The sequence below is a fragment of the Anopheles arabiensis genome, chromosome 3 (genome assembly GCF_016920715.1).
Source record: "Anopheles arabiensis isolate DONGOLA chromosome 3, AaraD3, whole genome shotgun sequence".
In the NCBI taxonomy this organism is placed as follows: domain Eukaryota; kingdom Metazoa; phylum Arthropoda; class Insecta; order Diptera; family Culicidae; genus Anopheles; species Anopheles arabiensis.
Window position 1 is genome coordinate 41,658,443 of NC_053518.1, and position 288,358 is coordinate 41,946,800.

General features: G+C 41.0%; 5 protein-coding genes across 12 annotated transcripts; 3 read left to right on the forward strand and 2 right to left on the reverse strand.

Annotated features, from left to right (window-relative positions):
- Positions 1–432: 432 nt before the first annotated feature.
- LOC120903895 (centrosome-associated zinc finger protein CP190-like) lies at positions 433–2,218 on the reverse strand. Of its 2 annotated transcripts, none has more exons than XM_040313561.1 (2): positions 2,028–2,218; positions 433–1,900 (listed from the first exon to the last, which is right to left on the reverse strand). In XM_040313561.1, exons 1-2 carry the CDS (start codon positions 2,040–2,042, stop codon positions 1,397–1,399), a joined length of 519 nt encoding a protein of 172 aa, XP_040169495.1. In that variant the 5' UTR covers positions 2,043–2,218; the 3' UTR covers positions 433–1,396. The 2 variants fall into 2 exon arrangements, with proteins under 2 accessions (XP_040169495.1, XP_040169496.1); XM_040313562.1 differs by having other exon boundaries at positions 433–1,947; positions 2,028–2,216.
- Positions 2,219–8,661: 6,443 nt separating this feature from the next.
- LOC120902993 (protein PTCD3 homolog, mitochondrial) lies at positions 8,662–10,922 on the forward strand. The gene has a single exon (XM_040312144.1). It carries the CDS (start codon positions 8,781–8,783, stop codon positions 10,824–10,826), a length of 2,046 nt encoding a protein of 681 aa, XP_040168078.1. The 5' UTR covers positions 8,662–8,780; the 3' UTR covers positions 10,827–10,922.
- Positions 10,923–15,214: 4,292 nt separating this feature from the next.
- Positions 15,215–22,493, forward strand: LOC120899574 (leucine-rich repeat neuronal protein 2-like). The gene is made up of 5 exons (XM_040305576.1): positions 15,215–15,906; positions 15,988–16,124; positions 16,278–16,841; positions 16,911–16,999; positions 17,062–22,493. Exons 1-5 carry the CDS (start codon positions 15,572–15,574, stop codon positions 17,518–17,520), a joined length of 1,584 nt encoding a protein of 527 aa, XP_040161510.1. The 5' UTR covers positions 15,215–15,571; the 3' UTR covers positions 17,521–22,493.
- Positions 18,205–40,667, reverse strand: LOC120899573 (DENN domain-containing protein 1C-like). 4 transcript variants are annotated; one of them, XM_040305572.1, is made up of 10 exons: positions 39,824–40,666; positions 38,478–38,642; positions 28,758–29,082; positions 28,240–28,672; positions 28,009–28,157; positions 27,781–27,921; positions 26,586–26,618; positions 25,811–26,431; positions 23,578–24,510; positions 18,205–21,362 (listed from the first exon to the last, which is right to left on the reverse strand). In XM_040305572.1, exons 1-10 carry the CDS (start codon positions 39,838–39,840, stop codon positions 20,571–20,573), a joined length of 3,609 nt encoding a protein of 1,202 aa, XP_040161506.1. In that variant the 5' UTR covers positions 39,841–40,666; the 3' UTR covers positions 18,205–20,570. The 4 variants fall into 4 exon arrangements, with proteins under 4 accessions (XP_040161506.1, XP_040161507.1, XP_040161509.1 ...); XM_040305574.1 differs by lacking the exon at positions 18,205–21,362 and adding an exon at positions 22,656–23,075 and having other exon boundaries at positions 39,824–40,667; XM_040305573.1 differs by lacking the exon at positions 26,586–26,618 and having other exon boundaries at positions 39,824–40,667.
- Positions 40,668–55,724: 15,057 nt separating this feature from the next.
- LOC120901959 (insulin-like growth factor-binding protein complex acid labile subunit) lies at positions 55,725–226,922 on the forward strand. 4 transcript variants are annotated; one of them, XM_040310352.1, is made up of 16 exons: positions 55,725–55,911; positions 57,789–58,426; positions 121,817–121,837; positions 161,221–161,253; positions 208,201–208,619; positions 213,355–213,515; positions 214,075–214,400; positions 214,470–214,613; positions 214,692–214,796; positions 214,870–214,996; positions 215,131–215,327; positions 215,536–215,691; positions 218,571–218,717; positions 218,941–219,109; positions 219,243–219,371; positions 220,472–226,922. In XM_040310352.1, the coding sequence occupies exons 6-16, from the start codon at positions 213,362–213,364 to the stop codon at positions 220,639–220,641; spliced, it is 1,824 nt and encodes a 607-aa protein (XP_040166286.1). In that variant the 5' UTR covers positions 55,725–55,911; positions 57,789–58,426; positions 121,817–121,837; positions 161,221–161,253; positions 208,201–208,619; positions 213,355–213,361; the 3' UTR covers positions 220,642–226,922. The 4 variants fall into 4 exon arrangements, with proteins under 4 accessions (XP_040166286.1, XP_040166287.1, XP_040166284.1 ...); XM_040310353.1 differs by having other exon boundaries at positions 57,828–58,426; XM_040310350.1 differs by lacking the exons at positions 55,725–55,911; positions 57,789–58,426; positions 121,817–121,837 and adding exons at positions 147,095–147,188; positions 148,562–148,964.
- Positions 226,923–288,358: the final 61,436 nt, after the last annotated feature.

Here is a 288,358-nt window from a genome sequence, read left to right on the forward strand (position 1 = left end):
ATAAATATAAGCCTTGGTTGCTGCATCCATTTAGGTTCATTCTTTTCATATCTTATTTTTATTGAAAACTGAGTCCTGCTCCTGGCCAGCATGGTTCGTGCAACGGGGAAGGCTCAGCCGAAGGTTCTGATAATGCCTGCCGGATGCTGTTAACGCCTACCCGCGAGCCAAGATGCACGCAGAGGCTATTCTCTTCGGCTGCTTGGGATAGCGTGATTCGGGTTTTATTTATTCGTCGCTGGTCGGTTTGGCCGGTTCAATTTCAATGGTTTTCTGACGATGCATTATCATTAACATTAACAGAGGGAACCATAATTACACACACACACACACACAAAGCCACGATCATCAGTGAAAGAAAGGTAGGTAGGGCCAGAAGGTCATTCCGGCATTGTCAGCATGCGTGTCAAGAAAGCACCAAACTGCGGGCAATCACGTTGACTTAAAGTTCATTTATTTGTCCAGTTTGTATGTGTGTACGTTTTTTCTTTTTTTTCTTTTGTAATTGGTATTGTCGCTTTCTTATCTCTCTACACTTAATGCTTTTTTTACAATATTTTCCAAATAAAACATCACCATTAACGCGAAACATTAATGCCCTCCAGCTCCTCGCCCCGTCCACTTGTCTTTCTCTCGTCCCGTGCTCGTTTGGTATTCCGTTTCGTCACCTTTGCAATTACCACCTCACCACTGATCCCCGCATCACTTTCTTCCCCGCCCCTGGAAAGATGGAGACAGTTTCCGGAGCAGTTCCATCTTTTCACCCCCTCCCCACCAGCTGAGACACATTCCCGGGTGTAAGTTCCCGCCCGGTAACAACGTCGCAAATGCGATAAATGCACCGAACAATGCCAAACAAAACCGTGTGCGGTAAAGTCAAGAGGCGTCACAACAACATCAAAACCCGCAAATGACAAACATAATATTTGCGAAAAATTATTTCACACCACCATTAACGCAGCCGAAGGGTGGCGATCCTCCCCCTTTGCCCTTCTATTTGTACAACCAGTTCTCGAGTGCATTTTGGAGTACGGAAGAAGAATCTCGGGACTGACAACAGACGGAGCTTTGGAGGTGACGTCTCCGGGGGGAGAGGCTGTGCGTGTTCCATTCCTAAAGTGCTAAGTATAATATATCGTCGACGCTCTCCAGATGCCAGAAAGCGCGATCTTCGCGATCCTCGATCGACGAATTATGATAGTTGAAGGTGTTTTTTTCGGGCTATAGCGAAAAAAAACATTAGCGAGAAGCTAATTGCATCACATGTCTGCATGGATGACGCTTCGCGATATCACACCCCCAAAACCTCGTGATGATGATTCAACTTCCACTGACCTAACTGTTGCCCTTATATATACAGACTATTGATTCCCTGTCAACCCTCCACACCTGAATGCTATAACCGTAGCTTGGTGGAGTAGGTCGACTGGACCGTCTTCTTAAACACATCCGTCAGCTCCGATATTTCCTCCTGCGTCATGGCACTGCGCTTACGTCTCATGTACAGTTCGTTGTAGTTCAGCTCCATATCGCTCAGGTCGTCATCCTCGGACTCGGACTCCTCCGCCGAACAGCTGCCGATCGATTCCGAACCATCATCACTTTCACTGATCAAGCGCAGTTGGCCGCAGGTTTCCTCTGCCTGCCGTATTAGCGAGTCCGGGCTACCGTACTCTTCGGTTCCATCCGATCTCGATCCACTACTGTTGCACCGTGACTTGTTCGCATACGGATCGACACGATGCGTCAGGACGAAGTGACAGTACAGGTCGTCCTGGTGGCGAAACGTTTCGTTGCAGTATCCACACCCGAACTTGATCGTATGATAGTGCTTCAGGCGGTTGTGCGTCATCAGGATCTCGAACGTGGAATAGCGCTGACCGCACAGATCACACACAAACTATATGGAGCACGGGAGAGGAAATAGACGACGGAACACACCAAAAACTGATCAAAATCTTTGTGCTACTTCGAAACACGGCTGGCGGTGGAAGTGTTCCGTATCCTTCAATGCACTCGATACTTACTTGCGTTTCAGACATGTTTTGTTTTGCACAGGAATTGTTGTTTTATCGATCGTTTACGATATCAAGTTTTCACTATTAAAAACACTTTCAGACACACGTTCGAACTGTCAGATAGACCACTGCTTTGTAACTAAACTTTGCTGAGCCCGGCCGGTAGATATCAGTGCTCTCTATATCATACTCAGCGTAGTGTAGGGTGTGTGTCTGTATGTGTGGAAATCAAGCTACCGATAACTGGGGGAACAATTAGCAACCACCTGCTAATATACTATCATTTCGGAACATAATGGCTGGTGGGAGTGTGTATTTTTAGCATTTCTGTTGTGAAGCCTCTCCGCAGTGACGTACCAGCGAGTTGAATGATTCAATTGGCCGAGCACAAAAGGTCGGTAAATCGATCAAAAGGGTCAATATTATTGACGCGGGCTGGTCCAGTTCCGAGATGTTACCGCGTGGTGGGCGGGAACGCTTGCCGTACGTTGTTACTAATGAAGGACACCGGGTCGATTCGTCGTCATATGACTTGATGATTAGAGCGATAGAAAATAGATCATCACAGCTAGCTGTTTGCTAATGCAATTGTTTGGGACGTCTGTAACCAAGCGGGAAGGGTAGACTAGAGATTCCAGAATGTTTGCATCGTAATCTAGGCCATCTGTAAATATTTTGGTCTACGTTCAAACATTTCCCGCAACAAGTTCATTCAAGGGTATCTCCAAAATATTTGTTTAGCAGCCCTTCGTACTGGTACTTGTTATTTTGATTTTATTACACCACGTGTGAATCTTTTTATTACGTTTTTGAACCCTGCCACGATTAACGGTCTGAGCAGAATTTCAAACCACATGTGAATCTTTTTATTACGTTTTTGAACCCTGCCAAGATTAACGGTCTGAGCAGAATTTCAAATCGAACCATTATACCACTTTATATCTCACACATAGATGGCGCTGCACAACAACCGAACGCACATGACAGTTCTCACCAGAGTGACCAGAAATACCGATTTATCTGTATTCCTACCGATTTTTTATATGCCTACCATCATTAAACGGCTTTGAAGGAAATCAGAAGGCATTTAAGGCCTTAGTCGCCTTAGAAGGCGAATAAAGATTTCAACCGAAACTTTCACGGCTGTAACGGGTTCTCTTTGAAATTTTTCAACATTTCGATTCAACGAGAACAGATAGCTTCCCAAGTGCCACAAATCCACTAAACGACCACTAAACGGCTTCTAAACGACTCAAGTTCTCTACCTAAACGGAATATAGAAAGACTTCGTTTAGCAGACGGCAAACGACTCATGCATTCTAAAAATAGCGAAAAAGCTGGTGGTGCTCTCTGTTGGTGGGATACCCCAACCAGTTGAGCTTCATCGCTTGGAGGAGAGCTTTCTCATTTCCTCTGTACTGTTGTATGGTTTCGCATTGAAGTTATGCATCGCTAGAACTAGAACGGCGATACGATTGTTTAAATACTAAACTCCAACGGAAACCACCAGCACTGAAGCAAGTGAGATTTGAGTAATGGTCGTTGGTGTTGATACCCACGTATCTGACCACACGACCATTCGTCTAGATTTTTGCTCAGAAAGTTAGAAGGCTATATAGATCATGATAAGATGAAACTTGTCGAAACACATTGCAAGAAAAGGATAGCAATATAATGATGAGTTGTAATACGCCATCTATTGATCAAACCAATGAAGCTGTGGAGCTTTCATTTTTTTTTCTATGGATATTCAATTTTTCAGTCGTTTAAGCTTAATCTGTGGCGCTTGGGTTACTATTGTAACTGCCAAATAGAGCAGTGACAACGCTTTTGGTTCCGAACCGAGAAAGCGTGTTTTCAAATCCTGATTTTTATAATCTGTTTTCTATGTTTTTTTTAATTATTTTTCTTGCTAAAATTAATATAAATAAAATTTATGTGAAGCAAAATTTCAATAGTACCTTTAAAAACACATAATATTTACACTATGTTCACCCTTCATTATCAGGATGGGAGAAATATGTATCTCATTTCTCCTTTTATTAGAGTTATCGAAATGAGTTTGATATAATAACACCTTTCAACGGGTTGGTCTTTAACAACCGAATAATGCAGACCATCTTTAATAAAGTGAAATAGCTCAGAGCTTAACGCAAGAGAACATAACACGTAAATCGTGCTATCGAATCTCACGCTCATATCTGGTAACACTACAACAGTGCAGTGCTGAAGACGCTTGAAAGAATTTGTTTTGATAGTTGCAATTTCAAATTTCAAATTAAAAGCGAAATTTTTCATTGACATAATTCAAAGGCATTTAATTACTGCTAAATGCACTGCTGATCGCCTTCAATTCGCCGGCGATTACAAGGCGATTAGAAGGCATTTAACGGAAATTTACGGGTAGGGAACCACCCTAAAACAACCGATTTTCCATTTATCCTACCGAAAATCACAGATATATGATTTTTCAGTCGTTTAAGCTTAATCTGTGGCGCTTGGGATGCTGTTTCAAGGATTGCTAACCTCATTTGTTACTTATCGCGCTGATGCACGTTTGTTTGCCTGGAACTTTTTAGTTTTATCCGTTAAAATTTAATGTTCATAATAAGTAGAAAATGTCAGTTGCGTGGATTCCGAGAATTGCTCGTCAAAGAAAATCACTTAAATTTGAATTTTAATCTCGCTGTCGGCGGTTAAAGCTTACTCGACAGACAAAGAGAATGAAATTTTCAGGCGAGGGGTAAGTAGAAACACACGGTGGGAGTCCGGCCCAAGATCGGATCCGAAGTCTGTTGTTTTGGGCTAAAAATTAAAAATGGCGGATGGAGCACTACCACAGAAAGAATGCGCTCTATTGCATGCCTTTAAAATGCACGAGGCGCTCTCACTGAAAAGAACGCTCGCTCGCGCTGTTTCATTGTATTTTCATCATGCCCCTTCCTTTCCGTTTCTTTCGGCTAGCGCTGCGCTGAATTGGTACCCCACTTGATTCCAGCGAGTTTCGCTGCGCTGGACTGAAACCCCCTCCCGCTCGTTTCTTTCTTAGCGCGCTGTGCACTTCCCTTTACACGGACTTGGTGCACCCGAATCAAAAGAAAAACTTTAATACATCAAACTTGGTTTATAAATATTTTATATTTTTTATTGCAAATAAAAGCACATTTCAATTCATAGCTTCACACAATCTTGATTCAAACCACACACATTATTTATAAAAGACGCACACTTTTTCATTCTCTTTGCTAGTAGGGTAAAAAGAAATTGATAGTTAAAATAATTGATTAAACTTAAATGGTTGCGTTTTCAACAGAGCTCCTGCCGAAATCTGCCAATATAATCTGGCCACACTGGTCCGCAGGTCAGGCGAGCTTTTGGCGGCCACCGTCGCAAAACCGTCGCAAAACCGTCGCAAAACGTCAAAACCGACGTCACAAGTACTGCAAACCGACGTCGCCAGCGCCTCCAAATCGTTGCGAGTTTCGCTCACTGGCGACGTCGGTTTGCAGCAAGGTGGATTAAAAATATCAGGTGGTGGATTAGGGCCTTTGGGGGGTCGCCATAGTTGAGGGACTTTACGTCATTTTAGAACCGTTAACCATTGGTTTCCGCACACAAAGCTTAGCAAATATAACAGATTTCTTTGTTATTATGTGCATTTTAGTGTGTCTGTTGATTTTATCGAAAAAATGTAATATATTAACAAAATATTTGATGATTTGTTTATGCTAAACGACCACTAAACGGCTTCTAAACGACTCAAGTTCTCTACCTAAACGGAATATAGAAAGACTTCGTTTAGCAGACGGCAAACGACTCATGCATTCTAAAAATAGCGAAAAAGCTGGTGGTGCTCTCTGTTGGTGGGATACCCCAACCAGTTGAGCTTCATCGCTTGGAGGAGAGCTTTCTCATTTCCTCTGTACTGTTGTATGGTTTCGCATTGAAGTTATGCATCGCTAGAACTAGAACGGCGATACGATTGTTTAAATACTAAACTCCAACGGAAACCACCAGCACTGAAGCAAGTGAGATTTGAGTAATGGTCGTTGGTGTTGATACCCACGTATCTGACCACACGACCATTCGTCTAGATTTTTGCTCAGAAAGTTAGAAGGCTATATAGATCATGATAAGATGAAACTTGTCGAAACACATTGCAAGAAAAGGATAGCAATATAATGATGAGTTGTAATACGCCATCTATTGATCAAACCAATGAAGCTGTGGAGCTTTCATTTTTTTTTCTATGGATATTCAATTTTTCAGTCGTTTAAGCTTAATCTGTGGCGCTTGGGTTACTATTGTAACTGCCAAATAGAGCAGTGACAACGCTTTTGGTTCCGAACCGAGAAAGCGTGTTTTCAAATCCTGATTTTTATAATCTGTTTTCTATGTTTTTTTTAATTATTTTTCTTGCTAAAATTAATATAAATAAAATTTATGTGAAGCAAAATTTCAATAGTACCTTTAAAAACACATAATATTTACACTATGTTCACCCTTCATTATCAGGATGGGAGAAATATGTATCTCATTTCTCCTTTTATTAGAGTTATCGAAATGAGTTTGATATAATAACACCTTTCAACGGGTTGGTCTTTAACAACCGAATAATGCAGACCATCTTTAATAAAGTGAAATAGCTCAGAGCTTAACGCAAGAGAACATAACACGTAAATCGTGCTATCGAATCTCACGCTCATATCTGGTAACACTACAACAGTGCAGTGCTGAAGACGCTTGAAAGAATTTGTTTTGATAGTTGCAATTTCAAATTTCAAATTAAAAGCGAAATTTTTCATTGACATAATTCAAAGGCATTTAATTACTGCTAAATGCACTGCTGATCGCCTTCAATTCGCCGGCGATTACAAGGCGATTAGAAGGCATTTAACGGAAATTTACGGGTAGGGAACCACCCTAAAACAACCGATTTTCCATTTATCCTACCGAAAATCACAGATATATGATTTTTCAGTCGTTTAAGCTTAATCTGTGGCGCTTGGGATGCTGTTTCAAGGATTGCTAACCTCATTTGTTACTTATCGCGCTGATGCACGTTTGTTTGCCTGGAACTTTTTAGTTTTATCCGTTAAAATTTAATGTTCATAATAAGTAGAAAATGTCAGTTGCGTGGATTCCGAGAATTGCTCGTCAAAGAAAATCACTTAAATTTGAATTTTAATCTCGCTGTCGGCGGTTAAAGCTTACTCGACAGACAAAGAGAATGAAATTTTCAGGCGAGGGGTAAGTAGAAACACACGGTGGGAGTCCGGCCCAAGATCGGATCCGAAGTCTGTTGTTTTGGGCTAAAAATTAAAAATGGCGGATGGAGCACTACCACAGAAAGAATGCGCTCTATTGCATGCCTTTAAAATGCACGAGGCGCTCTCACTGAAAAGAACGCTCGCTCGCGCTGTTTCATTGTATTTTCATCATACCCCTTCCTTTCCGTTTCTTTCGGCTTGCGCTGCGCTGAATTGGTACCCCACTTGATTCCAGCGAGTTGCGCTACGCTGGACTGAAACCCCTCCCGCTCGTTTCTTTCTTAGCGCGCTGTGCACTTCCCTTTACACGGACTTGGTGCACCCGAATCAAAAGAAAAACTTTAACACATCAAACTTGGTTTATAAATATTTTATCTTTTTTATTGCAAATTAAAGCACATTTCAATTCATAGCTTCTCACAATCTTGATTCAAACCACACACATTATTTATAAAAGACGCACACTTTTTCATTCTCTTTGCTAGTAGGGTAAAAAGAAATTGATCGTTAAAATAATTGATTAAACTTAAATGGTTGCGTTTTCAACAGTGCTCCTGCCGAAATCTGCCAATATAATCTGGCCACACTGGTCCGCAGGTCAGGCGAGCTTTTTGGCGGCCACCGTCGCAAAACCGTCGCAAAACCGTCGCAAAACGTCAAAACCGACGTCACAAGTACTGCAAACCGACGTCGCCAGCGCCTCCAAATCGTTGCGAGTTTCGCTCACTGGCGACGTCGGTTTGCAGCAAGGTGGATTAAAAATATCAGGTGGTGGATTAGGGCCTTTGGGGGGTCGCCATAGTTGAGGGACTTTACGTCATTTTAGAACCGTTAACCATTGGTTTCCGCACACAAAGCTTAGCAAATATAACAGATTTCTTTGTTATTATGTGCATTTTAGTGTGTCTGTTGATTTTATCGAAAAAATGTAATATATTAACAAAATATTTGATGATTTGTTTATGCACGAAATTTTAAATGTATGTGCATAAACGAAATATGTGGTCGCGTGGAGCCTCGAGAAAAATAACTTGTCACCACTGAGAAAAAATGTGCATCTTAGAATTGGCTTAGAATTCCAATTTTCAGATCGACACTTCAGAAAAATATTCATTTGTGTAACCGCTGAACCAAATCTAATCCATATCCTAGATAAAGGATGCATATTCTCGTGAGATGGAACTTTCATTTTGCGCATTTCAATCCCCTCTCCCCCCCCCCCCACATCCCGCTTAACACTTCTTTCGCTTTTACTTCTTTTAAGTTTTGAGTTTTAACCTACCGAAAACTACCGATAAAATTTTGATGCGCCTACCGAAAACCGCTAAAATAATCTGGCCACACTGGTTCTCACCCCCATGACATAACACATGGTTGTTTTTGTTGTGTAGAAAAGGTGTTTCGCGGTGCAAAAACGCATCGTGCGGTGCGCGCATTTTCTGCTCAATTTCATTGCATTTATCTGTGAAAAAAGCAAAAAGCATAGTAAAGGATGAACAATTTGTGGAAATCCATGTACCGATTACGGGTGCACTCGCGCAACCAGACGCTGGCGTACGGCAAAGTGTTCAGCGCATCGCAAAGCACCTCAACGCAGCCGGCATCGTCGGCGGGTGATACCGGTGCCACAGCACCACCGGCGAAAGAGAAGATCATAATCCCGACCCGAATCGAACGTGGCCCGACCGACATTCTGATGGCACTGTCCGCGACGGTCGGGTTCGATCCGACCGCTCCGCACTACAAATACCACGACGATCCGTACCTGATACCGACGTCGAACGCGAACAAGAAAACGTACGCCCTGGCGCAGGAGGCGGGACGCAAGGCGGCCCACTGGATACGGCAGGAGAACGCGAAGCTGTTCCGGCACATGGAAGCTGACCCGCCGGTGCAAGCGTTCGTACCGACGATGGTGTACAACGAGGAGAGCCAGGTGGAGACGACCGATCTGCAGCAGCTGATCGACAGCGTGGAGGTCAAGGACGCGATACTGGTGTACAATCTGCTGAAGAAGAACGGTATCGAGGTGGGAGATGAGCTGAAGCAGCAGCTGTTGGAGCTGCTCTGCTTCTACAACCACGAGGACACGCTGCCGGAACAGTTCATCGAGGAGCGTTGGTTCCGCCAAGGAACGGTTGGCCGCGAACGGCAGCGCAAAACGTGGAAAGACTTCGAGCTGGCGGAGGAACTATTCCACGGGCTGGAATCGAAACGGTCCGAGCACTACTGTGCCATGATCCGCGGTATGTCACGCTTCTTCCAGGTCGAGAAAGCCTGGGCCCTGTACCAGGAGACGGTGGAGAAGGGCATCGAGCTCGACACGAACACGTTCAACAGTCTGCTGCACATCGCCTCGTTCCTGAAGGAAAGCTACGACAAGCGGTGGGATCTGGTGTGCGAGGTTATGACTACGATGAAGCAGCAGGGACTGCGGCCGAACCTCGGTACGCTGAACGGGATTCTGCAGACGGTGACAACGATTGGTGGGTACAATCATCCGCGCACGTACGCGCTCAAAACGTTGGCGGAGTTTAAGCAGCTCGGTATCGAACCGTCCCTGGCGAGCTGGTACTACATGCTGGTCATCTTCTGTCGCGAACGGGGCCCGGTCAGCCACGTGCTGCACGACATTATGAACGAGATCGAGGGTAAAGAGTTTACGATCCAGGATCCGAAGGATACGTTCTTCTTCGTGACGGCGATGGACGTATGCCGCAACCATCTGCACGACAAGGAGCTGGCGAAGCGCGTCAACCAGCTGCTGCACCAGGGCGAAAACTACAACCTGATTGGCGATTCATACAAGGAATCGATATACTACCGGCACTACTTTGCCCTGCTGGCGACCACGGAACCGCTGGACAGTTTCCTCGAAACGTACCACCTACTGGTGCCGAACGTTTATATACCGGAACCGTCGGTGATGGAGGACATTTTGCGCTCGGTCGAGATGAACACCGCCATCGAGCACGTGCCGCTGCTGTGGTCCCACATGGTGCAGTTCGACCATACGGGGCGGGAAAATCTTGTCAACCTGCTGCTGCACATCATGGTCACGAATCAACCATCGGCGGACGAGCCGAAGCATGCGGAGCTGGTTCAGCGATTCGCCAACATTGCGTGGGACATGTGGAACCGGATGGAGGAGCGTGCTGCGGCACCGCGCGCCACCACGACGACCGGCATGCCCGGACCGATGCTGGGCGACGTGTTGCTGCTGTGCGCCCGGGCTGGGGACTACGAGAAGGCGACGGCCGTCTTTACCAAGCTCAGCAAGGAACAGAACTCGATCGTGGGTGAGCCGAGGATTGACGGGTTGCGCGAGTTTGTGAACTTGTGCGTGGCCAACAGAACGCCATCGGTTGCCCTGCAGTGTTTGCAGTACTGCAGCGAGAACGGGTATCCGGAGAGTGTGGACATTGGACGGCATATTTTCAACTCGTTCACGCTGGACCAGACACAGGTGTCGAAGATTCGCAGTCTGGTCGGTGCGGAAGCGGTTAAACCGAAGCAAAATGCAGCTGGAAGTGAATGAAGTCGCTGCTGCGTAACAACGAACGTGTAGGGAAAGCATGTACCATTTAGACGGCGAGGAAATAAATAAAACATCGTATTAGGTTAAACATATAAATAGATTATATCAAAAGAAGATTATTTCTAGAACGCAGAGCAAGTTGTGATATATCACACGATCTCATTCGAGGAATTGCATAAAATAACATAAAATACTTCCTTCCACGTATAAAGACACTTTTAATACAGGAACATTATCGTTTAAATTTAAGCAGCATGTTTGAAGACTCTCCGTGGTAAATTTGATTCAATTTATATGCGATGTCTCTCCTTCACCATTTGGTTGGTTGTGGTGTATGACTTACCAAAAAAAATCCATGAAGAGCATAGTGCCCTATACACCCGTTAAAATAACCAAAACGAAACTTGAGATTGGCAGTGGTCCTGCTCTGGATTATTGTAAATATTCTATGCATAATAGCCATCTTGTCTATGCTTGGTGTTACACATGCACTATACCAGCGGACGGCAAACTTTACGACTGAAAGAGCCAAATTCTACAATAATGTTCGTAGAGTTTTGCGTGAAGAGCCTAATTGTCAAACCAAGAGCAAAATTGTGTAAGTGATCTTTGAAATATACGAACTGTTAAAAGCCGTCATCTCGGTATCAAAGAGCCGCACTTAGCCGATCGCTGCACTATACGAGTCGGCACGTCGGTCATCTAGTCACCAGGTCACCTCTACAGTACATCACTCGTGGGTAGACATAAAGAAAATCTTAAACAACACTACGGACGCCTACATCCCATCTATGACCTAAATATATGGGAAATATTCGGAAAAATTGGCAGATCATGTGAATTCCTTCATAGTAGATATAATAGTTTCTATGAAAACAAACAATAATGGAGAGTCTGTCTCATCGAAAATAAGCATACAGTGGCTGCAACTTAATGCCGGACACACCATATTTTCATCCATCCTTATGACTTTGAGGCTTTCAGCGACGGGTCCTTAAACTATGGCCAACTACAACTTGCTTCAGGCAGTGATGTAACATTAAATAATAACAGTTATTGGCAGTAGCGAATGAAACGGTAAGCGGACTGAGCGGCTGCTGATGGTAAATTCAGCATATATAACAGAGGGTGCAGTAGGCTCATCGACGCCCTCCGTGCTCCATAGGGACCCGTGAACGAAGAGACTCATAGAGAGTAGGGGCCCCGTGATCGAGGGATCCCGAGAACCCCCGGGACAGAAACATTTAAGTTGTTTGATCAGCAGAGTGCCGAACATCTACATAACTTCCCCCTGCGCAACTACGAAGGTGTAAAACTTCCGTAAGGTAGAACGCTCCAAAAACGGAAAATAATAAACTGGGCAAGAAATATACTTTCACCACGTCGTGGCAACACCAAAATCTGGCTGGTTCGACGATGAATGCAGACAAGTGACCGAACGTAAGAACAATGCATACCGAGCAATGCAGCAACGGCATAGAACGCGGGCATGCGCAGATGAATATACACGGCTCAGACGCGAAGAGAAACTAGTTCACCGCTCCAAGAAACACGTATGGGATGAGCAAAGCATACGGGAACTGTGGGCTCAGTACTTCGATGGATTACTCAATGACCAGTTTAACGAACAGCTAGAGGCTCCACTAGTATATAGTGTCATGCTATTGCCACCTAGCATCGACCAAACCCAAAAGCTATCCGTCGGCTGAAAAATAACAAGGCACCCGGAACCGACGGAATTGCTGAACAGCTGAACTGGTCAGAAATGGAGGTGCACGACTAGAAAACGAGATTCATAAAATTGTTACTGAGGAGTGGGATAGCGAATTGATGCCTTGTGATAGGAATACCGGGATCATCTACCCCACATACAAGAAGGGAGATAGGTTGGACTGCAACATCTACAGGGGGTTTGCGGTGTTGAATACCGCCTATAAAATATTCTCCCTGATCCTTCAGGATCTTCTTGTCCCTCGCGTCGAAGAGATAGTCGGAAACTATCAAAGGGGATTCCGAAAATCAATCACTGATCAGATCTTCACCTTGCGGCAGATCTTGGAGAAGATGGCCGAATACAGACACGACACGTATCATCTCTTCATTGACTTCAAAGCCGCATATGATAGCATAGCCTGGGTAAAACTGTATGACGCTATGAGCTCTTTTGGAATCCCGGCCAAACTGGTTAGTTAGAACTGCCGTTCAACTGGCTAGTTAGAATTACTATGACCAACGTCACGACCAGAAGCCTACCAAGGGATCAAGCAGGCGGCAGAGAACCTCGGTTTGCAGATAAACGAGGCAAATACCAAACTGATGGTGGCAACATCAGCGGGCCTACCAATAAATAATCAGAATCTACGTAGGCGTGACGATAGGTGCAGATAGTTGAATGCACTTTTGAAGTCGTCCCACAATTCACCTATCTTGGGTCAAAGGTCAGCAACGACAATAGCATGGTACTTGAATTGTGCGAAAGGATGCTGTCTGCCAACCGGTCATTCTACAGCCTGAAAATCAGTTCACCTCGAAGAACCTGTCGCGGCAGACGAAGCTAGGACTATATAGCACCTATATAGTACTGGTAATCACATACGCCTCTGAGACATGGACACTGTCCAAATCTGACGAAACCCTCTTAGCCGCATTCGAGAGGAAGATGCTCAGAAGGATACTTGGCTCCGTATGTGTGGAAGGACAATGGAGGAGCTGCTATAATAACGAGCTATACGAGATCTATGACGAGATCTATATCTGACACCACTGTTCATCAGGCTCCAGTGGGCTGGTCATATAGTACGCATGGAAACGGACAACCAGGCCCGTAAAGTCTTTTGGCCGTCCACAAGGACAGAGGAGGCGTGGTAGGCCCAAATCGAGATGGCAGGATGGCTTGGAGACATCCACCATTAAGGTCGGGATAACGGATTGGCAGACGAAGGCGTGACCTCTTGAGCGGTTTCGGGCACTCCTTAGGCAGGACAAGACCGCAGAGCGGTTGTAGCGCCGGATAATTGATTTTATTTTTTATTTTATTTTATTATTTTATTATTTAAAATTGTCCGTCAAACTGGCTTAACAAAGTGTATACTTAATACTAGTTGACGAGAAGAAATAAGGTTGACGGGTACAGATTACATGGACTGGAGTGATGAAAAATCACGAAGGCGTGAACGGAAACGGGACACTGGGACATTGAAGTCAAATAATTGATAAAAGTTGTTGAAAGCCGACAGAGCTCGGAGAAATGGATCGTTCGAACCGTAGCGGGTCTGGCGGGATGGATAGGGAAGGTCTATCACGAAGGCGACAAGAGGGCGCATAGAGAGGAATGGTGGCGAATAAGAGAGATGGGACGTCAAGTTCATTTAACAGGAGTGCTGAGATGAAACTTGCACGGATGTGGGAATGTCTATATTCGATGTAACTTAATGTAATTCGGAGTAACCCAAGAAGGCGACAGCGGATAGGATATGAGCGAAGCGATTGATGAGAACCGGGAAGGAAGCGTCGAACAGCTACTCGAGTGAACTTACGCTGGACACTCTCCAGCCTGGCCATCGCTGTCGAGCCTGGAGGAGACCAAACAACGGCGGCGTATTCCAGGATAGGTCGGACCCAGCAGCAGTACAGAGACTTCAAGCATAGGGGATCGCGGATTTCAGAAGCGAGTCTTATAACGAGTCCCAATGACTTGTTGGCCTTGTTGATGACATGGTCAACATGTGTATTAAAGGAGTTTCTCGTCCAACCACACACCCAGATCCTTTACCGACGATACTCGACGTATGACAGTATCACATAGGGAATAGCTGAACGGAATCAACGCAGATCTGGTAATGAATGATGCACTGTCGGCATGTCACTACGCTACGGTTTTCCATGAGAAATTTAGATACTGGCCTGATTTTTTGTACCAGCAAAGCCAATTAACTGACTTTGATGCCTCAAATTTTAGCAAATAACTGGTGTAAACTAAAAGAAAAATTAAGTGTCCTTTTTATGGTCACCGCCACTGTATATGTTTTCATTTTAATTCAACGACAAAACGCATGTTCGTATCGGATTTCGAAGCTGATAAACGACCGCACTGATGTAGCCTTAACTCGTTCACACTCAAACATCAATTGAGCTTTTTTCTACTTCTACACCAAAAGAACCTCCAAATGGAAGTGTAAATAACAAACTTCCGATTCGCCCTGAAACCTTTCTTAAGTTCAACTTTATGAATAACTAATAATGTGCCAGCAGCTGCACTCGGAGGAGCGCACCGGCAAGCGCCATCGCAACACCGCAACAAAAAAGGTCAGTGTTCCGGCCACTGCCAACCGATCGTTTCACGCTTGGGACTCGCGGGGCTATAGTCAGTGAGTGTGCGCAAGCGCGCGCGCTCCCGCGAGAGTGTTGCTCGAGACACACGCGTGTTAAGAAACAGCATAAATGCTAGACTGACCTTCGGCTTAAAGGTTGGAGTTGGTGAGAGGGAGAAAGGGGGTGGGAAAAGTGCCTCGTAGGAATTATTATTTTTTTATGAGTATAGAACTCATACTACCCGTTATCGTTATCACGTTGATATGATAACACAGCTGTCCGAGGCCCCGAGTCGAGCCTTGTCCGCGCGCAGTTGGTAGTGAGTGCGCGTAGCTGATTGATTGGATTTCTACGTTCGGGAGAGCTCAGCCTTAATGTGTGCATTGTTGCATTGTTGTGCTTAGTACTGATTGCGTTTCTAAGCACCTAAAAGTATGGCTCGAAGAACGCTCAAACACTTTCAGGTGGGATGGTGGTTGGTTCGGTTGTGGCTAATGAGCGGTCTAATGATGCCGGTAATTGTGTACGCGTCCGATGAGCCGCTGCAAACGGCAAAAGTGTGTCAGTATATGCAGTGCACTGTTAGTGAGAACGATGGCGCGCAAGTGCGGCTACGGTTTAATCACACCATGTGGAAACAATACAGCGGTTCGTTAAATCGAGAGTTCGACTTTACCAGCTGGAGTTGGTCCGAGCTTGATAGTGTGGCGGAAGCGAACCCCACGCTGGAGGTCACTTTCAATGGCCTGGAAGTGCCGCACGTCGATATGTGAGTGATCCATCACACTTGGATTTAACTAAGACACAGCGTAATTGGCAATCAAAATCATTAGCAACGATTTATGTTTAGTCTGCAGGGACATGACGGCGTGGTCAGCTTGAATCTGGACGAAAATCAAATAACCGTGGTGGAGGCAGAAGCGTTTGTCAATTTCAAAATGTTGACCGTGCTGTCATTACGCAGAAACATGATAACAGCGGTGAATGGTATGTGATACGCGATAAATCAACCCCCTGTGCGTTTCCTTCTCGTTAATTGTGATTGCGCCAGGGTTTTGCAAAGCGTGATAAGTAGAGGAGTCTTATCACACCGACAGTGTAAAAAAAAAAATAAACAATTCTGCTCTCCTCTCCTGTTAGAGTTATTTTATCTGCCCAACAAACTCCAACGGCTGGATTTATCGAACAACTGGATCAGCGAAATCAATGGCTTCAAATCATTCACCTGGGGTGAGCTAAGGCATCTCAACCTCTCGCACAATCGCATCGAGGCGCTGCGCACCGAGCTGTCCAAGCTGGATGCACTGGACACACTGGACTTGTCTCACAACTCCATCAAGAAAGTTGACAGCAAACCTATCATACTGTCCCGATCGCTGCGCAGGTTACTTTTCGATCACAACAAATTCACCGCATGGCCGTTCGATTCGCTACCGGATACGTTGGTTGAGCTTTCCCTAAGCTTTAACGAGCTCGAAACGACGAAAGAGGGCCACTATGTACGACATCTGGATCTATCGAGCAATCGATTGGCGAGCTTTTGTGGACACTGTTATCCAGCGCTCGAGGAGTTAGACTTGTCGGGCAACTATTTCGACACCATACCTAAGCTGAGCAATGCAACAGGCAACAGCATCCGGAAGGTTTCTTTCAACCGAATGCCACACTTACAGTCCGTGGAGAAGACTGCTTTCGAAGGAGCGGGTATGTGAGAGCACCTGAAGACTCTTTTAAAACATACTTTAATCCCTGAATCTTGTTTACTCTTTGCAGCAAATCTGCAGGAGATTGAGATTTCCTTTTGTCCTCGACTTTCCTACATTGAGCCACACGCGTTCACTGATCTTAAGCAATTGAAAAGGGTAAGAGAACCATCACTCCACACCAATCGTGGATTGCTCACCTAAAGCGCCTCTCTTTGTAGCTTGATCTCAGTTACAACGCACTACAGCAGGTGCCGGAAGATATGGTCCACTGGAAGCAGATCACCCAAGGTGTCGATCTGCAGGGTAATCCGTTCAACTGCAACTGCTCGATGCAGTGGTTCGTGAGCAAAGTCATCCCGGCGATGCATTCCAATCGCGAGCTACACAAACTGTTCCCCAAGCTGCGCTGCGCTGAACCGCCCATGTACAAAGACTATCTCTTGGTTTATCTAACCGTGCACGACAATTTACTTTGCCGCAAGTATCGTGAAATGGATCTGCCCGGCATGGAGCAGGTGGTACAGTTGATGCGAGATCATCGACAGATGCAGATGGTGAGGGCACAGAAAATTATACTGGCCTGCCTGATTGTCGGTATCATTGCGATGAGTCTCTACTTGGCGTACCTTAAGCTCAATCGGCCTCGGTACCGGGTAAGACCGATCTACTACCAGTGAGTGTTCAAAGATTATAGCGTTTAACTGCAAGGGCGCAAGCATGACAAATCTTAACTTTCGTTAGCTTTAAGTCGTAAACAAAACTAATACACGAAGCACACGTGATATAAGAAGAGCCCCTTTTTTCGTTTGTAATATGTTTCGTCTTTTATTTGACATTCAACATTCGGGTTTTCCAATATATAGTCTGTCTGTTGCTACCATCTCTACACTCTGCGAACCTTGCGCGCAGGAAGTACACTCACACGCACACACTTACACAACGTTCTCCGGTACTGCTGCTCGGAACTAATCTTTGTCCTTTTCTATGCTCACATCTGACCACTGCTAAAACGTTAAGAAGCATTCTTGATTCCCTTTTTCTTCCAACTCGTATTCGATTATAGATTAATGATACCTCCCGCAGGGAGCCGCTAATGATACGCGCTTTTGCAAAACAAAGAAAGAAGCAGCACAACGCGCACAACAAAGTTATAAAGTTATTCCAAATCCTCTGTCTTTTCTTGTGTTAAGTTTTTCGGCTTTTTTCCGGCAACAGCATAAAATTTGGAGGGTGGGGAAGGTATTGTTTAAATATATTTGTTAATTTTAGCCTTACTGAGAGCTTTGCTATATGCTTCTAACGTATCTATCATTCGATAATGGTCGTTTTAGCAATGGGGTTTGGATATATTTCTTTCTGCATTTCATGTTGCCAAACGTTGCGATAATTTCAATGCTTTTTGCTTTTCATTTTTTTGTGTAATCGGTTTTAATATATAGTTACGCCACGTGATCGGTACCACACTCCTCTTCAAACGCCTGGATTGATTCTATTCGATTGATCGGTTAGATGCTGTCGTGTTCAATGATATATTTATATAGTGTTGTATGATTGTATTTCCAAGGAAGAAACTTGCTCGCATTGTGAGCCATCGATGTTGGTAGGTTTAAACCACGGTCGAAACGAGTATGAAGTACCCACGGCAATTAATTGGCGTACAGCATGGGGATTAAATGTTTGTAGCTTCATCGGTCGTCTCGAATGCGACTTTCGCTACTCATTTCTTGTTCTATAGCCAGAGTATAGTGTATTGTTTTGTTTATAACGGTTTCCTAACTAAAAAAAGAGTTCTATCATTTCCTCTGTTTGCTCTGATATTGCCTTTGTAAATGTAAAAGTCCTGTATAAGAAACTGTGACGCATTCTCTTATTTCTACCCCGGGTCGTTGGTCGTTAACACGTGGGCGGGTGTGCGCTACGGTGTTGTCGATAAAACGCATCAATTGCTTTCGTCGTTTGGTATTTGATACAGCTTGATACAGCGTGATGCATGTGTCTGTGTGTTTAAAGAGAGCGCGCGACCCAACGGTGTGTTCCAAATGGTGTTCCAAAACACTTAACCAAAACCCTATATTACTGTTCCCCTCGAGTAAACCTATCTTTGAGCAGTGTGTGTGTTGTTGTGATGCAATTGTAGTAAATTGCGAACGTTGTGATGGAAAATTTGCGAGAAACCTCTCCATTTCTGTGTTGTTTTTTTACAACATTTTGACTAAATATCTTAACACGTATCATCACCTGCGTGCCTCATGGCCAGGTGAGCGTTTTGTTGCTGTTGTTGTTGAATATTTGGTTTATCTATCAACAGTACACGATCGAGCTGTTACTAATGTGTATTTTTTTCTTCTAGTACGGTAGAGAGTACGTAAATGGCGCTAAAATATCGCATTAAGCAGTAATATAATCCTCACTCGCTACAGAACATTGCATATGTTTCTCTTTTAGGTTAAAACAAATTTAAAACTGCAATCCTGACTCATGCTCCATCCTTTCACTCTCTCTCTCCACTCTTTCTCTCTATCTCTCTATCTGTCACTATTTATATGTCTATGACTTTATCATAACCAGGGCAGGATGGTTAAGATGATACTCCATCCCGCATTCCCCCGCAGTAGTTCCTGCCACACATTTGGTGTATGCTATTAATTGTTTGTTTGTTTGTTTGTTAATCTACACTACGGTCTCTGTTCTGGCAACGAATACATTTTTTAAAATGCTTCACACTATAATTAACGCATTGATGCGGCGTAAACTATTTCCCTCCCCCAAACGCGTTCCGCTTTCTTTTTCTATACTCATCTTTATTCCCACTTTACACACAGCATAGCCAGCAATACAGTTTAAATGTTTCCTTCCCTTCTACCTGACTTGTTTTTTCGTTCAATCTTCTCGTTTGTCTAGTTTGTTGCATTCGTTTTGTGCATAGGTTTAAGAATTAAATTAGATTTACATTCTGTGCCATGTGTCTTTTTGTTCCTCTACAATGTTTCTCCCTCTATGCGCTGTTTCGCATGCTTCTCACACAACAAATGTGCCATCGATTTATCGAACTCTTGCTACACTTTGAAATCGTTATACGATTATGTTTTCCTTTTTACTAAACCGCTTCTACCGCTAATAACCACACGGTAAATCTATAAAATTATTCAATACAACTCGGGGCAAAGGATTACACAGAAACTACACATTTAAATATCAAACAAAAAAACACCGTTTGCTCTATTCACTGAAACCTCCAGGCGCTACATGATAACATGTAGCACGGGAATTGATTGCAATGTTTGCTTTCATGACACTATATATAATACAAAAACGAGTGGAACATAAACGGACAACATAAAACAACAACTGGTTGCGGGATTCGTTATTGCAAACACACTTATCAAGGCAAAACGAAGAAGAAGCAAGAAAACAAAACAATATTGGCTCTAGAGTTTGCTGTATGATAACTGATTATACGTTTAATATGGCCTAAGCTTTTATGACGCTTCCGGGATTCATTAATCCTTCGCTTATGTCCTTTTTGTTGTCTACCTCATGGAATGAAGACTTTCCTTTTTGCTGCTAAAAAGCGTATATTAATGATAGTTTCTTTGCCTGAAATGTTTATTGCGGGCATTTGTTTTTGATGTTGCTTTGCGAAAACTAAACCCCCGGCGTTGAGCTTACGATCTAGAACTGCCAGATGATGCAACGCTCTCTCCTAACGCATTCGCCGCTGCTGATCTCAATCGAACGTCGTCCAGTTGTTGAACGAAGCTTTGGTCGGTCCGTTGTTCACGATCTTGCTACCACCATTGCAGCCCATCTGTCGCCCGTTGGGAAGAACCTGCGCATTAACGGAAGCATTGGTCGTACTCGGTTGGTTCTCTCCCTTGCCAGTGCTACCGTTCACGTGCAGCAGTGCGGGCGCTTGCTTTTTTGTGCTACCCCCGTCCAACAGTGAAAACTTGTCTAGACCATAGTTTCGCAGCAGTTCGAAATCGTCCGAAACATTGCTTTCCCGGGCACCGGCACCAGCACCAGTGGATGACGCTGTGTTGCTAGAGGGCCGCTGTGATTGTCCATCGCCTGCCGCCATCGTCCCTAGTAGTGTCCGATGGAATTGGTGTTGTTGTTGTGATGGTGGTGGATGGTGGGCGGAGTGCGGTGTAGTGGCGACGTTTTGTTGGTAAAGCGGTGTAAAGTAAGGATAGATGGGATTATTAACGCTCAGGCCGGTAGGCATCGTTACGCCGGACGCCGCGACGACATTTGCCAAGCCGGACGCATAGCTGGAGGGTGGTGTTAGTGCTGCTGAGCTGGAGGGTAGAGCATGCGCGTTGCCGGCAGCGGCAGCGGCACCACCGATCGGTCTGGCCCGTTCATTGAGCGGATCGAAGTCCTCCAGCTCGAAACTCGAGTTGGTGGTGTCGAGCGTGATTAGATCAAGGGATTCATCGTTCACCGCCGGCGGGGTTGTGCTGCTGCCCGTCCCGGACGTGGACGCGGGAAAGTCCGGCATGTCACCGTTTTGAGACTGCGAAATATAGGGCGATAGGAGCGTGAGAACACGGAGCGGTGTAGCAGTACGCGGGTGTGTGAAGGGGGGAGAGGTGAATGTGGATGTTTTGGGGGTGCACAGGGTAACAACCGGTTTCCCTAATGGATGGATAATTTAATGGGGGGAGGAAATCGACCAATCGACCGAAATCACTGAAGCGATTGATTCGGCAGATTTTGCTCAATAAAACGTTCTACTAAAACCAAAAGCACGGACACCACGGAGCAAACTTGGCTTATACTAAGATTACAACGAAAAGTACAAACAGTACGAGTCATCGAAGAAGTTAAATATACGTTACACGACTCAAGATACTTAGCAACTGACGCACAAATCTAAATCCACATTACTCAAGTAAAAAGCATTTAAACGTAAAACTCGTGCCATAAAAGTCGAAGCAATCAAATCAAAGCGCATCGGCGCAGTTAAAAATTATAAATAAAAAAAACAAACAAAAACACAAAGCTCGCTTGAGAAAATGAGATAAAAACCATTACACTAACTACTAGCAATAAAAGTCTACCAGGCAGTAAAACATATTCGTTTAGTAAGAGTCAAACAGTAAATTAAATCCAAAAATGAAAACTGAAAGTAAGACTACCGTTTAAGATTATAAAAATATAATAAAATAGAAAGACGATAACGAACCAACTATAAACGGTAACCCTATTTAGTCCAGACACTATTTCTATTCACCGACTAGACTAAATGAAAGACTCAGAAAAAGCGTTTGTATACGTTTTTGATGACAGTATGACCAAACACCGAAGCAGTGAGAAGATATAATTTCCAAGCGATAGAGAATAGAGAAAGTAATACACCGAGAGAGAGAGAGAAAAAAAAGAGCTCAGATGATGCCCCACCGATAGATGATTTTGGAGATGATCGTGTATGCATGGTACTAATAATATTTTCTTCCCCAAAAAGGCTTCCCAGGATATGTGTGTGCGAATGACGACATGAGAACGAAATGACAAGAACGATGATCATGAGACGTGAGTTGATTTGATGTGAAAGCATGAAAGCAAAACACAAAACTGTGCCACACATAACAGCGATCGTGATGATCTCGACAGATTCTCGATGGTATGAGAACATAATGGAAAACACATAACACACATAACACAAACCCCCATTTACCCATCAGCATTACCAGTACGAGATCAGAGTCTCGCCTACCCTTGAAAAAACAAAAAAAACATAACTCCTTGCACAAAAATGTCGCAGGCAGAGGAAGTTAACAAGTTACAAAAGATCAAGCCCACGTAACACTAACACTCATCACAAGAAAGGGACACAAAGAAGAGTAAAAACGGTTAGAAAGATAGAAACAGGTCTTACGATAGTATTCATATGATTGAAGTTGGTGGAAAAAGTGGTGGGTTAGCTGGGCGGCAGCAACAATCTCTGCAACTCCCCGTTTGTCGTTTGTTGAAAAGATGTTTTGCTTGGTTGGGGGCTGGAGAGGCGCGTAATTCGATATTCGCTGTGTGTATGTGTGTGTGTGTTTGTCACAGGACGTCAGAGTGACAATAAGAAGGATCGATCATCATCGTTCGTCATTCGCTCGCAGGAAAGGTTCGAATCGCTCTGTCGATTGCACACACCGCTTGAGGACGACGCGGGACCTTAAACATCCTGTTTTGCCACCGCTTGCATGCTTAGCTTACGTTCGATCTTAACCCGCATCTACAGGAGTATCCACACGGAGTCAAACAGTTTGGATGTTGGTGGTTGAGGTTGGAGTTTAGAGGAAGAAGACAAGATCAGCGCAGGATCGTATCCAATCATTATGCGTATGCGTATATACGGGGAAAGGATGCGTACGGGATTGGCGGTGTGTAGAGCACGAATGAAGCAATATCGAGCAATACGCGCACAGCACATAATAATTAGAAAGCGCAGAAGAAACAGAGGGAAAGAAGAAGGACAATGGATAAGATAAGAATTAATTTCCAATATTAAGCGTCTCTGGAATAAATACCAACTGTTGGAAATAAAAGAGACTTGAAGTAAGAACGGGAATGTGTCCAAGAATGTGTACTACACAATGCTATGGGATGGTGGAAAGAGATCACTAGAAGATCTTGAACGCTCAACTCAAGGGAAGGGAGGGTAAGGTAAAGAGTTGCATCACGCAATAGAGCAGCAGAAAGCAGTGGAAGGTGTGATAAAGGGCAAGTTTCATTACCTCTTTGCGGAAGGTGGGCTTCGGAGCAAGCGGTGGCCGTTGCGGTGGCTGCGGCGCTTGCGCTTTCGGTGGATATGGCAAGGTATAGGCATGCTGCAGGGGTGGCGTTTTGCCGGCCACTGATGGCTGTACGATCTGTTGCTGTTGCTGCTGTTGCGCTTGGGGCAGCAGTGGCGGTAGGATGTGATTGCTATGCAACGTGCTATTGGCCGTGGGAGAGGGCTCCGGCTTGCGAACCGCTGGCTGACCGAACGTCATGGACATACTGGTGGTCGTAGTGGTGGTAGTCGCAGTACCGCCCGTCGCCCCATGCCCACCGACTGTCGCCGTAGTCGTGGTCAGTGTAATCAGCTGCTCCTCCTCGCCGTCGTCGAGCTGGAGGATATCGTTGCGCCGGGCGGACGAATCCACCGGCGCCTTCAGGGGCGGTGGAGGCGGAGGAGAAGGTAAGGGAGGTGACTGGTCGATGATTGAGGGGGAAGAGGTGGGAGCGCCCGCCGGGGGCTTTGGCTTTGGTGCGGGAGGTATGAAGTTGTTGTAGGTACGGTAGGGCGACGAGTTCGACGAGGAAGACGACGGAGGTGACATTGGCGGGGGAGAGATCTGAATGGCGGCCAGCGCGTCGGCCGCCGATTGGAAGCGCCTGGGCGGTATCGGCGGACACGGTGCGTCCGGCGACAGGTCGAAGTTAGCCTGCTCGTCGTCGTGGTAGTCGCCGCTGCCATTGTTGTTGCAGCAGGCGGGCCGCGCCGGAGATCCGCCCGGATCCTCCAGATCTAGGCCCAGCAGCAGCGGCTGCGCACCGACTGCCACCGACTCCTGTATGCGAGGTAGCGCGTTGCTGCTTCCGCCCGGCGGGCTGACCGGTGCGCCCGCCCGGGACGATGGCCGGCTGCCGTTGCTGCCGCCGTCCGCACTGTTCGTCGGCTTGAGCTGCAAGGGGGAGGCACAAATGGATTGCATATCGTCGACATGGACAGTGGCGGGGAGAAAGGACCAAAATAAGAAGAAAGAGAAAGGGAGAGAAAGAGAGAGACATAACAACATAACACAAACGCACATACACGGGGAAACAGGGGAAAACAGACCCACACAAAGATAATATGTGTGTATGATTGTGTGTGTGTGCGTGGATGTATGTGTATATGTCGCAAGTGTAAGTAACACGGATGAATGGATGCGTGCAGGAGTTGACCCGGAGGAAGAACAAGATAGATTGGATTGAGTGATGCGCAATTGCTCTATTCACAGCTAAGATGGTAGATAATGGAATGATGAAGGCTGCTTACACAGTAAAATGGGGCCCCATTGGTTAACATAGAACAGAGCGTTGTTGTATGAGCCACTAAACTGTCTCCCCAAAACCGAAATGAGAACGGAACGCCCGTTTGAAACCCGCAGTAGAATAGAAAAGGTAGAATAAATTTGCTCCAAAAAAAAAACGAATAAAATGTTCATGTTCACCGGCCGAATAACAGTTTGAATTTAGATAACCAATTCACCGCAACAGAGACTCGCCGACATAAACAAAGATTTAACGGAAATTAAATTTAGATTAAATTGTATCGATCGGACAAACAAACTACTGCACTCGTTATAATACTACTTGCACACACACACACACACAAACGCACGGACAGTGCACGGATGCGGAAAAAACGATGATCGGTTCCGGTTTGTTAGTGTTCAAATGGTGTACCAATATCACACACATCGTATCGTATTACACGCTGGTCACAAACGCACCAAAATGCTCGCACACAAACGCAAACTCACACAAACTCATTATTGTGCTGATATTGCCCACAAGCATGCAAAGATATCGTTTGGCTTAGCTTCGTTATCGGCCGTTTTAGTTCGAAAGTAGTGCAGCAAAATAAATGCAATAAAATAAAAAGAAACAACAACTCGTGTGGCATGGTTGAAATTAGAAAAATAAACATAAAATATGAAAACTAAATGAACGACGTTACGGAGTCATACAAATGAGCTCCACACATGGACGCAAATTATAAAGGTAACCGCTCTAACAGTGACCGTAGAAAAAAATCTAATAAATAATACATCCGTCCAATTCATTCATTGCAGCGCCCTGTCTCCTCCAGCAGACATTCTAAATGTCTGCAAAACGCAAAACTGGAATGCGGCGGGATAGTAGTTATTGACATGCTGCCGCTGCTGCTGCTGCTCGTATACTAAAAACAAAAGGAAAAGGGATCGCATGCCTACTCACATTCCGATTAACGGCGGGCGATTTGAACAGCGTCAGATGGTGCTGCATCTCCTGCCACAGGTTCATCTCGGACGATGAGTTCGAGCTGGTCGGGCTGAGCGTCGGGCTGCGGATGTCGCTCGCGCTGCTGCTGGTCATGTGGTTGTTGTTGCTGTTGCTATTCGCATAGCTGTGATTGTTGTTCATGTGGCTGGTGCTGCCAGCAGCACTGCTGCCACTGCGGGTCATCGCGGCCGACGCACTGTGATACCCAGCACTGCTACTGTTGCCCGCGCTGCCGACACCGCCATTGCTCTGCGGAAGCGACTGGTGCAGATGGTGATGGTGATGATTGCTGCCCAGCAGGATATGTGGCGAGTTGTGCAGTGAGGTGGACGAAGGTGTCAGCATATGGTGCGGGTTGTGCGTGTGGTACACGTCGTCGGGCAGGGCGATCGTCTGCGGCCGCTTGTTAAAGACGGGCGAGTTCGGTGCGGACTGATGGTGGCCACCGACGTCGTACTGGTGATGCAGGTGCAAGCTGCTGTTGCTGTCGAGCTTCGTCTTCGGTGGTGTCGTTTCGCGAAATTTCGACCGCAAGCCTTTGTATGCGGTTTTGACGCCTTTGCCACCTTCCTTGACCTAAAAGATAAACCAAACGATTAGTAATGCAATACAACACCACAATAGTTTAACATCGGAGGGGCAATTGCCCGCACTGAATATATTTATACAAAGCATAAACAACATGCCACGTAGAACGAGAGTTGAAAAAACAATAACAAAACCCACTCACCGATTTGACCGCCGAACGTACAGCTGGATTAGTCTAGTGAAGCAACAGCATAGCGCGGCAGCAGAGGTAACAGCAATATGGCAGCGACAAAGCCCCGCGGGAACAGCGACGAAATACACATCACCCGCACACAAACAGCCAGGTCAAAAATCATCCCCCAAAGCGGCCGGACACACACGCAGTGAGAAACACACACCCGGAAGGGGAGAGAGGGACCGGAATCGGTACCATGAACAAGGAACAAACATTTCATTATCCACGTGTTGATAGGCGCAACCGAACGTGTATGGGAGAGCACATGCACCATGATGTTTCGTGTGTTTCGTGTATGTCGATGGATTGGAGCGTTACACCCAAGCACAACACCGGTCCAGAGCGCGAGAATGATGGTTTCGGGTTTTATGAAGGTAGAAGGTAGTGTATGAGCCAGATCCGTTAAAGAGATGCGATGTGATGCGGAGAAAAGACATGTAAAAGATGCAGAATGGTGAGATTCGCGATCGATTGATGCATTGACGTAAGGAAAGAAAATGTAATCGAGGAAGAATTAACAAATGAAGGATGGTCAAGAATGAAAACAATTCGAACGAAGAAAAGACAAAAGAATACAGAGACAAGCAAATCGGTCGCATAGCATTGAAACAAACTCATCATTTACGAATTGATCGCAAGCAATTCTTTATTGTAACATCTTTGAAGATGATTGGGTAGCTTTAGAATACTTTATCATATATTACTAGCTGTTGGATGTCGACAGAAGATAAAGCAAAGTAAGGGTTGGATCTATCACACAATCGGATCAATTTAGTATACTTGTTTTGTGCGTTATAAAACTACAATAAAAGTACGTCACACGTATGCATACGCTATAATCACTCATCGGAATGTTAACCGCGGCTACTACTGAAATCACAACACTTTATCGCTTTTCCATTTGGATGGTTCTTTTGGATATGTTTAGGATCACTATACTTAAGCTATCGTGAAGCACTATTGCCATTTAATACAAATAAACAAAATGCGATAAAGATTAAAGAGGTGAAACAGAATACGAAAGGACAGGCAACGTGCCAAACCGAACGAAAACCACAAACAAGGACAGTGCGCTTAATAAAATAGGAAGGGAATGGTGGTGGTGGTGGGTGGCAAACAGTAATGGAAATTGTGGTCACTACCGAACAACCAACGACACTACCTTGTCCTTGAAGTTTTTCAGCAGATCCTTGTACTGTTTCGTCTTGCGGCCTGACTTTTCCGCGTACCGGAAGTACTCTACCTCGAACTCGTCCGAAAATCCCTGCCCAGTGTTCAGCATATCCAAGCGTTCTTCGATAAACTGTGCAGAAGGAAGGGTGACGAAAAAGGCCGAAGAATTATTACAAATGTTAGCAAGCAAGGTTGTTGAGATCGATCGTGTACGAACCTGTTGAAAAATCTGCAAATCCAACATCTTATCCAAAAATGGCCGTAGATGCGACGGTCGCGACTCGATGAAAGTCTCCGGATCGAAGGTAATTTTATCATTAAACTTTACAGCGTCCCGATACCCACCAATTAATTGCACTAGAATACCTGCAAACAAAACAAACAAGCATTAGTATCAAATGTTGAACAGTTTATACAAAACAAGTCCCAAAAACACAAAATACCTTACCTAGAAATATCTTTGAAACCCGATCGCCCCGATGATCGGCCTGATTGGACAGCTGCTTCTTCAGCGAGCTGACCAATTCCTGGGGCATACTTTTCACATCGTCGAACGGTGTTTCCAGCGTTCGTTTATCACAGTTCAGTATGACGACGTCACCGATTTCCTCCCTTCGCAGCGTGTCGTACACCGCCTCCGGTACGCCGATCAGGAACGGCATCGGCGCGGCCAGTATGTCCTTCATCTGCATCGGCAGCACCGATATGAATATGTGCTGCCAGACCATCGGATAGAGGAAAGCGTTCGCCGCCTGCACGCACGACGACAGGATGTCGAGCCGGCGCGAAACGAAGATGATGCGCCGCTCTGCCAGCATGGCGGCAAATATTCCTATCATAAATTTTGGTTCCACAAAGTTGTAGTATTGGTTGAGATTGTGCTGTAAGGATGGAGAGAAAGAGAAACCAACCTAGTTAGTTGTGCCAACTTGAGGTGCCAGCTCGAGCCATCACCCAGCTACTTACGTTCTCCGGAATACTGGGAAGCTGAAACTGCTGAGGTCTTTGGAACAGGAACGTTTGGGAGGCGCGATCGTAGTGCAGCTTCAGGCAGGCGCCCGGCTCCGGAACGCCCTTGTTGTACGATTCGGCGAGAAACGAGGCAAACTCGTTCGGGCGGTTCTTCCGGATGTCGGCCAGCACGTTCAGGAAGCGCATGAACGTATCGTGCCACGGCAGGTACGTGATGATCACCATCGCCGTGGGTGATTTTGGATCGTGCCGGCAGAACCCAAACCGCCATTTCGAGTCGATGTTGGTCAGCACGAACGAGTGCACTTGAATGGTTCGACTGTTAAGTAGAGAGGAAAACAGAGCAACCAATAATTAAATCGGGGTTAATATGAAGCAAAGTATTACAACAGTCCCGGTGTTCTAGTTTTAATGGTACGTTTAGGTGTTTTTTTTCTTTTCTATCTTATAATGTTGATATTTTATCCGTTTTTAGACATGTGTCAATGTCTGATTGTATTCTTCAACGGTATTGACTGTCCTTAATTACATACATCTCCAGAGATTCATAAACCTTTAGAGGTGTATGAATTTAAAAGTATTGAATTTGCACGATCCCATTATGCATTGGTAAACTCGCACGACTTAACAACATGCACGTCGTGGGTTCAAGCCTCGCATGGACCGTCTTCCCGTAGCAAAAAAACTATCCGACTGAGTGGTACTTGACAAGCAGTCTCGATAGTCTGTATAGGCAGGCATGACTACGTAGGTTGTTATACCAAGAAGAAGATTAATACACCGTTTTCGAAACCAAATAAACAATGTAAAGCTGTTTTTGAACATTGTTCAACTATAAGTAAACATTTGACGTCTAACTGAAATACTGATGCTTTTTTGAACATTCTTGAATCCCAACTTGCTTTCCCCAATATTAACATTTCTTTACATTGCCTGGGGCATTTTACATCGCTTCTGCTATGATAATTTTGTAACAAATTAATTTTTTTTTATTTTTATTTTTTTTATTTGATTTTGTGCTAATTTAATAATCAATTATTAGTTTTGATGGTATCGGGATAAATCATTGAAAGTCTAAACTCCATATAGAAAACGGATAAAGTTAGGGGTATCACTTGTTACGATTGAACGAAGTACAGAATAGCATCAGTATTTCAGTTAGACGTCAAGCCTTTACTTATAGTTGAACAATGTTCAAAAGCAGCTTAACATTGTTTATTTGGGCTCGAAAACGGTGTAAGAAACTCTGAAGCTGAATCTTTGGAGATCCCTAGACATTCATGAATCCCTAGAGATTCGTGAATCTTTCGAGATCTATGAATGTTTCGAAACTCATAAATCGTTGAGATTCATTAAGATCTTCATCTTTCCAATCGAGATTCAGATTCATTGAATTTCAAAGATTCATTCAAATTTATGAATCTGAATCATATTTACCCAACACTAGTATATTGACCTTCAGAACGGCAAACTATTACTCAGCCCATCCGGCCTCGTAAAAGTGTTATCGGTCGCCGTAAATACATATTCGAGCGAAGGAAACCCTCAATTGTGCATTGTTAGTCCTATTCGGGCCTTGTGAAGTATAAATCGGGCATTGTAAAAAGTAAAAGCGGCCTACACTGGAATATCTTGTTCTCTAGTTAAAATCTAGGTAACGCTGTATGATTTTCAAAACAAGAACAATCTGTTTATCAACTTATGTTTCTTTGCAATAGGATAAATTAAGTTGACATTTTTTTAAAGAAAGAGATTATGAAAGGGTCTCTTGCATTATCACAACACAACAAATAGTCATTTTGTGCTCATGTTATCGCAGAATTGCTTATCCCCCTTCTCGCATGCACATGCGCTAAGGTAATCTAAATGACAAATTATCGTAACGAGGAAACCTTCTTCTTCAATAGAATTTAACTCTTTCTCTGCTGCCACTTGCTGCTGCCCATAATTGATTGAGACTGTTGCTGATGCCGCTGGCTGAACGACCTTTCAGCGGAATGAAACTTCAAATAAGATAAGAAGGCCAAACCCATGTGTCACTCGATAACTCGACGTGTGCGTTCAACCTGCCCGCCCGGCCAACAGCAGCGTGTGTCGTCGTTGCAGCTTACGTACATTGTGTCGGTCCCTGTACAAGTCAAACAATCCCTCCCCAACTCCCTGTAGGAGAATAATAGTGCAATGACTCACGCGAACCACCGTCAGGGGTAGCTTTTTTCGCGAACTTAATTTCATTCTCGACCCTGTGCCCACACCTGAAACAGCTAATTATTTAACGCATGACGCTACACTATTTTAAACATTTCATTTGGAGCATAGTTTCGCGTGGTTTTTTTGTTTATGCGTGTGTGTATGTGTAATAAAAATAAATCATCACCGGAACATGCCTCCGGAGGCGCGTCATTTCCTGCTCTGTCGGACGCAAAAAAAAGTTGGGGAAAACCCCGTGCCCGAAGACAGCGAGCAACAGTTTGACTGTACATATACAAAGGGAGCTGGGGTGGGCAGAGCTGTATCCTGTGAACAAAATTCATTAATTTGTTCGAGCAGTTGGATGCGCGCTGGCCGTCGTGGCCCGTTCGTGTGGTCGATCGTGAGTGGTTTTGTGGATGGTGGTAGGTTAGCCAGCCACCAAGTGGGGTTTGGTTACGTAAATTACAAACCACTTGTTGCGGTGACCGTGGACCTTCCGCTTCGCTTCGAACGGTGTGTTAAACGATGGTATCCAACTGGAGGTTGGACAGAGAAAGAGAGAGGTGCGATCCGCTAGTGTGTTCTTGATGAGTAATTAATTGAATAAATATTACCGACACTAAACTTCTTGTCTGCTCCAAGCGACACGAATCAGCCAAGCAGTTGTGGTCTTAGTTGGTTGGACATATTACGACTTAGAATAGAAAGCTTTTCAATAATTTTCAAAAAAAATCTAAAAAAAATCCTTCGATGATTGCACAGTGGCTAACGGCCTACCGATACGATCTTCCAAGCCAATTTTGCCTTAGAAAATGGGCAGCATTTATGGACTTTAGTTCTGCAGTCCCAGGTATTGGCTATATTTTGTACAGCAGTCAAGGCATTGCCAAATTAAGCATCTAAAAAGTGTACCAACATATAAAAGTGTGAATTATAGTCTTATTATTATTACATATAAAATCGTTCCCAGTCTTTCCTACAAAAAAGGTAAAAAAATCTTGTGTGTCGCTTATTTTCGCAGCGAAAACGACAACACGCCGGAAGAATGTTGACCTTTTTTATGATAAAAACGAATCACGAATAAAATATAGTAAATAATAAAATTCTCGCCATTTAAGATAAAGACACAAACAATTGATACCTAAATGGTGTTTGATTATTGATGATTTTAAGTATAAAATTAATATTTCCGGACAGGTTTTACCATCAATGTGAATGTAAATAAATAAACCGATCCGAAGGTAAAAACATTACAAAAATCAGAACATTTATTGATTTATTACAAAAGTTTGAATTAGTCACAACAAAACATTCCCTAATTGTGCTAAAGCTTATATGTTTCTGAAAGTTTATGGTAAAAACGTAAACGCTTTTAATTTTATCAAGGTTTACGCTTCTTTCCCAATTAATATTTATTTTAATTACCTGGCAAGAAGTTGGGTTTTTAGCCCTCTGTGCTTTGGTTAAATGAATTAAATAAATAATTTCAATCGTAGTGGAAAACGAAGAGGGATGTCCAACCAAAGTATAAAAAAACAACCCCAAAAACACAATTCCACTGGCGCATGATGGCGTGAACCTGTGTAGCATGACCAATCTTCTACCGTAGTCGTAAAAAAACGCCCCCCTCGGAGCTTTGGGCCGGTTATTCCACGGCACGGCGTTTGGCGATGAGTCACCACTGTGTTAAATAAGTGGCCGGTCGTCAGCCTACAGCAGGCACAGCAGCACCGCGTTAGTTCCCGGTATCGAGAGCACGTCAGAATCAGCGTGTCCACCTCGAACGGCGAGTTTCGCTATCGCAAACGGCCAACGGATAGCGTGAACCTCCCCCCTTGAAGGTGAATGGAATAGCAGTAAGCTAAGGTCGAAAACACCATATTTCCGCCACGGTCCGAACCAATTCAGTGCCGATGGTTGCGCGCGCGCGTCTTTGTCTTCCGTCCCGTCCCGTTCGTGACTCAATAAGGCTTGTAAGATAATTCTTTTATCCACGTCCACGAGAGCAAGAGATGATGAGAATACGGGAGGAGCGAGAGTGGATAGAAAAATTCCAATCCCAAACACAAGCGGGTCGTTGGAGCTGACTCGGGAGGAAGGGACCGTGGACGTAAAATGCATAACGTAACGATCGTCGGGAACAGTGGCAACAATATGATCGGAACGGATGGACACGAATGCTACTTCCGAGCGGTCCGATGATGATGATGGCCGATGAATTCCATCTTCCATCCAAGGCGACAACAAATAATAATAAGCTCGCACTGCTCGTCTCTTTCATGGTGGTGCTGCTGCTTCTTCACCATCGGAAGTGCACCGTAATTGATGCTGGTACTGACATTAATACAGAACCACACATACACGCATACACGGTGATGTCCAGCGCACCGGAAACGGTGCTCCAATTCATATGAAGCCACAAGCAGCAACAGCAGCACCAGCAACAAGATCCCGCGCCCTCTGTCGCAACAAAATTGCCGGAGTGTGCCTCATTAAGCGGGTCTTCGGGTCTACCACAGCTTGCATCGCGTGTCTTGTGATGATGGTAAACGCACAACCAACAGGGCAGCGCCATCGGAATGTGACATTCCTTTCCTCTCAAGTATCGGGAATCCCGAATGGCGGAAGAAAAGCGGTTCGTCGCGGGGTGTCGTCCAACCTTCACAGAGATCGATTCAACCGATGCGGCGGCCGATGTATTATGAAGGGTATCGAGTTGCAGAAGGGCATCGACGCATGGACCGGAAACTTCTCGCCCGCTCCGTGTTTCGTAATCGATGAACCGGAACGCAAGAGGAGCTCGTCGGCAGCTAGTGGCTAGTGAAGACATTTACGACCATTACATGATAATTTGTGTGGAACAAGCAAACCCAGACCGCCAGACGCACACCCGCTCCCAGAAGCCAATTACTGGATTGGCTGAACTCCCCAAAAAGCCTTAATGCTTATTTGCCTTTCGTTAGAATCTCGCTCCCTGGTGGCCGACATCCGAAAAGGCTATCCATATATCGTTTTTCCTAATCATCATCAACACACGCCGACTCGGCCATGGCGACCTTCAGCTGGTCGATAAATGCTTAGCTCGCTAATCTTGTTACTGTTAACTCCCCTGCCTCTCAGCGCTCGTTGGGATATGTAATTCGATAATATGTACAAAGCCTCGTGTGCCAGTGCTAGTGTTAACGACGTCATCAACCCCTCGGGACATCATAGAGAATTGGGCCTAACGTAGGGCATACCCTAGCCAACTGTTGCGCATGGGACAGTTCGAGCGCAAGCTCTCCCCCTGTTTCTCTCGGAATTCGATCACAGCTAGCGGATCATCACAATGAGCCAAGGGAAAGGAAACACCGAACATAAACAAATAACCAACACGACCACACAGCTCTCTCTCTCTCTCTCTCTCTCTCTCTCTTTCTCTCTGTCTTCCCTAATGACGGTGCCAATCCCTTAAGCATTAGAAGGTATCATCGCCGGTGGCGTTTCGAAACACCACATCAAAACGACACCGAGCACACCACATCCGGATGCACCTTTCGTCATTAACAAGGGAAGTCCACCAACAGTAACGTTACGCATAACGTTAGCATGTGTGTGGTGGCGTAACGTAACGGGGAACGCACCCGTAAATGCTCGGCCAGTTTGCATAACGTACGTGCCAATTCGAGAGGGACGGTTTTCGAGTGTACTTGGAGGCAAAACTCCACTGGCCAGTGTCACACCGAGCACGTACGACGACATTTGCGCACCCGCCGAGTACCGTCGGGTAGAGCTGCGTGCCGTTGCGCGTTCCTAATGATGGAACGCGCGCCTGGACACTCCCGCACGAATTGGTCAACGTGAACTGATAATGAATGCTTGCCGATGTGGTCATCCAGACACGACACACGACGGCTAAGGACAAAAGTCGATATGGTGCAAACAAATCGAAAACTGCCTCAATACTTGCCACCGAGCAAGTGCAATGCAAGCGCGCACACACATGTCGCGTGATATCGGGTGATTTGGTATGTGTGTTTAGTGTGCATGATTTCGCCGCTGGTGGGTCGTTTAATTCACTACCACAACAACGGAAGTGGGGATTGTGTGTAGAGCAATTTGACATTGTTTGCATTCCGATGTCATTGTCGTGTGACAACGAAAAGGTAGAATTCCATTATTTTCCATTATTTAATGACCACACGGTTTTATTACGTTTGCAAAGTGATATTATTAAGACGTAACGAAGTATTATTATGTGAAAGCAAAAGCAAAAGCTATCTTAACCTTCGTTTCTATAATCAAAACTACACCTTTACTTCTAGAACCACCTACCCGGGTTGGTCATACATTTCAAAAGCGAATTAGCAGTTTTATTGTTGAAAAAATATATTAAAATAGCTTGTTTTAAGATTCCACGACAAAAATACTTTTTTTATGTTATTACTTTATGATGTATGGCTTTTAGTAACATAAATTTAATGCACAATAAATAGTAAAACTGACATTAATAAACCGCCATGTCCTCCTGATTATCGGCTCAAGGATTTCAAGCTGTATGAATTTAGAAGAATATTTGAAGCTAGACAACATTTGAAATAGAATCTAAGAGTATAAGTATATCCATTTCTATGAATATCATCAGAAAATTGACGACTAAACCGAAGCCAAAATCCGTTATTACCATCATTACCAACCCATGTTGATGGTTATAGAGGTATAAATAGACGTATAAATAGACATAAAAAAATACATTAAATAAATTTTCAAAATTCTAAATTTGCGTTCACTGTTTAAAAACACGTTTTTCTAGGCATTCTGAAAATCGATTCGGATCGATTTGATTTTCTAGTCAGAAAATTAATATAAAATTAATGGACCAAAGATACACGGGTAAATGGTTATAAAAATGAAGGCTAATTAAGTTCTGACACACATTATCATTTCTTAAGCAAAATACACAAACAGATGCAATGCATGCACTACCGTTAGAGCATTACTGAATTAGAAATAGATGATTTTGCCACCAACACTTCACCATAATGATGAACACCATTAGACAAAACTAATCGGTTTTGACGCCTCAGAAAAATACGACCATGAACCAGGAACGCTGTTGTGTACTTTACGACCGATTAGAGCGAGTTCACTGCGTTGCAAACAGTGCCACACTCTATCTTCCTGCTTTATCTCGCCATTTAAAGCGGACTTTCGTTCTATATTCCGGGAGGATTAGATTGAAAGAGCCATAACAATGTGATGCTGCACTGGCCAATCAAGAACAGTGGACTGTGTGTCAAGTGGCTTTGGTACGATGGTTAGCATTCATCTTGGCAACTAGTTGTACTATGAATTCTAACGACTTGAAATGTCTCCCAGTTAAGCGCTAACAAAACGATTTTTTCCATCATTAAACTCTTCAACTTCAACGTTTGATAACTAACATTTTATGGACACATAAAGCCCTAAATATCAAAAAAGAAAGATATAAACCATAGATAAATTATTCTTACTTCAATAGGCAAGCTTTTTTAACACACAAATTGATTATAATTGGTTAAAAGACATGGAAAATAATACAATTCAGCACAAAGGATGCATACAAAAGAAGGACAAAAGCGAGGGATTACCCATGCTTTGACAATAACAAAGGCTACCAGCTCGCATCAAATCTACTTACGCTGTCTACGCTAGCATAAAGACAGAGAAAATAGACCACACTAATTGCGTGAAAATGCACGGTCTTGGGACCGGAATTAACGATTAGCAAACGATGGCGCTAAACCATGTTCGGGTAGTACTCAAACCGCAAAAGCAAAGAACGGAAAGTGTTCGCGTACGACAGTGGCTGATAAGCAAGTGAGGAGCGTTAGTAAATAAAACTAACAGATTAAACGAGACAGCGTATTGTAAGAACACTGAACTTTGTCAAGAGTCGGTAAACTCAAGGCTCATGATTTGTTATTACTAAAACCGCCCACAGCGGCAAGCTTAAAAATCTGTTCAACCTTGTATTAATCATGGTTACTCCTATCCATATTATAATTACATTCAATCAAATAAACATTTCTACGACATTAGTGTACTTGATATGATATGATGAACTGTGGAATGTTGCTGTTTGACCACGTGTGTATGAGTAGGTTGGCTACATCAACATATAAATAACACACTGCCAACCAATAAACAAAATGAAATAGTACTAACAACAGGAATCTACAAACATTAACTGAAATGTTTTTTGTTTGAGGACCTGAAGCGACAAGCAAAACAGAACATATTATTGTGATACCTATTTGTTTAAACAAAAATTAACATCAAATAAACAAGACGTGGACATTACAAAAATACCTACGTACCATCAGAAAGCAAACCCAATGTTTTCAATTTGCATTATAACACAACGATATAGTTCTAAAAATTACGCAAGTTTTGGCTAGACGCTAAGAGCAATCAATCAATTTTAGTGGCGGACAAAAACCAAGTGGATTTTTCCACAATATTTGCACTGATTAACCCAACCCTGTTTGTCAAGGTCAACGCTCAGTTTGGCAAGCATGTAAGCCGTCTAGCCATCATAAAGGTGTAAACAAGCAAAGTCACAATCAAAACATGCGGGAAAAACCATTCCATTCCATCACACAGGGCACAATATTAGAGATTCAAATTGGAAATAAATTTTCATAACTAACAAATCCTCCCCCAAACGACCTTTTCCTACAATCGCTCGCGAACACTTCAAAGTGATTGTAATAAAAAAATATATAACCCCCAACAGCTCCTTCAGATCAAAGGCAAACACCAAAGCGCGACGGAAACAGCACGCGGGCTCACCAATCGTAGTCACCGTGTGGAGAGCAACATGATTACTCTTGGTGGCACTGTTTAAAATTCGCTCATTAGGAGGCATTTTTCGTCCGATTTCCTTCCGTCCGGTCCGGCACCTACTAACACGCCACACACACACACACACACACACACACACACACACACACACACATACTCGATGAGCGCCGGTGGCACACCGTGGCTGGCGCTGCGGCAAGCATAAATAACAATTCACGGTCGAAAAGCGGAGCGATAAAAGTCAAATCATCGTCGTCAGCACCATGGTGGAATTCGTTGTTGGGTGGAGGGCTGTTTTTTTCTATCACTCTCTTTCTCTGTCATCCCTCTCCCCTCTCTCTACGCTGATAAGTGAATTCTAATTGTGTACGTCACGAAATCGTAGTCCGCTCAGAATGAATGACAGTGAGCAACTGTTGAATTTGATTTGGAAGGGCTTCTGCATCTGAATCGAGTTTCGACTTTGCCAAGGGGTGAAACACACACACACACACACACAAAACAATTCCGTTTTATTGGTTCTGGAAAATGGAAGGCGAGAAAAATGCGAAATGCGACCAAAGTGAGCCAGAAAGGTATTTTCATCAGACATTCTCGAGTGACGCGTGACTATTTCTGATGAGAGAGTGAACACACACACACACACACTTGTTTAACTTTTCCATTCGTCCCCTCTGACAGGTGAGACTAACTTACCTTTCGAAGGCGCACGGATACGCGAACGCCGGAATGTCGGCCGTAACCTTCGCATCCTTGAACGACTCCGGGAAGCTTTCCACGATCTGGCCGGGCGCACTGTTGTCCTCCCCCGTACCCGGAGCAATCTCGCACCAGAACTCAAACAGTCGGCTGACATCCTCCCTGCAAGCGAGTAGGAAGAAACAAAGAAATAGAATTCGATAAGAAAAGCGATATTTTAGGCTCGGAAAATGTTTAACAGACACGCACTCTCGCGCCAAACGCCACAAATACAAAAAGTGGTTCGTATTCGAGGAAACGCAACAAATTGACGTTTGAAGCAGTTTTAGATACGCCTGCTTCGATTCCGGAAAGCATGGCAGGATAACGAGCAATCTATTTCGATTTTCCTTGGATGAAAAAATCATTCCCCCTCCTCTCACCAAGCAACCGTTGAAAGCGCGGAGCATTAGGCCTTGTGTTGAGGCAGGCTCTCGGAATCGAGCTGTGACAACAACAGCGGAGAAGGAGAAAAAAATACAACCAGGGCACACCTTAATTTTCCTTCGCCCAAGTGGAGAAAATCTAGAGCAGCATCGAGCAGGCCAGCAAGAAAAGGGAGCGAAAAGACGCCCTCCCGACATCCCGAAAATCTTGAGGCAGCGAGAAAAACGGGCCTTTTTGTTGGAGACGCTTTTTGCTGCTGTGCTGTGGTGACGAATGAAGGAGAAGAAAAGCAGCTTCCGACGAAAGAAAAGTGGTTCAATCTCTCTCGATCTCTCTTGTGTTGTTAAAAGTCGTGGTGGGTTTTTGGAGGGGGGGGAAAGCTGTTGTTTAGGTCGGAAAAATGGGTTGAGTGAAAAACAGGGTGCGAAATAAATCATAGCAGCTGTAGTAGTAACGCACACACATACACTTCTTCAGCGCACGTGTGTGAGTAGCACATCTCTACACCAGCTCGCATTTCGTCCTTCGGGGACTTCGCGAATACTCTCTCCCTCTCTCTCTTACAAAAACACAGCCTACTGGGTGCAAAGGGATGCTGCTGTCATCTCTCGCCGTTCTCAAATTACGCTGCTCGCCCTAGATTTTCTTCTATTCTATCCAACCTTGCCTCGCTGTCCTTGTAAACCGTTGGCCCGCGTGATGAATGAATGACCCATACCAACAAACAAACACACACACACACACACACACCCTCCCAGAAGAGCCAACAGAGCAAGGAACAAAAAATCTGGGTCCACTCCAATTCCACTTGTGCGTTACTACGCCCCGGACACTTCTTGGCACGGACAGGTCAATGGGCGGAGAATTGTGGTCGGGTCTGTTGTATGCCTGCTTCCCGTACTACGGCGCATACTTACTTGATTCGGGAGTTCATGTCACTCCGAAGGGACTCCCTGCGGGTGGAGGGAGTGGTGGGGACACTGCTTCGTCGTACTGCACCGGGGAGAAGGGGGCGTTTGTAGTAGTAGTACTAGCACACCCGAAACCCTGCACACACACACACACGGGAGCGATTGAGCGTGAAATAATCACTATACGAGCTGATTACAGCTTCTCTGTGACGCGCCCACACACAGCCTCACGGGATCGATTGGAAGCAGCACTTTTTTCTGTGCTACCAAGGGCGCTACCACCAATTTGCACTATTCACACAACACACACACCTACACAACACCAGATTGCTGCTGGGCAACAAAATCTCGGGAAGACACACACACATTCACACCTACGGCTGAGACACTGCTGCCCCAGAGCTTGTCGATTTCTTTTTCTGACACTTTTGACTCGGCAAGTGAGCGATTGCAATTTTTCTTCCCCTCAGCATCTACTACATCTCCACATCTGCAACACCTCCACCCTCCCGCTTCGCTGTATGAGACGGTAGTGCAGCACACAACGATGCACACACACAGACGCACACACACAGCCTACACACGTGCCAGACAGCAAATTTCTATTGTTTCACGGACATATTGCACTAAAAAAGCTGCTTTTTTCCTTTCACAACGGCATTGAAGCTGCGAACGAAACACCACTAGCTCCCCAGCTCACACACAGTCACAACGACACCGCAGCAACAACGGGGGTACAGGGAGCACACACAATCTTTTCACAACGGGTGCGGACACATCGATGTGTGCTGTTCAATTGTTTATTCGCTTGCAAATACAACGGGGCGAGTGCGTGTTATCCGTGACCGAATGCGAACGATGGCCGAATAATCGGGTAGGCATGGTGACGCCCCGTTGCGCAAGGCGAGGGTTTTTGACGTTCAAAAATTGCTGCATCTCGCTCATTTGCTCTCGCCGTCTTTTACTCGCTTAAAGCCCAGTTGCATTTTCGAGCGCGAATAACCGGGAATGCGAGCAAAATCTTTTAAGTTTAATTAAACTGGAGCTATAAACTTTTGATTTTTCCTCCTTTCCTTTGAAATCAACTGTGATGGGGCTTATTCGTTGCTTTCTTCTAGATTTGCTCGGAAATGATGTTTCCTAACGTTATACCTATGATTTTTCTTAAAGTTGGTCATGTAGCCATTGTGTACTAAAATAACACCGATTTTTTAAATAAAAAAACGTCACACAAAATGAGCTTTTTTTCCTCAAAAACCAGAGCTTTGAATGTAAAATGAGCTCGATGACATCGTCCATCATTAGAAGAAAGTATAATTTACGAATACACCACATCTTGGCGCTTTCACCACACCCCAATTGACATTTTCGAGCATGAATAACCGGGAATTCGAGCAAATTCCCTGAAACTGGAGCCTTAAACTTCCCTTAAACTGCACCAGTTTAAGGGAATTTAGAAAAAGTCCTGTAAAATCAACTGTGATGCGGCTTTTTCGTTGCTTTCTTCTAGATTCGATCGGAAATGATGTTTCCTATCGTTATAGTTGATCATGTAGCAATTTTATACTTAAATAGTATCGATTTTTTTTTAAATAACCTCACACAAAATTTGCTTTTGTTTTTATCAAATACCAAAGCTATGAATGTAAAATGAGCTCAACAGCATCATCCATCGATAGAAGAAAGTCTAATTTACGAACACACCAAATCTTAGCGCTTTCAACACACTTGATCACACACAAATCCACAATTTCAGGCGTATCGAGTACTAATCGAGCAGATATGGAAAAACAATTTCGAGCAAATGTCACTTGAGTATGTTCTCGCTTGATTTGTTAGCTGATGCGAAATAGAAGTGCTCAATTTTAAATATTGTTTTGAATGAAAACAAACCATTAGAAAACGGAACTGCGACACTATACAAAAATGCATGATCAGGGAAAACCGTGGCCAATATGTCCCGTAAGTTTTGTTGTGTGTGCTGCTAGGTGTAAACTTATACAGAAGTGTGCATTAGTTTAATTACATGTTCGCTTCATCTTCTTTTTAGGACTGCTCCCGGTTAACTACGTTGTGCTGGCATGGTCAGGATGCCAATAATTGTCCTGGTCATTTATTCGAGACATGTCTTCCTTCATCCTCATCTGTGCCTGATCTGCGATAGGTGCTGCTCCAACTGCTCCAGCCCTGTCTAGCTTGCTGAGCGGTCATATCCCAAGTGCCACAAATCCACTAAACGATCACTAAACGGGTTCTAAACGGCTCAAACCTTCAACCTAAACGGAATACAGGTGTCCCCCGAGATACGACCGTATTTGGGACCGAAAAAATGTCCCAAAGCAAAGCGTAAGTCGAAATAGTCGTAAGTCGAATATTTGTGAATTTAAAGATTATAACCGAAATTGAAGTGTCGGAATCTATAAAATCGTGTATTTCATTTAAAATAATGTACGATAATGTATTAATTTTCTTCCAAAAGCCGTTTACACGATATTAATATTTAAGACCGGAGAGTTATGGAATCTGTGGAAATGTGTTTGTAACTGTTATCACCACAGAAATTCAAAAAATATACCAATTTCGTCTCAATGACAACTTTTAACTGTCAAAATAAAAATAGTCGTATCTGCGAATCGTCGTAACTTGAGGGGGTCGTAACTCGAGGGGGTCGTAACTCGGGGGACGCCTGTATAGAAAGACTTCGTTTATCAGAGGGCAAACGAATCATGCATTCTAAAAATAGCAAAAAAGCTGGTGGCGCCATCCGTTTGTGGGATACCTAACCAATGGAGCTTCCACGCTTAGAGAGCTTTTTAATTCCCTTTATACTGTTGTATGGTTTTGCATTGAAGTTATGCATCGCTTGAACTAGAACGGCAATTTGATTGTTTAAATACTAAACTCCAAAGTAAACTACTAGCACTGAAGCAAGTGAGATTTGAGTACAGTCTGTTCCCGAGTTACGCGGTTTCTCAACGAATCCGCGTAACTCGAATATCCGCGTAAGTCGAATTTCACATTTTTTGACTAAAATTCTATTGATTACTACGATTTTTTGATTAAATGTAGTACTTTTATACACTTTATCATTTATTTGTTATGATTCGTGCAGAAAATTCTAATATTTCTGGCTTTTAAGCGGTTTCAATTTGTTAGCAAAAATGCAATTTATACCGATCTTGAAGCAAATTGTATTGATTTCACATTTAATCTGTCAAATTTAGAAAACCGCGTATCTCCGAATCCGCGTAAGTCGAGAACTGTGTAACTTGGGAACAGACTGGTCTTTAGTTTCGATACCCACGCATCTGACCACACGACCATACATATAGATTTTTGCTCGGAAAGTTAGAAGGCTATATAGGTCATGATTAGATGAAACTTGTCGAAACACATTGCAAGAAAAGAACCAAGCAAACTGGTGTACGTTTATTTTTTTGTTCATTTAATTTTAAACACCAACATAATCGCACACCAGCGCGGGCTATTTTGGCGGCCATCTTAAACCCTCAAAAACCCTCACAACAACTTACAAAAACAATCACCAACGAAGGAAAATCGCACCGATTTGGAGCGTTGGCGAGCTCACGAAAATCGGGTTTTGGGTGTTTATAGCGACCTCTATCTGTGAGATGTGTAATGTGAGCTGTGAAACGGATTGCGCTTTTGAAAAAGCAGTGAAATGTTTCGATAAAAAAAATCCGATACACAATAAAAATCGAATAAAACATGTTAAAACTCCCTTTTTTCTTTTGGTCGTTCGTAAATCCCTATCTTATGGCTGTTTTTCTTCATTTCGAATAAGAAACTAATAATTCCTTTTTAAAACCTTTAGAACGATTAAATGATGATCTGTATTTCAACTATTGCGATGGATTCATTCCATTTGCTCTTACTCCCACAGTGATTGCCTTATTTATTCAGTGCATTACTATACTGACCGACTTGTATAAAAAATCTATCAAACATGAAAATAAAATATAATTACACGCTCTATCACATCAAGTTAAACACTATTTGTTATTTGTTTGTTAAAAATTCAACGGATCGCTTGGCTCCTCGAATCATTCAATACTGAACAAAACATTAGCTCGAGCTGCTTTTTAAAACCATAAAAAAAATAATAATAAATAAATAAATAAAAAAAATTTTTTAAAAAAATGAAAAAAAAAAAATCAGTTTATTATTTATACCACATTAATTGTCAGGTTAGCATAACCTTGACATCTAAAACGTATGCGGCTCTTTGTATTTCTTCATTCCACATTCCATTCTTTCTAATTCATTTACTTCTATACCGTTGGCGTACAATCACAGTGAGACGCACTTTATGCTCAGAATGCAATAAGCATTGTAAATAATCCACCAGAAGAGCTCTGGTCTCTCAATGCAATCCTAACAGTTTAAGGTCACAACATTCCTCTCAAAGTACGCTTCTGCTAAACCACCAATCAGTCGAACGAATCGAAAAGCCCAAGCCCACCCGGAAACGGCTAGGTACAATTGGCATCAGCGCCATTCGTGTGATCGTTGCACTGACCTGCATTTCACAGTCCGTTATGTCGTTGTTTGATTACTATCGATTGTATCGATCCGAATACCGTCATTTGTGTGGGTGTGTGTGTCTCTTTGCGTATGCAAACTTATGCATTTTTCCTAATCATTGATCACCATCTTCTTCAGGCCCCATCGGTTCTTCCGGTGTGTCTGGCGTACGCATCTCCGGAACAAAGTTGGTAGCCCGACTTCACGAGAACTTCACTTCCACCAAACCGATGAAACAACATTGTTATGAATTGTTATCTAACACCTTTGTATCCAATTTTGGGGAGGTGAGCATTCAACGGTGGTCACCTGCCTGCACTGAACATACACAGTACAGCGGCCCACCGCTTGGCGGTTCCGGTTGGGTTAGGGCCTATTGAAAATGCATTAATAATTGTCGCCAGTTCAATGGCGACCACACATGGCCCCCGTGCTCACCGATCGCCTCCGGTGTGGCTTCCGGTGCGTTGTCTCGTGTGATTATCAATAGACAATAATAACGACGCGCCGTGCCGCACAGTAGGTCAATTATATGGTGTGGCCAAAAGTGTGACGGAAAAAGGCACGTGGTATGGGAGGGAAGTGTGGAAAAATGATGCTCTTTGCCTGCAACACATTATCCGCCAGATAATCTGATGAGCATGATTAAGTTGCAGTACAGTAGTGCAGTGCTGCAGTACAGTGCAGTGGATGTGGAGTGTTTGTTGAGTGAATGATTTTGTTTGCGTATTTATCTCACGTTAGATGAGCTGGTAGACTTTTATACATTTCATGCAACTTTAGATTGTCTGCTTTGCTGCATTTTTAAATTGAAAATGTCATAAAACAGGCCGATAGTTGGTTATCCGCAAAAAACGCTATACATTCTTTGTTTATTTGAATAGAACAATGTCAAAATTGCAAACTTTGTGATTGATCTGAATGTATTGTAATAGATTTATTTCGAATGCTAAACCAAACACCTAGACACGTGTACCAAACACCTAGACACGAGAACATTAAAAAGGGCAGTGGCACTGGAAATAGGGCAGTTGAAGCAATTAAAAGCATTTGGGTGGGTTTCTAACTAAAGGATTGTTACGGAAATATACATCTATGGGGTAAAACGCACCTTTCCAGATTTCCTCTTAAAAACGCGTTTTGGAAAAAGCGCACCAAGAGCGAACTAAAATATGGTTATTCTAAGAATTATACAGCTCTACATGCACAGAAACCCCAAATTTAACAAAACAAAAAAGCCAACGGTTCGGGCACGTTTTGATGTAATTTTGCTTTCCGCTCGGCTACGGGATAAACCTCAAAAACTCGTTGTTTTTCATATATGTGGCATACATAGTTCTATTAATTAGAATCAGAGCTTTAAATTGCACATAGCTTTGTGGGTTAGTAATTAGTTTTATCGTGTTTTAATCTAAAATGTTTGCAACTATGAACTACGGCATAATTTATCCAACAGATCGGAGCAAAATGCTACAGTTAGTGCAGTTCAAACTATAATGAGTTTTATTATAGTTAGTATTTATAAAACAGCACTTAGCTCCGGTGTTGTGGTGTGCTGTTAAGTTACCTTTTTATCCCATTACTAAATAGTCTGTTCCCGATATACGCTGTTTATACGATTCCGAGACATCCGCGTAACTCAAATATCACGTTGTTTAGCCAAAATATTTCTGAAAAATGAGTATTTTTAATTAAAGTTAGTATTTTTGTACAAGTTATCATTTATTTCATAAGATTCGAGTAGAAAAATCGTATATTTCTTCCTTTTGAGTGGTTTAATTTTTTTTATCAAAATGCAATTTATTTCGTTAGTAAAGCAAATTGAACTGATTTGGCACATAAACTGTCAAATTTAAAAAACCGCGTATCTCGGGTACATGTAGTGGATCATACTGTAGTGGATATTACCCTTGCACATGATTCATTAGTTTAGAAAAAAATATATATATTAAAGGTTTTGTAGCAAATGTTGCAAAACACATTGAAACGAAAGGTTTTGAAAACGGAAGTAAACCCAATGCAGTATGACCTGACTGGTTAGGATATTATTGTGTGCCAACTAATGAGTTCGCGCTCGATAGTAATGATTATTTGTCAGATGATGAATGTGATGAATAATAAAGGCACAGAAAAATTGTATTGTAAAATCTTAGTGATCCAAACGGAAAAGCTTGCTTAATAACACTGTTATGCTGGTGTTACTTTCGGTCAAAGGTATCTCGTTGGTTGGAGATAATCAAACTATTGAGGTGAAAACTAGTAAACAACCTAACTAAAGTAGACTCAATCAGAAAAATGAATCAAATTTGGTTATAAAACAATCCATACTCTTGAAAAATCAAGATTTTTTTTTAATTTCCCGAGAAGTCTTCATACATAAGATGGAACACAACTATCCATTAGGTGTTAATAACTGCTATGGAGATCTTCAAGATCGAAAGAGCAAGTGCACGTTTCTGGCAGGGAACCGATCCTTTATAATCTCCTGAACTGTGCAGCTGTACGATTATATTGATTTCACAATGGAATATGGCTTATGAAACATTGTCATTAGGCCTTTGATATGCATTGGATGTTCCATTAGCTAAACGCCTAAGAGTCGTGAACATCTCATTCATAGAAACAGCAAGGTCTTGAACGCATGCGAGCAACCATTTTGTTATTAATACAATAATTATTAGTTTTTGTTTAATTTTATACTAAAAATAAAATTAAAATTGGATGATGGGCTCAAGCCCGGAATGGACACTTGTACGGATTCAGATGGGATCGGAATCAAGCTAATCGAAATCGATCTAAATTTCAGCTTATCTAGAGCTAAACTTATCTAGAGCTAAGATATATGTAATTAGAGTTACGTTAGGAAGTAAGAAAGAATAAATTGTCTCTTTGATCGACAAACCACCGAGTGGTACGGTTGACTGTGTGAAGCTCCCATAGACTGACTATCCGGCTACATGGTATTGAATAAAGTCTTGAAAGCCTGTATAGACCGGCATGTCCGCGTAGGAAGTTTACGACAAATAGAAGGGTTCTGTTGAATACACATTTTGGGGAAAGTACGCTTACCTAAAATTATTACATTTGGAATCTTTCCTAATAGCAAACCTTGAATTTCTTACCGGGTCATTTTTATTATTGATTAGCTGAATCAAAAACGATACAAAAACGCTATTCACAGCTATGATTAACTCGAGGTGCATCATGGATTGCCATCTACCAGAAAGAAACAACGTAAAATATAAAACAAATAGGAAACTTTCTGAACAACTTTTATTTTCCGTTTTATTTTTAATGAAACTCCAGATTACAACAGCCCAGTGCAACATGTAATTGCGAGCGCATACACAATGTGCACGACCAGATGTGCTTGTATTTCATCTCATCAGCTGTCCACTGCCACATGTACTGCCCATCGGATGGTACATTCAAGTGGGAAAGGGGAACGCAATGCCATCCTACCTCCGTGACCAAGTACAAGGTAAAGTGGACAAGTTGCACGTGAAGAACGGGCATTGGTTCGACAATTTTAAAGCATACCAATTAGGCACCGGTTGATTGGATAGCATTAATTGGCATTATTGTATAGCACGAAGCGGGTCCGGTGGAGCACAGTTTCCAAGGAGAGGCTTTCAGTCGCAATCAGTGGTGGTAGTAGCCGGGATTAAGCTGTAATTGAGAGCTTTTCCCACCCGATAAAGAGTTATTTGGATTGGATGTGAGCTGAAATCGAGCGAAAGGGTTAAATCATGTAAGATCGATTCGATTGGAATTTAATGGATCAAATTTGGCAGATAAATTGACATCATTTTGTATCAACAAACTTACGACAAAAAAAAAAGGTTTTCATCCATACGTGATAAAAATGTTTGTTGGAATCTCGCGTTCCAACTACCTGTCATAAACGGGACGTTTTAAAACGAGCGACCAGTACACGAACAAGGTACGAAGCGTAACAGAAAAAAAGCGTTAAAAAGGGCCGCAAGATAGGAACGAGCCCTTTTCTAAACCAATCGCGGAAAAACGGACAAATTTTTTGGCGCGTAATAGTACAATAAATCGTTTTTGGCAAGAAATTTAATCCGCCTTGGTTTTAGTTCCCAACAATGTTGGTTTACGTCAACGTAAAATTGTTGAAGCTTTTTACGGCTATTTGAGACAGGACATAAAAACAATTTAAAATGTGTGAGCAATGGTAAGAGCGCGATTGAAAATTATTTAATTCATTAAAATTGATTCCATTCTCGTATTGAGACCCGTTCATTTGCAACCTGGAAAACAATAAAGTCACATTGATTGATGGATACTGTTTTTGCTTTTTTGTTTTATTTTTCTTCTTCGTTGTCTTCACGTGCCATTCACATTATTATGCTTTTCTGTTGTGCGCGTAAATTTATACCCCATAAATGTCTGCCACACGTACCCACACGTCATTGTTCCGTGTTCGGAGCGTTTCAAGGATGATTAAAAATCGGACCATACGTACAGCAGTGGGAATCAAGCTGCTGCCTCGTCGGTTATTTAAAATTCTGTGCAATCAATTTTATATGATGAGGGACAGCAAAAAAAATGGAGGACACCCGGTCGGAAAGCAGTTTATAATTAAGTTTTTAAGTTTTATCACTCAACGGCGGAAGCGACAGGTTTTACACCGGTATTGGAAACGGACAGGGTAGAGGAAAAATTTCGATGCAAAACTGAAATACAGGACCCGAATTTGCAGAAAAAACGGGAGAACTAATGCAACAAAAGGCTGAAACAATTGCCCAGCAGTACAAAATAATTTAACACACTTTTTAGTGACCGAGCGTATGTGCAACCTGGTGAAATATTGACTTAAAAAATGCATTAATAGGAACGAATGTGAGAAAAACTTACATTTCAATCGATTCTTGCTTTCACATATGTTGCGCATATTCCGGAAGGTTGTTAAAGATTCTAATTAATCAGGAAATTGGAACAGTGGGTAGAGAATACTACCTTCAATTAAATGTAACGCTTCGATAGGGTTTGAACAAATTATTATCGTTAGGAAAGGATTGAAACATCCTAGCGTGACCCATTTTTACGGATGAGAAATGGTTGCTTTAAGCATTGGTGCATGTGTGCATATGACATGAAAGATGAAATAAAAACAGCTCCATAATGCTCACTCCAGCCGCTCATTAGTTAAAGTGCAAAGTGCAACAGTAATTGGAATTAGGGACACGGGTAAGCCACGATCCGCGCAGGACGTTCACAATTAAGATCATCTGCTAACAAACGCGACGAGCTGGAAAAAAAAATATAAAAAAATAAACACAAATGTAAACACACATACTGCACCGTGACCATGTATCATTACACACAGCCAGTAGAAGGCCATCACCAATAGCCATCTTCCTTCAGCTGCCTGGATGCTCATTGCGATTAGCGTTTACACCGTGCATGTAGGAAGCGCACGAGGAGCGCAAAGCTTTACACTCCACGGTGCAAAATGTTCGCGGTGCACACGGCGAGTAATCCACAGTGCAAACAGCAGAGGCCATTAAAAATCTGATAGCAGCACCATTAACAGCACCAATAAAACATTAGCATCCGCACTGTGCGGTCGGTACGGATGCTGGGGATGCTTTCTACGTAATGTCGTGTGAGGTTCGTTGCCCAATAAAGGCGGAAATAATGATACCTGATCCGATGATGGTGTTATGAAGGGGGTCCATGTGTAAAACAGGTGAATGTGCTATCGAACGTGGTGGCCATGGGGATTAAGTACATACCACATTGGGGCTCATACTAATAATTTGTAAAATCATTTTTTTAAACCAAAGCCTTACAATTTATCGGCTCATGGTCTTTAAGTTAATAGACTTTCTTTGAACATAAGACAATGGTAGGGACACTTTGGTACAAATCTATTACTATTGAATGCAAGTTAATCGTGTTGGACTCCAATAAGAATGGATCACCTAAAAGGACTATCTGAGATGTAAAATTAAATTTGAAAAAAAAAAACAAATTTTCAAGAAAGGGACTTTTATTTGTACAACTCAGAATTTAAAAATAAAAATGTTTTTTTCAATCATTCTTCGGGTTTAAAGTGTGTCAGTTCTACAACAACGAGATACGTGTGATCCTGAAAAAAGTATACCGTGTAAAACCTATCATTAAACCCTTTTTCCGGGAAGCTGCTTCATAACTACACGCGTGTTTTTGTATCCTCTCTCTCTCTCGCTCTCTCTCACATTCTCTCTCTCTTTCTCTCTCTCTCTTTTGTGTAGTCTCGATATTGTTATAAGTTTTGTAAAAAAGGCAATCGAATATTTTTCAATTACAGACGAACAAGGCAATCGTGACGTGATGTCAAACTGAGAGGGTAAAACATTTAGCTAGTTCTTATTACATGTACAATTTACAGTACAGTGTTTCTTTAGCCAGCTTCATTTTCAATCCGTAAAATCCCTATTCAACATTGTCAAATCAATGTCGAGCGTATATCGAGCAACCAATGATAGATCATTCGAGTTTCCATTGTTATTATTGAAATGTATTTAACGGGATTGAATTGTTCATTTCCGATGTTGAGCTGGCTGGAGCAACCCTGTAAGATCTCGTGAAAACTTCGGCTCTATGCGCAGAGCAACACATCGAGCTCGATGGCAGGATTGAGTGAAATGTCAGAAATGATGTGATCAACACATAACGATGTCCTCGAGCGAGTAAAAGAAATAACTGAAAACCCGAAAGCGTACTTTGTAGTCTAGGATCGTTGGTGGACGTCAATACGTCAATTTATTCTCGAGTAGAACTTTTCTTAAGCTTCAAAGAAAGCGTTTAAGGAGTTAAATATTTGCAAAAGCTTTACTACAATTACTCCTTTTTTAGGATTTAAGAAATCTATGTCGTCAGCGCGTACAAATCCATTACACCAAGACCAGAGAATTCTATTACGACTTTGTATTGGACACACCCGGCTCGCCCACACCTTTCTTATGCAAAAATCCAGCTCACCACTATGCAGTTTCTGTGACGTCGACATCACCGTTCGCCACATCTTAACTGAATGAATGCGGAACGCATCACCTGCAAATTGGACCACAGTCTCGACACCATCCTCTCACCAGACGGCGATTGCCAGCAAAAAATTTTAAAATTCCTTCCTATTACTAACCATTATAGAAAACTCTAACTAACCAACTAGCCGGTTAGCCGGTAGCCGGTCTCGTAGTACAGTCGTCAACTCGTACGACTTAACAACATGCCCGTCATGGGTTCAATCCCCAAATAGACCGCGCCGCCATACGTAGGACTGACTATCTTGCTATGGGAGGGAATCAATTAGTCACTGAAAGCCAAGCCCAAAAGTGGGTACAGGCAGGCCTTGACCGACATCGGTTGTTGAGCCAAAGAAGAAGAAGAAGAATTTGAAATACAAATGACCATAAATAAAAATCGTGTAACACTAATCAGATAGAAAAACTCCCATCGCGACTACATTCAAGTCACATTTCATCACATTAAAGCTACTGTAGTTCAGGGAAGCAGATAAAATCATTCCAATCACACTAACGCAACCCTTCAGCGGCGAAAACAAAAGGTAAAACATAAGCATTGCGAATTAATCTCCTGCTCACCTGTCTAGTCAATGGCTGACAGGGCAACAGGGCCGACAAGATTGTCCGTTAGATATCCCCTTGGTATGTGTCACAGTAGCAGCCGGCAATCAGATGTAAAGAAATGAATTTAAATAATTAATTACACCACACGAGACGATAACCTTGCGAACAGACGAAGGAAAAGAGGACAGATGTTACGCTGAATGGGGTAGGTGTTCTTGTGAAGAAAGCTTTTGCATTCGTTCGTCTGTTAGAAGAATTTTGTAAAACTAACGCTTCGATTATTTCATCACTTGAAGGTTTTAAGAATTTGTTTAATATTTTTCTGCATAATGGTTGACGTAACCTCATCAAAGATTAGCTCACCGGACTCATGTGCGCTGCGTAGTCATGTAAACGTTTCAAAAAGAGGATTTATCGCTTAGGTACAGTGACATTGAACCACTTTTGTCAAGGGTCACTACAAAAATAAAATAAAAGTAGCTGTACAGTCCACTAAACGAAGCCCATCTAAAGCTTTTAGTAGCATTCCTCCTACCTTTCTCGTAATGGCTCTACGATGTGGTCCAAAAATTCGTATCGTTCGTTCCGGGCGAAGAAATACAAAATAGACAATCCAGGTGATCCGGATTGGTCTTTGAGATGGAAACGGTTCTTTTTTTTGTTTGCTTGACTGTTCTACCTTCTCGGTGAGATTGCCCCACTCGAGACCATATTTGCGGAAGCATGTGTGACCGGACCGAGTGTGCAGCGGACAGGGAAGCACTTGTACCTTACCCGTTTGGTTTCTGGGGGATAATTTTGGAGCATATTCACTGCACTGTCCTCACCGAAGCGTGACCATACGGAGAGGACCTAGAAAAGAATAAAGCTTCTCACAGATGGGTTCTGCTTCGTGCTTTTCTTGTTTCGGTTAGGGAGATTTTCTACACCCTGCTCTACCGACATGGACAAACCGACGCCCGTCTGTTGGAGGGTTGCTTTTTTGCTTCTCCACTCAAGGTAGGACAAGACTATGTATGTGTGGTTTGCTTGAGGTGTGAATAAATTGCCATTTAAAACAAAAAACTTCCTCATGGCAGCCGAAAACTTTCACCCCACTGGGTGTGTTGGGATAGACCCGTTGGGCTTGGTTGTGCTTTCGGTCATTGCGGTTAGCTCATTATAAGTTTGTTAACCATCGTCAAATATAAAGCAAACCGATATTTGTCATCCTTCTTTCACTACGCCTCTAGCTACTTTATCGCTATTACGACTCTGAATTTGACAAAATAAAATACGCTTAAATCTGTATGAAAAGAGTGTGTGTTTTGTTATTTTTTTTTGTGTGCATTTATAATGTCATACACAAGCGCCTCTCGGTAGTTGAATATTCTTCTCACGCGGCTGGCGTCTCAGCGGGGTTAGCATACGTTATGCTGAATAGAAGGTTTGCTCTTTAAGTCCTTCGTCAAACGTTGCATAAACATAAGTCACTTGACGGCGATGTTACAGCTGTGTGTGAGTGAATGCCCAGCTTCGGAAAGATTTCTACACGTTCGATAAAACGGAACGTGTGCACTTCAGAGTTGGCGTGTCGTGTGGTCGGCGTGCGTTGTGCCGGGTGCGAGATTGTGCATAAGTAGCTGTAATTAACATTCTTGATGGGATGCAAAGAATGGGTATGAAACAAAAGAGCACAATAGCATCGAGGTTGGGCGGGGTGGGCCGATACCAGACAGTGGTTCGTTTTGCATGATCGTTTGCAAAAAAATCCTATAGAAAAAACATCACACATTTTTTGCCTTATAAGCCCTTATAAGAAAGTGGATGAGAAGTATTGATTTTGAACCAAATACTTGTATATGCATGAGTTGCTGTTTTAAATGAATTCGAATGTTTTGGTGGATTATTTTTTCATCGTATTTTGCTTTTCAATTATAACATTTTTCCTTAAATGTTCGTGTCAAATATATTTCTCTGTAGATGTTTTAGAACACGACATGTTAAAATCACGAAAGTACTCCTTCAATCCTTATAAAAAATTTATCATTGTTTTAAATATATCAACATAAAGCTTAGTAGCTTGATTAACATACATATTTTTGGAACCCTCTGCGATTTCTGTTAGTTAGAACCAGTTAAGTTATTATTGGCTAAAGTAAGATCTACCAATCAAAGCCTTCTCTTTTGATAGCCGCCACATGGGACTCCGAAAAAAGATGTCCACCCCTCGCTGACAAGAATATTTGCTTCGCATTCCTTCTCTGGTTCAGAACTCCTCATATAATTCAGAATTCCTCACTTCTTCTCACTCGACACTTCAGAAAGGCTTAGATTCGTGTGACCGCTTTGGGCGTCCACTCGTGTTATGGGATGGCAATTTATGCTATGATCAGTTCACTTCAATGTTAATTTCACTTCTGACGCATTTAAATGACACCTCTTTTTGATTTTAAACTTTGGGGATGACATTGTAATAAAGGAGAACAAATAGGGAAGATGTAATGTAATTCAAGTTGCCTCAGACAAATTGAGACAAGCATGGGATTGCAAGTACAAATGAATAAATGAAAAAGTATATAAATATTTAAATAAATAAAAAATAACTAGCTTTTAACGCAAATTTTATGATATTTTAGTCGTTCTTAAAAATATACGCATAAAAATAAGTGAACCAAATAATAAACTAGAGGTAGTAAACACGAAAAATTCCATATTATATTATTATTGTTCAGAAGGGACAGCTCGGCGATATTGCAAAAAAAATGATGTTTAAAACTATATTTTAAATTTTATGATTTATACCTATTTGTTTTATTTTATTAATTTTGTGAATTTATTAAGATTTAAGCCGTAAGATGTAAGATGTAAGATGTATGTAAGATAAAATAAATGTACGCTGTATGTTCTAAAAATTGTAAATAACCAAATTCTATTTGAAAATTATATTATCAACGCTTTTCATTTTAACCGAGCGAACTGATAAGCCTAGTGAATTTAGTCATGGTTGTAACACAAAATGAAATAGAATGAAGGGAAAAACAATGAAAATACCTGTAATAATACTATTATTTAAAAAAATAAACACTTCAACTTAAATAATCTAACCTAACAGTTAAGTTAAATCATAGCTGCTCCATCGTTCCACATTAGTTTGGAATGAATTTAGCAACGAATGAATAATACAGCACACATCATACCACTATTCCCAAGTTCATGATCATCTCACATCCGCGAAACTGTGGCTCTCTCTTTCACTCCCTCGCTCACCTACTTTCTCCAGTAGGACACATGACTCCCAACAGCAATGGAAAACGAAAAGCACATACACACACGCCATCCGGTCTCTCGCGGGCAAAACCCATCGTGGGCGCTGGCCCACTGGCGATGTTTTTCTTCCGGTTGTCTCGACCGGCATATTTTGATGTCCTGTTTGTTTTGATTCCACCATTCGCTGCATCCTCCGACCGCTGAGGTGGGGAGGTTTGGCCATACGCGCGTGCGCTAACATCATGAACGGTAAAGCCCGAACCGGGTTAGTTCATCCGAAGGTGCGTTCATCTTAAACCCGTACGTACATCTTTTACCGCTTGTCTTAAATACTAGCAGCACCTTCAAACCCTGGTGCCCTCACCACCCCTACTCCTTGGCAGTGAAACCCAGTCGAAGGTATGGTAAGCACACCGACAGGGACATCTCGGGCGTGTTGTCGGTGGTATCTTCGGCAAATGCAGCGGTCAGAATTATTGGCCAGCATCCTGCCAGCCGACAGTGCTTGTCGTAGGTTCGGTCGAATCGGACGCAATCATCGACCCGGCGAAATCGGCGAAATCGTAAAGCTCGGGCGTAAAACTTAGGGGTGTACCATTGGGTGACATTAGTTCGCGATATGTGCCCCAATGGATCAATTGAGATAGTGTGTGAAGGAAAAGAAATAGTTCAATAATTTCAACAATTAATTTCCGGTATTCGGTAATATTTAGTGGATGTTATGGGTATATTGAAGATATACTTGAAAAATGAATATGTAGAATAAGTTCTACTGAGTGGCTATTTTCTTATAAGCATTCCTTGAGTGATACTTGTGTAAGTGGTGTAAATATAATGGTGGAATGTAATTTAAAAACAAACATGAAGCAGAACCAACTAAAGCAGAAAGCGCTATTAGAAGAAAGCTGAAACAGTATACATTATTTTGTTTGAAAGTTGATTTGTAAAAGTGACGGAGATAAAGATGTTACACAATAACAACGACAAAGTACATCACAGTTAAAAGAGCAAACCAATCTTCACTAATATTACATTCCACGTAAGAATGTGTTACTTTCCCCAATGAAAACGAGAATGCAATGCAGAGGAATAACTCTACCGAATTCCATATCCAACTGATTAAAGCAATGACTCGAAGCTTAAAGCTCGTGTGAACGATCGCTAATGTATGTGGTACGAGTCGCAAAGAAAAAAACCAAACGAGGTAAAATTGAAACCGAAACGAAACGTAACCAACCCAACCATCCCTACTTAACCCCTTCTCTCCGCATCCCCATTGCACGCTTACCCCACTCTTCGGCTGGAGCTTTCCGCCCACGGATAAAGACTCATTTCCGGCGAAGGCAAAAAGGAACCGTGTCCGTGGCGGTTTTGGGGGGGGTGGCGCACCGGTTGGTGGGCGATGGCAATGGTAAATTTAAAAATTTAAGAACGCACACACCACAAACCGTTCGTTATGGGCATGGGCAGGCAGCAAAAGCAGCAGCTTTCTGCTTATGGATCGAAAGCCTCAAGGTACTAACGTGGTGCTTATACGCGCCCTTTTTGCCTGGAACGGGCACATGGGTATCTCACCACGTGTGCGTTTTGTGCGAATTCAATTGTGTGCCGCAGCGTGGCAGGATTTATATACGCCGTATATATTTCAGCTATAGCTGGGCTTCATGCACGTTGTGGTCGCTCGCCCAGCTGCTGTTGTGCTTGGGGGTGTGCAAGCTTTTTTATTTGTTTTTAAATTTCACCCAATTGGCTCCATACGCCAGCTCTCGGAGTGATTTTGTGGAAAGGGTATTTTCAAAGGGTTCACGAATTAAATAATTCAACCTGCAGTGCGTGGGAAAGCACCCCTTAAAAGTGGATAAAAATAAAACCTTCACCCTGGCAATCAGCCGAACTGGCAATTGGCGAAAAGAGGCTTTAAAGCTGAGGTGTTGGGTTTCATTTCGTTCGTGGAAGCCATTGTTGGAGCATTCCAGCGAAAACATTTTCCAAAACCTTGGGCAATTTTTCACGGACGACAATTAAGCTCTCATTTGCTGCTACGCTGTATCTGGAATGGACACCATTTTTATATTCGCTTCTTGACTCAATCACAGGAACAGCTTGGTGGTGGCCCATTTGAGTACGCAGTTTAGAGAGCACACCGTTTTTCCCGGAAAAACAGCTCTTCTGTGGGCTTAGTTAAAGTTGCGGCAGCCTCGCACAAGGTTGGCCAATCTTTCTTTCGATTTTCCCGTTTCCTTTCCTCACTGTCGCGCCGGCGGAAGACGAAGCGTACAAATCAACCGATGAAGTTATTGAGATTGGGATTAGCTCGGATTTCATGTATTTGTGTAGGAACGTGTCTGTGATCTGTGAGTGTGCTTGTGTGTGTGTGTAGTGCTTGTGTGAGAAAGGTCGTGCATATTGGGGCAATCGTTTGGGGCAAACCAAACTGGCCAGTTTCGTTACGGTCGTGATTTGTTTGATTTCCGTTTACGGGGTTTTTTTACACGCTCACCACTGTCCACCATCTGCTGCTTTTACGAGCAATGTGTGTGCGTTTTTTTCATCCTTTTTTTGTGAATGTTTGTGTATAGTGTGCATGTGTTTTTTGTGGCCCTATCTGTCCCAAATAGAGCAAGGAAGTGCGTTAAGGTGTGTGAGCAAGTGTGGCCAGGCCCAGCTTAAATCATTCAATGAAGTGAGTGGGAAAGTGAAGTGAAGATAAAAAAAAACACATTAAGATTATAAGGCCAAAAAGGGAGGCGCTTTGTTGGGTGCGCAGCAGAAGAACGAGAATAATGTTTTCTCCAGGGGATACCGAATAGCTGTTTAGAGAGGGGGCTGGTGGACGGTGAACGGCTCCCCACACCCGAAGGACGGTGATATACCTTGAGCAGTGAACGGCAGCGAAGAAGATGTTATTCGATTAAATCGAGCGGAAAGTGATTTGATAAAGCCAGTCACGGGAGAGCGGCAACAGCGGAAGCGACCAACAAGACCAGTGCTAAAAAAAAAGAAAATGGGTAGAAAATTTTCACGTACCGAATAAAATCTGTTTCCAGAAGGGAAAGATTTTCCACCAGCTCGGTGTGAAAAGGACATCATCCGCAGACAGTCTAGTCAGGAGAGTGTAGTGCGAGCAGAGCTGCTCTAATTGCCAAACCGGAAGGACTTCATTACTGTCGGCAGAGTTCTTGGCAGCGAGCCTTTCTCGGACTTTCTTCCATCGACGGTAAGTAGAGCGCGTATACCTTTGGCTTTTTTCCTGTTCCTGCGTGCATTTTTTTTTGGTCTGGTTTGGTGAACATTATCTTTGCGCACCCAAAGCTTCTAAACGGCGAAACCCATCCGGTCCGTACCGAATGGGTCACTGCTGAATGGCTGGCTGACTAGCTGGCTGGCTGACTGGCACGGCCACACTACACTAATAGATTATCAAAACGGTAAAGCCAGTTGCCGTGAACATGACGGGATAACTTTTTAAAAGCTTTCCCGTTTGCAAAAAAAATGGTTCGGGGAGCGTTTGACGTTTCGGGAGTTTTGCAGCCAAAGTTTGGAAGAATTATTTGCGCATGAAGGTTCTCGCTGGAGGGCTCCAGCGGCTAATGACCAAACGGTTTCTAAGTAGCAATCTGTCTACCGACAAGCAGCTGAAGCTTATTTTTGTACGAAGACACACAAAGCCCCTTTTAGGAATCATTACTAGAACCTTCCCCGATCGACAGCGCTGAGTGTGGTGTGGAGTCGAAATTAATTAACTAGCGCCACGGTGTGCGGCAGGAAGTTAAGCTTTTGCTGATTATTTATGTTTGCCCCATTATTGGCACTGAAAGTTTGGAGGTGGCGAAAGGGATCAGTCAAAAATTTGAAAGCTATCTAAGTTGATGTGAGTGGAAGAAAAGCTTCTTTGCTAACCTCAAAACCCGCTTTGAAGTGAGCATCAAGACCCGTCAGCAGGTGAACCCACAAATCTTCACTCGCTTACTGTCGCGAGCGTGAATTGGGCTCTTTTCGGGAAGCGTTAGGAAGCGTCCTGCCGGTAACCGGAACTATTGAGCATCTTCTAATAAATTTCTTTCCCCTTCGGTCGCAGCCCTACCTCATCAACGGTCGGTGTGTAATTTAGCCCGAAACGGTTAGCATTCCAGCCACCGGTCGATAAAGGCACCAACCTGCTCTCCTCCCCCACGAAAGGGGGAATTTAATGAAACATAATTAATCATTAGGGAAGCTTTTGCGATGCGTCTAATGGCGGCGGGAGACGGATGATAATGCCGGTAAAACCTTTTATTGTTTGCCAATCTTGCCCGACGAAAGATGAGCACCTTTGGTAAGCGACGAAAGCCTTCCGCTTTCACGGCAAAAACACGGTGACAGATGACCAGCTCTCCAGCAAGTTGCTGCACTGCCTTCGAGTGCGTCCTTTTGAAGAGAGCTATCCTGCGATTTTCCACGAAATGAAACCATCACCAGCTTGTGCTTAATTAATTAACCAATCCTCCAAACAAGCGACTGGGGAGACCGGGGTAGTGTGATTGTTTCCAACCCGTGGGAAACATTCGCCCAGATCTTAGACTTTAAAGCGAACAGCCCTTAGGTGGGACGGGTAGTGCGTGGATCGGCTTTCAATTACCGCAAGCGATTATACCGTGGAAATTAAATTTGCATTGCGAAATGGAAAACGATAGGTTATTGAATTACAACCAATTAGGGCGTAGAATAATGCAGCCGTGCATAGGCCAACATGCCACCATGTCGATGTTTACCGAGCAATTGAGGCAAATGTTATAAATTTGGTAAATCTTCCCACTATGAAACTATAATTCAATAATCTAACAATTTATGTTTTAGGGTTGAATAAAGTTTAATAAAAAAAACTACTAAAACCGACATCTTGATACTATATGCTTCACAATCTCGGCCCGTAAATGAACCGGTCCGCACAAGTGAGGCGTAACCTCGCCTAATGATCCTCATTATAGTCGAAGAACAAATTTTGAAGACTTTTCTACAACTCCAAATCACCTCCAAAAAAGCTCTCTTCGCGAACGTTTGCTTTTAAAATACACCTTCCAGGTGTGTGGCGTAGACTAGGGAAAGAAAACGCTCCATAATGAACGTTTCATTTCATTACCTGGCTAAAAGTGTTTGAGCCATTTTTTTTTTCATTTTTCAACGGTCGCGCCAGTTTTTTTTGTGTGATCCGTTTTTGATAAAGTTCTTCTCCCGGGGTGGTGCACACAAAAATTCTCCAAAAGCTTTTGGGGAAAGTTTTTACTCTCGCGCAAACTTCAACCTTCAGCGGTCGAGCGGTGCGGAATTATGAAGCGCCATTTTTGTTATACCTGTTTGCTTACTTTTGTACACATCTAAATGCTCATAAAGGGACAAGTCACTCAACCTGTCCCACCTGTGCGCATTCAGGGACGGCGTTTGCTTCTTTTTTTTGTGCCGCGCCGGAATGGAATGCTCCACCTCAACAAAACTGCACTGCAAAGCCCGGCTTATCGATGTAAGCTTTAACGAGAGCAGTAACAAACTGAGCAACACACGGCCGCTGGGAGATCGTAGAAAAAAAACAGTTCCGCACCGAACCGCTAAACGTGCTGATAAAAGGTGGAAAGTAGGGAAGAAAATTGTGAAGAAGAAAAGCGTCTTAAACAAGAGCAGCAAGGCTGTGGCTTTGGTCTTATCTTTGGCGTTGCTTCCACGTGCATCATAACACGTGAAGACACGAGATACATCCCACTATGCAGCAGACTTTGGGAAAGAAAACCTCCGCGCAAGGAAAAGTCATAAAGCTTGTTGGAGGCGCGTGTGCTATAATAAACATCGGGTATGGCTTACAGCAACAGCACCCCGAAACCAAGCAGAAAAAACCAAAAAGCTCAACCGACTGGAACGTAACTTCCGCGCCCGGTACGGATGGGTACAGGGAGGGACCCGTTTAAATCTGCTTTGCAAGAATTTTCAGTCCCTTTCCCATTCTTTCTTCAAACTCAATGGATACCCAATGGAAAGTCAACTAGTCAACCGGAGCAAGACTGCTCGGTGTATCTGAAAGTTTTGGCAATACAGCTTTCGTTTTTTTCCTTCGTCCAATGGTATTGCTCCAACGCTTGCACTCCATCATATCGCTTCACGTCGACGCACGCACCCGGGTCGTGTTTCACATCAAATTCACTTCTCTGCATGTTCGCCGTACGCCGTTCATGTACGTTATGGATGGTTGCTAGCAGCTCGTATATTTATGACCCAAGGACCTTTGTCAGCGTGGTACTAAGGGGGCAAAAAATAGAGGGGAAAAAACGGGTCTGATTGCAGGAAAATAGCAAGACCGAAGCCTTGGCAGCAATGATTTCTGATTTACATTGAGGTTCGTTCGTAGTACGCAAGCTGCCCCAACCCGATGACAAGGAAATTTGTCAGATAGGATCTAGCTCACTGTCGAACGAGTCGAGCGGAAAAAGGACGTTCGGCAAGGCGCGTTTCCATGGAAACTCGTACATGTATGCGGAGCCACTGTAGAAATAAAAACGAGACACATCTGTCATATTGCAAAGTTTTCTGATCGGTTGAAAGCTCCCACGTAAGAAACCACGGAGAGCTGGACTTATATTTTTTGCGCGCCTTTTTGCTTGTGTTTTCCTTTTTTTTGCACCAAGATATACTTCCACATGAAACACAGAAAAAGTCGCGCAAAAAAGCCCGAGCTAAAGTGCATCCAAACTTTGCGCCGAGTTTGCGCTGAGAATCCTCTCACCTGTCCCGGAGCTGTCCCGTCTCATTAGCTGTTTGTTTGGCTGTTGGAAGTAAATTTATGTTTTGCTATCTCTTGGAAAAATCCAGCTCACGGAATGGGTGGGAGGATGCAAACGTTCCAACAAGCAAGCAACAACGCGGCACAAGGGCTATGCGGAAGACGCCGGCATCATAGTGCAACGGAGCCAGGTATGTCTATCCAGATAAGGAAGCCTGCCAAGGGTTTTTGAGCTGCACCGGTTTCGCTGACGTCTTAAATCTTATCGCGTTTTACGAGCTGGATACCGGGGTCTCAGTGTGCGCTCGGTGTGAAATGTAGGGCAGTTTGATGAGGGTGTCCTTGGTGAATGAACAGGTATTGTCAAGCGAGGTGCTTGTCGCACACCGGGGTAGACCGGAGACTGCTAGTTGAGTTGCTTTTTGTTCAAGATCGTCTTTGCCAAACCGGCTAGAAGAAGCGTCTTTTGTTTTGTGGATTTAATTCGGATTTTTCTGCAATCTCGCAAGGCATGGCAGGAAAAGCATGGCTGGTGCCTTCAGATGGCTTCATTTGACGGCTGAGGGATTGCTAGAATTATTACCGTCCAGGAGTTGTTACGGTTGGCTTTGGCTTGTTGGTGGGTAATTTCAGGGCTAGAGAAAAGCACACACAAACACACACACATACACATATACCTTTCATGTTCACAAGGGCCCACTTTTATAGTGACCTTTGACATAGTTAAACGGAGCGAACGATAAACAGAGCAGGAAGGCCAGCAAAAACAAACAGCCACAACGAATGCGCGGTAGGGAATGCGCCGGTAAGAATGACATCGTTTGCAGCACAATTCGGGGAAAAGATTAGCAGCAGAAATACGACTTCGCCGTGTGAGGCGAATACATTTGCCGGTCGTGAATTTATGGTACGCGACAAGATTTACGTTTCACTTTTATGGGTGAGGATTCACCTACAACAGCAACAAGAAAGGAGCCTCGCGGAGAAATACCCGTAGATGGGTAGAAGGTAAATTTGGTATCTTTGCTCTGAAAAGAGAAGTGGAGGGGAAGCATTGTTGCTGTACTTTACAGAATGTAAGAAGCATTTAGAATCGCATTTTCCCATTACGGATATATTATGATGAACACTAACTGGGTGGGAAACAAACACTTCGCGCTGTTTGTGGTAAGGTGGGCGAGGTAAAATGAATTTCATATAGCTGTAAATGAATGAAGTAGTTAATTAATATTTTACAGTTTACATTGGTACAATTGAAATAGTTTAACACTATGATGAACGATGTTTGAATGACAAGGCGTCTCGAAAAGTTTAGCAACATCAGTTAAATACTTGATGAGATTTATGTTTGATAGTTATTATTGTTGTTCAAATTTCATTCCAAAACTAAAAACATCCATTGTTTGCAAGGTAATGTCTTAGAGAAGTTTTTTAAAGAGCTGTTCAGATTATATAATGGTACTGATAATAAGTCGAAGAAGCTTCAAAAGGCTGACATTATGTCGTTGGTTGTTAGTCCTGGAAAAATGAAAAACAGGAGACAGAAAAAGCAGAAACATAATCTATAGTGGGATGAAATATTTATAAATAATAAATCCATTTGAAGATGGTGAATTTTTCCATTCCTAAAGTTATTGTGATGAGAGGTCCTCGTATACCTCATACAGTTTTTCGTTGCATTCGTTCCTACCTCTGCAAAAGAGTTCGTTTGGAATCAACCAGCAATTTTAACAGACTGAGAGATTATCCTTGTTCTGACAGCGAGATTCCATGTTTCGATTACTTACGTATTTACTAGTATCGTATATTGCATGTTCAGTTATTGTTCTCATCACATGCCTTTGCTATATGGAGTTGTAGTTCTGCTGTATCTAATATCACTTCATTGAATTCTTCGTTGATTACATACTTCATTCTTCGTTGATAACAAAGAAGAGTATTTAGAATATTTGAGCGTTTTACCTTCAATAATTGGACCTTGTAGCAGCATTTCTTAAAAAAAAAAATATAAACATTTTTAATAAACTTATGGTCCTTGAGTGTAACGTGATTTAAAGGCATTTAGTACACGATTAAAAACAGTTTTTTTGTTTATTTTCTAACAATTTCTTGCTCACAGTCAAAGGATATTTTTCAAAACTTATTTTTGTTTCATAATACATGTAATTCAGATAATTTATGCCAACATTTATTGTTTAGGTATATCTTATACTGCATTGATTCGTAAAATATTCAGGACCTTATGTCCTTTGTGATTTTGTAATTTGTTTATTGTACATATTTTAAATATGGCTTCTTTTCGTAAATAAAAAACGAACGATAAAACCAATCAAATATCTCCGGTAATTCTATACTCGTTCATGCATGTTAAAATGATTTTTACATCAAGTATAAAGGTAATTTCAAGCACTGAATGGCTTCTTTCCGATCAATAGATCTATATAGACATTAAGCTTTGACAACATATCTTGCTGTACAGTTGCCCGGAGATCCAACATTGTTCTGCTACCACCTTGCAAGAATCGTGTACTTCCTGTACACTGTCAGTAATTACACTCAGGATGCACTTAACCAGGGAAAGCTACTACAGTGTGCGCCTTGCCTATTTCCCCTCGCAGGAAACACCAGTGAGCTGTGTAGCTCTTTAATAACCGTCACGCCCTACTGAGTGCTGAGCATCACATCATCCTGGAAGAGCATCATACCGTGTACAGAATATGCATACCCGAATACACTCTGTGCCGCGTGTTCGCGCGATTTCTTATGTTGAAGTACAGTACTTCACCTTAACGAGTTGTTGAAGAAGAAGAAGGAAACAAAAACTAACGCCATTCCTTACACGATTCCCGGTTCACTGCGTCTTTTTACACCGGGAGTTGATTGCCGTCTAAGGAGAGGGAAACAGGACCCGGGAATGACTACCGAGGGATGTTCGCTGTATTATGATGCTCAGCCTCCGTAGAGACTCGCGTCGGTGCGGTAGGCCGACTGTAAGATGATTGTGGCACACTTTTATCACGCCAACTGCATAACCCGACCATGACAACAAGCGGTACAGAAAACCAGCGAGAAAGTGTTGTCGTGTAGTTTTGTATCATCACAAGCAGCTTAGCCTCGTAAACTGCGCGGCGTGGAACGGCGTCTGACGCGGAACAAGCCAAATGGTGTACCGTGTCGCCGCACGTTCGCCGATCGGTGATGAAACAAGCGAGCGACATGCGTGGGCAACTACTGTCATTAGCACCTCATCCTTGTGCCATATATAGCAAGAAAGAAAGAGCTTTTTCGCACCCTGTATCATCAACTCGACGGACGGATGGGTTGCCTTTGTTCTTGTTCTGATAATAATGCACTCAGCTGGGTCGTGTCCAAGGTTCGGGGGTGTATGGGCTGGGGCGAAAAAGGAAACAGCACTGGGGAGATATGTTTTCGCTCCGATGTAAGGACGTGAAGGCAAAAAGTGAGGCTAAATTTCACATCATACCACAGCACGTTAGCGCACTTTAACGACAGTATGAGTTATGAGAGTCGGTTGCTTTTTTTGGTATCCCTTTTTCTGTGCAATTTAGCACGAAAATCACGCGCCAGCAAGTAAAACAGGGTGAGTTTGGGTACGCAGAAAAAAAACCGAAAGAGCTCCCGTGCTTCAAGAAGCGCAACTCCTTTCTCTTTTAACTGCTAATAAATAATTGAATAATAGATTTAGCCTCTTGATTGCATTATGGCGCTCTGACGCACTCGAATCGATGCTCAACCGCCCGTCCTTGGGGCTGGTGCTGTCTCGGGGACAGTCTCTGCACTCTCAAGCACCGAAAAAGCCGTCCATTCGTGCAAAGTCTCAAGTACCACTTGGCGTATGGTGAATGGAATAGGAGTGATAGGAGACCGTTTGCTCCTTTTAACATGGCAAACTGCAGGAAAAAGTTGTCGCTTTTTTGTAACCAGCCCTGTGCTTGACACTTGCCGGTGCACTCATTAACGCACTGGCGTCGTACCAGTGCGCAATGCCGTACCGCCAAGATGGGGTTGGGTTGGCTTTTTGCACCAGTGTATATATATGTGTGTGTGTGTTTTGAAGCAAGAAAGACTTTTCAATAAATGGATGAACGGGTGTGAGGTACATTAAACTGCTGTAAAGGGTTTGTATCCGGTATCCTTCTCAATGGGACCCTCGGTGGAAGTGGAGTTTGTACGACGAAGAACAAACGCAATGGTTTTTTATAGAAGGCCTGAAAAGAACGAAAGATAAACAATGGTAGTCGCTAAAATGAATGAATGGCAACAGTTTTTTTCGTCTATTTTGTGGTTAAAATCTGAAGCTGTGAAGTTTTGTGGAGTGTAAAGAAGGAAAAGATATTATCTTTCTGTTTACTTAAGCTACAGGGTAATGGTTGAAAGTTTAGTGTTCTTGTTCTATTTTAATTAATTTTACCAATATTTGTTTCTAAGCTACCCAAAATACATTTGAGATAAAAATTAATTAATGTTTCACATTTTAAGAAACAAGTATATGTTTTAGTAAATATTAAAAGTTCAATGTTTTGGGACCAATGTACCGTGGGATATGCTTGAATGAGCAACCTATTTCTGTATCGATAATTAAATCGGAGATCTTTTATTTTTCTTGAAATCTACTTCACATTTTTGTTGTAAATTTGAATCAAATTAGTTTTATATTATTATACCGTCTGATTGAAATGTCTATTATGGCATGGCAATCACAAGCTCAATGTTAGTTATTTATTTAGGTAGCTATTTTTTCCATAGTTTAAGTCAGTTATTATGTTGACGAATTACGCGATCATAAGTACGAAATTATGCTCTCTTTTCACTGAATTCTATGATTAATTGCAATATTGGCAAGTGAAACTAAATATATGTCTAGGAAATGCAAAATCTAGGAGCAATTTGATTAAATGGATAAAATAATTTTGGAATTGAAAACCCAATCGTTGAAACAAGCCCAATGAAATCGACAGTAAAGTCCAGGTTATAGCTCTAGTGACAGTGAACGCGCGAACCATGTTTTATAATTTAATTAGTTGGGAGATTGAATATACAACAATATACAGCGATGGTTTATGATATAACTCCTTTTGATTATTATGTTTCACAACAATAAACGAAATTGGTACAAATTGTCACGTATAGAAATATTCCCATGTTTTGCTAATTAGGGTTTTCAAATATAGCTTGTGCATTAAAATTGTCAAAGAAAATCTTTTCATGAACAGTCCGATAAAAAAAAATGTGTTTCTTCCACATATTTTTTTAAATTTTACGAGCCTTGCCAATATTACTAAAAAACACTAATCGGTTCCTATCGGTTGTTTGTTAACCATGTCTCAATTTGTAACGTTTAACAGGATCCAGTCTTTAAAGCTGTCCTCACCCTTGTTACAGCAGTTTACGATCCTTTTCACCACGAGCCCTGAAACAAACCGTACTCCCAACGCTACACCGTGCATAGTGTTATGGTTTGCCTGTTTTGACGAGGGTGAAGTGTTGACCGGGTCCATTTTTCCCACTCACCAAGCTCACCAAGGAAAGCGAGTAGACCAAGCTTATTTGTTTTCTAATTGCAATAAAAATAGACCATTAATTATCACTGGTTGATATGGTTGGCAAAGTGAAAGCCTCGAAGCATGTTTGTTTGGTTATGTTTTGACTTAGTTGTTCGTTTCGTGAAAAAAAACCCTCCAGTTTACGCAGCGAAACTTTTCCCGTGTCGTATATTTTTCTGCTCAATTATTACTCAATCGTTACGGCGCGGTAGACGGGAGCAAGTTATGCGGCTTAAAAGCACAGCTTAAAAACATCAAATGGTCGCGAGCTTTGGATAAATTCTCAACTTTTTCTTTTTTTTTACTTATTGCAACAAAATTTACATGGCAAGGGGCTTCTATTTACTTCGGTGCGGAGAAATTCACGGCCACATTTGCTGCAAAACGCGATGAAGAGGCCGAAATTGTTTATTTTTAAATCATGGTTTGAGCTTCGCCGTCAACGAGAAGAATACTTCTTTTCTGCGCTGTTATTCCATGCACCTACATAGATTCTATTTCTGCCCTCGGTACAGGAGGAAGTGAAGTGGAGCGAAATATTTCAAGGCTGTTCCGTTTTTGCATAGCTCCACGTGTTCACAGTGAATATTGTTATCATTTAGTTTTGAGAAATAAGCAAACACCATCCATCGTCGAGCTTCGACACGGACTGTTGTAAAGACAGGCAGCGCACCGTGTAGGTTGCCCCGAAGGTGAAACGAGGCCCAAAACTTCTCCTGGCACACGAAAAGCTCGCTTTCGAAAGATCACTTCAACGGAGACCGCAACATACATACAACACCCTCGGGAGGTCAGTGTGGGAGTAGTTGTGCTGCGATTCGAGTAAATTTGTTGAAGAAATAAACTAGCGAAGCATGAACACAATTTGCACCACGGCTGCTAGCCGCCCCACACACTCCGGAACAGAAAAGAAAGCGCGCGATACCTCCCAGAAGGCTTGTCGGGTTCGGTTGTTAAGGTGTGCAATCAACCGTCCTCTACCACGCTCGACACAAAGGTAAATCCCGTCGTCCCGGTTCGAGGCACGGTAGCTCTAAGTGGAAAAGTTTTCTAATTTATTTATTTGCCAAATGATATATTCCTCCAGGGTTGTTGTATTGTTGTACCGGCAACGCAGGAGTAGTGCCAGTAAGTGCTGCAATGTTTCGGCGGCCTATTCGCCCCAAGTCAATGTCCAATGCAGGCTGTGTAAGGATTTGGTTGTTTGGAATGGTAGAAGCTTACCCGAGCCTAAAGCGCAGGTGATTACGGCGGTATAAATCATTTTCGTCTGGGCAAAGTTTGCACATATCTGACGCGCTTGTTGGAAGCCCAACTTTTAGGGAAAAGGACTAGCACCTTCCCGCAACAAGCTTCCAGGGATAACGATACGATACGCCCAGGCGGGAAAACTATAAACACTCCAACAAAACACCAACAGGTTTGCAGCGAACAGCCGGGTTTCCATGCCTGTCGTTGGTGTGAATGGCCGCAATTAAACTAGATCCTTATAATTTACGCAGTAAAGTTGTGTTACAGCAACACAACAATGTTTCGAGCTCTTCAGCGTAAGCTATTTCGAAGGGCCGCCAATAGCCACCAGCAACGTGTCAAAGTTGGTCTAATCATTTTTTCTCCCTCCCGGAATTCAATACGCCTTTGGCATGAAACGAAAATAGAAGCAAGATAAAACAAGGAAACAAGTTAATCGATAAAAAACTATGAGTTTGGGTGGTGTACGATGATAAACGCGCAGTAATTCGCCTTCCCAGTATGCTTATCGCATTCCATCACCACTAACACCCATCGCTGGACAGATGGGATAGAACTCTCCTGCAGGGCGATTCTGTGCGAGTGGGATTATCACGGGAGATTATAGAATATTGATTGATTATATCGATTATTACTGACCCAAATGGGTGCCGATTCGTGGTATAAAGAGGAATGGAATAGTCACCTAGCTTGATTCGGCTAATCGAATCAGCTATTCGAATTGGCTAAGGTGTCTGCAAACATCCCGCTTAAAGACTTAAAGTATTGGGAAGGTCCCCTAATCGATATGTATAACTTTTTGGAAGGCTATCGGACAAGCGCCTAACAAGCGTAATTTACTAGAAAAATAAAAAGCAAATGTAAACAGAACATACATTATATGAGACTATTCAATTATGAACTTTTTGATTCTCAATAATAATCTTGAACTCTATAAATAGAGTTGTTTGATGTTCTGCTAACGGTTTAAAATGTTGACATTATCTTTAAAAAACCCCTCTTAGTCTACCACTGCCCTTTCTTCTCCGAATTATTAAATCCTAGAGCGGGGTTTGCCATTCATCAAACGTTTGCAGGCGAGGCGTATCATTCGTCTTAACGGTTGCAATTAAAATTAGACTATTTTTGGATAGCCATAGCCGGGCCGGTCTAGTGGTACAGTCATCAACTCGTACGACTTAACAACATGCCGGTTATGGGTTCATGCTCCGAATAGACCGTGCCCCCATACTGACTATCCTGCTATGGTTACAATAAGTAACTGAAAGCCAAGCTCACTTCACTAGTGGGTACAGGCAGGCCTTGATAGACAACGGTTGTTGTGCCAAAGAAGAAGAAAAAGATACAAAAAACAAAAACAGTTGATTGTTTTCTATAAACTTCCCTGGAAAGGTCATATAACTAAACAAAAACTTCCATTATAAGCTAGCTGACTTGTAAAGATAAATCTACGATCTTACGAGTTTCCTTCCATCAGGCGAAATCCGAAATTTTCGCCGGGGCGGATGGAGACATGCGTTTAGGCATATTTTTAAATTCTTTCATTTGATTTTTTTCTTAACTTTGATTTGTATTAATTTCTCTTCAATTTATGGTACATTTTTTTATCTACTCCAACAATTTTGCATCATGTTAGTCCTGAAATACTTCATGGGACACAATTGGGGGATTTTGGACCGATTCACTGACTGGTGTATCAGTGAAGCTGACTTCAGCTGCTCCATCTCCTTAAAAGATCGCTTTGAGTTGTGGCGTCATTGCCTGCCGCTGGGATACCAGTGGAAGCGATTTCTTGTTGCTGACATATATGTTCAAAATTTCCCCGATACTTCACTATTTTGTTGCATCGAGCTAGGTTTTCCCTAGGTTCCTCAGCTTCCTTTCGACCTTTTTGTCGTTGAGAGTCGTCGGCCATGCGGAACCGGGATTGTTGTCTAATAGTGCCAAGATGTGGTAGATGCCAGAATGTACTTATCCGACGTCTACAAACTGCGGCACGATGTCCGTTTTCGTTATGAAGTGGTGCATTTCCTTGATCGCTCGCACTTCTCAACGAAGTTGCTTTACTTTTTTGGCCATCGCGGTTAGAATTGGACTGATAGAGATGTCAAATTTTATCTGCTGACTTATGGAATATTATTATTGAAAATGCGATTATCGCTTCGTTAGTGCGAGTAAAGATACCACCTATCCATTTTTTTAATATCAATCCTAAACATACGAAAACTATGTACGTTGATGACAAAATGCATTATTTATTATTTTATTATTTTATTTCTTTATAATCTACTCGTAGTACTAAACACTAAAAGTTCCGTTATTGATACAAGCGTTTTATTCTCTTTATGGATATCATAAAAAAATAGATTTCGCCAATCGGTCAGCCATTCCTTAACCATCGAATCACATTCCACTTACAACTTGAAAAAAAATGGCGAAATATCGATAAATTACGAAAATCAATTCAATGTATAAGCTATGTTTCATACCGTTCTATAGGTGGATGACTTCTTTGAAAAAAGTGTATCATTTTTTAATTCACAGCAAAATCAATTTTTAAATTGAACACTTGTTGCTAGGCTTATACATAATTTGCGACTATGCGTTAAACCCTCTGCTATGTTCGTTATCTACTAACAATCTATCACCATTTTGAGAAGCCATTTGTTATTCAATAAATCAAAATTAAACCAATATCAGTAAAAATGCGACTGCATGCGTCCCTGGAATGCAAATAACATATTCACCCGTCCATCATTATTACAATAATCACAATAATGACCATGACGGATCAGACGTAGGCATAATTCATTTTCCATATCACAGCTCCACACCGTACAAATTATTGAGCATGTGTATGTATTTTAATCCTTTCTCCCATGACATTAACATTCAACCGCTAGGAGAATAATGTTGTTCCGTTGTCAGTCTGTGAGTGTGCTTTTTCCTCTATGGTATTAAAAATCATTTCCGGGCGGTGATGGAATGAAAGAAAATACAAAAAATAAAACCATGCCATAAATCCTTCCATCACCATTCCACACTTTGCATTCTCCGCATGCTTCAACGAAAATGCCGGTAAAAATGCAGTCTAACGAGGAAAAGCTAATTAAATTTTACATGGAGTATTTTTCTTCCTCAATTCCTCGGTTTCTCTCCTTTTTCCTAGGATCCCTTTTCAGGAAATGTAGAATGAAAAGCAGGGATAAAAGCCCAGTCAGCCGGTCTATGACGGTGAAAGCTCGTTCTACACCATTCCGGAGTCGAGATTTGTACGGCAAATGACTATTTTGTCCCACTTTGTCACCGGCAGGTTGGCAAATTGGCCATTTAGTTGTTGTGTGAGGTGTGAGAGTGGGCATTGTCCACTTGTCAAAAAAAAAAACTTCCCCAAAAACCACCCTTTCCGACATTAATCATGAATGATCCATCATCGCACTCCACGTTGTGCCAGTGCCGTCAGTCTAAAAGCATTCTGTGAAATACCCTACGGAAGAAAGGTAACAGAAGATACGGTCCCTTCCTTTTGCTAATAAGGATCCATCAGGTTTTGAACGTTGCTGGAAATTCAAATCTTCCAACATAAAATGATAGCGATAAAGGAGGAAAATCTTAATGCCCTGGTAATCGCTAATGCGGGAGCGAGTTTCAAAGCCGATTAAAATCCCTTACGACGAGCAACAGATTTTTCGGGCGACTGTCGCTTAAAGATCGCTCTTTCCCGTGCTCAATGTCGTTTTGCAGTTTACCTCCATTTATCACCCCTCGCCACGTAAGAAGCGTGTGGATAATGATTTTTTTTTCTCATCGTTGCTCTCTTTTTCTTCACTTCGAAAAAGGATTCGCTCATTCGGCTGCACATAATAGAATTACTTATTTTGGGCGGGAAATTGAAATTGGAATCAATTATTTGCGAGCATATCACACACAAACACACATGAAGCACGGTTGGGAGGGGCAAACAAGAAAGCTCACCGACAAATGAAATGGTTTTTCCGTACCGTTAAATGATTCCCAAAAGATGATGAGATTCTTTTGCTCATTTCATCATGTAAGATTAATCCGATCATTGAATGCAAAAGGTAGATAGGCCATTTAAATCTTAATATAAGAAAATCTTTAAATTGAATTTAAGAAGTAACGGCTTACATTTTTTCTCTACGCTCATCGAGCAGAACGAAATCGTTATCAAAACGTTGATGCACCCAGGAGCACGGTTGGCTATAGGTTTTTTCCACTTATACGGGAAATCCTTTTCCAACATAAAGTGAGATAAGTTAATGGGTTCGTTATTGCGTGAGGATATTCCTTCCTCACCGACCACGAGAACGTAGACTTAGCTTAAGGCGTCCGAGGCATCGCACTGAAAGCACGTTGACCGAAACCGGACAATGGCCCATTATCGGTTAATGGGGGCTGAAACTTGTACGGCTCGGGGCTGCTTTCCGTGCACGACATGGACGAAGCACACCGAAGAATCTACGTAATGAATTCCCGATCATGCAGCGCACACTTCATCCCCAGCGTCCTTATCGTGAGTGTGTTAGCCCCTCCACCGTTATGTCAGAGACACTCGACGGCTTGAGCTCCGCTTTGAGATGGTTTCGATCGGTGTGTTTATTTTTTTGCTTTCCCTTCACTGCTTCCAGCACCGTTGGACCGATTGGGATGTTATTTCGAGCTTAGCTTTTACTCGTGTTGTGTAAGGCTTCCCTTCACGCCAGTTATCAACTGGTTGTACGCATCTATAACCATAACGGTTGTGCGAGAAGCAGAGCAGCAATCCGATCGGTTTTGGGCAAAAATCAAACATTACGAAAAATCGGGAAAAGACGAAAGATAAAGATAAGAGTTTAGTCGCTACTTCAGATCGAATAAATGGCTGGAAGGGGGGGAAAAGGATACGTTGAAGTGGAGTCCGGATGAGTGGTAGCAGCAAGCGTACGAACGTTGCGAGTAAAGCTCTCAGCTTTACGGCCCATGCGCTCCGTCGGATCAGTTGTGGCCATTGCTGCCTGCTTGCCTGGTTGTAAGTGAAAGTTCAGTATCGTCATTACGCCCCAAAATCGAAGCTCAAGTGGCCGGAAAAGTGGAATTTGCCAATTTTATCCATCGCCCACCGTGCGCCTCCACTTTTCCACCGTCGTCGTCGGTTTGTGGTTCCTTTTTTTTGGCCAAATGTTCTCCGTTTGCAATTGCCCGAGACGGGATGCTGAATGTTGTCGTACGATGGTAACGGGGATGGTGATAAAGCGACCGCGTAGGAGGTTAATGGAACGTATACGCTGAAACGATTATTTAATCGTTTTGCAATTTTGGATGAGTGTCAATCAATTTCGGTTTCGGAAGGTGAAACGCTCTCACTTGCATTGGAAGTTGATTGAGGTAGCGTTGAGGAGTGAGGAGGAAATTACGATCGGTATGGATAATGATGACATTTGTGGTGTGGTGTGTGAATGATGTGCAACGTATAAGCAGGAGCTAGGAAAATACGGGGCTGTGTAAGGTACGGTAAATGTAGGTCAAACATTTGAAATTTAAAGCTCGACTAAACAAAAGCTCTGATATTGCGAAGTGCGTTTTATAACTGGTACAACAAATGCTATGTTTGAATGTTGCGTTTGATTGAAGATTGATTGATCTTAATATGATTTGATATGATTGGTTTTGGGACCAAGAACGACTCAGATTTCTGCCGTGGCCACAGTGAATTGGGACAAAGATTATTTTATGTAACTTTGTACTGTCATCTCAATCAGGCCGTATGGCCCTGTGAAGATTAACCATTAAGTAACAATAATAATTATTGTTACAGGATTAGAAAAAAAATAAACGAAAATTAAAATTAAAAATAATGATTTGAAAATACACCTGAATATTTGTTTAAAACTTTATCACGCAAAAGTAATTACGCAAAAACACGTCGACAATTTTGTCAACGCAAATTTTTTTAAATAAAGATATGCTGATTTGTGATTCATATACGAAGTTTCACATCTTTTCCTTGCATATTTTACAAAATATCAAACAAAATGTGCAGAGTTCAACATGTTTCGGCAGATTTGCTGTCAGCTAATAGTTCGGCAGGTTTCATTATTGAGAGAACCAGAGCACTTAAACAATGAAAGTGTGGTTTTTATGAAAAATTCTATGGTTGCAGATTTTATACTAGTCCGCTGGGAATTTTAAAATCAATAAAAACAAGTAATTATTGACTTTAAATGCTGCCGAAAATAGGTACACGGTAAATGTTGATTTTTGACAGATCAATGCTGTGTGCTCCTGCCAAAGATAGTATGCCAAAGAAAGGGCCATCTGTATATTATAATAAATCGATACAACAGAAACCATGAAAATATTTACATGAGAAGTTGTGATCTTAACAATTACAGAAAAAAAACACAACTTGAAACATTTTTTTATCTTGAATGATTTATTTTTATGTACAAAAAATATCATAATTTATGCACGAACTAAATAATGCAAATTTGAAAATATGACAAGAACATAATTAGGGGACTCAAATGCTTCCAAAATCGTTTAAACATAAATTGATTGGATAAAACTTTGACTGACCTTACTTTTCTTCAGTAATTTAATGCAAAGTAAGCTATCTAGGGCTATTAAGATAAGCTCTAAAAGAAGAAAAAATCTTCGGAATAATTCATGCTCTTAAACAATAAATTGAATTTTCTCTTCTTTAGGCGAATGATCTTTCGCTAAGTATTTTCATACAACACTTCAATTCATTTGCATGTTATATCTCTCCCTCTCTCCTTCCTCTTTCTTATCAGGTCCTTCCACCATTCGTGATGTTACTACATTTCTAGAAATAAGGTAAAAAAACGCAATCTCATTCGCTTCACAACGGAAGGTTAAACGCCGTGGGAAGCGAGCTCCAGTGCTGGAAATAATCCAAATTGGGTATCCCAACAGAATTATGCAAATTTTACAACCATTTTCGCCACCAATCATCCACAGCATTGGATCGCCACATCCAGCATCCCAGGCACAGACACACAGCCACACATACACACCTCGTCTCATCAGCTTAATAGTCTGCCAAATGATGGAAACTGTCATTTTCATGGAAACGTGATCCAGCGTGAAAGCGCTTATTTCACCTCCAAACTCTGTGAGGACGATGCTCGCAGCAAGTGAGTCGTTCCGGTTGGATTTGTTGTTTTGCACTCGAATCCTGGTTTTCACTCGTAACTATCGTCTCATACCCCGAAAACAATCATCGAAACCACCGCTGCCCGATTTTGGCGGTAATCGAGTGAAAAGAAAATGCGACTGGTCCACCTGGCAACCACTGGGATCAAGTAATGGTAATTCGAATCGATGCTGCAATCTATTGGATTTGCTTTTCTTCGATTTGAAGCTGAAATTCACTGGCATTTCGTAGAACATTCATCCATATTCAAATAAACAAGCCCTCGGGCAGAACCCTGTCAGCAATGGCCTGGAAAAACGGTAGCTTTTGCAATGTAAAATCCCTCACTGCGTTGAATATCTAAACAACCAAAATGCAACCGCTGCAACCTGCTCGACAACAAAAAAATGCTCGCACATCAAAGCGACCAAATCGCTTATCTCTTCACCGGAGTGATGATGGAATTAAGCAATATGTTGATGAGAGTCGATCGGATGTGTGTCAAGCAGTAGTGATTTTCGGTGAAATTGAGCAAACTACAGCGAATGGGATTCGGAGATTGGAATTTTGGTAAGTGCATATATTGTCAGTTCGTGGTAGAAGCAATAGATGTGAACCATCCGGGCGTTTTAGATGTTTGGTGTTTGGTGCTCGAGGGCATGCTTTTGCCATACGATACACCGCACCACTTAAAAGGATGATGCATTGAGCTAGAAGCTATCCACTTGAATGCGCCAGTTTTGGGATGTGCATACACCGTGTAGTGTAGTTCGTGTTCCACCGAATTGGTAAAATAGATTGCTGCAAAGAGTAGGGAAGCAGCAGAATATCATGAAAACGGGTCTCATCATGAATGTGCATTGGTACGGAAAGGGAGCAATAAAGAACTAGAGCACTTGATGGGAACAGTGTACGTGGATTGATTTCCCCATTGCATCGTTTGAGTAATGCGTTGAAAATTGTCTAGATGTTGTAAATCATGCATATAATTAAGAGAGTTTTATGTAGAACTAAACTTAGTATTGGTAGAGAATTTTTACAAATGCCGAAATGTTCGTTAAACAATACAATACTTCAGTTGTTTACATTAGCTTTTCAATTAAGCATCTCATTGAAAACAAATCTGTACATAACATTACACTGCTGTTTTCGCAAATTATTGATCAAAACAAAGCAAACTAATAAAAACACAACAAGATATCATCCTAAATTGTATTAAAAATCAACATTTTAATCATCATTTAGTTTGTTTATATTCAATTAGACTTCCCTGGGGCCAAGGCTATCATATATGATATCCATCAAACATATAAACAAAAAGTGCTTGTCACCCAGGGAAACATAAATAAAAATGTTCTGACACGCAAAGTGTTAGATGATTGAAAAAAAAAACTAGGTGATTGAATTTCACATAATATTATATTATATTCCTGAAATAATGAATGATATTCATTTAGTGCGATTTTGTTATTCGGATAAATAAACTACGCACAATACTATTTCTATTTGATAGTTTTGCATATTTGTACGTCTATTTTTTGTTTGGATAAACTTTCCATTCAGTAAAACTCATTTACTTTGAGGGTTGGTCATTATAGTAGTTATGCTGTTTGAAAATAATGATTATATGTCATATATTCTTAAACCCAACTGCTTAGAAATGTGATTGATTTAAAGCGATCCTACAACATAACTATAACATATTTGTTCACCTCATAGTACCAGACGATCAGCAGCAAACCAGTCAGACACAGTACCATCCCGTGTCAGTAAACGATTCAAGTTCGTGGAACATCCTAAATGCAAACATTATTTTTTGCAACATCCAATGATTTGTTCGTTTAAGCAGTACAAGCAAAGCAACCAAGCGGTTCCTACCAAAGCATGCCAATTCGTCTGTCTCGGGTATGAGCACAAGATGAAGCATTTTTTATCACCAATTATCGATCGTAAACCCCGTTCGGACCGAATATCGATTGCTCGTTCGAACCCGGACGCTCCAACAGCAGCTTGGGCTTAACGATGATCTTTGTTTATTTTCTCCTGTTTTCTCTTTACTTTTTATCTGCGTTTCGCCTTACGTATTGGACGGTGATGATAATGTGTGAAAGATTTACGACCCCATGGCCCAACAGCCTCAAGGAGCCTTGTGTGTTTGATCTTATCGCTACACCGCTCGAGGCGTTTCTAACCTGCTGACTGACTGGTGCGTGTGTGAAAGAAAGATATTTTGAAAGCCAAAGCAAAGGACCAGTCGTAGTAAAGTGCTCCGAACGCAGCAGTGAAGGGTTACAACCGAGTCGCCTAATACATATTCAGCCGGATCGTAGATGAGGTCTTCTCCTTTTTTAAAAGCATCGTCTCAAAATATCGATCAATGTTTATCACATTAACGACAAATAGGTTTACAGAAGCGAATAAAACTTAAAGCCTAGCAACGGATTTGAAATGCTGATAACTATTGCAGGTAGGTGGTTCATTACAAATACTAAACCTCGTCGAACTATCTACAACCCCTTTTACACACGCCGTTACACGAACCGTAGGTTGATGGGTACCGCTCAACCCAACGATCGATCGATCGATCAATGGATGGTGCTCGTTGTTGACGTTTGACTTGTGCAGTGGGAAATGAATGGTCAGATGATGATTAATTGATAAACGTCCAGACCACCATCGTGCGGACCATATCGATCGTGCGGAATTCTACCCACCCACCCATGGTTCCAAGGTATTCCATGGTCAGCTAATGAGTTGGAATCAATTAGACTGATTTACGCTATCGCAACAACTTCATCAATGAAGCGAACGCGTACATGTGCTGAGTTCACGTTTTGTTCGGTGATTTTCGAAAATTAGGTAAGGAAGAATAAGAGCATCAAGCAAATCAATACTTCGCAGACGGAAATTGTACCGGAAAGCTGTCCACCTTGCCCCCGTTCCATTCCAATTCATTGTAACGAATTATAACGTTTTCATGACATATTTATAGAAGCTGTGATTTTCCCTTTATAGGCTTCAGAAGGGGTTTGGTTTGGTCTGTAGCTGGGATGTTGTATTTTCGTTTCCAAACAGTTCGTGCGAACGACTGAATCTTATGCTTTACGCTTTAATGTGAAATTTGCTTGCCTCTGGCGCTTAACAGCAAAAATTCGCCAAATTACGTCAATCTGGTGTGAATAGAAAATGGTAGCAAAACATCCCGTACTCACACACATACCCGCACACACATACAAAATCACGCTCCGACCGGCTTTGAGTCGTTTAATCGCCAACTGAACGAGGCCACCGTTTTGTGGAACATTTGTTTCTTATTTACACATTCCCTTCCGGTTGTTGTTATTTTTCCCAGGAAAATGCTCCCGCTTGCTCCATTTAGGTCCGCTCACTCCCCTCCCCTAAAGAGCAACCCGTGTATCACGAAAAGTGCCGTGAAAACTTTTCTTTTTCTGCCACATTCCTGGGAATCCCGGACATTTCTTTGCCCCTGCCCCTTTGCGTTTCTTCTTAATTTTACCCCTGCTGTTCACTTTTCACGGAAAAGCTCGCACTTACGTTGTCGCTTTTCCGCCGGAACTACGTTAAAACCGTCTTTTAGTGTGTGTGCGCCTCTGCGCTTGTGTATGGCTGATAGTGTATGTGCGTGTGTCATAATGGTATGAGAGTTTTGTCCTTCATTCCTGCCGGTTTTTCACCCCTTTTTTCCCTGGCAAAGTTATGCAATTTTTTCGTAGCATCCATTTCGCAGGAAGACGACGACAAGACTTTTGTTTGTTTGATTGTTTTCTTTGCCACTTTATACTTTGCCTGCTGGGCGTGTATGTGGCAGTGTGCTATCCTTTTTTGTTTTACTTCATCCGCTCTCGTGTCTTTCCTATCATTTGCTCCGAATTCCATCCGGCTGCATGGCGCACACGGACTCGATCGGAATACAGATGACACACACAAATTTAGTGAAAGTAATTTCAATTTGTACCAGCAGCGAAAGAGTGATGAGAGTTTTGTTTTGTGCTTGTGCTATTTCGTATTGCAGTTTTTTCTTGTATCGCGCAATTCCAACCGTATGAAGGATCAGAGCAATGTTGTGTGTATCCTTTTAGCGAGTTTGTTTGCTTTGCAGATTCGTTAAATGTTTTTCGGCATTTAGTTTTTTTTTATGCATGCATGGAATGGAATTTAAGTGCGTTAACGTGCGGCAGATGTGGGAAATCTTGTTTAATGCGCACAATACCTTCAAATGCCATTCATTGAAGCACATGTTGCGAGAATGGTAATAAGTTTGGTCGTAAATATTTTATAAGCTTTTTCATAGAAATGGAACTGATTAGAGTGTTAACGTACTGTTCTGAGAAATCAGTAATTAATTGAATTAATTTATTGCTTGTGGGTCAAAGATTCAAGGTCAAAATATTATTTCGTAGATTGTTGGTATAGCTCTGGAACATCTACAGTTGCTGTCGCAATAGAAGGAAAAAGAAAAACGTCATATGTTTAAAAAAAATCAATAAGATGGGTAAACTAAATGTATGTTTTATTTTTTCCACACTACCTCTTCAAATGATCACTAAAACCAAACCTATTAAAGGCTTTTGAATATTATTTTCAATATTTTTTTGCCACAATTTCTGAGTAATGGTAGTTTATGGGTTACTAAACGCCTTTTAAGATATGATTTGTACGTTTTGAAGTGTATTTTTTTAAATTTAATTGCTTCTTTTAAAGGCATATTTTGTCATTTGAGCAATTTGGTTAATTAGGTTGCAATTTGTGTTTCAGATTTTTTTATTTCGTCAATTTATGAACAACATATACATAATAAGTCCTTTCAAGATTTTCATGTTATTTTAATGAAAACCCAGTATGGATATTGCAAGATGTATGCTTCAAAGTTTTTTTATTTTATGTACATAAAAATAACAAACTAACCTTTGTGTTAAAATAATCTTTAAAAAAAATCATGGAAAATCCATCGTTTGTATATTGCCAATTATTAGTTATTAGCAATTTGTTTTATGATTTGAAGCTATATACCTTTGTTCAAAAATATACTTTTTAATGTGGTTTTTAATGGTGTTGCGAAATGAAAACCAACGCGGTGTAAATTCTTTGCCAAAACGATTTATTGTTCTACGTTTGCCTAAAAATTAATCTTCGATTCCCGCTTTTGGTTTAGAGAGCTTCTCCGTGTCCTGTCGCCTTTTTAATCCTTTCTTTGCCGAGCCGAACGGTATCGGTTGAAACCCGAACCGATATCATACATATTTCAAAACGCGCGTTTACGACAGGTCGTAGGGTACCTTGCGAACAAGTTCCAACAAATTGTGTTTATGAGAAATAGCTAGTGCCAGTCTTTTAGCATAGATCTGGGTCTATTTTTACTGATTTTTTCGTATTAGAACCAAAACAATATTCCTTGCAGGTACGCGTTTACAGATAATGTTATCCAGGTACATTCAAACCTTTAAACACGCCTTCTCAAAAACCTCGCATATTGAACGAAATTTTTACTCATTTCGTATAATCTGACTGGTGAGTATGTGTGCATAATACAAGTTTTGAAAAAGCCATAAGTGCAGAATAACATAAAAACAATAAACATAAAAACATTAGCAAAACAATATCCTTGGCTCTGTCATTTGTTCAAATTGTGATGGTGGAAATGGTGATCTTTCTAATTTTATCCTGTTAGTAAGCTAGCGAGTCGCCCTTCGAAACGAATGTATCTTACTAGTGTGCACGTCAGTGCTTCTCTAGAAACAGATCATCATTATTAATTGTAAAACGCATCCCTAAGATATGAATGAAGTAAACAAACAACCTCCGGTAAAACTTAAACAATCTATATATTATCATTATTTCAAGGGATCTACTACCATACGAAATGATCATCAAACGAATTTTGTTTGAAAGTGAGACTAAAAAGAATACAAAAGCACAAACCTTCTCACAGTATTTGGATGTACGAATAATCTTCAACGGGCAATTTCTCAAATAGTGTAATTCTCTTTTCCAACCCACATGGTACAACTTATCATGGCGAAAAACAGTAGACATAATCGTTTTATTTCCCATAGACCGTACCATCCCGACGGCACATAGGAGAGTCGAAATTTTAATCTGGCTTCATTTTTCAACCATTTGCACCAACCGCATGCTATTCTGGTGGTTCTGTTTTTTCCCAACCCGGAAGAATTTCTTTTCAGCCCACTGGGTCTGTAGGTTTATATACCACCTTAGGATCACCACAGAGCGAACCTTCATCATGTGGAAAATATGAGAAACAACAGTCGTATCGGCAATGCTTAATACTGTTAGTGTTGGTGAAGAGATGATATTTTTTCATAATCTGTTTCACGTCGTATGTTTTGTTGCTCGTGCCTTTGCACATTTTGGATTGCTAATTCGTTGTAGTTTTTCTGATCGTTGTTGCTCTTTTTTACTTTGTACTATTTTTACTTATTGAGCATGTTATATTCTTGGAATATCAGCTAGGGATTAAATACGAAATGCACAGTGCGAAATACAGGGTGCGTAATTAAAAACAAAATTTTGGTATTACATTTTGGAATGATTTTGGCATATTTTTTTAAATTCCGATAAAAGTTTAAAAATATAAAGAAGTAACATTCTGCTTTAACAACATCCAAAACCTTCTTTAAATTCGTGTGCAAACATCAAGGAATATGTATACCTTTGTAGTATACATATAACCCCTATTCAATGAATCACTAGTTTTATGTTGCACCAGCATCTTGGAGCTCTCGAGCTCTTTCATCAGTCTCCACCGTAGTCTTTCCCCTCCAGTAGCCACTCATTGAAATTCAAGTGGATATAGCTGCTTTAAAAATGTGTCTATAGTTTCTGAGGTTTTATCTCAACGCGCCAGAGTGCCTGCTGGATGTCCTTCCACACGTGCGCGCCTCACGTATTTGGAACTCCACGACCAAAAACCGCAACGGCACCACTTCAGACTTCAGACCTGGTTGACCTATTTTGTACTCGTCTCCTTTCCCTGCCCGTTGACGGACACAAAAAAAAAGAACAACGGAACCAAACCAAACCGAACACTGTCCGGAAATAAAAATTGAGCCGGCGTTGAATTTTTCCTGGGGTTTCGTGGTCGAGAATTTTCCACTTGACGTTCCGGTGGACACTCGAGCGAGAGGTTTCCAGATTTCCCTTCCGGCCGTTAACCCTATCTCAAGGGTAACATTTCACTGTCCAGCTCTGCGAACGGCGAGGTCCGAGCGAGAGTCCAACAACATTTTGGGACTGTGCCGGTGTTGGATAAATGTTATTTTTTCGGCGAAAACTTTAGTAAAATCTCTACTGGGCACACAAACTGGTGGCACAACAAAATGCCACTGACACAACAGTACGCTTGGGGGAGTTTCCTGTAGAGCGTCAGCTCCAATCGGGACTCCAAGTGTCGAGTGGAAATGATTGGCTTAACGCTTTACAGCTTAAGCGTCCCTTCTCACCCGAGCGCACGCCGGAGGCTTCATGAGTCCACCAGGAATAACATACACACAGCCACACATATACACTTCAGAAGCGGAAGTAAAAGCAGATGCACTCTCTGTCCGGCACTTACGATCGACGTTCGAGAGCCATCCATCCGGCTGGTGGTGGGAGTTGCATTTACTGCACTTTCCCGCCATGCAACGTTCATCCATTGGCCATTGTTTTAGTGATTTGCTCGAATGAGCAAGTGACGCTACGAGCACAGCACACTACGAATGACAGCTGACAGTTGGTGCAGTGGCTTAAGAAAACTCACCCACCCAGCGCCGCTGCTACATGCGAGATGAACTCGTAACTGGAATGAAGCTGCTTGCCCTTACCAAGTGGCAGTGCTCTAATGAGGTACCGAGTTCTACGAAGAACTAACGGTGTCGTAAAATTCAATTTCCCATCGAAGAAAACGTACAGGCAGACGAAGGTATTAGTGCAAGGAAACACGTCCCACAATGCAAGGTTTGCAATTAAATGGGATTCTAGGGTTTGAGCGACGTGTTTTAAGAAGCGGTAATTGCGGGACCGTTTGCGACAGGACCAGGTTTACAATAAACGTCATCAGCGGGATCCGACGTGTTCAACGTGGGGGTTTCGTTGGTTCACCGAGCTTAACAGGGGCTGCTATGGTGGTTTTTTTTTTCGATTTGTTAATCCTGCTGCATGATCCTTCTGTTTGGTGTCGGTAATGAAAGGATTAGAAATCAATGTGGGTTAGGAATTAAAATATACCAAGTATAAGCTTCAGAAACAAGAATATAAAAATATCAATTTGTTATGAGGTTAAAAATATTCAGATATATTTGGCTTTAAATAGAACTAGGCGAAAGAACTCCGTTGGAGCCAAAGCCTCTCTAAACTATTCCAACAACAATAACAATTGAAATAGAAATGCTAAGCCTTGGTTTTAATTATTTCTCGATAAAACGGCATATTTCTGGCAGGAAATTATTTTTATCAATAGTGATTATTACATAATTTACTACAAAATAAAATAATAATGTGCCCGAAAAGTTATGCTTGTGCACTAAATTGAAAGTTAAATTAAAACAATCAGAATGGGTTATTCAAATGATGTTATTTATATGATCTTAAATGAAGAACTATATATTCTTATCTTCGTATTCTTCTTCTTCTTCTTTTTGGCTCAACAACGGTTGTCGGTCAAGGCCTGCCTATACCACTTGTGGGGCTTGGCTTTCAGTGACTTATGGATTACCCCCCACAGCAGGATAGTCAATCCTACGTATGGCGGCACGGTCCATTTGGGGCTTGAACCCATATATTGTTCTACCATTGAAAAAAATTTATGTTGGATTTTGTTGAACAAAGTTTATCTCAATTTAGTACTTGTTGAAAGTGTCATATATTTTAAATACATGAAGCGTAAATACCAAATTCACCCAAAAATAGGCCCCAACGGAATGTAGGTAGGTTGGATTCAGCTTAGCTAAATCGGTGTTAGATGTTTGCCTCTATTTTTTTTACACAATACTCTTGCTTGTAGCTATCTCATATAATACACATTCACCATACAGGCGTTTTAATTTAAAAGGGCATAATATTAGGTAACATCATGCAAACTATCGCACGATGCGACCACAATGCAAGGAAACATCATTTCATGCTAAAAAGCATCCTCACCGCACCCATCAGCCCAAGTCCATATTTGTTCAACAAACATCGAAAGCCACCGGCACCGGTGTAGGTGGCAAAAACTCATTTGAATGTGTTGCCTTCGTTCTTTTACCCGTCCGGCAATGAAATGTGGTGTGCACTACACTATGCGGCAGCAGTACGCAAAAGAACACACCTTTCAGGCTAGCACAAATATGTTCAATTAGTGAGCAACAGCAACAAGACATCCTGGCCAGGCAAATTAATAGAAGCTCCCGCACTCAGCAAAGTCTCACAAGTGTAAGATGCTGGCAGACAGAACAACCGGTGGTTTGACCCGTTTCTGTGCGAGGTTTCCGTTGTTGGGTGGGTGAGCCGTTTTTGCGATGGGTCCTGCCGGTAGCGGTACGTGCCGGCATTCTAAAACCACCAACCTGTCCGACACGATGTGTGATATAGAAGGCGCAGCCGAGTGAATCGTACAATTGGCATTTCCAGCCGGCAATGCTACAGGATGCCAGCGGGCGTTGCTCGTGAGGTGTACGATTTCTTCACGAGCTGGCTGTTAGGCGTCTGGCTCGGGTTAAGGTGTGCACGGATTAGAACAAATGGTCGCACCGTAATAGTTGGAATTGAAAGCCTTGGCATTTCGGTTGATCCTAACCGATGACGCATGCCACACGTAGATGCCAGAAAGTCACAATGGTGGAAGTTGTGGCCAACTAACCACAGCAGCCTTTTCCATGAAGTAATGCTCTTCTGTCAATCTTTGTGTGGGCTTCGGGTGATTTGGTAGAAGCGTAGATCATTGAATTGTTTGAAGCTTCGTCACTAACTTGTTAGTGGTTATTTAATCAAATGAAATGTATTTGTATAACTGTCAAGTCTATGCATAACACCTTACCATATCTTATTTCGTTTGATTTAACAAATAAAATTACTGTAACACCATGATTGTGCTACGTTAACAAACTCACGTAAAGGAAGTGAAAGAAACTCGTGATCACAATGGGTTTATGGCTAGTGAGACTCATTTAGCAACGAAAGCCCACGTAAGAACACACATACCAACTCACATACGATCTTTGGCACGTTGTTCTTCCAGCATGGGACATATTTTTAGCACAATAGTACCTTTTGCCTTTATTCAATTCCCGATGCTCTATTATTAGTAATGTTTGGGTCTACCCGCAGTCTACTTAGTATACGAAAAAAAGAAAAAAAAAACAAGTTAAAGTGCCCGAAAAAGAAGCAGCCGGGACATTTCACCGGAATTAATCCCATTTACTTAGCCGAAACCCGAACATTCGCCTCGAGGCTGTGGGCGAGTTGGTATAATTACATTTCGCTTGCGACATTTCCTTCTGCCTGTTTTTGCCTCTGCGCTACTGTTTGTTCTATGCGTGATAAAAATTACACTTTTTTCTGAGATGTTGTGCTTAGTATTTTTAGAACAATCATTATGATAAATGAATTAATGGCTCACGTAAACACTGCAAGTGAAAAGATGGCTAATATAGGCTGATAAGAAAAATAGTTTAGGTAGATCAACAGCTCTTTTATGCAATCTTCTGTTGCTTAAAGTTTACAACTTATCTTTTAATGAAAAGAATTTAATTCACACAAACTCAGTTTCATTCTCGCATTCGGTTTTGGACCAAAACTGTTGTTTTATAACCATTATGCACCACAACCATTCCTGCTAGCACTTGCATTAATGGTTTGCGAGGCACATTTTAAAATTCATTGTTTCGTCTCACTGTTCCACCCCGCGGCAGCGCACTTGTGACATCAGCAGTAGCAGAACGAGTTTGTGCATAAAAATTAAAATTAAAAACATAACCTTCAAATCATGGACTCTTTTCACAGGCGCACCAAAAAGTCTCTGAAGCGCTTTGCAAGGAAATGCGAGCTGCTGTCAGAAGTGTTGAAACAGAAAAAAAAACACACACACACACTCTAAACAAGACAGTAGAGAGAGTCCTTTGAATTTTGAAATTTAGTTGCAGCGAACAACAACGTACTGCTCCGGTTGCTGCTACTGCTTCCTTGCTGTGACAGTTATTTAACCACCGGCCTCGGGCGAGCGAACTGGGCAAGAAAGAGTAAAGTAAAAAGTTGCACATACACCCCGAAGTGAAAACGGTTCTTTTACTGTGGACAGCTCGTTGAATGATTTATGGTTGATTTACATAAGCAAATAGCAACGGTTTCGTACGTAAGAACGACAGACGGTTGAGTGGAGCATACAACAACAAAGCCTCCAGCTAGGCACATTAGCTTTATGGACAGTCTTCGGACTTAGAACTTCGCATATGCTTTTTCAACGTCTTTTTCAGTTCGGTCAGTTGGGTGTTGTTTTTTTTTGTTTTGATTAATGTTGAAAAAATCATCAACTCCATGATGCAGAAAGTACTACACACGTCTAGTCCCAAGCTAGAAAATGCACTTCTGGCACTTCATCAACGCGGTAGATTTTATTAACGAACTCCCTCAGGTGGTCATGAAAGTTGTTGCTCTTCATTAGACACGACTGTCGTTGTGCGACCTTTCCTCGATGCAAATGTTGGGTGGACTTTGAATTACTTTCAACCAGCATCCGTAATGAAGCTCTGGACGTGGTACGGCGTTATTATACACAACACTTTGTTTGCATTTCCATTAATTAAAATCATGTTGCTCCCCAGTGACACCATTGCAATTGTGCTGGCTGCACTGCACAGAGCAGTTAATGAGTGATAAAGAAGTTAAATAGTTGTGCTAGTTCAGGATGGTAAAGCCAAAGCAATTTACTATCCAATTAAAGTGATTGACAGCTTCAATGCGGTGAAAGAGTGCCCAATTCCTCATAAAAAGCGAAGGATATCAAATAAAGTCGAAAATTTTTCATGTCGAAAATTATGAAATTTTAATGAAAAGAAATGGAGTGAAGACAACGAATATCTAATCTAAGGATATCCAGGATATCTAACGATCACCTCAGCAATTTAAACATGATGAGTACAATCAGGGAGATTTCATATCCCAAATAAAAACATAACACTAGGATATAAAAATTAACAATAAGTTAACATTACTGAAATAAAAATAAGTCTAGGATATAATGTAACAATCAAATAAAAATGTTATAAGCTTGAACCATAGTAATTGATTAAACTATAATATGATTTAGAAAAAAAACATATCATTATGATTTAAGTTTAACAATTAAGCTAAAAAAGAATCATTCTGATACTTGAACTACAAAATGTTGCCACGACTGCATCGTTTTAAATTATAACGACTGCTACAAACGAATCAGATGTTCTACCTTTTGTACCTTTCCCGTTCAAGAGCCTTCAAAGCTGCTGATGATTTGTATAATTTGTTTTTCGAGTGTTTCCACGAGTGCGCACTTTCTTTTCAGCTGTTTAATCGCTTTAAAATCATTCCACACACACAAGTGGTCAAGACGCAGAGTTACTGTTCACCATTGTCGCAGCATACAAATTAAAGAATCCACAATAAAAGCAAGAGCAAAAGAGGAAAAGGTGGAAAATTAATTTACTACCATCGTTCAGCCACAACAGATTACCCACCCAAAGATGGGGCCGATTTTTAAACGACTTTTTTGTGCCGGTTTCTGGTTTTCCGGCTTTACTTTGTTTATATTTCCCTACACAACCTTAAAGGTAGTATTCGGATTCGGTAGCTTAAAACGCCAACCGCTTTGGAAGTCCTTTCCCACAGCAAGGACCATTAGGTGACGGAAAAAGGTGATGATAATTTCCGTCCTCTCCACGTTCATAGGTTGACGGCTGAAATTAGTTTACCCGGAAGGTCGCTTTGGTGTCGGTGTGGATGCTTCGATTCAAATGGCACCACATCCGTAAGTGTCGGCCGACATCTCGTCCAATTTTGAGCCATTTGCTTGTTAATGTTTCGAAGCGAATGTTTTTGTAAGCATCCTAATAAGCGAAGAGAGTTTCATTTTGGGTTTAGAGCTAAGCACTAGATGGTTGAAAATTGAGGCTTGAAAATTATTAAAATTATAATTAATTTACATTCTGCTATAGAGAAATCCTCTTCCAAAATCAAACAAAATCTAATTTGTTATTCAAATAACATCGCGAATAAAACTACAAAAATATAATGTAGCTTAAATGCAAATACTTGTGAGCACTTAAGAACTGTCCTGTCAGCATTCACTAACCTTGTTGCAAGATGGATTTTTAAACCACTTTCTTATTCAACTCAACTACTGCAAGCAACACAAAGCATAACTGTCAAACCTTCATTTTTATTCCGCACCCAACCAATCCAATAAAAGCAGAATTTTGTTTCCAAAAGATTGAAACATGATTAAAGTGACCTAGCTTATGTTTCCATTCGATTTAGAAAGATCGAAACATACCGAGCGCTTACTTGCCAGCAGCGTAAAAGTTGATCCATGACCTACGGGACCCCAAGAATGGAATGGTAGCAAAGTGCCCCGTTTTACTCTTTCTCTTTTTTCCCCGCGCGAGACGATCTCTTCGCACAGGAGATACATTTACAATGTTTTTTGCTACAAGATGTTTCCACTTGTGGGAGCTGACAAAAAAGGAAGGCTATTCGTAGCTAGAGATGGGAAAATTGATTTAAAAAATGGAACAAAAGGTAACTGTTTACTTGCCCATGAATAGCTGCAAGTATTTTGCTGATTGTCTGATAGTTAGTAAAAATAACTTGATAATAGTAATTGAAAAGAAGCTAGTAAAAGTTGGCAATTCAAATATTTAAAAAACGGTACGATGCAAAGTAGCTAAATAAAAGTAAGTAGCTAAAAGTAGATTGTTACATGTAAACTGAAAAGGTAAAAAGTATGACAAGAGTAGCTTTGTAACTAGGTACTTATTCCTAACCAGTTCCAGTTCCTTTGGTGATTTCTACCCAACTACAACAAAACAATCCCATCTCCAGTTGCAACACACTTGAGAGGTTCCGGGCCTCAAGCTAGCCCCTGCACGGTTAGTCCACCCGTGTAGTAACGTGAAAGCGCGTTGCAAAGGGGGATGGGGTTGGTAACGGATACAGCAAAAGGTTAACTCGTTCCGCAACACAAACTGTCCGGTGCGATTGCGATGGATGGGAAGAAAAATTGCAAACCCCTCCCGAAAAGGATATCCTTTTTATCCTTTCCGAATGACATTTTTTCTCTCCATTTCATTTCGTACTTTTGTATGATTAGTTATTTTCTGCAAACCCCAAACCCTACCCTTTACCGAGCCACCGTAGCTCAACCGCTCTTAGCTCGCTACGGTCTGTGCGGCACAAGGACAAAAGTTGAATTGAATTATTCTATCATTCGCTCTCATTTACCTGACCTTCATTTAATTCACTTTTTCGCAGATTGTAGACGATGCTTTGCTTTGTGAGGAGCTTTTTTTCCTTCGCTTCATCTCATTTAAAGGACTCTTGAGTCAAGCATAAAAATCCGCCATCCAGAGTGGCTCAAGACAGCAAGGGAAAAGCTGATGCCAAAAAGAGAGTCCTTTACCTGATGTTTCATGCGTTCCATAATAGTGTTCATTGTTTGATCCATGCAGTAGAAGAGATAGTTACAAAGAGCAAGGAAGAGAGAGAGAGAAAGCGAATGAGAGAGAGAGAGAGAGAGAGAGAGAGAGAGATGAGTAGTCAAAGAGAAGGAAAAGGAGAGAGAAAATGCAATGCATGAGCTAAAAAAGTCGCCTAATGTAATTTATTCATATTATCATGAGAAATTTTCCGACACATTACACCTTACATACCACCCTCGACAAGTCGGTATGCCTCAGGCACTAAACGTTGGGTCGTGAATGAAGTTTCTATTGAAAAAATCTTCATTTATTCGTGAGGAATATGGGAAAAATAAGCATGATATTTTAATTTAGCATTATTCATGTAATGCTTTCAATTTTAATTTGTCATGAAAATGTAAAATGTTGGCACAATAGTTAACAAAAAATAAATGATTATTAGAAACACAACAAAAAAAAACAAACATTAAACCATGGCTGTTGAACTTGCAACGGAAAACTATTAAACAGCTACCGTGAGAACGATAAATGAACTGCTTTGTGTCGAGCTTCTTTCGACCTTCTTTCGTAATTAATATTTTACTTCTTCCCAGCGTAAACTTTTCGCTTTAGTTGTGCCGTTCAGGACTAAACAGATCTACTGCCACCATTACCACTACGCTAAAACAAATAACATGCCTTAAAGCTTTCACACAACCTTGCCACGGCAAATTCCACACTGACTGGAACACAGCACAACCAAATTGCCACGTAAACATAAGCCTCTCTGGCCGCAGTCCGCTGACTTCCGCACAAAACCCGCAGGGCTATCGGGGACTAACCTTTACTCCACCATCCCAGCAATGTTGCCTTAAGCTTGCTTTAGCTTTCATGTGGAGCTACCACTTCAGTGTTGGGGCTCTCTGTTCACTGTGTACGGGCGCGAACGCTCGTTGCATATTTCCAGTACAAATACCTACTTATCATTTAGATGGGTTGCGGAGAGAACAATTTGTTGCAAATGCAGCGTGCCGTCGGTACAAAGGCACAGAACACCGGCTGGCACGGGAACGAGTGAGAATGAGGTCGCGAGGCACAACGTGTATGACGAGCTGGGTAATTTAACTCCGTACAGCACAGTCGGTTCGGTTGTTGTTTTCCATGATTTAGGGCAAGGATTTATTGTGCCTGTTGGCTCTTGACAAAGGACGTCTTTGGTGCGATTGTTAAGAAAATGAGTACGAATGCAGCCAGCAAGATGCAAACAAAAATACCATCTTCTAATGCTCACTATTGATCGCACGGAACCCGCTCAGCACGGAATGACTCCGAGAACTGGGGATGCAGCTCAGCGCGTATATTGTCGGCCGGCCATCCTTGCCGCTTTTGTTTACGACTTCCCAAACGTTAATAATGCATAAACAGCTCCAACTAACCACCCTCTATTGCTTCCGTTCGTGCAGGATGGTGACCGCTCTGGGTAGACACGGTGCGGGAAGGGACGGAAACGGATGCATCCTTCATCGTTCAGGGTTCTAGTTCTACATTTTCCATACCCCGCAAGAGCAGGACGCAGTACGATCGGTGGCAGTGTTGAGGGGAGCAGGTGAATAGTTGGCAATACTCTCGCAGCTTCATCAACCTCAATCCCTTTGGAAACCCGTCCGAACACAAATCGGTTAGTGGTGGCTTCAGTTGGTCACTAGTTTTAGTTGCGAGAACACAAGTGAAAGTTCGCATTGGTTTCAGTTTCCGGTACATGTTTTGCTCAGTGTATGTGTGTAAATGTACCTTTTTGAAAAATGTCCACTCTCGAAGCGTGTTGATTTTCGTTTAAAATAAACTACCATCAAGTTATTCTATTATGATCAAGCTGGAAGGCATGCATATGATATACGTACAATATGTTAAAGTAATTATTTTATAATGAATTTAATTGTTATTAATAATTTGCATTAGTTAGGCTTTCACGATACAAGTCAGATTTTTGTATGGAGTTTGATTATTGGCAGCTGAAATTATGTCAACACTCCATATGTTGTTACGCCTGGTCACATTTTGTTGAGTAGCTGGATAGACTTTCTTAAAACTGGTTTTGTGTGTATTGAATATATATACCAGATGTAAAAAACTACACATCAACCTAGAATATATTAACCTGAAAAAGATTAATGAACTTTAATTCCCCGAAGACTCTATTAGGTTAGCTTATGTATGTAAAGAAAGAAAGAGAGAGAGAGAGAGAGGGGGCGAGAGAGGGAGAGAATGACAGGATATATATAAAAAGGGAAAAGATGGCGAATCAATCAGTCGCGATCGGAGTTTGTTGTAATTAATACGTCGAATAAAGAATTGTCAAACTTAATTTTTCTGCCTCGTATTTTATCAATCCTTACATAAATGATTTTGAAACATATTGAAACCCGGGAAAGGAACCTATTGTTTCTAATTGGAGTGAGATATAAAAGTTATTGAATTTTGAATTGCAATTGGACCTTAACTAGACTTACAATGAGTTTCATAATTAAAAAGTTTTTGTTGGGCATCGTTCTGTCTATTTTTTTTATTTTTATTCGCATTTTTTCTGGACATATAATATCTCATTACTACTAATAGCAACCTCATACTTCAAGTTTTAAAATAACAATTTGTCTGAGCCACATATGGCTGCATGCGATTTTTTTTCGGAGTAAACAGAGCCAACTTCTAGCGAAAAGCGAAATCTATGTAATCGTTACTATGAGCAGTTTTCACATGGATCGATAATAGTTCAATAGGATCACGCTCGAATATCTTACAGGGGAGCATTCAGTAAGACTGGCTGCATCAAATTGCTTGCAAAAACTATTCATAAGTTATATTATACATATATACAAACAAGTATCTTTAAATTTTGAGCATGTTTCAATGATGTAATTAGTATTAAGATTTGAGAAAATGAATACAAGTAATGAACGGCAAAAAAAATCATACAGTTTTTTTTTAACAAATACTGTTTACAGAGGAATTAAATATTTCTAGTGTACTAAGTGCATGCACTAGTGTTTGTCTTTGATACAAAAAAAAAAAAGAATAGACATGGTTAGAATTATACCAACACAAATTTCAATTAGCTCATCTGTACACATTTTCCAATATAATTTATTCTCATGCTATAATTCATATTCGAATCATGTTATTTAAAGGAAATCGGTTACTAATGAAGGTCACATGAAAAACCCTATACAATAATTATACACTAGGTTAACATAAGGTTTTAAAAATAAATCAAAGTATTTTTAAAGCTACCAATCTCTTGCATTCCTAGATCTGTGTATTTTTTTAGCCACCAGTGTTCTTAAAGATAAACTCTGAAAAAAGGATAAATTTTATTAAAAATATACACACCGAATCGTTTCTGACACACTTTTTCATCCATCATTCTCACTGCATAAAGCTAAAAAACACACGCCTTATCGTAACGCTTCTCATTCGCTCCTTGTTTTCCTAACCGCTCCCTTAACATCTCAATCGGTCCTTCCTGAGCAAATTGTATTTGGTTATAATTTTCCTATCAAAACCAATACACACACATACACACACCAGCTTTACTTGCTGCGTGTGTCCATCCTGAGAAAAATCGACCCACGGGAGCACCCGGTGCTGCAGGAAGGCTCTGTCGGTGTGGGGAGAAGCAAATTTGATTACAGTCAACATACCCATCTTACCGTTGTCCGTTCGTCCTTTCGTGCTTCATATTTGCATGCTTCAGTTCAATGGCCAGAGCCAAGCACATCGCCCGTGTCGTGACGCAATGGTTTTCTCGAGTTGGGAAAAATCAGCACCAGCAGCAGTAGAAGGGAGGAAACACCAGAGGGTGGGAAAAATATCGTCCATCCATCAGCATTTTGGTGCAAATTTGCTGCCAGCAGTAACGCTTCAACCGTCTGTCCGTTCGATTATTGGGTTCAATTTGTTTATGTTAATAAAATGCTGGCCCGTTTTTGGTTGGGCGTTGGCATGCTTGCCAGGAATCGGTCCGTCGGATTGTTCGAGGTTGTTTTATTTTCCTCCGTTTGACAACAAGCCCACGTCCCATGGGACAGTACAACGGAAATGGGAGCAATCCGCGCAATTGCAGACCGATCGTTGATTACACAGCGAAGGAGAACGTTCCTTGACGGCCTGGGAAAAAAACTTTCTCCATCGCCATCACAAAGGAAGTGAACGACAAGGAAATGTACCAATCCACGGTGGGAACTGCTTTCGGGAATTTGGGAACGCAACGTTGAAAACAAAATTAGAACAGACCAGAGGGAAAGAATGGAGGAGAAATCGAATTTATGATTTATATTGCGTGAGCCTCAAGCAGCCGATCCTATCACTTACGATGGAAGAAATAAGGTTCCGTGGGACAAAAGCATGGCAACGTGGGTGGCAGGATGCTTTACTGCTCCACAAACAATTACTCTACAGAGTGATTTTACTTCCGAGTGAGTAGGGAACTGGGGAAAGCATTCAATTTGCAACTAAACTGTGCGAATCGGAATTTCCAGGAGTGGAATGATGGATGTTGACATTGGGAATTAATTTCAGGGCCATTGGTTGGGTCGTTGTCCACCAGCATCCTAATTAATTGCACACTCGGGATCGTAATCAAGAAGCGGGAGAAGTGATAATAATAAAATTGCCCTCTCATCTCGATGACGGTGCCAGTGGAACATTGATTCATTTTGGCGCCAGCAAGAATACAATAATTATTTGGATGCATTCAACGTTCGTTCCAACACCGTTTCCATTCAACTTTCCATTCAAGCACATCTGATTGTTACAATTCGAGGCAGAATGCGCACAATCATGCCCTGTGTCCTGTGGCGCACGTGGCAGCCGATGGCTTGTTTGCAGCATCGATGGAAGGAAATGCAAATTTCGTTGGCACTAGCAACTTTTCCCGGGTACAGATTTAAAAACCACAAAAGCTGTTCGAACCTCTTACCAGCTGCACCAAAACGGTACACGGAACGGTTTTAGTTTGGCTGGACCAACTTTTGACGAGGGCTGATAGTGACAAGCGTAAATTAAATTTTCCTGCCGACGCACCACCTCAACACACACAGTGGTGCGGGGAGACCTACCAAACTCGGTGCAGAAAGCATTTATTTTGGGTTTATTACTGCTTTTTTATGCTTAAAATACTGTGCTGAATGAATTATCGCATTTTGGGCCGGATCTGTGGCTGAAGTTGACACGTCCTGTCCAGTTAAAGTGATGTATTTTTTGGTCGAATTGTGAAGTAACAATTGGAATTTATTACGGTATGCATTGTGCGCGAAGTAAATTGAAGTCGTTAAAGCCTTTTATTTATACGTTACTGGCGCGAGATCGAACAATTGTCAAGAGCTTATTGTTTGGAAACTTACGAGCATGATGATGATGGGATTATCAAGAGCGGTTATATTTCGAACCTATCCAATGAGTGTTTTGTAATATCCAGTTCATAAACTTAATAATATGAATAAGCATTAATGTGTGATTTATTAAAAAGGTAACATATTTGTATTCGTCTAATGTCAAACACGTTAGATATTGTAGAGGACAGGTTTAGTAAGATGTATGTTTTTATTATCCTGCATTAGTCCATCTTCCTCAAACCACCATGACCACGCCATGTGTTGTTTTTACGAATATAATCATAATTTGTTTCCTGATTCTTCATAGATCTGGATTGTTTAGTAATGATTACGATTGTAAACCTCGAATTTTACTAGTTTGAATTTAACGTTGAACGTATCACAAAAGGACAAATACGCAAGGCAGAAGAATAAACCGAAGGCTGAAGGTGTTGTCAGTACAACGATCCGTAAACGAATGATCTTTATTTTTGACATTCAGATTTTTGCACAGTTGTCGCGGTGATGGTCATGTTCCGATCCGGCACTATGGTCTAATTAGGGGTCAAATCTCCACAATACTACACGATCTACTTTTTTCCTTCTTTTTTTATTTATGGTAATAATGACAGTACGGCATATAATTTGCTTGGGTCTTATTTAAAAGTACTTTAAAAACTATGTTGTTTATTTTTTTAAGCATCATTTAATCAATTCTATTGATATCATGGTATGAGACTAGTAGAATTTACAATAGCCCCTTAAACCAGTTATTCAATACATTGTGAGACTCTGGCTTCAAGTAAAATACGTCACGTACATGTTATTGCAAATTATAAAAAGCTAACATTATGTGTATCAGCAACTAAAGCAGCTTCTTATCAACAATAAATCAGATTCCACAGTTAGTGATTGGTTTTGCCCTTTTGTACTACAAATCTCAGAGTTTTGGTTTATCTTTCTTTCTAAACCTATTTTATCAGTCTTAGAGTTGTGGCGTGACAGTTCTTAACGGATATCAATTAAAATCTTATCAGTTTTAAAACAAGCTCACGACGGCTTGAAGTGGATGTACTCAAATAAATAGAATAAGAATGAAAGTAAAACTAAACTTAACGTATTTTTCATACAATATATGTTTTTTTTTGTTTGTTAGCAATGTTTTGAAATGAAGTAAATGTCACCAGTCACAGAAAAGTTATTGTTTCTAGGACAAACTTTCAGGCGCTTTTACACAGCAGGTTTATTACACCATCTGAACATTTTCCCTGCTCAATTCCACTTAGCAACTTACTACCAGTGCCGGCCGGGTCATTAGTGACAAACGGGCGCCGGTTCACTTTGAGCATCGCGACCAAAACGTTGTCCACTCGTCGCGCAGGTCATTCGCTAACACGCTAATTTGCTATGCTATACCTTGTTCCGCTGTACTCCACCCAAAGCGAACCATTGGAAAGTGAACGAAAACTTTGCGTAGAAAATTAATTGGATCAGCTACAAATTATTACTTCACTTGGGTGCCCCTGGACGCCAAAGTGCTAAACAGCCGGAACCAGTCGGGTGCCGAAGGTCACTCAAGCTTCTTGTGATAGTTTCGGACAGTCGAAAACCGACCCAGTCAACGTCAGGCGGGAGTGTAAACAGGATCGTAAATTTTCGCAACAAAACTTTCCTTCATTCTACTCTGAAACTCATCTGTGTGCCGTGTTTTCCCTCAAAACATTTCCCATGGGAGAAAGAGAGAGAGAAAGAGAAAAATAGTGAGTGTGTGTGTGTGTGTGAGAGAGAGAGAGAGAGAAACAAAAAGCGATGCACCGTAGAACGGAATAATTAAGCGGATATCCTACAAAACTCTTTTCCTCCCTTTTCCCAGGAAAAGCCTCACTCGTTAATAAATTATCACTCAACAGTGGCCAGCAGAGTTAAGCATACTCTTGGCGAATACAGCAACGCTTTTATTTCCCGCTGGAAAATGGAAGCAGAACGCGTCGATACGGAGCAAATTGTTATTTGGCCTATAGTAGTAGACAAAATGGAGCCCGGCATTCAAATTGCTGAAAGAGCAGTTCGAAAAAAATAGCAATTTAATTACGCGAACATTAATTACCACACCAACGCAGGTAATGGTTGACGGGTGGTTGCTTTCGGGACAACAAATTAACTGACTTTATGTTCCGTGTTGCCAAGCAGAATTGTAATTAAAAGAATTTTTGTTTGTACAGTTCCAGCTATCGACGCTGTTGGCTAGGCTTGTGGAATGATATTGCCCAATTACCCAATAGTTGTGAGTTTTGCAGGGAGGACAGGAATTCGATTAGAAACAGATAAAATTCGAATTGTAAATGAGTTCTAAATAGGTGTATGTAGGAAATTTCCGATCATGGTTTGACTTTGATCAAGAAAATCATTTCTTGGTATTTGTGGTTTGAAGATGGTTAAACAGTAAAATAAATTTTTTGGCCTGATGCAGTATATTTTCATCTTGCTGCCTATTAAATGATCGAATGAGATTGATTCTCATACAAACCCATCCTTGAAGGACTGTGTATTCGGTACTTATAAAGCTAGTAAGCTTGTATAGCCCAATCGTTGCGTGAATGAGGAAAAATAAATATCATGCGTCGTTGTCTGCCACACAAGGAACACATTTGTAGAACAACACACAAAATCCCGGTACCAAAATACTCTTCGCTTGCCTCTATTTGCTTAACACAAATGCCTTTCCCATCCATAAACACTGTCTCCTGTGCGATTGCTTTGTTAGCCGCGTGGAAAGTGCAAACGTTAACATTCATGCAAACTCCAAAGCTAACCGCCACCAGCTACAGGCACGTTCGGTCTGTGTCGCCCCGATTCGCCCCGTTCACCTTATCGATGCAACCCGTTGCATACAATGGCCCCACGGCAGCAGACGTGGCGCGATGCGTGCGAGATTTTGTGCGCTCGCGGACGTGTAAACATTCGTACGCCGCTTTGGTGGCCACCGCAGTGGGCAAAAATGTTTTCTTAAGCTGCTGGGCTTTTTTCTGATTATGCGAGCAATTCTTTAACACCCTGTCGGGGACGTGGTAAGACTACGTGGTTGAGTGCGGGGTGCGTTTTTTTAATCTGTTTTTTAATGGATTGCGTCGATGTCGATTGGCATCGTCGCGTGCGTTCGGTAGTCGGTGTTCTCTGGGGATGGTAAGATTGAACGATCCTTCAGCAACCGTCGGATGGAACGGTTTTTAATGTTTGTGCTGTTTGTTTGATTGTTTGAAGAACGTGTGAGTGCCTCTGGTTGCATATTGATGAGCAGCGAGCATACTGGAGAAAGCGATACGTTTGGGTGAGAAAATGGTAAAGGTGAATGTTTGAAAAAATAGGAAAAAATTAAATTTAATTTAATTTCCGAGAAATGTTTCACTGTTTTTACAGCTCATACGAACTTTCAACACATATTTTACTACCCAGACCATAGAAAAAAAACGTACTCAGACAAACATAATAATAATATAGGATGTTCATTCTCCGTTTTTCATCAACTGATAGGTAGGAAAATGCTTATTTTATTTGCTGAGCACACCGTAGCACGATCGAAGAGTTTTAGTTCTTGTACCAAATCAGATTTGGAAGCCGTTTGCCATGGTACATTTACGCTATCCCATATATTGGCAGCCCCGTCGCAGGCATAATAGTGCTGAAACCAATAATCACGTACCGGAAGGAAGGAGTCGGTAGTTTAAGCTAGAAGGACGGAGTGTCTCGGTAAAGCAGTACCCCGCCTGCCGAAGATATGGTGGTCAATTTTATGACCCCATTCTAAATGGCATCCTTTCCGTTGTGCAGAGCGCAGAACAGGGCAGTTTGTGTTCCCGGTGCAGCTCACTGTGACTACTGCTGACTCACTCCGTGTATAAGCGATGGCGGGAGAGAGGGAAACTCAAATGGGGCAGAAAGCTATCTTCCCGCACATACATACAGGCGGAGATCATAGGAATCGAGAATCGAATTGAGCAAGCACCCAGTCGCTTGAACGCTACAGTCGGTTCGGTTTTCTTTATGCCGAAACACATAAAAACATCCTGTTTTTGGCTGGACGGACGCAGCACTAATGTGTAAATATTTTTCCTATTACCGCAACGGGCGATGGACTCATAAAAGCGCAACTATCACATCACAGCGGTAGAATGGTGCCGATGATGGTGATGGCGTTTTGTCTGGTGATAAACGTACTGAGGATGACCCTCCCAATGGCCAAAGATGGTTGCTGGCTGGTTTGATAATCGATTTTATTGTCAGTGTACGGGGTAAACGTACAGTTTTGTAAAAGCTGTGATCTAAACATCTTTAACAACACCGGAGAGAGGGGTTTTATTGTTGTTTAGTTTTAGGTTAATGTATAGTGGAAATTGTTTGAAATAACAAAATCAAACAAAAACATTTATTTTACTAAGCAAATCCAATCCGAAATCCCTGTCAATAAAACTGGATGTAACGTTTTCAATAAACCAGTTTCTTTAAGCCAAAGTTTTCATTTATCATATTGAGGTGGTAGTACAAGTAGTAGAAGTTTTACTTTTTTGAACACATTTCCTGCCATAAATATTAAATATAATGATGTCATTTATACCGACTTCTGCGCTGCATTTGACAAGGTCAACAACTACTTATTGCTTGCTAAATTATTAAAATATGGTGTACACTCAAATTTTTTAGCATGGTTAGAAAGCTACCTAATGAACTGTTGCATTAATGTAAAAATTGAAAAAACTTTTTCTGACCCTTTCTGTTATTTTTCTGGTGTTCCACAAGGAAGCATATTAGGGCCATTATTATTTATTAAATTTATTAACGATATTGTGTTTGCTGTTCCCAACGTCAATGTTTTACTATATGCAGACGATCTTAAAATGTTCCTTGCTGTTGAAAATTCAAATCACTGCGAAATACTTCAAGGTTCCGTAAACCGTTTTTTGACGTGGTGCCATGATAACGAAATGTTTGTGAATGTACAAAAATGTAACTGCATTACTTTCGCTAAGAAAAGGATTCCAGTAACTTTTAATTACAAAATAGGCCAATGCAGTGTGCCGCGGTCATCTGTAGTTCGTGATTTAGGAATAATGTTAGACAGTAAACTTATTTTCCACACACATTTCCACACAATCGTCTCAAAAGCATTAAATATGTTAGGTTTTATTCTACGTGCTTCTTCCGACTTTAAAGATCCTTTCTGTCTTAAATCGTTATACTGTGCCCTAGTCCGTCCTATACTAGAATTTGCTTGCGTTGTTTGGTGTCCAAACCAAGTGACCTATATAGACATGATAGAAAAAGTTCAGAAAAAGGCAACACGCGCTATGTTTTATCGTCTTCCTTGGTCAAACCAAATGCCACGCCCCCCGTACCATGTCAGGTGTCAGTTATTTGGTCTCGAAACTTTAGAACACAGGAGAAAGAATGCTCAATGTATTTTCATGCATAAATTATTAAATGGGCTTATTGATGCACCTGAAATTTTAAATCTGATCACCTACTAGGGATCTTAGAAGCAGGTCTTTAATCAGGATCCCATTTCGATCTTCTTCATTTGGGGCTAACGAGCCTTTAATTAAAATGTGTGTCAGCTACAATAGACTTGAATCATCTGCAGATTTTCATATCCCTGTTTCTCACCTTCGTCAGTTGTAAAGGGCTAGTGTTATTTATGTTTAAGTTGTTTACTAATTAAGAATATGTATCTGTTATTTAGGCCTATTGCCCGATAACGTAAAAAATAATAATAATAATAATAATAATAAAATTTCACCAACATTATCGTTGCTGCTTAATTCATGGTAGAGGTATGGGAATTTTATTGCATCAAAATATTCAGTGAACGATTGTGAAATGTTTCTGTTGGGAATGCCGGGGGGGTTGAACGTCCACTTCATTTGCGGTCCGCAAAAGGCTGTCATAAGAGCGTCGTGGTCAATCCTCTGTATAGCTTCGTCCAGCTCCCTCGCAGCACCAACGAAGTTAGTGCCTCTATCGCTGGTCATCTCGAGCGGCGTCCCACGTCTAGCGATGAAACGCCGGACTTCCAGGATGCATGACGCTGTGTTCAGCGATGCCGCTACCTTCAAATGGACTGCTCGGCTTGTAAGGCAGCCCCCGGTGCTGGCCGCATATAAAAAAACTTAATGAAACAGCAGGGAATTGGACATTAATAAGCTTAACTCTTTTATTTCTATAAAATGCAGTATGGAGCTATGCAAATTGGGCTACTTAGCTGGAAAGGAAATCAATTTGTTTCCACCATGTGGTGGTACCTATTATCTGGCCAAATTGTTGATGATGTATCGACGTTGCTGGAAAAACAAATTATTTTTATTTTCACCAGTTTTCCATGGTGTTTCGTTCAACTAGTCATTCCATCAATCTATTTTTATCGTTTGCACTGGGCTTCACAAAAGCGCAATATAAACCTACCATCCAAGGTCCGGTAGGATGCTTCAATGCAAACGTTGATCGGCTCTTTTCCTTTCAACTGGAACTGGGATCAAATCTACTCTGCGGAGTTTGGGAATAAAAAGATGCCACTGGATGAAAGTGGATGGGGTGAACAAATATCAGCACAACCTGCTAACAAAACTTTCTCATTTCCTCACTTCTGATAGTTTCAAGGCATCGCAGGATTGTGGCACTTTTCGTGAAAATTGGAAATGGTCGTTTATTATGTTTCCGGTGCACAAGAAGGGCGGCAAAATCGGAAACTACCGTAGCATTACATCTACAGTGGCGGCCACCTTTAGTCGGACACCTCATATTTTCACCTTTAATCTGACTTTGCGGCACCCTAGACCACTTATCGGAGAACTTTTTTCACCCATCATTGAGGGCACTCTCCAGTTATGTCTGCAAAATATCAGATCGATATTGTTTAAAATCTCAAAACACCATGTATAAATGTGATATAAGGTATAAAATGTATGCGGTCCATTGTATAGCAAAATGACCGATATCGTTCTAAAATCATGTGAAATCAGTTATTAAATGTCCATTATCTAGTTTGGGTGGTGATCCAGGGTGCCGCAAAGTCAAATAATAGCTGAAAATATGAGGTGTCCAACTTTAACCGTTGCTTGTTATTCACGCTTTAACATTGCCACAAAGTTAATCAAAGAGTTTTTGACAGCAAAATGTTAAATATTCAATTGGATGTACCTTGTCTACTAGGAAAGCTTAACATTTGTGCACCTGCTAGAACCCTTCGATCGCACAGCTTACTTAATACCTCACCAAGACGCTCACTTTTATTACTGAGAGCCTTTTATTACTATTCAATTTTGATGATACTAGTTTTCAATTGATTTAGGGATTAAATCAAATTTTAACAAAAACATGCAGGACAGTTACATTAATTAAGTAAATGATCGATCGAGGCCAAAAAACTATCAAAGAGCCTGCTACATTTTTCATGCACTTTTCGGTTAAGTCGAAAGAGCTAAAAATGAACCGACTATCGATCCGCTTTGCGACACGGTGCTGAGGCTTAATCGAAAATTGGGTCAAAGTTTTGAAAATTTTGGAGAATTTCCTACTGGTGTTGTTATTCAAATATGATAGCTCGGAATTTGGGTCACCAAAGCAACTTTCAATTTACGAAACAACCGCCACCAAATTAGGACTTTAAGCTGTAAAAAAACCACCTCCCCCTGTTCACGAAGTCAATGTCCCGGTCGGACGTAATTGGAACGGAGATGAAACAGTCGGTGAAAAGCTTCAATTGTAAATGAAAGGTGGATGAAGCGCTCAAACCAAATCCCTTTCGCTCCACACACATCCTGAACATCAACACAATTTTCTTTGAAACGTAGCATATCTGCAACACAACGGCACAGCGAAAAAAGCAACAGAGCAACTATCGGAAAACAACAGCACTGCAACGGGTACTGCAAAACAACTGCAGCATCCGTACATTGCTCGCTCGGTGAAACTGTCCCAACGTGTTTTTGTCTTCTTTTTGTCATCAGGATTCTATCGCACTCGCAAGCTAATTTGTATCCCGATGCGAACTGGCTTTGCTGTCCGTTGTTTTTGATGCTGTAGGATAGTTTGACTTTTTTGCGCACTAAGAAGGTCTGCCGTGAGTGTTTACTTGGAATTGGACTACGCTAACGTGTCACAATCGTTGTGCGTGGATATAGTATCACAACTTTTAAAAAATTTTATGTTTAAAATTACTTAAATTACTGAGTTAGTAATGCATAAATAATGCATTTTTTTAAATGACACCACATCCCAGTGAAAGATTCTAGAAAGGAGTCCAAATGCTGTATTCCATGCACCTAAAGCAAGGCTTTCAAGTTTTTGTTCTTGCATTAGAGAACCAATTTCCATTTTGATTTCTAATTGTTTGAACGAATGCCAATTTGTTGGTCGCCTTATATTCTAGCCAAACAGTGACTTTGTTCGTATTAAAAAAGAAAAAAAAGCATTGATAGAATGTTGCAAGATAAACGTGATGCTATAAACTACATCGGAAAAATAATTTTTTCTTCTCGCAGAAAAAAAAATTAAAACCTGTTTCCATCTTTTTTGTAAAATTTCATATATATAGACGGAAGGACAGTCCGATATCGTCGTACTTACAAATAATGCTCGAAAAATATGGATACAAATTATACGTTATCTGACTGACAAATGATTTAAACGATAATCATGATGTTATATATGAACTCAATTTTAACGCGTAATTCTGAACAGTCATCAAATTAAGACTTGCATGTTGGCAAAAAAGTATCATGAGAAAACTTTGCCTTCTCGAAAACAAAAAAAAACGATTCTTAACGATTCTATTTCTTAATGAAAATAAAGTGTTTTCATTAATGGATAACACAGTTACATTGGAATTTTTGTTTTCGGTTTAAAGTTTTGTCATGATGAGATTATGTGAAAACATTTTAAAAATATATAAAATCAATTCAAACCTCGTATGAACCATGTTTGTCTAATGTTACCATCTAGGGCGACTGTAAGTTTTGAGGCAAATTGTGTGTTGATAATAGTGCTATTTTTAAATAATTATTGCATATATATCATGGAAAATATATTCCACATTAATGACAGTTTTTTACGTTAAACTTTGATTCTTCTGACGCTTCAACAAATCAAGTAAAACGTCAAAAGGCTTTCGGCGTTAGACGTTGCCGTTTTTTTTAATTATCTCACCGCAAGCTGAAAACACAACGCCGACACCGTGTCATGTGCAGGTAGTGTAAGCGAAAAGCAACTTAAAGCAAAAAAAAAATGCGTCTGCATCCAAGACACGCACAACCACCAGGAAAAGGACGTCCGCATACCTCTTCGCAAGGAACATTGGCCAGGATGCGCTGTAATTACTCGTGCCGGCATGGTCCGCTTGGTTGCATTTTTCACCGTCAACACGCTAACTCTTTTACACGAAGCTGAGCAGATAACGAACTTCACGCCGGTAAGACTGGAGGATCGTGCGGTTAACCCGATGGCTAATTCATTCCATTCGTTTCTGCTGACTTTGGGGAAAAAATACGTTTCCTCTTCTGCAGCACTGACCAACGAGAATTTGCCAAGATGGGTACACGATGGCATGAGTTTGGGCGAGTCTGGGTCGTGCGAAACTAATGTAACACGAGTGACAACACACACTACATTGGGAGGGAAGCGAAAACACTCACACGAAGAAGCAGCACATAACCACACCCAAAGCCCAACAACATGAAAACTCTAATTTGCAGCATTCTGCTCCGTTTGATTAAACTTTCACACACTCTTCCTTACTTCGGTTGGCTCGTTTCGTTCGTTTGGTTGGCTTTGGTTTTTGTTTACCGTGCAAAAGTATTGCACACTAAAAAAATCCATGGATTCTTTTGAATGAGATTTTTTCTACAAAATAAACTGCAGCCACAACTGAATTGATCGAACTGTGGAAAAATTTGTCCGATAATGCTTTTCTCTGTGCACACAATTTTCCTTACATTGCTCACGTTTCACGCTTTTGGGGGTGGTTTGGTTAAGCTTATCTTCTCCGTTGGGGTGTGCAACTACGAAAATAGGGAAAGTTTTTCCACCATCATCCTTGCAAAAACGGCATAGTGCCTTCAACGAGACGAACCCATCGAATAGAGATGGGTTTGTGGTCCTGAAGTTCGCGTCTACTGTTCGTGTTTTGTCGAGGCTCAGGAACAGTATACAGTACAAGCTGATTGGTTTTCCATTTATCCGCCTTCCAACACAAACTGTCCCACGAAAACGAGCCGAAACTTTCCCTTTACTGTAAAATAATCGGTCTGATCATGTTTTTCCCCGTATCAACACGTCTTTCACTGTCCCTTTGCCACCAGTCTCGAGCCAATTCTGACCATCAGTTGTTGAAATTTGTTGGCGCAAAACTTTTCATTAAACGCTCTTTGCACAATTAAAAGAGTAATCTATCAGGCATGCATGTTGAAAGAATGGTAGCAACATAAAAAAAAAACAGAAATTCGTTCCATTCCCCAACACTTGCTTTCAACTCAGCGCAACAAACGATTGCTATGAAGTGAACGTTTAGGGTTTAATCGATGAGGATGGCCAGACGACGACACACTTGTCGGAATGGAACAGAAACTTTATCGTACTGCTGTTGGAAAGCGATAAACGGGGATTGGGGGAATTGTAACATGGACTAACTGTTTTTTGCAACTGCCCGTTGGTTATCGCATTTGTAGAGCATGAGATATTCAATCAACGGGATAAGCATCCAAACTACTTGCTGTAGAGTAGGTATGGTAATCAAATGGTTTTTGGATAACGATTTCCGTATAATATTGGAATAAGCACATACAAGAGGAAAAAGAAACGTACCAACGGGTGTATAAAAGTAAAATCTAAGTGTTCAGGCCTCCGGTGGGCTGGCCATGTTATACGCATGGAAACGGACGACCCAGCCCGTAAAGTCTTTTTAGGCCGTCCACAAGGACAGAGGAAGCGTGGTAGGCCCAAATTGAGGTGGCAAGATGGCGTGGAGGCGTCCGCCATTAAGGCCGGGATAACGGACTGGCAGACGAAGGCGCGAGACCGTGAGCGGTTTCGGACACTCCTGAGGCAGGCCAAGACCGCAAAGCGGTTGTAGCGCCGGATAATTTCAATTTCATAGTCCAAATAGTTGGGAAATTGAATTTCCTTTCTTTTGGTGTACGATAGGCCATGTTCTGATAAAAATTTAATGTAATACATAAAAAATACATATATTTCACGTTTCACTCGAGCTATAAAGGTCGCTTTAGAACTTGCGTGAAAGTGAACGTGAAATTTTAGTATCAGTGATTTTCTGTTGAGCAATGTTATTTCAACGTGAAAAAAGCTGGGTATAACAATGAAATACATTTAATTTAATTATTCAAAATGGTTTATAAACCAGATAGTTGGGGAATTCAATATACTTTCTTTTGGTGTACGTGTAATCCATAATCTAATAAACAATTTTTGAAATATAGCAGAAAAACTTAAAATTACACGTTCAATTTCACCGGGGCGGGATTAACTTGGGCCTTATTAGTAAATTGACAAAGATCTGATACAAAAATTCTAAGAATTCTTCTATGAAAAATATCAAATCATTGGATTCAACTGTGCTCACTGATTGAATTAAAATATAACAAATAGAGCAACTGATGGAATGCAATAGAGAGTTTCCACTTTGTGGAAAGAAATATTTATATACATTGCGTTGTAAAATACATCCTTCGTTAAGAATAAAAAATAATTTTATGGTAGCATTTCAAAACATTTACATTAAACAATCTTCTAGTATTGTTAATGTTTAATTAAATTGATTTATAGAAATCTTTTAGATTTTTTTTACTCTCCTAATATTGAGAATTTGTACGCCAAACTCGTTGGTTGGTATAATGCAGAGATTGAAAAAGTATGGCTCGTGGTCCGCATGTCCCTGATTTCAACCTAGATGACGACTCTTTTACATTATAAAATAAAACAAACCATTTAATGACTGGACGTCAATTTAACTCATTACATCTTTAAGTCTTGTTCTTCTTGTATTTGTCGTAACGTCCTATGCAGACATACCAGCCAGTACAGGCTTCTGAGACTTATTCAATACCACGCAACCGGATAGTCAGTCGATGCTACGGAAGGACGAATAATTCTTTGCTTCAACTCACCACGGGCATGTTGGCAACTCACCACGGGCGATTTTACCACGCGAAGGCCCCATGAATACGTATCAGGTTTCTAAAATGGATTTTGGCTCTTAATGCCTTAAAGTTTGCTAACACCGTACCAACGGGTGTATAAAAGTAAAAAATCTAAGCTATTGTAGTAGCATTTCAAAATTAAACTGTCGCAGCTGTACACATCGGAGCGCTTTGAAGCGATCCAATGGTACAGTCGTCAACTCGAACGACGCAATAACATGCCCGTCATGGGTTCAAGCTTAGAATGGATCGTCCCCCCGTAGCAATGATTGACTATTCGACTGTGTGGTAATGAATTAAGTACCGAAAGCCTGCATAGGCCGGCATGTCCGCATAGGACGTTACGCCAAATAGAAGAAGTACATTTTTCTAAATATTTATAAGAATATGGCTTATCGTCGTTAAATCAATAGAAAATAATTTAAATTTTCCAACTATTTACACCATGAAACATGATAAAATAATAGTTAATATGTACTTTATTGTGAATCCTCACTTTGTTGACGGTGAAAAAATAATTCTCATCGTGGAATCACAAGGAAATACATTTAAATCATTAATTTAACATGTTTTATAGTCCAAATCATGATTCTCATGGTCATTCTACAGCCTGAAAAAGCAGTTCACCTCAAAGAACCTGTCGCGACGGACGAAGCTGGGACTATATAGTACCTATATAGTACCAGTGCTCACATACGCCTCTGAGACATGGACACTGTCCAAATCTGACGAAACCCTCTTAGCCGCGTTCGAGAGGAAGATGCTCAGAAGGATACTTGGCCCCGTATGTGTGGAAGGACAATGGAGGAGCCGCTATAATGACGAGCTATACGAGATGTACGGCGACCTCACTGTCGTACAGCGTAAAAAGCTCGCCAGGCTCCGGTGGGCTGGCCATGTTATACGCATGGAAACGGACGACCCAGCCCGTAAAGTCTTTTTAGGCCGTCCACAAGGACAGAGGAAGCGTGGTAGGCCCAAATTGAGGTGGCAAGATGGCGTGGAGGCGTCCGCCATTAAGGCCGGGATAACGGACTGGCAGACGAAGGCGCGAGACCGTGAGCGGTTTCGGACACTCCTGAGGCAGGCCAAGACCGCAAAGCGGTTGTAGCGCCGGATAATTTCAATTTCATAGTCCAAATAGTTGGGAAATTGAATTTCCTTTCTTTTGGTGTACGATAGGCCATGTTCTGATAAAAATTTAATGTAATACATAAAAAATACATATATTTCACGTTTCACTCGAGCTATAAAGGTCGCTTTAGAACTTGCGTGAAAGTGAACGTGAAATTTTAGTATCAGTGATTTTCTGTTGAGCAATGTTATTTCAACGTGAAAAAAGCTGGGTATAACAATGAAATACATTTAATTTAATTATTCAAAATGGTTTATAAACCAGATAGTTGGGGAATTCAATATACTTTCTTTTGGTGTACGTGTAATCCATAATCTAATAAACAATTTTTGAAATATAGCAGAAAAACTTAAAATTACACGTTCAATTTCACCGGGGCGGGATTAACTTGGGCCTTATTAGTAAATTGACAAAGATCTGATACAAAAATTCTAAGAATTCTTCTATGAAAAATATCAAATCATTGGATTCAACTGTGCTCACTGATTGAATTAAAATATAACAAATAGAGCAACTGATGGAATGCAATAGAGAGTTTCCACTTTGTGGAAAGAAATATTTATATACATTGCGTTGTAAAATACATCCTTCGTTAAGAATAAAAAATAATTTTATGGTAGCATTTCAAAACATTTACATTAAACAATCTTCTAGTATTGTTAATGTTTAATTAAATTGATTTATAGAAATCTTTTAGATTTTTTTTACTCTCCTAATATTGAGAATTTGTACGCCAAACTCGTTGGTTGGTATAATGCAGAGATTGAAAAAGTATGGCTCGTGGTCCGCATGTCCCTGATTTCAACCTAGATGACGACTCTTTTACATTATAAAATAAAACAAACCATTTAATGACTGGACGTCAATTTAACTCATTACATCTTTAAGTCTTGTTCTTCTTGTATTTGTCGTAACGTCCTATGCAGACATACCAGCCAGTACAGGCTTCTGAGACTTATTCAATACCACGCAACCGGATAGTCAGTCGATGCTACGGAAGGACGAATAATTCTTTGCTTCAACTCACCACGGGCATGTTGGCAACTCACCACGGGCGATTTTACCACGCGAAGGCCCCATGAATACGTATCAGGTTTCTAAAATGGATTTTGGCTCTTAATGCCTTAAAGTTTGCTAACACCGTACCAACGGGTGTATAAAAGTAAAAAATCTAAGCTATTGTAGTAGCATTTCAAAATTAAACTGTCGCAGCTGTACACATCGGAGCGCTTTGAAGCGATCCAATGGTACAGTCGTCAACTCGAACGACGCAATAACATGCCCGTCATGGGTTCAAGCTTAGAATGGATCGTCCCCCCGTAGCAATGATTGACTATTCGACTGTGTGGTAATGAATTAAGTACCGAAAGCCTGCATAGGCCGGCATGTCCGCATAGGACGTTACGCCAAATAGAAGAAGTACATTTTTCTAAATATTTATAAGAATATGGCTTATCGTCGTTAAATCAATAGAAAATAATTTAAATTTTCCAACTATTTACACCATGAAACATGATAAAATAATAGTTAATATGTACTTTATTGTGAATCCTCACTTTGTTGACGGTGAAAAAATAATTCTCATCGTGGAATCACAAGGAAATACATTTAAATCATTAATTTAACATGTTTTATAGTCCAAATAGTTGGGAAATTGAATTTCCTTTCTTTTGGTGTACGATAGGCCATGTTCTGATAAAAATTTAATGTAATACATAAAAAATACATATATTTCACGTTTCACTCGAGCTATAAAGGTCGCTTTAGAACTTGCGTGAAAGTGAACGTGAAATTTTAGTATCAGTGATTTTCTGTTGAGCAATGTTATTTCAACGTGAAAAAAGCTGGGTATAACAATGAAATACATTTAATTTAATTATTCAAAATGGTTTATAAACCAGATAGTTGGGGAATTCAATATACTTTCTTTTGGTGTACGTGTAATCCATAATCTAATAAACAATTTTTGAAATATAGCAGAAAAACTTAAAATTACACGTTCAATTTCACCGGGGCGGGATTAACTTGGGCCTTATTAGTAAATTGACAAAGATCTGATACAAAAATTCTAAGAATTCTTCTATGAAAAATATCAAATCATTGGATTCAACTGTGCTCACTGATTGAATTAAAATATAACAAATAGAGCAACTGATGGAATGCAATAGAGAGTTTCCACTTTGTGGAAAGAAATATTTATATACATTGCGTTGTAAAATACATCCTTCGTTAAGAATAAAAAATAATTTTATGGTAGCATTTCAAAACATTTACATTAAACAATCTTCTAGTATTGTTAATGTTTAATTAAATTGATTTATAGAAATCTTTTAGATTTTTTTTACTCTCCTAATATTGAGAATTTGTACGCCAAACTCGTTGGTTGGTATAATGCAGAGATTGAAAAAGTATGGCTCGTGGTCCGCATGTCCCTGATTTCAACCTAGATGACGACTCTTTTACATTATAAAATAAAACAAACCATTTAATGACTGGACGTCAATTTAACTCATTACATCTTTAAGTCTTGTTCTTCTTGTATTTGTCGTAACGTCCTATGCAGACATACCAGCCAGTACAGGCTTCTGAGACTTATTCAATACCACGCAACCGGATAGTCAGTCGATGCTACGGAAGGACGAATAATTCTTTGCTTCAACTCACCACGGGCATGTTGGCAACTCACCACGGGCGATTTTACCACGCGAAGGCCCCATGAATACGTATCAGGTTTCTAAAATGGATTTTGGCTCTTAATGCCTTAAAGTTTGCTAACACATGTTGAATTGACAACATCATACACTGTCTGTTAAACAATGAACAGCAGTTTCCAGAACATAGCGGCTGAGATAAAAACGATATTATAATTGTTGGTTTATTCTCATGTATGCATGATGTCATTCTACATATGTTCTTATATGCATGTGCGAATTTGATTATGAAGACACACAGATTTTGTAGAATATATCACAAACTCGCAACTACAGTCTGAACAAAGAATGTCAAAGAATGGAACAATAATCTATATATGTAATCAATTATGCAATCTACAGTTTCTAAAGTTCTAAAAACAGTTCAAAAGTTTACATATGTAATACATAAAGCAGTATTCAGGCTTTGCAATAAAAATTAGAGCACTACGGCTATACCTAAATATGATTCCGAATATTACGGATCAAGCGTATGCAAGAAACTATAAATAATGTCTTTAATACTAACGGGTAAACACAACCACAGAAAAGGAGTTTTTTGCTTCTCTCAATCCCACCAGAACGGATGTTTTGCTTTTACCAAGAATCCGAGAAAACTTGTCGTTTGTGTACTTTCCCCCGCCCGAAATTTTAACTCCTACCCCTTTTTTCCACTTTGCATGGTAAATGTTTTAACACTTCACCTGTCGTTTGCGGACACATGATACCGATGTGCTCAGTGTTTCTCGATTGAGTTACGCCGTTTGGTTCCGGCTGATCAGTCTTTCCCTCGGCGCTACCAAATGGTGTGTGACCAAACGTCCCTGGAATATCCACTATCGCAGTTCCGCAAAAAAAAACATCACCTTGCCCGGGATCTTGGGGTAAACGGGGAAAACAAGTACACCGTTTCCCATCGAATCGTCGAATAATGTATGAGCAACTCGTCGGATTGGTCGACTCGAGTGCAAAAGTCATCGGTGCTCGGCCCGAGGAGGGATTGCTGTGAACTGCGCACAGTGAGGGTCCAAGCACTGGGGCAAACGTTGGTCACTTTTCACCGGAGGTGTTGAATTTGCAAAAGGGCACCGAACCGAACCGATGCCCACGGTATCGGTCCGTTTGGTTCGATGGCCAGGAGCAATCGCAAAAAGTAAAAACCGATCGACAGCTGGACCAACAAACTGGACAGCTATGTTGCTGCTGCTCGGACATGTAGTGTAGGGTCTCTGAAGTGGGCATAAAATGGATACATTGCTGAATGAAATGAACTTCCGGTAGTCGTCCTGCAGGAATTTCGAACACGAAATCGAATTGGTGGTTTTAGTAACGGCCAGCACAACATCGTTCCAATATTCGTACAGAGCAGCTACTTTTTAAGAGCAAATGTTTTCACTTTCTAGATGAAAACTGTTGTACAATTTTAAGGTGTATTCTGTTGAAGAACTCCATTTTAGTATATTATTAGCTTAGAAGCGTCACTGCCAACATAATGGTTTGACTTTATTAAAAAAGGTAAATAAAGCGTTTACACGTTTATCAACCACTGTATCAACTAACAACTAACCAACGAAACAAACCACCACAATGCATCACCACAGCTCCATTTGCACTGATTTTGATCATTTGGATCGTTGGCCATGAACGGGTTGACCGAAACCAAATCAAACTCCCATGCCAACCAGCGCATTCGGAGAAGAATGTGTTTTCCCCTATTCATGACCCAATGCTCGACAGTTGAGCGAATTCGATTTTCGGTATCATGGCTTTGCTGTCATTCGGTGCCTGATGCTTCGTTCATTCACTGCAAAGGATACAGACCATCAGATGGAAAGATTGAAAGAGAAAGACTATGAAGCTTGTAACTTTGTATGGAGCAAAGGTACACAAAACTACACCGTTCGTTTGGATCAAGCAGCTACGTGTACCGTCGTCAGATCGATGGATGAGATTTCATCAAATGTAACTGCTAATAACTGATCGTTAAGATAGTGTTGTGTTTGCGTTTTATGCGTCAACCAAATGGAATTGTTCATGAAATTTCTAGAATATAATTTAACGTGTATTTAAGTGAACATGGATGTAATGTAGCTATGTTAACTATAATTATATAGACGGCAATAAAATCGTTTATAAAATGATTTAAAACATTTAAAATCTATCTACAAACACATACAGTAGAAAGGTTCATAGAAGGAAGAGAAAAAAACGACCCCAAATTGTAACCTCGCTTTAAACCAGCAGACGAAAATGTCCCTCGTGCATATTCAAAGTTTATTTAGCCCGAGCGTGAATATTCAAATGTAAGAGTAAGTACGAAATTGCACCAAATCCAAATCCAAATGCTGTCTGGTAAACGGTTCCTTCACACACATAAGTGCCCCTTTGGGCATTCTTTACCACGTTCAACTCACGGAAACGGGTGGCAAAATGTAGACAAACACAAGCGATTGTTTTTGAATCAGTGACATTTGGAACGTTTACTCGAGAGACCAGGATAATTTAGTGTTATTTGCACACGGGAATGGCACCTTATTCGATTCGTGAAAATGAAACGGAGAGAAAAACGTTTAAATAACATCAAAACGTTCGACTAAGTTTGTTTAATAGGAAGTCTTTAGTCAATATTAAAATATTATAGTTATATAAAATCCTTTATTTTTGTAAAGTTATTTGCATAAATTATCTTTTCTCAAGTGCTCTAGAATAATCTTAATTAATCTTAGCAACTGCAAGTCGTTTGTACTTAATTAGACTTACCCTACATATTCATAATAACCATAAATCATATCAGCACACAGAAGTAGTATCGATATGGTCACTCTACCAAACCCGATCCACTGACACTTTAACGCTCATGCTTAACGTCAGCAGAATGCTTCATCAACAAATCATCTAGCCGCCTTCCGTCGTACTGGACTGTATAGCCCGTCCCCATGAAAGCGCAGGGCATCAATTTAGTCTTACATAATTATGATGTATTGTGAACACAGTCATGCTCTTGCTTCTGTTCAAACAGCGTGTGGCGGAATTATTCATCCAGAAGCATGAAATTTAATCAGTACCATCGTGTAATGCTTTGGGTAAACTTTGGGTAATAGATGGACGTATTTCACGTTATAAGATATCGCCGAAAACTTCATCACCTTCGGAGGAATTTAATGTATACAAAAACTAAACTCGGAGATATTGACAAGTTGTACTATAACAATATTAGCTACAACGTTTTGGATATGTATGCACGCTACAACAGCGTAGTAGCATTGAAGTGCAATTTCAACTACGCGTAGCATTGTTGTGTTTACTACAGAAATGAATGATTGCAAAATGATGATTGAATTAAAAAAAAAACTTGAATTCACTAATTTCGTCGAAAATGACCGAAATTCGATTCGTTATATATGGGTCGTTATACATGTGTAGTAAAATTTCGACTACACCTAGGACATTTCATTCGATTATATATAAGGATAATTTGGTGCATAGGTATAAATGGTATCAGTAAAAGATAATCAGCCACTTTCCCAAACTCGATCGAAGAGGAACGATAATTGCATTTGCTTAGATACAACGCTTGCTTTAATTTATTTCATGAGTATCATGGTCAGTTGTGCATACAATATGACAAAATGGACAAAAAACATGCAAGGAAACTACCATTTTATGTCATTTTGACAATCGCTACGATCGTTCCCTATTTCGATCGAGTTTGGGAAAGTGGTTGAATACTAGAATAATAAGGAAGAGTTGCTAAGGCAACAGAAAAAACTCAGTTGGAAACTGAGGAAACACTTGATTACACTCAAGCATGACGGCAAAACTAAAGCTCAGAAAACACCAAAAGATTATGAATGGTCTTCCATTTGAAACAAGGTTTAGTAATATTGGTAATCTGGACAAAGTTGTTTTTGAATTTTGTAAAACTTTAAGTAAAATACCTTTTTTCGATTTTTTTTTGTATAATTCATCTGGAAGGTCCTTATACACGAAGGGTCGTTATGCACGCTAAAATACGGTAGATGCTCTAAGTGTCACTTTGATTGCGTTATAATCAATTTAAACTAATTGTCATTAACCACCAAATGTGTTCAATCAATTGATGGTGTAAAAAACGCGTGTGAAGTGACAATTAAAAACAATTGATAAAAACAAAAAAAAAACTCTCAAAGTCAAACCCATACCATTACGGTCACAAACTTCATTGGTACCTAGCAAATCAGTTTGCTGCTCTTAAATCACTCAACGACTTGCTGTGAATGTGATAATATTCAAGTATCGATCGTTCACGTGAACAATAAAAAATGTTTATATTTCAAAAAATGTTACTCGACGCGAGTGTTGTTCGTGGCGTGGACACTCAAGCCATTAAAAAATGAGTAAAAACCCATCTTCCTGCGATTACGGCTACCAACCATTTCATGTTGATAAACATGTAACTTTTAATTATATTCAAACTGTCGGTAATGGTATACTGCTAGCAAAAAATGTTGAAAATAGAACCTGACGTATGAGGCTCCGGTAAATACTGTTTATTATTTTCTGAAATTACGTTTTGAGTGATTAATTTCAAGCCTCCATAGGTGCACTATTGCATTCAGGATGCTTGTAGTGCGATCTGCATTTTACTGAAAATTATGAAATATTCCTTACTGTTACAAATAATATGAATTACAAATGCACATTCATGATACACAATAAGATAACTTTCAAAATGTCGTGTCGATTCTAGAGAGCTTTTTCCATTAAAACCTGTATGGACGTCATTATTTTGTACAACAAAGTTGATACCTGAATTCAAAACTCTAATCACCGTAAGCAGGAATACTATATGGCGCACTGTGCAATGAACAGATACAACTTTTTCCCATAACAATTTTAAATGCAGATCGTATTCATATCATAGAGCTGGAAACCAGTGGACCAACTTTCAGCTCACATATTCATATTTCATGACTGTATCCACATCAAATGACTGTATCGACGTCAATTTTCCCTCAACTACAGGGTTTCGTCAAAATAATTAGTGTTACTCCAGTATTATTTACTAGCAATAAGGTTTTTTTTACTTAAGTGCACCACATATTTTATCAGATCAGATACGACCCAGAAAGTATATACAACTTCTTCTAATTCATAAACCGATAGGTCTTTCAAGGTTTAACAAGTCATTTTGCAATGTGCGCTACATATTTTGTTGCTCACGAAATTTACGTTGATTCGTAGTACGTCCTTGGACTGGTCTAATTTTAATTTTAGCCCGTCCAAGTTTAATTTAACCAGCTGTTAACCAGGTGCAGGTTTGCCATGTTTTCTACATTATTTTACACATATCGAAAACAAGAAGACTTAAACTTTAAAATGATGAGTCGTTTCATACACAACTCATTTTATTCACTAAGTAGTTAGCATTTGAAAATGCACTCCAACACAAGTATATTTTTAAAAGTTAAAGTAACTCTTTAATTTTGGAAAATAAAAACTTTCTTCAAAATTACTATGCTACTTTCGTTGAATCCTTCCACCAACGGTATTTGGCTGATTCAGACCGTAGAGCGCTACGCCTAGGTCATGTAATACGCAGATAACCACCCAAAATAGTCTTTGGACCTTAAATAACTGATATCAAATGATTTTTATTTGCCAATATTGGTATGCTATGTGGTCATTTTGCTATGAAATGCGGACTGTCCGACTTTCAGTAGACAGTGACATAAATTTCATACCTTTTATCACATTTATGCATAGTGTTCCGAGATTTCAAAAGATATCAATCGATCGATATTTTGCAGAGACATAGCTGAAAAGTGTCCTCAACGATGGGTGAAAAAAGTTTTCCGACAAGTGCTCTAGGAAACTGTCCTGGGTGCTGCAAAGTGAGATAAGAGATAAAAATATAATATGTCCGACTTTAGGTGACCGCCACTTTATATACATCATTGGACATCTAATTTGATAAATTGTCCGTAAAGAGGTTCTACAACATAGGTTTTTACAGTGGAATTAAAACTTCCATATAAACAGCCGTAATTTGCATCGTAATAGACATGTTGAATTTCCCGATCAGGCATTGTTTAATATATTAAGTTAAAACTAATTAATTTAATACATTAAATAACGAATTCCATTGTCAATTGATGCTGAGATTAACATCCATGAAAATGATGATTTAATTAGGAATCTAGATGAGAAATTAAACGTTACATGCATTTAATAGCCAAATTATTTGCCCCTTGAGGATCGGAATGAATATTAAATATTATATTAAAAAGATATCATAATTGCAGACCTGCTACGGTCTTATAAGTAATAAGGGATGGACTTATAACAACAATTTTAAACCCACTTACACCAACATTAAGACGTATTTATCTTGATTTTTAAGTAATTGTGTAAGTTTCCTAATGTAGTAACATGTTTCATGAAAAATCCATCGACGATAACATCCCAAACTTGACTTTGGTTATTATGTTGCCTTTTTTGCAACCAAACGGAAACCCACAAATGCCGTAAACCTGAAACGCAAACATTTATTTGCATATGTATTTGGCAAGGAAAAACTTTTCCCCACATGTGAGAGCCCTGGAGGAGAAGTTGCTGGTGTTGGAGGAGAAAATTGCAAACATGAAAACAAAAATGTTTTTCATGCTTTGCTACGTTGACGTCTGGAAGATAACAAGCAGCTTAGGAACATACATTTCAAATGTGTCTCTCTTGTTTGGTTTGCCTGTGTTTGTTTTACACTCACAAAAATAAAACTTTTTTTAATACAAAACCAATAACAGACAGTAAGAATTTAAGTTTTTCGCATGGTGTTTTTGTATTCAAATGATTTTTCCAACAATTTAATACTTTCCATTTATAAGCTGATTAAATTCATTTTTTATGCTTTCCCTACCCGCCCCTCCTTCATCAATAATAACTGTACTCCAATGTCACGCAAAAATTAAAAAATAATTGTCCACCTTTCCCAATCATCATTATTATGCACCATAAAATACCTTAAGACCTATGAAATACCAACCAGTGGCCACACAATCGTACTTATTATACCTTTCGTTGCATAATTCAATGATGATGCATTCCTACCGTTTGTCCATTGCTATCGCCGTCCGCTTAATCCACTCCATATGGTACGCCAGAGATAGTAGCACCGTCGGGAATGAAGTTTATTATAAAACTGTTCTTCCCATCGCCTATTGCCCCAACGGGCACGAACTTGTCAAACTGCCAACGGAATTATGCTCGTGCTGCCATCACAACACCGGTACAGAAGAGTGGGTGAATTCTGTGTTACAGCGGCGGAAAGGTATGTGTCGAAGCATTCTGCATACGTTCTCGCCATCTTTCCCAGACATTTGCCTGGCCCCGGTTCCGGAATCCGACCCCCAACACATGGAAGTCCCACTGTAGAACATTCTGTAAACTTGACTTGCCCTACTTTACCACTTTGCCGCTCGGAACACGGCCAGGAAGCCATTTAATAAATTGCACAAATTATGAACGGAAGCCTAATCGATGGCAGTCGAGCGGCATCCATCGATCGCGGTGCACTACCACGTGGCACCGTGCACTAGGCGGCAAACGGGGTGAATTAATTGTGGCACTGGCAATTCAATCAACTGCCTGAAGTATGTTGGTTATTCCGATGGTTCTGAGGGTGGTGCTGTCCATGCAGCTGGCCCGGACAGCAGGCGGTTCATTTTCTGTTGCAGTGGGCCATATTTCTGAAAGTTCACCGAAGCTTCGATCGCAGTTTGACTTCAATGTTTCGTCAACGATGATGGTGGTAGTGGTTTGGCATGCCAATTAGTGTAATGGCATCGTTGCGTTACATACCATCGTCCCGAAACATTTTCCCTGCTCAAAAGTCGTTGGCGATTTTGAGGTGAATTTGATTGGCACTGATCGGTTGCAGTTGATTGCAGCGCAGGAAAAGCCAGTTTTAGCAAAGCCCTTACTATTGTTTCGTGAAAGGGTCACTGGCAAAGGCAAAGCAATATCACTTTTAAAAGAACCATCAAGATTACATTAAAAAGTAAATAATTTTCATTAATGTAATCAAAGCGAGTTGCATCTCTTTCCAGGTTGTTTACAGACTGACTTTATTCTATGAATATTTATTACATGCATAATTCACGCATACTTATAACAAAACCTAACACACTATAAATGCAAAACTACCTAACACTTTTTCTAATAAGCTATACAATTGCAAATATGTTATTTACAGTGTGCCTACTTTCGTATTTAATGCTTTATCGACTATCAAAACATTTTGTATTTTACTGTTATTACAGAGCAATGTTTCAAATTAATGGGAATGTGTTATATTACAAAACAATCAAACAGTTTGCTACATATTGTAACTCTTCACAGCAAAAAGTAATGCCCTTATTTTGGGCTTCACGCCAAAGAAGGTTTAACTTCAAAGATGCTTCGCCCATAGCATATCTCACATTTTCGTTCTTCCAGCTACGCCAAGAGAAAGTGAATGCCATCTGTGAAATGCAATATATGATTGCAGCATTTACCACAGTTTGTTCTTTTTTAAGTAATAATGATGGTACAATTTATTGATATCTATTATGCATGCCCAATTGGGATAGCTAATACAGTTTGCTGTCAGCTGTTTCCATTAAGAGTTGAACGAACGAACGAAAAGATAGAAGTGCAAGACTGAAAGGCGTGGAACAGGGTAACGAGCTGTCACAATTATGCTCATAAACTGTTATGCTTATGACGATAGCAAAGTGCGTTAAACTCACCCAGCCAGCCTGTTTACAAAGTGAACGCAAAACCGATGCATTGAGGGAACAATGAAACATAAACGATTCAATTTTATTCTATAAGAGATCGCTCGGTTGGTATGGTGTTGAGTAAATCCGATTTCTTTATTAATCACTATATTAATCACACCCAAACTTAAATATTAGTTTAAAAAAAACAGAAACCTAATACAATTTACTGCATTTGAAAATTGTGGTAGAACAATTCCAGTTCTTTGCACCAAAAAAAAAATCTTTTCCTCAAGTTCATCATTAAATAAGAGATCTTTCCAGACAACAGTGTAAAGTGACGAAACACTCGATGTGAATACTCCGTTCTTGTTTCCCAAATATTATGTCCTCCCACAACTGCATCCATCAATGGCACGGCATGGAAACGGTCGATCGTGTTTTCCCCGCGAAGCGATATGAATTATGTATACGGAAATTATTCAAGTGGTTTTGTAGCGTAGCGCTGCGGCCAACGTGCCCCAGGCCCGAGGCAGAGCTTCGCTGGATGTGAACTGCAATCAGCATTACGGCCGTTCGCCGATCCGTCCAAGCGACGACAACACTCACAACACGGGGTTTACGCTTACGTCCGGCGTACTTTTGTCACACCCAGCTCCCCCATTGCAGCCACGGCGCTCCGAGGTGTTAGCAGATGAAAGCAATGAATTTAGGCGGCACTGTTGCACTTCAGCGTTCGGTCGAAAATGGTTTAACGATGGGAGAGGGCTGAAGCTGTGCAAAGAGAGAACATAAATTTAAACCATTAGTTGAGGGAAGAGGCTCGACCGACGGATGTCGGTGGGAATGGTAAAGACAATTTTGTCTGTCCCCGTATAGAGCAAGAAAACATTATCGTTAACAGGCGATAACATGAGCGCGTAGAAACCAGTAATCTTTATCGATGGCGCACGTTGACTGACGAGTGTCGTCGGGGGTTTCATCTTTTCGTCGTGTTCATCATAATCACAGCACGATATCGATTATCCATACCCTTGGGAGTGTTCGTTTTTTTATTCGTTGCCATCTCGATTGTAAACACTATTTAAATATTTTTATTTTTATTTCTTTACAGCATTCAATCAAAAACATTCCGGTGAGTACGAGCAAAATATTATTCATACCGTAGCAAAATATATATAAATGGGATGGAAATTTTAAACTGCTTAGCATTTGTTAGTTCTAAGCGGCATTTTAAAAGCGTTATCTCAATGTTACATGTTTTGTGATACATTATAACAACAGAAGACATAACATACTGCAATCGTAATGTGATTTTTATATCCCTGAAATCAGAAAAATGATTCACATAAGTAACATTTTTAATTTCGAGACAAAAATTTCTTGGTTAATAACTGAACCATTGACTTTTTCCCCAAATTAACGGATTGTCACTGCTCTTTTGGTTATTGGCTCATAGTAAAGTATTATTAGACTTAGTGAACTGTAAACATTGCGGCTATATTTTACAATCAAAAATGATTTAAATATTACATGAATCCAACCTTTTAACACAATTTTTAGTGAAAGAAAGTAATGTAAATGCCATGAAGAAATAAATATTGCAAATATTGTAATTGTTTGCGAAATATGTGTATTGTTCAAACCAATCGGTGAAGCTTAATCTATTTTGTATTTTGATGTGAATTCTCCCGAATTTACCTAAACATCTTTTCCTATCCGCTGAAGTGGTTTATTCCGGGATTGATCAAAAATCTTAGACTAATACTCAACATGCGAGCATATATGCTAAGGGAACAGACATCTTTGCGGCCACCATGAACTATGCGTACCTTTCCGAAATTCCATTTCGTAGCTCTGTAGCTGGGCCATCAAATGATTAGTTTAAAGCAACAGTATGATGCACACACTATTATACACAAACACACAAAGTTTGATTAGCAAACGCCTGATTTCAGCAGCACCAGCTGAAAATGAATTTAAAACGCCGCTACCATATAAGCAAAGTTAAATTGATTCATTAAACTTTGAAACAACTCAGTTTTTAGGAAACAACTCAGTAATGAGATGAAATAAGTTTCTGGTGTGTAATGCTAAAACATCAATTTTTACAGTCATTAAAATTTTAGGAACGGAGCCAATGTTCATCAACTGCTTTAAGCAAGGACAGTTCAATGATCAGTATTTTTTTGTCTTCCAAAGAACACGTTATGTAACATCTCATCGCTGATGAAAACATAAACCTTTCTAGCAACTCTACTGATATACTCGGAATGAAACTCAAACCTAAACTCAATCACAACAGTGGTCGATGGAAATTGAATGACATTCCAACCGCAAGCATCTCGAGAGACTGCAAATACTTCCCTATTATCTCCACACAAAACGTTTGTCTTTGATGACAAGCTAGATTGTACACAAAGCTTTGATTCGTCTAGGCATGGGGCAATGATGCGCCTATCCTCATTGAGATCATCCACACTGAAATCCTTTGTTTTGGTGTCCATACAATTGATTTTCGAACGAAAAAGTTCTACCGTTTGTTTGTTTTCGAAGCGAGTACAGTTTGATGAGCAGAATGAAGTTGCGCATAACTTATATCCAGTTCTAGTTTAGCAAAACATGTACCTTCAGATGAGTCGTTTCCGAGTAAACCAAGTGTCGGTTAGTTTCCCTGCTGGGTATTTGTGTTTGTTTGACAAGTTCCGATTTGGACCATTTGAAAATCAAACTTCGAATGGCAACATATTTCCAACTGCTTGCGGGGAATGCATTTATTGATATGAAAAATTAAACACTTTGCCTAATGAATTAAACAGTATTTCGGTCTAGATTCAGCTTTTCTATCGATATGTCCATTTCAACACAGCTGCCAAACACATTTGCATTGAACAAGTATGCATCAAGTGTGTTTGGCTCGACCTGTAAAAATCTTTTAAACAAACTTCCTCTGTACATTCATTTTCATCGATCGGCAACAACATTGTGCCCCTCGTAGTCATCGTTCCGTAACATTAAGCAGATCTTACAGCCTGCGAGCAATGTGTGTCAGAAAAGTGCATCAAGGATCGTAGGCTCTGGGTTTTCCTCGGTACGTGAAAACAACAACAACAACAACAACAACAACAACAACAACAACAAAAACGTTCACACTTTACAAAGGCTGCCGGTAAGAAACACTTTGCTGTTAAGCATGCTGCCACTTCACATGAACAATCCACTCCCTTCCACTGCTACCCAGAATATAGACAAACTGGATGCTGTGTGCTTGTTTTATAACGGCTTTATTAACACCCGCTGCTAGCTTTTTGGCAGTAGTTTCGTTGCCCGAAACGTTTCCCACACACAATAGTTTTCCCATGCTTATTTTTCGACACAGCGCACTAGGCACACGCTGTAAGGCTTACAATCGTGCAGGCAGTTTAACGTTTGTGCACTTGTGTACCTCCTTTTTGTGTACCGGGATTGGGCGGCTGCAATTGGGATGAGATTGTATGATTACTTCCGGAGCTAAAACTGCTAAGCCTGCCTACAAATTGGAGCATTCAGAGCAGAGGAGAGAGGACCCATTGACTTTTAAGATACATAGTGCCGCAGTGCAATGAAAAGAATGAAGCATTCGTGTAACAAATATCCTGTGTGTGTGCTTAGAAAATTGTTTATAGAGATGGTGTTGAAGTCATAGTTTAATTAATATTAAATATCAATGGCTTCTCTTCACTGGTTTTTTATTTGAAAAGTCACTACATTTATTAATTTAATTCATAATGTTGCATACCTAATGCAAAGTAATGTATGAGTATGCAAGTGTACATTATGGTTTTTAATTATTGTTTTTTTTTGCTGTTGATATGTGCTTTGGACACTACTTTTCGTTTCATCTTCTTATTTGGACAACAAATTGAACTTGAAGAAAAGCAATTGACTTAAGCAATACGGCCGTTTTGGACCGTTCCTCCTGAATAACAAAAAGCAATTGCTTAATATTGTTTTGTTATTTATGTATTTATTTTATTTATTTATTTACTTATTTATATTTAATCATGCATTTATTTTGTTTATTTCTATATTTTGTTTATATATGTATTAATCAATTAATTATTTCATTTATTTGTTTATTTGTTGTCATAGAATAACTTCATCCTAAAGAGGATATTTTTGAAAGTGGGCAGGTAGTTAGTAGGAAGAAGTTGAGATTTGATTAAAACTATTTATTCCAGTTCATACCAAAGATGCTATAAACGGTATTTCAATAGGAACACAAATTTTAAACTATAGTATTTTGATAACACTGAACATCTTTAAAATTAAAATCTGTTAACGAAAAACGAAAAACAAGAAATATAATCTCAAACGAGATTAATGAAACTGATAGCGTAAACAAAATAAAATTGTATTAACCTAAATTATAATTTAATGCATGTAACAAACAAGCATAACCTAAATATTAAAATTTAGATACAAATTTAAAGGTTCCCTGTACAATGGTTTTAATGCTATTAATATATTCGAAAAAGAAAACAATAATATACAGAAAGGGCAACCAGTTCGAAACGTGCTGATAATGAACAGGGACGCCTAATAAATGCGATTTGCGTGCATTAATGCTGCCCCACGTACGCATCGCAAGAGTGCCTGGAATGTTTTGGAAAAAGCAATACTCTTCCTGTGCCGGAGAGAAAGAGGCCGACAAAAAATAACATGCAATTTCCAGTCTAAAAAGTCACAAGAAAGAAAAGGTAAAGAAATGGGGCAGGAAGCAAGATGCTGCCACGGCAATGCACTGGATGGTGCACACTGTATTCACAGCACAGTCATCGAACACGTGCACACACTACGGTGTAGTTGGAGATGGAGGTTCATTCCGGTAATATTTTCTCCATTCTGCTGCGTCTCCTTTCTCTTTTGCATATAAGAAGGAAGTGCAAACGGAGTGAGATAGGTGCGATACGATTATTCGATAGACTGTGGTGAGTTATTTGCATTTTTGTCCTCTTGACCGGTCAGGTTTTGCATCGATGCACACACGATCGTTTGGGGGCCGTTGTTGACTCTGGCCATGGCACTATCATCACTGGCTTGTCGTATGCACTTGAACAGTACCACCAGTGTCAGAGCCACCCTAACGTAGATGTGCGTAGAGGGAAAGTGCATCGGCAAGCACAAATGTTCTGCTGGCCATACAGTTTATAAATTTATTCTTCTGCTGACGTGCGGTATGTAGCTGTTGCTATGAATGTATCCATGCAGGAAAGGAATGAAGAACAAACAGAGCTGACGGCGTGCACTTTCACAGCATTGCTCAGAGTCAAAACATTTCCTTTCATCTTGACCCTACCATTATTTGACCGATTTTTATTACAATCAACCATTTGTTTTAATTAAAAGAGATATTTTAACCTTCCCATCGAGCATGCTTTAGCGTAAAAGCTCGACCACTCATAAACTATTTCCATAAGCTGGTAGCTTACCCAACTTCTCAGTACTCTTAGAAACAGCTCACTCGAAGAAACGGTCCACCAGATGGCAACAAATAGCAACTGAAACAATGATACCGCCTGCAATTCATGCAACCAATAAACATTCAACTTGGTGCAACATGCATTCAGAAGCTAGGAAACCGGAAGAAACTTTTGTTTGACAAGCTGCTTCCTCCTAGCAGTCAGCATTCGATGAAGAGTTTATTTCAAAACACAGAAACATTTGCCTGCTGTGTGCGCGCTTGCTGTGAAACCTTCAACCGACCTGAAGTGCTAGAAGCAAAACAACCCCAGCGCAGCTGCATCAGATCAGAGTACACGAGCCACACAATAGCAACCGTACCGCACAAAGGAGGATACACAAGTTTTCCTGTCCCGCACAGGCACTGCCAAACTGTTGTCCCAAGAAACATCCTTCCGGAGTGCAATCCACGTGGGCATCGTGGTATCGAAGAAAAGTGGAACAGCAAAGTAAGTCAAAGTTGCTGCTCGCACGAACGAACAGGAAGCACCGACCGACTACCAGCAGGATGGGTGAAAAAGTCAAGGAAACGCCTCATAACCCCACCAAACAGCAGGCTCTTTCGGCTGGGCAATGTGTTGAGGATATGATTATGAATGTTGTATGATGACTGATCACGAATAAAAGCTGTTACATGCATAATTGTCACTTAACAATGGGGCACACAATGGAACTAGGGAAGATAAGCCGCGTGTAGGGGCGGCTCCCTTGAGGTGGGGTTTCCTTGAGAGATCCCGCAAGAAAAGCTCTCCCACAAGAAAGTGCCAGTTCGTTGGCGCACATTGCAAAACGAGCGTCTGGAGAAATACCGTGCACAATTTATGGCTTATGATGTACCGCTGGGTGGTAAAAAGTCGTTACGCAGCTTCATATATCCACAACGGGTGAGGGCCACTTTTAGCCACCCGCGTTTGGCAGCCAACGCCAGCCGAATCATCACAAAACAGCAGCAATCAAGGGCCGCACTGTATGCTGTACCGAGGAACGGGGCACTCGGTTTCGTTTACACAAGGTGTGCGCCGCCATGCTCCGAAGGTAATCAAGCTTCCATAAATAAGCTATAGACTTATTCGTCGAAACGGTTCCCCGGCCGCTCTTTGGAATGCGGAGATCACGGTCCCCTCACAAGAGCTGGTATGGACTTTTCACCCACCAGCAGCACGACGACAACGACGACGGCCGGAAACGACCGGGAAACAAACAAACAGCAAAGAGTTACTACCATGAAAATATTATGCGAATTTTATTATGACGCATTACGTGTTATTGCTTCATTTCTGATTCCCTGCTCGCGCCGTATTTTTTGACAGGTACACATGGTACACACGCCTGTCGAACCGGTTACACCGCAAGCGGTTCTTTGCCTCTTTTGTTCCTTGAGAGGCTGCTAGCATTGATGGACATCGTGGATGTTACTCAATGGGGAGTTTTCTTTGCCAAGTGGCCAACGGAAGATCTGCTGTAGCCAACTTTGAACAACCGTAACCAAGGGTGAACCAGCGTGGAAGTGCTCGTAAGTACTCGTAAGGCGTGAAATGATGCCCCCTACACACACCCTCATCCTCACACTCTGGGCCATTATCTTTTACGATAGCCCGGGTGTACTGGGTGAGTTATCCAGTGGAAATGGACCTTCGTTACACCGATAAACTCACCGGAGGTTTGAATACGATTCCATTAACCGAAGCTCGTTTGGAAACAGCCTTTGTTCGACGCCTGGTCAAACGCGCGTGTGGTGAAACCAAAAAATACACCTTCAAACGACTTCCCACGCATATGAATTGGTAACAATCCAGATGTGCAGATATTTCAATGTTCCGCTTAATAGTGTCCCGTTACGCGCCATTGAAATCAATATCGATCTTACCGATGACCGACCGTACCTTCGGGGTCGATATCTCACCAAGATCTCAAATCGACCAAGTCAATCGACACCAAGGCCTTCGACTCCGACAGACGACCCACCCAGTACGCCGACCCCCGGAATGCGACAAACAGCGTCTTAAAACGTACTGTTTGCTCCCTAACCCGCCTCGGCCACAAAACATGTACAGGCGTCTTGTCGCCGGTTGATCATAAAATTTCAATTTATACTGCAGACCTCGACCTTTGCTGGTCTTGTACCGATGGCTTGCGTCCATCCAAACAACTTTTTCCACGTGGCAACAGTGAAAAACCGTTTACGACTGGTGAGCTTCCATGCGCTTTCGCTCCCACGCCATCCTCCCATTGCAGGACATGTGTAAAGTGGTCATAATCAACTTGTCCCCGGTAGTCTGATGTACCTCACTCACTTTCCTATCTCACTCGCTCCCTCCATGGTCACTTTTCATCACGGCGGGCGATTTGGAACGAGCCGCAAAACGGCACGACTAAAATGGTTCTTCCCGTTTTATGACATTCAGTCAGTTGACTCGTTCTCGTCTTTAAATCGATCGTCTGAATCGCTTGATTGACGTTTTGTCGGACATAGGGTTGGTGGGGTGAGGTTGCAATCGGATCTGGAAATCGAAATCGAACGCGATATAAAACGGTCTAGTGAATCGCATTTAGCAAGTCGGCAGACCGTTATCCTTCAGTGGATTCCATTCGGAATGGACATTTGATTGAATTTAGGTGCGTATTTTTGTGCGTTTGACTATCAGAATTTAAAAGCTGGTGTGTGAAACATTCAAATAGCTTTGCTAGGTGAGGGAGGTGGTAAATTGAGCAAACAATTTTCCTTTTCATATGGAAATGATTTGATTTGCCACGTGGGCTACGCCGTCTAGAATGCATTTTTAAGTTGCTGAAAACGAACTTCCACCCATGCAGGCATAATTGTAAGATACATTTTGCCGAAAATGGGGAAGTTTGCTTATACCAGGTGTTCATTTCAATTAACACTTCCCAAATAAGAACCATTGAAGCCATGGGTGAGGTGGAGGTGATGCTACTTCGTCTCCACACTTCAATTGACACCCCCATAGGAGGAAAGGCAGCACCGGAAGGCTAATACTTCAACTCAAACCCAACGCCATTCGATGCACCATTGTCTTGTGTATCTTCCGGATTACATCAGCAAGCGCCCGAAGTTTCCCTCGCTCCGATCCGGAAAATCTCGTGTAGAAAGTCTTTTAATTTATCCTCCCCTTCCGTGTTGCCTGCCTGCCTGAGTGCAGCTGACGCGGGGAAAGTTTTTGGGATGCTTTGAGCTGCATCTTTTATGCAAAGTCGGTGGGCAAAAGCAACGAAACTTTTGCTCCAATGCAATCCTCACCCTCGGTAAGGAATGGAGCTCCGAACTTACGGAAACGATATGACCGGAAATGGTACATTGTTCGGGTGTTTCTGAGACCTCATCAAGAAATGTTCTAGCTTCTAGCTGTTGCCCAAATGCAACGGGTACGTTTTGCTCCACAAAAGAACACAAACCTTTAGAGAATAAGATAAAACTCTAGGCAAAGGACACAAGTCCAAGAAAAGGATTAATTAAAAACTTCAACATGACCGCGTTCGAGCTGTCTCCGGCGAAAGGGTGAAGAAGGTGCTACTACTAGCTGTTTCATTTCATTATAGATTGTTCATTCTGCACCTTTCATGTATCGTCCACTACGAAATGCTGGACTTTCTAGGAATATTTAGTTACGTTGTTATAGTCCAAATAACAATGAATGTAGTGTCTACCACAGTACGCTCACTGTGTATTGTGCAATATTGCAAGAATACTAGACATTGTCTATGAGAATAATCGAGCAGAATATTGTGCGAATTGCTCTCAACTCGCTTTCCTAACCGTGTACCGCCATTGCACCGCAGGCATTAACACAGTTACTGTAAAGCTCTAAAATACCACTGTTCTCTTTTTTCAACTCCCTGTACTCCTTTTCTTTTGTCGTATGCTGTTCGTTCCCTCTTTCCCATAACAATAAGAAGGCTAATTATTGGACTTTTTGGTACCCCATTTCCGTGTATCGAGCTTTTCCGAACTAGCTGCTGTAGCATCGATCCCGTTGCGAATGCTTTCGTAGAACGAAACATAAATGATTTCGTTACGTTACTTATCTTGTTAGTACGGTTTTGGGTTCCCCGTGAGCTTCACTTGCCGTGCGTTGCCGGAAGCTGTCGCCGTCCGTAATCAGCAAAACTTTGTCCAGCTGAACAATGCTGCCAAATCCAGCCAGTGAGCGTGAGGGTGTCGGGGAGGGAGGGGTGATTGGTGAGCGATGGCACATTTTTGGCACTGATTTTCTTTCATTCAGCCACTCGAAACACTGCCACTTTCCTTCATTCAGTTCAACACTATCTTTAAGATAGATGCTTTTGGAGCTGATTTAGGGTAGTTACACTCCGGAATGAAGTATTTTGTGTGTACTTCGTAGAAAGCAGAATAGCTTGTGACGAAAGCTTTACTGCATCAAATTTATTATCTTAAGAAATTAGGATTTAAAAAATAAATATTAATCAGTTTATGTGGATTGATTTGCAAAACTGAGAAAAGAATGAATTAAATATTTAATCTTTCTAAAACAGTTGATTGACAAAAAAAACTTATGATGTTTTAAAGTACATTAATAATTTATGCTTATATTTTTTCTGACTTACTGTTACTACTTAAATGGTCTTGCTCAATTTTTTTTTATTTTTCACAAATATGTGTGTCGTATACGTATTCGTGTTCACCAAATCGTTTTACATAACGATTAGCTTGCATAAGTACTCTTCAAACCATTTTCCTAAAATATTGCTAATTCTATACATTTTTTTTAAATTGAGCTAAAAATAGTAATAATTGTCAATTTTTGTATTTTTGTAATAAATTTAACAACAGACGTGTTTCTACACATAGTACGTACATTCATTAAACTTAGTGTAAAACATGTAACAGTTGTTACGATATTTTCTGTTTAATAGCTCTTTAAATGATTTCATAACTCTTCAAAGTTATCTCCTAATTAATGTTACACTTTTACCTGCTACCAATCCCAATCATTCCATCATCCCATGCTGCCAAAGATGATAAAGATATGGACACTACAGCAAGGTGTCTATCAGCTGTCACCACAAACCGAATGTTGAAAACTCTCCCAAGAAAGATGCTTAACGAAAAACCTGTCGCAGCAAAACGTTAACCAATACAAACGTGATGAAATCATTTCCGTTTCCTTTCGAGATTGATTATCAGTGGTAGAATGGAGCAAGATACAAATCATCGCACGAATAAAACTGAACCCATAATGTATGGGTCCCACAAGTCAAAGACCTCTTCTGTCGTGCGTGCGTAAGATGTCTCGGCAAGCATCGTCCGTACCGTTTGCGGAGGGCAGCAGGGCCGGTTTAGATCATTCGGCACACTCGCCTATTGCCAGCCTACAAATTACCGTTTCCGGCCGATGGGTCGACCGTTTATGATACCCATCGGCATTGAAATGAAGCGAGCTGGGGGGCTGGTGGGACTGGTGTTTCGTCGAGTGACAATTGATGGTGTGGACATGCTTAGGCATAATGATACCATCGACGACGCTTGCCGGAAGAAATTCACATCCAGCATCGTCGTTTGGATCATTTTTCTCTGGATAGATGGTTGGATAAAGCAAGCCTTAGTAATGAGTTTGCGTGTGAAATAAAATAAGAATGTAAATCACGAAGATAGGTCCGAAACGATTCTTAAGATCGAGTGTTGTAGTCTAGCTTTTTGAGTAAACTGGAAATACAGTCATATTCACTTTTCACAAAGAATTGATATACTCTATAAACATTGACGGCAATCCTATTAAAATGATATTACTACATGAACATAAAACACATTATCTTATTATTTGTTCACATTCAATACTTCGGAAATTTGCAAGCCCGAAATTCCAATTCACTGTGAGCTATTAAGTCAAATGTACAAGTATGCAAAAAAACTCTCCAAAATCCATTTGCGATGACTTATGATCATGTAATCTCCCGGAAAGGAAATCCACCGCGAAAGATGTAATCCATTTCGGATGAATGTCGTTTTTGCTGGCCAAACCATCAAGCAAGCTGCCCGTTCGGTGCAGTGGATAAACTAACAACAGAAAAGCGCATTTCAAATCACGACGATGACAGAAAGGGATCACAATGACTGGCAAATAAACTACGTTGGCTAAGAAGCGTTCTTTATGACGGTGAAGGACGAAGATTTAAAGTAGAGAAGCAATTTCTCCAACATTTCCCAGCAATGGTATTTTACTTTTTAACGATTCAAAACGACTCCCCACAACGACTGCAGTAACAATTCAAAAGCAAGCATTTTTTTATGGTAAGGTAGCTTCGCGAAGAAGGATGCGCTCTTTGTCCAGCAAATAGAGATAGTTAATGATCTTAAGTGATTTTTTTTTACAACAAATGAGAGTGGTCTAGTCGTATCAGGGTTTCGTAGCATGATTATGTTGGTTTTGGGTAATTTTCAATGATGCTGTTAAATTATTTTTATTTGATTTTCATGTATTCATATTATTTTAATTTTTGATTCGATAAATAGAACCAGTAAAGGTAGTCGCGAAAAACACATTTTTTTCTTGTCTGGACGCGACGGTAACTCACCAAAACTATTGGAACGTGATATTATGAATGCAAAACAAATGTTGACTTTAGCTTTCATAAGAATCACTCAAATTGAATTTCGTAAAAAAATCAATACTGTCTCCCTTCAATTCCTATTCAAAAATCCTATTCAAAATTCAGCACTTCCCTCATATTAATCTCCAACGATATACAAGTGCACTGCAGATCTAAAAAACGGGACGACCATGCCTTTCTGCGTTACCCAAACAGACACTCTCTCTGTGATATTGAAAAGCGGAATGGATGAAAATATATTAAATTCCGATACAACACTGTTAATTAAACAAACCTGTATCCATTGATTAAATTACTCACGTCACTCTTCCGCACACTCGCACGGTATGTATTTGTGTTTTTGTTTTGTTTCACCATGCATCTTTTTTTTGCGGATGGTTGGTACCACAAAATTGATTCCCTGTTTTTTGCTTCTTTGCGTATTGGCGTGTGCGTATAAGTTTCGAGCTTAAATTGAAATTGACTCCAAGCATGCTTGCTGGGCTCGTTCAATTTTTAGGCCAATTTGTTGCCCACTTTTGTCTGGAGCGTATATTCTAGCTCACTCAACAAAATATGCTGTGTGTAATAATAAAGAGAAGAAAAATAAGAAAGCATGTCAAGTATCAAAGCCTTAATCTACAGCGAGAGGTTGGGCATTTTTTGTTTTTATCTTTAGCCGGTCTACTTATTTGTTGGAGATTTTGTGATAAAACCCTGTACACAGCCAATGAAGCATCTTGTTCTCATGTGGACTAGAAAGCTTCCCATCCTTAACGGAAGGGAACGTCGAAGTGAAGCCAAAACCCTAAAGCATACTTCATCGAACCATCATTCAAAAACAGAACGAAAAAAGCTCATATACTGAACGGTTCAATTCAGGCGCACAAACAAAAACAGTGAACCTACCCAACAGAAGAGGTAATGAAAATGCAAACAATAAAAATCCATCCAATATTCATATTGGAAAACGAGATAATTGTGTTAAAACTGGAGTACCGAAAGCGCTCCGGAACCATGTTTATCGTCCGTTTCCCTTCGGATCACATCACATGCTAAAAGGAAAACAAATTAACAAAAAAAAACAGCCCTACCCACACACTAACTGGCCACTTCCTTCCCGAACACGGGTCACTCTTCACCGTAAAGCTACCGTTTCCGGTTGACTTGCGATAAATGAAGATAATGCGGAAGCAGGAACCGAAATTCGAACTGAGGACAAAAAACAAGCACGGGGAAAACTTTACCCTCGCCGGCAAGAACGGGGAAAAAAAAGATCCCGGAACTCATTGATGCTGCAAATGGATTCACTCCCTGCATGATCGAAAGAGAGGGAAGAGAGGGTGGAGAAGTTTGTCGGAAAAAATCGCCCCGGTCAAACGATGCTTTCCTCGGGTTTTCTCGGTTCAAAGATCAGTCGGACAACAAAGGCCAATTTTCGCATCGTCTGAACGGCTGAATCGGCGTTGGAATAAAGGATCACGAAAAACTGAAGCAAAAAACATAGAAAAAACACGCGCCCGGGTGAAACAAACAATTCTACCCGTGGTTCGAAGTAAAGGACATCGGCACCAGGGGTCATTTGAAATGAAAATTTTGCATCAATACGGATTTTTTTCTGTATGGGAACGACTGTGTGAATACCCTGTGGGACGAAAAGGGGGGAATACACAAGAGTATCCCGCTCAGAGAAAAAAAACCCTTTTCGTTTGCTTCCTCCTTTCGTACAAATTCCTGAAGGCATTCCAAGTGCTGTAGAGTCATATCTTCACACCAAAAGAATAGTTTACATATTTGTTTGCTCGTTCCAGTAAATGTGAATCTTTCATCGAAATGGTTTGGCGAACTTTCACATCTAAGGTCTCTTCTGCGGAGCTGCCGGTTTGTTGGAACCGTACGCTCAAGAAAACTCTCAACACTACCCAGTTTTCTATTAGTAAGTCTAGTGTTCGGGTTTTGGGTTTTGCAAGGAGTTGCTCTTGCTTTGAAGAAGGCATTTTCCCCAAGCAAGCTCAACCTTCGACCAGTGCCAAAACCCCGGGAACGCAACACTCAACTCAAGCCATCGATCCCCTAGAACTGATTGAAATGCGCAAAGCGTATCCAGCAAGACAGCCGTCTCTCGGGTCCGACCTGCTGTTCGGTTGCCTGCTTCACCACCAACTTCTGCTCTTTGCTAATCAGAACGAACTTTCTCAGCGCCAACACTCACGGGAGCTTCTGGGGAGGGGCCGAAGGATTTCGCAAAGGATCTACCGTCCCAGCAAGCGTCCCACGTTACGGGTTTGAAGGTTTATCCCCGCGTTCGCTTCTAGCATACAACCCGAATGCGAAGGAGCGCTGGTGAGGGGACAAAACCTTGAGAAAAAGTAGCTCCTGCTGGCAGATGTTGATGTTGTCTCGATAATGGCGTGACACTAGTGTCTCGCACCGGAGCAATCATATGTAGCGGAGCGGAATAAGGGGACGACTGGGTTGGACATTCTATTGCGCCGAGATTTTCTTCATCGCCACTCTCCGATCCTGGTGCCGTAAGTCCTCGGCTAGTAGATCTGGCAGGGTGTTTTTGCCTGGGATTTTATCACAGTCCCTCTTTGGACGTGTGAAACGATAAGCTACCGTACGAACGGACATCTTTATTGAACACTTTTGCCACATCCTCTCCGGTGGGTGTGCGAGAAATTATTCAACAGCACTGTTTAGAAATTTCACACGGCTTCAACCTGCTCAGGAATCAATCATGGTTAGTGAGTTTTGAAAACCGAACACACGTTAACACGATTTGCGCACACACACACACACACACACACACACACACACACACACACACACACACACACACGATTGAGGAATAATTTGCTCCGAAAGCTCCGGTCTTATCCAGTGTTTGAATTTGTCATACCGTGTCTCTTGTTCGATTCATTTCAATCAATTTTTGCTGAACAATCGAACCGTGCGTTATCGGGAAGATGTGACCCTTGGCTGTGAGTATGGAGCTGTGAACCTTCTCACCATTGAATGGAATAGAATTTGTGAAACGACAAATTTTCGGAATCCGTCCGGTAGCTCAACATTGATGAATGCTCTCCAGGGTAGCCAAACTGCAGCACTGTTTGTTAAGGACACGTTTAATTCGACCGCTGCAGTGAATCAATCACCACAGGATATTCGGTAGCAATGCTCACGTGTGGGATTTTTGAAGATTGCTTTTTTGCGAGGAATTGCTCGTATTCTAGAAACTTCTGATTAATGCAAACTCATGTGCTGTCCGGCAAGTAAGCAAGGGTTTCTTTCATGTGAGTTCGTTGGTTTGCTATGGGGTCATTGATAAATATTTTAATGGATTCTCCTATGCATACTTTGTGTATGTCAAACTGTTCGAAAGTGCTATAACACTTTCAGCAAAATTGTGCATTAGCTATTCAACTATTCAAAATATAAAAATAAACAAGTGCCCTTGAAGTAAAGAAAGACACCCTGAAGAATGTTGCAAGTGTCTCAAATGCATCAAATGTATGCAAATATGTCAAATAAAATAAAAAAAACCCTCTAAAATCTAGTATGAAGTAAACAAGCATTAAGAATATTTTGTGAATTTTAAGCAAATGACATTAGAAAATAGCCACAAATGCTATGATAATTACATTTAACTAAAGAAAAATTAGATAAACCATGCAATATTTAGTTTTTGTCGTAACATGTGTCATTTCATCCAGTCAGTTCATCCCAGACACTTTTGAAAGGTTCAAATGATTGAGTTTTCAAAAATTGAATTGAATTGAAATAATTAAATGTTAAAGTTTTAAACGTCACATATAAGGATGTCCAGAATTTAAACCTGAATGTTCGAATAATTAACATGATTCGTAGTTTTTCCTGAGTTTCAAATTGACTTGTTTGCAGCCTTAGGCTTTTTTGTGATGTTAGGGATACCAGCGATAAGATTTAAAGTTTGAATGGTTGATTTTGAAAAGTTGACAATCCTTTAACTTTCTGCATTAGACCAGGGGTCTCTAAAACTACGGCCCGCGGGCCGCATGCGGCCCTGAATAGCCTGTAAAGCGGTCCTCGATGACTTGATGGTTAAAATAAATAGTTTATTTTGTTGACTAAGTAATCAAAAAATATTTTGTTTTTTACTTTTGTTACAAGAAAAGTAAGATTTAATAAAAGAAGGCTATAGATATTTGATACATTCAGTAAGTATGATATAATCAACACAAGATTCTAACTATCACTCATTCTAAAGGTAACGTAACAATGGCCCTCAACAACGTTATTTGTGAAGTAATGCGGCCCGCGAACTGAACAGTTTAGAGGCCCCTGCATTAGACCATTTAATTTAAAATATTATAATTATGCTTTTACGGAGAGCCTCATTGATGTTTCAGTAAAGCAAATAACAATTATTTCCTTAACTTATTTGATAATAAAAAAGTATCGAATAAAATATGAAAATGAACATATGATTGACGTTTTTATACCTATTTTTTGCATATACCATTCGCTAGTTTCGTTCATTATGTGATGAAACTATAGTGTCATGCAAATTCATTCTCTCGCTCTCCTTCGTTGGCCTGCTAACAAAGGCATATTATCATTCATAAAAACACTAACTCGAAACAGGATTTCGTATCTCAATAAAAAAATAGACCTCCGCACCGTACGCTTCACAAGTAATCAATATTATCTTTTCCACTGCCTGATCTGTCAACGTAACTCCTACCAACAGAACCTTGGGCAAAGTTTGCAATCAGTTCACCAGCACGGCCACCGGCCACATTGCGCCAAGTTGTCACTTTCGATCGCCCACCAATCAACCCGACCCTGACAAATGATGGATTAACGTATCGGTTCCACTCGGCCAAACGCCAGTGCTGGCGTCCAGAAATCCAATTAATTGTCGATTATATCGAATAATTGCACCCACCTTCAGTCCGCCCGACCACCAGCCAGCCGGGCATCCGGGGCAGGATTAAGTGCAAGGAAAGAAAAACATTTTCACAAACCGCCATCTTCTTTAATCGATTGATAGATTAAGCAAGCGTTAAATACGCTCAGTGAGTGCGTCAGACTTCGAACATCTTAGGATTGCACATCAGGCCTCAGGCAAGCAACATCAGTCCAGCATACACAGTTGTTTCGATTGGCAAGAGATTTATGCTAATACTTGCTGAACTCCTTCAGCAAGTAGGCTCAACTCTGTACTCTAGGAAGCAGAAAATCTACTTTCAATTCGAAGAGCTAACGACAAAACAAAAACTCCCTCTAAACAAAGTCGCTGAAATCATTGCCGAGGGAAGAACATGTGACACTCTGAACTTTTGCGTATAAACCATCCACTTTAATATTCTTCTCTTCCTACGCATATCCACTGTGTGTCATTTATCACTTCTCCCACTGCCCTTTTTTCGCCACGGCAGAGAATCCTTACGCACCCTTATCGAGGACGAAACTCCATTCAACCCCACACCGGAAAATATTGTAACTAATAGCTGAACTGTAAAAAATTGATTTCACTAAAATTGAGCATCAATTTCATTACGATCAATTTCATTACGAGTACCGGGGTGGTTTTGCAGTAAGTTCGTACACACACATACACGCATACACACAAGCGCAAAACCACTCCCGGCTACCGGAAACATCTTCTCGACTGTACCACTTCCGGGCGGCATTGTAATGATTTTCGCTACAGTTTTTGCTGCCGCTTCTGAAGGACCTTGAAAGGATGCTCACGGTCGAGTGGTGGAGTGAACTTCAGTTCATACCCTACCCTTATCTCCACGCCCAGTTTTATGTGCACGTTGCATCGCAAAATGCTGTCCGAGCTTACTGTAGGGCATCATTTTTCCAGGCAAGCAATGTTTGTGTGTGTGTGTTTCGAGAGGAAAAAAGGAAGAAAAATCCCACCAGCAAGAGATGAAGCAGATTTTTTAATTTCACACTCGCATGATTGTCCAAATTAATGGTATATTGCTCTACCGACGATGCAATCTGCTTCCCTGGGGTGCGCGAAAAATGCTCCCGGCCTTCCGGAAGCGGGAGCAATTGAAGCGTGGCACAACAATGTGCCTGGACATAGTTTGCACGTTTGGCGAGTGATTAAGCGTTCAATTAGCCTTTTTTCAGCAAAGGCACATCAGTGGTAGTACTGGAGAGTGAAAGAAAAATATTTAAAATGCACACCGGGACAATGGCGAATTGTGTTCGAGTTTGCCTTATCAAAGCGATCGAAGAGTACCAAAAAGTGGTCCTGAAAAACAAATAATGGTGAATAAGTTGGTAATCTTCGAAGTACCTGATACAAATTGGTGTATGTATGACTTGAGTGTATTTTCCAGAGTGCTCCTTACAAACTAAAATTTGCTTATATTTATAGTATTCACAATGGTGTGTCGAACTCAATGGTGTGTCGAACTCGATAGAGCGTTTCGTCACGCAAGTCAGGGATGTCTATTCGAAGATCACCACAGTGTACAATAATTTGTAAAATTGTATATCTCAGAAAGTTTCAATTTCTATTTGAATCGGAAAATAGAACTAAAACATCAAAACAATTACAAAACATAATGCTTAAATGTTTGTTTGCCAATCATGCCAATCATTAATACCTAATGTTATAGCAAAGGTTAAAAACCACTATGTTCTTCCCCTCCTAAGGTTTGGGTAAGTGTTTCAACTATCTAATACAACGTCTTTACCCTGAAGATGTGTGATAAGCATGGGAATATCAAAACATGCTAGTAAATCCTCTATTGACAACACGAAAAATATGGTGAAATCGCTCAGCGCAAAAATGAAATAAAAAACATGGAGCAGGAAAACATTTTTTTTGTAGCTTGCATCATAAGCATACAATTAAACATTCGTCAGTTTATTTATCAAATCTATTGATATTATTCCCTCACGCTTTTCACTTTTAAACAACCTTTACACTTCGATTAATCCTTTTGAGCAAATATTGCACCGTAACAAAAAATGATACACACAAGTACCCTTACCACGGAAGGAAATGAAAGAAGGCGGCTCTAACCGATAAATCTATTCACATACAACACACCCACCAAACAACGGCTAAAATGTGGCATGGAACCGATGTGATAACGACGCCGACAGCGGTTGTCGGTGGCAGGATGTTTGGGGAATAAAATAAACACCATGGGAAAATGGTCGAAAGACACAGGAGGGAAAGCAAAAGCGAGTTAAAACACTTCTGCCTCACCATGCTACGTTTGATCTTTCGCTTGCAAACAGCCCGGTACAGTAGCGCACAGTGGCCTAGAGTAGATGGGAACAGTACCGAAGCAACATAAAATTTTTCCCATCACGCCATCCTCATTATCATCGTCATCAGTATCATCTTCAGGCTTCTGCTTTTTTCGCTGTATCTCTCGCTCTCTTTCTCTCCGTTAGCTCAGTCGCTATCTCCTATCGTTGGATTAGCATGGAAATTAAAATTCTAATGTGAATTTCGCCCACCCCGGTAGCCGAATTTCCGTTCTTTATTAGTTCATCAGCGACATCGGGATATGTGAAAAGAAGGGGGAAAAGAGAGAAAGAAAAATTTAAACAACGAGCTACGCATGCAAGGATATAGTACGTGCCGCATCGCGACAGCCCATCGTGATTGGCATCAGCGCCACACACATTTTTTCCAGTCCCGACGCGTTACTGAACATGATTAACTCTTCCCACTGCTTGCTCGGCGCCCACGGTGCATCTTGTTTTTGTGTTGATTCCCGAAAGTAAACCGAAAGACATATAACGAGAGGATGTTTTTTTACATTGCACATTAGTGTGTGTGTGCCTGCAGAGCCGAAGAAAGGGTTTTCCTCCATCCACTTTTTGTGCTGCCTTTTCACACGTTACTGAATTTCGCGCATGGGTTCATTAGATAAACATTAAACGCACGCCATCCAGCGATCCTTTGCATAAATCTCAGCTGATCAACGTATAATTCTAACGCATCTGGAGCACAATTCTTGGGTCTGCTTTCAAGGTTTGACACGTGCCAAACTCAGCGTTTTACCCGGCAAACACGAACCTCTTGCGTGGTCGTGTTTGCGTAGGGCTTGTGCAGTGAGCGTTGGCCATCAAACACCTTGGGCGTATCTTTACAGACGCGGGGTTATTCGGCAGGTCATTCGTTGTCACCTTTGCTGCCACCCGCAGACAGACAGGCGCACGCACATGTCATCCAGAGGTGGTGAATACGGTGAATCGGCAAACAAACCTGCACTGGTTTCTCACAAATTTTTGGTAATAATAGAGATGACCACGCATGGAATCTGCATCAGATAAGCAATCCCTGGGAAAGAGGATGGATTGATGTTCCGTTTTTATACTGCAGACACAATTCCAATGCAAATATTTGCTAGTTCAGCATACACTCACGTTTGGAAGGAGCAAAGAGTCTTACTGTCAGCACGAGATTCTATTGTTAATCAAATTGAGGATTGTGAAACAGATTTGATATATTCAAACAGATTCAAATATACTTCTATTTATCATCAGTTCACGTGTTAAAGGCCAGATCGTATCACTTACAAACACATTCCTATGTGAGTGACAAGTTGTCAATGCAAGAGCGTTCTATGTTATTATGTGAATGAAATTCATTTTATGCCATACTTTGTACTAAATACATCATACGGCTGTTTTTATTTCCATCAAAGCGACATTTCAATTATCACGCAGTATCATAGGTGAGCACAAAATCGTTAGCATGAATTTGCAAGAATTCTTCGAATCGTCGGTTCAGCCGAACGCGGTTCAAAGGAACGTAAATTCAATTTTTCAAAGCTTTTCATAAAAAGCTTCGAATTCAACGAAATTTCTACCTTTAAAATTTTCTTAGAAAGTTCTTCATGAAAATGTAACGCAAGTAACTATTCATCACGATGAAGCTTCTCTGACGAACCGTTCAAGTTCTTGAATGACGGTATAGCAGAGGTCTGGAAACTTTCTCAAGAAAAAAGGCTCGCTTTAGGGATTGGAAGAAGCTGCGGCATCCTTAAGTATTCACAACAAATAAAACCTAACTACGTTTCTCCGCAAGACGATGCGTAATCTTTCCCCAACACGATTTGCCACTGTACGCAACATTGTATGACGCCGAAAAGTAACATGTCTGACCTTTTTCGAGGGTCACATTTCACGCACCGTGAAACCGGGCAGTTCAAATCCTCCGCATTGTTAAGTGTACAATGCTTCAGCATATCCTACCCCGTACCGTTTGCAAATTCTCGTTCCAGGGGTTGACGGATGAATCTCACAATCATTGTCACTAGAGCCGTTTAGACCCGACGGGAGTAGTAACAAACAAAAAAAAGGTTAAAAACCTGACACCAACCGTGCGCCGTTAGCACAACAAAGCACGGGTTTTGATCAATCGACGCACCATCATGCTCAATATAATCCGAAAACACTGATTTCAGACGTATACCGGTGCCTATCAGCGACCCATCGCGTACGCTTCGCCTACACCAGCCAGGGATTAGGGATGGATATTTAATATAACAAATACTTTCCATCATCCTCGTTCAACACGTACATTCCCGGCATCGTCTAGGCCGAGGCTAAGGCATGCATACTATCACCATTCATCAGCATTCAGCTAGCCAAGGAAAGGTTGCTAGTTTTATTTTCCAGCTCTACTTTTCAAACTCAAGAAATTGCTCCCGATGAGAGGCTCCCTCCTGGGTCACTTCGAAGCAGGACGTTTCGAAGCAGGACGTTTCGAGCTCCGGTGGGCAAACTTCAATCCAATATTGTTAGCCGCTGGATTCATCTTCCTCGTTGGCGTTTTTTTTATCATGAAACATTTATTCGCTTCCATTTTACACCACGTGCTCAAATTTCATGTTTCGTTGCTGTGTCCCCTTTGGGTTTTTCGTTCCCCTCCCTGCATATCCTTTTTTTCCAAACGTGATGGACGGCGTGTGGAATGATTTGTAACGAAAACCCAACACACACAAGTCCTGTGCAGGTACAGTGCGTTGCGAATTGGAAGCGTGACAGGGAATAATCGCATTAGCAAACACGAACATTGGCTACGGTTTGTGCTTCGTCGAATCGATTGGTGAAAGTTTAGGAATTTGTGGATACTGTCCCTACCAGGAAAAGCATGTCAATGGTGCGTCGCAACGTGACTTTTAAGCAAAGCAAAAATCAACCATTTTCTGCTCATGTTTGACATCATTCAACACGTTCAGCACTGTTTGAAGCATGTGCGGAGGACCGTTTCATACCCGTTCCCGGTGTCCATATGCTGCCAGAGACCGGCACTGGGCTGAAAGTGATGCTGCTACACGTGTGGCCTTGCGGCAGGACCTTCTTGCCAATCTCGCATCCGGTGGTGCTGTGCTGTAATCCTGTTACCATTCGGCACACACGCTTCTGCTCGAGCCCGACACCGTATGGTAATAGGAGACGTCCAAATATGATTACAATTATGGCGGCATACGGCTCACAAGGAGAGAGAGAATAGAAGTGATGAATCTGGGGAAAGAGAAAACACACACACAAACGCAAAAGAGAACAAAAAAATCCCAATGCCTCAGCCCACCCAACATAATACCCTCGAGTTCTTACTCCGCTGTGAATATCGTGAACCGTAGGACTTACACGCGTATGATTCGCGTCCGGTGGCCGCTGGCTTCACACCACCCGCTCCGGTTCAAACGCATCAATCCGGAGGTTTTGAAAAGCCACCTACCGTCTAAAACTGAAAATCCGCTTCATTCACCCATTTCAGCACAGGGGCGACGGTGTGTCGCTTAACCGTTCAAAAATCAGAAGCAATCCCTTCGTTTTTTTGGTGGCGAAAAACAATGCGACCTATCTCTCCTGGGAAGGGTCTGACCGGCTGGCTGAATGAATCACAAACTGGTTTTGCTACACTTTCAGCATAGGGTGCCCCGCTCGGTGAACAGATAGCGCAAAAGCAAACAGAACATAACGCACCAAGCAGGAAGCGTTACGAATCAAGCACCCTCGAAAAGGGGGATGTGCAAGCAGCTCGGAGGTTTTCTATCGCCAACTGCAACCCGGCTGCACTTTCAATACAATAGACGCACGCTGAAAGGTGTCTATAGTGCGCGCACACGCACACACATCTATGTGCACACAGCTGTGCCGAAAAATGGTGACGCGCAGTAGCATAGATTATGCGACGAGCATTGTAATCATTTGATTAGGTACGGTGTACATGTGTGTTTGTTTTGTTTTTCTTTCTCTAGCTTGCACATTGAAACGAGGAAAAAATACATACCAAAGGCTATCAATATTACCAATTTGTATTGATGGAATGTTTATTGCGACGTTTCTCCCTTATTTCTGCGGTAGATTCACTCCATTTCTGCACAGCAAGTAGCACCGGTAGGATAGAAGTGTGGTAACAGTGCTTGTGTTTGTACAAAAACGGTTGTTTACAGAACTTTTCCCCCTCTTTCTGCTGTTGCATGCTTCTATCGAAGGTGGAGGAAACGATCGATTATCTCATCAACAATGCTCCCATTCCACCTTTTGCCGAGATGGAAAGGGTATTAAGCAATCAAATGGGATAAGCAGGAATGCAGGACTTTGACTGCGTAGTTATTTCGCTCAACCATAATCGGATCAACGGAGAAGGCACCCAAACAGGAATAAAACCCCCCTTCTGTATCCTTTTGAAACATAAATCCTACACAAACACGTAAAAGCAAATGCGTCTTGAGCGAATAGAATGATTGACAGTGGAGGAAGCAAAGCGAGTGGAAAAGGGTAGACAAGATCCCGGCTTTCCCCTACTACGGGCCCTGTGAAAGTGAAAATACTTCCTCCGGACCGTTATACCTCTCCTTTTGCGCAGTCGATGCACGTGGCATTGTTTTTACACATACGTCATTCCGCTGCGAAACTCATGCAGAACGCCCAGAATCCCTTAACGCTGCGACTAATCGGAAATAGTTTTCACGTTTCTTGTTCTCTACACTTCTCTCTTTTTCCCTTTTTTTCTCACTCTTTCTACCACTCGAAACCCTTCCTTCATCATCGCCATCATCGTGAATCGTTTGATGTTGGGTGGGCAATGAAATGGTTTGCCAAATGGCCTAAGCAATTCCATTCAATTATCACGCTTGGAATGGTTTGCCGAGGATCTTGGGACGTGCGCGTGTGCACCTTACCCAGCCCCGGGGGCCCAAAACTACCCGTTGGAGAAGGATTCGTTGTTGCATTCCTTTTATTTTCACCGGGCTTACTGTTGCCTTTTATTTTACAAACCACTGCCCAAGACACGATGCTTGGTTCGGTTGGTTTTTGGTGCCATTTGCCTCGGATATGAAATGCAACACAGCATTTCTTGGAGCTTCTGGGAACATTGACTTTCCAGTTAAATTCATTTGAGCAACGCGCAGAGAAAGGTCGCTGCGGTGCACGAATAAAGTAAGGTAGGTAGGGTACGTTTATCAAATTTCGTTATCACTTTTTGCTTACGATAGGGCCGCTCGGTCGTTAGCCCTTCTTGCAGTGGATCGAGAAGATCAAAAGCGTATCAAAAGCATTGTAATCTAAATACGTTTGCTCTGAGTATTATTGCTTACTGTGTCGCATTTTATTTGGAGAGTAAAAAAAAACTCATAACAAATGTCGCAGAACAATAATGATAAGAGATTATTTACAATTGATTTGCAAGTGTCAAGCGGATAGGAAGGATTTCCATGCAATTTGCGTGAAACATATTTCATTTTCTCCGAATTCATCATATCTAGGACTTTGAATGGTACAGCATATTTGCTTATCAACTTCCTTGAAACTTGTATGATTTAAACAGCGTGTGCTGCCTTTGCCTTTGATGCATATTACTCACTGTGTGCCCATTACAAATAGCAAAAGATAGAATTAATATTGTGATTCCTTCCAAACCATGTGTCTCCCATTGTGCAAATAATAATGCCAATAATTGTCGTTTGACAAAATACAATTTTACTTTCATGCTGGTTTCTGTTGACATTTCATCATGTTATTGCTTCTCAGTAAATAGCGTTCTGTTCTGGAAATGGTAGATGTCTCCAAGCTGCAAGTGTGACAAATTCAAATAGACTACGATAATAACGATGATAGTGATGATAATAACATTTCAAAACATATTTTTAATTAGCTTTTCCTGAAATGCTTTAAATTTAACACAATAATACATTTAAAGATGAAATTTATATAAATAGATAGTATTGTTGATTGTTACAATTGTGATTTTTCAAATGCACCTGCTGGGAATCGATTTAATGTATACGATTTAAGCAATAAATCGAAAACAATTGCAATATTTGCTTTGCGTTAATGATCTACCATTTCCTGCTTAATCCCTTACGTTTGAAACCAGTAATCAAGCGTTCAGCGTAGCGTAAATGGTGCAAAAGATATGCAAACATGCTCATGAACCGGCGTTTAGCACAGCAGCATCCAACAACTGATAGTAATAATAATCGAACATAATAATAACATCACCTATAATATTTATCCAAATAGGTACACATACACACAAGAACGCCCGACAGTACACGACTAGGAATATCTGATTCAGAATATTTGATCATCGAGACGGGGAAGTTGTTTTATCAATTTTTGGCAGCTTGAGCAAACGCAATGAAAATAATGCTCGCACGCGAACAAGGACCAAAACCGTTACCCTACGGCAGAGTGCATTGGCAGTGTCGCAGAGATTGCTGTGTGTGTACACCTAATACTCATGTCAGCAACCCTCACTCTGTTTCACGTGAACATAAAAAATGGAGAGAGAGAGTGAGCGTGTGCGTGTGCTTCTAAACCCAACATCGAATGCACCCCTAATGGTGAAGAATATTTTTATGTTGATTGTTTAAAATTATGCACAATTCATTATGCGTTCATGCGACGGTGTAAAAGTTCATCGGACGAATGAACAGTCCGCAGCAAAACATTGCATTTACACTCGCAGCATAAAATTGAGTAGACGAAGAAGTGAGAGAGCGTACAGGGTTGCTGCTTGAATGATTACATCGTTTTAGCTTTTTTTTTTTTGTAAATAGAAATTTGTCACAATGTTTCAATTACGCACAAAATTAGTTATTTTAATTTAAAAAAAAACACAGAACATCGTTACTTTTAGAACAGAATTTTATGTTCCCAACAAAACCCTTAAACATCTTTGCCTTCTCTTTGACTCTCACGTTTGACACTGCCCAAGAGAGAGAGAGAGAGAGAGAGAGAGCGCCGGCAGTGAGAGCTCACTGTTCATGTTTACACCGCCAATGCACAGCACGCACCGGTTCTGGTGCGATGATTTCAGAACCGTCTCGTCAGTATTTTGCCCAACATAGCCGCGCGTGGCCACAACGGCGCCGTACGCCAGTTAGAACGCGCACAACAAAAAAGCCGTTAGCGTAATGTTTCGCGTAAGTTTCGTTTTGGTTGTTTGGTCGCCGTTCAGCACCCTCGTGGCAAATGCACTTTTATTTGTGATTTAGTTTGGATTATATTATTCGTTTATGAGTGTGTGTGAGAGAGTGTGACCACAGTGTAACGTATTGTTCTTTGCGGCATAGTGAGTGAGATGATGCGTATTGTTTGTTAGGGGACGATCAACGTGCGTTCGGTTATAATTTATTGCAATTCCTCGCTTCGGTTTGCCACACACGACTAGCGTCTGTCACAAACGCGTACCAAAGCTTCCGAAGTGTTAGGTGTTTAATCGTGAAACAGCCATGCGGATTTGAAATATGAGGGTTTTGCGCATCACTCGGATTACGCACAGGCGCACGGTCGGGATTGGACTGACGGCGTCTCGTTTGATCCTTTGTGTGGTCCATTAAGGGCGAATGTGGATAGATGATCTAGATAAATCTATTTACAATCAGTTGCACAACACATCTTCATAATCTCATTTTAAGAAAACCCTTCAAGAAACGGAAATCCCACGGGAAATCGTGATTTTGCCGTACCCTCCCTATCGCTCGCGATCAAACATTTTAATAACTCACAATAAAAGCGACAGTTTTAGGCTCAAATCAAACAACCCATCAAAGCACAGAGTGAATACATAAATCCCGACTTTTATCTTGCGTATGTCTGTGAGGTTTCGGGAGTCGGCAATTAAGCTATAAGCGCTAGGCGGTGATCATAAATTTCGATAAGCGGTTCTAGTCCCTTTCCTCCCAGTGCTAGCGCCGGTCGGCCTGTGGCCTACCGTGTCCCTGGTGGCACCCTGCTGTGGTCAATTGTGAGTAAAAAACCTTTGTGCAGCTGTTTGTGAATGTGTCGTATTCTCTATGTACGCGTGCATGTGTGTGTGTGCGTATTTGTGTGGCTTTTTGTACGCGGTTGAATATCTTGCTCCTTTCCTGACCGGCCGCAAGGAACATGGCCAGGTGTTTTCGCGGAAAGGAAATCATCGCGGGCACAAAAGCGGGAAAACAACACCGGTATAAAATTATCGGATTATCGTCGATTTGTTTTCACTAGAGCTTTCCGACCCCCGGCCTGCACGCGTTCCTTCTCCCAGGGGTATGTTGCCCTGTTAGGCCCGTTCGACGCCACTGCTCGATTGCCTTGTGTAACGCCGTGTGCCGGACACCTTCTTGGTGGTGTAATTCAACAACTCGGAACCAACCGGATGCCGCCGGTGTTGAGTGTAATTCAATAATTGCAGATCGGATTATCGGGGAAAATGTGTATTGTGCGGCTCCGCGCTGAGTGGTGAGGCATTTTTTTACGTTTAAAATGTGTTTAGTTGATTGTTCTGTTTTCATTTCATTTTTACGCAAGGCAGTGAAGCATTATTGGTATGGTTTAGAAGTGGAGTGAAATGAAGTGTTTATTTTTGTAAAAAAAAAAAAACAAAAACTAGTGAACGTGTCAATCATGAGTGATAGTGAAAAGTGTTCTATAAATTATTTCATGGAAGAAAAGTGTATGCAAATCGAATAATAAATATTATAGTAAAAATTCTTCTCTATAAAGGAGAAGAAGATTAATGGAAAGTTTTTTTTTTTTTTGAAAAAAAGTGCTCGTGAACGCATTGTATCAAACAATATTTTTTTTACCTACCCTTTTGGTGAACGGTGCAACGTTACAGCACCACCGGCAGCAGCAATACAAGTTCTTGTGAAGCGTTGCAGAAGCATTGATGCACCTTACTAGGGGATCGATGTGTAACATGAACATTTTCTAAGGTAAGCAAGGATCAAATAACATTCAGAGCACGATTGAAAATCACGTACAGGACGACAAAACACAATCAATGCGGGATTGGAGTGAGAACAGAAAGACAATAAAAGCAATATGTCCGATAAGAAATGATTTTTGTGCGCTACTTTGGTATGTGAATTTCGTTGAATACGGTTGCAAAGGGATAACAAAATATTTCATCAATACAAAAAAAGAAGAAAAAAAACTTTAAAAGAAACTTACACAAAAAACTAGGCAAATTGTAAATCATAAAAGGAATTAAGTATGCGTTAGCAAAAATATTGATATTTGAGTGATTTAAATTGCGCAGTATATTTTTTAAACAAGAATGAAAAAGAGTTCACTATATTAAATCCTTCAAAACTATAAAGAGTTTAACTATTCCAAAATTAATTAAACGTTAAAATGCTCGTATTTCATTAAAACGCATGTGAAACATCGTTTAAACCTCCAAACATTACAAACAGTCACGAACAGCCATCGATGGTTTAAAAAATGTAATGGGAAAAATACCCCTTTCTTTACACCTGTGCAATCAAACTAAAAATGCTCCTTTTTTCCCTACCAGCATGCCAGAAAATGCTCTACTCTCAACACTTACTATGCGCGTCTATTCAGCAAATAACGGGTGCACTCCATTTTCTGCATTGTAACACCCTAGATTGTACTTCACTAAAAAAAGCTGGCGCATCGTTTACACGGAAATGGTATTTACTTTTTTACGTGTAACAAAAAGTAAATTGGTTCAAAGCTGGGAGTTTATGTTCGTTGATGGTCAATGTTTGCATTGGGCTGAATATTTGCTTCAACAAAAAAAACCTCGATGCGAGCAACTTGCACCTAGCCATGGCTGGAAATGCGTGAATGGTTAAATTAAATGGAATGTATGAATGCGTTAGAGACAAATTGCATCACTCTTTGTCCGATTTTTTTTCCGGACAAAATAAGCTGAATTTTGACAAAAACATTTCAATTTATCAGACAAAAAATATTCACTCTTTTATTTATTTCATTTTCACTAACACATATTGAAACTAACTTATCAAATTAAAAACAAACAACATGCTAAAAGAGCGATTTTACCTCGTTACAAACGTAAAACCAAGCAAATAAATCGATTACTTATAAAAGCTTAGTCAGTGTAGCGCCACCTAAACACGACACGCGATCCCTTGCGCGATCGATCATTCCAAATAAAACCTTTTAACGGGATCGAAACGCCTCCCCAAATAAAGCCGAAGCTAATCCGCATCAAATTTAATTCTAACCTTTCATGCGACTAGCTGCTGCTACCATGCGATCATTTGAACGACACCAAAGGAAATGGAATCTGCCTGCGAGGCATCGATCCGTAGTTTGCATGAGTGGGCAATATTTTCGTACAATTCATTTAATTGGTTTCAGATCAACACAAAAGATCTAAACGTACCCAAGATCAATGGTGAGAATAAAAGAAGATACACCCAACTGAATTGCTGCAGTTCCATCGTGCCTGTCATTTGACGGACAGTTCAGCATCCCAGAAATTGGCCCAATTACAAGCCATGAGCCTGCGCCCGAAAACGGTGTGCCTTTCTAGCGGCTAATCTTGATGCGTTCGGACTCTAACCCCGAAACGGCACCACTGCCAACACTCGTATCTTGTTTCATTGTTGATAAAAAAAATCAAAAACCAAATCTCGCATCAATTAACTTGAGCCCGTGGGTTTTTCACATGTCCCGTAGCCGTGTAGCCGTGAAGCGGATTCGACAAACATGCCTGTGTTGAAAGGCAGGATTGCTTGACGAATTTATTGGCGGACACTGCGGGTTGAAAAGCCGGACAGCTCACCAGAAAGAATAGGAAGTCGAGCTTCCGGCAGTTCTCGCCCTTTTGGCCGGAAAGCTTTGCAGTGGAGCTAATCTGCTTAGCGACACTCTCTTGAAGCCAAGGATCCTCTTGAAGCAGGGATGGTCAACCCCGCTAATAACAACAACTCGTCTATCGTACTGTTGCGAAGAAGTTGTTCAGCATTTCGCACTGGAGCGGGCCCGGGCGGATGACTAGCTGGCCCAGATGACCAGTACCGAAAGGATAACGGAATGTATCTCAGCAACGTGTCATTCTACGGCACAGCCAGGCAAGTTCGCGTATGTTTGCGCTGACACAACTGATTCCCATTACGCCATCAACGCCCATTACCATCCTCATCATCCCCATTAGCATCCTGCAACCTGGTACTTTCAGTGCTCGAATCGAAACAGAAGCGTGTGCGCGAGGGTGAAGAAGCTTGTGTCAGAGCACACAATGAACGGCGGCAAGGACGTCTTAATTGTTTGCCGGTACGTGTACTACGTGTGAGCTTTCCACTTCCCGTACACGATCTTCACACTTTAACGGTCGTCCCAAATCGCTAGCAAGACGCTTGCCGCTGATGCTGGTGAATACCTACGAAGCGATTCTTCGAATCAACATCGAGGCGTATCTTTGCCGATTGTCTCCAAAGTCAAAGCTCCCGGGCTTCGTTAATCCCGTGCCGTGCGGGGCTCTGAGGGAAGTCAAAGTTAAGTTTGCTCCCCGCTCCCGCTAAAGATGGTGGGTTGATCATGAAGGTATGTGAGGTGAAGTTGAATCTAATTTTATCCCAAAGCCGTTGGTTTTGCAAATGGATCCTGGCGCGCCTGGCATCCTCCGTACACGGTGCCGTTTGTTCGAGTAACTTTAATTAAATAATAAAATTCCTCCTCCTCCTACTCCTTGCGGTGTGGTAAGGAGAACCGCAAAATATTTACCGAACAGAAACAGGTGAAAACGATGGTACTGCACGATGTCTGGGTGGGTGTGTGTGTTTGTGTATGGGCGTGTGGTACGAGACAGTTAGATAATTCTGCAACTGATGTAAATGAGCGCAGGAATCGGTTGTATGCGCGGCTGGTAAGCATTTCAGCAAACCATGCGAAAGACCGGCAAACATACGGGAAGACTAATCCGGTACATCTTCGGTGTCTTGTAATTAGCAGAAGTAGATGACGGTTGATGAAGTGTACGGTTCTTTTGTTTAATTAAAGGAAGATAGAAAGATAGAGCGAGTTCGGTAGGAGATGTATTATTGAGATAATTTATGGACGTGAGTGTGTTAAAGATTGATTTTTTTTTATTTTAAATTTATATCAAACTCAATGTAACAGATCTTTCTTTATATTTGCCTAAGTGCCTGCTTTTCTAAAAAATAAGCAATAAAATTCATAAAACTTTTCCGTCGCTTGTCTCGCACCAGTGATTGATAAACCCGCTCCAAAGGGTACGGAAGCCTTTCGGGACCCTTATACTACATTAAATTGTCTCCCTGTCTGACACACTTTTGAATATTCCATTCCAATTTTGCTTTCGTTTCTTTCCCCTGTTTCTGCCACAAAAAGTAACACTTCCCCGACGGGTCGATGCCCGTTTCTTTTCCACTCAATTGCCTCGCCGAGTGTTACATTCGAACGACACTCGTTGCCATCGTTGACAACCCTTGTTACTGTCACGGTTTGACACCTGGCTTAAAACCGTTCGATTAACCACGGTGCACAATGGTGGAAAACTTGCACAGTGCTGTTTTTTTTGCAAAATTGATACGAAATAAAATAACGGACATGCATACATACGACCTGACGTAGGGGTCCGTGTGAAAGAGTTCACTCGCAACGCTCCTTGTCAACGCGGAACGATCGACATCATCATATGTTAAACGTGATTACATTTTAGCAGCAATCGTTCGAATTTGACACACGGCTATCAGCTCTCGTAAAAACGAGCTCAACTCCCGCCCCGAATGATTGACAGCTATCAGAAGAACCCTTCTAGGATCAGTCGCGGAGCATGAACCGTGCCGCTTGCATCATTATCAACGAATCTAATTTGTGTTTGATTAACACACTTAAACCGCAGCTGAATATAACCGAGAGCAAGAGGCGCCAACTTCATTGGAAAATGCTTTTAATATACCTAATCATAGCGGTAGGCAAACGCAATTCCCAGCTTCCGAATTACGCTCTATTGGCAGGCACACCGGTGTAGATTATCGTTACCATCGTGCAGGTGTGCGCCCGTATCTCTCAGCATTGGGAATGGCTTCGACTGGAGGCGAAATTCTGTGCCAGTACCGCAGAGCACCGTCCTAGGTGAATATATTTAATTTAATTCTCCATAGGCACGGCTGGCCAGCACCAAACAATGTCACACGTGGTGAAGCAAAACCACATTTTGTATGCCGGGAAGTCTCATGCCCAGTGCCAGAACATCCTTTCTCACCCGTAAACATCATTAGTTCGCGGTACCTATCGCTTCGTAAAATCAAAGCTGCTGACTTTCTACCGTGGCGAGGTGTGCCAAACCGAAACTACTCGGCTGGGTTTGGAATACGGCTGCACAAGTAAAAAAAAAAACCCACCCCTGGGCAAGTTCAAAGATACTCTCCCACACAACACGCCGGTGACCTTGATTGGCGGGGTATGTTTCTCGGTGTGCGAAAAACGCACCTTTTCGGGTGCAACCGATGGTGGTACGGTGAACATGCGAGCAAATTAACAAACAACGTCATTGCCAACATCGGCCAAGCATAACGCGGCAGCCCTTTCCGTCGACGGAACGGAAACAGCTGTTTTGCGGATGCAAATGCTGTACAACTGCAGATGATTGTTTTGCGTACCGCTGCTCTACGGCTGCTCTACTGATCTGTCGCCAGTGAAGTGTGAAACTATTTCGGCACACGTCACCCGAACCCCGGGTGCACTCATCGATAACAATCGATGAGCGAGAGGCGCCTAATTGAAATGGGCGGTTATGGAAATGAGCGTTGGCAGTGCTGGCAGCAACAGCAGCAGCGGCAGCAGTAGAACGCTGATATACGCTGACCCTCACGGATAACAGTTGGCGGGAATGGCTGGCACGGGCGTGTCCGTGTTTTGTGTGGTATTTGTTTGGTAATGAAATAAATTATCTGCTCGGATTACATTGGTGCAGTGTATAATCACAGCTGCTCCGCCGGTATAAATAGGGATTTTGTTGAAATCAGCATCTAATTAGGATATTTTACCGGCACAAACATTAAGTGTGAGCTTCCTGATGAGCATTGGGTGGTTTTACCCGTTAATGATAGTGGCTAATCCCAAGAAATTGAAATGTTTTATCTTTTGTGTATGTGAAGTTTTAAGTTTGTTAGCATGCGCTTGTAGACCGGTTGTTTCATAAGTTATCTATTAAGTATACACGTATTTTCTCATTCTAATTTATTTACATGTTTGTTTATAATACAAAATTGTACATCTTGAAGATCATAATTAACTTGTGTGGTAAAACAAATTTACGTTATTTTTTGAATTATTTTAATTTTTTTATATGCTGAAACTTGTTGACGAGTACACAACATACTTCAAGCTAGTAACCAGGGTAGAATAAATTACAACTAAAAATGTGTTTCTCTATGATCTTTGTATTTTTACCACATATGTTCTAAATATTGAGTAAAAATTAAATACGATCAAATCAGTTCAAATGTTAATCAAAATAAACACTGAGTAAATAAGAAAATATCACATTAGCAACAGCAAAAAGAAGCGCGAGCAACAACTCAATGAACTCACAATAGGCGATAAAGTGAAAAAATACGACTATACTTGTTTAAATTTTGGATTGATTTTTTTACTTGCGTTCATGATCATCAATCCACTTTTTTCTATGTTTTACCTTTTTTACTTGTGTATGGTAAACTCTTCAATTTAACCGTATTCATATCTCAACATTTTTTTTTTAATTTTCGTACTAACACCCCTAATCACTTTTGAAGCAAATAAAAAAGCTAACATTTGTGGGAACACGCATTTTCTGTTAGCAGTATATATTAAAAAGTTTGTAAGACAAGCAACTTGTGTTTATAATTATTCCATTGCCATCAATCATTTCCATGTATTTAAGAGGACATAATCCTTCTTCTTTCAAGCAAAATGCTTAGAATATCTCTAGACAGTATTTGTCACACTTATCCTTCGTCTGTCCCAGAGCATCCAGCTTCCAAAAAAGCAAAAGAGTACTGAATTTGTTGCGCAGTGGTAAACTAAATACTCATTCACATTGCAACTATTTGCTAAATATTCATGCAACATCTGAGGAAGGTTCTTTCAACAATCTCTCAACGGTCATTCAGTTGCATAGTGTAACGGTAACAGTGGGGTGGAAAATTGTAACGTGAACCCTTTTCGAGCTACGATGCAGACGACACACACTCTTGCATTTTATAGTGAAATCGAGACTTTGGGACAAAATGGTTAACAGCGTGGTCCAAGAAAGAGGGGGAAGAAAGTTTAGTAAGAGATGTAAAAATGTCTGTAGAATGTTTTCATCTGCCAGTTCGTTGGTGTAAGGGTATGTTCGGGTAATCTCACCGGCCAACACTTCTGGCCCATGGTCCTGGATGGTCAAGCTCAACTATCATTTGACTTTGTATTTCTACCATTTTCCAGATAGGCACATGGTGTGCATGCAAGCACGACGCACTTGTCTATCGTCACTGGATGTAAAGCGTGCTGTGGCAGTCTTTTAGGGATGAATAAGCAAAAATTGGAGAAGATGAAAGGAATTTAGTGAACCAATCATTCCCGATGACTTTTGGTACTGCCATTCATTTATTGGAAAATGGACCTAAGAGGATGGATGGTGTAGGGAGTAATTGACATTGCATGATCAAGTGCTGGTTTGGATTAGATTTTAACAGATCGATCGATTCTAATCAATCCGGTAGACACTTGAATCAGCGCATGAGCTCATAAATTATGTTTAGAAATCGTCTTTGCTCTGAGTCTTCTTTCGATTTCTTGCAGCAACAGTAAAACAAGACTAAAATTTTCAAAACTCACTGGAACTTTTCATCTTGTATCTATCTCGTTTGGAGCAGCGTACAGCAGGACATTTCCTTAGCATTTTTGTAGCAAAAGTAAAATAAAAAATACCTTCAAATTACTGCAATTTCTGTGGATCAGTTGTACTTCCTCGGCTGTTTTGTTTGTTTTTTTTTTTTTTCATTCTCAGTGGCCACACATATCGTGTACGCTTGACTCATGTACCGTACCGAACTGCTCCGAGTGCACGCTTATGCGTGGTTGTGTGTCCGACTGGGGTACACCGGCTGGGTCAAAACAATGGCTCTGAAATTAATATGCGGTTTCGGTTGAGGGACTCCTTTCTTTCCCGTCGGTCGCTGGCTTCCTAACCAGCATTGAATTACCTGTTGTCGGCTAGCTCGATGTCGGCCAACATGTGAACTTTGAAGGTTAAAAAAAAGAATCATAGGAACACATTAATAGCTGTGTGCTGTATTGCAGAAGCAAAGTATGGAGCGGTGTAGTGTGCCTTTTAGCTATCAGGCTAATTGTAGGGAAAAAATATAACGTTCAAAAGAACTTTGCGTACCAGTAGTGAGGCTGGGTATATTATGAGTGGTGAAATAAATAAAATCATAGAGAGTAATGAGGGAGCTCTTGAAACCAGGTTCTCAGTGAATGCTTTTAAAGTTAATTTAACATCATGAAATTTTAATCCGTTTCGTAGAACAAAACAATATAACTTATAGCTTCCGTGTTTTTCACGAGACGTACGACCCGGAGGGAACAAAACATAATCCTCCCATCAAAAGCATAGTAGCCTTCAGTTAGATGGTTTCTATTTCAATCATCTGCTTGCTCCACTACATCTATACCCGGTCTAGACACCAGATTGGTCTACATTTTTGGCACGTGTTGAAAGTGAAATAGAGATGCTGCTCTCCTGCATCTTACCCTTCCTAATTCTTCCCAACCAACCCCTGTTGTGCCATGGCAACATACCAAACAATCTCGCAACACCCACAGCAAACTATCTCCGGTATCTTCCTGCACGAGCCAAACCCATGATACCGCTTAAACTGGACTCTAATCGAGTTACGAATTTAACCGTACCGAGAGCGGCGAGATGTTTTTGACGACAGTATGAGCCTAGCGCCTAGCGTTATCGACCAGTGCTTACAGTGAACTGGCCACCTAGCCCTTCCTTCATTATGCTAACGCATGTACGACAAATTCCGGTCGCTTCAAAGAGTGTGTGTTTCTCTGACATTATTTCCTGCTCTTTCAAAAAGCACAAGCCCGGAAATGTGGGAATCCGGAAAGGGATCTTCCTCTCGCCGGTAAGGCATCTCCACCAGCTCTCAATAGCCACAGCTCGTGTCATTGAGATCCGTTTTTGAGGAATCTCACCGAAAACCTCTGTAAGCAGGATGGAAGCCATGCAAGGTATTTCGGGCCTGCTTCCGTTCCGTCCTGAGCACTTTGAAATCCTCGTAAGAAGCCGCACGCATCTGGCGGCACGTAGGCAGGAGAATCTAAATCAAATTTTTTAGACCATTTTTAATAGATGATTCGGAATATATTGAAAGGAAACAGTTAAACACATTCAGTTTAATGTTAGGAAAAAATGTTAAATTTTAAACACAAGAAACCTAGCCGATCAAACTGGAATGATAAAAAATACAACAACACAATACTTTTCGATTCCAACTAAACGTCTCATTTCCGTTCATCCTTTTGTGTGCTTACCATATTCAATCGAATGTGACGAAAGACAAACCATTTTGCAAAATCTCAGCATGGGTTTGCCCGGCTTCCTTCCGTTAGCTTTATCCTATGCTAGGCGCGGGCTCTCCTCGTTAAACATTTTGTTTCTAGTAGACAAAACTTTACCCGTGTTTTTCTCGGTAGCACTTTAATTGAATTGAAAGAAAGCTCTTTATCGTCTTTTTTTTTGCAGAACACTTTTCTCGGGACATTAAACCTGCCCAGGGAAAAATGGTTCGCTAAATGTGCGAAAGAATGCAGAAGAGGCGGAAAAGAAAGCAGGAAATCACTCGTTCGGTGGGAGTCTTCATAAATCACCTTGCTTAAAGTTGATCGTTTGTGCTGCTTGCCGATCGTTTTTTTCTCCTTCAAGTTGCGCGGCATGAAGTTTATCGTCTCCTTGAGTGCTTGAGTGTTGCCTGCCTTCACAAACTAAAGCCATACATACACACGCACATTGGACTGTATAGTAAATAATAGCACAAACAAACCTGTGTGTGCCTACTGAGTGCCGTGATCAAAAGCTCTACGGCACGGAATAGAACACGTCCGATTATAAAGTTGCGCTTAGCGAAGGAGAGCACAACAAAACTTTATGCCTTATTCTCGCGCGTTTTTACGGGTTTATCTCGGTTGCGTCAGAAAGGGAGAGAGCGGGCTGTGGAAAGTTTTATATTGTCACCGAATACTTATAACTCGATTCATTTTAGATTTTGCTAGTTTTTTCTGCTTTTATTTCGTTCTTTAAAAGATTGCAGAAATTTGTTTCCCGATAGCTTGCAAGGTCCCAACAAGTAGACCACCTTAGACCACGACAAAACGCTTTACGGCATCGTTTTCGAAAGATAAAGTTTGAATCCATGCACACACAACTGTTTAGCAATTGTATATGTGATATGCACGTGGATAGTAAAACCCTTGGTGAAAATCACCGAGAATCACCATATTTTACAACTGCTTATACTTTAATTCACAACACTCTTGTTCAGAGCCAAAGACAAACTCTGTAACATAAATAACACAGTTTGATACTTACTATAATTTTCTACTTCCTACAAAGCCCTTGTTGCGTCCTCGATCCGATCCGATCCAGCAACTTGTCACCAAACCAGTTAGCGTGACAGGAAAACACGTGTTCAAGCATACGCGAGTACGTTCGCTGCCTGTTCGCATCCTGTCTGTCTGCCACCGCTAAGAGAGCTTATCATACAAAACCCACTTCCACGCTCGTGCTTTAGTCATCTTTCGCCCGCCATTTTTTGTTTTGTTTTCATAGTTCAAATTGCTTTTCTTCTCACTAGACGCTACACAAGGGCAACAGGATGTCCGAAAGCTGGAAGCAGCAAACCGGGCGGCCACTAACTCGGTAACCCGTAGCATGCTTCGTCGGTAGGTCGTCGTCCACCGTGGCTTCACCGCTCGGGAAAGTTTTTTGACAGTTCATGCACCAACAAACTGTCAGCAGAAATTAAAGCTAATCCTCCCAACAGCGACAGTTCACCCGACTGGCCACCGTTCGAACCGCTGAACAGATTTACCAAAAGAAGCATTTCAACCAACCCAGCGAATGGTGGGCAACCGTCTGCCAGCAAGCGCGAAGCAAACACTAACATTGCTCGAACAAATGGCTCTCGAGCTGTTAGAATGCTTTCCAGTGTGTGCGGTATGACGCTGGAGGGGAAAAAAATCTCCAAAAATAATTCTTTACTCAACGCGACAAACAAAAAAAAAGCTACATGGGAACAAATATTCGATATGAGCCAGGGTGTACTCACGCCCAGTTGGCACGGTGTGATTATTATTCGAGCACATGTTTTATTAACTTTGTCATGTTGCTCCCGGGGCGTGCTGGGTCGTATAACTCTACCTCCCGTGGCAGCACAATTCCCGCGAGGTTGACCTTTAACGGTGGTTCAGCGCACTTCGAACTGTCGGCAGTTTCCACGCCCGAAGCATTGACATGACCCCGGAGCGTGGGGATGTCTTCGAGAATGTCCTTAATAAGAATAGCGTTGATAGTATTCCGTTCTTGCTGCAAACGAAAAAAAAAACACACACACAAGCCCAGATAGACGACTACGGTGTGGTGGCAGCGCGCCGAGACGAACACCGTAGAGACCAAAATTAATGAACCAATTTTCGGCCTCCAGGCGTCATCATGCTCTGGTAAACCGAAACTCGAACGGAAATTGAGAGCATCTTGGGCTTTCTTGGACGGTTTCTGTCGCCCGTGTTCCGGGCTACCGGCTGCGGGAGCACGAAAGAACCCGTCAATGCCTACCGAACACCGGCGTGACCCGAAAACGAATCGGGTCGTTTGTCATGATGATTGATTCGTCGACATGACGTGAACCGAAAGCACCATTAGAACGGCACACCGGCCGAAGCATTGCACAGCGGCACACGTTTCGCGACACGTTCGTTCAGCACCAATGTGTCCTGTGCGGTTTATCGTCGCAGCAGCAGCAGCAGCATCTCGTGGATTTGAGCCCATGCTTTCCGAATGCGTGATTGCACTTGACGACACGCGACAATAAACTTAATGCGACTAATTAATTGCCATTCCGATCGAAGTGTGCGGGCACGCCGTGGTAAAGTGCTTGCCCAGCAAATGGTACCCGGCTTGCCCGGTAATGCCCCCTGGTACACAAGTATCGGCTTGATGCGATTAAAGATTGACAGGTGAAGCGTGAATAAATTAAACGAAAGCCGGCTTCGATTGCAATCGGAACAGCACGAAGGGAAAGGCTTGTACCGGACCGGAGCAACATGGATAAGCCGTCCCAGGCACGTTTACTACGGGAGCAATCCAATTGAAGATAAGACAGCCTTGGAGCGAAAGCAAGGGATTGGTAATTAGCTATTTGAACGAGCGTTCAAAAAGTTTGTATTGGCCGTTCATCCATAAAATACCATTTTCCGGTTGTTTTGAGAATTGCTTTTTTTGCAATTGAAACTTCCAAGAATTGTTTCCTGTTGTGTTACGGCCACTACCAGGTAGCTTTTGACCCTCATCACGTAGCTGTCTGGTTGGAGAGCTATGGGTATACAAATGCGTGGTTAGATTGGTTTGGGTTTAAGTCGTTATTTTCTTTTTTAACGGATACAAATGTGAATATCGAAATAACGAAGATCCTGGATGGACCCTCGACATAGATGAAAGCAATTAGTGTGTTTACCTTATTGGTCTTGAGAGGGAGTGCACTGACTATCTGGAAAGAATCATTGTGGTTTGGATGGAAGTGTTAACTTAAATGTTTGAATATGATGTTATGAAAAACACGTTACATCAAAATTTAAGGGTAGACACAACAATTGTAGCTCTGAGCTGACCATGATGCCTATAGGTGTAATAATGACCAATGACATAAATTGTTTGTAGCTCTTCTTGCTCTAATAAGATGTGAATAAAATTCCCTATGTCATTGGAAACCTTTCAATGTTTAAATTATTTTTCTACTGTAAGGCCCCGAATAAAGTACGCATGTATTTTTAACAAATATCTCACTGACGCTTTCATTACATCCGGAATTGATGGAAAGTTTACGAGGTGCATGCAGAGCTATAACGTCGCCTTTTGACAACCACCAACAACAAACATACTAACCTCTTGTTCTCTTTTTTCCATTTCAGTGACTCCCGTTCCAGCACCATCAAACAGCAAAGGTAGGGTTAAACTACGTTATTTATCATCTGTTATTTCCAATTAGTAAAACTTACGGCACCTGCGCTGCGTTATAAAACAAGATACAATCGAGAAGAATTACAACTATTGAGCCATAATTGGACAACAACCATCTCAACCATCACTAATACACGGCTCACTACCCCAGCAACACCCGCGTGTCATTTAGCTTCTATAAATTATTAAGCAGTTCATCAGCCATTCTTCGACACATTGTTTCATTAGCGGGTTTTTCTATTTCTATATCCACCACCACGGCACCGACCCAAGTACCGCGACCTCCACCATACCCGTGTCTTTTATTTACGTCTCTGATTTTACCGCACCTTCGAAAGACATTCCAGCAAACACACTACTTGGTCGCATTATTACTGTCTCATTACCATTTCACAAACCTCCGCCTTGCGGTCTACCATCAGGAAGAAGAGTCAGAGAAGAAGAGAAGAGAGAAGAAGTTTAGTCATTCTGACAAGTTTACCAAAACGACCTGCCGCGTCGGTCCTGCGCTGTTCTTCTATCTCTCTCTCTCTCTCTCTCTCTCTCTCTCTCTCTCTCTCTCTTCAACTATTACGTGCGATACATTGCAGCATAAATAGTCATTACTCGCTCAGTCTGCATAGAAAGGTATGGAATTAGGTACGGCAGAACAGACTCGCTTACCGCTCCAAGTTGCGGAAGATTGAACCGTTAAATTAGATACCTTATGGAGGGTTTGGAAAGAAATACAGCGCGGAAATCAAATGTACTTTCACCCTTCCTACCAAAAATTAACGAAGCATAGCAGCTGATCTATTCTTCACCACGATGCGAACGACCGGAGGGGTTAGTTGCTAATGGAAAGTCGAAAAAGGTTTACTTCCGTGCTTGACCCGTTCGGTACGTGCCGGTATGGGGTACTTCGCGTTCGCGGTGCTTCTTTTTACGAACCCCAGAATTTCAACTACGTAAGTTCTGCACCGGCACCGGTACGGTTCGATGAACAACCGAAAGCCAAACTTTAAACGAAGGAAGCACACCGAGAAAGCTCACACGCATACTGACGATGCTCACTAATGAACCTTAGTGGAACCTCACTCACTCACTCAGCTAATCCAGCATATGCTCTACAAAGGTAAGGCCATGAAGCACAACCATGTCAACCTAGCTACTTCACCACTGGATCGCTGGGTACGTGCAGCAAGTCTTGATAAGCCACTGGAAAGCAACCGCACCAGATAGATCGATTCAGTACCGAACCGCGGGGCCGCTTTAGCGTACAACAGTTGCGGTTTGTTACAAAGGAAGGATTTAATTATAACCGGTAATGACGTTGTCGGCCACGTTGAATGCCTTTAAGTGCATCCCTTGTGCCATCGCATGTAACCCAAAACAGTTGATCACAGTACACAACCGATATGATCTAATGCACCTGTGTGTACCACAAAAGACAAGCGGCACAGTGCTACCGCGCTTCCGTTCGGTGACCGTGAATTGAGCTAACAGACTATTGTCCCCACCATTCTCACACAGCACAACATGCGTTCCCTTTGCACGCCGGGACGCATGCTTTATGACACAGTTTATGGTCTAGTAAGCACGCTGGATAGAATTATTATATGCACTCTCTTTTTAAGCTCTCTTTTTTGTCGCACTAACAACGGTTGCAACTGTGGCAAAAAGAAAGCACCCAGAAAGGGAGCGGGAATGGATGCGATGCAAACGTGATTAAATTATGTTTCTGCTAGCATCGGACCTTGGTATGGGATGGAAATGGGAATGTAAACTCAGGAGATAGAAATTTAAATTATTAAATGGGTCACAAAAAGCCGCTTGTGTGGCGGGACGGTTCCATTAACGTGATGGATATGAAATTAAAGTAATAGGGCAGATTTAGATAGAGCGAGGGCAAAGTACTTTATTTTGTTGTGGTGACCTGACAGGTTGGCTGGATTGTTTAGTGCTACTGCTATGTTGATACATCGATACAAGAGTCATAATTAATTTATTATTGAAATTTCTGGGAAAACGATCGCTTTGCTGAGAAAACATATTTTTTAAAGCGTTTTACAAAATTCTTAAATCTAAAAATGTAAAAACCACTCAATCTACATTTTAAATAACCTACTAAAAGATCATTACACGTCCAATGCTTTAACATGATACTCTCACTCTTGCATGTAGCATATTCAATTGGTAAAAGCTCATGTACTATCTCCATAAAAGCTCATTGGGCCGTTTTTTCTATTTTATATTCTGACGTCGGCATATCAAGATTCATTTGACAATATCAACCCTCACGATGTAACCCCTAAACAAGAAAGCTACATTTCATGTCTCGTGAATATAATTATGGTGCAACTGTATATCTTTTAGTCAAAAATAACGAGAGCGAACGAACGAACGAATCACTTGCCACAAATACTTTTCACCCATTCCCGATGCCATTCTAGTCACCAAGTGAAAAGCGTACCATTTGTGAAAAATATACTTTGTAGCAAAAGGTACATATGATCCGTGCAGAGGGGGAAAAGATCACTGAACCTGCAACATGAAATTAAATACAACGTTCCTCCTGTATCGACACCGTACCTTTTGCTTACTTCTGCTGCCCTCACAGCGAAACGTTACATGCTAGTTTGTATGCACGTTTCTACGCTTCTATTCATTGTATGTGTGAATAGTAAAAAAACGAGAACGCATAAAACCTATTTGCAGTCGTCTATCAACATGGCTACCATTTGGCACAAATGTTTCCCGTGCCCTTTCTCGAATCCTCTGGAGAATGATAAAAGTTTGCCACGAGATGTATCCAATATCCTGTTGCAATATTTCATGATCGATTGAGCTGGAATGCTCCGCTTTCTCCATAGTTCATCAACACGTACACGTAGCAAATGGGAAGGAAAAAGAAAACCACACAAAGGGCGTAGTATGGGAAAAATTTACGAAAAACTTCCAAATTGATAAGTCGAGCACCGTGCCCGTGCGATATCGGATCACCGGAAGAACATGAAACCATCAAATGATCGGTACATGTGCGAAGAGAACTACCCATGCTCAGGAAGTTTGAGGTGTACCCTTTAGCCCTCTGGCAGGGCCAAAGGAATGACACATTCCACATGCAACGGTTGGCACAGGGCAGGACCCTCCCAAAACGTACACTCGCAACAGTATGTACCGAGAAAATGAAGCTACACAAGCGATCGACGAACATAGCTCGTTCGGTTATAATTCATCATCTTTTCGCACAAAACCTGCCACCGTCCAATGGACAGCTCGCATTGGGATTTGTACCACATTGTGTGCACCGTAATGGTGTGTGCCCCTCTCATACACATTGGTGCAGCCGTTTGAAACTGCTCCGGGGGGAGTCTATGGTTTAAAACACGTTCATCAGTCACTTGTATCGGTGGGTTAACTCGGGAGTTTGGCAGGGGGTCCCAAAGTTCCAGTTAGTGTCGTGTTGTATTCTGCAATGGGTTCCATCGGTTCAATTTGATGGAAAGCCATACTGCCACAGTGTGCGGACGAACGAGCGAATAACAATGAAAAATTTAAATCATTCCCCTTTGGAGCTTATTTTCATCTTTCTTTCTTTTTTGTAAACCCCCTAAATTGCACTCCAGGCTATAACTCCAATTTCTCGCCCATCTACACACCACAATAGGGTGCTGGATGCGTTATGCATTACCTACCAACCCGTTGCGATGCACTTTTTTCCTGCTGACGAATTACATCCCGAGATATTTGCAAGCTTGCATACCCGTTGGATCTCGTTCGTACTTCCCCTATATCCACCTCCAATGCCACTGGGTGATGATTTAAGGTCCCGGACCCGGGTTGAAAAAATCGCACCGAGTTCGAACCCGTTACACAATATCACTCCCCCGGATGCAATGAACGATTGGGTGGATGTGTCTGTGTAAGTGTTTGAGCGTGTGGAAATTTCTGCGTTTTAGGGTGTGATGAGGAGCACTTTCGAGTGTCATATTGAGCACTTGCACTGTGCGGTTTAGTGCGGCTTGGGGCATGATTTATGGTACGGAATACGTAATGGCGTCGAAAGTTGTCCAGCGTTTCTCGTACTCGCCGGGGGGATGGTCAGCCCATATCGATGATTTACTGTAACCGAAACTCACCCACCCTTCGGTATGGTAATGTGCTGTGTGAGAGTAGTGCGAGGCAGCATCGTTACGATCATTTGTAAAACCATTGACCGGTGGAAGTGATGATAAAATGGGCACACACAGCAACCGCAGTAGCATTAGGCTGGGCTTTGAAGTCCCTTTTATGAGCGGCGCTCGGTATGCGCTGGTGTTTTTGTCAATGATCCATACATTTGTCAACAAAATTGTATGCCGAAGCGGGTTGTATCCGCTTGTTGGTCAACATTATGACCGAGTGACACCGTGTTAAATGGTTCAATAGAGAAGTTACTGGCGTTTGCTTTGGTGGAGAGAATTTCAAATAATGCAAACTTCAATCAACGGAAAATAATTTCACTTGTAGTTTTATGGTATAATAATTAATAAATTCAATTACAGATCGAGACAACCCTTTCCGCATGTTCCAGCAACCACAAAGCTGCAACAGAATCTTGCTAATGTGTGCTTAATTTTACGATAGCTCATCATCATTATTTAACCCACTCTACTAGAACGTCAGCTCTCTTCGCCAGCACGCTCGGTTTTAATTTGCTAATGACGAGTTAATATGAAATGTTACCCAAGAAGATGATTTTCTAATTACATCCTGCTTCCTTCTGCCAGCAACCGTCAGAAGCGTCGCTTTGAAGATTGACCTCCACCTTGCCATTGAGACTTTCGAAGCTCTCGCATCAGCTCCATCCCCCCCCCCCCCCATAAGGCGTTCTGGCGTTCAAGTGTGAAGAGTTAACGAAGCGTTCAAAATAATCGTCTTAGCTTGCGAGTTGCATTGTGGGCTATGGGTACGGAGCGACATCCGGCGGCCACTTACATGCCGCGCTGGTTCCACTCGTTGTCGGCAAGTCATCACGTATATCGTAAATCTTATTCATTTGGATTTACACAAAATCTGGAAAGGTGCAGGCTTTATGATGAAGAGCATTTTAAAGTAATGGATTATTTCTCAAAGAATAACAAAACACACACCTGAGTATACTGATCGCTGATACTATCGCTGCTACCTGTGTAAGTTAACGTAATTCTGCAAACTTCATTGAATAAATTTCTTGAGAAAAATGAAAAAAGCGCGATTTCCGGCACGCTTTTTCAGAAAAGCTGTATGTATCCGTTGTATTTTGTTTAGCCCAGATTTCCTTTTATTTTCCATCGTACTTGGAAAAACAAAAAATACACCAAACAGTGAAGCCGTCTCTAAATCTCGTCACGCATCAACACATCTGAGCTCGTGGCCACGTACTGTCCAAGAGATCGGGAACGGGGGTACAAAAATAAACATACACCCAGAAAAAGATTCCCCGTTTCAGGCTAGCCCAATGTTCATCCCTTTCCATCCCGAACGTCGAAACATCCGGTTTCCATTTGCGTATTTCGGAAAAATTTATTCAATAACCCACCGAACCGATGGATCCTGCACGGCGTAAGGATAGAAGCCTGAAAACGGTAGCCGGTGTTGGCGTGTGTTTTGGAATCGATTGCCCTGAAACGGAAGAGCCTACGAATCAATTCGTTTCCAATTCCAATCCGCCAAAGCTTTGTGTGTGTGAGTGTTTATCTATCTGGGTTGGGTGTAGTGCAAAAAAAAAATCCACCTCGATCACCCGTTTTTTTATATCAGCGATATTTTGACACGCAGATTTCGGTTGCTTCTTTCGCTGTTCGCCTTTCAGGGTGTGTGTGTGGGTGGTTGAGCTCTTTTTTTTGTTGGTGTTGCGCTCTCCAATTCTTCTTTGTTCCGTCGAGCGTAAGCCCCCCAGTTGCGTTAAATTGGTGTTGGAGTCACGTTTTGCTTTTGCCAAGGGAGAACGCAAGATTCGCTCGATCCAAATGTCTTCGATTGATTGATCTCGTTAGGCTGACGCGCGACACGTGAAGGCGAGAAATTGCCGACCGAAGACAGAAGACCGATGGAAGCATTTATTGATTGCAAGATGACCAGTTTTGTGGAGGGAAAAAACCAAAAAAACAAGGCAACCAGTAGAGTTAAGGTCTGATTGGGGTGATCTCTGCCATATTCTAATGATGTATTTGAGGAACAAATTGGGTAGGAACAATATGAGCAACAACACGATGACACCAATTCAGAAACGTGATCCTCGACATGAATTATTATATTACTCATTCATCTATCGTATTTTGTTTCAATCATTTTACAATCATTGTGCAACATATTGTTATTTGAGCATCATGTTTCCCGCTATTTGTATGATGAATATTGCACCTAGCACCCCAAAAATAAAGTAATGCTGTAATAAAATTATTCATACAGCGATAAAAAAAGCCATTTCCATCGGTTTACTCTTTCGCTTTAACGCAAAGTTTAAAATCCATTTGCGACTTTGTACTTTCCCTTCACTCCGTACGCTACCGACTTCCGAGCACTTCCAGAAAATTATCGACCCGCGATTACCATCAACGACCACGCGACCAGCGGAAATCGGACGTACACTGCCACCCTTTCCCACCGGAAGAGTTGATTAAAAACAAATGCTACATCATTAATAATTAATACATCGTCTACGCGTGATCGCTCTTACATTCTCTTACGCCGTGCCCTGTCAGTCCGGACCGTGCGGCACAACATTGAGCGGACTTCATTAAATAATCATTGGCCGCGTTTCGACATTCGGCGTTTGCTTTCCTGTCCCCTTACCCGGCCTCCGATTAAAACCTTCCAAATGATTAATCCCAACGTTGCCAAGACATCCACTGTTTGGGTTCCCGAAACGAACGCATACACGCTGTGTCCACGACCGTTGTAACGATGGCGGTAAAATCGACGACGCCGTTTAAATGGCGATTAAATTTGATGGCATCGATTATTGATTTCGGGTTCGATGCCCACGGGCGCCACGGAAGGGGTGATGGAAGCTAGGAAAAGGATCTTTCGGCAATATGATAGTTACAAATCAAATCATGTCGGGTCCGCCCCGCGACAACAAATTCGTTCAACGCTTCAAAGGCATAGGTTGCCGCCAGTTGTTTAGCATGTTTAACGGGACGGAATCGCTTTGTCAGTGAGGCACAACTATAGAAAGCCGAGGCAGCCTTGTGTGGTCCTTAATGTTGCGTAAGGAATAAATTTCTTTTCTTTTGAGCAGGATAAAAAGAAAACAACCTCCAATGTAGTTGTGCCACCCAGTCTGGCTGGTCTCGTTCGGTTTGAGTTACTGTCATGTGTACAAATTAATTAACTGCCTTTTCTTATGATTCTTTCGTTGTCAAATTAGATGCGATTTAGTTTGCTCCTTTCGCTTCTTTGAGGTGGTATCTGAAGATTTTATGATTGAACTCTTTCAGACGTTCCACATTTCACACGTTGCACTAGAAGGATGACAATATATCATACTTTGTTATCATTTTTGTATCTTTGATTCAACCCTTTGACCAACTTTGATTCATCATAATGTGAAATTTGTTCGAGCAATTGGTTCATCATATGTTATAATTATTAATCAATTATTATGCCTGACTGAAAATAGGTTTTTGGCCCGTCTGGTGGTACAGTCGTCAACTCTATGTCCGTCTTGAGCTCAAGCCCCGATTAGACCATTTCCTCGTACGTAGGACTGACTATCCTGCTATAGCAAACAATAAATCACTGAAAGCGAAAACCCACTAGTGGTGTACAGGCATGACATGCCTTGACCGACAACAATTGTTGTGCCCAGAAGAAGAAGAAGTACAATAGATTTAAAACATGGTTTTCATTAAATGAAATATTACCATGTTATAGTCGCTCAATTCTCAACTTCAAAAATCAAAGGTGAGCAAAATCAGGTTTTTAGGTTTTGTTCATTTTACTGGGAAATATTTTCATTACAAAAATTTGTCTCATGCAACCATCAACTCAAAATCTCTATAAAAAATAAAACCATCGAGTTGAAACTGCATTCTCTCTTTGGTAGTCGATAGATTTGGCTGCAAAAGAAAGGCTTTAAAAATACGTTAAACGGTAAGGACATTGGCTGTTTTTGTTATCCATTAAGAATAGTGAGGAATTATGTTTTTTTCGTTGGCACAACAACATGACAGGCATGTTGTTAAGTTGTATTAGTGGACGACTGTACCACGAGACCGGCCAAAACTTAACGTTTAACGTCGTAAAATATGTTCACAAAAATGCACACATTTACCCCATTTTCTTTGAACTTGTTTATTCATTGAACATTGAATTATACATTGAATGAATCGTATAAATACATAAACAAACTATAACCACTTCATATTAGACTTTAATGCCCTTTAAATTAATTGGATTTCCAGATCCCTTTCCATCATACACACGGTGCACAAATATTCGCTCTTCAAAAATCATCCTGTCTAGCCCTTGAAAGCGGCACCCAATAATAGCTAGCCCAACATCAATCATCCGTGCTTGAAACCCATTTCATAATGCCCGATTTTCAACCATAAAACTCATCGTGATTTCTGTCCGAAAAGTAGACCACAGTAGAACGCTACGCAACAGCAGCAGAAAATAACAAATCTTATAAAAAATCCAAGTCGGTCCCGATCTACTTGAACAGATTTTTTACACATCAGTAGACGAGAACAAAGATGAATCGCCCAAAGTATGGTCAGTATGGCGATACGCCGTCCCAGACAGTCTGTTGTTTTTCGCACCGCAACCGTCCCAACATGATTGCTCGTTTTCCTTTTCTGACCATGCAGGATCGAAAAACAGAGCACCATTTGCCTCCCAGTAGAACATTGAAGTGTATGCAACGTAAGTGTACAGCGTTTGGCTGTGGAAAAGTTTGATTTTTCTAGACAACTAAAAAGGGGAATGATTTTTTTCGCTCACTCACTGTCACTCTCCTCCCATTACAGCTGTGAAGCAATGCCTGTTAGCTGATCGTCTGGTAGTGTGTTGAAAGGCTTTCTTCTGTTAGCACCCTGGCCAGCATGTACTTCTCGATCAAGGAACGCAAAAGTTTCATCATTTCGCACCCAAAACGCATCGTTTTGTTTGCCATCAATCAACACAGCTCGCCCGAAAATATGCCTATGTACACGTACGGTGTGAGCATATTCTTGCAACATGCTGGTCAAAAAACGAAAGAGAGAAAGACAGATGAGAAAGAGAAGAAAAATAAGCTCATGTATCGCACCACAACGCTGCAGGAAAAGTTTTGCCAGCCCGAACTTTTATTCAACGTTGGGAAGTTTCCGTTTTCTATTCTCATGTTTATTCCTCGCTTTTTTTGTTTAGCATTCCCCAAAATGCTTACATCCTCGCAGCAGCAAAAGCTCGTAGCAGGAAAAACGATTTTCTTTTAAGAACATTGCCCACCAACAGTTTCAGCATTGTTTGCGGGTACTTTCACTCGGTGGGCAAACATTTGCGCCTTCCGGTCGCGAACACACGAGCACGAGGAGAAAAAGTACGCCGAAACAAGACTTCCAGGAAGCCTGCAACCCCAAAAGCTTGAAAGCTTGATAATAATTAATCTTATCGAATGAAAAACATGCCCCAGCACGGGTGGAAAGCATCAGTAACAGCTACTGCTGCTGCCGCGGTACAATGGCAGCTACCAAAAGGCACAATTTCCAACGCACAAGATGTATTTAGAGGCACGAAAAAACAAGCACGAAAATTTTACCAGCAAAACAACGAATCACTGACTCAAAAAGCTGCCTGCGAGAAACAACAAAGCTATCATACCACTGCTCAGACAACCTCAGCTTGGCGCGGGCATGGTTCAATAGATAATTGGCTGATTAGAGGTGATCGGATTTCAAAGGGAGGCAAAACACCGCCACTGTTGTTATCGTTCGGGGGCAGCCGTTTTGCTACAACAACCGAACTGAACCAAAATGCGCCAAAGGAAACGAACCGATGGTGCTGATTTTATTCAAGCATTTAAAATTCATTAATCCTTCTTCAAGTTCGAATGATAGTAATCTGCAGCCCGTCAACGTGCGGTTGACAGGCGCCTGACGAGACGAGAAAGTAAAGCTCGTAGACGGTGAAGCGGATATCAGAATTATAATTCGACCAACATAAAGTCCCCCTTCTTACAAAACACCACCGATCGGCCTTCCAACCATAGCCATCCAGGCAGCCCGACACAGCTTGACACACGTTCGTAACTGATGTTTAGATTGTACCTGTCCAAACGAATCAGTGTGCACTCGTCAACTCCTTTTCAAAAGCCCGTGTGTTAGAAGCGGGCGAGTTTTGAGGTTTTTGGAGCGTCTCTGGATGCGACCGTTTTCCAGCTCATTGGCACTAATTCGGTGCTCCGGTGACACAGCGACACGGATCCGGAGTGAAGTAACCGATACTGCTCAGTAACCACACACTCAGCTTTCAATTTCCAACAGCATTCAGCGTAGCGATCAGTGCAGTGCGGTCGATAATAGAGAGCTCTATTCGGTGTGTACTTATCTCCTCACCAAAACCCTTACTACACGCGGATGCACTCAAGGAAGATACGCAGACAAGTGTCGTTTAGCAGTGCCTAAGCCTAGCTAAAGCCTCTGGCTTTGTACGGAGACGCGTTAATGTAGCGGTTAATCGATTGCTTAACCACATTTTACCATCAACCACAGCGCGTTGACGAGCAGCATCCGCTGATTCTTGGAGATGCGATGCGATGTTTCACTGAGGTTTGCAAATTGACCACGGGAGATACAGAAGATGCTGTACTCCAGTAGTAGTAGTAGTAGTATATTTGTTCCTAAGGCCATTACAAGTATTGCCACTCAAGCAAAGCACCGAGCAAACAAGCAAAGGTATTTCATTTCCGACCAGAAGCCTATTTCCGCTCGTGTATTACGTACGGTTCAACGTATCGCATCCTTTTGCGGTGTTTACTGTTTAATGTGTAACAATTTCATGCCCGCTTAGTATTGGAAGTCAGAAAAAGGGACCGGAAATAGATTTTGCATCCGGTGAGCATCCACATTCAAATAGCGGACTGCTTCTCGGGATCAATCCACTTAGAATAAAGCCATCCTTAGACTGTTGTTCATATTCCCATTTTAAGATGGTACACATTGTTATTTCAAAAGCGTATCAGTATTACAATGTTTAAAACTCTCCAAACACGCTTCCTAGGAAATCATTTGTCTGAACAACAGGTCCCATGGTCTATGTTAACAGATCGAAACAAACACAATTCATCATTTGTTCGTTCCGAATGTAGCATTTTCACAACGAGACATACATTGTAAATATGCCTTAAATAAACAACCAACACACAGGAAACGATTTTCCCTCCATCACAAACAGTACCAAACTATCGTAATGGAACGTAATGGACATCGAAGTGGATCCATATTTTCTCTATTATTGAATGGCGTTTTCTCCCTTCTTTCCAGAAACATGGGAAGAAAAAGCGCTAATGTCCAACGGTCGGCCTGATGAGCCGCTCCATACGGCACTTAAAATCAACCACCAAATGTTATCCCGTAGATCGGATTGAACCTACCAGCCAAACCACATACACACATACTGCCCGGAAATGGATCAATTTCGTTCGGACGATTCAACAACAACAACAAAACACCGACAAATCGTTTTGTGTTTCTTTTTTTTCTCATAAATCGACGGTGGTTGCGGGTTGATTGAAATGGGAACTAATCACACCAACCTTCCAATTGGTGCACAAATCTCCATCACGGTATGAATCCAGCCAACGTAAGCGACACTCTAAGGTGAAAGGCTAATTGACGACAGAGAGCGAAGGGAATGTTCTTACCAGATGTGTACTTGGCCGTGCCGCAGCATCACTGTCATACCAGGGCACTGGGGCGGGTACTCGTAATCCCATGGGTTTTGGAAAACAATTCGTACGACAGGCGCAAGTGCCTTCAGGGGGCTAATTTCGGTGTCTCGTCTTTCCAATTATGGCACGCACATACACACATGTGGAACGCATAACTGTCAGATCCGGATAGAAGGTGGGAGAAAGAAGCCTTCCCCTCGGGATGCATGTATGATGCATGTTTATGTCTTAAAACAATAAACAGCCACCGCCAGCCGGTTTTTGGTTGGTGTGGTGATGACGGATATTTCGATGCATTTTCCACATCGCTCCCGGCAATGATTGTAATGGCCACTTTTGTTGAGCGTTCTAAGTACAGCTTCGGATGGTGATGGGTTTCTTTTCTTTGTTTTTTTTCGGTACAAAACCTTCCTTCCAACATCGAAAGTGGTGATTTTTGAGAATGTTTTTTTATCGTTCTTTTCGTTCCATTCTTTCCACCAACTGCACTAAAGCAAGCATTCACACGTTCCCATGGTTAGCAGCGTGTGAGGACGTCATCCTACAGAACAGCCGGCTGTAGCGTGTTCAATCGCGAAGGTCTCCCCAAAGCCAAAGCCTGTGTCAGCTTCTGGTTTGCAGTTCTGCAAATTCCGGTGATTGGAATGATGTTTCATTTCGAGTAATTACAAGCGTGTATTACCGACCGTTGCAAAATGGGTCCCAAGCCGATGGCGTAGTTATGAGCGCTTTATGATTGCCCGGGCGCAATAAGCGGTGAATGATTTGCACTGTGCTTCGCATCGTTCATCGCGCTGGAGAATGATGCATGATGAAAGATTTTTACAAACAAATTACTCTGATGAATTGATCTTTCCGAGAGGGTGGACGGTATGATGACCCTTGCAAACGCTGTTTATCCGTACTAGGGCAGCATCGTTCAAAGCACACCATCAATCATGCAGCAGGTTGTGTTGCAATGGTGGTTTTAAAAGCCTTGTTGAGGTTTGTTAAAATCTACTCACAGAAATGATTGCCAGCCGTGTTTGTTAAGCTCGAGGTAGGAAGATTGCCTTGTAGTTTCTTTGTAGGAATGCTTTTTGTTGAGTTAACATGCCGAATGACATTTAAATTGGTACGCCGGCATGGGCAATCGATGGTAACTAGTTCAAGCCCATCGAGAGATTGCAATCTATTCTAAGAAATGAGCCAATTACCTGATGTCAGTTATGCTGAACTCTAAACCAATAAGACCAGTTATTCGAATTGATAATCTTAGAAACTGGGTTGTTACGTACCATTCAAGAATCTTGGGAGTTTGATCAAAATGAGGAAAATGAAGAAGCATTTCCATACTTTAAGTCGTTTTCTATCTTATCATACAACCTGTCTCTGTTAGGTCGTAACCAACGTACTATGTCATAGCCCCCAGCAAACGGTTCTATCATCGCTATGATGTTCACACGCGCCTCGTCACCATCGCTTCATCACTTCCCACGAGAAGTGAGAGAGCGTTGATGTCCACTGGGCACCGTACCGTCGCACTGGCAATGCAGAAATTGATCGTGTACTGGACCGTCAAACGTTGATGGCACCCCGGAAGCGTTAAGATAGCACCGTTCGATTCCTCCAACATCGAACAGGTTGATCGGTGACAAACTGGTTAACAGTAATCAAGCAACGCTGCCGCCGGAAGCGATGTTAGGAGTTTCGTTATCAGAACTCTCAGGTGCCTTCAGATTGCAAGAACGGGCGAGCGCGTTAGCAACATAATTTCCGCTTCGTTTGAAGGCTTATCCCTTCCGGGAGGATGTTTACGAGCTACGAATAACAGGGAATGTGATGATTGAGTTGATTGGTTCCACGTTTTAGACTTGTGGAATTGTTTGAAATTTGTTGTTTTAGTAACAATTATTGTTTTTATTTTTGTTTTCCCAGTAGTGATAAATGAATACTAAATCATTCCTACTGCGTTAGCTTTCATAATGGAATTGTATTCAAACAAAATTAGCTTTCAACGAAAAATAATTCAAATTTGTATGTTCTTAGTTAAGCATTTATTGTTTGAAGACATTGTGATTTTATTAGGATTTGAGATATTTCAAATATCGTTGCATGGTTTAACAGTTCAGCATAAAATGCTTTACAATTTCATCAGAATGTTCACTGGAATTGTTTTTCTACCATCTTCATCCAACGATTGTAAAATCCTGCATAAAAAAAACTTAAACACAACACAACACACCATAACACATTCTCCTCAATTTAAGAAACCTTCATGCTCCAACTCACTTGTCTTGACCCCTCCCAAAACAAAGCTGTCACATTTCCATTACACCTGTGCAAATATTAATCATCTGAGTAATATCGCTCAAACCGAATGCCGCAAATTCACCATTGCCATCGTTTCTAGGAAATCATACTCTTTACCCAAATCCTTATCAAAACTCGAGCTTCAAATGTAGCTCCAGCTACGTGTGGACAGATGACACCGCATGATGGATGGCGTCTATGCTAGGCCCACTCTCAGACGCATCGAAAAAGAAAATCAACTCCTTCAACCAAAAGTACCCAAAAACACACTCTTGTTCCCAGACGTATGTTAATGCTGTAGCCAGCTTCACGGACAGTTTTACACAAGCCCCCGGAAAAAAGCTACCGTAAAGCTGCAGCGCTACAGATGGCGTAGTACAAGCAGCGCTGTGTTTGGTTTTTACAATTCAAGCGCACTTTTTTTTACCTTTTCCTCCTCCTTTTTCCTCCTCCAACATACTATGTTTTCTGTGCCTTCTCAAATATAATTCAATATTTTATCATCACCACTCGTACACTCGCACTTGCTCGCGTGCGTGAAAATTACGTTAACACTAATGGTGCACAGTCGTTGCTTTACTTTCTTCCCATTCAACCTCGCCTTGCGTGAAATGGCGAGAAGCTGCTGATCGCAACGCAGGGAAAGGAAATTTGACTAACGAAGTGCTGTGTTTTGTTTCAAACAAGTACTGCTGTTCCATTTGCGTCGTTCAATTTCCGCCCATCCTCGCATCTCCTGCGTTGAAGCGGCAGTGGGATGGGAGAGTGAATTTTTATAATATCCTTTCGCATTTCTTGGGCTTTAAACTTTTGCCAGCATCAACGACGACTTATTCGCAATTCAATTCCGTTCGGCAAGGTAGTTGCGCGCGTTATCTTAAATTGTATGCCATCTTCTGGGAAGCTTGCAAAACACAGATGCGCGCAGTACGTTTGCTGTTGCTTTCGAGCCGATTGCAATTAAGCGAGCGGTAGTTACCGGCAGAAGCCAGTTTTGTACGCCAAACCCTATTGGCCATATTGTATTTTATTGCATCTTATCGTTAATGGCTGTGGCTCTGTAGTGTGTCTGGTTGGGGAAAAAGTTCACTTCTGTAATTGAACCACGCGGTTTATTTGCTACTTTCAAAAGCATCTTCTTTATGAGCTGAATTTAATTTTTCTTTCATCTTTTCTCTTCTCTGTCACAGGTAAGCACACGAAAACCGCATAAAATAGGATGGGAGGTAAAAATGTTAGGTAATTTGTTTGGAAATTATTTGAAGAAATTACATGCGTGATTTCTCCCTTCCAAAAAGTGTCAATCAATGTGAATAATGTGGTTTTCTTTGAACATTATTCATAGCTTAGCAAATGTTTTCCATTGTTTTATGTTTTCAGAAGCCGTATTGAGCCAAATACACTGAACAAAAAATCATGAGACATATTACCCTGACATCAAGTACATATTTCATGTTGAACCTTACACTCTTCCATGCAAATTATTTTAAGCCTCCAGGCAGTAAACCCGATGGTGACCCACTGTGACTGTGGGTTTTACATTTTTTCTCAAAATGTCAAGGCAAAGCAGAACGAAACAAAACAAAAGGAATGTGAAATCTTCGCAGGAGTTTCGTCGCTGCACGACCCTTCGATGACAGGGTTGAGGAGAGTGACGAGCGAGGATCATTTCTCCCACGGCAGCGCACGGCACGCTGTGCCCGCTGATTGACAGGCTCATTTCAGGGGCTGCGTAAAGTACTGCGACAACGGTATTGCGTACAGAAGTGACACGCAAACAAACGATACACGCCGCATGTCGATATATTGACGCAAAAAGTGTCATTAGCGGTTTGGGTTTGGTTTTGCAGGCTATACCAAAGCAAAGTATTGTTGTTAAAGGCAATGCTAATTAACATTTTATAAATATTGCTTCATTTTATTCATAAGCTCACTATTTGTTTGGCGCGTTTATTGAAAGTAAACTAATGAAAATTCAAATGCATAAGCACCATTGTGCGTTTATTTTTCATTTCAATCCCATTACGATGCACACTAGCAGGGTGGCATCATCAAAGTCCTAAACAAACAATTCCATTCATAAGTTAGTAAAACGGGAAACAAAAAAAGGATATTTACCATTCGCTTTTACAACACAAAAACCCGACACACACACACACAAACACACACACCAAACCAGACACCAAATCAAACCGCACTAGCTCAATAGAACTGTTTACATTGCATGAAAGTGTCACTGCACTATACAAATACATCACAGCGAGGGGAAAACAGGCACAGGGTAAACTTTATTTATGTTACCAATTTTCTCCCAATTTCCTTCCCACAACGCTTGTTTGCGGAAATACACACACACAGAAAAAAGGAAAATGATGAATTTCCCTTTACGGCCTAAAACATACCATCCTCCAATGGTTCGAACGGGCTCGACGTGAAGTGTGACATTTTCCAATAATAAATAAACATTTCCAACCGCCGGCAGGAAGGTGGAACAGCAAACCCTTTTTATCTTGGGTTGGAAAAACAGAAAAACACAATTTTCCAATAAACGTTCAATATGGCATCATCAGCATTTGTTATCCCTTGCTGATTGTAAGGGAACAAAAGCATGTGATGTGAAAATTGACGCTTTGTTTTGCTGCTATGGCTGCCGGTGATATTTTTATTTATTTTTATTCTAGCTTGCATAAAACATTTAGAACAATAAAAAAAAGTTTCAAAAATGTACAAAAAAGAGACATCGACATAAATTTCCATTCAAACGGAAACGAGTAAGAACGGAACATTCATCAAGAATGTTCAGCAATAAAGACGAAAAGAAAGAGACACACAAAATGATGAGGAAAAAAAGGACAATCGAAAGCAGAAACAACGAAGGACCACATAAGAAGGAGAGACCGTTTGAAAAATGTGTCCCCCTACCTAGAGAATGAAAAAAGGGTTCCAGCAGCAAATTCGGAAAGCATGTGACAGAAGCAAAAGCAAATAATTTGTGCCTCTGCTGCTGCTGCTGACCTTACCTTCTAGCGCCGTTCAACCTTCGCGGGAATGCACCCGAACACGGATTTGAAACGGAAGTGGGTAAAGCAACGTGGAAAGAGGAAAAAGAGAGATTGAGAAAAAAACGCTCTAATCGTGAGCAAGGAGTCGGTATCATTTTGGCCGATTCCCACGCCCTTAATTGAGTTATGAAATCTATGATTGTTTTCGTTGGTTGTTTTTTCGATTTTGAGCGCCTGTCGGCAAATAACGGAAAATTTCTACTGCTTTTTTATCCGGTGTGAAAACAAAAACTGCATTGCACGATTTAGATGTCACTCCATAGCGACTTGTGCTGGGGTGAGGAGAAGTGAAACGAGTTTAAGATAAAGAAAGATTATTATACGAAAAACAAATTCAACAGCAAATACCCCATCCGTTGGTCAAACACGTGCTAGCGTTGCGCTAATTTGGCGCTCACGCATACGATACGTTTTCTTTTTGCGAATTACCATAGCAACGGAAAGGAAACATAGAAGGATGGTTTTAAACGCTCTTTTTTGCGCTCCCCGGTTGAAGTGGCGCTTTGTTGCAAAAAACTACAAAAAGAAATCCCCAAATCGTCCAGCTTAGTTTCGAAAGCGACTGTTTACTTTCGCTTCCGAATATAACTCAATCACTGTCGGCCCACCCGCTGATTCAACATCTTTTGTGCTGTCCACTTCACTATAAACAAAGCCTGCTCGGGAATAAGAAAACACCCCGTTGCAACACTAAGGTTGTTATAACTGTGTCTGCGTAGCGTGTGGCACTTTTCCTTTTGTTTATCGTTTTAATGTCCCTTTTTTAAATAGCACAGCAAGCTCGTTGAGGATATATTTTCATTTCGCTTTCCTTCAACGACCGACCCCGGGGAGAAATTAAACCGACTAAATACCAAAATAATGAATCCATAAAGCTGATGCAGCAAAATATTCCATTTTTTATTCATACACACTCTTTACCGCCCAGCACGTGATCGACCCCCCATCAATTGGACCGCTCGATGGCGGGAGCTAATTTGATGCCCCGCTATTTCTTTTTTTTTTATGCTACCGTCTTCTGCTAACCCTGGACCTTCGTTTTCTTTTACACCAATTCTCGAACCTGCTCACCCCGCTCACAATCATGGTGTGGAAATATCTTAATCAACGGTTCTTGTGGTGAATCGCGACCGCGTGACATTTATTTATATTGATCCGGTAAGATATGGTGCATAGTCGGTCCCAGCTCCAGAACCACTGCAAGAGACTTCGGTTAGTGTTTGTTGATGTAAGCGATTGTGAATATTATTTTGCAGCTCTACCGCAGCCGGGCTTTGCATTCGCGCTGCATTGGTTACGATAATGCATATCTTATCCCCCTTTTTCCATGCTGTGCTCTGTGTGGATCAACTCGATAGCTCGCTTCTCGGCGAGCACAACACAAACAGTCCCAACAGTGGCAGTGGCACAAGGAGTGAAGATGAAAATACCAAGCCGATAAAGCTACCGGTAGTTTGATGCACCATACGCTGAAGAGTTGAAGGAACTTAATTATGGCGATAATAAAATTGACATTTCCATCGGGAGTGTGGATTCTGGAAGGGGAAGAATTGAATTGATTGAAATTGCTTTTTGCCTCTAAAACGGGCAAGACCAGAGACAGGACGGCAGTGGTACGAGCTCGTGCTGCCGCTTGGAACGATAAAACCGAACGATATCATCATCAAACTTTCAAACGATAAGAACACTGGAATTACTTTTACAACCTGCCCAGAGCTTATCCCTTTCATCCCTCCCCATCTAAAGGGATGCTCGTTCTGATGCAACTGTTTGCTTGAGAAGCTGAAACGTAAAACAAACAGATCTCAAGAAGCTGCCAGTTGATCGTGAGTCAATCAATCATGCATCAGTGGCCACACTGGATGCCGTGGTGTTTGCTGTCTACTCATTTCGATCTGAGCATTGAGCTGGTTTCTAAGATGGATTGTGGAAAACGACGGGAATAAAATCTAGCCTCATTAATTACGTAAAACGACCCACGACGAACAGGGCGGTAGGTTGGAATCATGCTGACGATTATACTAATGCTTCCAGGCACTTTGATGTCCTATACGGTATTGGTGCTCTCTCACAGAAAAATCAATACCGTTGCTGAGTGAGTTTATTGAGCACACACAGAAAATTCCAGGAGAATAAGTAATGTTCAATTTAAATCGTACCGAAACACGTCAAGGAAATTCAACATCAGCTAGACTGCCTATCAGCCACGCTCGAGTTGATCGATTTGTTTGACTTGCCTAACAAGACAGCTACTCTCGTGTAATATCTGCACGTGTACACCTCGCACCAGCACACATACACACGCGTAAGTACATCGTTGTTCGAAGACGTTCAATAAAATAGGTTTCCATGTAAAAAACCATATGTCTGGTTAGTGTCTATCCGCAAAATGAAACCATTATTGCCCACGGGGATGGGCGAGTAGTATGATCCATCATGCATCGTGTGTCACTTGCATGTCCAGAGCCCATAAGACACGTAATACCAGACACCTCTCTGCGAGGGAAGTAATCGTAAGAAAACGATTGCCAATACTAACAGCCAAACGATTTCCATACTTTCTTCGTACAGCGGACAAGTGTTTTATGTGCGAAGAGTGTGTCAGCATTGCTGGAGGTTAACCTCGTTGAGCCTTCGTGAAACTACCCGTCTCAAGAGGGTCTTCCTCGTATGAAGTCACTCGTTAGCAAACATATGAATCGCCTGAAGGTTCAAAAAGCCTTTTCTCGCACGCAAACCGAGTTTATGGGTTGTTGTTGCCTCGTTTGAATAGTTCCCTTCACTTTGGTGGAATATGAACACCAAGAACTTTCCCACTGTCAATCATCATTCCGCTCAGAACCGTGGCATCATAATTTGTAACAAACACAATGACGCGCACACACACACACACACACACAAACACACGGGCTAAATTGGTTCAACATCCTGTTCAACATTCTTGTCATTAAAGCATCCTGTTTTTAAAAGCTGAAACATTTCACCCCAAACACGATCGGCTAACATGAAGATGCGCCTCCAAATCTACGGAACTCACGCGACAACACAATCCCAGCGCTCGGCTGCCTAGCCTGTGATTATCACACCGCATTTGATCGCACACCGAAACACTTCCAAGAAGAATCCAAAGGAGTGCAAATGGCACATGGAAGAATGCTCTACCGTGCCCGAGCCTGCCCGAAGCTGTGTGACATGTCACGCAATAAATGTGTCAATCACACTAAACTAATCGTTACCGGGCCCGGTTGTTTGTTTGTTTTTCTTCGCCCGAAGGTTCGGCCAAGCGGTCTGACGGTGTTTGGGCGTTCAGCGATAAAGACAAAACACTTCCTTTGCCCGCTTCCGGGCGGCCCTGTTCTGAGCCAAAGCCTTTTGCCTACATCGCGTCACGGTGACCGTTTTGGTTTGGCCGGCTAGTTCCGTTCTCTGGCCTACACATACTTGTGCTTTTTGTGGGGCGCGAGGTTTCCATGAACTTTGTGGTCCATTAGTGTTTTTAGGTTTGTGCTTGCAGCTCAATTTTGTTACGCCCTTTGTAGTGTGTATGTGTGTGTTTGTGTTTTTTTGGGACCGGAAGCAGCTGAAGTGTTGCAGAAAGCCATGTTTATCGTACGGATGTGCGGAGGATTATGATCGACGATGTACAAAAACGTCGAGCGATGCGGAAAGTTCTCTTGCCTTGCTGACGTCACGCGAAGGAGAGCATCACAGCATTTTATAGTTTTCCACACAAAACGACTCTATACAGACACGTATAGATTTGTTTTCCGGGTCAGTTAATAGTTTCCAATGCTAAAATCATTATTTTAATGATGATTTTCGCTTGATGATTTTCTCCTCGATGATTTTCAACAGCAGCATATACATGTATCGGTTGTGAAAAACATCCATCAAGCGTTAAGTAAAACTGTTAACATAACAAACTGATCCGGAAATGAATTGAATTGCTTGCTTTAGCTTGTATAGCTTCAGGTACTATTTTTCACTGTTCGTTGGTTTACAGTCCTTTTAACAACGTCAGCGCTTTGGAATAGATTTCCAATTAATTGAATGGGGTGAAATCCCTGTGTATCAACGATGGTAACACAACATATCAACACTTAACTTTGAGATGTATTTTTATTTTCATGCATGATCCTTCTAGGATATACTTTTTGGATTCATTATAACATGCAGTGCTTAATTATTTTTGAAATTATTTTTCATGTCACATGTATAGGACTTTTACCCCATGCGGCTTAAGCTGCTGGGAAATCCTCGATGGATCAAACGATCTTCGTGCACAATGTTGCGTTCCATTGAATGTGTGTTTATTTACATTTCATGAGTAATGCTACATATAAAGCAGATATTACATCTTCATCATCATTAAATTAATGATGTTAGCATTGGAAACTATAAACTGACCCGGAAAATAAATCTTGACGTATCTGTAAATAATTGTGTGGTGTGGAAAACTTTAAAATGCTGTGCTGCTCTCCTTGGATCAATTGAAATTTTTCATTGCACTTGAGAACGAGAATAAATGTCGATAAAGGTATAGTTTTGTACTACGCCCTTCATTGTATTTCAAAATTTGTGTGGGTATTTTTTAAATAGTTAAATATCTTATCGTTACAAATAGGGGTTGCTGACGAAAAATACATCTCTGGGGCAAAACACACCTCTCCTGATTTCCTCTTAAAAGCGTGTTTTAGTAGCGAAAAAAGCAATCGAAGCAGTCAAAAGCGAACTAAAGTATGGTTATTTGGAGAGTTAAACAGCTCTACATGCACAGAAGCACAAAATATTAACAAAACCAAATCCTCATGCGGATCGGACACGTTTCGATGTAATTTCGCGTTCCGCTCCGAAAAAGGGATACAGCTCCAAAACTCGTTGTTTTTATACGTGGCATACATAGTTTTGTTAATTCGAAGCAAAGCTTGAAATTGCAAATAACTTCGTAGGTTAGTATGCAGATTATACGTGTTTTAAACAAACATGTTTTCAACTATGAACTGCGGCATAACGCATCCAACAGATCGGGGCACAAAATGCATGAGTTAGTGCAGAGCAAACTAGAATGAGCTTTATTATAGTTGTAGCAATTATTTTAGAGCATTACCTGTTTATCTCGTTACTATAGTGCATTTTACCCCAGCCAGTACCAGACGGAAAATGTTCAAAAATTGATTTGCCTTGAAAATGATGTATATTCTTCTTTCAGTGACTTTTGTCACCATAGCAGGATAGTCAGTTCTACGTATACGAGCACGTTTTATTTCGGCCTTGAACCCATGACGGGTATGTTGTTAATTCGTACGAGTTGACGACTGTAACACGAGACCGTCTAAATGATACATTAATGGCTTTTATATCAAAACTGGCAACATTTTCTGAACAGATCACTATATTACCCCTTAAAGAACTACAGTAGAGCGCCCGTTTATCCGGGCTCATCGGGACTCGACCTCGCCTGGATATGCAAAAAAAACACGGATAATGAGTCAAAGGATATATTTAATCCCAAATTTCTGATTTTTTTTTCAAGAATGTATCTTATGTTTTTCTGCAAATAGTAAAATTGATATCATTTACATTTTTTTATCAGCAAACAAATATCAAATCGGAATTATTGTAAATTCTTTAAAAATCTAGCAAAATTTACAATAGAAAGTAAGTTTTTGAACTGGCCTTGAAAATGTTTTTCTATGTCAATTACATTAGATAAAAAGTAACTTTTAAGTTTCTATAGTATTCTAATTCTTGATGTTTTTCACTCATTTCCTTCTTGAAAACATGTAAGACCATCATATCCTTCCAGTACAGCAACTGTGTATGAAGTAAAACAGAATATGTTACACAATGTTCTGAATTTGTAAAATCGGTCTCGCTTTACCTCACATTCTCTAGTGCTAGAACTCCCCAATCGGTCGTTTCCGTCGCTCGTAGCGAGAAGGTTATTATTTATAAGAAAAGTTCAACCTCCACTCAACTCCACCGATCCTAGCACTAGATCCTAGCAATGTATATGAAAAAGCTTACCGAAGGACGTCAGTTTGTCAGTGTGCTGTGGTTTCGTACAAGAAGAACTGGAAACCACGGAACCACTGCTGCCTTTCTGTCAAGTTCCACAACCAGCTAGACGCCCTATGCTCCGTACGTGCTGGCCGTATAAGTACAAGTTTGATAATTTATAGCATACACAGATAATGGGTGAATTGATGTGGTAAATTGTTCATGCATCTTTCCTTCCGCTTGTTTTATCGTACCCGAAGCCTTGTAAAACCATCAAAGGGATACGTGTTTGGTAAATGTTGCCAAGGAAAAACATGGCTCAAGTGTCATGATTCTAATTGTTCTCGATGCGTCCCGATGCGGCCATCACAGTCCGCCGGTGGGGTGAGTGGCGTGTAAGTACAGTATTTATTGTACCGAGTAGAGTACTTTGTAATGGAACAGTACAAACAAAAACCAACCGCACACTTCACCCTCGAGGTAAGCAAACTAGTTGTCTTTCCATTCCGATTCCTTGTTTGAATACACATTGTGTGGTTTTTGTTTGTGTCGTATATGTGTGTGTGTGCGTCCATACTTCCTTCTAAAGAAACATTTTCCTCAGTACAATGCTGCCCCTTACCACTGGTCTAAAAAGTTGACCATCTGCCAAATGTGGTGAATTAGCTGTGCGTTAAAGGCTAAAGGCTCAAGCAGCCAAAGAACGAATAGTGAGCAATTTCTGCCAACTCAAATAGCCCACAGTACTACTACTTAACACGGCGTACTTATGGAACTGACAAAGTTTTCCTACATCTCACTGCCAGTCCTTCCCCCCACTGTACCCAACATGGAAGTTTCAAGATGTTTTCGCCCTCCTTTTTTTTGCTTTCCATTCCGAAAACGCAAACACTATTCAATTCCGATAATTACATTTTGACACCGGATTCCCAAACGGCAAAGGGTCACCCGGTTTTTGCGAAGAAAACACAACTGAGCAAAGTAAACAATTTGCCAAAATGTGCTTCTCGCTAGGACTAAAACACTCATAGCAAAAATTGAATCTGACGCATGCATTGATCGGCAAAGAAAACGGGAGGGAAAAGGTTTGACCAACCCAAGGCTGCTTAAGCAAATGTGGAAGCTAAACTGTAGCTCATAAGTCAACCGGTGGTTGAGTGTGCTTGCTGTTCGCTGGAGAGGTTTCCATTTGGGTGGACAAACCTAAGACAAAAAACAACAACAACAACAACACATGGTGGTAACAAAAACCTGGCCACTTTGACCCTAAGGACAGCACATGATTGATATTTTGGTACAGCTTGGGTAAACATCTCACTTTAACACCCTCTTTGCTGTTGCATGTCCCACTGGTCATTGGGTAAACCGAAGCACCCGCACACGCAAGGACATGCAAACTGTCGTCCGAATGGTTTTGTTTGGCTTTTTTTTTTTTGCAAAACCTATTTATTCACTAACCGGGAGAAAAAAAGATAAATATATGGCACTAAATACACCTCCACAACAGGAGGAGAGCAGATCTATAGTAAGAGAGAGACAGAGAAGGAGAATGAACCTAAATAGAATTATCCTCGAAAGGCTAGAAGGCCGAACCGGGTTGTCCCCTGATCGAAAGGCTTTTAACGTCGACGTTTGTTTGACAGGCGTGTACAGTAAAACATAACAATGGGCAAACGGGAGTGTCAGCATTGGAGGTAACCTTTTCTACACTCTCACCAAAGAACAGCTTCATTCTTATTAGCTTCTGTTTCCTGCTAAGCCTAAAACTCACTTCCGAAGATAGAGAGCATGGGCATTCTAGGGAAGTTTTAATACGTTCTGTGGGTTACCAAAGCGTTTGGGATAGAGTCCTTTACGGTTGAACCATTTCAAGCACCCACATTGAAGCCAATTCGTAAGCCGGTAACAGTTTTATTTGTGGTTTCGCACAATCTTCAATCGGAATTTTCGAGCTTTTTGAGACTTTGTACGGTTAGAGATGGATGAGGCTATTTGGTTGGTGAGGTAAATACAATTTCGTCGAAGAATGATACGCCAAAACCCTTCCAAATAGATGTGATTTAATGATGAGCTCGCAAAGATGGGTAACGGCATAGCTTCAGACAATCAGTCTGTTAAGAAAATCATGGCATACTAGTTGTGCCGTACAGATTGCATGACTTTAGGCGCTTTCGGCTACTGATCGGTGGCTTTTGTTGCTCTAGTCGTAAAACTTTGCCAGAAAGTATGCAATTTGCATCACAAAATTACCACATTAACAACACCTTTCTGCAGCAAAGAGGGCGCAAGGGAAAACTCTATTGTCTTTGCAAACGCGCTCAAACACGCTCCCTTAATTCTTGCTTGCAGCTTGAGTATGCAAAACAAACGCAAACAATGGCAAGCAACTTTCTCTACCGTGCTACTATAAGGCTGTGCTATGTTAGTAGTGAAGCTTTTTCAGACCCATCTTCACGGCATACAGACGCACACACTCGACATTCCAGAGTAAATTGAACGAAAATTGTACAAATACAGTACGGTAAGCTTGTGTATTCCCACAATACTAATCGTGCTTCCATTCAGCTGTTAGTAAGCATTTTCCACCCTTCCCAGCTCCGCCGAGAAAATGGCCCAACTGGCAGCACGCTATTTATTTAAAGGGACTGACTTTATTTGTCATAGTATTTATTTTTACATCTTACACTGAGTGTGTGCTGGGCGTGCGTATGGTTAGAAAAGGGTCCTGAGGTGTTTTTTTCTTGTTCACCTCTCGCATACATAGATGGTTCGTTAGGCTGCTAAAATGTGGAAGGATGGCATGATATGCGTGGCATGAGCAAGGCAGGAAAAGACAAGACGGCACCAGACGTCCACAAACACATACACACCGGATGCCAAATATGTATGCCAGTGGAGCCTTTTGTTTGCCAAGATGGGAAGGAAAACTGAAGAAATAACGTACCTTGGGCAAATGTTTGAATGTTTGCAAAGCGAAATGGCTTCGGCTGTGACGCATTGTTTTGACGAGTGGACAAAGTGTTGCACGTGTCTCGGATGACGCATTGTGTTGTGCAAATAAAGCGTAAGGTGAACGTGTTTATTTACGGTGAAAACGGAGCTTTCATCGGTATTAAACAGAGAATCCAATGAGTTTATTAATTTAATTTAATTAAATCAGTTATATGAGTAGAACGTGAATATAGAGATTGATTGCAATTTGTTGATCCTCTTCAGAACCTTTCACTATTTACGTTCCCACTGATCATTTCCCTTCCATTAGAAGCAGCCAAGCGCTCCACATATCCATCTCATCCATCGCTAAAGACCACCACCGGTCAACAGCGTCATTTCAGCGCAACCGTAAGGCTTTTCCCACCCATGAACCTGACGCTTAATGACGGCTAAATATTAATTACCGTTGTCTAACCCGATCCGACCCCTGCAAAATGCATAACCACATGGACCACCCACGCCGCAACGCCGGCATCCATCATGACCCTCCCAGAACACCCACACTGTTCCAGCCGTATGCAAAAAGCGAGCAGTGTGGCAGCATGAAGGTTCGTTTAGATACGGCACCATCATCATTACCATCATCACCGCGGAGAACGGTGACTGCTATTGCTTCCCTTCACACCGGGGCATAATAAACACCAATGCATCGGTTTTGACACATCAGCACACTCGACACGGATATCCATGGAGAAGTGCATCGCTGACTTGGATGTCCCGGCAGACTGGCAGATCTTTAACGGCGCAGTAAAGCTTTCTTGCACGGTACACAACGGCAATGAAACGTCATTCGTGTGCATGAGCGTATGTGTGTGTGTGTCTTTGCGTATTGAAATTCCTTTCCAAAGAAGCTCCCGAGCAAATGGTCGACGCACCAGTACGAATGCAGCGATTAATACTCTCTTCACCCTTTCCGCTGAAGTGCTCATCCCGTTGACCGACGGATCAGCGGATTATCTTCGGCTGCGTACCGTGCAAGTGACAGAATGGATGGCTCGCTTCAACCCAACCCGTTAGCGCGTGCAACGCAATGAAGAGGTTTCACGTTTAAGACAAGCGTGTGCTCGAAAAGAGCTGCCCAATGCACAATAACCTTCAGAATGCCAAATCGGTGGTGAGTACTTCCTCCGAACTGTTCTGAACGGGGCGACCGGTATCGATTTTCTACCCTTCTGTTTCATTCCCGCACGCAGAGACGGTGAACGGATCCTCTCAAGATGATCAGTTTGATTTAACGGTCAAACGTTTTACCGAAGATCGTGTGTGCGAGTCGCGTGGCACAGGAACCGTGGGAATGGTGCAACCCGAGAATCGGTTGCTCCCGGGCCAGTAGCTACACCTGGGACGATCGTGGGGCTCGAGAAATAATTACATCCTCCCGAAAGCCGTTCTACCAATCCCTTCATGCTGTTTGTGTTGTCGTTCGTTCGTTCTCTGCGGCGAAAACGGGCGAGCAAACTTGAAATCTCGGGTTTGTTTTATCCGGTTTTCGGAGCTTACCGCGCGGAGCTTGGGTCTCTGGGGTTGTGATTAATTCTGTCCATGTTTCCGAACCAGTTTTGCGCTGGACCGCCGGGGGCACCGAAACTGCCGTACATGGTACGAGGACGATGCAACATCCGGTTTGCTCGTACCGACCCGAACGTTAATTAATTTTCGGAATGCAATAACTCTCCTGCACTCCCGGCAAAGGTCTCACCTGATTACCGTCAAGGGCTGTTGTAGATGCTTTTTGCTACAGCATTTGCCCTGGCCAACCCCGGGGTACCATAATGGGAGCGTGGTGCGGGATCATTTTGCCGTCCGTTCATCTCCGGCAGGACCGGGCCTTTTGTTTACGTTTGTCATCACTCTTGTGCTGTTGGGTTGCGTGCGGGTATTTAATTTATGCACTCCAGCATTGCAATACACTTCGGAACGGATCGGATCACATCCCGTTAAAAGCTTACCGCTCAGCTGAGCTGTACTGAGATTGCAGTACTATGCGACAATCCATCTTCTTGCTCGGAGACAGGATTGTGGTTTTTTGTTATTATTTATTATAATATTTTTCCATGCAAGGTGACACTTTATCCCGTAATGGAAGAACAAAAAACACCGCATGCTTTACTCTGGACATCACCTGCAACACTATCCCGTTTATTATCTCAATCATCTTTTCCATCACAGCTAAAGCTGATTAAGACGAGCTTACGATGGCCGAGCCTCTGCACTATCGCGATGAAGCACGCGGCACCTGTCGTACATCACACCGATAGGCTTCATCCACTCGAATCGAAATTGATGCTAATGGAACATGCCAAAGGGTCGTATGCATGTATGCAACTATTTTAGTTAACAGCATCACAATGCCCTAACTTCACAGCGATGTAGAGCGCGCTGGTAGGCACTATCTCTCAGCGCACCACCGCAATCATTAATTTTCATTCAAGCGCAATTTCATACCGACGGCCCTCTCGTTGAAGCTCTCATCTCAGTGGGCATGATTTTTTTGTGGGTCGTCATCTGCCTCATCGCCCGAACCCATGATCATCCATTACGATTAGAATTGACGGTCAACAGCCGTTTGTTCTGTCGGGCTGGCGCACGGTTCGATTCGCCTCTGATTCGTACCACACTGTAAAGTTATCTTTTATTTCGGATTTTGTTTTGCACGCTAAAAATTGCAACGTACTATTTGCAACTAAAAAAGGATAAAAATCTCAATTTTTGTTTTGTTCCTTTGATTTCATTTTTGCGAGCAATATTGTATCGATCGTTAAAGTTTAGTGATTGAGAAGCTTTCGAAACTAACAGGCACCGACGGCATCGTTTTGCAACCAATTCGCTACACCCGAGGCAAATCCCAGCTGCTCATCAATCTTGATCTCTGGTGCAAATGGTTGCTCGAGTATGTGTGTATGTGTGTGTTTTTGTTCTTGTTGTTGTTGACGCTACGCGAAGCCGAGTGTGTTTCAATTTGTGGCGGATTGGTTCCTTTTTGTTTCCCTTGGGTTTTTTTTTTGTTGCGCTTTCAAAAACGAACGCGTTTGTTTATTTTTTTATTACTATTATGTTTCCGCATGAGTGATGGGGATAGAAGCGATTGAGTATAAATTTTCAAAGCCCTCTCCTACTCTACTACCACTCCCGTGCAAGGAAACATCAACCATCATATGGAGCTGCAGATGATGAGTGGCTGGTGCAGTTTCGCTTCTCGCACGAGTGATGTATGGGTGAATACGAAAATGTGCTTCCACCTTTTTGTTCACGCTTTGCGCGCCAAGCCTGCAGGCAGTTTGGAACTTTCTTGTTGCTTCGCTGCTTCTGTCGATACCGAACAGAAGTATTGAGCGGGCGGCAGAACAAACGCAAGATCGATCGACGAGCAGCGGGAGCCTTTTTTTAACAACCTGCCCCGCGAAACCTGTTCGAACGCGCAATAAATCAAGATGTTGTCCCGGGGTTCTTATAATGGTTGTTAACTGAGACAAGCCGCGTGGATCGAAAAGAGAAACAAAGGAAACAAAATAATAGAAAGATCTTTTGCTTCTACCAGAGGATTCAATTTTTTTTGCTGTGTTAAGGCGTAATTTTATTTGCGTAACCTTTTTTGAACAGCTAACATGCTACATTTTTCACTCATTAAATGATTAATACCATTTAACGAATGATAGTTACTCTTTTTAAAAAAGATATTATTAATATAATAAATGACGTTGTAGTACCAGTTGTTAGCACAATTATTAATCAACTTAATTTTTTTGACATTATTAAATAATACATTCACTCCTTAACATTTATTTGTTAACAAGGGTTTTACGGTTTATAAATATTTAAATGTTATATTTATCATTTATAATACATCATATTTGATCTTAAAACATGCATACTCCATACCTGGTCGTCACAGGATAATATGATTTGTTAACTTACAAGATTTTTAAATACTTTCAAGAAAAGGTATGTATTTACTTTATACAGTGTTAAATGGATTGCAGTTAATGTTACTAGCTTGGCAATTTTTACTTACTCACACTAAGCAGATTTAAGTCGTTAAGCTTCAATCAACCCTGTCTCAGAAACAGTAAAGCTAATTTGCTCGTAAAGCATTTTAAAAAAGGCTTATAGTCGTTTTTTTTGTTAAACAAAATTAAAGTTCAAAAAGCCCTCATAATACATCGGCTCTAAACGTCCTGTAGCTTTGTTCCCAAAGAAAAAGCTCATTCCCTCTCAATACCAGTTGAGCACACTCGTATCATTTTCTCCCGATCACATAATCCTACCGCAAGCGAGAAAAAAACGAAGGCTCTACCCTTTTCTTTACAGTGAGGATTTTTGATACGAAACGAAACTCGCCCCTCTTTCGCCCGGAAAAAGAAAACCCTTTGAGATAAAAGGAAAAGACTGTATCCGCAGAACATATTGCATGCATCAATAAGTTCGAGATTGAAGAATGAGTAACGAATGAGAGCAATCTTTAGAGGAGCAAAAAATAAAATGGGCAAAATTGTACAATTCATTCATTCTTAGAAAGCGAGCGCATCCAACCAGCAACAACCAAAATAAAGCACGGCAACAGCGCAACTGCCTTTCTGCCTTTCTTCTCATCTCGCCCTGCCCGAACGGGCGGTTGCGATTTATCGCATCCGTTTTTTGAAAGCGCCACATAACACGCGCGACTCCCGTCATCGGTTATTTTCTGTGCGCTTCAACGCACCCCTTCCGATCCGGATCCGATCTTAAAGGCATCTCGTTATTCGCCATCGCTCCATTCACCCCAACCCAGTGATTGTGCTGCGTGGTGTTTTTGCTTAATTTCAGCCGCGCATGAAAGACGAAACCTGTTTTACAAAAGAAGGAAAAAAAGAACCTGTGCCGAAGCTTGCGGCTCATTGACTTTTTTATGAGTCGTGGAATTGTTGCCGACGGTGTACGGTGTTTGCTATCGATATGCGCGCGTGTTTCTGAACGCCAACCTGTTCCGGGGAGGACGATATCAATCGATTGCGCTTCCTACATGTGCGTTGTGCTGCGCTTTTTTGCTTGCTCAGTACACGCCTACTAGGATATTCATCGAACATTGGTGTCAGGCACATGAGGCGCACCCTTTGCGAGAGCAGTGTTTAATGATGGCGTACGATAATCGCAATCTGATAACGAGACGAAGATGCTGTAGCTTTTTTTATACCTTCTGGTTGTAAAACATCACTTTATGAAATTTTTGTGTTTGTTTTGTTTTTGAGTCTTCATCTTAAAATAATAACTATTTGACTTTCGGTTGGTGCTGTTTATGTTTAAAATTTAACAAGTGTTGTAAACAAAATACTGATGAGTCTTACAGAATACTGAACAACACGTGCAGAATTGAGAAAATTTTAAAAATCAACCATTTCATTACCATTGCTCGGAAAAGGTACCCAAATCTACCGATGGATCATCGAGCACTTTGACTTAACTATCTTGACCCATTTTCTGCATACCTACACCTCGTGTGTGCGTGCTATCTTATGGAATTTGCTCGTAGTGAGAGAATTCATATTTCATCCTTGCACACTTCTGTCACGCATCACACTTACACACATTGAACAGAACTGTTGAGAGGTATCCAGAAAGGTATTGCCAGCATTAGTCACGCAGACTGCCGCTTTGAGCGAGAAAGATCCCGTAAGCTACCTACAGATAAAGAATAGGCCAGAGGATATGTGATGCCCAGCGATTATGGACACCCCTCCACCTGAACCTACGGACCGGAGTAAAACATTTCATATCCTTTCCTCACGTGAGGAAGTGCGTTCCATAAGACGTAAGTCGTCATTTGATCTACATGAAAGGAGTATGTTTTTATCTGCTGCTTATGAAGGGATTATTGATTTCCCACCTTGCTATTTCGTTCTATCGTGCCCGGGACCCGCTAGTGTAATTCAGAATAATAGAACGATGGAGATGTTGAAGGGAAGCTGTGCGTAGTTTGTGCGTAGATCTTCCGGTGGGAGGAAAGAAGGTGGAAATCTGTGCGGAAAATCTCAAGGATTAAGGTCAAAGACGTACACCTACGCTCACCGTTTACATGCTAACAGGCTGGGCGAGAGCCCGAGATTAGGAGCGGGTGCATAAATTACTTCCACTTGAGAGCGCTGAAAGGAGTCGACAAGAAGCGATGAAGATACATTGCGTCTCGTTACAACAGCGTAAGAATGTACAAAAGAGAAAGAGGTGGATCTTTTTTGTTCATCTCTCGTGTACTTCTGTCTCGTACCAAGCACACAGCTTGAACGAAGGGACAAAAGAACGGCGCTTCAGAGGTACTTAGTGCAAAAGGGACACCATGAACCTCGCTAAAGCCAGCAAGTCTTGCTCGACCATTTTTCTTTGCATGGAACAAAACATGGCAGAAGAAATGTAGCGCCAAAGTTTGCACATGTAAACAAAAATATTCATCCCCATCGTCGAGCGCTCGGAGTGAAAGCGGGACTTGCATACTTTAAGGCGCACAGCTTACTCGGACTGACGGACTGACTCTCTTGCCAACGGCATGCCGGCATACCGAACGGCAAAGCAATCACTTTCTCAGGCAGCGCCGTTCCAACTAGTGCAGGGTAATCTTTCTGTACTGCTACTGTTCTCCCACTACACCGTGTGCGGGGATTACTGTTGCTTTTTCACACCTCCCACCCAACCCCGTACCGATGTTCCCGGTTGTAGGATTTAAATTGCGCAACGCAACACCACAGCATCGAAAGGAAGTAAAAAATATGAGACTCTCTGCCACCGGAGCCAAACAATAATTACTGCAAGAGGAGAAATTGTTGGGTGCACGGTTTCTTTTTGTTTTTGTCCTTCTTTGGTCCGCTTTGTTGACACTTCCTTTTTGACCAGCGCTGAAGAACTGGTCGTTTCTTTTGAGGTGCTGGTGAGTTAAATGGATTTTTAATTGAATTTCCTGTGCCCGTGGTACTTATTTGAATGAAGGAGAAAAAAATCATAGTAAATGAGAAGCAAGAAGCATTTTCCAGAGTTCATGATATTGAAGTATTTTTTATTCCATAAATATGTAGGTATTTTGCTGCATTTCTTACTTCTTTAGACAATAAAAATGTACTACATACACCTGTAATTTGTGTGCATTTTAAAGATATAATACGACTAAAGCTTTATCTTAAATGAGCTTAAGTAAGATCCGAGTAGCTCTATGGAAAACGTTCTCATTTCTATGGGTTTAAGCGTGACTACGCTAAGCTTACCAATGTTAACCAAGTCCCAGGAAGGAAATTACTGTTGTTTGGGAAAAATAACACCACACAACGGAACCTCAAACGTAAAACCCTCTAATGTATACACCACATGGACCCGGTGGAAGAAAATCCTCTCACCATCATAGGATTTGCGTTTCCTAAACAAAGTAAGAACCAAAAACAAAACAAAAATATGGTTAAACTTCAATTAAAATTCAAATTCAAAATTAACCGCAAACATCAAACGTTCCAACCTTTCCGAACCGGCCCCAGTGAGAATACGTGGCCTGTCCGTGCGTGTGCAAAGTTTCGCGATTCTGCAGATCCTCCGCCCCCCGGGGGGTCCATCGCTCTCTTCCCAGGAAGGTCAAAACGGTGCCAGCACCGGGGCACAATCATTATTATCTTAACATGTAACTTTGTTTCACGTTTTGCTCTAATGCTACGCTTTTGCACAAAGTTGTGCAACGGAACACCTGCGAGCGGACGATGTGTTTTGCATTTATCCACCCTGCCAGGTTCCACGCCGTTCACAAGGTGCTTTTTGCGGAAAAAATTGTTCCACGGGACGGATGCTAATATTTTTCTCGTATGCTGTTGGCTTCCAATTCACCAGCGAGTTAGTTTTATTATCATACTTGCGGAAATATCCAGCCGATGTGGCCTTATCGTGTGCTGGATCGTGAACAGGGTCCGAAAAAATCATGCTACGCAACATACTTTTTTACAACTTCCTCTTATAGGCAAAATACAAACGAAATTATAAAAAAAAAAACTAAAATTCCATTCGAGAGGGTTTAACGTGAGCTCGCTTTGCACGTGGGAAAAAAACATAACAAAATATCAACATTGAAAAGCAGATTTTGTTTAAGGAAAAAATATTCCCCCCTCCCCCCGCCCCCCATTCCCTGAAATGAGAGCAAAAACATTTTTGGATAATGAATAGTAAATATTTATTTTGTGCTCGGAACATCTGCCCCAGCCCATTGCAATGGTGATAAGAAACATAAACTCAACGGTCTGTTTGCATTCCATGATGGGTAAGCGGAAACCCGTTTCTATCTCACTCTCTGTCTGCTTCACACCCTTGTTCGGCAATACGAACGGGAAAAATGAGAGATAATTATTTCGGATTAAATTATTGATTACAATTGGCAAAGCATTTTTCGACAAGCTCTAAAGTGTTGCACAGTTGTACTTCTTGACAGAAAAGGGCGAGCTATTTTCCATTTATTCTCGAACGATATCTAATGTGCGTAAAACTATTATAACCATCAGGCGTTTAACATTCAACCATCTCCTTCCAAAGAATTTTCATCCTTTTTACTCTTTTTTTTTTGGTCAGAAGTAGACAGTAAATGTGGCATGTCCTTGACAATGGTGCGCAAATCGCTGCTCACCGGATGGACACTATGGATGTAGCAAAATTATGGCAATCTTCCTCTAATGGTTCATTCCCAAGAACTACTCGTGCTGCACTCGTGGCAATACTTTACAGGAAAGGAAATCGTACAGCTCCATTAAGTGCCACTTCACTCAAGCGTTGAAGGACGTACCGGTCCGATCCTGGAGGAGTCAGTCCTTAGTAGAAGAGCTTACAATGTTACACTTGCAATTTTGCCTTGACAGGAGACTAAATCGTACGACAAGGTTAACTTTCATCGAGGATGAACCATTTTATCACTAGTTGAAAGAGATATTGCAGGCAGATGTATACTAAAAGTTTTAATTGTTTGTTTTTGATTGTGTTTATGAGGTGTGTTTCATAAAAAATGTTAGTATAATCTTTATCTTAATGCAGAGGTTTTCAAACTTTTCAGTTCGCGGGCCGCATTGCTTCACGTATAATGGTGTTGAGGGCCATCTTTCCGTTGTCTGTAACAAATGCGAACGTTTCAATTTCGGCTTTATAGGAAAATACTATAATGATACACAAAACTTCTATAGCTTTCTATACTTTAAACTTGGTCTACGTCTCTGAATAGCAACAAATACATTTTATTTAAAAATAGTCACAATAATTAACTATTTCTTTTAACCTTAACAAAGCCGCCAAGGGCCGCATAATAGGCTCCCGAGGACCGCATGCGGCCCGCGGGCCGTAGTTTGGAGACCCCTGTCTTAATGAATTGAAACTACAGCGAAGAGAGTAGTTAGAGAGTTAACCCAACGGATTAACACAAAAACCTCAGGAGAGTCACAAGCTTTCAGATAGTTACCGTTTGAATCAATTTAACGTTTAACATGACATTAAAGCACATTTGCAGTACAAATTAATTCTCCTGTAAAGATAGGCACCTTTAAGATTGCTAGGTTGAAGAGATTTCTGTTTGATGCTGACCAATCTGAAACATGATATTTGTGTTGTTTATCATATTAAATATATCAAAGCATTCATATAAAAACTTAAACAAACTGAAATCAATGATAATATAACATATGGCACAAGATCCAGATTTTTTGAATCTTTAAATCATAATAAAGAATTAATTGTGTGAAAGGATACCGTCAATGTCACAATACAAAAGTTCAAAGTATCAACTTTGATGTTTTTTTTTTAATAAGCTACATTTGCGGCTCTATTAAAGCCTTTATTTCTTTAATCTTGCTCTGAGATGCCTTCCCACAATTTGCTCTCAAATACCTCAACTTCACAACGAAGCAAAAAAAAAAACCCTCGACTGCACAAACTGTACGTACGTACAAATTGCGCACATACCAAACGGAAATGGCAGCACTTGGGGAAAAATATTTTTACCCACCCGACCCCCATTGCAAAGATAGTACGCAGCTGATTATGAGACACAATTAAGCCGCCGCCACTTGCACCAAGCGTGCAGCGTGAGAAACAAAGCTAACAAATACATTAAATTCGCTTTGATTGTGTTTTTTGCCCCTCCCCTTATGGAGCTTCCATTCCAAGCGGCGGCCGGAAATGAACCGCTCAGATCAGTTCAACACCGCGTTCTGCTACTTTTCTTCTTTTTTTGTTTTTTGTTTGCTTTTTACTCACTTCGGTCAGAACGCACCCAACGGCACAGGATGCTTGAAAAGTTCGCCGTAGATATGGCGCATAAAACATTCCGTTGCATCCGCCTACCGGGCTCGCAATTCAATCGCAATTCCATGCAAAGCACCAATAAATCGCTGCCTGCTTTCGTGCCACTGTGTACGCCCTTCGTTTTCTTTCTTCTTACACTCTGTTTCCGTTCTGTCTTACCCGGTTCTTCCGGTGCGACAGTTTGCTAAGCAATCTAAATTTATATTTTATTATATTTTATCGATTTTCATATCCGCCCAACTCGGAGAAAGGTCGGGCGGAGACGGTTATCGACTTATTTTTCATCCGTAATCCACGAAGAAAAGAAAACAGTACAAAAAGCATCATACACTCGCAGCCAGACTGTCGCACAGTCTTTCGCGCGTTGAATCGAAAATTTAAATCAGATTGTCTTGTCGCCATTCTCTACCCTCCCGCACGGTGCGGTATGATGAAATTATGGAGCAAAGCAATGCATCTAAATCGTACAACGTCGAACAACATAACGTGGCGTGGGGTAGAAAACAAAGGGCAAAAAAAATCATACCCAAAAGTATATCCACTCCTTCGATTCCAGTGCAGTGCAAAAGATGATGTGCAAGTTGGGGAAAATTGTCATATAATGGATTTCGTGGGAACATTTAGATCATTCCCGCCAGTAGTGTTCGCTCTGTAGAGTCGGCGTTGCGCAATAAAAGTCAATCAGTGTACGACGGGAAATCCTTCCCCGGGAGAAAAAGGGGAAATAAATAAGGAAAGCGATTTAGTTTGGGAAACGTTCCTGCACGGTGCATGTCCCATGTCTGCTACGTGACAAATCGTCTAATTTTCAAACTCTTACTGTTCGGAATGATCGGTTTATTGCTTTGCCGATAACAAGCAAAGATTGGCGGTTCGTTGAACGGACCTGATGAACATACATTTGAACGAAATGAAGCTGATATTTCATGCAGCGAAACCAAAATCCTTTAAATCTCGCACTGTACAACCAATGGGTAAAGCTACCCGGGAAACTATCTGTATTGTGCGACCAAAAGTTCTTCCGTGCGACTTTCAGCCAGAAAATGAGAAAATATTATTTAATTAAAAAACTTTCCTATAAATTATTGAAACGTGCCTGCAAGTTTTCACCACGGTTGTGTGGTTCGTCAAAAACGGTGTAGCAGAATATGGTACAGGCAGCAGAAGTAGCAGCAGCAGCCATCATTTTCGTTTTGTCCTTTTTCTACGGACGATGTAGAAGAAGTACGAACGCTCCACTGCTACCGGTTCCGGGCCTTCTTTATTTTAGCTCTGCCATTTTGAGTCTTTTAGCAAAATTAAAGTAAGTGTGCTAGCGAACGCTGGCTAGCACAGCGATGACAGCACGCGGTACCGGTTGATGTTTCGGACCGTGATTCTCTTTAGTATCGGTGATAAATTACCTGGTCGAGGTAAGCTGACATAATTATGTTCATACTCTTCCTTCATTTTTGTTCAGTGTTATTTTCTTGGTCTCTTTCTATCTCTTAAAATCTCTCTCTTTCTCTCTCTCTCTTTCCTTTCTCTCTCTCTCTCTCTCTCTCTTTCTTTCTCTCTCTCTTATTTATATCTTTCTCTCTAATAAACCGATGGAAAATGATAACATATTATTTTCTGTAATGATGATATGTGTAGTTAATTCTGTGTTAGATCGTGCGTCAATTTAATGAATTTTCAAGCAAATTTAACTACAACATTTGTCAGATGCGAAAGAACTCCGTTGGAGCCAAAGCCTCTCTAAACTATTCCAACAACAACATACAACATTAGTTCGAGGGCTTTCAAGAACAGTTAAAGATTTCTCGAATATTTGAAATATGTATGTTTTTTTTTATTCAGGAGGGACGGCTTTGCCGTATTGCTTGGAATATGTATGTTTGTGTTTATAATTTAATGTTACAAGTAACCTTAATGTTTACTGCTCTCGTTAAGATTCAATGGCCGGCGAGTAATTTTCTATAATAATAAATTATTATATCTAGTACCGATTTACTGTAACCGTATCATCATTTGAAGTAATACATTTTTAGTTTAAATCAACCAAAATCAAGTTCAAGTTGCTATACATTATTTAATAGTTATACGCTCTATAATTAGCTGACAGGTAAATTAAAAACCATGCCTTTGTATGAAAATCCCAGTTTTTTTACTCACAAAAAATTCATGGTTATTTAAAAAAATCATTTTTTATGGAAAAACGTGCCAATTAAAAAGCACAAACTGAATCGTTGGCAGGCAATCAAAGTTGAAGCAGTGAGTCAAGTTGAGTGAGAGTGAGAGACTGTGTACAAATTATATAATTATGAAAAACTATCAACAGTCGTTGAATTTTAGTAAAAAAATAGTTTATAAATGAGTACAAGGAAAAATCAACGCAACTTGTGACAAAAATAACAAATGCAAAACGAAAACTAAAAATAAATAATTGGAAAAATTTTCTTTACGGAACCCATTTTATAGCTAATCAGAAAACTTAAACACACGCCATGAAGTTTCAAAATATTAATTTTACAATGAAAAAAGGAAGAATTAACGCATAGTGAATCATCGAAGGAACAACGAGCTTGTATAGTTGATTCATTTTTATTATCATGATTTTTTTAACTTAGTTGAACCATTATCCAGTTTGAAAACCTCTTCAGAAAACAATTGAAAGCTAAAGAAGTACACATAACAGCTTGGTACACCTCCTAATGGGTCCCGTAAGTGCAACTGTAATCAACTTTTAAATGATAATTAAAAGCATTCAAACTCCACTAAAATAATATCACCCAGACAGTGTAACACCTCATTAGAAGCAATGCTATACAGCTCATTTAATAACAATGGTAAAGGTATCCTTCCCTCAAAGATACCCTTGAACATCACCACATCCCGCTACACTCATTAGATTATTATCCTCTACCAAACGATTGCACCGAACCTGGATGCTGCATCTCTATGATCTTTCGCTCAAGTAGAAACCTTCGAAACAGCTCATTCCAACATACTGACAACAGAAAAGACACAGAAGATTAATTAAAAATGCACAAATGAAACAAAAAAAAGAACACCCCATAACCGCCGGTGTTCCTTCGGGGAAGCTAATTTCGACTTCAATTTCTCGCAAAAAGGTACCCCAAAGGTACACTGGCAAAGGGAACCGAACTTCATCAGCATGTACGAGAGTGGTTTGATGGTGCATTTGTGTGATGAGGGCCATTTTCCTTTGGTAAGATTTTACTCGAGCAAAGGTGCTTGTATCCCTTACATCAAGCGCCTCGATTGTTCTCTCTACAGAAAAGGATTACAATTGGTAAAAGTGCTTTTGCGTATAATTGATATTATTCCACAAGAGTGATTTACATTTATTGTGAAGGTTACGACACTAGCTATGGGAAGGGATCGCTTGATGGGAGGGAAATAAAGTGACTCTTGAAGCCGTTGCCTTAAAAAAAGGAAGGGATCCTCTCGGTAACTAAAAGACTCAAGAACATTAATCGGTTTAAGTGATTGCTATAAATAAAATGATCAAAAAAGAGCTTCCTATTGTCTGTGGTAAGGGGTAAAGCGGGAAAGTCTGGGTGGAAAGTCGCTTGGCTCGTGGGAGGCAAAATAATAATCAACTACCCATGGATGGAAGGATCGGTGAAAGACGATGGTGAGATAGAACGACCGAAAGTAACCGATTGTGGCAACTGGGGAAATCTTAACACAAACGGGGGCGCAACCGCGTGCATTATAAAATCATTAATATTTCGGTGAGTATGCAAATTAGACACTCCATCCTTTCCAGCGCTCGCTATCAGTGGTATTGACAAGCACTGTCAACAAAACGGCGCTACCAGGAAGCTTTCAGATATGGTGGGAGTAATTCTTGGATTTTCGTTTCGGCTATCGATAAAGAAGCAAATACAGCTCCACGTGAAATAAACCCACTTACAGAATTAATAAATGATAATTCTGATCGACAGAAAAAGCCATTTTTTACGCAAAGAATTTCTTGCTCATTTAGATGAAATATAGAACATTCAATACAACATTGCTTTATTTTTGCCACGTGCACACGTGCACTCAAACGATTAGAAAACACCTACGGGCATTTTGGCATCTATCAATAATGGTGGTGCCATTCGCGTAAAGCCCACCCACTGAACGAGCATGATGGGGCAATGGGTTGATGTAAATGCAAAAGTCAATCCATTTTCAACCCGTTACGGTTTTGCTGCTCGGTCCAATCTCCAATCTCCTGAAACCATCCGAATCCATCCACTGATCGGTTTTAATTGAAATCCTAATGAAAATGGTTCTGCTTAACGAGCGGACCGACCCATTTCGCCTAATATACCGCCGTACCCTTGCAGCAACAGTAGTTGTAGAAGAGAATGTTTGCTGGAAACGCCAAATTCCACAGCAAGCTGAAACGGAAAAAATACACTCCGCAGCAATGATTATGAAATTTTAATTCCATACAATCTCATCGCCCGCCAGGCACGGCGCAAGGGTCGGTGAAAGCTTATGGTATTATGCGTGGTGGTGTGGCTTTTATAGCACCCTCAATCCTTTTTTGTTTCGGGGCTGAAGCACATTTGAATGGGGGACAAGAATCAGGTTTTGGGTGTAAAAAAATAATAGACAAATTATCGCTACCAACCGAAAAGGTTACACGGTTTTGCAGTAAAATTCATTCATTTTTCGTTGAATGTTCGCATCGATTGAGACTTTAAGGGCGTTAGTCTTCTTTGAAGCTATCCTTTTCTAAATGCATTATTCGGTAAATTAGCTAACAGGCAAGTATTCCGCCGTTTCGTTCGTTGTCAACAGTAATTTCATGCTATTAGTCCCGGTACAATTTACTTTCTTTTCTTTATTTATGTTTCATAAACGGTCTTTTTATTATTGCTGTTCTGATAACTTTTTCTGATTTAAATTAGAATATAATCAGAATGCAACATTAGGCCAAAATATTGCCATAATATTGAATATTATCTGGTTCTGATCCATGTAGAGATTACTAAAGCTTTATTGAAGCACAAATATAGACTGTCCTTGGACAGTCTTTGCTTTGCGCCTGAAAGTATGCTTTTTTTGTTCTATTGTTGATTTTTTCTAGCTTTTGAATTTTGTTGAAAAGCGAAACGACTCAAATCAAAACGCTACCATCCGTACTTTGTGAATTATGCAAGCATGTAAATTTATCTTTCGTTTTACGCATTGATCCATACATAAACATTTTAAGCCTAATAATGAAATAAATTATATCCAGCACACAAGCGCATACAGCTCCAATTTGTCCAATAATTTCTCAGTCACGTGCTGGCTCTGCAACTTATTTTTGACAAATTCATTTAACCACAAAACGGTTGACTCCATTTGCTGCCTTTGCATCTAGAGCAACAAAAGAACCACACTTCGTCGGATCTGAAACGGCCATCAATACTATTCCCAATACTTGGCTGGCCTTCCGTAGCCGTACACACATACACATAAAGACATACACCCGCAACCAAAAGCTCCTCCCGTTGTGAAAAGGCAGCTTTAGCTCACGTAAGATCCTGCCTCACGAGGACCTGAAAACGTGGCAAATGAACGACAAATAAAACGAAAAACCGTACCATGCAGAAGGTCTTTCTCCAGTGCCAACAAGCCGGACATGCACACAACAAGGGAAAGCCCAAAAGAGCAACCAAAAAGCGATAACACAATTACACATCCAACCCAAAGCCCTTCAACACACGTGGCGTTCGTTCCGGTACCGTGGCACGGAAAACATTAAGTCAACTCCGAGCACGTACGCGACCGGTTACTTCCTGGCGATCGTAGCCCGGGATGCGGCCGGTTATCCTGTTACCATTTAATTAGTGATTATGCTGACAGATGATCTAACCATTTCGTGCGTGATCGTCGTTCCGGCTGTGTGCTGTTTGACTGTCGTGAAACTAATTTACCTTTCCGTGTTTGCTACAATCGATTGCAATCAAACGTAAGCTAAAAGGGTACGGGAATGCGCGATTGAACAGCGTGATGAAAATTTATTACAACTGATTTACAGCAGCCTGCAGGGTTTATCGGAACTTTGGAAAGAAAAAAAATAATTCAGCTGTGATTAATTAACCATGTGCCATGTACTTTTGTACATTTATTGTGCACTATGCGCACATATCAAAAGTAATCACATGGCATGAGAAATGGCCCAAAAAGTATAAAATGTAATGAATTTTATGCAAACACAAACCAATAAAAATGCACCCATTCAACGCTTTCAATTAATTATAATAAACTCAATCAGAGCATTGCTCAGTTTTTGCTCGGTGTTAGCCACATGTGGCTAGTTTGAAACCACATTATCGGTATGACAAACAGACAGACAAAAAACGCAACATTCAAGGCCGGTTTAATCACCCGCCAGTGCAACAACAATGCCACCACCACCACAAAACTGTATCGAATAACGTATGTTTTTCCGCGTTCTACGCCCTGTTAGCGATATTAAAATTTAAAACCTTCCCTCATCCCGATAATTCCTTTACGGTTCCGTTGGCACGAGCGGGTCTGAATGGATAGCGCATAATTGACACTAATTGATTCAATATGCAGTGCGTTGAGCTTTCGCTCACGATAATACGCTCCCCTCGCTGTTGCTGGCTGTGCAAGCTTCAATTTGTCCCGGGGTTTTTTCGTTTCATTTCAAACTCATAAATTATTAAACGCCATTCTATCGCGGTTCTTAGCGCCAATCTGGGTGTGGCCGCAACTAATTGACGAATTATGTACGCTCTTTAGATGCTAACAAAATCTCTAGCCCTGATTTTGCATAAATACATACACGTACACCCTGGTTATGTTGTGGTCGTGTGGGTTATGTCAAGGTGTGGGTAGGTCGGGTAGAGTAGCAGAGGCAAAAATATAATAGCACTGTTGTGAGTCAAAACATGTCACTCGTGCTTGTTACCGTCCACCACTCCTACACACAAGTCATCCCCGTCGTCATCGCGGTCTGGCTCGCCAAAGCATGGGCGGTTCACCCCAAATGCAACCCACGCGCCCGCGACATTTTTAGACGCATCGGATGGAGTCCTTTTCCGAGTGAAAACTCGTCCTAATTACCTATGGCTCTTATAGTGCCACGGACTGTTGTTGTTTTTGGGTTACTCAGTAAAAGGAAAGCATTAAAAACAAACCATGATGATACCTTTCGTTTGGTGAGATTGGTGGTAGGATAATTAAACGCTTCCCCTCAGCGTACGTCTCTTCGTTGGTTAAGGTTTTTGTGGCAGCTGTCCCAGATAATACGGTTGTTGATGTGTATCGCCTGCAACTGGTGTGTGATAATGTGTACCGATGTTGTTACCCTGTGAGCTTGTGGAAATCCTGTAGGTAACAAACGAGTGAAATGGATTTAAATCATTTCATATGCTAAAAGCCTGCTTAAAGCTTGACCTGAATGGGATTGCAGTTACGCCATGCTTGCGTTGGTTTAAAGAGCAACGTGAAAGCTATTTGATGAAGACATTTGCGAGCGTACCGTTGCTGCACGGTTCAGCCTGAATGTATGCAGCCTTATAACAATTGGCAGCTGATAGAGGTGGAAGAATGGCTCTTTAAGCCTGAAATGTTTCCCCATTTCAGCAGCAACAGCATCGGGATTTAATTACGAGATATAAATGAGATAAAAACAAGCTATTTATGAGAATAATAATGATTCCAATCCGTTTTTGTAAATTGCATACATTCAGGCAGTTATATCTAAAGCTTTAAAATAATTTTATTTTCAATTTCGTTTACAACGTTTTTTCAACTTTGTGAATTGGTGAAACCTGATTTCATATACCGCGAACGGATCAAATGTACAGATTAGATCAACACTTTGCTATTCATGATACTGCCATAATTACCGCACTCATATACACAGCCAAATACACACACACACACCCCAAAAACCAACAAGACAATGATTTGCTACTACTCTCTTCTAACCTTCACCTTCTCCTAAACGCTCAACTCTCCAACAAATGACGCACATTTTCCAATCAGTTGCATATTTGCACGCGTAATCATCAATAATCTAAACCCCTGGCTTTCAGCCGACCAAAAAATAATGGAGAACCCACCATTTGAAAATTATGCTTTTCGGAGCATTTCCCCCAAATTGACCGCCCACCATGCTATGTGGTAATTGATTGTTATGCTGATTTATGAGCTTAACGGGGAACCATCGTCTAGTCTGACCCTATTCCAACTTACTCGACCGGGAAGCATCAATCGTCATTCCCAACACGTCCGACGAATGGCGACGGCTAATGCATTTCCCAAAACACCTCAACCACCTTGGTGGTGGTGATGGTGGTGGTGATCGTGAGCTTCGATTTCGACACTCCATAAATTCCTCGCACGCGGAAAGAAACAACACTACCATACACGGACTAATTTGTGCAACGATGGCGGAATAATGATTAGCCAAGCGATTGGCACGTTTGGGTGGCGTACTTCGTTCGGACGGCAAAACTGTACTGAACAGCGTTGCCGCGTGCCGCCCAAATCAATCCAATGTTTATAAGCATGATTTATTCGAAAATCCGTGACTGGGATAGGAAGGTCAAGATTTATTGGGTGTTCGATACATTACTCGCATGAATTAGCTCGATTTCGAACCACATTAAAGGCACGCAAAAGTAATTGAGTAGGACCTTAGGTTATCTATAGAGTTATAACTAAAACAAAGGTGTACCGGAATTTAATAGAATAAAATGTCTTCTGTGTTTATGTGTCTCCAATAGATTTTTACAGTGTTATAGTTAAAGGTATAACATCTTTTTTTGGTTCTCTAGAATGCACAACATTTAATAGAGCATGCTTTAATTGTTCACCTTCACTCTCTTGGGCAGAAAAGACATGTATTATATGAGTATACCATATTTCCAAAACAAACCTAAAATCCACGAAAGTTGTGCTTACTGGACCAATGAAAATGCGCATTTAAAACAGAGTCCAGATTTTACTTCACTTGATACGCATCCACCTCGGCTAGCAAACATAAATATCATTTTACTACCACTTTGCATTACCATAAATTGTCCATAAATAAAGCTACATTCAATCTGCACAAAATGGTACACCGATCAAATTTCGTCGTTTCCCCCTTCGTACTTGTAGCTAGCAATTTTCCATCACTGAATAGTTACGGGTTGGATTTTACTGAGCTCTCCAAAACCCGCAGAGAATGGCCAGATTTTTCCCACCATTTTGTAACACTTTGCTTGACCCTCTCGATTCCTCCATTACTTACTTTAATGACAATCGCGTTGAAATGAGCTGCTGCTGGTGGTGGATTGGGAAACTGCAACTCGAACGAGGGTATGGGATGGGATTCAACACCACTCGAAGAATTGTTGCGGTCCCATTGCTGAACTGGAGCTGCTACTGCTGCTGGCACTAAGTATTTGCTATGTGGCCCGAATAAGTGGCCATTTTTTGCAGACCTTCTCGGATTTGTTTTCACAAGAGGGGTCGTTTTGGGTTTTATGGCACCAATGTCGTTCATGGAACAGGAACACAATGTTTTTGTACTCGCTGCAGTCTAAAGGCCGAAGAGCGGTCAAACAATTAGATAAATTGTATTTTTGATGCTACACCACAAAGGAAGCGCCACAATGGAAAGCATTTTTGAACACGGTTAGCTAATTGGTATTGGATTGGTGCTGGAGAAATTTCAGTTCAACCATCTATTTCATCATGCGTTCTTCTTTTTAAAGGTTTATTCGTTACTAGAATTGATAGTATAAATCTACAAGACTTGTAGATCTTGTAACAAGACTCAAAATGTTACAAGATTATTGCTAACGGCATTTTTTAAGTTCCAAGAGTAGAGTCAAGAGTATAGCAACGCGCTTTAAACTGTATTTTGTAACCTGATACAACAAATTACCATTCATGTACCGATTTGCTTTACGATTCTCCTCGTAAAATACACAACAGAGGGACTAGGGGCTTTTAGTACACGGTCTTTATTAGACCCTGCCTTTCAAGTACTCCGGCAGAAGAGAAGTAATCCAACGAAGGCAATCATTAGCTAAATCATCTGCAAGGGCTACAATTGCATCTGCTGGGCAGTAGCCCCAACCAACAATAAAACTTTGCATCATAATACTCCATATCTTTTCGTGGGATGATGAAGCTGTTAAAACTGAAACAGCTTAGCTTTATGGTGAGGAATTTTAAATACGGCCGTTACTCAAACTTGCCTTCTTGCAGGCCCTTTTTATGTTTTTGATGTTTGCCTAAGTTGTAAAATGCATCTAAACTGAGGCTTTACTTATTGCTAAGAGCAATGGGAAAGAAAAACGTTAGTATAGGCAATAATTAAAAAATAGTATACATTCCTGAAAATCTAACTTGTCATATTATATATAGTAGAATTCATTAACAACTTCATTTTGTTTTACTTACAGCTTCTCCAGGTGACCACCAATCTCGCTCGCAACCACGCATCAAATCCTCGGTTTTGTCGAGCATTGAGCAGCCAAACCGCAAATGAAACCGTTCGCACGTGCTGCACACCACAAACCGGTGCATAATTATCGGTTCCATTCATATGTGCGCTTTTGCCTGCTTTATGTGGTTACAGCACCGATCGAAAGTGAAACACGGTGACTGACACCTGTGCTGCGAGTGTTTTCTGAACCAGTATGCAACTGTGCGGTGCTTTGTTTTAATTTTTATGCCGTGAATCAACACCACAACCGGAGTGGAAGTAATTGTAGCTAAAGCGTGACCAGTGCAGTTAGTGTGCAAAACAGTGGTTGCAACGATTCTACCGAAAATTACGTAGTTACTATAGTGTTACAGCTCGTTCATCATAACGCTAAAGGTATGATATTAAAAATATGAACTTTTTTTTATCAAATCATGCTCATGCTTTCCTACATCAACGCAATACCATTATTTTTTTCAATATAATATAAATATAAGTAATAATTAAAAGGATGTAAAATGAGATATTCTTGATTTGTTTCTGTTTTATATAATATAAACCGTTTTTGCACGCACATCAACAAAACACGACATACTTTGCTCTATGTCTTTCTTCACGCACTACTGAACGCCTAAAGGTATGCAAATGCCACAACAAGTCTAGGTTTTTAGCAGATAACAAACATATAATTCTATAAAAGTTAACAACCATTCGTAATATAATTGGCATACATTTAACCAACCTCAACCCCATAGCAGTCATATGTTAACAAGCATCAAAATGGTTAAATAGAAATAGTACGAGAATTAATTCCACACGAAAACCAGTGCGTTAGGTGTTTGCTTCATGCATTGTACACGCACACTATTGTAACACTAACTACTTTTCAAGATGTAGTATTAAATTAAACATGTTATTTTATAAGCTTTTTTGTGTACTCATTACATAAAAATTAACTTGGAAAGCTTTAATATGTTTTTATTTCCAGCTTTATAACAAGAAATGCTAGTTTTAGTTTACCACACTGTGCCGTGAGTCAATCTTCTTCAGCTAATCATGCATACAGGAGATCCTAGTTAGGCAAAGAAAACAGCACCAATTTTCCTTTTCCTGTTCATAGAGCCTGCAAAAACTCTGTATCACTACAACATGTACCAATAATGGTCCTTTTTCCTACCCTTAACACTGCTCTCCTCTCACAGTGCGCACGGATTCTCGATACAACAGCAACAGCTGTCAGTTGTACACAATCTTAAGCTTGTGCAAATAATCAAATCTTTTTTCTTCGATAACACCCATAGTTTGCAGCTCATTCGGTTGTCACTACATGGCACTCCTAGTCCCCGAACCGCTCCGGTAGCCTCCTACCGGAGTCCCGCGATTTCATAATCCTTGCCATAATACTGCTCTGGCTACTTACAGGGGTACTGACGTGATCCTCCCTTTGCAATGTGCTAGCAAAAAGAAACTTCTCGCTCTATGTAGTGTGACTACGATTTTCTTGCTAAGCGTTTTTCATTTTCTTTCCCTCTTGCTCACTTTTATCACTCAACATCACGATAACAACATGCCGGGCGTCTGGGTAACGTGACACAGGCAAAGACTGGCTAGTAGCATCAGTAACAGCAGCACGTTTAATTCTGTTACGGAACATCATCCGAATGAACTTCATACTGCTGTGCTTTCGCTGGCATATTTTGGGTTCAAGACACACAGCTGCTTTGCTGGTTTGTTTTCTTTGTGGCTCGAATGGAACCGATGGCTCAAATGGGCGAATGAAGCCAAATGAAATGAAGCATATTTAGTGTACAGTCGGACGATGTACTGCGGATTTAAGAGATAGCTTTAAGAATAAATATAGATTGCTCATTTTGTTAGGTTCCAATTTGCAACTATTATTTTAGCCGGATTGATTACATAATATACATAAAATATTATGCAAAATAATGATAAAATAACCTTTAAAGATGAATATTTTGCAATTAAAGTGATCATTAATGTTATTTCTCATTATCTCATAATTTTAGTTCCATTGATCGATTTATTGCATAAACGTCAAGAATGACAATTTATTTGATTTTAGTGTCATTTTTATATCAAACATATGATTTATTTTGTATCTGTTGTTTTATTAGTTTTTTTGGTCATAAAACTAATAATTTAACTGATATGTTCCTTTATGTTTTGAGTATCAACCTATTGATTTAATTTCATTATATCTTTCGTTTACTTATCTTTATGTTGGGTTTCAATTCCAGTGCTGAACTAACATAAGAGATATGAATGATGAAATCAAGCGTAGTAGTTGCCCATCGATCGCTTTCTCCATTGATGCTTCCCAGTCGAGCGCATCATTTTATCAGCCCACCATTGGCGCAAAATTGGCGCCATATTCATCCGAAACGATTGCAAATATTGACACATTCAATACCAATCATTGAGCTGTAAATAAATCAATCTAAATCTAAATCCATTCCAATTCCAACCCTGCCCCGACGGTCCAAAAAGTTCCTAAAAAGGTGAATCTCGATGTAAAAATACCACACTGGGGTGGGTGACAGCGAATTATTAGCAAACTGTAAACGGTCGAATAACTTCCACCTTTTCGGCTGGCAGGAAGGACTTGTCAACGATCTTCGGCCAGACTATTCCTTCCAAATAATAATAATAATAAATAAAAACATCCCTAAAACAGGTGTGTCGGCCACCAAAAATAACCAGAAAGCGTGAAGCTTTCTGCTAAATAAACCGATATAAATCAAACGCAAGCTCTAATTTATGTTCCGACAGCGCATCATCGTGAGTTTATGGTAAAAAAAAATCAAAAGAAGATGGGTTGTTTTGAATCAGCCTGAAAAAGGGAGAAACCAGTATTGTCAAAGTAAATTCGATCGCTTTTCCATTTCAAACTCAGATTTGTTACTTCTACCGTACGCTGGAAAAAGTTGCGGACATTAAATCCGATAAGCGACTCATAAGATGTCGTGAGCGAAGAGAGAAAGTGAAAGAAAGAGAGCCTCTAACATTGTGACTATTGCTTTTCCCGTTTTTTTTTTAAATGCTCCATTGAACCTTTGGGTTGACTTGTTGAGCGGTGCTTCCTTGGCGATGGTAAATATTTTCACAAAGCTGAAAGTGAAGAAGCAACAACACAACACCGCACAACTTCTGTTCACCGCAGGCAAGTGTTTCTTTGCTTTCTAAAATCCTAACCAGAAGGCAAGGTTCACCGGAAACTGGAGCGTCTAAATACGGGGACTAGCGAAAAGGAGGGAAAAAGGAGTTTTTGTGCGGGCAGAATCAACAAACCATGTTATAACTTATGGCCTGGGAAAGTATTAGGGGTACCTTATTGACCAAAAAGGACAATGAAATATGAGAGCGGTTACGCTTGGTTAGAATGTAGGAAGGTTTTTTTTTGCACCATTTCGACACATTTCATTCATATAGAAGGATCTGAAGAAAACCTAAAAAATGTGTTTGAAAAATAATACCTGCACTACTAAAATGACCGCCCTACAATCCTTCCTCGAAATAGTAAAGGAAAGCCCCACGTGACAGATCCAATTCGTTCGATTTTATTTATTTCCCCTTTCTGCAACACTGCTTTAATGCGACAGAACAGCCGATCCCGATTGAATGCTCAACCTTGCCTGTGGAAGTTAATGTCGGTTGGCAGTTTAGGTTATAGTTTCCTACCCTACCAAGCGCAACGGTGAGCGACCAGGCGCACCCATCGATTTGTGCTTGAGCTTAGGGAAACTCATGTTCTCTCTCTCTCTCTCTCTCTCTCTCTCTCTCTCTCTCTCTCTCTCTCTCTCTCTCTCTTTCTCTCTTTTTACGCTCCCTCACTCTCACCCTTACAACAGCACCATGCCCGTGTACAGCTTTTTGTCCCCGCTTGGTTCACTTCGTAATAAAACGTGACATTAATAGTCATCGATTTATGGTTCGCACTGTGCGTGCGTTTCTATTTACATTCGATTGCATGTTGTTTAGGATGTACGGAGTTCAACCGACTGCACTGCGTGTTGTCGGTTATGAATCTTCACACACGGTGAAGTTTACGCTGGAGTGATTTACTGTGGAGCGGTTCATAAATTTTTTGACCCAATTTATTGCTCACGACTTCCCTTGTTTTCCCTTGAGGGATTGTGTCCAGAAGCTTTTGCTGATTTTTGTCTGTTTGTATTTTTTTATTTTCCGCGGGAAAGAAAATACAGGGTTCTCCAAGTCACATTCGAATGTAAACATAGTTATTCACAACATGCAAAATTTTAATTCACATCGATCTGACATTTTATTCGCATCACAATATTTTGTTTAATTTCTACAGCATGATTTTCAACGCGACTCAAGCTGGATTGAGTTTGACATTTCTTTGTTATGTGTTGAATATCATGTTTTGAAACTGAAATTTAATTTTTAAACAAATAAACCATTTGACAGCTGTTGAAACACATCTTGAATACGGTGAATAACTATGTGCTGATTCGAAAGTGACTTGAAAACTCCTGTAACGATGGTGAATAGGTAGTATTTGTTCGAATCTAATAAGATGAATTTATATAAATAGTTGATTTTTGCTGTTTTTGTTTAATTTTTTAAAAGCATAAAACGAAAACCTGTACATTGATAGTTGTTATGAAACAAAACGTTACTCTACAATTCAATACTACAATTATCAGCAATCAAGAGGAAATTGGAATAAAACCAACAGTTAATAAGTTCTACATACAATGCGGCATGTTATCCACAGAACTGCAAAACATTCGTAGTTAGTTGTGCATAACTTTTTACAAGATGTTTTTTTTTTGTATATTTGTAAAATTGCATTTACATATTTAAGTAACTGCATAGTAAAGATAAACTAAACTTTATTCGGATATATTTGTTGGTGTCCAGGTGGCATCTTCGTATGAAGTATACCATCAAATCCAAGAAGATTGTTATTAAATTCAAAACAATTCAATCAAACAAAATAACCTCTTCTATGATCATATCTGCTGGTGAATAGATTTGCCTTCCATTCACACTAAGCCTCCACTGTCAACATATATTTCAGTTGCTTTCTACCTTGCTCTTCTTTTCAAAATCTCATCAGATTCTTCTTGATCTTGATTTTCCACAGAACCATAATGAATTTCAACATATCCACCCATGGGTCAGCACTGCTCCTCGTGCTGACCGTCCTGCTCACCGGAACGATACCAGCCTACGCCAGAAAGTGTCCCGACGATTGCCACTGTGATCTTGACCTGAAGGGACGGTTCCGGACCGTCTGCAACAAAGGTATGTTAATCGAATAAACACTTCGTTAGCGCACGGTCAGGCACACATTGCCTAAAGGGAACGAGAAAATGCAACAGAGAAAAACAGACACACTGTGTGCGATGATAATGATCAAATGATGCTGACAATAATGCCACAGATACACTCAATAAATGAATCTACCCTCGGGCAGGAAGTTTTCTTCTAGATACATATCTGAGAACGTTCGAAATCAACGCACAGATAGTTGGATTTGTTCGGCATTGTTCGTATGTGTGCAATAATACTGCCGATTGCATTATCATTTACCACCCGGAAATGCCTTTAAGGGAACGCTGTGGCTTTGAAGTTTTCTCTCAGTCAGCACACGGTGGAGCTGTACAGAAAGCATTGAATGTTTAAAGCTCTTTGTCGGTCATGTTTCTCTATCAGGAATGGTTATATTTCAAATTAATCATATCGCATCCGTACATGAAAACAAAAGAGTTTAATTTAATTACTTGGCCGGTGATCATTATGACTCACAAACAATCAACACCGAAATCTTACCTTTCTTTTCATCCTTACCATTCTTCCTCAGTGGAGTGGATAAATCCTCCATTGCCCTCCTTCGAGCCTGACATCGAGGTGCTTGTCATCTCGAACACGCGCCATCCAATCAACGTGGGACCACAGTTCCAGTACTTCAAAAAGCTGGAAATATTACGCATCATCGATGCAAACGTACCGTCGGTTGGCGATCGGTCGTTCTGGGGCTTGGTGCGGCTGAAGACGATTGATCTGTCGCGCAACAACATTACCCAGCTGGCGATGGAGAACTTTCGCGGGCAGGATAATTTGATCGAGCTGGATCTATCGCGCAACCGGCTGGACAATATCGCTAGTGGAACGTTTGCTCATTTGAAGGTAAGTTGGATTTCTGCGTATAGTTTACGTTTGCTATGGAAACTAAAACCCTTTCTTTTGTTGTCATAGGAGCTTAAAACACTACACTTGATAGACAATTCCATTACCGAGTTCAACCAACGGTTGTTTCTGCATCTCGCCAAGCTAAAACATCTGGACCTTAGCTACAACTCCATCGACGATCTGCCACCGGAAGTGTTCAAGGATGTACAGGTATGATTAAACCGTATAGCTAAAATCTTAACATAATCTGGGAAAAATAAACATATATTTGTAATCCTTATTTTTCAGGATTTAAAAATACTACGAGTGCGAGGATGCCGCCTGTCCAACATCAATCCCCAAATATACAATATCCTATCCCATCTGACGGAGCTGGATCTGGGACAGAACCAGGTATGTGCAAAATACATTTCCCACTTGGCTGAACTTTCCAAACTCATTCATTCCATTACGCCACAATTTGCAGATCAAATTTCTTGACAAAGAAGAATTTAAAGACCTGCGGCATCTGCAAACACTGCGCCTCGACGGCAACCAGCTGTCGGTGATCATCGATGAATTATTCATACACCAGAAGGGGCTAACGCTACTGGGTAAGTGAAAAGAGCTCAACGATCAAAACCGCTCAAAAATTACCCTAATGGCAGTGTGGGCTTATGCGGAATGGGCCCTTTTTGATGCGTCTAATAAATTTACCAATATTTACCCTTCTTCTTTTCAACCACAGACATTTCCCGCAACCGGTTGGCCAAGATTGCTGACCGAGCATTCGAGAACCTGGCCAACCTTACCTTTCTGGATGCATCGTACAACAAGCTGTCCCACATTGAGCCGGTCTGCTTTCGTCCACTTCGCAACCTGCAGACGCTCAACATTAGCGGCAATATACAGCTGGATTTGGGCGAAATGGAAGATACGATAAATGTAAGTTGGGAATGGTGTGGTACACTATAAGAAACATTATCCGCAATCAATCATTCAAGCTCGGAGATGCTCTCGAGAATCGAGGATCTATATACAGACCTTACCTTTGAGCAGGATGCTTACGATACGAAATGTGCAAATATATGCACCAGTAGCCATTCCACATATGAACCTAATCTTTTTTTTTCGCTATCCTTTGAATTCGCAGGTTATAAAAAACATCACCAGCCTGATGGTGGCCGATATGGGCACACTACCACTGAACCTGTTCAGTCCATTTCGGCACCTTAGCGCACTCAATCTGTCCGGAAATCATATCGATAACTTCACGTTGCAAATCATCGAACCGCTGAACCAGCTGGAGGTAAGTGTTACCCTATGGACAGAGTAGAAAACATGCTGTTGCTTCCATACAAATGTTCCGATACTGTTCATGAATATTCATTTTTCAATAATGATGGCTAGCCCTTGCATGAGATTTATTGAAAAGGCTCATTTCTTTCCATTCCCTTTTTGCAAGTGCATTTCAAGATTGTGCTTCAACATTAGCAAGCGTAATTGTATATCCTTCGCAACTACTACATATCATTCACAATGATAAAATACCTGCACTACGCAAAAAGAGCGCTTCCACGGACGATGAGTGATTCAGTTTCTCTGTCTACTGGCGATGTTTTCTACCCACAGATCAATTTTCTTTTCCAGCTGTTTCGAACGGTAACAGTGCAATCTGTGCTGTGAACAGTGCCATTGCATGCAAAACACGACTCCACGAAGTAGAGATGTATGATACAAAAAATGAATGGATCGTATCTCGAACAGCAAATTTACACCACCCTTCATAGCGCCCATTTACAGACAACTTCCCACACGGCTCATGCTTTTGTGTGCACCATCCGATTGAACGAAACGGAAGTATAGCAGCTTGCGGTGCTTGAGTATGAGCTATCAACCAATATTCGCGGTTCTGGGCATTCACAGGGTGCTTCATTCAAATTAGTACACCTTAAAATTGACACATTCAATGGCTTGAAAATCCCGAATAATGGCTTTTATTTATTTATTTTAAAAAAATACATTGATATTTTTCCCTCTTGTTTGAACATTTTTGACAGTCCATTCATTATCGATACATTGTTGTTCCTCTTGCTTGGAAAACTTTTGAAATTTATGTCCCTGTTATATGTGTATAGTGCTGCCATGGTTATGGAATGATGTATGCTCTAATTTGCAATCGTGCTTGCTGTATCCTATAGCAACAGTCAAGGCTGCATACTAAATGTTCTGTCTCTGTCTAGTTTGTATGATCTTTTCATTAGGCAACTATCCACGGAACGATTGTTTGAGCCATCTTTCTTCTTTCACTCTCAAAAAAGATTCGCAAATAGTTTTGTATTTCCATGACACGATTCTTCTGTGGATTCAAAAATAGCGATTTTATTAACGTACGCACATTAGCACTTATTTTTACCGTATGGAAATCATTAATAACCTTTAAACGAGTGTTCTTCCGTGCGCAGGGACCCCAAAAATAAGTTTAATTAAGAAAATATACAGTTTTCTTTGCATCTTTCAAAAGATTACAAGCATGGATTCGCGCCATCCAGCCTGGGGTGGATGAATCGTTTCGTCGAAACGCGTCTATTCACTTCCTGCCACTGTAATTTGAATTCCCCTCTTATTTGACAGTTCCGTCGGCTCTAAGAGAAAGTTAACTGTAACTACATTCACAGTTTCATCTACACCTTTATTGCTTTACCTAACTTATATCACGTAAAGCTATGTGAAATCGGTAAGGAGGTTTTTTACCAATTCCAAAACCAAAAATATAAATTGAAAAAGTTTATTAAGAAAATACACAATTTGAGCATGTTCATGGTTTCACCCTTTATTGGCTGAACCACCCTCTGGTTTGCGTTCAAAGTGCATCACTGCCTTATCGTACTGAATCGTACCAAATGCTCAGGAAAAAAGCACATGAAGCGTCAGGAAAGCTAGCGAATGAAAGAAACCGAAATCTAAACTAGTATTTGATTCGTTTTCTCTTCCTGCGCCTCCCACCGCTTGATTACACCGGTGCATGCTCTTCCAAGACACGTGGTTTGCCCAAAACCAGCTACCAGCTTCTCAATCAGCCGACCTATTGTGTCGGTAGATGTTATGATTTACCGAAAGGAATTGTGTTATTGCATTTATTTTGTGTATTATGTTTTCCCCCTTCCCATTGTCCCATGCACTATGAAAAAAGGGAGGAAAAAACGGCTCAGCTTCATACGCTGCGGTTTGTGGTGCAGGAATTAGGAAGCCAACCAGCGTCTGCTACCGCCGGGCAAACCAATTCTGCAGGGTAAATAGGCATACATACACTGTGAAAAACGAGCTTTATCGAAACAAAAGCGCTGGAGAGAAAGCGAAAAAAGGCTAAATAAATATCACGCCTGCAAAATGAAATGTTTGATTTATACCTTGCAGTGTAGCGGGCGCATACCACATACACCACAAGATAAACATCGGTACTGCATTTCGGCATGCACGGCGGCAAGTCGTGTTTCACTCGAAAGTGCCACTTTCAGGTGGTAATGCGATTCACGGCATTTGCTGTGCATTGCAGGGAGAGCAGTAGTCACACACGGTGGGAAAGAAATTGCTTTTTGAGCTTTTCGAGATGCCAAGCACTTTGCTTTAGAAGCGTTTCTTTTTTGAGTCAAAGCCTGTACCGTGGAGAAATAAACACGTTTCAAAAATCGAACTTCACCGAAAGCACGAAACGAAGGTACTGCATTTGAATTCCTTCCCCGTGTCAAGGATCAAGTGAGAGCGGGTGCGAAATTTGGTGTAAAATCTGTTTCACCGAAAAATAAGACTAATCCGGCCGTAAAAATGCATTTCAAACGATCAAACCTTGTGTATGTGTTTACAATCAATGGAATGGAAAACTGAAATCCCTTTTGCAGTGAACAAGGTTCAGTTCAAAGAAATCCATTCAACTCAACGTACGGGCCAATTTCTAAACCTGTCAGCTCAGCTATGATCGCGCAAACCGATTCGACGATTGCATCGCACCCAGTGCAACCTGTCAAGCTCATTTCAACCAACAGCGAGTTGCCATGAAAATCTGACACGAGAAGCCACTCGATGCTGTACATCTTTACTGTCAACTGCTTCGAGCGCATGTAATAGGTAGCGCCTCACATTCTGAACCTATTCTTTCTATTTCTTCCCATCCATCTATGTTTTGCTCAGTTTTTGGACCTCTCCCGGAATCAGCTAAACGGCATCCCGGAACGGTACGCAACCCAGCTAGCCCGCATCGGCGACGTCAAGCTGGAAAATAACCCACTGATATGCGACTGGTGTCACATGGGACCGCTCATAACGCAAACGAAAAAGGTAGGTAACATTTATGGATGAACTATCTCAGGGCGGGTGGATTATCTTCTCCAACAAAACGGGACTCGGATTAGCGCATCATACTCTTCTCGCCATACTGAGGCATACACATACATTGACTGACAGCTAGCACTTAAATCCGGTCTCACTCTCGCCTCCTGTGCACTGAAGTGCACTAACCATCTATAATACCTGGCTTCCCTTTCCGTCCCACTTTTTCCAGCTCAAAGAAGGCCTTCGCTGGCAGGAACTCCCCCGATGCTTCCTACCTGAACGATTACGCGAGGTGCGCATCGATGGCCTCCACCAGGACGGGGTGGAGGATTGCATGGAGGTAATTGTGGACGAGGATCATGATGCCGCCAGCACGTCGCACAACTTTCTCGAGCAAGGTAAGGGTGCATCCACCGTGCACCGTGGCAGGGATGGTTTCCCAATCTCTTGCGATAGCTTTTACATATGCTTTAATGTTCCTTTTTTCTCCCCCTTCTCCCCCCCCTCCGCCTCCCCTTTTCCATCTTCTAGCGGGCAGTGTTAGCATACTGGCTGCCTGTGGGCTGATAATATTCATCATACTCGCCATCATCGTCGTGTCCACGGTGCTCTGTCTCTCGAGGCACCGGGCGCGCTATTACACGCACGAGGATAAACGAGGTAAGTGGAGGCATGACGCAGAAATGGGTATGAACTTAGGGGGACTTACCAGCAGACAGTGAGTGATACGATAGTTAAGTAGTCGGGCAGAAAATTATACTTGCTCCGTGGGGAGGGTTTCCGTTTCGTACGCTTCAATTTTCCATTTCCAGGAAGTAATTTTATGGTAAATTGTTCATTGCTGTAGAAAGATTCAGCTGAAATGGTAGGATCAAAATAATTTACCGCAAAACATGTCAATTTGATCAAAGCGTGGGTTATGTGTACTAGTGATGGGTAAAATGCGGAATCAACTTCGACCCGACTCCGAAAATTTTGGAATCAGCTCCGTCAGCATTATCCAGAACCGTATGGAATCGTCTGGAGCCGTCCGGAAGCACTCAGAGTCGTCTGGAGACGTACGGAATTGTCCGGAGTCGCCCGGAGTCACCCGGAGTCGAAAACGACTCGAGTCGGGGCCGTCCAGGGTCGGCGGGAGACCGGCCGGTGCAATGTTTTTGTGGTCAAGCATTTCATCTTCTACTCCAACTCCTGGTTTCTCTGGTGGCTATTCTTAGAAAGAAAGACCCGTTTAAGAAGTACATGTGTAAAGCGAAGGATGAAAAAAAACACTAAGAAATGAAATGGTTTTGACTGACTCCTGCTCCGTCCGACTCCGACACCGGGTGACTCTGACTCCGCCCGACTCCAGACGAATCCAATCTGACTCCGACTCCGGACTACTCCTGCCAACTTCAGAAGGACTCCGACTTCCGTCGACTCCAACTCCGGATAAATCCGAGTCCGGGCAGAATTAGTGATTCCGAGATTCCCGGAGCTGGTATTGTACTAAAAACCATATCCGGAGTTAGATCAGAGTCGTGGATGCGCTGCAGAGAGCACAACACTAATGTGTCGTGCTATAGTGAGATACGCTTCTATTTTATTAGTTTTTTTCTTTCTTGATTCTTGATTTATTTTAACAAATTATATATTACTTATTCAGAGATATTTTCTTTTCATGATCTTCTCATTCGACGCACTCTGGTCATAAGATTTGCTATCACAAACAACAAGATAAAGTTGATTAACAATCTTTATCATCTCCCCCGCCTCTCTAGACACAATCCTCGAGAAGAACGGCGAAACGCCGGTCATAACGACGGGCAGCGAGATCAACTTCAAGTTCCCGTACAACGAGCGTGTCTGCACGATCGACGAAATGTGCATCCCACCACCGCCACCACCACCCGGCAAGCTGGCCCCTGCCAGCATCGAACGATTCGATTAACGAACGGAGCCAGCGATCCGTATCGGTGCGGACGGGCTGCTGCCGTCCAGCACGCCCGATACGGTCGCCGAAACCGTCGCGCTGATCGAGCTCCCCGCCAGCAATGCTGGCGGTTCGCGGGACTCACTATCCGTCACCGATGGGCCAGTAACGCGAACCGTCACCATCAGCAGCATATCGCAGTGTGCCGACGTACAGCCTGTGAGCGTACCGACGAGCAGCGGCTCTACCGCGAAACCCTTCACACCGAAGAGCATTCTAAGAAAGCGTACTGAACCGGGGCTATAGGATGGTGAACGGACGGATGAAGTAATTTCCCTCTTTCCTTTCCCACTGTAAATAACTCCACCCATCCGGAACGGTTCCTGCCGGTCCACCCGGATGCGGTTTCGTGCGACAGGTGAATTTTATCCATTAAGGAAGCAAGCCCTCACGCCCTTTTATCTCTCCGTACGATGATACGAGAAAACACGTTTGAGAGTGGATGAGGGCACGTGATTAGTTATTAATTAATAATCGTGCGGGTTTTAACCGATGAGGTTGACAGATTAGAAAGATTCAACGAACCGACGACAGGGTGATGTGGTGTCGCCCTGCAAACAGGTGTGGCGTGACGTGTGCACGTTATATTGACGGTGAATCCGATTTGTACATACTTCACAATCACCACAGCATAAACACACATACAAACAAACACAGACACACACATACATACGCACTCCGTTTTTCCTCAGGAAAGAGATTTGACGGTCTTGCGGGTACGGGTATCAGGGGAGTTTTGTGTCGAATAATTCTTTTGTTAGCTGGCAAAAACCAGCATCGTCAGTTCCAGCTAACTGTAAAGCCTGTGCCGCTGAGCGTACGATCCGCACTCGAGATTAATGATGTTAGGTTTTGGGGAAAACCTGGTTAGATTTCCCCCTGCTCCAGTGCCAGTTGCGGCTCAACAGATGCCCCGGGGGAGGGTCTCGTGCTCCGGCAAGCGCCGTTGGTTTAAGCCGTTCTACTCTCCAGCCGGCTCCTCCACGGCTCGATGGCACCGTGTCACGATGACACATCATGATGGGTTTATAATTTTACTACCATCGCATCCCCTACGTACTGAGGTTTGTGGGTTTGTGTCGGGATTACAGCCTCGTTCACCTGGCAGGAAGCTGTATCGTTGCACGACGAGAACAGAAACCGTAATAACCTTTCCATGCCATCGTGATCGGATTTTAGCAGTAACAAAAGCCAATTCCAGTTCGTCGAGAGCCTTTTTTCTGTACATTCAATGTGCTTGATTTCTCTATTCAACCACAAAATTTGTAATCTCCAGTTTGCTAAGCGTGTAATAGAATCTGTCAGCAGCAAAACTAGCGCAAAAATAATCACAATGACATGCACATTCTTTTGAAAACGCAATCAATTTACGCAATACGCTATTGGACAGTAAAACGCAACGGCGTTGCAATAACTAAAAACACCCAAAAAGATACAATCAAACCACAGCGAACCCTTTTAGGCCGCGGTATGGAAATAAAATCCTACACGAAGTCAATTCACGCGTTGATCTATGAACAGGGAAAGAGAGATAGAGAGAGAGAGAGAGAGAGAGAAAATAAAAGGACAACCGCGTTCGGGATGTTGGCGATACTGTCGTTAAATATAAATGACACAGGGCACGTAGTAAAAATTGCCCTTTTTGTTTTGTTTTCCCGGTTTCACAAAACTCTGCAGCTTAGTAACTTACAGAACGAAAAAAATCGCATGCTGCCGATTCTATTGGCATTTTGTGCCGGCTTGTCAACATAAAACTCCGACACAGTAACCACAAACAGTGGGTTGCCAGGGCGAATCGAGCTTAAGCTTTCCTGTCGACATCGGTGAGGACGACGACGATGGTGATGATGATGATGAAGTAGAAAGAGTGAATGAGAGCTACAAGGCAACAAGAACAGTAGCTTTTTTGCTCAGCCAATATTTTATTTTTCCATATACAATCCCGCAAAGCTGGCCAGTGGGGTATGGGTGCTGTTTGTTTTTATTTTCTAACCGCATAACCGAACTGCGTACCCGGTTTCAAAACACGGGGAAACATGCTTGTTTTTTGTCCCTTTTGTTGGTGTGTGCCGTGGTCGTATTCAGGTATTGTGCATACCGCCGAAGGAATGTGTAAACGGGAGTATTGCAATCCTTCTATCATTGCGTTTTATTTTGGGATTAAAAGCACTTTTCTATTTATTTGCCCGATGGTGCGAGTGGAGCACATTTATTACTAGTGGCATGTACAAACGTGTTACATAAATCAGAGACAAAACGGTGAGCTCTGGCGTGAATCGAGCTTACCGAAGCGTTGGCGAACTATCGATTCACCCTTTTGAATCCATTGATCTAACAGGGAAGGATTCTTATGGTCCGGTAAACAGGCCGATACAGGTGCTGTGAAGTATTTGGACAATATTTGCACGTCGCTGGATTTCATGCTCACTTGCTCCATGATCGTAACATGGAAATGTGGTTCCATAACCAAAGGTACTCGTAGGGCAGCCAACAACCATCCAAACACGAGCTCTCTTTGCTTTATGTTATCGTGCATTTGTCACCGCTTACATTACAACCGTTCATATTTATAACCATGTTGACAACACTTTTTCAGGATGTTCTTCATTGCAGTCTAGCCGTTTGATTCAATTGACTTGACTTGACATCAAACCGATAGCAACAATAACAACAACAGCAAAATACAATGTCCCCAAAGCGAAAGATATTCGCCCTTCCCCTACGCAGCCATATCCATTCACCCATAACACACTCATAAAGCAACATTAGTGTCATCGTTGCTGTAAATGAGAATCGTCTGGAGGGTGTGGTTCACACATTCTGCCAGTCCCCTTTAACCGACACGCCCTTACCGATGCTAAGGGCAAACACACATTTAGAAGCAAATTGAGAAGAACAAATCGTTTCCACGCAAAATCATTAATCGTGCTTAAAGCTGGCCGCATTTCGCACGGTTTGTTTGGGCGGGAACAGATAAGGCTGCCATTTTCGGTCAAGAAAGTGTGTCAACTACGGATGAAGCTTGGTAATAGCATGGTTTTGATGGCGTACAATCAAGGTTAATATTTTGCTTCAAATTCATATTATGGCAGCATGAAGAAGATGAAAAAATTGCAATTTTTTTACCATTCCTTCTGATTTGTCATTGGTAATTTTAGAACAAAATGATTTCGTTTTAAAACGACACTCCTTTTTCCACTTTTCGGCTCAACTTGATTAAAAAATGATTTTTTACTTACTTATCAACCACCCGGAAAAGTATACAATGTGATGGACAGTAGTACACTTTTAGTAAAAAAAAGTATTAAAATGTCTTATCATCCACCCGAACGACGAAAGGCGAATAATTTCACTCCCGCGGGTCAAATCATTCTTTGACAGCCCCATGCATTCCACACTTCTTCATTAACAATTTGTATCCAGTGTCAGATCAGCTTAAAATAAACCGCTCATAACTTCCACCATCATTATCATTGCGCTGTAAACCATCTCCCACAGCCCGCTTTTGAATATAAAAGCGTAATCGTCTACGCACCAGCAACAAAGAGCTACATTCGGAGCCTAGAATATCAAAAATTGTTGCTCTAAACTTCCATCACAGGTAATGCAGGCCGGCATGACGGGATGAATGCGTGGAATTTGCTTCGCACGAATTCCTTCCGCGATCCATACGCAAATTTATCAAACTCAACTGCCCCCAGCCCACACCTCACCCTCGAAGCGCGTTGTCGTTGTTTTCCCATTGACTTCCGGATGCAAAGGGAAAGCTCTTGGATTTACTAATGAATTCCAAATGTGATCCCAGCGTACTTCGTCGTTCTCGTCGCCCTGCTTCACTACCGGTATGGGGAATTAAATTTATCAAAATATTAATTCACTCGCTTTCGACGTTGATCTGCGTTCCCCTGGGTTTTCCTTGCCCAAATATTGAGCGGGTTGCTTAATTTCGAAATTGCCACCCTGCTCCTTTTTTTTAACAGAAAAAAGCTCCCTTTCCGCTTTTGCTAAGAATTACTGACGCGCCGAAAGTTGAGGTATAATTAATTACCATGATAAATATTCACCTCCACCGTTATGGTCCCGTTTCGCTGCCAGTTTCTCTGTCTCATTCCTCCACTTCTCCTCACTTCCACGTGAAATCAACCCATCACACATCATGAGGGTGAAAACAGTAGCGTTGAAAAGAAAAAAGGATTGTGCGTTGCGCATCAAGCGTAAAGCGGAAAGTGAGAGTAAATTAATGATAAACATAGCCGACGCGCCGCACGCTTCCTTACCGCGTGAGATCCAAAATTACCTCAATATCAAAGAGAAAGAGGTTTTTTGGAGCCCAAAACATAGCATTATGAAGCCACTATCGCCCGCAACGGTAGCCGGCGTGGCATGGTTATGAAGACAAATTTCCTTTCAGAGCGCGGTTTATTAAACGAAACGCAGCCAGCTAATACGGTTGCTCGGTGTTGTGCGGCTTGGCTAATTTAGGCGTCAAAACAGTGGGGACTGCACCAGTACGCTTTATTGACGACCTATGGAAAACAACTTTTGTTTGGCATTTTGAACGGGAATGTGTGGCTTCGACGTTGAGCTGCGCAAAAATTAGAGAAGAATGTTGCTAAGTTAGTTTCATGTCATACAATTTATTCCCTTTGAGTTTCAGTTTTTTTTTTTTATTTGCAGTGCTTAAACTCGGTTAAATAAAGCGAACATAAATGTTGCATATTTAAATTCAAGCCCGATTGAAAACGTTTTTCCCGCTTTGCAATTATGTTTTTTAGAGCTTGTGTTTTTCCCAACCAACAAACTTTTATCACCCGCGGCACAGCCGGCAAACATTCCAGCATAACTTGTCTTTTTGTTGTTGTGTGCTGATGTTAGTATGAGTACTCCATAATTGCTATCCTGAAACACAAAATTAAACCCAACCCAATGGAAAATGACTTTCCCAAGCAAACCGCTTCCCGGCTCCTCTGGCTTAAGGGATTAGACTGGTACTTTGGCAGTTGAGACATGCAGTTGTGTTTGGATCACAACAACAACAACAAACATTTAGTATGAACATTTTCCAATGAAAAACAAACAAACAGGCGCAACACTCACCGAACACTCAACGCATGAGTCGAGGAAATAAAATGGGAAGTGAAAGATTAATCCATATCTCCAGAAATGAGGAAAACGAGTGCTACAAACCATAAAACAAAACAGATAAAAAAACGTTAGGGAACTACATATTTAAGAAGAAATGGACAAACAAAGAGTTGCAGTTTGTTAAGATAATTTTAAAACACTCGGAAAGCGAATGGAAAAGTTTCCTTCCTGGAACAAACAATATATTATGTAATGACACAAAACCACATCCTTAACATAAGTAGCGTTAAGCTAAGTAGATAAGCCAAGGTGAGATGAGATTTATTACGAGTTGCGTGTGTGTTGTGAGTGAATAACCCATTCAGATGTGTATAATGCGTGTTAGAACAAGAACCTTAATCCCTACTCCGGCAAAGTGAGTTATCTTTGCTCCCCCGAATCCTTTCCCTTATTCCATACCTTCCTCATGTACTAGATGACGTAGCAAAATGGAATTATTGTATGGAGCGCGCTAAGCGGAGGAATCAAACAGACACAATTAAAAGTCGTGAGCGCGACGAGAAGCAGAACAAACAAGCAACGTGATTAAGAGCTTGCTCTTGGGTTTCTTTAAACCGTAATACGAATGACTTACGCGGCGATTAACGCGGATATGGTTTTATTTTAATCAACAGTACATGGTCCAGTGTGTTTCTATTTGAACGATTGTGTAATTTGTGTATCAAAGTGTTTAATATTTTAAAATTAAGTTATCATGTCTCCGTGAGTAATAACATAAGGTTGCCGTAAAACTCAAAATTTGTAAGCACGGTATAATAAAATGATGTGCTATTGTTGACCAACAACATACATTAAATACAGGAAATATCTAGCAAATGCTACAGTATGCAATGGCAAACCGACAAACTTTTATATCTAATGTTTGTTTTTCTGGGTAATTCTTTTTTCACTATAATTATTTAGTTTGCAGGCAATTTTCGAAAACTAGAATTGTGAAGGATTTGTATTCTAGCTGAAATCAAAATAAGAATGGGAAGGCATGTTTTGACATAGGCGACAGGATCGAGCATGATGGAGGAAACATTATTACAATAATAAAAACACTCACGCCCGATACCACCATTACCACTATATGATGGTATTTGTATAAGAAATGTTATTGGTTTTATTATTAATGATATTCGAAACTAACTAGCGGTCTCGTTTTGAAGACCGATGTTCAATGGTAAGTATTGTCGCCTGTAGCGAAAAATGTATGCCTAAAACTAGGTGGGATTTTAATCTTTGTATTGTTAAGAATATATTTTATGTATTTTAATAAAAATTACTTTGCAATTTTTTAAGAAAAGCAGTTTTTATCTGTTATTTTAATATTTCCGTCAATCAATAGAATGGTTTTTTTCATGTTTTCCAATTGAATATATCACAAATTACTCGTATTGATGGGACCTTCGATTACACAATATAACACAAATTGAAAAAATAATTGAAACAAAGGATAGTTCAAATGCTCATCACAAAAACGATAATATGTAAAATAGCAGTCTGCTAAATCAATCATATTTTTAAAAATCATACGTGACAAAACAGATAAGCTTTTGGAGCTTTTGGGTCCATATGCGTAGTTTCATAATTGCTCTTCGTTATACTTTGCGACTTCAATGCCAAAAGCCCTTTCAATTATTTTATTTCTCAGTATCATTATCAACTTAGATGAACCTAGTTCCTTGAAACGATCATTTTTTTGCAAATAATCTTTTTTTTTTCTTCTTCGTTCGACTCAACAACCGTTGTCGGTCATTTTTTACAGTTTGTTAAACACCAACTGCACGATGGACGTTTCTTATGATGCACATTTGTAATTTTGTAATTTTGTCAGCAATTAATGCGCATCAGCATTAATTTAGCAAAAAAAAAACTGAATGCTTTTAACTCATTTAACATCAAACGAATGTAAATTTATTAAAACGTTTCACTCACCTCCATATATTGCTTTGATCAAACGGGTAAGATATCTATAGCGTACATCCACACTGGCATGGGAACGTACCCACATCCATCTCAACCTTTCAGCGAGAACGCAAGGTGTTTACGAGTAATTAAATTTACTATATCATCATATTAGTGGGATGCGTAGACTTTGCATGACAGTTGACAGTTGCCACAGACAAGATGGTAAAGGTACAATGGCAATAGTTATAAGAGGTTTACGAGTAATTAAATTTACTATATCATCATATTAGTGGGATGCGTAGACTTTGCATGACAGTTGACAGTTGCCACAGACAAGATGGTAAAGGTACAATGGCAATAGTTATAAGAGGTTTACGAGTAATTAAATTTACTATATCATCATATTAGTGGGATGCGTAGACTTTGCATGACAGTTGACAGTTGCCACAGACAAGATGGTAAAAGTACAATGGCAATAGTTATAAGAGGTTTGTTATAAGATTATTTTATTTCTGTTGTTGTAGAAAATTTAGAAATGCTTTTTATAAACCATTTGACCTCACTCAACTGTTGGATGTTGGATGTAACTAAAACGGTGGTCATTTATATATTCAAAGATATAAAGTTTCATTTTTAGAATTATAATTATAAACATTTTTTCTAGTTCGTACTGTAACAAGCTGTAACAGATTATGAAACCCATTTAAGCAGTTCTAGTAGTGCTTGCATACTAAGAAATGCAATGAAAAGTGTTAAAGTTTACTTACTCTCTAATTTATGTTTGGACATTCATCTGGCAAATTCTTTAAGGCTTTAAGCATTTCCAAATTCAGGAACAATTCAGAACTTTGTACCTTAACTCGACTATATTTAAGGATATTTAAACAAAATTTGATTATCAACATTTGTGAAATAAAAATTTCTAAAAAATATAAAGCTCTAAAACTATAACTTTAGTTTATTCTCTGGCAGGTACGACGTTACTTCGTCTGCAACATGTGTGTGATTTAAAATTGATTTTGGGCTAAAGCTGAACGTTCCACTTGCACATCGACAATATTGTTAGTAAGGCTTATAAAGTATTAGGGTTTATTGAACAAATTCACGAAAGCTTTGATCTATGTTGCCTAAAATCACTATATGTTTGTTTGGTTCGCTCAAGTATTGAGTATTGTTCTATTATTTAGTTTCCGCATTGTGCTAGTTGGGTAAAAAAGATAGAAACTGTTCAACGTTGGATTACTAGTTGTTTTTTATAACGTCTTCAAACCCTTGAACATCATCACAAAGTAAATCAAAGTGTGTTTGTTAGCAAATTGTTAAATCATGAATTGGAGCACCTTCTCTATTAGGAAAGCTTAACATGCATGCACCTGCAAGAACACTACGATCGCGCAATTTACTCAATACCGTACCTAGACGCACACTTTATGGAACTAACGATCCTTTATTATCAATGGCAAGGCACTGGACTGGATGACTGGATTGATAATTTTGGTTTCAATCTCTGGACTGATTCGTATAGGTCGATCCTTCTATTACTATTCAATTTCGGTGATAATCGTCGTTGATCTAGGTAATAGTTTGAATTTTAACCATAACTTAGTGAAATAAATTGTCGTAGGACAAATATGCAGGAAAATTATATGAGTATATAAATAAATGAATAAATAAATAAACAAAAAAAATCAAAGTTCTAAAACTATAAAGATTATAAAGGGTTTTGAAATATGCATTGCCGTTACTTTGGTAATTGTTTTTCCTTCCTAACATTAACTTTATTGATTTAATTTACAAATGTTTTTATTAACTATTTGTGAATAAAACATCTACAGTTCTTCAAACAACCTGCATCACGCATTGCAATTCCCAATTACCACACCAAACCCACCTTCAACTGTCATCCTATAAGCATCACCGCAAATCTAAACATTAAATTGACGTGCATGTCGTTCACATCAACATCGATGGGTTCGGCACTTGAGAGAGACGCGTGAAGCAACACAAAAGATTTCTTCAGCGTAACGACAGCAGCAGCAACGTTACACCATTATTGTCTCGTTAAAGCATTCCCTAAGAGTACCAAACAAAAAATAAGCTTGTCTTATGCATACATGCTATAATTTTTTTGTCGCTCTATCCTCGTAGAATGCTCCACTAGAGCGTATTTCTAACCGCACATCATCATTTGATTCTGTTTCGCACGTACAGAAATTGAACCTCTTGTATTATTGTGTATGTGTATTGAACCATTCCGCTCTCACTCTTATTGTCGCCCACTTGAACAGCAGTACCTTTTCCAACAGTGTGTCAATTGTGACAACTTCACGAAACGCACAAGAATCTGTATGCGGGTGACAACGATTCAAGCACCGATGGTGCATCTGCTCCATCGGTGAAACATATATATGCCACCACCAACAGCCAACACTGTTCGATCCATGGTTGAATCGCTCGGGCAGCTGCTCATCTTCATCGTTCATAATTAACACGTTCCTTCGATACATTATGTTCCACAAGCTCCTTTTAGTCGTTGAAACGAACCAAAAAAATGGAACCAAACATCCACACACATACACACCACTGCTATCAGTTTGTGATAACTAACCGACAACGAAATTAACCAGACAATCACGATGATAATCCGATGGAAATCAATTTTGTCCAGCTGCTCGCCGGAATCGAAAGCGACGCTGTTACCATCGCGATTGTCCCAGCTGCAGCTCGAACAAGCACGTCCCAAATGGCTAAAATCGTGATCGCCGAAACATGACCGCCGGCTAGCTTGAAAACAACTTTTTTAGCAAATGGTGGCATCCTCACAGAGGTATAAAAATCAAACACAAGGAGCAAGTCGATTACAAGGCCAAAGTAAAGCCATCGCAAACTCTTTGCCGTGTAGACAATTCTTCGAAGAGGCGATTTGAATTCTTCGTCCATCGTCTGTTATAATAGCGGCCAGGATTCACTGAATGAGATGCTCTATCTCATTCTCTCTTTCTCTCTCACTACTTCTCTCTGATACCTTCAACCAGTTTTAATTCCATAAAGCAGGAAGCCAATTATTCAAAAGATCTCGCAATAATAGGAAGATTATTATCAAGCCGATCGCCATCACCGTTCTGGTGCGGTGAAAAACAATAACCCTTTCCAGTTGGTCTTTTATTATGCTATAATTATCGGATCGCTAGCAAGCTGGTCTTCAGAGAAAACTTTTCGCAACATTAAGAAGCAATTTCTGAAGCAAACGAGATTATTAACTGCTCGTTATGGGCGATTAGTACACAGCAGTGACGTTCGCCATTTGCTTGGGGTAATGCGAAGATAGGAGTAGGTTAAACTTTCAATAAATAAATAAACGCGGTCGAATAAAAACACCCTCTGACTTGAAGTACATTCCGTCAGAAAGTTAGAAAGTTAGAGGATCCTTTTGTTTGGTTTATTGAGCTTGAGACTGACGATGTGTCATGAAATTTGAAAATGTAAAATCAATCCAAAAGGCCTATCCCAACCTGACGTGCATGCTTGTTTGCTGTTCCAACAAACTATAGCTTTGCGCTTCGATGACTCACCTCAAATGCAGAATCGCGCGCATCACAACACACACACAACATCCAATCGTCACTTGTGATTGGCAACGAACCGGCCTACTACGCTCAGTCATGATGTGGTTTGTTCTTTTTTTCTAACGAAGAATTGTAGGATGCGCTCTGTGACAGGCGGATGATGAATAGGCTTCCGGTAGAGATGACATTTTGCGCAAAAAGCTTCCACCATCTACCAGGCACGTACGGTGTTGCAGAAACAGTTGCTGTACCAACCAAGCACACGCACCGTGCTGCAAGTCAGCATAAATGTTCTGACCGGACGGAACAACGGATACTCGTGCCAACATGACCTCGCAGGCCCCCTGAAATGAAACAAAACCGAACAAAGAAACAAGCTTCCTTTAAACCTTTTCAATCCTGGCTAGTTGGCTGTCACCGGGCTGGCCACAATCCGACCTGCTGCCGATGACATTTACGGGGGCAGTGGGGGAAGATAAAGGGTAGAATGAAAGGATAATAACTCTCAAAGTCATCACCGGCACGTCGCCACATCTGTCACACGAGAATCAATAACCGTCGGCCGGTGATTCTTTTTCCAGGCCGGCTTCACTGGCGACAAAAAAGGGCAGCCTCGTCAAGGCACGAATGCACGAACACAAGCATCATCCTTAATGTCTGTGCTATATTATGACATACCTAGGGAAGCGTTTGTGTTGTTGTAGTTTATGAGGAAAGGCTGGATGCGGGCGTTCAAACCGCCAGCAAACAGCGAAAGGCCTTCAAAAACAACGGATTTCCCATCACCTTTACGGAATGAAAATCTAAGACAGTAAACCCCTGGTTGGAAGGGTAATAAAATTGGCCAAAGCGCAAAATGCTCAACGTTACCTTGGCAAAGGGACATGTGTTGCCTACAAGTTTTCTTCCGATCATATATTGGTGCCCATAACAACCAGTTGTCGTAATTGACGGTTGGTTCGTTATTGACTGAGAATATAGATAAGCTGGAAATTCCAGCAGGAGAGCATACAGATTTGTCAGCTAATCCTGCAATAAAAGTTGAACAGTTAATAGGCCGAGACAGTCTGGGCTTATATTATTTTTCTCTGGGTGAAGGTTAAACAATACAACAATGGGATGCCATTTACCTGTGATTTACAATTCGCCTCTCAAACCTTGAAGTAAGAGCTTAACTGTTGCTGTCTTGCCTGTCTTTCCTTTCCACATGCAAAGTATTGGCAGGAATTGTTTTTCCAGAATAGCTTACGGGTACAACATTAAGGAGCCTTTTGCCTCGTAATTTGTTACTCGTAAGTTGTACCTTTTGTAGCCGTAAGTTATCCTGAAACAGCCATCGACATCGACTTAAAAATTATTGCCTGAATAGAGTGCTGTAAAGATTATTATTTTTGAAACACATCACACTTTATTTCTACACATCAAACATAGTTTTCCTTACAAAAGATTATCATTCACTTCAAAATAGGATCCATTAGAAAACGATGTAATAAATACACGATCACACATGTTTTTCCAGTCGTACTTCGGCTTGTTTATGCGACAAACTTTGCCCAGTGATGAGTTCATTGAAATCGGACACCCTCTGGACGGAGTTTGTCGCATCTTCAAGTGGATTAGAAGTTTCATTAGTATTCAAGTTCATTATCGTGCACCACAGACAGCTGCTACTCATCGTCGATGATTGTGGGAAGTGCCGACATTAAAGTACAACTACTGTGATATGATCCTAACTCAGATCACAGCAGAAGTTCCTTCAATGTAGACGCCCAGGGCTTATAAATGTGATATTGCACGTGTTTGTTTACTCTTAAACCTAACGCTGATCACCATACACAGTCACTGTACAAACATCTTGAGCACGCGTTGAATGAGGAACAGCAGCAATATCAGGTAACTACCGCTGTGATATGGTACGGATTTTCCAACATATCACACCGGGAGTTCCTTCGATCGCCACTTCCTGCGATTTGGAGTACTTCCGAGTACAAACTCAAACAAAAAGATTATCACATTGAGGCTGCGGTTTGCCACACCTATCTGCAGTGATGGTCTAGCTTTATGATGTTCCATCACAGTAATCAGTAAGGTAGAACACCAAAGTAGCTAGCTGCAGCGGACAATAAGCCGCTCAAATAAACAAACTCACAGTTTTACACATGTACACAATATTCTTTCACTTTATCATAACAACACACACAAATACAGGACGATTGGGTCGTTCGTTTAGGACGCGAGTGTTCGGTCTAGTCACTAGGGTGAAACCGAATGACTGCGACAGCGACTAGTCCGACAATCGCCCCAAATTATGACCGTTCTGTGTGATTTTGGTGTTTGGTACGATCGTGATCTTCACTTACTGCACAGCACACTATAGCGAACTGCACTACACTGTACGATGGTTGAAGCACAACTGATGTCCTATCGTTGGCTGATAGGGTGTTAAATACCATCTTCATTCGATCGTACCTGAGCACTTCTCCCGAGCTTTCTTTCTATCATGCTTGCTCTTTCAAATGTTACCCTGAGAACTACCTAGAATGTGTCCTCCACACAGTATGCAGATCAGGTAGCGATCAGTTTAACGACCATTTCTCTCATTAGGTACAGCCGTAACGATATGTTGCTAGACGTTCGTGGCTAGGCAGTCGAACATCTCCACACGTAGACGCCCCTATTAAAATTCATTTCAAACAGTCTGGCAAACAAGCAAGTTGAAGTTTCGAAAAATAATCGTAACATGTTTTAGCACGTTTCTAGCAGTAACAGCTACCTTCGTACACTTCTACCTCTATAAGCGATCATATTATGATTGAAAAAATCATTGGTTATGGAAAATTTTGCAAGCAACTGATTTTTAACGGTTTTTAACGGCTTTTCTACAAGGTCATGCCAACGGAAATTTTTCGTGGCAATTAAAACATCTTTCAACATAATCCCACGCCATACATTACAGCTGTAGACTTTTTTTTATTTTTTACAACCTTTCCGCTTGCCACGGTTTCGTGTCATTTACAGGGTATAAAAACGGCGATTAATCTATCATGTCATGTACACGCCCGCCTTCAAGCTTCAATGCAAATCAACTCGAACGCTTTTAATTATACCTCCCATCCTGTTATGTTGCTGGCAGTAGCACGCAATTAGAAGCGATTTAAATTCATTGCAAAAAATCGTTTTGGTTGGATTAGCGGCGTCTTAAGGCATTTTGCTTTGCCAAGTCGTGCACGAAAACGTACGTATGTAATCCTTTTATTTTAACCTTACCTAACACGTGCAGCAGTAAGCCTCGTCATCACATTCTCTACTTGCATGAAAGGGAATACTCTTTTTTATTACATCGCATGCAGATGTTTGCGTTTGCATATTTATTCACTTAACCTCGGGGCTTAAACGTTCCAGGAAATATGTACTAACGGAATCACGAAAGTTAAGGAGAAGGTTTTCTTTTTCTTTCTTTTGTATATTTTACTTTAAAGCCTTGCAACGGTCTTGCGGAGGCTTGATCGCATGTACGGCGGCCGTTAAGTGGTGACATTATCGCATGCTTTTCATAAAGGTTACAACTTCGTTCACATTTGTGTTGGCATATCGGTCGACCAAGGAAACACACGTGTGTTGTGATATTTTAATTTAATTTTTTCTCATTTTTCAGTATTTTTTAACGCGTGGTTTACGGTAACACGTGAGCCTACCTCCATCGAGATAAAGTAGAGCAAATGGTGTAATTTACGGCACATAAAAGGCATTTAAGATAATTTTATTGAAACGATAGTGTAATGTAAGAAGGAAATGAGCTTTATTTCATAAGGAATAGTTTACAGTTAAATATTATTTCTGTTATTTTAGGATGTATGCATTAATCACGTAAAGTACATACGTTTTGTGCATTTAACTCGTTTCTTAAATGCTTGGTTAATTTAATTGATTTTTTTATTGTATTTTGTGTGTAAATTTTGTCGTTTTTACTATGTAAAGTTAAAAGGGGTTTTAATAATAGACAACAGTACAATAATGCATTTAAAAAGGCCATGTCACAAGTTTAAAAAGGACATAAATGCTTAATGTATAAATTTTATACATAGAATATACAATTTATTAAGGAGACTATGTTCCAAAATGTATTCGTTAAAAAACAAGAATTCATTCCAATTGTTTTCTAAAAATGTTACATTTCTGTCATTTTTTCTGATTTCTCTATTGAAAATATGTTTGACTTATAGAGTTTACCAAGTCGTTTTGTGCTGCATATATTGTCGCTCTTGAAGTTTATTCTGACACATATTTGTACGGCCCAAATAAAAATATTCACCGGATCAAATTTATTTTAGACAACCCTGTTTAGATGCAGATTGATCTATGTTTTTTACACTATTTTACCCATTTATATAAAAAATGTGTACAAAACCGCTTTACTACAATGAGTCGTTTCAACCATGACTCGTTTCATTCATTAAATTCTTAAATTCATTTATTAATCCAAAACAGTTTTTTACATCATTTTGCTTGCATTTGACGGTTCACGCTTCATACGATGGTATCGTGACGTGTCCAAAACAAACTTGAATGGGTAAAATTTTGTATTCGGCCAGTAAAACTTCGTCGTAGCTGTCAAAATCCATTTCGTGTGCAATTTGCTATACAAATCGGAAAATGACTTAATGAATGGCGTTTATGCATGCAATTCAAATCAGTCTTAAGAAAACTATTCATTTTACTAGATATTTCAACATGAATTATGATTATCAGTACAATAAAGGTTAGACTACAAACTCTTAAAAGCTACCACGGTTTAAAACACCTACAGCATTATGTTCTCTACAACTCAAACTCTTCAAACATTCGAATGCAATTCTAGCTGCATCTGGCCATGAAATGACCACTTTCCGGTATCGAAATAACCACTTTGCTACAACTGTCACTAGCAATCGTGTGACAAAATGGGGCGAAGCATGTGCTACACTCCCAAAACGGTTGGTCAGTTCCAGCATCAATTTCAATTTACAAAATCGTACAACGCCCACAAGTTCAAATGGCTAGGCCCGAATGGGGAGAGGAGCGAAAATCGCCAATATGCTATGCACCACATTCAGCTAACGGTATCGGTGGCTATCGAAACGGAGAAGCTACAGCCACAAACCCGAAAGCTTTCCTTTACAACCTCTAAGCATGTTTTTATTGGAAGCGATTTATAACGCTTTAACAGCACTTACCAACTAAGCTTCTCATCCCATGCATCCATACCACGCAATAGGACTCTTCAGTAAAGTTAAAGCAAAAACTAGCTTTACACCAATCCAAAAAAAAGATGCTAGCACTCTTAAAACTTGCAGCGTTAACTAAGTCGATTAAACTTTGTTCAAAGTCCGCCTTGAACGATGTACAGGTCAACATTTTTTTCTCATCACCATGAGTTACTCCGGCTCGATTTGCGTTTTCAATCAAAGCTAAAATCCAACCAAATGTCTTACCTTGTAAAAAAAACTTGATCCTATCTAAATCTTTACCTTCAATAAGTAAGCTCCTGCTTACTGCTTCATAAATACCATAGGGAAATTCTTCAGATTCTTTGCCGCTTCCTCATGGAAGGAAAAGTCAGTTGTTTTTGATCGTAAGTATCATAATCCCGGTCGGTGAACACGAGCAAGCTGCTAAACCTATAACTATTTGATCCGGTTAGGGTAGGTCAAGCCGATAACGGCATACGAACACAAACCAACACACACACACACAATCTCCTTGCCATAGCTAAAAACTCGAACGAACGGGGGCCAACCTAACAAAGACCAAACTTTTCCCATCTGCATCCAACGCTTTTCATACCCGATCAAGCACAGAGGGATGGCAGGTTGGCCACCGAGCACAAAGAAAGGTGCTAATAAAATTTACTATCACTTTTCAACAGCTCTACTCACCAAACCCCATATTCCCTTACGTCAAACGCTGGTGAGCTACCGAGGCAAGGGCGAAACAAATCACTTGCTTCATCCTTAAAACCCCCTCACCCTGGCAGACAGCTCTGGGTGATGGCGCAGCTTTAATCATGCACACATTCAAAAAGGTACTCCTGTTGTTGGATCCGAAGCAGACCCCCACCACTCATCCAAACTGTTGACTACTATTTCATTAACTTCATGCGGATGGTGTTTTGATTTATGAAACTTTATTTATACCTTCCAGACGGGACGTCGTTCCAGTTGATATTAGCTCGAGATGAAGCCGAATAAAGCGCACCAGCATTGGGGGAGGTGGGAGATACCGAAAGCAAAGTCCGGGTTGCCAAATTTTATGGAGCAAAGCAGTACATTTTACGATTCTACATTACACTGCTGCTGGACAAGCAACAAACACACACACACACACACACACAGACACACAGCTAAGATCACTCAATTCTGCAATGATTTAGGGAACTAATCCAACCAACAGTTTCAAGCAAAGGCGCACCCTTCAACACATTTATCATGCAACAAAGTGCAGCGGTAGCACTTTTTACCCCGAGGTGAAAATCTGGGTTAATTGGATGGAACGGGAGTGCCGTAAATCAACGATTAAAATCGAGCAACGGGTGGGTTATCATTCATTTACGAAGAGTAAGCCGTTCCTTATAGTCAAGAAATCTTACTATTTATATTTTTTGTAAGCTGAAACACCAAGCACATTTCATTACAGTGTCGTATAGGTGCCAAATGCATAATTTTCTTATATTTTCACCTATATTTTTGCGTTTGTTTCATCCATTTAAATAATTCAATAATGATTAAACTGATCCTAGCTTCAACTTTTTTTTATGGCATTTGAATAACTTATTGACATTTTTTGCAAATTTATTTTATGATGTTCATCATCATGAAGTCACCAATATAACTACTAAATCAGAACAAAATATACTACAAAACAATTCCAATCACTTCGTTTATTGAATAACGGTACTCACGGAAATCAGTACTGTATCGATAGCATGAATATCGGCTCCGCTCCAGAAGGATCTGAGGTGAAGTATCATAGCGAATCAACAATTTGCATACCTTTAGGCGCTTGCTAACAACGTACAATGATGCTCCTTGTTCGTTGGTACCATCTTTGGAAATGTCATGAACCAACACTGCGATGTATGTATTGTTATACATTATTATATGCTGAAATTTCAGCGCCATCTACAGATCAAATTGTACTGTATCGACAAACCTGTTCTAAAATCGACAAACCAGTTCCAGAAGATAAACCAAACATAAAAATAAAATAAAATAAATAAAAATATGTTCAACCGTATTTTGAAAATTGTTTATTATATTTTTTTTAATTTCATGTTAAAACATTTTCGAAAAAAACAGTTAAGCTTTACCGTGCTTACTGCACTAAAAATAATAAGTTTTACTTTCTTTCTTGTGATTTTTTATTCTATTGCAACGCAAAACATTATGTTTTTTTATTTCATTCTCATTTCAAAATCATTTAGATGTATTGTACGTTATATACCGCACTTTTAATGTGTTTATCATCATACATTCATCAATATTATACCAAGTAACACATTATGCTTACGATCCTTATTAGCTATTTATGTCTGTTAGCAAAACAAAGACAATGTAATCATTAAACATTTTGCCTTATTAGTATTTCTTTTTTCAGACCAGTGATAGAAAACAAGGAACAACAAACAAATGCAGCAAGATGCACACTCACACAACCCCAAGGAGAGCAAAACGAGCTCATACAAAACATCCAGCGAGAAACATTTTACCTTTACTCACTTCCAAACTCACCAGAATGCATGTCTTTACAAGCTTGTGGCTTCCTAACTCACGCTTCCAACCACACGGACAGTAAACTTTCACTACCCCAAAAAACGTTGCCCCTTCTGGCAAACGAATTGGTTACCAAGCGCCCACGGGTAAGGTGCAACGTGAACGAACAGGAATTGTCCTCGATACACTGTGGTTCCACGCCTTAGGGTACCGGACTACCTGGAAACAGTCCGCACTCCTTAAAGGATTCAACCGGTGTGTATGTGTGTTCACGTCGGTTCGTACCTGTTACGAATGAACGTAAACACACCGTCGTCGGACCGTTGCCGTTGGTGTATGGGGTCGTCCGAACATAACCTCAAACACACCTTCCATTCCCAACCCAAAACGACACCTTTACGCCCTTTACCGCCGCGATAGGTAAGGGTTGATAAATTTATTCCACCAACGACCAACGTGTCCCGACCGGTGAGCATCAGCAACCGCGTGTAATCCGCGCCTTCCATGCGGCTGTTTACTCGCTCTGCGCATTTTGTGCGCTGGATGCAAAGAAGCATGCAAAGCATGCATTTACAGCAAACGCACACACACACACACACACACCAAACCAAACGGAGTAGGGACCTTTGAACCGACGCTCAAGGAACCCCTGGGCTCGGGACCACTCGTGAATAACTGTACGTGACGCGCACCAGCTTACCGCATCATGCACATACCAGCGTGTCCGTCGTGGAACGAAACCGCAGCGGTAACAATCGCACTCGCTGGTTCCGGTTCGAAAATATCCTGCGCTTGTTGTTTTAACCGTGCAGCAGCACACAAAAGGGAAAAGCCGAATGTGTGCGCGGGCTCTAACTTTTGGGGGAATTTAATTATGCACAAGATACACGGAAGAAATTCTGACTATTTCATGGACAGGAAACCTTCGATGCGCTAGCAACCTTGCACAGGTAGTGCACAATTTCTGCTTCAGCTCTTATCCCACTTACCAGCGTGAGTCGGCCAAACCCTACCGTAAGTCGGAAGAAAACCGCACACGTACGCAGCCAGCCACATACCGGTGGGGGACCAGGCGTCTCCATCGGTATAACGGTTGGGAAACCATGCAGCTACACACGCATTTTAGTGCGCCCCGGTGGGTAGCACAGTTTAACACGGGTCAAAACGCTTCTATCCCGTTCGTGGTGAAAGTGATGTAATGACATTATATTAACATTCCATCATACAATCTCATGCTGCATGCCGCCAGTACGGCAAGTGTTAACACACCGGGCTGATGATAACGATGATGTTTCCATTCGCTGTGGTTTCCCTCGATTGTCGTATCTAGTGAACCATACGGCGCGGTGAAAGTTCTGCCCAAAGTGAGCGCATGCGTCCCCAACATTCATCTGCAATTCATTCGAAACAAAACCAGTCAACAATTTTCCGCTTGTCTTAGGGGAAAAACAGTTGCCACACTCGTTTGACCGAGTGAACTTGAATCTGGGAGTGCTTACCTACTGGCTTTTCTGCCCTCTTTTCCCTTCTCAATGTGTGCATGTGTGTCAGTGCGGTGGGATTTCGATGCCACCTTTAACTGCATGTGCGAGGCGCCGCCCAACAACAGCAGCTCACTATGCAGTTAAATCCAATCCCACACACACACACTGACGACCGGAAGGGTAGATTTGTGGTACCACCACGCTTCGACCGATAGAGAACTGTTTATTTTTGCATTTGCCACTTCGGCCCCGCTTGCATTCCCATCAGATTTTACCCCATTTGTGTAGGTCCGCATTGTTCGTTTGCACCATGGCGAATAAATACCGTAAATATAGTTTGGCGAAACATGCTCCGTTTTCTGCCCATAAAATGGAGCATAACTGTTGCTGGGAATAAAGGCGAAAGCTCGACACCCTTTACGGTCGATCTCGCTACTGCTGACGGGTTTGTTGGCCGGGTGGAGGTGTGAATGAAAACATAAACAATGCTCAACGCTAAACATTCTGCCAGATGGGTGGGTGTGCCTCGGTAGTAGCGCACAGACTCCACCGTTTGTGGTAACGCTGCGGTGGACTGCTATTGATTTTCCGGTGGTTTAGCAACCCACATTGAGTTTTCTACTTCCCACTTGGGCTTACATACGAGCACACTTGAATCCTACTCGCAAAGCTTCACACAACAGCCCCAGCAAGGCAGAGATATGTGCGACTGTTTATCGTTTAAAGAAAGAGTTTTGAAAAAAATCACTACACACAATAAATAATCTCAAAGGCAGCAGTTTTAAAACGATTACAATAGCAATTGTTCGATTGAAGTATATCGACAATGGTAGTTGCGCAGAGTAAATTCAGAGTTATTATTTTATTTAACTTTTTAACTGTTGCTCCAGATGGGCCAAACAATTGTCATACAGGGTTTCCCACGATTTATTGGTCAGTTCCCATGATTTATTGGTGCGTTCCCACGATTTTTTGGTCGTATCCTATAGATTTTTGGTTCGTTCCCATATTTTATTGGTATTTTCCACTTGGATATCAATACAATTGGACCAACAAATTCTGGGAAACGACCAAAAAATCGTGGGAACGCACCAAAAATATGGGAACCCACCAAAAATTGATGGGAACCAACCAATAAATCGTGGGAAACCCTGTAAATAAGATTGATTAGCACGCAAACTAGAAATCAATCAAATACATTTTTCTGTCGGTATGGTGACAAGATTGAGATTAAAGGCAACAATTACGTTCTGTGAATAAGCTGATTATTATAAAATAAAAAAAATAAATGCAAGCATAGGTTAACTATTTTATGCATTTTTATTTTATCTTGTACTCACGTTATTAATTGAGTTAAAAAATAAAATCAGTATATGATGAGGTTTTGTCAGAGTTTTGATATTATAAACAATTACTATGAATTAATTATTTTGGCTACAGTTCTCATAGACCACTTGAATATTGGAGCTCACTTTTTGACAATTCAAAAACAAATCGAAACGATTCAATCAAAACCCGCATAACTCCGTTCTAATTCCAAATGATATGAGTTAGTCGTAAAGTACGCTTAACGGCGGTGGGACCCGATTTAAGAAAAAAACTATTCGACATTATTTATTTTATCTAGGAAAATCCCTACCAAGCCTATTCCATTCGAGTTATTTGGCCCTTTGGCCTTTTTTTTATTTTTTTTGTACACACATTTTGACATTTAGTGGCTGAAATTAAGTAAACCTGCACTTTTAACCGACACACCAAACATGGCCTCATATCTGATGAGATTTTTAATCTGATTTTTTTTAAATACATGATCAATGGTAATAAACAAGCTCAAACTGTGAAAAATGTGGAAATATAGATGATCTATAGACGATTAAAACGGGATGGACATTAATTATACAAAAAGTTGAAGACAATTTAATTTTACACCAACGTTTCATGAATTCATCAAACCAGAAATGATTAAAATAAACAAAGGAAATAGAATTAAGATTATGTCAATGTTCATAAACTATATAATACCAGCCTTTAATGAGGACTTAAGCAATGGTATAGAAAAAACCTTTTGAAAACCATAATATGCTGAGCAAGCAGACGAATTAGAAATAACATAGAATATAAGATAGCATTGTCATATGTATAAATAAACTGAAAGATTGGTGTTAAAATAAAATAAAAATTGGTTAATTTCCTATATGGCTTAGCATGTATATGAACCATGTAGAGCTTTTTTCATAATTTATTTTAGTACTTTTAATAAATAAAATAAAAATAATTAGTTAAACTTAAACTATTTTACAATAAAATATAACTGATATCAAAACTGACAAAATCAACACGGATAGCACTGTAAAAAAAACACCAACCTAATTATGTACCAACCATCTCAACATCCTCATCCTAGCAAAAGCAAACACTAAAGCGAATGATAATCTTGCATAACCGGCTGCTAAACCGGCGATGGCCAATTTTCGTCACTATCGTCACTTGTTAGCGCCGTACTTTACCGACACGCCAGCTCCATCCCCGCACTTTGGCAACTCTACACGCGTTGACCGACACAGCATTCCAACTGCCTCGCTGCCATCGTTGTTACACCGCAACCGCAAGATAAGATTTATGTCAGCCCGATAACAAAGTTGTTTAGGAACGCTTTTTTTAATACCTCGTTCCCTACTTCATCCCATGCTCACAAAACGCCGTAGCCGCAGCACTGAATAGCAGGAGGATAAGGATGAAGAAAAAAGCACGGCTTCAAAGCAGTCGGTAGACACGATTGTGACGATCCGATAAAGACGCTAACGCTGCTAATGGCCAGTGGCGAATGAGTTCAAGCGCCGCCGGTTAGCGTTGACTCAAAAGGTTCCCCTGACCGACCGAGACGACAGGGAACCCAAAACCACAACTTGTGCCCGCGCCAAACGATAAACACGATGGCGGTCAAGAGTGAGGTCAGCCAGCGACAAAGATAACTCTCCATTCCCCCACAAGGTCAGGCCTGGTGCTGGAACGGGACGCGACCATTCCGAGTACATTCTTCCATCTTTCTTTGCGTTTCTGTTTGCCGTTGGTCCTTTTACCGCTCCGGACACTAAATGACAAACTTGCCCCCGAAACCAAAATGACCAGCCGCTTCCATTCACAATCAGTCTTCTCCGTTTGCTCTTCTGTTTCCCTTAACCCAAAATCCCGCTCTCAAAAACCGCAAGCTTTATATCCCCACCTCGACCCCTTTCCGATTCCACTTTCAAGTGTTTATAAAGTAGAATATCTTTTAATCGTGGCAATTATCATTAACACCTTTTTATCTTACCGCTTCGTCTCACTCACGGTCACGCCAGCCAAAGACAGTGAGCGCATGAAAGCATAAATAAATGTAGCTGACTTTTGCCCGCGACAAAAATGTGCACCGTACGATGGCGGTGGCATACACAATAACACCGAGCATCGAGCTTTATGTGTGGAAATGGGTAACGAAAGGTACGGTAGGTGATGGCGGGTTCGTGATTTGTGCCCTACTGCTGTGCCGAACGCGCACAGAAACCATCATTACGGTGAAACACACACCCCGTGCACGCGATTTAATGGGGCGCTACACACCTTCAGACTGTTGTTGGCCAGGAGTTGTTGGCGAATGTTCGAACTCAATGGACGGTGAAATTTAAACGATAATGATGCAGCTATGCGAACACCTGATGTTGTTACGATTCTGTAGAATATGTTGGGGTTTAATCTAGGTTGCATAAGTAAAAATAATCATTTCATTTGTTATTGAAGGGATAGTACAAAAATAAGTCGAAATAACAAAGATTTGCAAATTGTTTTTATGATGTTAATGTTCATGTTTTTTTTTATTGAAAGCATCTTTTAGAAGGATTTTTTTTTTCAAATTTAGCAAAATGGTCTCCAAAATGTAGTTACTTTGATTCTAACATACCAAATGCAAAAAAATAGCCTAAGAGAATTTTTAATATATCCACCATCATACCACTATAAAACATTTCATTTTCCAGGTATAACTCACTACTGCTTTGTATATTTTGTAGAATGAAGCTTAAACTCTTTATATATTTATTTATTTGTTTGATAATTTGTTAGCCTCTAGGGTTTTTAAAATGTGTTCTTATAATCTAGAGAAACATATGGGATGAGAAATCACGAAGGCGGGAGCGGAATTGGCATAGTTCGTAACGGTGTGTTTCTATAGAAAGTAGCACTATGATATGCGTCAAATCGTATTTACTGAAGTATAAAACGAAATATTGATGACCCTTTAACGATTGTTGTGTTTACTCTTTGAATTATTGGATGTGGCTGTTTGCTCTAAACAAGCCCAAAAAACGTCTTTTTTTCTTTTTTCTTTGATTTAATTTAAATTAAACAAGCAAAAGCGTTTTGTTTTAAATTCGGATGCTCTAACGTCACTTAAATAAACTACAAAATAAACCTTTAAAAACACAAATTTAACATGAATGTCAAAACAAGCCTGGAAATCAGAATTTACCAGCAAGACAGTTCATTTAGCTCAAATTAATAATTTTATTAACGGTTAGCAACGTTACACAATTAACGGATAGCAACTGTAACTACGTAAATGAATGTTGGTAAAACGAGCTCTGTGGGTAAGATTGACGCTTCTCAAAAATGCATGATTGAAGTAACTATAGAATAATTAAACAGTACAGCATCCAAACACGTATGAGAACATTTTTGGCATAATTTGCGTAAAATTGGTTAAATTCGCGAACAAAACAAATTTTCAATCTTGCGCACCCTTGCGGATATAATTTGGCTACTGCAGATGTTAAGCTCTATAACTTTTATTGTTTATATTTTTGGAAGTATTTTTACATGGATGAGTTGACGTGGTTAAGTAAAAAACTGGCAAATTAACGAGAATGAAAATAATATAAAATCTTGTTATCTGGTGGTTTAAGCATCCTGACACCAAATCAGGAAAGACGAACACGTTATCACAAGGAAAGATGGACACCAAATTTGATGATTTATTTTGCTTTTTATATCAATTGGTGATAATCAGATCTCAGCAAATACCTTAAATAAGGGTATTCCGAATATATAAACCATCCAGCAACCAGAAAAAGTATTGAAATAAACGAAAAATGAAGCACCGGTCAAAATAGTAGCCATTCGTTATGCTGTTACTCGCTCGACGCTGATGAGGTGCTTCACGAAACCCACTATCTTGCTACGACTTGGACAACTTTTATCATCAAACTGAAGAGGCATTGATATAACATCGTTTAGGAATAGAGAGATTCTATGGAGCATCGAGTAATTTCCTATAGGGAAGTCTGGACTGTTGTTCTGTAAGCTGAAGCAACGTCAGCTTTTAGTGCCCGATATTTCAATAATGCTTTAGATTCTGCATTCTATGATTTTTCTATGATTCTGCATTCTATGAAGAGGCGCTTAAAATTCTTAAATTAACGGCAGAATCAATCGTCGCAGTAGTTGATAAACTTTTTTTAAATCACATACTAGTATATTCATGTACCAGGATTTCATTAAAACACATAGAAATCGCTAAAAAAATTAAATGTGTCAACAAATTTTCTGATAAAGCATGAGTGTAAGATAATGTATGCACGTTTTCATGGTAGCTGTATTTATATATCCCTAGATTTTAAACATTTACCTTAACGTGTCCGTGTTAAACATTTACCTAACTTCCCCTATATTTAAACAATTTTCTTCCTTCAATGCTGAAATACACAAAACAAAACCAATTAACCATGCTAACATATTCTATGCAAACTAACACAAAGCTCAAACAAAGTGCTATTTTAAAATTCCAGTAAATCGATTGATTAAAACGTATTTTCCTAACCTTGTCGATTATCAAAAGCACTGCACATTCCACCCAACATCCATTTATCTTCAGCGGGTGGGAGGAGCAAAAACAACATATCCCCCCTTATGCTCGCCTTCAGTTCACATCCCTGCTCACAGCAAATTCCTAAAACAATCTGTTTCGCGTTTCACTCAACTCAACGTCGATGTGTTAACTCCGGATATATCCATCCCGCGGAGCCCGGTTCCCGCGCCCATGCGCCCTCGCTGCACTGCCTCGATGCAAACAATGAGCACACATAAAAACACCCCGTAAATCACGCCCGACAGCCGCTTGATTAAACTATCAATTAGTGCACTTTTTCGGTGCCCGTACACGAGGCGGAAGCGTACCAACACGGAACAATTTACCCGCTAAACAGTGTACGGAAACAATAACCTTCTCGTACAGTTTTGCTCCCCCGAGGTGGCGGCAAAAGGGTAAGTCGCATCCTTGGTTTTGTTTTTCTCGCACGCTCCCCCATTCTTTCCTCGACCGCACAGCATAACCACCGTACACGGCCACATGGGTGCGCTTGTGAGTGTGTAAGTTTATGCTGAAGTGGCATCAATTCACCCTACCATCCCTGCCGTTCCCGATCAAAAGCTTCCCCTTGCAGCCAGTTTACCCTTTTATCTATAGCGCTTCTTGCACCCATCCACGATCGCCACGATGGTAAGATAAATTATCACGCAAAACTTTTCCCCCTTTCTCGAATGTGCAACCGACAACGCTGTATTGCTGTACGTGCACACGGCCACATTCTGCACCCCACCGGGCATGGTGATGTGGGGCAGTACCGGCACGACGCTGGTTAACTTCTACCCCGCCGTAACCCAAAACAAGATTTAGCTGCCCTTCCGATTGATAGAGTCATCCTGTCCGAGTGCGGAAAAAACTAATAGATGCCTCCGTCAGAGCGAAACAGTTGACTTCGCCAACGTGGAAAAGGAAAATAGCGAATTGAGTGTGGCGCCTCATCCGGCATGCTTGGTTACGGCTAGCCGCGGCTTTCGTTGGCGCTGCCGCTTCCTGGTTCGCAGTATTGAATCCATCAATATGCCAGCCAGTGTCGTTGATGAAAGTTTTATAGCCAGTTGTAAAATTGATAGCAAAGCGAAAGCAAAAGGATTATGGTGGTGAGTGAGTGGAAAGTAGAATGTGGATGTGCTTCATGGAGGATAATCTGGTACTTGTTTTTTTTCTTTTTGCTTTACTTTCAATCTGCTCTGAAGTAAGTTCTTGCTTGATCTGCATTGCTTCTCATTTTCAGCACAGAGCGCAGAACGTGACACGTCGGGTTAGGGATATTTTTTCTTCATCCGTTGCTGTTAGCTCAGCGTGATAAATTGACTTAATGTTTTGCCACTAAAACATGATAAGATAAAACAGAAGTATTGACATCCAAACTATTCGTGCAAAGACTACATAACGGATGGTTTAAGATTTAATGAATGTTAAGGATCTACCCTTTTTTACAAGGATAACATCACTCGGATTTTCTGACAGCCGTGTATAATTTGTATAGTCAGCTAAAAAGACATAATGTGTCTTAATTAATGAAAACACTTCAATTTTATGTTAGTGTGAAATTCAAAGAATTAAGGCAAAATGTTAAAACATCAAATAAATCAATATATAATTACAAAATAGGTAAAACAAATGTTGTCATTGAAAAAAGTGACAAACAATCATTGTAATAAAACGTAACAGATTTGTTATTTGGCTCAAATTCGCCTTCAGCTTTGGCGATCATCTCTTCATTCGACATTCACAGCGAGCATTCTTCTAATATTTGAGCACAGGAAATAGTATCTAGAAGCCAGGTCTGAATGATACGGTGGGTGAAAAAATCATTCGAAGCCCAATTCGTTTAAAATATGAGCGATTCCTTTGATATCTTTTGGGTTTCAGCTTTCTTGATCAACTTCACATTACGGTTGGTTTTCATTATTTTGTAGATTTTTGTTATGTTTTCACCGTAGTCAGTGCTCATTTCACCACGGTTTAACTTAGCATATTAATACTTTAGGGATGATTTTGGCGAGGCAGAGTCCAAAAACTCTTCACCAACCCATTGTTTTTCTTGGCCTGTTTTTTTTCTTCAAAAATTAATATTCAACACGCAATTTTATTTCCATTATTTTTTTTAAACACAAAAGTTTCTTCACCCCAAATATTATAACTCAAGAAATAATCGTTCGATTACTGTTAACTTTTGACTCAAATCGTGCAAGGTGCAAGCAAGGTTGGTAGAAAAAATGGATTTAAATCCACCAGTGATATCTATTTGTTAGGCCAAAGAATTATCAGCCCACCCGTTTCATTGATTCAAAAAAGATTATGTCAATACAATTGGATTGCATTGACGTAGCATTACGATATTTTATGGTTGCAAAAGAACCCTTTTAACATTTAAAAAAAAATTATATACAATGTGTATGTAAAGCATTCCATTATTTTATATCACTGGTTTAGATTTAACTACATTTATATTACAGTCATAATGGCATGCTGCATTCCAATATTGAATAACACAGATTTAGGTTTACCTACAACTATATAGTAGCCACAATTACATGCGGCAACTGAACTTCAACAAAGGAATGCAATCAGCCCGACAGTTAATACATTTTTTACAACTTGCCCTTCTATATCACATCACAAACAGCTTCAAATTCCAGACATTATTCATATCTAGTTATTTGTAATTTTGTTTGTGTAAATGAATTGCGTGTGCATTTAGTGCATAGTAAAAAAGGTATACATCGGAGTGCATCAAAATCCTGCGATGTGCAAATTATCAATTACAAACTAAATTATTTGATCCTCAACTTTATCCTGTGTTATGAGTTTCCATAAAATAATATAAAATTTCGTTCGGAATTCAAAACATTTCTAAAACATTTTTTTATAACATAGAATAGAATAGAATAGATCATACAAAAGAATAATCTCACTTTGTGTGGGAAAATATGTGATTCATGTTCGGAGGTTTTTTCGTTTCTGTTCATAAATTGAATTGAAAAGTGCGTAATTTGATTCATGACTTAAAAAAATACACATATTTGATTAGGATGATCATGCTATTTTATAATTTAAAATATTATGTAAAAATTATTGAAAAACTTAATTGATTTTTCAAATTAAAGATTTCACTGGTTTTAAAAGGATACGTAGAGATGTTCTTATTTCATTTATATTGAATTTATACTTTATATCATATTTAAAAAAAAAACAGAATTAATGGGTTTCCAGGGGTTCTTAAAATTTTCTCACCATTTCATGAGTCTTTCGCATGGAAAGTAATACACTTGACGTGCTAGTTCACCGAAGTGAATGTTATGTGACGGGAAGTGTATTTTATGAAACTCTCAACATCTTAAACATCTCAACCATCAACATCTTAAACATGCTATAATTGTCAATCTAACTTGACGCCAAAACTAATTGATCTTATACCTTTAGCAGAATCCAAGCAGCAATTAAATGAATCAGTTTTCAACAATTGGCTTAAAATATGTTCATTGAAATATTGCAACTGCAGGAAAAAACTATTACCCCTTATTGATATTAAAGTCACTAACAGCAGGGCAGCATAAAAACTCCCAGAAACAAAACACATTCAGCAAAACTTTCAACCAGCATGCGAAAACCAACGCTCCGTCAGCGGAGCTATGTTAAAAAGTCGTTAAAAAAGTTCCCAACTAAAGTCAATCAATTTTGTGAAACTGTTTTATAAATATATATTTCTGCACCTACAAGCTTGCAAGACGCCGAACACTTTGCATTCAGCATCGGTGTTTGGTCGCGATTGTCTCCTGTAGAGAAGGTGAGGCAACTTGCTCTTTGAGAAGAAGAAAATACTCCTTACTTTCCTGCCCTCAGCCACACACTATTACATCTTGTGCCATTCCTTGAGCCTGTTCCCGAACTCAGATCAAACTTGCACTGCGAACGCTACGGTTGCACAGATTCACCCGCAGAGAAAGTGCAAACTTTTTCCATGGCGGAAAAACAAAGATAAACACATTTTCTTCGGACAAACTATTCGCCCTATCCTAGCGAAGCCCTGTGTTGATAGTGTGCCAGTGTGTGTGTGTCAGCTCCACATTTTGTCTTTCGTTTCCCGCAGAGTTTTTAAGCTCAACGCTGCCCATCGTCGTTCAATTTGTTGCAATGATTTATTATGAGGAGCGATCACGGAAAATTTTTCTTCCTAAAACCACCTACCGAGCCATACGAAACAGAAAGGAGGGCAAGCAAAAGAAATCTTCTGCAATAAGAAAAAAATATCCCCTGGGCGATCGTTCTTATCTGCGGTGCCGAAAGACCTGACGAAACAATTGCTTTTTTTAAACATTCTGGTAGGATGGGCCGGGACGGGTGAAGTCTTGCACCCTGAAGATGTGTAGTGTTAGTTCAGCTGCTGTCTGGGATTATGTCAGGGGCAGATAATTTTGATTCAGTACCAAAAACCAAAGCAAACAAAAAAATCATCCTTAAAAGGAAACTGGGCCATTGCCCATGTCTTGTAGGGGGAAACTGTGTCATGTAAAAACTTGTATAATTTAATGTGGCAAATGTAAGGTTTTTAGAAAAAAATCTTTTTTTTTTATTTAACAAAAAAAAACAAGTTTACAACAATCACCAACCACAATATAAAAAACTAAATTCGCTTTTGTGAGTCCAGTATTTGCTCACTGGTTAAGACATTTTACTACTATTTCAAAAATGAAAAAAACAACGCAACATTATACACCCCCCAAAACAAAATAGAAAGTCGATTCTTTTAAAAAGAAGAAAGCCAATAGCATAAATTTTACATTAAACCCTAGCTGAAATTTGCTAATTAATGGCCTAAATAACTCCTTCAGTTCCACTGCCACTACCACTCTGTTGCAGTTAGTTTCCACTTGGTTTGCACAAACTATACGCAACACACCCACTTTCGCTCTCCCACACAAACCAAGCCATTGCACAACGCCATGTTGCAGAGGAACCGGCACCATTTAACCGCCGTAAAACTGTCCATAATTTTACCCATGGAGCACATTTTTGCCCACTTTCCCATCGCACGCTGCAAAACATACAAAAGTTTTTAGTTTAAAATTTTCCACCCCGATGGAACCGTTTGCCCGCTTTTTGTGTGTTGTTTGTCTTTTCACACACTTACAAAGTAAATCGTTGCGTGGTTCAAACCCGGTCTTGGCTGTGGCGGTTGTGGTTTCATGCCCTGCCCAAAACTTACCACAATGGAACCGGAAACAGCGTCAGAGTGTCTTGCATTGTCTTGTCCGCTAAGCGCGTGAAGCCGTACTTCCGCCCCTCATGCCAGCAGCAGCAATGTTCCGGCGTATTTCGTTCGGACGGTTGAATTCGCTGGGCTTTCAGGATTTTGCCAGCAACGCGTAAGACGCAGGCCGACTGGGTGGCAAAAATCCAACACACAATTCTCGTAGGAAAAATATTTTAATTAGGAAATGGAGCTGAAATTTCCCAAAACTCTATACAAAGCTTCAAACCATAGCCGACAGACAGGGAGGAGACATAGGATTGGGGTGGTTAAAGCTTTCCCTTTACTCTGTCTTTTTCTCCTTTTTGCAGCTATACCTATAAAGATAGCTCTTTGGTTTAATTTACCGAAACCGAAGATTAGCTGGTTGTTTCCGGGAAATTATTCATCCTCGACCGGCGCTGAATCACGCGAAGATGGACGTAGCACCGTTAATCAAGCCGGAAAGTCGTCCGGGTGCGTTTAGCATTTCTATCGGACCAATTACTGTTGGCCGATTCGGTTCAAGTAATCCTTTAAACACGTCTCACGCTAAGCTTCAATCTTTGAGATTGTAGATTTAATACACTTGCTGTAAAAATAAAACAGCAAAAACAAATGTTTTTATTTAGAAATTAATCAATATATAAATAACTTCACTCCAAAACGAAAAGATTTCTCGGTAGCAATACAAAATGAACAATGCTATTGAATCCATTTCAAAAACGGCAACATTTATTATAAATGCACAATCGACGAGCGCTACCAAAAGCGTTCCAAACTTGTTGATAACAAAACTCCGCCTTAAATCATACCAAAAGTTTCATTGAACGTTTGTTGGTGGAAACTTTTCAACTTCGATTTGTGCCACATTTACTTGTAGCCTTTTTTACCCTTGAACCCAACCCTTTTCAGTTTGTCAACATTCTTCAAGGAGTATCAACAATAAACAAAGCTTTGCACACAGCGTGCCTGAGCTGTACACACACATACAATTTCTAGCCAACAAGCCTGGCGGTAAAGATCAATATCATCCGGTAGCATCCGGTAAGATGACACAATTATGCTGACATTGCCGTGGGCAAATTGTTGTCCACGTTCGTCACTGTCGCCCTACGTTCCTGTAGAGACTGGTGAAGATGATTTGATTGCAGCAGCGGCTGGAAAGGAAAGCAATTGCACAAACTTTCATATAGCTCTTGAAGACGAGCTACACTGGCAACTCTTTTCCGTACTCCAACCAGTGAACGATCAGTTCGAGCGAAAGGATTGAATGGTGAACAGTGTTGGGTTGAGAAGTTCCATCCCGAGACGGAGCAGAAGTTTAAATGCTTTTGCTTTTATTCTTTCCTGAGCAGTGATGAGCGATGACAGCAGCAAACGAAGATGACGACTGCACATCTACAATCTCATCTCGTAGTGGTTTGAAATGGAGCAGAAGTATGTTAAAGAAAATTATTTTCCTTCCTGGTAAAAGGGTTTGAAGCTTATTCGTTTAGAAGTTTCCATGCCCCCAAGAAATAATATTATTTTTTTGTATCACTTTAGATGAGGCTGACTGCAGAATGTTTAGCTTGAAAATGTTTAGAATTTTTTTAAATGTGTCAAACATTAGACTTCATAAGATTAAATTAGATGTAATGCGTTCAGAACATGAATATCTACCTTTTACAAAACTTTTCTGGTCCAATTTAAGTAAAAAACATGTAAAAATAATATATTTTCTGAAGCGGCTCCAAATTGTTTGGCAAAATGCTTCGGTCAGCCGCCATCAGATGCGCTAGTGAAAACCAAAATTACACTAGCGAGTACGTTCAATGTCTCCGGGCTGTTAAGTATTTTATATTCATTATTGAATATTTGTGAAGCATTATTGTATTTGAATATTGTGATTTGAATTATTGTGAATTTGAATATCATTATTGTATTTATATTTGAATATTTTAAGTATTATTTGCTTGGTCAGTTGATAATTTTTAGATTTGCTTATTTGTATTCAGATAAGTCTTTAACGAAAGTTTTGTTCATAATATTGTTTTTTGTTTGTATTTATATGTTTGTTGTATAGTGCTGTAGTGCGTCCATTTAATGGTTTAAATTAGTGTATCTGCTTAACAGAACATATTAGAACACACAATATCAAATAAAAATACTTTGCAGCACATGCAGGAAAATCATATCACTCCATTATAACACACTCAGCAGATCAAATTATACTAATACACTCGGAAGAGTTCTCTAAAAGGAAGTGAACCGAAAACGCATAACACTAAGTGGCCAAGAACACCATAAGCATAGCGTATGTAAAGATATACAATCACATAACAATTAGAACAGTGAATAAGTCGTAACCATAAGCAATAACAGGTTATGCATTATTACCCAAAGCAGGAACCATCGTTTTTGTAAACAAAAAGCTTAAACGGAGTTAACTTGGTAAAAAAACAATAACTTTAAAACACACAACCCGAAACCATATGTAAGAAACCCACAACTACCGATGTGCATAAAAAACTATCACCGATCTTGGGAGATCAGATACGATCGGACTATCAGGATAGGACCATGCTATTTCTACCCTACACGACTTCTCATTTCTAGAATATGCATACAGTCGTTGCCGCTAAATTTTGACTCTAACTCACTTATTTTTGTCTCGAAGGCACCAATTTTTGACAGCATTTCACGATTTTTGCCACGAAGGCATCAATTTTTGACAGAGCGCATCAATTTTTGCCTCGAAGGCATCAATTTTTGACTGTGAGTCAATCGCTTAATATACAAAATTTTATGTAATTTTTGAAACTGTGTGTTCTGAAATGATTGAAATTAAGTTAAATAGTGATAATTTTATTGATAGAATTTAAAATAAAACAATTGATTTGCCAATTTTGGTAGATTCAATGGAGTGAAAAAAATTGGCACGTATTTTCAGCAGTAAACAAAAGCTTTAGAAATTCTAAAATTTCATCATTTTTTATCAAGAAACAATCAATTTACACAGTTTTTGTATTTTTATGAGTTGTGGAATAACAATTGTTAAAAATCTGCTTAAATACCTTGTAAAATTGTCATTATTCCTACAACAGTCAAAAATTGATGACTCACAGACAAAAATAGGTGCGTTAGAGTCAAAAATTGATGCACACTGTCAAAAATTGATGGCTTAGAGGCAAAAATTCATGCGCACTGTCAAAAATTGATGCCTTAGAGCCAAAATTTGGTGGCAACGACAGTAACAGGTTGGCTGATGAGTCCCTGGTCTGACACATAGATGGCGCCGCTAGTATTAAATGCATATTATTTTTATACAGTACCAACCTTCAACCTTGGTGCCGGTCTCGTAGTACAGTCGTCAACTCGTACGACTTAACAACATGCCCGTCATGGGTTCAAGCCCCAAATAGACCGCGCCGCCATACGTAGGACTGACTATCCTGCTATGGGGTGAAATCAATTAGTCACTGAAAGCCAAACCCACAAGAGGTAAAGGCAGGCCTTGACCGACAACGGTTGTTGAGCCAAAGAAGAAGACCAACCTTCAAATGATTCGTGTCAAAAATTGACATCTGTATGTCAATTAGTTTGTGAGACAGAGCGTCTTTTGTCAAACAACTTTTGTGTTGTGTTGTTCCACCAAGACAACGCACCGTGCCACAAGTCATTGAGAACGATGGCAATAATTCATGAATTGGGCTTCGAATTGCTTCCCCACCCACCGTATTCTCCAGATGAGGCACGGTGCGTTGTCTTGGTGGAACAACACAACACAAAAGTTGTTTGACAAAGACGCTCTGTGTCACAAACTAATTGACATCCAGACGTCAAATTTTGACACGAATCATTTGAAGGTTGGTACTATATAAAAATAATATGCATTTAATACTAGCGGCGCCATCTATGTGTCAGACCGGGGACTTATCAGACAACCTGTTATATGCTCCTACCCAAGGTAAGATCTCCCTTCAGGGTTTCTATGATCGCCTGGACGAACAAGTGTCGAAAAGTGTGATTTGACCAGATGTTATTCCACTTCGACTCAGATCGGTGAAACACTTCTGTACTGCGACGGAATTAAGCGATCACTGTGACGTATGTAGATACGATAAACGTTTTACATAACAAAGCGGAAATATGGGAATAAGCCAATCTGGCGAAGTACAGTTGTCAAAATCTAATAAGGCAGAACGAATCAGATATTTTTGTATGGAGAAAATAAACCAAATGAAGAATAATTATGCCAAATGCCTTATAAATTATTGACAATTGTTCTTCGTCAGATTGGCTTCATCAGGCTTGAAACATTTAGTCCACTTTTATAAGAACTATCCTGATTGAGCATGCAGCCAATCGGTGTTAGTTTACAATTATTGGGTTTCACGACATAAAAAATCTAGGTCAATGTTTTTATACAGGGTTTTCCAAGTCACTTTCGAATGTAAACATTGTTATTCACCGCGTGTAAGATATTAATCCACATCAATCTGACATTTCATTCCCATCACAATAATGTTTAATTTCTCCAGCACGATTTTCAACACGTCTCAAACTGGATTGAGTTTGACAGTTCTTTTTACGTTGGAAATCATGTGTAAAAACTGAAATTTTATTCTGAAGCAAATACACTATTTGACAGCTGTTGAAAAATATCTTGGATGCGGTGAATAATGATGTTCACATTCAAAACTGACTTGAGCATCCCTGTAATGATGTGCACATTCGAAAATGACTTGAAACCCCCTATAAACATTTCCCATTCTACTGCAAATAGATTTAATCAGATCGATTTAAAAATTATCAAAGAGTTTGCTCATACGATCCGATATTACTCGCTTTCAAAAATAACTAAAGTTTAAGTATTCTGTATATTAAAACACTGTATGTAACTTCCACCTATTTCTCATTCTCAAAACACGCTTCCGTCTCAAAGCTGATCAGAGACAATCTATAAAACGATATGTTTACGAGCTTTATTTTTACGGTAGCATTACAAGCAAGCACGCAAACAAGTGGATATTAACCGTAAACAACTTACGATGCTGGCCACTATGTTGTACCATCAAAGTACCAACCAACCACAAGCGAACGGGTACAGCTCGGAATCAATTAGAACCAGTAGTTAATTGGTTTTCTAATTTCATTTCCATCTTCCATGTTCGGTTCGCGCAATCGAGAGAAACGATACTTCGCTAGTCACAACAGTATGTTTGGTAGTACAAACGCCGCATGAAAAAGGGAAGGATAGAGAGATAGAAAGGGTAAAGAACTCTGCTAGTGCTCTGTTTATCTAAACATCGCTTTGAAGTCTTACCCCTTCGGGCCGGGCGAATTAGTTCCATAAATAAGCCGTCTTTACGAGCTTTCGTGGTTGTTTGAGGGTTGGCCAAATCGACTTTTGACTAGAGATGGTTCGGCCTAGACTCCCAACCAGCTCCCGCTTTTGCTAGGCGTGAGATTGACTCTATTCCAACAGGTTTAGAAATAGACACCTGCTCCTCCGCACGGTTCACAAAACGATCCGGAACCAACAAGGTAATGGCTTTACCCATACCCATCCTACCGGAAGGACGAATGGTTGTAACCTGTTCCCTCATGGAAGCTTTCCTTAATCTTTTTTTACTATTGGTACAATAACAAAAAAGATGGTAAAAAATAAAACCGTTTGCTAAAATCACGTCTTCTCTGTGGGGCCGCACGCCCCGCCAAACATTCAGCCAGCAACGATGCTAAAAACTTTACTATCTCAACCCAACCATAAGCTAGTGGTGCATAAAATGAACGAAATTATTATCCCTACAACTCCACCTCATTCGTGTTTGCGAAAACCTTCCGGCAATGAAGTCGAAAATCTTTTTGAAAGCAAGCGAAACCCTCTTTGCAACGTATCCTTAACAACATGAAACGGACGCATTAAAGGCGAGAGCTCCAAAAAAGGGCTACAGATTACAGTACTCGAGATTCGTTGTACTGCGAAAGCTCAAATGGAAGCAATGTGTTTGCGTAGCGTGTCTGTATAAAACCGAGAAGGGCATGAAAACCTCCAAATTTTACCCAAATTACACGCCACAATCGAGGGGTCAGTACGTGGTTTAGTAAAAGTAGCCAAAATAGCCTAACGCGATAAGCGAGATACAGCCAATGCACGTTTCTTGGAGGGTAGAAGCTGTTACTGTATCGAATTACTTGAAATGGTGAACCAAACCGTACACTTTTAATCATCACATATAATTTTTAAATTTCTATTCATTCGTCTAATAAACCCATTAACATACCGCTCAACTAAACTGAATACTGAAAATGCTTGTCGGCTAAGGTAAGCAAGTCTGCCTGGTGTAAATTGCACACGATTTGTTTGACCTACTACTGCACCGTGACCTGCTCCCTGAAGCTTCACACAGCTGGCGAGTACCGGGAGTGCGATTTATTGCGGTAATTTATGTTTGCTTAACTCATTTACACGATATGCACTCATTTTCGCACCACGGAAGTGCACGGTAGGAGTGGAGAGCAAAAGTTTTGTCTTCCGTAGCCAAATGCACTTTTGTTTCCCGCAAGGAATGGTGCAGTGAAAGAGAAAAATACCACCCCTTGGTCCCAAGCCCGTACACCTTCGGGGGTATCCTCCCACCACTCCGTTGCTTTGCTTGTGATGGTTTAATTAATTATTTCTTTACCCTTAAGTAACCACACTTACAGCGACGGCGTGTGGTGATTTGCTGAAAGTATTGCTTTGGAATGCATTTTTTGGTAAGCGGCAGTTGGGTGGAGGGCGGTGAGCGTAACAGAGGAGTTTTCCAAGAATTTTTAAGGATTTTCTAACCACCTGAGGGAGGCCTGCTTTCCATTGCGCGCTCTGGGATACCATTTCTTTTCCACGAGGTTAAGGTAGAGGACGACCAAGTTCACCCAGCACTAGCTGCCAACGCAAAATTACCCGTAATTTGGTTGCACTTTTGCTTGCTCCCCCTTATTCTTTCTCTCTCGTTCTCTCTTAAAAAAAACACACACACACAAAATCATACAGAAGAAGCTGTACGAAATGAGATTGTCTGGAAGCTTAATGGATTCTTTTTCCTGGCGAATCTCTTCCGTCTTTTACCCGGCGATGAGTTCCGGGTTGAAAAGTTTTGCCCTTCTCAATCCCACCCCGACCACCGGGAGAAACCGGTAACCGTGCAACAAACCCAATTCCGTGGGCTGCTGCTTCCCGAGAAGTAGCCCCCTCATTCATTCCCGAGCACCCCCGCCCCACTCCACACGGCAAGGAAGAAAAACGTGAAACGGAAATCAAACAGCAGCGTACCAACTGGCTGAAGTTGGAGGCTTTGGGCAAGGGGGAAAAAAAGAAATGCCATAACGGGCACTCCTTCCATCCCTCTCACTCTCTCTCTCCCTCATTGTACTCACTCGCACAGAAAATATGAAATCGTACTAAGGCAACATTTTTCGCGAGGGGTCATTAAAAATTTGGCACAGTAACATTTTTACGATGATTGCGTACAAGGCGGTGGCTAACGATGCAAATTATCGTGCCATTCACCGGGCACGATTCCTTTTCTCCCCCCTTGGTATTGTTACTCTCACACACTCACGAAGGAAATTTTTGATAGAAAAAGTTATCCCAGTGCTGCAGACCGACTCGTGCTTGGCAGTCGTCTGGCTCTACGTCGAAGGCTTCAAGTATCACACGTGTGATGTGAAATAAAATTAATGTCTCTTCGAGTGCTTCTCCGAATGGCGGCGGTGCTGAGGTAAATTGTTTGCAGGCTGTCGTAGGAGGGCGCCGGATTGCGTTTGGTAAGTTTTAAGTCGCGCAGTAATCGCTTCCACTAATCGGTTTAACAATGCTAGCGATCGTGCGAGGAAGGTTAAATGATTGAATTTAAAAACTATACAGCAGAGTTCTATGATTTCGAAGTTAACGGTAATGCACAAGCTAGACTGTTCCTTTTTTATTTGGAATAATCTCATTTGATGCTTTAAGTAATTTGGTGAGTCTCATAAAGGAGGAAAGTTTTCGGTTTGAGCTAGATCATCTTAAGGCCGCGATACATTGTCTGTACTCGCTAGTGTAAAAGCCAGGGAACGTTGTTCGCACTCGCTAGTGTAATTTTTATTTTCACTAGCGCATAGGGTAGAGACCAGCGCAAGCTAGAGGTTGGTATAATTTATGTGTCAAAATTATTCATATTCTTGGCTTCTCATCAATTTTTGACCAGGCTATCTGTATGTCGTTTGAATTGTTTATCAACGTCCATGAATTGCTACAAATCAGGCAATCGAGTGTTGTTTTTGGACAAATCGCCATCCATACAAAGCGCTGGGAAACATTTCTCCCCACATCTATCCATCTTCCATTGGGTAAAATTATAGACCACCGACCTCGAACTCCAAACAAGAAGTTGATATTGCTATAGAAAGCAAATGCGGAGCAACATGTTTTATATTAGATATCATTATATTGATATTAGAATATCAATCATTTCTAAGAGTTAAATAAGTATAGAAGAATGTGTATAGGGATTATCAACACTTTTGAGTGAGCCACGCTAATCGACAGCTTGTCTAATTGCACGATCAGATTCATAATAATAAGTAATAAGCAAAACATGGAAGTAGTCTTAGCAAAGATTAATCTGTTTGCTATTTCAGGACAAAAAGAGCTTCTTCTGGTTTTTGAACCGAATGTACAACATCTAAATTATCACACCCCCATTTTCACCCCAAACAGAACACGATAAAATGCTTCTTGCAACCCGCTCATGGTCAATCATGGAAAACAGATCAAAATTTAGTCCCTATTCTGAGAGTCAGTTTGATATTTCAACATAAAAGATTCATATGATACCCAACAGTACTATGCAGAGCTCTAGTTGTTGCCATGAACTAGAACAACATTTCAGGCGTTGTGTGAACCCTTTCTGTAACACCTCAATATGATTGAAGGCTATGCTGTTCTGTACAAACATTATTATACTTCTATATTTGAATATCAAACCATCAGAACTCGGATCAGAACCGCTTCGCTCATCGTACACAGTCTCAACAATATGCTCTTTACATTTTCGTCATAAAGTATAGGACCAGCAACTAAAACCATTATATTCTACCAGCAATAGTGCGACGACCACCATATCCTAAACTGACTTTGATTTACCGTATGCGGAGCATTCGAAATTGTTCGAAACAACGGTCCTGCAACAACGCGTCGACACGGCAGTTCGTCCTTCGTTGCGAAATTGCGCACACATGCACACGAATGCAGCAGCAGGTTAATGAAACTGAAAACTCCTTTAATAAATAGCACGCCCATTCTATATCCGGTGCGGACAGCAAAACAACGACCAACAACGACCGTAGCCGAACGCTTATACTGTATTCCGTTTGCATACATCGTGCACCGGCCATATGTGACTCTTTGTTGGCGGCAAACGCACCGAAAGACCAATCTCACTTTTGGAATTCACACCAAGAAATGCTTTCCAAAAATGTCCAAGCTCAACACAATGCTCCCATTGGAGTCATCATGTAGGGATGTGCCAGTTTTTTTTTTATATTGCATCCTACAAAACCTACACTCAGTGTTCCTGCCCTCAATTTAGTTCCTGCCCCAGAAACAGTTGAGTTTCTTCTTCCTCTGCCCCTCAGCTGCCCTACCGAATATCCGACCATAGACACAAACTTTTGGGGACACTAAATTTAGCGGGCTCCGTTCCGTTGCATGGAAGCGGCACACTCAAAAATGGATACAATTAATTCTATTCTCGTACACCCGCTAGGCGTCCTCTCCCGCTTCCGGGGAAAACTGTCGAATTGGTCGACGGGTCAGGGTGGATAAATTTCACGTTCACAGCCCAAGAGACGACGGTTACGATCAAAACAACCAACCCACGCTGGCACCGGAAGCAATGCACGTCGTAATCCCGCAACGTAGGTTGGTTGGACCTTCTGGGAAGAGCAACGAAATGAGAATGCTGCGCTATCTCCATCTCGTGTACCCGGAATCAGATGGACCGGGAGCTGAATGTACATCGCCTTACCAAAGCTTCTCGCTGACTTACCGACGAACCGACGGACACGAAACGGGCTGTTGATCGTACACTCCAACCAGATGCTAACACACTGCCACTGGCAGTGGGTGAACGCTGGTCAACGCTTTTCCACTGTGTAATACATTTCAAAGGTTCAAAGGTTTTGACTGAAGCCAGTGTCACTCCGCCCGATGTCCATCGACGGAGCACGGGTTGGAAAACGGAGATGGTGTCCTCGGGAAGGCAGTGAAAAATGCATAAAGTAGCCGAATTTATATTTATTCAATTTCAAAATACAATTTCGTTGGCACACTATTTACGGCATCCGTGCGTATCCCGACGGGATCATCCTGGTCAAGAATGACTTTCACTTCCACAATGGCGTTCTTGACCATACACCAAGAGCTTATCGTTTCATTTGCGTACGTGCGATGCTTTGGAGTAATTTAATTTGTACTATTTTACCAGCTGTCACAGGATGTGATCCATTTTACGTGGGTCGGTGGCTGTGTGCATCCAATTTGGAATCGTACAAGGTTTAGGGGGATAACTGCAATCAAAGGGAGCTTATTTCGGAACTAAACATTCACATAGTAAGGGGTATCATTGAAAACGATCTTAAGTTGAGCACGTTTTGCTATCTAATGCTGGATTTAAAAGAGATCTAGTTTAATTGCATGAATTAACAACAAGAGGAATACTTTATCAATATGATATTTCCATCTATTGTTTCACTTATCCATCACTAGGCTACGTAAACCGCAATCGAACAGTTTAAACATATGCTCATGAACAACGGATCAGCAGCATTACGTCAAGAGTATAGGAAAAAAGCAACACCACACCTCTCTGATGTCACACGTTCACGCGACACGTTTGGTGTTAGATTAGACGTTAGCTTTTATCCTTTTTATCGTTTCTCTTTGTTCGAACATAAATTGTTCCAATTTAAACGAGAGATTGTGCTTCTTTTTTTCTGCGGCGCAATTTCTCTAATCCCACACGAACATTAAGCCATCGGCGAACGATCTTTATAACGGTTTGCATTCGGTGGTCGTCCCATAGGCATGGGCCTGTGGCTGTACCGATTGGGAAACTTTTCCCCTCATATTTCCATTACCTTCCCGGTGTTTCATCTGCTCGTTCTACTCACCGGAAATGGCTCTCCGCTAGTTACCGGAAACATGCTACCACGGCACCGCTCGCAAACGGTGAAAATTGAATATTCATAATCGTGAAAATGACTCATGAATAAAACATATTTGATCTTTCTTTTCTTTTGGTACTGGTTTCGTTTGATACTTCATACACCAAAAAACCCTGAATCCAGGAGTACCGGGCGTACCATGCGCCCATTCACGTGTAGGGGTTTTTTTCCAAGCCCAGCCACTGCTGCAAGTGTGGATGCGTGTTTCGAGCGATGCAAACGGAATCCGCTACCTTTATTAAAACATTGACGGCCAAGCAAAAGCTCGGCTGGCCACCAACCAACCGTCAGGTGGCTTTTTGAAGTGTGAATTTTGTTGACTGACCAAAGTGGCGGGCGGTGGGAGAAAGCGGAGAAGAACTCGACGTCGATATAAATACAGATCTCTTTTTCCTTATCCCGAAATGGTTAAAACAACACAAATAACTACCAAAAAAAATTGCAACGAATCTTCTGACCAGGCGCCTATCGTTACGATTGCAGCCCGCAGACACTACTGGCTGCATTTATGTGCGAACAGCGCCATGCAAACAAATGCAACACTCACACACCCGCACAAAAAATGAATACTATATTCCAATTCTAAAACATAAACTATACCACAAAAACTAGCTAAAACCATTCGCACCGCTTCAATTCCACACGGAATCGTTTGGCAGTAGAAGTCAGCGCAAAATTAAAATACCATGCAAACGCTCTGTTTTCCCTTGCTCTCGTGTGAATTTTCATTCCACGCGAGCGGTTCGTTTGGGGTGACTTTTTCACAATTTGGCTAGGGATTCACACGGCCGTCGCGCTCGTCCGATTAGTGGCATTAGCCGGTGAATAAGCAAGTGGTTCCGGATTCTGGACGCCATCCACGTGTAGCTGCTGTATTTTTGAGCACGGCATACAACGCAAAAGGGACCCTGCGATGGCACGGATGTATCAAAGCAACGGTCAATCGCAGTCACATGGAAGAGATAGTGGGGAAAATAGGCTGCCGCTCGGCTAACCTGGCACAGGAGCTCTGCCATGGGCCGGATGAAACGCAGATAAAACAATCATATGTTAATATCACGGGATCGACACGGTTGCCATGTATCGCGTAGCCGAGATAGTGCACTCTGGCATGGCATCGGTGACAAATCGGTGACTAAAAATTCGAACGAGTGGCTCACTGCCACTGCGTGTTCAATCGTGTTGAATAATTCAACCAGAAACCGGTTCAATACGTTCCCAAATTCTAATGCAGACGAGCGATACGTGGATACGCATTCGTTTGTTTGAGTTTTGTTATCGAATACAGTGTGGGTAATTCGTTTAATCATGCCCATATATGCTAGCGATTGTTGAATATCATCGCTCTATAATCTCAATTTAAATATTTTTTTTAATATTTTAAATTAAGTATAACATATCAAATATAAAAAAATATCATTATGCAGAAAATGCTCTGTAAAAAGGATCCTTTTTGTTGAACAGAAATTATACAATAAACGCTATTACAGGAGACCAAGCACAATAGCGTTATTTGAGTTTACGGGTACAGCGATTTTCGATTGGATTTTCGATATTAATACTATCGATTCGAGGATCGTAATGTACAGAAACAGAAAGGTGATTTAAATGTTTTTTAGTGGAAAAAGTATTTTGTTTTCCTAATTGTCTAAAAGAAATGCAATTTAAGTTATAGCTAATTTAGCAGATGTTAAATGATGACTTTATATGAAACTTTTTTCACTATCAACCATGTATGTTTGCATTACACTTAAAGAAATGCTCGTGACATTTTAAATTTTGTTACTAAAAACAGTAACAAACACATGTTAATAAGAATTACTAACATTTGCAACGATTATTGAGAAGGAACATTCAAATGCTCGATAATACGCTTTAGATGAAAATTTAGCGAATTCATGAACTCCCCCAGATTTTTTTTTGTGTTTTTGATAAATTTCATATGAAATTTTTACTACGTTTGGGCTCACCAACAGCGGTATAGGCTGTAATAATGTAAATTTTGATTGGTATTTTAGCGGCAATGGTAAGTTCAACTTGCGATACACATACAATAATTCCTCATCCTGTAAAAATTGCGTCTCCCGATTGACGAGTAAAAATGTTATACCGAAACATTTTGATAAAAGATTCAAATTTCATGTCCCTACTGGTAGAGAGCAGACAAGTCACAGATTACCGGAACCTTCTAAGCGGAATAACCACTCACGCGGATGTAGCATGGCAGTGAGACATGCCCTTCTAAAATGAATGATCCTGAGCAGGCTAAAAAGTTAATTACCCCCGTAACATGAATACCCACAGATACATTGTGACACAGTCCAGATACTCCCGTATAATCGGATTCGGAAGCTGGCGGCCTCAAGAATCCTGGCCGAGGCTTTTAGCTCTTTACGGCACTTAAAAACTAAATCAGCATACATACATTCTAGCAAAACTTACTTCGCCCCAAATTATCCATCCACACCAAGGGATGGAAACCAGACAGGACAGGTTCGGTTTTACAGTCGGCAAAGTTTGCCTTTGCTCTAGCTACCCAGTGCAAACGGTGACACTACGTACTACGCCAGTACTACTGCTACTGAGTAATGATCTACACCACCGCCCGAAAGCCCCCAAGACCTCACATCCAACGTAATGAAGTGTCAGTGTTTCAGCATTTCACAACCCAATTCGCTCGCTCTCGCGTTGCCAGAAGTGCTGAAACCGTAAGCGGCAGCGTGCCTTCACGGGGATGTGATGATCAAATGACTGCTAACATTATTACCTTCCGGTGAAAAAGTTACATTGTTAGTCACGTGTTGAGTGGAACCGGGGGCCGAACTCAACACTCCAAAAAGTATCCAGCGCGTTGAAAGTTGCTCCTATGCTGACTAATGCCACCGACTCCAGCAGTGAGCGCAGTTTATTTCTTCCTCTCCAGTGTAATTTTCCTTTCCATTTGGCTGGGACTAGATGAGATGCGAAGAAAGTCACCTACTTCACGATACCAACAAACACACACACTAACGCACGACTCACTTTCTACAGCAGCCGTTGAATAAATGATGCAAAATGCGATGCTGCCACCACCACCCGAGCAGAGCATAACCTTGGCGGCTAGAACCATGGTCACGGTCAGTGCGTACACTTTCTTCGCCACTGTCTTCGCAACGCGAACTCCCGTGAAAAGGCAAGAACTTTACTGAAATCTTCCACAGCCGTTGCGGGACGAGCTGAAGACGCTGGGAGTAAACAACACGCGCGTTAAACTTTTGACAGCTCAACTTCGTCCTTTGGCAAGGTGTTGTGACAACACGCGGAAGGGCGTACAACGGCGGCAGTCGCGGCTGTGGCGCCAAAACGAACGCGCAATTGTGATTGAAGCAATAAACGTGTGATACTTTTGCAGCCAGAAACTTTGAGGTCGTTTTCGCGACGCTATTCATTTGTGTCTGGCCGTACCCATACAAATCCTGGCGGGAGCGTTTGACACGGCTAGGTTTAATGATGTTTAGCGAAGTTATGCAGCACTCTTGCACTACATCGTTAACATTGTTTCTCCCGTGAAATGGCATCACACACACACGTACACACACCGGATCTAACGTCTTGGCTGGCATCCAGAGGTGTACTACATAGAGATTTTTAAGAGATTTTTCTTATAATTAAATGTCAAGTTGCGTACCATTTGCTGGAGTGGAGGTTGCCGAAAGTGGTTGTACATTAAACTGTAGGTGGTGCAACCCTACACGGTTGAGGAACCGTTGACCCACAGAAGAATCAACGCTTCACATCTCGAACCTCCAAGGGACAAGGGCACCAAGAACCGTAATAATTTACCTCGTCTGCTGAAAACAGTCCGTTTTCATAGCGTCCATTCATCATACCCTGCTTTCTACATGAGCAAGCTGTCTTTTTAACAGCTCAGCGTCGTCTAAAAATATGTATTTACAGCACGGAAAATAAAAAGTAAACGATGCTCACAAATGGTCAATTGCATTCGTAATGAACCGTACACAGTCCGGTAGGTTGGTTTGTGGTGCGATTTATGTCGCGTATTTTGCTTGCTATAAATAGCCAGAAAGCATGTTAAATCAGGGACTGCCTGAGCTTCCTATTGCTATAGACTGTGAATAATTGACACACAAAGTCTTTTACATCAATTTAAAACCAGAAAAAGGCCTCACAAACAAGACCACATACACATCAAAAGTAAAATAAAGAAGAAAGCGCCTTAAAGCAAATCGGTATGAACAGTATTCACGGTGCAGTATGATGTAAGTAAATACAGTATTTTAAATGAACGTAATGATCTTGATCTTTTTATTTTTACTTGGTTTAACAACCGTAGTTGATATAGGCCTACTTATATCATTCATTAAAGTTGTAGCATTAAAGCCTTAAAGCTACAAATGGGCCTGGCAAACTGTGACTTACTGAGTAACCCATTACAAGGTAGTAGGATCCTATGTATAGTAGGACTCGATCAATTAGGGGTTTGAACCCTCGACGGACATGTTGTTAAGTTGTACGAGTAAATTAATATACCACTCCGCTGACCCGATCACATTGATACTGAAGATAAAAGTGATGTCATTTTGACTATGTTTTCGTAACATTTTGTTTACAATTTAACCTAGTTTTCTAGGTTAAAATTACACTTTTGTTTAGTCGTACCGTAACAATTTCCAATTATTGATTTCATTGAAACCCAATGATTATATTTATCCTTATCGGAACAATTTTAATCGATCCGCTAATCATCCTCCCACAATCAAGCCCAAACAACTACATACTCCTTGTTCCCATTACTAATTCCGTGAAAAACCTAGACCAATAAATTAGCACTAAAACAAATAAAAAAGCCTAACCCAAAAACAATCAAACCTTTCGGCAAGCTTTTACTCCCACTGCGTTTGCTCCTCTGGTCCGGAATTTAGTTTAATTAAATTTAAATTACAATCTCCAAATTAGTGCAGCATTCAACCCCCTGCTCACAATGATAACTAATCGACAGGTTAGCCCTGCGCGTGATTCTACCAACCACAACACAGCAAACCCTACCACCGTGCCAGCAAGCACTGGGCTGGTTTTCAAATGCTACGATTTATGAGCATCATTATTAAGCGACACGTTCCACGCACTAATACCAATGGGGGTCGGACGTATGTTGGCCGATCGCTTTCGCGGTTAGATAGGGGGGGGGGATGGTTTGGGTCATGGGAGATGCGGCTGTAATTTAAAACTGTTAATGTTGTCCGACAGCACATTAGGACTAGGGCACAAATTATGGCGAGCGATCTACGAAGGACCGAACAGAAGTCGGGACGGGGATCAATGTACATTAAAGCGGTGACGTTTCCGTAAAATTGTAGCAGAAACGCGTTGAAAATTGTAGCAGAAACGCGCGTCTGTAATAGACAGGCTTAAACTGTCTTGAGCTTATCTCAAATTAGATTGGTTTAATCTAATAAAATTATGCAGATTAAGTCATACTGGATAATCTCTAATTATTTCTTTGACGCTGTAATTTATTATTATATTTCCTAATAGTTTGTATCGTTTTTTGTGCTAACATTCACCGGAGTAGATGCATCGTGAATATAGTCAAACTTGATCATGAAATTTGTTTTCGAATGTCAATTCTAAAGCTCATTAAAGTTGTAAGCTTTCCATAACATCAAATAACTTACCAGATAACTTGAAAAGTAAGGAATCTTTCATATTGGTTTAATAGCAGAAAGAGATCATTGTTGATGGCATAACAAATCTGATCTTTTGAGCATGATAGAATCATGATATTCGAGTTATACTTAAAAGAATTTCACAATAAATAGACGAAATTACTCATTCAACACAAAAATTCTCAGCGTATTAGTTTTGATACCAAACTTTGCATCCTTAATTACAAAGATTATCTTTAGCTTATTACCGATTAGCTTGCCCTATTTAATTTTAAATATTTGATTTTAAACTTTTATATTTTAAAAGCAACGATAAGCAATAGATGTTATTTGTTCAAATCGCAAACATTTATTATAAATTTTAACTATGATACATCTTGGTTCTGATTTTTGTTTTCATTAGACAAAGAATACTTATACTTTATCCTTTCTTCAAGCACGGATCGAATCGCTTCCTATTTCCGGTAAACAATTTGATCATTTTTACCCGTCAGCTATGCCAAAAATAAATCAAAACACTCTCCCACTAGCTTGATCACGAATAAATATCGTCCTTTTGCCAAACGTCCCTAAAAACACAACCTATTTGTCGTTGCCCTAAGCCTTCCTCGCATTCGACTCGGAATCATGCTCAATATGCTATTCGCTCCTTGTGTCTGTGTGTTGCTTTATTTGATCAAAATCAAATCGAGATCTACACTTCCGCACATAGGCTGCCTGAAGCCCGGTGTGCCCAGTGTGCTCTATTGTTTTCGACCTCACCATATCGTAGGCATGGAGAGCAAAGTTTTTATCTCCCCACACCCTTTTCTTCTCCTCAGCAAAGGGGAGAAAATCACGCAACAAGCGCACACTGTTTCTCCTTTGACAGGGCAACGACAGGAAATCAATTTCCTTCACTTTGGCAGAGAACCGTCGAACGCTCGATCTATGGTACCGGCAACGAGATGAGAATTCAAATGATTTTTTATGAAATCATTTTCCGGTCAGGAAACTGGTGTTTTATTTGGCTTGCTGGTTGTTGGTTGGAAAGGCAGTACCGAACAAAAAAACAACACATGCAGGATGCCTTTCTTCTAAATCATCTCTCGTTCGGGCGATCCTATTCGGCAACGGTGAACATTTTCCGGGGGCTAAGGGATTCCCGTGGTGTCGTGATACGGTGCCAATATCTTATCCACGAAAAGACATTTATTTTTGCAATATTTATCACCACACTCAGCCGGTTTTCCGTCCTATCGAACAATCGCTTATCCGATGCGACATCCGAGAGGTGTCACTTCCTGTCGTGTGTCTACTATTACCGTGTGTCGTTTATTTAAATTGATAAAAACATGTCAAGTTGAGGTTGGCAATATCGGTGGGGAAATAATTATTAGAGGAATCAACACGTTTGGCAAAAAAGCACACAGTGGCAATTCATTCCTACCTTGGGAAGAAAACAATTAATCATGTGAATGAAAGCTTTTCTAAAAAAAAGGATTTTATAAGTTTTAAAACGTTTTTATTATTCTTATTCCTTATGCTTGAAAACCCAAAATTATAAAATAAATTTGATACAAACTCTTAACGACACTCAGCGAAGCGAAATGCCGTTCCAAATTAGTCTCCTTCTGATCCTAAACACATCAATGAAAGAACAGATCAGTCTCAACTCCTCATTCCAAACACTTTCCACATCTTTTTGTCCCGCGTTTTCTGCTTCCCTGCCAAACCAGACACATATCTGCTGGTTCAAATCAGCGACAATATCATCCATAAGCAATGGGCACAAACGACGACAGTTCATCTACATAGATTCCCCATTTGCATACATTTCCCAGTGTCGCTGTTGAGCTGATAGCTTTCGACCCAAAATTCATCTCAACCATCTCACCTGGATATAATGTGCACAAACACACGACCGAACGGCACCTTTCAAGCGCTCGAATATCTACCGCCAAATCTTGATGAGCTAAAGTTTTGCCTTACCAGTTTTCCCGATGCCTAACCCATCAATGGAAAACCGCCATCTCGCTCAAATTGTATTTGATGGCCGCAACGGAAAGTGATACATTTTCATGGAAAACAACATCGAAATGGTCTTATAAAATCCTCGGAATAAGCAGACCGACTCCCCTCACCCATTTGATTACAGGCTCTAGAAGCTCTGTACATGTCGGTGCGCGTATGTGACACGTACACAAACATACGAAAAAATTTACATTTCTTCAGTTTCATCCGAAACGCAACACAAGGTAACGGTGAAATAATGGAAGTTGAATGTGATGAGGATGGAAACGGCTGTGGTGAGCGGTAACAAAGGCAAAAAAAAACAAACATTCTCGTCAACAACAAGAGCCTTTCGTCATACGGAGGCAAAATGAATAAGGACAAGGGCATTGTTGGCTTGTACGGGTTTTTTTGTCTCCATCAGCAACATTACCCAACATTCAATCTCTGCACGGTCGAAGAATGACAGTCGGTATGTGGCAGACAGCCGACCAATCTTATCCATCTGCATTTTTGTGCGTGCGAAATGACGTGCATGTAAATGAAAATGACTTTTCTTTGTTGATGGAAGGTAAATTCATTGTACAAACATGTACAATAATAATGAAATAATGAAACCAACTGGTAGCATTATTGATTGCGGTTGATGTTCTTCAAACAGCTAAACCGTTTCTTCTCAATATCCAAGAAGCTATTTTTACGTGCTTTTAACTTTCTCAGAACGCAAATGGGGGCCAACGGTTAAAATACTATGAAACAATGGGATCAAGCATGAAATCGTTTGAGTTTTACACTCAAATCTTGCATGAAAAGGAAAAAATGCAAATAATTGCTCAAAAATTTATATGCAAACAATAGGTACGTAAAACGATGTTCATAAAAGGTGAGATTAAGGTAAATAGTGAAATAGGCTTCTTAATTGTTAGATTTTTTTTAAATGTGGCCAACAGCACACTTATCCACTGTTCCGCGCCACGTAAATAATAATAATAACAACAATTACTATAATAACAATAATAATAATAACAACAATAATAATAATGTTAACATAAATAATAATAACCATAATAATAATAAATATTATTATAATTATTATTTTTATTGTTACTATTAGTGATGGGCGTTTCGGAGCGCACCAACGGCTCCGGAGCCGGCTCCGGACTAACGGCTCCGGAGCCGGCTCCGACTTTTTCCCGGAGCCGGCTCCGCTCCGACGGCTCCGGAGCCGGCTCCGCTCCGACGGCTCCGGAGCCGGCTCCGCTCCGACGGCTCCGGAGCCGGCTCCGCACCGACGGCTCCGGAGCCGGCTCCGCACCAACGGCTCCGGAGCCGGCTCCGCACCAACGGCTCCGGAGCCGGCTCCGCACCAACGGCTCCGGAGCCGGCTCCGCACCAACGGCTCCGGAGCCGGCTCCGAACTAACGGCTCCGGAGCCGGCTCCGCACCAACGGCTCCGGAGCCGGCTCCGCACCAACGGCTCCGGGCCGGCTCTGCTCCGACGGCTCCGGAGTCGGCTCCGCACCTACACCACCCTTCGGCTCCGTTGCCGGCTCCGGACTAACGGCTCTACACTCACGCCTCCGTTCCATAAATGAATATATATTCTCGCACGTGTGGAAGCTAACACACGATATGATTGCAGTATTGGCATGCATGACGTTGTGTAGCATTCGTTAGTCTCGTCTTTCTTAACAATATTCAAAACTAATCGATGTTTTTTTTTTTTTTTTTTTTTTGATAAATTCTTTTAAACATGACCTACTCCGCAATTTACGGATTACCTCGATTGAAACTTCATTGAAAAAGTTCTTTTGGTCCTTTGTGTTAAAACCGGCTCCGGAGCCGTTGGAGCGGAGCCGTTGGTGCGGAGCCGGCTCCGGAGCCGTTGGTGCGGAGCCGGCTCCGGAGCCGTCGGAGCGGAGCCGGCTCCGGAGCCGTCGGAGCGGAGCCGGCTCCGGAGCCGTCGGAGCGGAGCCGGCTCCGGAGCCGTCGGAGCGGAGCCGGCTCCGGAGCCGTCGGAGCGGAGCCGGCTCCGGAGCCGTCGGAGCGGAGCCGGCTCCGGAGCCGGCTCCGAAATTGCCTGGAGCCGGTCGGAGCCGGCTCCGGCTTCGGAGCCGTTTTGCCCATCACTAGTTACTATTATTATTATTATTATTATTATTATTTTTATTATCATTATTATTATTATTATTATTATTATTATTATTATTATTATTATTATTATTATTATTATTATTATTATTATTATTATTATTATTATTATTATTATTATTATTATTATTGTTATTAATATTGTTATTGTTATTGTTATTTTTGTTATTATTATTATTATTTTTATTATTATTATTATTATTATTATTATTATTATTATTATTATTATTATTATTATTATTATTATTATTATTATTATTATTATTATTATTACTATTATTATTATTATTATTATTATTATTATTATTATTATTATTATTATTATTATTATTATTATTATTATTTTTATTATTATTATTATTATCATTATTATTATTATTATTATCATAATCGTTCAATTTCACCATAGATTTATATTTTAAGGTATCAATTTTATGTACTGATGGGCTTTATTTTTTCTGTTTATAAAAGAGCATCTTTTTTATGTACATTTCTTTCTCACAGTGAGTGAAGTAATGGTAGCTGAAAAAAATTATAGAAACGGAAATGACGGAAATGATCAATACACTATAAAATTAAGATTTTTATGTATTACTGCAAGGCAAAAATTACTGAACATATCTGCCCCCTTGTGAGCTCTGATTGTTCTCACACTTGTACAGTGATGATGGAATAATAAGTGCGCAGAAATCTTCGGTCAATCGTGATAATACACATTCTGATCTATCGTTCCATCTATTACGCACCCATGGCCATCGCAACGACAGATTCTCAATTACCAATTGCTGTGCCATCATCTTCTTCGATCAGACATCCGCGGCCAACACAATTAGCAAAACAAACAACCCATTGCCGTGTCAGCATACTGCCGCACATACGCTCCAATACAACGTTGGGCCTTAGAACAATCCAATCTGTTGTAAAATACCTTTCAATGTGTCAGTAAGCATCTCACGTATATAATTAAAGTAAATTTACCCAAAAGCTGTTGCCTTATGAATAGTTATACTTTTTTTATGAGAAACTCTTAGAAAGACATCTCTCTTGATAGTTCTTGACTACAAGGTCGTGATGATAAAAAAATGTAGATTCCTATAAAGAAATGTTCACATAAAACTACTAATCTTGTATATAAAAAACTAAGCATCACTTATCGCGTTAATTTGATACCACCTTTGTTTCATCGTAAAACATTATCCCACTGAAGGCTTGCGGTTAAAACACACAGTTCCATCTGGTCAGCCATACCCATCGTCCCTACCGTACCCTTTAGTAAGCTTGGCAAGATTTATACCCATCCATCCATCCATCCGGATTCGTTCAACCCGTGTGTGTCCATCACCATCCATCTTGCAATGCACCCGTACCTTTTGATGATACAAACCAACACCATTATAATGCTCACAGTCCATCGTTCACCTTTGCAAGCACATTATGTCCCACATGCAAGCGTGAGGGGATGAAATGATGAGAGTGGGGATGAAAAACACCAGGGGAAAACATAATCGCACGTGATGGGACCACGTTAGCCACTTTTCTGGTCGAATTATTCACACATTCACGGTAGGCTAGGTCCTACCGGGACGTGTATTTCACTACTAGGAAGAAGATGGGAGGACACAAAAAAGCACACTATAAACACCACGTAGATGGGGTAGGCACCGTTTACTGACGGCACCGTACACAAAACCCTGCCGGTACCAGAAGGTTTACAGGGAATGGAGAAACATACTCCGACTGGGACCGTCGTAAACTTTTAACCAAAAATTTTACGAAAGGATAAACCGAATCATCCTCTCCTCACACCCGGAAACGAGTCCCCGGGATCCAGAGCAAACCACAAACATCGGGGGGGAGGCGGTTTTTCCTGCGTTCCTGGATAGCTCTGGTCGTGGCACGCATCTCGACGTCCCGACCACAAACCGGTACGCACTACACACGCACTGTTGCTTCAAACAAGGACCACCCTGGACGCTGATGCTATTAGAATGTGTTGGCTTTACTGTTGGCAATGAATGAACGTGTGAGGCACATTTTCATACACCAGCCAACAAAAACAAAAAAATAACACCCAATGGCCTCGAGCGCTCATATCGTCTAATTTGGTGCGTGTTTATTTGTACCTTTCGGTAGGGTTTTTGGGAGCATAGATATCCGTGCACGCACTTCCACGCGACGGAGGTGAGGTCATTTCGGGTCGCGCTTATTAGTAACACTCTGTTGCAACTTAGCAAACCACCGAACGTTGCCGCCGTATCAAACGCACTCAACACACACTGGAGAAGGTGGTTTGTTTTAGGTGCGAATAGAACCCTCGGAGGAACGGTCGGTTACTAATGACATTTACAGTGGAACCACCAACCGCCGATCCCTTCCACCGTGCTCGATATTCATCATTTTGAGTCGACCAAGTACACATCATCTTGTTCGGTGCGGTTCGGCACGTAAACATCTAGCGCGCTCGACGTTGGCTAGGCCGGCCCGAGCCCGAAAGCCCATTTCGGTTTGGTTTTGTCTGTGTTTGCCCGTGAGGGAGAAGTTATGATCGTGATGAACGGCACCAGTGCAGCCTGTAAGGGCGCAAGGGTGTGTGCACACTTCCTAATGCTTAGTGTTAAGCTGGGTTAACTAAGCGTTGCTAATTGATAACCATCCTCAGAGCTAGGATATGTTTAATACAGACAGTGAAGGGTCAGGGCAGGGGCAGGTTGAAACTTTTGGAAACTCTTTTGCGGATTGGAAAACCTCAATTTGTGTTTGTTTCCAGCGTCGGTTTGGGAGCACGGTTGCAATTAGTGCGGTCGTTAGCGGTGGGTAAAATTAAACAACCACAACTAAAGGATGATAGTCTTGTCGAAAGCTCTAACAAGATATAAATGTCGATTAAAAGCAGTTTGTACCATTTCTTTTTTTACAGGCTCAATTACAGTCAATGGTGTGTGAAAATAGAAAAAAACATAAAAACGAGATATAATTCACTGAGTAATTAAGGAAGTATGAAGAAAAGTAAGTGTGCATTTAAGTAAGTGTGTAACAACCGACGCATTCATGTCGTTATTCTGGAAGACTTATGAGTGTAACACGCAGCGAGATAGTCATTCCTTGCTAATTGGGAAATGATCTGGTTAGGATTCGAATGTGTTTTTAATTATTTTTCTCTTCTTTTTTCTTTTTTTTTCTTTTATTTTTCTATATTTGTTATTTTTTGTTTTTAAAATATGTTCTTCTTATCCACTGCTTCTTTCTTTTCACAATGGATTTCCATGCTGTTTCCTATTGGTTTTCCATGCTGGTGTACATTCTTTTCTACTTCCCCTTAGTTTAGTTTAGTTCCAATTAGTTTAGTACCAATTGTGCCAGCTATGTTTGAAGCAATTTGAATTTGAATTTGATATTATTGTTATTATTATTATTATTATTATTATTATTATTTATATTATTTTTATAATTGTATTTTTGTATTGTATTTTGTATTTTTATTATTAATATGATTATTATTATTTTTATGATTTTTGTTAGTATTATTATTATTATTATTATTATTATTATTATTATTATTATTATTATTATTATTACTTTTATTATTATTATTATTACTATTATTTTCATTATTATTATTATTAATTGTCCAATTGAGGCAATAAAGAGGAATACAGATTGCATGGACTGGAGTGAGGAAAAATCAAACGGAAACGGAACACTGGGACATTGAAGTCAAATAAGTGATAGAAGTTGTTGAAAGCCAATAGAGCTAGGAGAAAATGATCATTCGGAGAGGTTCTGGCGGTATGGGATGGATAGGGGAGGTCTGTCACGAAAGCGACGAGAGGGCGCATAGAGAGGATAAGAGGGATGAGACGTCTAGTTCATTTAACAGGAGAGCTGAGATGAATCTTGCACGAATCGACCAACGCGCTGCTGCGGTGTAGATTTGTATATTCATAAGACATTATTCGTGTTATTATTCGCAAGTGATCAAATTATACACTATATTTACCTAACGTCACTCCACAATGATTACGCAATAATATTGTTTATGAATATTAAAGATAACATTTGGATATGAACAATGAACATTCCAAATTCTGCAGCACTTGTTGTCCATCCTATGGTTATCTCCAAAATAACTCAAAAATTGGATCAAACTTTCATTATTTCGTCATCATTCAACCTTTTCCCAAGTACTTTACAACAAGCCAAATAAAAATCAAATACCGCCCTTAAGGAAAACTTTCTCAATTGTCGACCAAATCTGCCCCTTTTCGCTTTTCTCTACGCATCTCACTCTTTCACAAAACAACATCGACTAGACCAGAATCACAAACCTCGAACCCCGGAAGTGAAAATTAATGCAGCAGCTGGCTCGACTGCGATTTTATGCACCACACAAAATGAAAAAAATACACAAGAAACAAGATAAAACTTGCAGACAAGACAAAGAGGTGCAAACTTTCAATTGGTCTTGGCCGCCAACGATGGTAGTGGAATTACAATTTGCAACTACAATTGTGGAGACGCAGGAAAGTGGGGTTTGTTCTGTTTGTAAGCTGTGGAAAACGGGCGACTGCAATGACACTCAATTGAACCGAAAATTGACAACGATAGGGAGGAGGGAAGGGAATACACTAGAAGCGGAACTGCACCTCACTGGGACTCAACTTTTCTGCTTGTAGAACTTTCCCCCCTAACCATTTATTAGCTTTCCCTGTTTTTTCCATCGTGTTCGTTATTGTTTGTGCTTTTGTGGAGCGCGACATCCGAGTTTGAGAGTGAATGTTTTGTCAACTACTGTTTGTGTGCTTCGACCGATGGTAATGGTTAAAAAATTTCACTTCCTTCACAATGGCACCATAAAACTATTTCCGGCCGGCACATAAACCAAACGGTTCCACATTTGCAGAGAATGGGGAAAAGGGTAAATGAATGGAGAAAAGAAATGTTTCACTAATTTTCGAAACATTTTTTCTTATGTTTCTACAAGACACAACTGAAACTTCCAATTATTTTGCCCCTGTTTTGTTAGGAATCTATTCTACGTTATAAAAATAAAATACAGAACAATCAGAGAAAACATTAAAAATTACGTTACGTTGGTATTAGTTTAGTTTGTAGTTTCTTTTTTTTGCAGATTTTCTTTGCTTTTTTTGTTTTTTTTTGTTTGTTTTTTACGATATTATATGTTACATTTGTATCACTCTTGCCTTAAAATATCTCTGAAAAACTTAAAGAGCTAAGAGAATTGCATTCGCAGTTATAAGCAATTTAATTTTCATTATTTTCATACATCTGTTCATGTGCTTTGCGGTAAAAAAAATGCAACAAAACTCTACAGACTAGGTTATGAACCAACACAAAATGCTTAGCTTGTCTGTAATTTGGATTCCAACCCTTGCTTCAAGCACGCTTAAGAAATATTTAAAATAAATCGGACACTGTACAAGACCTTATACCGCACCGCGAAGTTGCCTTTTACGATTAACAAACATTCTTGGCGTACCTTGGCTATTAAAACTTTAAAATTGTTTACCAAAGGGTGGCTTAGTATTGTCTGTTACCCCATTATTACCGATATTTTTGACTAACACGTTCCCATATGTATCTTTCGCACACACCTTTGAATCCTGAAACACTTTGTAATGAAGTCAGAAAGAGAATTACGAATCTGTGTAATATAATTTATTGAATGGTGCCCTCATAAATAAGAGAAATAGTACAAAAAATAAAGGAAAGAATATGGAACTGATATGAAATTGCAGTGAAGAATCCGCCCATTAAACACTTGTGTCACTGTTCTTCAGAAGCTTCTTCACTTTAGTAATGGGTTAATCTGAGCACAAATTGTAATCAAAACAGCAAAAACCACAACTCGTTTCCTTGAAGCATTTCACGTTTTCTGCAAATCACTCGCGAAGCTAGACTTTTGATTATTTTACTGCAACCAAACATCGTATTCGTGCGCACACACACAAAAGCTGCAATTCTGCTGTATCAAAAGCTCCCCTACACCTGATACTCACGCTTAAGAGCAGCGTGATGTGCAGCATGCCATAAAATAATTCTCACGTGATCTTACTTCCCCACAGCTGTAGCTTCTCACAAAAAGAACTATCCCTCCCCCCACCTCATACCACCAAAGCAAATAAAACATACGTAACATGAAAAACCTACAACAATATCATGAGATTGGTGTGCGTTTTTTGTGCTACTTTTGGGTCTGCAAAGGGTTGTGTAATAAATTCCTACCCACGTAATTATACTCCATCCATCTTTGCTGCCGGTATCCGCTAACAGCTCCGTTTGGAGATGATTTTCAACCGTTCCCATCCAATCCGTGCCGCGTAAATAAACCATACACGATGCGGTACAGTGCAGTAGGAACAACCCATTTTTACAACCCTCTTGCCAACCTGCCAACGAAATGCTTGTCCTGTTTGATTCAACAACGATGTTGCACTGCCGTGTGTTGTTGCTACAAGGTGTACGCGTCAGGATTTTACAAGGGTGGTATGATTCGAACGCGAACAGCTACTTAAGCTTGTTTTCGTGAGCTAGCATACATTGTTTGAGGGTAGTGCAAAAAAATCACCCTAAAGTAAAAACACCCTTATTTCTTTATTATTTCGGAAAAGATGCCAGGGTGATTTACTTCCTTTTCAAAAATCTCATTTTTATTCTCATTCATTTCAATGATTTTCGTTAAGAAAAATGAAAAGGTAATACATTTTTTGCTCTTAAATCTCAACGCTTAAAACTGAAAATATATAATGCACCATTTTGAGATTTTATTTTTGTTCCAAAAAAACACACATGCACTTATTCCAAGCTTACACCAATAGAACAAGCCAAATGCAGTAATAACACAGTCTACATTACGATACCGGTTGGCATTACAAATTAAGAAAACAGTTTTTTCTTTGTTGAGTAGATTTTATCATTGTTTTAAATGATTTTAAATACATTGTGATATTATTATGAATATATTTTTGTCTTGAGCGAAACGATCTTCGCAGTCATGTACGGCAGTGTATGTTTTCAATACTTACAAACCTGATGGTCACTATTTATAACCAGACTCCGAACTGAATCGAATGACATAAACATTTGTTTTACTGAAATATTCCACATCTGTTTTAGTGACTATTACTCTCTCAAACCTATTTAATCATTTGTTCCAATATTCCTTGGAAAATACAACCAAAACGACAAAACAAACTTGTTTCGAACAGAACTGGAAATCTAGAATGACACACATCTAACAATCACAAAGTACAAGTCAAGTCTTTTTACATATAACATTTATTATATATTGCTGCAAGAATGTCCTACACCATCTTGCCATCACGATTCGGACCTACAATGTCTGCACTGTCCTTGTGGGTGGTTTAAAAAGACTTTACTTTCTGTGGCATTTCTATGCTTTTGAACTACACTTCATTCCAAAATATATATTTATGTTTAAAAACACAGAACTAATGTTTGCAATCTGGCTTGCTGACAATATACAGGGCGTTCGGGATAATTTTGACAGTCACCTACGGAAGAAGAAAAAACAATTTTATGGCAAATTTAATCATCGGGTAATTTTTTTGTTTTATAAATAGTAGCGTACCATGTATGTTATTCATTTTATTCAAAATATCCGCCCTCGGCTTCTATTACGGCTCCCGCCCGTCTCCGGAACCGGGAACAAGCCCTGGCGACAGTTTCGCGGGGTAGGACCGCAAAAACCCTGACCTGATTTTCGCCATCAGCTCCGCCTTGGTGTTGCTGGAGGTTCTGTTGGTGTCCCGTTCCACCGCGCCCCACACGAAATAATCCAATGGATTAAGATCCGGGGAGCTGGGAGGCCACACATTCGGCTCCACGGGATGCTTTAGCAAGTTGAGCAGCTTCTTGGCGTTCCTCAACCGACGCTCGCGGCCCTTCTCTGTCAACAACTGACCTCTTGGGCGCTTGTAAGCGAAGTATCGGAGGTCGTCATTCAGGGCCATTTTCATCGTGGATGGTGCCACCCCCATATCACGTGCCAACGGCCGAATTCCGATCCCCGGATTTTCCATCACGCGCGCCTGGAGGTCAGCCAGGAAAGCGTCGGTCCGCACGAAATCCCGCCGCTGAGAATGTGGTGTTCGTGCTGCCACCACTTCGTCGTCGTCGCTGTTTTCTCCCAGCTCACTCCGGATCGCCTTCACCGTGTTCAGCGAACACTGCACGCACTGCATGATGTCGCGGTTGTCGCGTCCGGCAACATCATGATGCATGTGATCCGCTTCCACAATGTACTCTTTTTTGGCATTTTTTTATCACGGGATGTTTTCGCTGCTTGTTCCGTACACTTTTAGCTGTCGAATGACGTATTGCTTGTTTTCCTATGCCAACTCGATCACGAGTTATACAAAAATGTAACTGTCAAAATTATCGCGAACGCCCTGTATTGGATTTTTATTCAGTAAGTAACGATTCAGCCGTAATTTCAGTGGCGAACCATACAGGTGAAAAAAACTTAACTAGATAACTAGATAAGAACGCTTATTTTTTACTTAATGTTGTTCCTTAAATGCAATTAAGCATTCATCACAACTGGTTATCCGTATCGCAGTATCAGCAGATACGCAAAATCAACCAAAATACAAACAGCATCCAATTCATGGAAGTAAGGCTTATGTCGCCTGTAGCAGTATTATTAATATTGTAGTGCGCTTTATTTACAGCAACTATAACCGAATACTACAACGATTGTAGTAAATCATTTTAAAATGTATCATGTTATTAATATCATACGCTTCTTCTATCGTGCGTTTTCTTTCACGCACAGAGCGCAACAAAATAGCGCTTAATATTTATTAACAGCATCACAATTACCACCGACATGCAGAAGTATTTAATAACCAAACAGCACTTTCGTCAGGTACAGAAGGGACCCATTGTTCCTTCAAACACTGTACATCTTCCTGCTAATGGGAAAGGAACCAAAAACCAGCTGCACCAGTCCCCGCTCAGCCGAATCGAGCACGATGTCAGGCGTCAACGATTGGTCATAAATTATCATCTTACCTACCGGTCGCAAAGCTCCATCCAGCAGTCCATAATAATTCATGTTTATTTTAAGCCTCTCCGTACTGTCTTCTCCGTTGCTCTTCGTGCTGCGTGGTAAAAGCAATTTCTCATACCCAACATCAGCAACACTCACAACAGAGAAAAAACGTTTATCCCCCGGAAACCCTCCATGATCGCTAGTGGATTGTATTGCGCGTCGATTTTCACCAGCGAAATTGTCCCGCGCCAATTAGCCTGCACCGACACCAGGCAGGGTCAACGTATAAATCATACCCACTGCTCGCTTTTCCCACGCACGTGTGTATGTGTACTCACTACGCAGCGTGTGAGCGCGTGATGAGTGCGCCAAACGGAAATGAGTTGCAAATTGTCTAGTTAAGCTCGATATTGCTTCGTTATTTGCTACCATGATGAGCGAAAGCGAAAACATGATAAAATCGAGATGCTAATAAGTTTGCGAGCAACTATTTATCAGCTCATTCGTAGTGCAGATGCACTGATCTTTCTCATAGCTCTCTTCTAATGGGAAACATTTTCTCTGCTCATATGCAGAGACAAATGTGACCATGCCTTGGATGTGGAATGCAATGGCGAAATTAAAATAGCAAAGGAACAATATTAACACAGTGTTGTGGTAAATTAATACCATTCGAGTTCAAATGGAGACGCCTGGTGGTTCATAGAATTGCCTGTTACAAGTCATTCATGGAATGGTTGATTTATTAAATTTCCCAAGCATGACAATTTTAATGTTTCTCATACAGGGTTTTCCATTCCAATTAACAACTGTCCACAGTCAACTAGCAATCCTCGATTTGAACAACACGATTGTCTACCACTTACAAACAAGTCAAGCCGTTTTTGGTAGGGGAAGGTAGGTAAAGACGGACACGCTAAGGGAAATGGTAAAAATCTAGGGATATATAAGTGCAACGACCTAGAAAATGTGCATATATTATCTTACACTAATGTTTCATCAGAAAATGTGTTGAAACTTTTAAGTTTCCATTGATTTTTGTGTTTTTTCATGAATGAAAAACATGATTTTTTTCGGGCGGTTTTGAAATGTGCGGGTATGACGGACACCTGATATGGGAAAGATGGACACCATAAAGGGTAAGATGGACACCTGTAGAAAACGTTGGAAAGTGAAGAGTTTTACAGTATTTTAACAAGTTCTATCGCTTTCCTCGTCCTGGTACGTTTATAAACCAATTCTTGGCCTATTGCAACGGCGATTCATTCAGCCGTGGTTTTAGAAATTGTAAGCTTCGCTTCTAATATATCGTAGAATGCAGCATCTAAAGCATTATTGAATAACGCACACTTTTAGCTGACGTTGCTCCAGCTTACAGAACAACAGTCTAGAACTGCCTTTAAGGAAATTACTACGCGAAAAGACCACGACCCCAGTATTTTTTGAGGGACTTGTTAATAGTTTAATCCATTTTCCACCATGTCAAAATTCAACATTTGATGTTTGTAATCCCATAGAATTTCTCATCTATTCCTGAACAATGTCGTATCAATGCCTAATCTTTTTATTGTTTAAAGTTGTCCAAGTCGTGACAAGATATTGGATTTCGTGAAGCACCTCATCAGCGTCGAGCGTGTAATAGCATAACGAATGGCTACTATTTTGACCGGTGTTTCATTTCTCGCTTATTTCAATACTTTCTCTACTTACTGATTGATTTATAGTATCGGAATACCCTTATTTAAGGTATTTGAAGAAATATATTCATCACAAATTGATATAAGAAGTAAAAAATGAATAAATTCGGTGTCCATCTTTCCCTACAACAAAGTGTCCGTCTTTCCCGCTTTGGTGTCAGAATGTTTAAACCACCAAAAACAATATTTTGTATTGCTTTTATCCTCGTTCTTTCGCCAGTTTTTTCATTAATGATCACGACAACCCATTCATGAAATAAAACTTCCGGAAATATAAACAATACAAGTTGTAGAGCTTAAGATCCGTAGTAGTCAAATTAGATCCACAAGGATGCTCATGATTCAAAGTTTATTTTGTTCGTGGATTTAACCAATTTTGCATATATATTGCCAAAAATGTTCTCAAATGTGTTGTTCAACTTTAAGTTAGGATGCTGCATTGTTGATTTTTTCGAAAATTTCCATTTTGATGCATTTATGAGAAGTGTCCATCTTACCCGCAGTGTCCGTCTTTACCTACCTTCCCCTACACTGTCCATTTCAATTTCACAATTGTCGTCTTCGAAAACACACGTCAGATGCGGTACGGGTTGTTTTGGTTTTAGCTGGAACGTGTATCACTTGAAGTTGGGAAAGCTGAGCAACATGGACATGTTAGACAGTTTTATCTATACTTTAATTTTTCAATACAATGCAGAAATTTGTACATCAATCGTTGCTTTTACTGGTATCAAATGTAAAAAAAATATTACAACGTCCCAAAATAGCTTAAAAACTGTAACGCTCAAAGAATAACTAAAACCATATGATAAAACTCCTTAGCATGTCCATATTGCTAAACTTTCCCATATTCTCATATTCAATCATGCTTTCCCATATTCTCATATTCACCTGTTTATAGCATGGTTCAATTCTTACAGACAAGTGATACACGTTCCAGCCGAAACCAAAACAACCCGTGCCGCATCTGACGTGTGTTTTCGAAGACGACAATTGTGAAATTGAAATGGACAGTGTGCCAAAAACGGCTTGACTTGTTTGTAAGTGGTAGACAATCGTGTTGTTCAAATCGAGGATTGCTAGTTGACTGTGGACAGTTGTTAATTAGAATGGAAAACCCTGTAAATTATTACATCATAAAATAGTCCAAATATTTGGAATATCATTATGCAGAGATAATTTTACCATTACTGAATTTCCGTGTTAGGTTTGTGCAAATAGCATTATTTTCCCCCCCAATGTAGTAATAAATGGGTATTTAACCAATCATTTCTTCGTACAATTACTTCCTACATATAAACCATATCGCTGCATTTTCACCAACACACATTTATGCCAGAAATGCCATTGGCATGCTCTCTCTCTCTTTTTCTTTCTGTTCTTCAAAAACTACCTGATGGATACATTCAGTATCCCTACCACTCAATGTTCTGTACGGGTGACACGCGGAAACCAAATACGCTCCGGGCAGAGAATGCATATCATACTCAGCTCAGAATGAGGATGACAGCACACACCTTTTCATTCTTCCTGTCCATGTCCCAATCAGCTTCGCCACGCAATATGATGTGCCCTTTTAACCTATCCAATTGACTTTAATTTTCTGCACCCTGTTTCTCCTTCATTCCGTTTCCCACTCCTTTCACTCCATAACTAGAACGATAAATCTGAACAAATATATTAATTATATTTTATTACCTTCCACATAAACGGGCGACGGCGGGCAGATGTGTGTGTGTACATTTGAGTGTATGTGTGCGCGCCTGAAGTGCGTAAATAATTGTTTTATTAAATTAGTCTGAACGATGTGCATAAATTATGTATCGCGTTCGTGCACCACCTAGATGCCGTACCTGGCAATCCTTGCAGGACAGAATGAGTAGAACATGAACAGGACAGAGTGGAAACGGTTTCACGTAGCTTTAATTTGTGTTTAAAATAGTGTCTTGTAAATTCCTTAAATATGGAAAATCGGGTAAGTGTATCAATTATGGCTTTATTATGCCTTCGATGCGCTCTTAGCAACGAAACGATACGAGCGGCGTTTATATTTCGCTTTTTTCGCAAGAAGTCATGAAAGTCTTCCAAGTCGGCGTTATTTTGATGAAACTGATTAGATTTTATAACACTTTATAAGTAAATGATACTAAAAATTCATATCAACCCTTTAGATTGCAAAAATAACAACGAAAACCCTGATTTGTTCACTCGTAAACTACGCACTGCAACCAAAACGACGGATGTAAACAAAGCATCCATGGTATACTGCGATAATTCGAACACCGATGTTCGATTGTACCAATTATAGACATACGAAAAAATGGCACAATTTTAGTTAGCGCTAGTTAGTTAGTTAGCGGTCACCTACTGTACAATTTTCATATTTGAACTAGACAATCCAATCATCCTACGCAAATTCATCGTTTTAGAGCGAAAATGTTGTTCGTTATGGTCATAATTGTATTTAGCCGTAATTGGTACACTTACCTACTTACACTTACAACTTGACTTTCGTTTGTTATCCGGATTTTTTGCCATGGTAGACGACATGCACGTAAACATGTGGTAAGATCTACTTTCAATCTATTATCAATTCATCCTAAGTTTTCGCGACGAAAATGATGAAATAGAGCTTTTGCATCATGTTAGTCCAGAAAAATTCTTTAGAACGCAGCTGGGGGATGTAGGACGAGTTCGCGGACTTGGCTTTCATATCGAAATTCCACCGTAGTTAGCCTAAAATGACCGCAGTCATTGCTTACCGCTGTGATGCAAGTGGACGCAATTTCTGTTTCCTGATATGTTTGTCCATGTTTCCCAGGAACTATTTCACTGTTTGGCTGGTTGAATCGACCTCCCGGCCGACCGTCGTCGGTCATTCGTAACTGGGCGTTCTTTCGATTCTCTGATTATTGTCTAATAGTACCAAAGTGTTGTTGATGCCGGAACAGGCTTATACGACGTCCACAATCTGCCGCACAGAGTCCGTTTTAAACGCTACGGGGTGACGATTGTCCTCAACGATGGGCGAAAAACAGTTTTCCGATAAGTGCTCTAAGAGACTGTCTAGGGTACCGCAAAGTCAGATAATAGGTGAAAATATTAGGTGTCCGGCCGCCACTGTATACGGACACAGACGCTAGTTTCATTGAATCCGTCCATAGTGGGAACGTACGGCGCTCACACTTAATCCTAGGAATTTCAATGCATTTCATGTGCCTATATATCAACCATCTAGTACGTCAGAAAAATGCTCATTTTCACTCAATTTTCTACGTACACCGATGCTAGGAACGGATCTAATGCTACCAGTCAGAGTCTAACGGCTGATGTATTTTATAAACAACGGGGCTGTCCCATAGTACAGTTTTCAACTCGTATAACCTTATAACTTGCCCGTCGTGGTATCAAGCCACATAAGAACTGCCTTCCCGTAGCAAAGTCATACTATCCAGCTGCATGGCTGTATTCTATCTGTGACTTCTTCATTACCCTTAGCAGGATAGTCAATCCTACATATTTTGGCATGGTCCATTCGGGGCTTGAACTTATGTCAGTCGTGTTATTAAATCGTATAAGTTGACGAATGTACCACGAGACCGGTAAAATACAGAAAAGCACCTACTATTACATAATTACTTTTTCACTCGTGCTGAAATCAATCATGGTTGTTATAGAAGGTGACTTTCTATTACACACGTCTATCAAGAACTGTGAAGTTTTCAGTGCCTGCGAAGCGTTTCTGCCTAATGCATTCACAAACCCGCGTTGTTGATGCATCAGAAAGGGAAATATTAAATAGCTGGTGCTACTTACAATCGCTAACGGTTGCAGCAACTAGCGCGATGACCTATGCCTCCAAGCGTACGATGATGGGTCGTAAACATTTCATAATTTCGACTGGACGCTTGCTTGATCCGACCACGCTTACCGTGTGATTCAATTTGCGTTGCAATGGAAACGCTGCAAACGTCAACAACCACACAGCGGTAGTGATTGCACAGTGAACGGGAACGTATTTGCGAAAGCTATAGAAAATGAACTATTCAATCTAATGTGTCCTGTCGCTTACTTCAAAGCTAGTTGCAAAATTAATTGATGGTAATTTCTCCTTTTCGCTTAGCGCTTACTATTTACATGTACTGCATTCGGTACTAACTTAGCGCTCATATTGGCCAGATATTACTGGCCGTAGCATGCAACGCTTTCATCAGACTTCTATAGTTCGTCGGAGTACACATTTAATGCTTCAATGGATGGCATAATGGCCTACATTATGATTCAGTTTATCCACCGTTACCGTGCAACCCATAACCTTTCATGCACTTTCGGGACATGCGAGTCTTGCGGTAAATTCATTGCACCGGATTGATGTTCAGTTCTCTATTAGAAGCTTTTTGATGGCAATAACTCATATCAAAATAATTCTTCACGTATAATAATTTTTGTTACAATATTTTTGCGCGCATTGAAACAGGCACTGAATAATAAAATCCTCCAATGGTGCTAGCTCCACTCAATGTCTGTTTTTGATTGATTGCTTGATTGATGATTGGAAAATGGTTGTTTATTTATTATTTTTTTGCTTTGACAGTATTGAATGGTTCTTTTATGCATGGAAAATTATGTAAGCAACATTCTTAATCCATGCATTATGTATAATATAGCTGCATGACATATCACGTAAACGTGCTTTCAGAACGTATTTAAAATAATCGGACAATCACTGCCTTTGGTTGGCACTGTACCCTAAAGAATGTTATTGCACTCTCCGCAATGGTTCAGCATAGCGAAACATTGCACAACAAATGTTTTCCATTAGAAAACGTGCCAACTCCCATTGAGCTGCGTAAATTAACAGTACGAAAGGTTTAGGCTTCATCCGCGCTTGTAATTGTAAGCGCTTGTAAGTTAATAAAAAATCAAAGGCTT

Excerpts from the sequence above, each read along its gene's own strand:
- LOC120902993 (XM_040312144.1), top strand. The coding sequence starts at position 8,781 with ATGAACAATTTGTGGAAATCCATGTACCGATTACGGGTGCACTCGCGC.
- LOC120899574 (XM_040305576.1), top strand. The coding sequence starts at position 15,572 with ATGGCTCGAAGAACGCTCAAACACTTTCAGGTGGGATGGTGGTTGGTT. Across the intron at positions 16,842-16,910 it reads GACTGCTTTCGAAGGAGCGG|CAAATCTGCAGGAGATTGAG; the intron begins GTATGTGAGAGC and ends TACTCTTTGCAG. Across the intron at positions 17,000-17,061 it reads ATCTTAAGCAATTGAAAAGG|CTTGATCTCAGTTACAACGC; the intron begins GTAAGAGAACCA and ends CTCTCTTTGTAG.
- LOC120899573 (XM_040305572.1), bottom strand. Across the intron at positions 28,158-28,239 it reads GGTTTCAAAGATATTTCTAG|GTATTCTAGTGCAATTAATT; the intron begins GTAAGGTATTTT and ends TTTTGTTTGCAG. Across the intron at positions 21,363-23,577 it reads AGCCCACCTTCCGCAAAGAG|TCTCAAAACGGTGACATGCC; the intron begins GTAATGAAACTT and ends TATATTTCGCAG.
- LOC120901959 (XM_040310352.1), top strand. The coding sequence starts at position 213,362 with ATGAATTTCAACATATCCACCCATGGGTCAGCACTGCTCCTCGTGCTG. Across the intron at positions 213,516-214,074 it reads CCGGACCGTCTGCAACAAAG|TGGAGTGGATAAATCCTCCA; the intron begins GTATGTTAATCG and ends ATTCTTCCTCAG. Across the intron at positions 215,328-215,535 it reads AAATGGAAGATACGATAAAT|GTTATAAAAAACATCACCAG; the intron begins GTAAGTTGGGAA and ends TTGAATTCGCAG.